This window comes from Aristolochia californica, unplaced genomic scaffold (assembly GCF_029961685.1).
Source record: "Aristolochia californica isolate CCGP_79_NKW_82.1479 unplaced genomic scaffold, dmAriCali1.0.hap1 SCAF_2, whole genome shotgun sequence".
Taxonomy (NCBI): Eukaryota; Viridiplantae; Streptophyta; class Magnoliopsida; order Piperales; family Aristolochiaceae; genus Aristolochia; species Aristolochia californica.
The window spans coordinates 41,301,506-41,549,519 of NW_027181881.1; the positions used below are offsets into that span (position 1 = coordinate 41,301,506).

The 248,014-nt window shown below is 37.9% G+C and overlaps 15 protein-coding genes and 2 long non-coding RNA genes across 25 annotated transcripts; 13 read left to right on the forward strand and 4 right to left on the reverse strand.

Moving 5' to 3' along the window:
- Nucleotides 1–24,651: 24,651 nt before the first annotated feature.
- LOC137955948 (BTB/POZ domain and ankyrin repeat-containing protein NBCL-like) lies at nt 24,652–28,097 on the reverse strand. The gene is made up of 2 exons (XM_068803184.1): nt 27,339–28,097; nt 24,652–26,379 (listed from the first exon to the last, which is right to left on the reverse strand). The coding sequence occupies exons 1-2, from the start codon at nt 27,780–27,782 to the stop codon at nt 25,396–25,398; spliced, it is 1,428 nt and encodes a 475-aa protein (XP_068659285.1). The 5' UTR covers nt 27,783–28,097; the 3' UTR covers nt 24,652–25,395.
- A 28,183-nt stretch (nt 28,098–56,280) lies between these two features.
- LOC137955075 (probable protein arginine N-methyltransferase 3) lies at nt 56,281–57,438 on the forward strand. Its single transcript, XM_068801946.1, has one exon. It carries the CDS (start codon nt 56,281–56,283, stop codon nt 57,436–57,438), a length of 1,158 nt encoding a protein of 385 aa, XP_068658047.1.
- A 5,271-nt stretch (nt 57,439–62,709) lies between these two features.
- Nucleotides 62,710–73,586, forward strand: LOC137956468 (nuclear/nucleolar GTPase 2). Of its 2 annotated transcripts, XM_068803985.1 has the most exons (12): nt 62,710–63,102; nt 63,323–63,456; nt 63,562–63,691; nt 63,989–64,149; nt 69,457–69,558; nt 69,656–69,760; nt 69,869–69,997; nt 70,281–70,421; nt 71,353–71,453; nt 72,004–72,061; nt 72,764–73,125; nt 73,281–73,586. In XM_068803985.1, the coding sequence occupies exons 1-11, from the start codon at nt 62,871–62,873 to the stop codon at nt 73,076–73,078; spliced, it is 1,608 nt and encodes a 535-aa protein (XP_068660086.1). In that variant the 5' UTR covers nt 62,710–62,870; the 3' UTR covers nt 73,079–73,125; nt 73,281–73,586. The 2 variants fall into 2 exon arrangements, with proteins under 2 accessions (XP_068660086.1, XP_068660085.1); XM_068803984.1 differs by having other exon boundaries at nt 72,764–73,586.
- A 5,777-nt stretch (nt 73,587–79,363) lies between these two features.
- LOC137955469 (protein CHROMATIN REMODELING 5-like) lies at nt 79,364–102,689 on the forward strand. 3 transcript variants are annotated; one of them, XM_068802418.1, is made up of 32 exons: nt 79,364–79,729; nt 80,290–81,013; nt 81,098–81,165; nt 81,335–81,775; nt 83,488–83,712; nt 83,919–84,002; nt 84,618–84,677; nt 84,782–84,882; nt 85,477–85,528; nt 85,677–85,740; nt 93,035–93,128; nt 93,227–93,314; nt 93,444–93,578; nt 93,700–93,891; nt 94,020–94,087; nt 94,231–94,324; nt 94,452–94,576; nt 94,660–94,723; nt 94,902–95,114; nt 95,389–95,631; nt 95,786–95,896; nt 95,987–96,076; nt 96,426–96,608; nt 96,691–96,771; nt 96,874–97,113; nt 97,556–97,708; nt 97,800–97,977; nt 98,106–98,287; nt 100,388–100,717; nt 100,806–100,893; nt 101,063–101,902; nt 102,129–102,689. In XM_068802418.1, exons 2-31 carry the CDS (start codon nt 80,335–80,337, stop codon nt 101,521–101,523), a joined length of 5,187 nt encoding a protein of 1,728 aa, XP_068658519.1. In that variant the 5' UTR covers nt 79,364–79,729; nt 80,290–80,334; the 3' UTR covers nt 101,524–101,902; nt 102,129–102,689. The 3 variants fall into 3 exon arrangements, with proteins under 3 accessions (XP_068658519.1, XP_068658521.1, XP_068658520.1); XM_068802420.1 differs by having other exon boundaries at nt 81,101–81,165; XM_068802419.1 differs by lacking the exon at nt 79,364–79,729 and adding an exon at nt 79,761–79,846.
- A 12,022-nt stretch (nt 102,690–114,711) lies between these two features.
- On the forward strand, nt 114,712–115,726 carry LOC137957335 (uncharacterized). Its single transcript, XR_011113339.1, has 3 exons — nt 114,712–114,836; nt 115,232–115,316; nt 115,499–115,726. It is a non-coding gene; the product is annotated as an uncharacterized lncRNA (long non-coding RNA).
- Nucleotides 115,727–116,150: 424 nt separating this feature from the next.
- LOC137956023 (serine--glyoxylate aminotransferase-like) lies at nt 116,151–124,285 on the reverse strand. Its single transcript, XM_068803311.1, has 6 exons — nt 124,206–124,285; nt 117,856–118,134; nt 117,485–117,769; nt 117,043–117,409; nt 116,663–116,873; nt 116,151–116,477 (listed from the first exon to the last, which is right to left on the reverse strand). The coding sequence occupies exons 2-6, from the start codon at nt 118,058–118,060 to the stop codon at nt 116,340–116,342; spliced, it is 1,206 nt and encodes a 401-aa protein (XP_068659412.1). The 5' UTR covers nt 118,061–118,134; nt 124,206–124,285; the 3' UTR covers nt 116,151–116,339.
- An 8,945-nt stretch (nt 124,286–133,230) lies between these two features.
- LOC137955445 (L-galactono-1,4-lactone dehydrogenase 2, mitochondrial) lies at nt 133,231–143,225 on the reverse strand. Of its 3 annotated transcripts, none has more exons than XM_068802387.1 (7): nt 142,464–143,225; nt 141,960–142,210; nt 141,665–141,850; nt 140,725–141,136; nt 139,640–139,780; nt 138,964–139,123; nt 133,231–133,387 (listed from the first exon to the last, which is right to left on the reverse strand). In XM_068802387.1, exons 1-6 carry the CDS (start codon nt 143,127–143,129, stop codon nt 138,965–138,967), a joined length of 1,815 nt encoding a protein of 604 aa, XP_068658488.1. In that variant the 5' UTR covers nt 143,130–143,225; the 3' UTR covers nt 133,231–133,387; nt 138,964. The 3 variants fall into 3 exon arrangements, with proteins under 3 accessions (XP_068658488.1, XP_068658487.1, XP_068658486.1); XM_068802386.1 differs by lacking the exon at nt 133,231–133,387 and adding an exon at nt 138,496–138,664; XM_068802385.1 differs by lacking the exon at nt 133,231–133,387 and having other exon boundaries at nt 138,705–139,123.
- Nucleotides 134,078–137,359, forward strand: LOC137955963 (U-box domain-containing protein 44-like). Of its 3 annotated transcripts, none has more exons than XM_068803209.1 (4): nt 134,078–134,940; nt 135,145–135,445; nt 135,621–136,280; nt 136,374–137,359. In XM_068803209.1, the coding sequence occupies exons 1-4, from the start codon at nt 134,200–134,202 to the stop codon at nt 137,075–137,077; spliced, it is 2,406 nt and encodes an 801-aa protein (XP_068659310.1). In that variant the 5' UTR covers nt 134,078–134,199; the 3' UTR covers nt 137,078–137,359. The 3 variants fall into 3 exon arrangements, with proteins under 3 accessions (XP_068659310.1, XP_068659311.1, XP_068659309.1); XM_068803210.1 differs by having other exon boundaries at nt 135,621–135,707; nt 135,831–137,359; XM_068803208.1 differs by having other exon boundaries at nt 135,621–137,359.
- A 2,684-nt stretch (nt 143,226–145,909) lies between the features above and the next one.
- On the forward strand, nt 145,910–178,743 carry LOC137955446 (pyrroline-5-carboxylate reductase). 2 transcript variants are annotated; one of them, XM_068802388.1, is made up of 7 exons: nt 145,910–146,268; nt 151,616–151,664; nt 152,569–152,660; nt 156,398–156,470; nt 171,818–171,938; nt 172,226–172,331; nt 178,247–178,743. In XM_068802388.1, exons 1-7 carry the CDS (start codon nt 146,077–146,079, stop codon nt 178,439–178,441), a joined length of 828 nt encoding a protein of 275 aa, XP_068658489.1. In that variant the 5' UTR covers nt 145,910–146,076; the 3' UTR covers nt 178,442–178,743. The 2 variants fall into 2 exon arrangements, with proteins under 2 accessions (XP_068658489.1, XP_068658490.1); XM_068802389.1 differs by lacking the exon at nt 178,247–178,743 and adding an exon at nt 177,785–178,156.
- A 523-nt stretch (nt 178,744–179,266) lies between these two features.
- Nucleotides 179,267–181,796, reverse strand: LOC137956577 (uncharacterized). The gene is made up of 4 exons (XM_068804120.1): nt 181,749–181,796; nt 180,980–181,547; nt 180,183–180,447; nt 179,267–179,667 (listed from the first exon to the last, which is right to left on the reverse strand). Exons 2-4 carry the CDS (start codon nt 181,230–181,232, stop codon nt 179,433–179,435), a joined length of 753 nt encoding a protein of 250 aa, XP_068660221.1. The 5' UTR covers nt 181,233–181,547; nt 181,749–181,796; the 3' UTR covers nt 179,267–179,432.
- A 315-nt stretch (nt 181,797–182,111) lies between these two features.
- On the forward strand, nt 182,112–199,718 carry LOC137956529 (uncharacterized). Its single transcript, XR_011113249.1, has 7 exons — nt 182,112–182,633; nt 183,268–183,430; nt 183,540–183,724; nt 184,747–184,927; nt 185,923–185,982; nt 196,161–196,208; nt 199,696–199,718. It is a non-coding gene; the product is annotated as an uncharacterized lncRNA (long non-coding RNA).
- Nucleotides 199,719–207,068: 7,350 nt separating this feature from the next.
- On the forward strand, nt 207,069–208,161 carry LOC137955076 (senescence-specific cysteine protease SAG39-like). Its single transcript, XM_068801947.1, has 2 exons — nt 207,069–207,492; nt 207,569–208,161. Exons 1-2 carry the CDS (start codon nt 207,069–207,071, stop codon nt 208,159–208,161), a joined length of 1,017 nt encoding a protein of 338 aa, XP_068658048.1.
- A 6,539-nt stretch (nt 208,162–214,700) lies between these two features.
- Nucleotides 214,701–215,793, forward strand: LOC137955077 (senescence-specific cysteine protease SAG39-like). Its single transcript, XM_068801948.1, has 2 exons — nt 214,701–215,124; nt 215,201–215,793. The coding sequence occupies exons 1-2, from the start codon at nt 214,701–214,703 to the stop codon at nt 215,791–215,793; spliced, it is 1,017 nt and encodes a 338-aa protein (XP_068658049.1).
- A 6,539-nt stretch (nt 215,794–222,332) lies between these two features.
- On the forward strand, nt 222,333–223,425 carry LOC137955078 (senescence-specific cysteine protease SAG39-like). Its single transcript, XM_068801949.1, has 2 exons — nt 222,333–222,756; nt 222,833–223,425. The coding sequence occupies exons 1-2, from the start codon at nt 222,333–222,335 to the stop codon at nt 223,423–223,425; spliced, it is 1,017 nt and encodes a 338-aa protein (XP_068658050.1).
- Nucleotides 223,426–229,959: 6,534 nt separating this feature from the next.
- Nucleotides 229,960–231,052, forward strand: LOC137955079 (senescence-specific cysteine protease SAG39-like). The gene is made up of 2 exons (XM_068801952.1): nt 229,960–230,383; nt 230,460–231,052. The coding sequence occupies exons 1-2, from the start codon at nt 229,960–229,962 to the stop codon at nt 231,050–231,052; spliced, it is 1,017 nt and encodes a 338-aa protein (XP_068658053.1).
- Nucleotides 231,053–237,587: 6,535 nt separating this feature from the next.
- On the forward strand, nt 237,588–238,680 carry LOC137955080 (senescence-specific cysteine protease SAG39-like). Its single transcript, XM_068801953.1, has 2 exons — nt 237,588–238,011; nt 238,088–238,680. The coding sequence occupies exons 1-2, from the start codon at nt 237,588–237,590 to the stop codon at nt 238,678–238,680; spliced, it is 1,017 nt and encodes a 338-aa protein (XP_068658054.1).
- A 6,540-nt stretch (nt 238,681–245,220) lies between these two features.
- On the forward strand, nt 245,221–246,313 carry LOC137955081 (senescence-specific cysteine protease SAG39-like). The gene is made up of 2 exons (XM_068801954.1): nt 245,221–245,644; nt 245,721–246,313. The coding sequence occupies exons 1-2, from the start codon at nt 245,221–245,223 to the stop codon at nt 246,311–246,313; spliced, it is 1,017 nt and encodes a 338-aa protein (XP_068658055.1).
- The last annotated feature ends 1,701 nt before the right edge of the window (nt 246,314–248,014 follow it).

The window sequence follows — 248,014 nt, forward strand, 5'->3', positions numbered from 1 at the left end:
GGGGCTCTGCAACTGAAGTATACAAATTCCAAGAGTGAAAACCCAAACTGAAGAGATTTGCCGAGCTCTTCAGTCTCCACTCTCGACTCTCCAGGCTTCATCTGCAATTTGATCCTCGTAAATGCAGATCTTCCATCTTCTCCCTTAACATCAATCGATATTTTCCTCGACGAAATTCCTGATCAAGCTCCCACTCCACGCAAGAGTGAGCGACAAAGGAAGAGAGGTGCGATGGGTCATCCTCTGTCGGCAGCGTTTGATTCCAAGTCGGGACAGCTGATCCTGATAGCTCTTCTCCTCATGATCGCTGTCTTTCGACACCGCTACCCTTTTCGGTCATGGAAATATCACTCTCGTCGAGAAAATTGGACCGTCCGACTCCTCAGGTAACATTTACCGTCGAATGACTATTTTTCTTCTGCATTATCGCTTCATTGTTTGCACAAGTTTGTTGTTTTCTGTTACGGTCTCATATGAGCTTCGGGTGCCTTGTACTATCTCTCACATTTTAAAATTGAGCTGCTGATTGCTATTATGAATTTCAACTTTGAATTTGGTAATGTCAGCGGGTCCTCCTTTGCATCAAGGCAGGAAAAATTCATTTTAGCGCTCAGTTTAATCGTGGAATAAATGGATGGTCTATTTAAACCTGTGAAGCATTCGGCTCAGACTTTGCTAGAATTATGAACCTTCTGTGTTGGGTGTAGTAAAAGTACGGTTTTTGCCTTTGGGTGATTTGATGAAGTAGATTATCTGGTTACAGGGGATCAAGGATGTAATATATTTTCTTTGTGCCCACTGGGATGTATGCTTTCTTAGGGCCAATATTGAATGTCTACTGGAAGCTACAAGCGAGAGATGGAAAGATTTATGAAGGAAAGAAAGATCTGTCTTTCTGAGGAAACCGTGATGTCAAGGCAGTTTGACACTGGTCTGTAAAATTAATGAAATATTTGATGGAATTTTGTTAAGATATCAAACCATATTTATACAAGATTTCAATGGAAAAAATCAAAGGAAAGCCATGCGTGCTCAAGGCGAAAATCAGGGGCAGGAATGTTGGCTTAAAAGAAATATTACAACAGATCAAATGTTCGAAAACAGATAAGTTGAACAATATTTGACCAAGCAAATATCTCAACAAGTAAGAACTGAATTCCTAAAACTAAACCCTTCCCCTTAAAAATCACTCTTGTCCATAAGAGCAAATTCTGGAAACTGCTGATGCATCAATCAAAATTCTCCCAAGTAGCTTCAAATGGAGAAAGAGAAGACCAGTGAATTAAAACTTCTTCCCCTTCCCCTTTGGAATGACAATCCTAGACATCTAGGCTTGACAACCAAAACTTCCTCGCTGGTAGCTAGAAATGGAATTTGAGTTTCAACTCGGGACCAATATGCTTCTTAGGGAGAGAAACATGGAATATGGGATGAATTTGAGATTCATGGGGAAGATCAAGCTTGTAGGCAACTGAACCAACACATTGAACCATTTTTAAAGGACCATAATACCTGACCGAAATTTTCTGCTTCCTCCTCACATAAATTGAATGCTGCCTATAAGATTGATGCTTCAAATAAACCATATCTCCCACTTCAAACTCACGGTCCCAATGCCTTGAATCATATAAATGCTTCACACAGTTCTGAACAGCCATGATCTTCTCTCGAACATCCTTGAGAACTGCATCTCTGGCCAAAAGTTCCTATTCCACAGCTTTAACTTTAGCAGTTCCGGGAATGTAGGAGATTAAGGAAGTAGATTTTCTCCTATAAATAACTTCAAAGGGAGCCTTGCCCATTGTAGTGTGGCAGCTATTGTTGTAGCAGTACTCAGCCCAAGGAAGCCATTTTAAGCCATAATTACGGTTGGGAACTAGTGAAGCACCGGACATACGTCTCCAAATATGTTATTGACTACCTCAGTTTGCCCATCTGTTTGGGGATGATAAGCAGAACTTAAATTGAATGCAGTACCATTTATCCTGAATAATTCTTCCCAAAATAAGCTTGTAAAAGTGGGATCACGATCACAAACAATTGATTTAGGCATTCCATGTAACCTGAAAATCTGTTCAAAGAAAACTTGGACTAAAGTAATAAGGATGAGAAATGGCAGTGAAATACGCATACTTTGAAAGCTGGTCAACCACCACAAAAGTGTTGGTCTTTCCCTTGGAACTCGGTAGCTCATCTATGAAGTCCAGAGACATGTCTTCCCAAATTTTAAGTGGGATCAGAAGAGGCTGAAGGAGTCCAGCAGGAAGAAGTTGCTCTACCTTATGCTTTTGGCAGATTTCACATTCCTGAATGAACTGCTGAGTTCTTTTTCTCAATTCTTTACCGTAGAAATTGTCTCAAACCTGATGAAGAGTTTTGTGAGATCCTTCATAGTGTTGCTAGGAAATTGCTCAATGATGGTCCCAGTAAAGGGAAGTCTTCCTCTAGATAAATTCGGTCCTTGAAAAATAGAATGCCTTCTTGGCCCTTCCAAGGCCCCACGTTTTCCCCTTGTTGAACCAACCAAATGAAATGTCAAATTTTGGGGCTGCTAGAGTGTTCCTTTGTGATTGTTTCCAGCTAGCAAGGAACCGGCCGAGTGATGGCTTTGATGTGGTTGTCCCCTTTCTTTTAGTTTCTCCTTGAAAGTGCATCACCAACGGTGTTTTCTTTTCCCCTCTTATACTCTATAGAGAAATCAAATCCCATAAGCTTCAAGAGCCACCTTTGTTGAGCCGAGGTGGTGATTTTTTGTGTCCACAAGTGCCGTAAGCTTTGATGATCAGTTTCCACCAGGAATTGTCTCCAGCAAGTAGGGACTCCATTTTTTAACAACTAAAACAAGAGATAGAATTGCCTGTCTCCCTCACCAAAGACTCAAGGCCTTCCTCCCTGTGGTCACTCCTGTGGGCAAAGTGCTTTTGTTCGAGGAAGAGATATTTTGGACTCTACCATGGCCGCTCGTGAAATTCTTGACCACTTCTCGAAATCTGATCTCCCTTGGTTTGTCCTCAAGCTTGATCTTGAGAAGGCTTTTGATCAGGTTAGTTGGTCTCTTCTTGATGATATATTGGAACGCATGGGATTTGGCCACCGATGGAGATTCTAGATTCGTTATTGCATTTCCTCAACTTGGTACTCGCTCCTTCTCAATGGCACAATTTGTGGCTATTTTAAAGGATCCAGAGGCATTCATCAGGGTGACCCCCTCTCCCCCCTCCTCTTCAATTTGGTTACTGAATACCTATCCTCTATGATCTATTCTGCCAGAAGAATGGGATGGCTCAACTCAATCTCTAGCCAGGGGGAGTTTGACATCCCCTTGTTGCAATTTGCTGATGACACTATTTGTTTTGGTGTTGGGACACTTGAATAGGTAATCAGGCTTAAGGCTCTCCTTGGCCTCTTTAAGCTCACCTCGGGTTTGAAAATCAATTGGGTTGAAAACTACAATTTTAGGACTTCACGTTCATCCGGATTTCCTTCAAAACATGGTTGATACTCTCGGATGCACTATTATGACACTTCCTTGAACCTATCTTGAACTCCCTTTGACAAACAGTAGACCTAGGATGAGCCTCTAGGCCCGATTATTGAATGGCTTGAGCATTGCCTATGTGGAGATGTTGTCTTCTCTTGAAGGTGGTAAGACTTACACTTCTCAACTCTTGTATTGCTAGGATCCCAAACTATTTCCTTTCATTCTTGCCCTACCTCGCTTTCATTGGCCATCAAATCGACCTGATCAAGGGGCGTTTTTTTATGGAGAGGAGCTAACAGAGAGTTCAACTATCATTTGGTTAATTGGAAAGATGTATGTATGCCAAGGCATCTCGGAGGTCTTGGAATCAAGAGCACTAGGGAGAAGGGTCAGGCTCTATTGCTAAAATGGTTCTGGAAGCTCAATTCTACCATTGAGATCATATGGAGGCCCATGGTAATTGCCTAACTTCGGAAGACTGGGGCAAGATGGATCACTGAGGGCATGCGTCACCACTTGTCACCCATTTGGCTATCTATGTTTCACCTTTTCTCAGTATTTGGATATTGTATCTGTTTCTTTATGGGTTATGGTTGCAGTTTGAATTTTTGGATGGACGGGTGGAGCAGGGATGACCCTCTGGTTAACTCTTTCCAACCCATTATGCAGCTCACGACTTGCCAAGACTTGATTGTGACCAAAGCATGGAGGAATGGGTCGTGGAACCTTCACTTAAGAAGAGGACTCACTGATGAGGAAGCCTTCATTGCTTGTATCCTGGTTAATGGTCTAGCCTCTATCAAGATCCATGCCTATGTTATGGATAAGTTGATTTGGCCTCCTGATACCAGCGGCCGCTTCTCTGTGGCCTCTACTTATAGACATATTTTGGGCTGGACTTGGTCCTCTGATGATCATATGGTCGATGTTGTTGCTTGGCATCTCATGGTCCCCTATAATGTTAAATTTTTCCTTTGGAGTGCCTACCTTAATATGATTCTTACCGCTAATAATCTCCAAAGATGGGGCAATTCCGCTACTTGTCCTCTCTACCCCCTTTGTAATCTAGAAGAGGAAACCATTAGTCACCTTCTCCTCCACTGCTCATTTGCCTGGCAGATTTGGACTTCAATTCTCAGCAGATTGGGTATTCATTTCTATCTCCCCCGAGATCTGGGCAAGATGTGTCACTTCTCCTTTGGGGCTCGCTTCCCCAAATTGGGTAGACTTCTCCTTTCGGCTTGTACTACCCAGTTCCCCTGGTGCATCTAAAGGGAACGAAATAACCAAAGATTCAATGGCAAGTACAAAACCCTTGATGAGGTTATTTGCTACACCACTAGTCTCATTTCTACCTGGCTCCACACCATAAAGGAATTTTTGATTGTTTGATGAATGTCCCTCTTCGCACCAACTGGCATGCGGTTGCACACATGTCCGTACCCACCTTGCCTCCCCCAATTGCATGCTAGCAACCTCCCCCACACGACTACCTTAAGCTCAATTTTGATGGCAGTGTTTTTGGCAATCCGGATGATGCGGGCTTTGGCAGAGTAATCTGGGATTCTGACGGTACTCCTCTCATCTCATATTTTGGACCTTTGGGTATTGCAGATTCTACCACTACTGAACTTTCTGACCTCTACATGGCCTTTGCATTTATCATGATTGTTTCAGTAACCCCTTCATCATTGAAGGAGACTCTAAGGTGATGATTGGTTGGCGCTCTACTCCCTTGACACCCGCGGTGCCATTGGGACACTTTTCTAGACATTTGGACCTTATTTTCTCAATATCATGTATTTGGTCTCATGTTCCCCGGTCAGCTAATTTTATTGCTGACTTTTGTGCTAAGCTTGGAACCTCCCTCCAAACTCTTGTTGTAAGGGGAGGTCTCCCTTAATATAATTTTGGCTTCTTTTTGCAATGAAATTATCACATTTTCAACAAAAAAAAAAAAGATGAGACGGCATGGCTGAAAAATGAAATTGGTCGATCTATTGAAGAACTGCACCCACCCCGGATTCTGATGCATCACACTCGAAAATGAACCTCTTGGATAAGTCCGGCAATGGTAAAGCAGGAGCTTGAGTCATTTCTCCCTTCAATATGGAAAAAGCTTCTTCTGTTGTAGGACTCCAAGTGAAATTATTCTTTTTAAGCTAGAGGGGCAGCTACCTTCCAAACTTTTGAATAAACTTTCAGTTTTAGCCACAAAAACCAAGGAAGCCCCTCATGGCTTTAGGTGATGTCGGCTTTGTCCAAGTAGTGACTGATTCTATTTTCTTTGGGTCCACTGCAACTCCAAGATTGGAAATAATATGAGGTACTTAACTTCCCTTTGCCAAAAAGACATTTTTCTCAATTTTGACAAACAATCTATGTGTATGTAAGAGAGAAAATACAGCTTTCAAGTGTTCTAGATGCTCATCCCATTTTCTGCTATATATTAGAATATCGTCTAAGATAAATTTACGAAGGTAATCTTTAAATACCTCGTTCATAAGCTATTGAAAGGTGGAGGGGGCATTGGGGAGGCTGAATGGCATCATGAGAAATCATAATGCCCCTGGTGTGTTCTGAAAGCTGTCTTCTCCACATTAGAAGGACGGACTTGAATTTGGTGGTATCCCAAATGGAGATCCAATTTGGAGAAAAAATTTGCACCGTGGAGTTCATCCAACAATGCATCAATGACGGGAATTGGAAAGTTGTCTTTGATGGTTATCTTGTTTAAGGCCTTGTAATCCACACACATCCTCCAAGAGCCATCATGTTTTTTCACCAAAATGACGAATGATGAGTATGCGCTGGTGCTAAGACGGATTACTCCAGTTTTCAGCATTTCTGAAACAAGTTTCTCTATCTCAGCTTTTTGGAAATGCAGGTACCTATATGGCTTAACTGAAATTGGTCCATGACCAGGCAACAATGGAATCCGGTGGTCATGGTTGCACTAGGATGGCAAGCTGGTTGGTTCCCTTAAAACATCTTGGTACTGTTTGAGAATGTGTCTGATTTCTGGCAGAATCACAGCTTTCAGGTCAGCAACAGATTGTTCTTTGCTGGCATCTCGGCTTGCAGGTCAGCAACGATCTGATTTGCAGGTGGAGAAGAACCTTGCAGCAATATCTCCTTTCCTGTCAACTAGAAATTCGTGACAAAAGTGAGAAATCCCAAGTGATCGATCCTAAGGTCTCCAGCCACTGGGTTCCCAAGACGATATCACAGTCCTCTAATGGAAGAAGATAGAGGCCAATCAAAAGAGGAATACCTTGAATGATGAGCTGAACCTGATTGGACTTGTCGGCACTAGTCAGCCTTTCCTCAGAGGCAGCAATTATCTTGAACTGCCTTTAACAGCCTGCAGACCTGCCTGTTTTGCAAAATCCCCATTGATGAAATTGTGTGTACTGCCTGAGTTGATCAGGATGGTAGCCATACATCTGCAGATTGGTGCCCTTCAGCCTCATAGTTCCTGGGTTTGGGGCTCCCGACATTGCATGAATTGAAATGGCCGAAACTTCATTTGAAGGAGGATCTTCGAGCTCTGTCTCCACCTCCTCATCTCTATCTTCCATCATGGCTTGGATTGAGAAAAATTTCTTGAATCTATGAGGTTTGGGGCTCCCGACATTGCATGAATTGAAGTGCTGAAACTTCATTTGAAGGAGGATCTTCAACCTCCGTCTCCACCTCCTCATTGCTATCTTCCATCACTGCTTGGATTGAGAAAAGTTTCTTGAATCTATGATGACCAAAACTGCTCGTTGCACCTGAAACACAAACCTAGTTTTCGCCTTTCATTGATTTCATCCAAGCTGAGTTATTTCACAGGGTTGGTTGTTGCAGGAGTGGATGGTGGACAAGTGGGTTGAGGGGAGGCCCTGGTGGGTATGGCTGGCTTGCATTGAGACAAGGTCTTGACTTCGTACAACCGAGTGAGACTAATGGCTGTAGACAGGTTGTTTGGTTGGTTGGCTTGGACCTCAGTTCTGATCGAGTCCTTGAGGCCACTGGCAAAGCAGCTCACCTAACATTCAAGAGTGAGGTGCCCTGCCTTGGCTAGAAGCCTTTTGACTTGAGTTTGATAGGATTGGACAGAATTGTGTTGTTGCAGCTTTTGAGCTCTTCAAAAAAGTCAAAAAACTGATTGGGGCCGTACCTGGAGCGCAGCCTAGCCTTGAAGTATTCCCACGAGATGGCTGTCAATTCCTACCTGATTAATTGGTACTGAAGTTGTACCTCCTCTTCAAGGTGAAACAAATTCAATAAGACCCTCTCCGATTCTGTGTATTGTGAAATTGAAAGAACTGCTCCTCTCTGTACAGCAAACTAGTCAGGTCCTCCTTGGACGAGAAGGATGATCCACTGTGCCATGGTTGGTTTGGCGCCTGGCTGCTGGTTGAAATTTCACCTTCATTTTGGCTCCTGGCTGCTTTGTTTGCCTGTTGAAGCTTCACCTTTGCTCTTGAGTTGATTGGCTATCTGTTCCATACGTGAGTGGACTTGGGAAAAGAGTTCATTTATCTGATTTGTTATAGCTTGGTGGCCGCTTGAGAGATTTTGGACTGTCATCTTGAGGTGCCCCACTCGTTGGTTCATTCCCAAGCTCTGGTACCAATTTGGGATGTATGCTTTCGTAGGGCCTATGTTGAACATCTACTGGAAGCTACAAGCAAGAGATTGAAAGATTGTGAAGGAAAGAAGGATCGGTCTTACTAAGGAGACTGTGACCTCAAGGCAGTTTGACAATGTCCGTAAAATTGATGAAATATTTGATGGGATTTTGTTGGATATCAAGTCATAATTATACAAGATTTCAATGGAAAAATTCAAAGGAAAGCCATGCGTGTCCAAACTGAAAATCAGGGGCAGCAATCTTGGCTTAAAAGAAATATCACTACAGATCAAATGTTCAAAAACAGATAAGTTACACAATATTCGACCGAGCAAATATCTCAAAAAATAAGAACTGAATTCCTAAAACTAAGGAGAGGCTTGACTGATGAACTACACGTGAGAAGAGAGCTAGCAAGAGCGCACATGATACCCACTTACGTGCAGCTAATCCCTGGACAGTTCTTTGGTTTGAGGTGGTGGATGAAGAGAAAAAAAAAATTCTGATCTTCCTGGTAGTCTTGATCTCCTGCCAACAAGCTTCTGCTGCACAAGCCAGAGTAGCAATAGAGGGTTGAGCTCCAGCACAAGTATTTGAAGCAGTAGAGAAGGACAAGTTTGTATTGGGTCTTTCTATACCTGACAGCAATGCTGTCTGCAGTGTACACATCCATTTACATGGGCATGGTGTTGCTCATGTCCAAATACAAATAGAACTTGAAGCAATGCTACCTAGGATGTTTGTCAAACTAGAAACACCTACCGCATAAAGAAATTAGCCCCAAGACATCAGAGGGCACGTGCTGCAGACTATTGCTGTCTGGGGCATGCAGACTGCAGCAACAGCAGAGGCTGAAGAACTTTTTTTTTTTTATAAAAATGTATTTATATTAACAAGAGAAAAATTATAGGAGAGGGAGCAAATCTTTAACAACAAGTGATTGCAGGGTTGCTCCCTGCTTGGCAAGCACATCTGCTGCCGAATTTGCGAATCTCGGAATGTAAGACCAAATACAAGAAAATGAGGCAATTTCTAGAATCTCCCGAAAGATGTCCCAATGGCACCATGGGGGAGGGGATGCACACTCACACCAAGCAATGACCACTTTCAAGTCCCCTTCAATGTGAAAGGGGACCGCTGCACTTGTCTCTGAAAACACGGAGCCCATTGAGGAGGCCATGAAGCTCAGCTGAAGTAGAATCAGAGATGCCTAAAGGGCCGGCATACGAGAAATGCTGATTACCAGAAGAATCTGAACTAACACCTCCGAAGCCAGCAATCCCAGGATACCAAGAGAAGATCCATCAAAGTTCAACTTAAGGTAACCGGGTTCAGGAGGGGTCAATTCCTGCATGACTTGGACCTTTGTCCCAATTTGCATCATTGCCAAGTTTCTCCAGTTTTCATAGATAGAGGTACCCACAAAGGAGGAGAAAAAATTCTTAATCAGAAGCCAAGAGGAGATATGGCCTGCCACTCATACCACTGATTCACTTTTTGCATCGAAACGTTCATTCCAAAGCCCCCACGAGATGAAACTAGCACAGGCGGAAATCATCACTTTTCCGAGACCAAGAAGGGGAGTACCAATGAGCGACTTGCTGAAAGAGATCAGATCAGCCGTCATTCAAAATTGTAGCCCCAACATACAAAGATTAGAAGTCCACACCTTCCACTAGAAAGAGCATTGTAGCAAAAAGTGACTTGTAGTTTCAACCTCAGTGTTGCAAAAAGGGCTCAGAGGGTTGATAGAGGGGTGACCTCTTCTTCTAAGCATGTCTGCCATGAGAATCTTACTTTGACAAGCACTCCACATGAAGAATTTTATCTTTGGAGGTGCACACAAAGTAGGTCTCATGCTCCCTTTGAGTCGAAACCCAACCATTGATGTATCCGTATGCAGATGATACAGAGAAAATACCTCTTTTGTCTGGCCACCAGATGAGCTTGTCCATTTCTGAAGGTCTAATTTTGACCAAATTCAAAGAATCCATCAAGCGGTTGGCTTCCAAAGCCTCTATGTCAGAAAGACCGCTTCTGGTTTGTAGGCTCAGACCTCCCCCCTCAACAGCATCAGCTACTGATATTTCTCTTTGTGCAGAGAGGATAAAAAGTTTTCTAAAAGAGTTTTGTAGTAGTTCCTGCCCCATCCACAAATCATTCCAAAACTTGAGGGATCTGCCATTTCCAACAAAGAATCTACTGGCTGAGGAAAATTTTGGAAGAAGTATAGTCCTCTCCAAATTGAAGATAGGCATCTCTAATTACCGCCTGAAATCCACCAAGTAGAATCACAACCAAGTTTTACTAGTACCATTTCCTTCCAAAGATTGGAAGAAAGAGTATTGAACTTCCATAACTATTTTAGGAGCAACGCTTGGTTCATTTCCTTAGATTTTTGAATCCCCAAGCCACCCATATTCTTTGGCAAACAGACTTCATCCCATTTGACCAAATGATATTTAAAGGCGTTGCTTGCTCCCCTCCATAGAAATCTTCTTTTGAGTTTATCCATGGTTTTATATACAGATGTAGGACAATGCATAAAAGATAGTGCATAGTTTGAGATGCCCGTGAAGCAAGACTTGAGGAGGATGAGTGTTATAGACTCGATAGCCGAACGAGTCATTCAAAGGCGACGCGGTTGAAGGGCGATGCAGATCACTCAATTAATTAGGACTTGTGTTTTGTGTTTGATTTATTTCAGCATCTACTTAGGACTTATGTCTGAATGAATTCAGCTCATTGAGCGTGTAAGCCTTAATGGCACTTTTGTAAAAAACGTATTGGGTCCTCAGCGAGCAGCTTAAGAGGGAGCTGACATGAATGGAAAAGAGGGATGAAATTGAAAACAGAAACAGGGCAGGTTCTCCTCCGACGAACCAGGTTACGGTCTCCCTTAGAGTCGTAGGTTATGGTCTCCCTCAGAGCCAGGTTATCTTCTACCCTTCAATCTATTCCGAACACACATCTTTCCCACTTCCCTCATGTCCTTCACCCAGAAATCAGAAACATAGGAAGGCCAAGACGTCAACAGCACTCTGGTGCTGGACCTGAGCTGGACGCAGACCTCTCCCTCCGTAGAGTCACTCGATCCATGGTCAGAGACCATAACACATTGGTATTAGAGCGAGGAAAAAAGGGAGATACGTCAAGCTAGGAAGAGAGATTTGAAATGTTCAGGGAAGAGATGCAGGCCAGACAGGACGATGCAAAGGGTCGCTTGGCATCCCTGTTGGACAACAGGATCTCCTCATTTTCTCAGACGTTCTCTCAACAAGTGGAAGAGCTCTCAACCCTGGTCCGAAGGACACCCACTCCAAATGGAGGACGCACAGAACACCATGGACAGAGGGGACATTTCAGTCCGAATGGAGGACATCCAAAGCATACTCGGCCAAGCAATGGCACCATTCCCAGGTACACTAAAATGGATTTTCCCGTTTATGATGGGTCAGAGGACCCTTTAAGTTGGCTGTACAGATGTGAAATTTTTTTTCCCACCAACGTACTACTGCAGTAGACAGAGTTGGGTTGGCCGCCTTCCACATGCTCGGCGAAGCGCAGCTGTGGGTCCACCAACTCGAAAAGGAACATCCGGGCATGGGTTGGGAAGACTTTAAAGAATTATGCACCATTCGGTTTGGGCCACCCACCCACACCAACCCGTTGGGCAATCTCATTCTCTTAAAACAGACCGGCAGTGCCGCTGAATACCAGAAATTATTTCAATAGAGGTTAGCCCACGCTAGCAACATCATTCGAGTGGATCAGCATGTTAACTTCTTCACAGTCGGGTTAAATGAGGCCCTGAGGTTGGAAGTAGAACTCCTTGCCCCCACAGATTTGACACAAGCTATGAATTTAGCTAGAGCATTGGAGACCAAAAACAAGTTTCAAAACAAAAAGCCAATGTGGCCAACTAGAAAACCCAACTCGGGAGGGTCCTCCACAACCTCCCATTGGTGCAGCAATACTTACAACCCTCCTCCTTCCACCCCAAAACCTTCTCCCACAACCACACCAGTCACAAAAAAATTATCCAAAGCCGAAATGGAAGCCCGGAAAGAAAAGGAGTTATGTTTTAATTGTGATGAACACTATACATTCAGGCACCACTGCAAGAGACTCTTTTGGATAAAAATGGAAGAGGACGGCCAAGAAGAACAACCGGTTGAACATATTGATATGGAGGAACCGGCTGTATCCTGACACACCATCGCAGGCATTCAAACCACAACAACAATGCAGGTCTGTGCTTTGGTTGACAACCAGCCACTAGTAGGTCTAGTGGACTCAGGCAGCACGCACAATTTCATCAGCATCACCGCCGCCAAGTATTTGCAACTCCAAGTGCAATCCCAGCCAACCGCCTCAGTGTCCGTTGCCAATGGAGACAAAGTGCCGAGCTATGGGGTCAGCAACTCTGTCCGGTTTTCCACTGCTGGGCATCTCTTCTCAGCAGATTTCTGTATCATCCCCCTCGCTGGTTTTGATCTAGTTCTCGGCATTAAGTGGCTCCAGACATTAGGGCCGATTTTATGGGACTTCGCAGCACTTACTATGAGCTTTGAATTGCACCACCACAGAATCACACTTCAGGGCCGTCATACCGAAGGTTCAGCACAGCTTCATACCATCCAGCACCAGCAGCCCACAGTCACCACATTGGAATCACTGCTGGATGAGTTTACCGATCTGTTTCACCTACCCAGCAGCCTCCCGCCCTTGCACCACTGTGACCACAGAATCCGTTTGAAGGCTGGCTCCGAGGTCGTGGTGGTGAGACCATATCGATACCCCACCTGCAAAAAGATGAGATTGAACGGCAATGTGCTGTCATGCTAGACCAGGGCCTCATAAGACCGAGTACCTCTCCCTTCTCGTTGCCTGTCCTGTTGGTGAAGAAGAATGATCACACATGGCGCTTTTGTGTTGATTACCGGGAATTAAATGCTAAGACCATTAAGGACAAGTTTCCCATTCCAGTAGTGGATGAGTTACTAGATGAACTCCATGGGGCCAAAGTTTTCACCAAGTCGACTTGCTGTCCGGCTATCATCAAGTCCACATGCATCCTCTGGACATAGAGAAAACAGCCTTCCGCACTCATCATGGCCATTTCGAGTTCATTGTCATGCCCTTCGACCTCTCCAACGCGCCCTCCACATTTCAGGCATTAATGAATGAGGTATTTCGCCCCTTTCTCATAAAATTTGTCCTTGTTTTCTTTGATGATATCCTGATTTTCAGCAAGAGTTGTGTGCAACACCTCCAAGACCTGTGTCGGGTCTTCAGCCTCCTCTGGACTCATCATTTATATTTGAAGCGCTCCAAGTGCTCCCGAAGAGCTACAACCAGTCTAGACATGCCAGAAAACGGTCCAATTTTGAGAGGATAGGTTGTTGCTGGCCATTAGACCATGTAAAGTTCTTTCCGGATAGGGATATCTCATCTAGCCCACATCCGCCATTGAAATCCGAGAAACCTCGCATTGAGGCAGATATGCAGGTTGTCGGTGGCTTCTTCTCATTGCAAATAGCCAGGGGTGTCTCCATGCCTGATGAAGCTCACTAAGCTCCTCCCAGAAGAGGTCGTGATCCCTATATCTGGTCAGGCTATACACTCCACCCACGCACCATATTATGCCAGGGGTGTCTCCATGCCTGATGAAGCTCACTAAGCTCCTCCCAGAAGAGGTCGTGATCCCTATATCTGGTCAGGCTATACACTCCACCCACGCACCATATTATGCCAGAAGAAAGATCCTAGAGCTGGATACCCAATGAGAAACAACCCTCAGACACATCAAGAGAATCAAATTTTGCTGAGTCCCAAGCAACAACGATGCCTTTGGAGTGACCAATAGCATTAACCACCACCCACTTTATAGAAGGACATGACAAGAGCTCCTTGGCAATGACATTTGTCATCTCTTGACATTTTGTCTCTTGGAAGATTACAATGGATGGCTTAAATTTGAGAGAGGAAGCTAGAAATCATGTCACACTTCCAAACAGCCTCAATACCTCTAACATTCCAAGATAGCAAAATCATTTGTTACCTTGTTTCTGGACTCCCGATGTGGTGCTGTCCCTAGGCATTTGACCCCTATATACAACTCCCATAAGAGGTGCCAAATTCATCTTTTGTTGTCATGTCTCGTCATCATACCTATGATGTTCAACTTGGAGTTCCTTCACTAGATGAGCAAATCTATCATTTGTAGGGGGGGGGCGCAGTCATGTCTCTCAGGGATTCGAGGATTGGCCAAGCTAGAATCATCCCGAGGGATAGCATTTTCCTGACGCCTTCGTCTTCTTTGGTAAGTAGCTATGATAGGGGGGATGCTGGGTTTAGCTGTGGTTCAGAATCTGTTCTCAGATTAGGGGAATCTTGCTCAATAGGGGTATGAAGGAAGCTGGAATTAGCATGAGCAGTTTCCCGCAGTTGGGGATTCCATTCCCCGAAAGATGCAGAGCTGGGGAAGAAGACTCCATCAACAAATTTTTTGTTTATTTCCTCTGTGCGTTCTCCAATGAGATGTAACCCAGTAACAATGTCTAGACGATAGAAAAGGTCATTAAAAAAATTGGTAGGTGGGTTTGGGTCTGAAGGATTCCCAGTATTTGCGGTTCTCGAGGTGTCGAGACACGGGAGCTGGCACTCTTGGTTGAACTGCTTTGGGGCCTCGAGATGAAACATGGATGGGGGACTTGCCTCGAGATTCAGACTGACAGATTTTGCCTTTTCGAAGCAGTCAAAGTGCTGGAGGCCAGTGTACAATTGCTGCAAATCCCAAGACCTTGGGCCCAAAGGGACTGTTTCTTGGGGTGGGGGGGAAAAAGGGGAGGTGAGTGGACTTATCTGGAAGAGGGGATTAGACAAAAGGTTTGTGACAGGACTGGTGCTTTTTTGGAAGTTTGAGAGAAAGGAGGAGGACGTTGGAGAGGATGAGGTTTCGGGATTCGGGAAAGTAGAGGAGGACGTGGGAGAGGATGGAATTTCTGGATTTGGGAAAGCAGCATGTGAAGGAGGTTCTGACTGAGGCTTGGAGGAGAACACTGATTTTTCTGACGGGATTTGAAAATTTTGGGTCGATGTGCGAGATAGTTCAGCTTTGGAATTCAAGGGGATGGATGAAAAGCCTGACAAGGAGCTCTTAGTTTAGCTTTGGATAGAGGAAATTGTTACGACGACGATGCCTCATTTTCCGTTTATTGCTTTATATCTTCTGACCCATGGGGGCTGAAGACCTATATATCATCTAAAGGGACTTATGCAATTAGTTTAGCTTTGGATAGAGGAACTTGTTGTATGCCTCTATAGTCTTCCCATTTTTACCCTTATAGTTTTCTTTAATGACAGTAAGATTAAAGGAAGTATCTAAGCTAAATGGAAAGACCCAATGGCTGGGCATATTTGGTGATGAACTCTGTTTTCTCATATCGTTCAATTTTTGACATTTGCTTAAGGTTAAACTTCATATAAATGAATTGGCTCTGAAGCAGAAAATAAATGAAAGGCAGGAAATGAAAAATAGCTGCTGTATTGGTACCTATTCTGAACTTAAATTGGCAAGAGGGAGATTAAACCAAGGGAACTTAGTCATTTTGAAGCAAGCTACTAGTCGAGTCCTTGTTTGAAGTTACTTTTGAAATAATGAAAATTGTAGGCAGAATGCTAAAGAAGTTGCCCAACCAGTGTATCTTTGCATGGTTAAACTTTCTTCTGACTGGGTGCTTGTTGATGTGCCACTTGGACAGAATAGGGATATCTTTTCCTATTCGGTGTTGCCTTCCTTTACTTGTGCCTTTTCTACACGTACTGATGTTGTAATGTGGTATACTTGCATTGTCTGCTGTGCTCTGGTTTTGACATTCCTCTTGCATGTAGTCTAGCTGAAATATGTTTGTGAAATTTATATTCCTGGTGATCTTTAGTGCTCCTTTTTATGCTGTACAAATTTCAGGTGAATCACACCTTGCTAATAAAGTTGGTTTCACTTTTAGAAGAACACTAGTTTCCTTACCTGATACTGGGGTGAATGTATGCCCGTTGGTGTATAATGCATATATCCCATGCCATGACTTTGTCCTATATCAAAGAATTGCTGCACCAATTAGACCTTTCTAGGAGAGAAGAACTTGAAAGACATTGCCCACCTCTTGAAAAGCGACTTTTCTGTTTAGTGCCTCCCCAAAAGATTATAAATTACCAATAAAGTGGCCTTCACAGCATAGTCATCTTGCTAAAATCAAAGGAGGTCAAAATTGGGTACATGAGAAAGGTCAGGTATGGTGGTTCCCAGGGGATGGGACTTACTCAAGCATGGGACCTAGAGTATATTCAGAGGTAATTCAGAGCTGACTGCTTTGGCAATTCGTTGTGTTTCATGCACAATCATCTTATTCTTTTTGTTATGTTACTTGATACTATTAAAGTTAATTTTAATTTGGTCAATGCAGGTTTGGGAATATGACCACTAATGTGACAGGTGATCTGGTTTCAGCTGGGGTATCGCAAGTGCTGGAAGTTGGATGTGGGGTTGCTCGTTTTGCTGCGTATTTACTTCCACTCAATATTCAAACTTTGTCCTTTGCTCCCAAGGATGGACATGAGAAACAGATTCAATTTGCTTTGGAGAGAGGAATTGGTGCAATGATATCAGCCTTAGCTATAAAACAGCTACCCTATCCTTCAAACTCCTTTGAAATGGTTCATTGTTCTTGTTGTCAGGCCGATTGGCATGAGAATGGTAAAGTTTGCCAGTCTCAATGAGTCTTTTGTTTTTTATGCCACAAGAATAATTCTCAATCAACTCTTTGCACAAAAATTTGGTTTTCGAGCCCAGATGTCTGTCTTCACAATATGAAGAGCATAATATTAACTTAAAAAAAGGAAACTGTATCAACAATGAATCATTGATAGAGCAGTATAATTTAGAGGGTTCATGCTGTATATTCTGCATAATGCTCCTTGAATACTATCATTTAATCAACTCAGTCATTACCAGATTTAAGCAAGTGTTTAGTTCTAGTGTTATTTGTATCATAAAACATCATTCATATTCTTCATTTGTTCTGCACAGCACCATCTTTGCGATTCTCATGATGAATTCTGTAGACTGGCTATGTTTTGCTTGCATCAAGCTTTGAGCTTGGGAGAGTTACTGAATATGCTTCTTCTTTTTTGTAGAGTTTTATTTATTTATTAAGGACTTTACTGTTTGATATATTATATCCATGACAGAATGAACTTGCTTTTGTGAACCACTCATCATCACCTGTATGAAAGTCTTCTCAAGCATGTGCTTTCAGCTAGAGCTTGTGTTTCCATTGCACATCTCCCAGTTTTGAAGCATGGTTGCTTACACTGTAAGCTGAAGTGATTTTGTGCATGCAAAAAATCATTATTTTTGCTTGAGAATTCCTCTTGTTTGTTGCAGATGGTATTTTTTTTCAAAGAAATGGATTATCTTTTGCACCCTAATGGGTATTTCGTATATTCGACCCGTCCTGCATATAAAAAAGTCAAAGAGTTCCCATTAATTTGGGAAAAACTAGTAAATATTACCATTGCAATGTGCTGGTAGCTCAAGAATGTGTTTCCAAGAATGTCATGCATTCAGGTCAACTCAGGCCTTCAAGCCTGATAGTGCATTGACTCTTTACCAAAATTAGGATTTGCATGTTTTCTCTTATAAGATTATAATAAGAAATGGATGTGAAAAGGTTATTTTGTGTCTGATTACTCACCTGAATAAAGATCAAAATTAGTTTGCAATATTAACTCCTTCATATGTAAGTGTAAGGAAAAAGTAGCACTTCGTATAGAGGATGAGTTCATCTGAAAAACTACTCCAACAAACTTTATGGTGAGCATGACTTCATTGTTACAATGGCTTATAATGACAAAAATCGATTCATTGTTGAAGATACTAATCATTAACAATGAAATGTTATCTTCATCATTAGAAGATGTCAACACCGACAAAACCTAATTTTCATCGTTTAAATGTTTAATCGTCGTGGGTTTTTCGTGCCGCTTGCAAAAAACATGTAATGATGAAACAATGTTTGAGGTTATATCTGCCTATATTGAAGTATTATCGACAATATAATTTTCTATCATTGTTTTTTTCCTTTTTGTTGGTAAGGTTATTAACGATGGCATGAGTTTTTTGTTGTTAATACTCTTGTCGTTGATTCCTATTTGCATGACATCGAATACAACCATAAGTCGTAGAATTCTTCATACTAGGTTCCTCAATTCCTCTTTTTTTATATTTATTCTTCTACTTCTCCCCCTTAAGTTGGGAATCCCTCCTTTTTTTAAGAGGCTCAACTTGTACAAAACAAATATGGGAGAAGAAAATTCACTTTTAGCCTGTTATGATTCGTATTATTTCTATAATAATGTGTTTTCCTTTTTATAATAATGTATTTTCCGTTTATTAAGTGTAAGCATAGATAGCTTATCTTGGTCAAAGCTAAGCTTAGGATGTGATAAGGAAAATCTGAAGTAATGAGAAATGCTTGAAAGGGGCACATTTGGACAGTCTACGCTCTTGTCTCCCTCTCCCTTTTGTCTCCTACTCTTCTCTATTTCCTCTCCTTTTTGTTCTCTATTTTCTCCTCCTTCCACTACTCTCGATCTCCCTTCTCTCTCTCCCTCATATTCAATCTTCTATTCTCACAAACTGAAGTGAAATAGGAGGCTCTTAACACGGATATCAAAGTACCTATCTTCAGAACGTTTAGCTCCAACCATGGTGAACACAAGGGCGATGGAAAAGGAGCAAGAACAAGAGGTTGTTGTATCCTAATTGTTAGGAATTAGATGTCCAAATTGGGATTTTTCTCCTTGTTTCACATTTCAATCTTAAAATTAATGCGATATCCTAGATCTATGAAAAATCATCCAATTGAACTAAGGAGGATTGCTCATACCTAATTAACCTCTGTAGCTTAGCGGATCGATTGAATCCCTACGACTTTGTCAAAATGTGCATCGATTGAATTTCAAATTTAACTTTTATCACCTTGGTTTAAACCAACTCTCGTTTGAAGTGATGTCTTATCTCAAAATGTTTCAATTGAGAATGGTGAATAGGATTCTTACTTAAGCAAATTGAACTCATGGTATCACAATAAATAGGCATTTGACCTTACTCTAACTCATAGTCATCTAATTGTTAGGAATTAGACACCTTAATTCAATATTAATGAAAGCAATAATACTCGCAAAAGAAGAAATAATCAAATACGAAAAACACAAGATTTATACAGGTTTGCCCCAAGGAGAGACTACATCCTGTCTTCCGTCACTGCAATAATTAACTATGGTGATGAAATTGTTTATAAGAGAAATTGCACACAATCAAGTATTTTTCTCTAACCTCTCTCTACAACAATTGATGATCCTTGTTGATAACCTTAATAGCTAGCGCCCCCAAATATAAAAAGAAAACTAGGGCAACCGAAATACAAGTGTGAAATCCCCAAACTACCCTTAATGAAACAACAATCAATATATCGTAGACCTTTCAGGGGCTCCAACCCCCACGACAACCTTACCCGAAGGTCGATCTGTGTGCCGACTCTGCGTAAGGTATTAATTAGACTCTACAACTTAACACTAATTGTTGTTTCATCCACAACCAAAAATCAATTTAGAAAATTGGTCAACCCTTTGTGCAAGGATGGATCAATTTCAACATTATTGCAGACTGTCAAAGAGAGGTCATCTTCCCATGCTAGTTGCTTCAACTCCCCATTTTCCTTGCCCATGCACCCCATCCATTCCATGTTCTCGTCGCCCATGACAATTCCCCACCCCCCCCCCCCCCCCCCCCCCCCCCCCCCGCCACAACTGTCCACTCCAGCCTTCTTCAACCGAGAACTATCTTTTTTCACAAACATTCCTCCTCTATTCATATCTGTAATTTCTCTGACAATTCTGAATACACATCTATTTTGTGGCATTAACCATCCCCGCTAGCTGTTTGGACTGATCACTCTCCTCTAAATTTTTTACTCCAACAACGGATTACTATACCGATTCAACAGCAGTGGATTGTGAAACTCATGGGGTATGATTTTGAAATTGTATATCAAAAGAGAGTAGAAAACCATGTAGCAGACAGTCTAACCAAAAAGCATGAATCCTCGTTGGTAACATCACATGCTTCACCTCTTCCCTTATTATTTTGAGAGAACAAGACACCTTATGAACACGATTCTCATATACAAGAGCTTTTGGCAAATGCAGGGATAGATCCTTCTTCTTTTCCTCATTACAAGGAGATTGATTCTTTATTGTTCTTCCATGATAGAGGCTCAATTTTAATGGTGGAAAAAGGGCTCAGTTTTAGGGCATGAAAATAAAACTAATTACTATTTTAAGGGTTATTCAGAAAAAATACCACTTGGGTAAATAAAAAAACTTGATTCAAGTTGGATATTGGACACATTCCTGCACTTTGCATGTAATGGGTCTATATGCATTGGTCCGAAATGATAAAAAAATATAAAAGATGATGAATTGACAAAATAAGAGGATTAACAACCTAAAAAAAAATTGAAACTTTTGGAGAATTAAAAAATGACCATTTTCTTTTGGAAATTCTAGGGGAGACCGCAATCATAGAATCATAAAACAAATTGGACCAAAGGATTAACTACAATAGATCATATATGACCTCAAAGAAATTTGTGGGGGTGTTTTCTAATGGTGAACCAAAGGCTAAATTTCTCGGGGATGACAACATGGAAGAATAGGCAATCAAAGCAAACAAGAAAGAAACACCATAAAGGAGACCTAGGTCAAAAAGCCTCTTGTGATCTCCCCTCAAAGCAAAAACTAGTAATTTTATTAGTACTTGTAACCAATCACATCCAACATAGCAAAGATCTATACAATTTTTTAAAACTCCCTCTCAGATATTACTGTTTTATGACTAGAGCCACTATGATTGGAAATGAATCTCCTATCCACTATAAAAATTGTCACTACTACAATCTCTAACCAAAGAATCTCCTATCCGACCATTACACTCTCCTACTCCCACGATAGCCGACACAGTTGTCCTATCCAAGGGGAGTTTCCCTCGAAAACCATTCAAGAAGCTCTCTCTTGAAGAGATGGAGATGAGAGAAAGCAAATGTTTATGCTTCCATTGTGATGAGAAGTTTGTTCTAGGTCACCCTTGCAAAAGGCTTCATAAGTATCTTCTTGAGGAAGAAAATGACTCATCACTTCCAAGGTTGGTATTTTATGGGGTGGAATGATAAAGTTCATAATTTTTGTATTAGGAGTTGTTTATTTATTTAATTAGGAATTAAGGGAGTCTTAAGGGACAATGTGGGGATTCATCATGAGGGGGTGCAAACCCTTCTTTTTGTATTAATTTTTTCTTCTCTCTCTCTCTCTCACTTACTCGTCCCATAACTCTTATTCTCCTTCTTATTTCTTCTTCTTCTTCTCTCTTTTCCCTTGAGATCTCACTCTCTTTCTCTCTTTCTCTTCCTCCCTCCCTTACTTCAGCTTTCTTTATCTTCTTCTCTCAACTCCTAATTGTTTTGCTTGAGAAATAGAATCTTTACAAGAGGGTTCTATCATATCAAAGGACTACAACTGAAATTCAGCATTATAAAAAAACATAATTCAAAGATTTGATGTACTTAACATTCACATACTTGGCTTAGTCAATGAATTAATGAAGATAAGGAAAAAAGGAATATGGACATAAGTCCATCTAAACTAAGTGGACCTTATTTTTAGCTTGACCATCAAAGTTAAATTAAAAGAGCATAATACCTTTCTCCAGTATTTTTCATTTTTCCTTAAGATAGCTTAGAGTTTTAAAGTTTGGCAAGAAAAGAGATGAACAGTCAGTTCCAACCAATCAGTTCTCTAGTTAAATCGGTTCTTACAGGCTGCAATATTGTCCTGTTCATTAAAGATAACAAGTTACTGAAGCCTATAAACTAAGGACTCGTGTTCCTGTTCAACTGGATCGAACCGACCAGTCAAAGTCCAGTATCATCTTCAAGATTGCAATTGACATGGTCAAGGATTATGTGCGAGCACTCGCAGAAGACCTTGTCTCCCACACTGTAGGCTTATGTATTAATATCAAGTTCTACTTCGTTCGACAAGAAGTGACAACTTGAGGCCTCAGATTTGTCTGGAGCGGCAATGGCTTCTTACAGGCTCAGCATGAGAGAGCTACACAGGCGATGCTCAAACCAACCAATGCATGACGATTTATAACGATGTTACTGAAAGAAGAGGTTAGTAGCGTTTTGGGTCATTGCACTGTAGGTAAGCCTTTCATTTTGCCAAATCTGTTGCCTCTGCATCACATCTACCTCAGTTAAAGCACTGATCAGTGTTTCATTTTACATGAAGAAGCCCAAAGTATGTGTTTGACCTTAGGAAGGAGCTGTTTGTGTAAATGTCAGTGAAGAGAACGAGTCCAAAACATTGAAATCCATTGAGCAGTTCCAAAATGTCAACTACTGAGAAGAAGTAAAAGAAACCACTCACGCTTGGACCTGTAGTTGAACAAACACAGTATGTTTCTTACTCTAACCAGCTGCCTTCTTCGAACCCTTATTCAGATATGCATTGTCCATTTGAATGCATGAAGGGCATAGTATTACTAATTTAGTTATCCTGGGCATAGTATTCTAAAACTTTCTTGCACACTTAAAGTGTATAGATTCAGTCTTCTCTCATATTTTTCTTTCTTTCTCATGAGTGACAAAAGAAGAACCATCAGGAAGGTCTTCAATGGAGAATGGACCCCCACTGCATCTATAGAACTGTTAGCAACAACTCGAGGACAGATTTGCGGACAGAGAAAAGGACAGAGGGAGTTCACCAAACTTTCTCACTCTTGAAAAGGTCTCCCGAGTCACGAATGTCAAAATATTTCTATCTATTCCATTATTATCTGACATTACTTCATTGCCATTAAAAAGAAAAAAGGAAGCAGATGACATAAACACAATGGAAAAGAGAGTTTGGAATAGAAAAAGGAAATTGAAGCAATTAGATTTAAATCAAGAAGCTAATTAGGAAAACAGATGAGGCCTAACTTACTGGAACTTGAACAAATAAGAGTTAACTATAATCATTCAATGATGGACCAATACAATGTCATTGTACAAGTCAAAGTGTTCTCTTTAACAAATTTTCAGCAGTTTACTAGAGAATTTGATTTACTTGAAACCAAAACAGTACCTGTTTAGTTCCTAACATCATAGCTGATGCTTGAACATTAAAATAGAGAATAACATTACAGCAGAAAAAGAAATAAGGAAAGCAAGGAAAGTTACAATATAATGAAACTGAATTCAGCAATAAGTGTCTGTGTAGTCGAAATCATTCAACTAACCTGAGGATTTCTACAAGTGATGTGTTAAGAATTACCCACATGCATCTTATGTTGAGATTTCACGCTCGGCTCGGTCCTGTGGACAAGTACGCTAGCCAATATATCCCAAGAGACCGGCCTATTATGGAGCGGAAGACTAACGTACTTAACCAAAGGACTAGGCCGAGTATGAAATCTCAACATCTTATAAATCAAATGAACAGTGTTCAGTGTTACAATATCTTAGAATCATGTGCCAAGCATAGAAGAAACTACCAAACTGCAAGCTCAATTCTTGGAAGTCTAATAAAAAAAATAACTACAATGAGCAAAAGTTCAACCACACCAGGCATTCTTCCCAACCCTTGTGCAGACAACAAAAAAAAGGGGGACAGAGCTGTGAAAGTTTGATTGAGAATAGATGGAATTTAGGGTTGCCTAAAACAAAAGATTTCTGTAGAGGAGCATTATTTCTTTGGAAGTGTTAGACATTCAGTGAAGCAGCAATGCCATTGGAAGAACATGTCTGTTTACTGGTTAAAATCTGTTGTTATGAAGGACATGACAATCTGATCAATCACTCTCTAATGTCAATGGCAAAGGAAGAAGGTTCCTCCTACCTCTGCAAAACATCAGACACTGCATTCTTCTCATAATCTATACCAGAATCTAGCCAGCTTCCGGGTGCAAACATTCAAGTAGAGGTGAAAATGGATACAACATCCTCAACACTTAATTTTCAAGAATTTAGAACCAAAGAGTTGATCACATAAAAAGTTCCATCTGTCAAGGAAATCTCCGTGCAGAATTATGTTTCTTATGGACTGCAGACAAGAAAAGGGAAATTGCTTCTGCTCCTAGAATTTCTTGTGGCATCTCTTAGTCTAAGTTTGAGACGATTTAAAAGCTTTGAGATTTTTCTTTTTTCCCTGATGAGCAAAGACAAAGTGATCCTTTAAGATCCGATTAAGTCGCAGGAAGATATGAAGACTGAGAAACCATATGTCGAGTCCTCTAACAGATCTGCAGCAGCAATGTATATGAAGATAGACAAACTAATGGAGCTCTTAACGATCCAGCCAGAGTAGGATCAGCAATTTGCGCTGCAGTAAGGTAAATTTAAAAACGGATTATAGGAACAGAAAACAAGAGAAGACAAAAAAGTGGATCGCGAAGAGAGCATCTGTAATAGGATATATCCAACAAAATGGGTGTCGTGTAGTCACACTCATGCTGCAATCATGGAAGACAGGAGATTGCTTTGTCCATAGGGAAATGATTTCTTTCCAGTACAAAATTACATGTCAATCCAAAAAATGGTCATGTTCCATCAAAGAGACATAATGAAAGAGAGAAGTAAATAAAAAACAGGAGGGATTTGTTTAGAGAAGAAGACAGCTCATCTGATTCATTAAGAAGATGAATATCCTCACTCAAATAAAGCCTCAATGGGAGAGAAGAACAATGAAGGGGGAGAAATTAAACCTCCTTTAATGGGCGTGATCTCATGCTCTACTTCCATTAGTAGGACAGGATGCAACGGTGGAAAAGTATAAACAAAATGGTAGGTGAGAAAGACAAAAGGAGGAAGAAAGAAAATACAGTCGCAATAAATATCAGACTAGTAGAAACAAGAAATGGTGTGACAGGCCAGGCGAAAAGATTGACCTGCATCTCCTCCTCGATGATCCAAAGCAACTCAGATTCTACCTGTCGCGCTCTTCAATCACCTCATTCTGGTGTGGAAGGCCCATTTTCCTACAAAACAGATACCGTAAAGAAGGAAACACAGAAGACTTTCTCAGCTTCATGAATAAGCTAGACTTGCTGATAATGGTATTGCCTTCTTCTTCACAGGGGCGGTTTGATCTTTGATGGCAGCTTGAACTATAAGCCCATTGGATGGAGCTAGTAGTCATGCGGAAACATAGACGGGTCACAGCCACCATGAGACCCATGCCGATTCATGGCATCCCTCTGGTTACTGCTACTAGTTCTTTCTCCACCTCCATCCATTTTACAACCCAACTGTGCAGCCGCTCCGAGATTTAGATAGACCATCCTAGAGTCCAGACTGAGGCTAACCATGGAATTGCTGCTGGGATGGGGGTCGGTGTTCATGGGCGGGTAGATAGCAGTAGGGCCAGCATTTGCTCCACCTTCCTCGCGGGAGAGAACTAGGGCGGCAGACTGGACGAGTTCGAGGCAGAGCCTGAGTTTGTTGGGTTCTATATGGGAAAGCCCAGGGACAGCCCCCTTGAAGAGGAAATCGGAGGTCAGTGATCGCAGGACATCGAGCGGCGTCACCCCGTCGGCACTCCGAACATTGGGGTCAGCGTGGTGGTCGAGGAGGACGGCCACCATGTCGGGACATACCATCTCGGCGGCTAGATGAAGCGGCGTCTTGCCGGCGGGGCCCGCCGGGTAATTGACGTCGGCTGCTCCGAGCTCCAGCAGCGCTTTCACCACCTCTCGGCTGCATTGCTTGACGGCGTAGTGAAGGGCGAGGGCCTCATCGAGGTTGAGCCCTTCCCCCATGACCATGAGCTTGACAAGCTCGACGTCGGACGAGTCGAGCGCCCTCTGCATTCGACGAATCTTCTGGTCTTCCAGATCGGCGTGCCCACCGATGTCGTGGTGGTGATGATGACGATGATGGTGGTGGGGCATGAGCGAGCGGCGGGCGAGCGAGGACTTGAGGCGGAGCTCTTCGATCTTGGTGACGACGTCGATGGGCAAATGCTTCGCCAGAACTTCTGGGGGGAGGCCGGATTTGGCGACCAGGTGAGAGCAAATGTTCCAGAGTTGGTGCATGTCTTGCTTCCGAGAAGCCATTAAAACTTTCATGACGTCCTCAATTGACGCTTTCTCCACTATGCTGGCCAATTGCTTCTGCACAGGAGAGGATAATCATGTCATCTCAGTTGAAAGTTTTCAGTGAAGCTTCTCGACATTTCAACAATTGATACATTCCTGTTTTTGCATCATTTTGGGCAAGATTGCCTATCAACAGACCTAAATAAAAAAAAATAAAAAAAAACTGGAATATTATAAGATGTCTGGAATTAGTTACCATATTGGGAGATAGAACAAGATCGTGAGATCTATATCTGGAAACTGGTGTATGTTATGCAGCAGAAATAAAAGAAATCCTGTTTAAGAAGCTAAAAAACAACTGCATGCATGCATGAATCCGAATCACATTGTTCTTTTTTCGTAAGAAAGAAAATTTCTCAAAAAAAGAGAAAAAAAGCAGAAGCCCTGAATAAATCGGTTTTCATTAGAGAAAGCAGAAGCAAAAGAAAACCACATTCAGAAAGCTAAAAACACAACCGCACGATAGCAAACTTTTAAACCATCTTCAGCTTCGAGGATGAAGTAATTTCAAAACTCCCCAGACAAACAATATTCGATAGGAAAGTTCTTTTTTTTTTCGGTGAAAAAAAAGGAGGCACTGGTTCTTCTTCCTACCAAGTTAAATTAGAAGAGGGATTTACCGACCGAGAACAATCAGCAGACAGAGAGAGGAGAAGAGGTAAGAAAGGTAGCAGAAGACACATATTATCAATATTGGCCCCAATTAGAAATTCAAGTATACAAGGAAATCTAGTGACAGTAATCCTAGATTTCCTTCACGAAGAGGATGAAGGATAAACAAGAAAAAAAGAAAAAAAAAAGCACCAACAGCAAAACCAACCAACACAGCCACTGTTAGCTCTGGGAACAGCGAATATAGAAGAAGAAAAAAGAAGAAAAAAAAAAAAGGTAGCAGCACAAGAATAATGGGAGGAGATGACAGAAAGAGAAAATTACAAAATAAGCGAGAGTCAGAATAAGAATGATAAGACAACCTGAGTAAGCAAAGCGAGCAGTTCGACCCCGAAAGATCTAGCGGCAGCGAGAGTGTCAAGGGCGAGATCAACGGCGGAAGTGCAATGGGTGTGCCAGCAGCCTCGTTCGCAACAATTAGGGCGGGGCTCGTGCTTCTGAGGCACAATTGAGACTTGCCCACTGTAGAGGAACTGGAGGAGGAGGAGAAACACCTCATAGCCGACGGAATTGACAGGGATGACATGGGAATTGGGGGAGGGAGAGGAGAGGACGCCAAGCTGAGGGTCAGGCCCGCAGAAGAACTTCCTGAAGAAGAGACTGCGAGCGGCCAAGATGCATCGATGGGCGTGGACAAGCCGCCCCTCCACACTAAAAGTGACATCACTGAAGGCCTGGCCATTGATCAAGAGATTGAGGTAGTCCAAGGAGAGGGACTTGAAGGACTCCTCAAGGCTGCTGTTCATGATGATGTAGGACAAAGCTGATGAAAGGAGCGCCCTCTACAGAATCCGGAATAAGAGAAAGAGAAACGAGGAAGGAGAAGAAGATGGGTTTTCTTTTTTCCTTGTGTGCTTCCAAATCTCGGATGGGTTAACGGGAGTAGATGCAGAAAGTTAACAGAAAGCGAAACAGGAAGAGATGGTGAAGCCAGAATCCCCTTCTCATCGTGCTTTCTCCGTATCCTTCTGCAAATGCCACTGTTGCGTTTCTTCTATCTAGGCTTTGTTCGAGTTCTGAGATTTTTTTTTTCTTTTTCTTTTTTTCTCTTCCGCTTCCGTTTAGAGAGAGAGAAATTTGGGTGGCTGGCCTGGGCGGCTGCCCTATTTAAATAATCATAAATAAAAAATGAGATAAGGAATATATGACCTCTCAAATTCAACCCGATCTTCTCCCAAATATTACGAAAACACCTAATTTTGAAATTAAAACTCAAGCATGGAATGTCATGATCGTAAATATCCCGGAAGTGTAGGTTCGAATAGATAAGAGGCCAACAAAAAAAAAGAGTGGACTCGTCGGGTCGTCGGGGAGCGTGTCGGGTGGCACTGAGGTCACCCTCCCTCAGTCTCTCTCTGTCCCCCTCTCCTTGCAACTCGCGCCTCCCTTTGAAATATAGAGCTCGCACGTGAGTCCGGATGACTGTGCAGCTGCACGTGGCAGAGTAGCTCGCTACTGAAGATATCCCGAGGATTTGATTGGAAGCGGTTGACACATCACTCACTGTCTTATGATTTGAACCCTCCGATATGACACGGTATTCGTACACGGTATTCTACCGTATTCGTCCTTCTCTCCTGATCTCCGCCGTCCGATCTGACCCGTGGGAATCGAGTCATTTAAATCGGATCCGATAACCGGAAGAGAAAGAAAAAGCCCAAAGTGGGAAGTAAAAAGCATCCCATCCATGCACATTTTTTAACAAAAAGGAACAAGATTATGAAGTGGGCCATCAACCGTGGAGATGTTTTAGCCGTCCGATCAACTTTACGTGAATAACTTCCCGATCCATGCAAATTCTAATCTCATCAAGAATCAGGGCTAAAGCGTCACTGCCTTTTTAGATTAGACAGCTGAGATCATCCGAACTTTCGGGGTCCCACCTGGTTGAAGCTAGACACGTGGGTAGGGCCCTCCCTGGAAAAAAGAGAGAAGATACAATATTTTTACGTGCTTTCTGTCAGTAAAAAACAGAGGCCCTTCTCCGTCTCCGGTGACTGCAACAAGAATTAGGGTTTTGGAGCAAGGACAGGGAGGGAAGATGAAGATAAGTGCAGGTCACATCTGGGACCCGGTTCGATGTGAAACCGAACCAGCTAGAGACCGGGTCCATCTCAGCCGGGAGTAGGCAGGTGGGCAGCTCCAGCTCGTGTTTGTTTCTGGTATGCTTTTAAAAAAGCTAGTCTCTTTGTAGCTTGTATGTTTCTTTTCTTTTTATCTTCTTATCCGTGGAAGGGATTCTTAAGGATAATACATATAGATGAATCGACATTAACGGGAAAAACAAAGGATTAAGGAGAGGTAGCTGCGAAGACTTTTTTTTTTTTTTTTTTATATTGCTTTCAATGGAGTTGGATAGTTGCAAGTCGGTGGTGCCGAGGCTGAAAACGACTCTGTGCTAACTTTTCTGGCAATGGAGGATCAGGTGAAACTGGGATGGAGACATGAGCAGCTTTTGCAGGAGTAGAAGGGCCTTCGTGGACGAATCCATCCAGTCTTTATCACAAAATTATTAGTGACAGCTTAATGCTGTAGCTGACATTCAATGGGTGAACACTTCTGTATCTCCTCACTGTGCTATGTGCCCGGACTACTAAAATTCTGTCGGGTACATGGAGGATCATCTCATTTTCCATTTCTCTTCTCTCTTTTTTTACTGTAAATACCTTAAATGCTCTCTCTATTTCCTCTTCTCTGGGTTGTTCTCACTGTCTCAATGCATTTGATTCTTGTGGAGTTCTTCTTTGGATAATATTCTTGTAAAAAATTATTAAAAAATCTAAATAAGCTCTTAAATCCTGTTTTCTCTCATAATGTACTTTTCATTCTAATGAAATTTATCAAAACATTCTTATATATAATCTGGTATGGAATATTAACCCTTATCCAATTTTTTTTCCATATAATAAATGGTAAACACGTTATCAGATAAGAATTACCCTAATGCCTAATCGGATAATATTTTTCTTATGTTTTGTTTTTAATTTAATAAATGATATGTTAACCGTTTATTATGAGAAACGATTTTCTCATTATCGTTGTCTCAACTTCTGGAAGTTGCAAAATTATATGATGAATTTCATGTTGTTAGAAATTCATGTTTAGGCTTACATGATAAGCATAAAATTGGGTGTTTGAGGGGAGGGGAGAGCCGTCATATATTTTTAAAAGATATAAAAACTAAATGATGCTTATAATATGCCTTTTATCTTTTAGAGAAAACATTGATATAACATTTATATTAAAAATGTTTTAGTATCTTAAACACGAGTCATCAAAGACCGAATGAACCTGGGACAAGGTTGGATTTGATTATCAAGGAACAGGTTTAGGTGTTCATAGTCTTCGTCGCAAACTTGACTTATGTGCAATGGTCTAGTCACATTTACACTAATGTCATTTTCTCTATCTCATTTGCACTAATCCTGACTTAAGAAAAAAAAAATTCGAAGATTGAGTCGGAAACATCCACCGGAGTCCATCTGGCACAGCTCCTCACCTCTTGCATAAGACCTCCACAAATCTCTCTTTGGTGTTGGCATATAATTATCTCTGTCCAAAGAAGAAGACAATCACAAGTCAATTTAGTCACAGCATAGATCTAACTCACTACCTACATCACCATCAACTGTCCAAAAAATCAAGTCCAACCAAATAGCAACATCCAAATGCAGTACTACCATTACCTCATCTCCCCCTCCAGCAAGTTTCTTCCATGGTTGATAGGGTAGTCATGGATTATAAAGCAACTTTCCAAGTTGAAAAGGAAAAGTGCAATCGAGAATGAGATGTTTAAATTATTGAAACCTAATTTTAAACTTAAGCCTGAGAATCAAAATATTGTGAAAAAGAAAGTGGTATTAGAGACTATTAGGGTTTGGAATTCCATTATAAGAGGTAGTTTATTAGTCATTTTCTTGTTACATTCTCCCTAAACAAAAGAGTATTCAGAACTTTAGGGAAGAACAAAATCATCCCTTTCAACTTCACATCAATTCAATCAATCTAGAAAATAATTCTGCTTATAATTAATAGATCTTCCTGTCATGCACCTCAGACTTCCCAGGAACTCAGTTCTTGCAGGTAAAAAACCAAACTGTTTTACCCAAGATAACTAAACCTACTCTAAAAAGCAAGACTTCTTGATTCTACTCTTATTAAATGCCATGATTTCTGCACTCTTTTTTCTTTCAGTTCAAAGTGGAAAATGCCAGAATGGTTTTCTCTGGAGACCCGAGCATCATTTCTGTCAGTTCCCTGAATGTGTCATAAATGCCTCTTAAAAAGAGTCTCATCACCTCATCGTCTGGCCCAACCTCTATCAGTATCTATTGGAATCAAACCAAAGTCTCCCGAGCACTTCATAACTGCATCATAATTCATCTCTTTAATCTCCAAGCTTCTGAATCAGTACCAGAGTTTGGTTGCAGTAACATATGCAATGAAGGGGGAAAAGTCACATCAGAACAGGCAAAACGAAATAAAAAAATTAGAAAAAGAAAACATTACCTCCATCTGTAAGCAGCTATATTCGAAACTAGTAAAAGTTTTCGATTTGTATAAAGCAAAAACAAGTAGACTTTCCATTTTTCCGTTTTCGGAGATGGGAAAGCTCTACTTTCACAGATGATCAATCTCATTGAATTCTTTTAATTTGTACTAATTGTTGTTTCAGTGGAGCTGCTAGTAGTTCCAAATTTACAGCCGCTTGTCTACCATTTAATGTGGGGGAAGAGAGTTCATTAATCGTAAAGCTTATGCAACTGTGTCTTTTACCTGAAGTGACTTCACCTTCTGCTACTATCTCTTCTGGGATCATTTCCACTGTTAACCGCTTCCCCTTTCAGAGGCTTGGTCTGCTGTACTGGAGAGATGGAACTGCTTACATCTTTGCCTCCCCAATTCCTTGCACACTGCAAGGGAAAGCAATTGAAATATCCAGAACTCTTTTACAGGTTGACGTCAAGCAGTTTATAGTTTTAATGGGAACGTCAATGTCAATCAATAACTGATTGGCAATATTGATTACCCTCCACTACACATAAAGGAAACTGTATTTTATGAAGACTCGTAAGTCTTCCTTTAATGAAGTCTTGTTAATGGATTCAAATGAATCTCCTGTGAATATAAATAAGTCTCATTTAAATCCATTTACAGTCTCCCATTGGAGATTCATTTGAAAGAGGAGTTGATGAGTCCTCATGGAATCAAAACCCAATACAGGGCACTGAACCAGTTCTAAAACATATTTCACAATCATCATTACCACTGATTGCCTTAATTTAAGAATAAGATCCTCTGATTAAGAAACCTAAGTTCCTTCTTGTAGTCTACACAAATGGTATAAACCATTTACAAACATACCACAGAAATAAATCTCTTTCCTCTGTTTCTCATGTCTCTTCCCTGAACACAGGCAACTTATGATATAAAAATATAGTCAGACATTACTGGTAATATATTACCAGTGTGATTTGGCCACAAATTCTACACCATCATTGAAGTTTTCTGGTCCTGCTGATAATCAGTCTAAGCCCAAAACTGCACTGAACTTCTCTCAATCAATGTACCCTTCGACAAAAACAAAAATGGGTTCATTAATTTGCTAAATGCTCCTGTCTGTAACTAGGTTTTGCATGGTGTGTATTGTTCCCTAAAAGTATTTCTGATTCTTGTATGGCGTTTTATGTGCTTAATATGATGACTCGGTAAGGCCAAAACCCTTCTTCTCTTTGAATCTTATCATAGGGTGATGCGTAGTGAGGTCTCTTCTTGAAAGCATTCTACAGGCTTCTTCCTTCTGGCAGAGAGCTATAAATCTTCCCGAGCATTTTCCATTTAAGTGGGATGAATCATGTTAGAGGTTTGTGGAGGCAGAGAGGTCAACGGCCTCTACGTGGCCGTGTAATCGAGTCAGCTTGTGACCATATCCTCATTCATTAGGGAATCATCATGTAATCCACCAAAGCAGAAGTCTCTCTTTGCTAGATATTTATGGGTTTTTTTCAACTCAGTCAGACCCATTTTGACGTGAAAGATCCATTGATGACAAGACTGGGGTTCAGTATTTCTTTGCGAGTGCTGCAAATATGGCTCTTTGCGGCAAAGCAGGGACGCCAATTGGCACCAAGTGGGTCGTGGATTTTTCTCAGAACGGAGAAAAATCGCAGGCTTTTTTTTCTTTTTTGCCATTAGTTTCAGTAAATAAACAACGAAGGTCTCCGTTTAATGTGTTCTTTATCATATATGCAGACGACCAAGGCTTTGTTTTATAGGGAATTATTAGTGGCGCAAAAGACAAGAAGTGTCCTTTAATCGGATGACCCTATAACGGGAAAACCGAGTGAATGGGCGGGGCGGCAAATTGTTTTGTAGTGCATTAAAGAACCCAGATACCTTGATTTACCATTTAAATTAGACACGATCGATGCAGGAAATGAGTGTCTTGATTCTCTCCAGCAAGGCTGCAGCAGTTCACGCAGTGTCCAATGCTTCTCCCCAGTCATAGATTCTACTGCTGTGGCCACCCGCCGGGCTGAGTTTTGTTTACGGATTACTTAAAACGGGGATGGAAGGCCGTCACAGGCTTGTTTGCCGTACGCCAAGCTCTGAGTATATTTTGGGAATGGGATGGAAGCAGGAAAGATGGGATGGGAAAGGAGTGCAATAGATTTTCAACGTGTTTCTGTGTGCGTTGTGGAGGATTATTACCTTGCGTGGTTTTCAAAGCATAGGTTTATTGGCCACTCACGTCGAGTGCTTGATTACTGGACTTTTTATTGCTGAATAAACCCGAAATCATCATCTCTTTTGTTGAATAAGAAGGATATTTTAAACTTTTAAAATAATGGTTGGGCAGTGACGGATGGGGATGACGATCGATCACTGCGAACACTTTTCGTCCATCGGTTTCTGTTGGTTTATGACACCGGTCTGCTTTCCCTTCTCTCTTTCTCTCTCTCTCTCTTTTGCAACAAAAATGTTAAAATCTGTATATTTCAATTATAGAATAACCACCTGAAAGTCTTTTAGCAGAGATGGAGAATCTGAAAAGAAATTCGTGTGGAAACGGAAAATGTGAAACCACCAGAAACTTTTATTTTTCTGAAACCTCTTGGAAACTATAGTTAGTAGTCTGTGGAGTCTATGGATATTGATTGGAGTTGTCGGGAAGGAGTAACAGCTCTAAAGAGAGCAAAGACAAAGCCACTCGCCAGAGACAAGAAGGGAAATGGATTCTTGCAAAATCCACTTTCATCATCTTTGACCTCCACCGATTAGGGCAACTCTGTCATAATGGCATTGAATGTGAGTGGAGAGAGATCATTTGTGGCTCGTCATCTTTTACTTTTCTGTAATTATTATTCTCTCGGCTAATAAGGACCCACTTTCCCTTTCCGTATATGAATCTTCTTCCTCTTCTTAATAAATATTTCTACTCTTTGTGAAAAACAATTATGCGTTTGTCGCTGCTGTTGCTATGTTGCGGGGTGGAATCAGAGAAAATCAATGGAGGATTACAGACACCGTACACAGTGAAAGAGGAAGAGACGCATTGATTAGTGGGCGACAACAACAAAAGTAAATCTCCTAATTTGGACAGCCTTGGATCCTCAATTCATCCCGGAGCAAGTTCCCCTAACCAAAGAAGCCCAGACGCAGAGCATTATTTTATTCCTTGTTCCTCTGACGCATGACAGGATATTTTCCATTACTTTGATGCATTTGGTTATGTGCATGCCACTGTTTTGATCCGGCAAATGCCAAAGTAACCCTCTAGTCCACTCACAAACTAACCTGCTTTCTCCCCGTTAGCTGTGAAATATTCCGGCCAGGCACGAAGCCAGCGAATTGGAACAACTCCTGTCAAGTTCCAGAGTGAGAAAACTCCAGATCAGGGATGAACCCTTTTGCATAAACATTAAACAAGACGATGTCGAGACTGAAGAGGGAGTAGACAAAGTCTGCAAACCTCTGAACTTGCTCATGTCTAGTCGAGTTATACTAATCCCATAAAAGCAGTTCTGACAAAGGGTTTCAATTATTAAGAATCGGACTAGTGGGAAGCTCCATCCAGACACAATAAATGTGGTCGGCAGAAGCATTAGCCATGGGTCTCGGATAAGTCTCTGATTTGACGACTCAAACCAGGTTGTGGGTTTTGAAAAAATGATTACAAGAGCTGAAATGGGCAAAGCTCCAATCTGGAAGAAACAAACCCGAAAATCGGAACCCGCACCTCCGCTTCCACTTGTCAAATCCATGATTGCCCAATTAGATGATTCATAAGACCCACCTTTCACAACCACTTCTCCGGTTCTTGTCGCTCGACTGTCTTGCACAACGTAATGGAGGTGATGGGAATGATACTAAACCCTAAACCCGATTTAAGGTAATTTTCGTTTTTTCCCGTACGTATATTTCGTATTTATTGTATGAATACGGTACGGAGGCCGTATATACGGCGGGCATTGGGGGAGAAGCAGATGAGGTGACGCATGACGGCAAGAAGAGTCAGTGAAGTGTGAGCCCCACTTGATGTGCTGTCTCCTATCCTTCCGTCCGTTCTCGGACACTCATTCTCCCTCACCAACGGCATCCGTACCCTCTCTGCACACGTGTCGAGAGGTCACTGATGGTATCCAGACAGTTTTCTGAGTTGACAGTGGCACTGACTCTCACGTGCCAGCTATTCTCTGACACGCTTGCCACACCCTCCTCTGACCTCACTCATTCCTTCTGCCTCCATCGCAGACCCACTAGTTTTCTCTTCATCCCCCCTTCTCTCTCTCTCTCTCTCCCTGCAGATTAGGGTTACAGACTGATCTTGTTTGTGCTCGTCTTCTCTCAGTTTTGTCTTCTCCTGCCTTCTGGAATCTGGGGTTTTACTCTTTTGGATTTTTTTTTCCTTGGAGGGGTGAAATACTGTTATGGAGTGGAGACTTGGATATGAGATGGGTGTACGATGATTGAATTTGAGTTGAAGTTTCGATTAGATTGACAGTCGATGCACTGGAATCAAAACTCGGAAAGCGTTGCATGGCTCATGGCAATCAAAACGTACGACCATGTTGAGACAAGAAAGCTTTACAGTTTTCTGCTACAAAGTAAGTTAAAGGGAAGGAAATGAATTTTACAGATCATGGACTTGGGAAGCGAAGCAATCTGCACTGTGTTTTCCCTTCGAAGTGAAGGATCCCCAAAAAAGACTGCAAAAGCATAAAAGTTTTCAGGATTTTAGTTGGTAATGCCAGAGACCTGTCTTTGCATGCAAATATTATCATCTTTTTTCTTAATCCTTTTTTCTTTCCGGAGTTCCTTCGTGGACGATCGATTCTAGCTTTTTTAGCTTTTTAAGTTCTTAACGAAAAAGAAAAAAGAAAAAAACCAGAGATCGCAGAAGAAGAAAACAACAGATGCTGTTGCTCCTGCCACTGCTACTATCAGTCTGAGCAGTAGAAGTTTGTGGATCGATGAAGAGAAAACGTAAAGAGAAAGCAAATTAAACTGGTAGGCGCCCGTGAATAAAGCCTTTTGGAAAGGAAAGGTAAGGAGAGGAAGGTGGAGGAGGCCAGCTGCTGGGTAGTCAACTCCACTCCCACGAATCATAGCATGATGGGACCTACCACTCAGGCGTGGAGAACGTCTCGTCAAATCAACCCCTTTTTTATTGGGCTTCGGGGTTTCCCTACATGAGGATGGCGACATTTGCATTGCAATCTGCGACGCAGTCTCAGACTCATCGAGGCATCAACTCGGAACTCACATGGTCAGGGCAATTAGGGTTTTTGGTTTGTTAATAATTTACATGAAACGTACGTGGGAAAGCTTTAGAGAAATCAGATCACTTGTGACTAAAGAGTAAATGAAACCTATTTATAATGAGACATGGCTCCATGCACAACTGGCCAAGCGATAGCATAGATCACATCTCCTAATTCCCATAATACTATGGCTTCAACAACATGTACAACTCATACATTAAGTTAAGATAAAGACTTGTAGATATACACAAAAGGCCAAATCCTCTTTCCATCGTGAAAGTTTACTTCATATCATACGATAAGTAGCAACTCACATCATACTTTAGGATCGAAAAACCTGCGGTCGATGACGATGTGGTTTGGTCCTAGTACATGGCCTAATCTTGAAACATAAGAGCAAAACAAAATGAAACCTTGATCGATCAAGAAAAAAAAAAAAAACCTACTCTATGGACCGAAGGAGAAGAGAGAAACTTTATTAAAAACTGGTTTGATTTCTACAATACGGAGAAGCTTATTAATAAGATAAGGACTCTAAATAGGTTTCGGTTATTTTGCTTTCTTTCTTATTTTAACTCTTTGAGTGGTTCTTAATTGTTAAAAACTAATTTTTTCATGTTTACTATTTATATTTTAAAATTTGAGTGGAGTAATTTTTTCAAAACTAATAATATGATATTAGAAATAGAGGTTTTGTAATGAACACAATCTCATCTCCTCAATCACATCACAAATCTATTCTCTTTTTTTTTCATAGTTATGTTGGATAGGTGTTGTTTCAAGATCCTCAGTAGTACTCCATCTGGTTGTGATGATAACAAACAAATGTGTTGAATTTATGACCTCATGATTAGAACCTCGAGAGAAGGAAAGAAGAAGAGAATGAGAAAAGTGAGCACGGGTAAGTAAAGGAGAAAGAGAGAAAAGAGATAGAGCATTTTGGTTAAGAGAGCTTGGATGAATTGAGAGAAGGGGAGAAAGACATGATGCTTCACCCCAAGCCAAGGGTATTTACTTATAGTTTTTGAAAGGATATTACAATTTCTATAATGTCTTTAAGGCTACAATTTTACATGAGAAAAGACATAAGTAGACATGTTCTCTTTGACTAATTACACCTTTGTGTCATCTTTATGAGATGACACCTTTTTTACTATCAATCCACTCCTCTTGGACACGTAGGCCTTCACCATACTCCTATGAGCTTGAGCACATCTTCTAACAAAATGAAACTAATCATGTGTTGGTGAACAAAATTTTAAATCAATATGAGGCCTTAAAACACATGTTGTTCAACAAAGCTAATCATCCTCACAAGAAATGATAGAAGACATATTGGAGACAAGTTGTTCAAACAAAAAAGGTGTTGATCAAATGAGAAATAACCAAAGATGGATATGGAAAAAAATTATTCGAACAAATTAGCAAGTTGTTCAAACAAGATTTGGCATTAGAAGGCTACTAGACGGAAGTTGTTCGAACATGATTTGGCTTCAGCGAGCTATTTGAAGGAAGTTGATCAAACAAGGTTGGTTATTGGAAAAAAGTTTAGCAATAGTAAGTTTCTAGTATAGAATATTTTATCAAGCAAAACTTGTCGCCGGAACAAGATCTCTTCTTGGAATAAAGTGTGCATAGAGAGTGCAAAGGGAATCTTCCAATCTTTAATATGTATTCATTAAGTTGTCAAACCATGTAAAAACCTACCATTGTGATCTACAACTCAAAAAATAAATAAAAAAAATTCTTAACTTTTTAGCTTAATTTTTATCAATTTTTGCTATAGGACAAGTTAAAAGGACTCTATCATGCACAATCGGCTACTTTTTTTAATGTCAAAATTAACTTATCTATGCGACTTTTCACCTTATTTGTCTTTTATGGAAACATGCCACTATAACCATGACCTTACCAAAGAAATCTTATACTCTAAAATCATTTGGGAGGACGATTTGGAGATTAGAAGCTCAAATCCATCTTAAAAAGTTAAGTACACTAGTGCTCTTAATTTGATATATTTTATTTATTTTACTAGTGTTGGAATCAATCTTTTTGGTTGTCAAATTTTACACTATCTAGCAAGAGAACTTGAGCTTTGATTTTCAAATTTGACATTTTGTTGATTCATAATTTTTTGGAAGAAGGGTGCATACCTACATGAACAAGGAAGGCCCACATGTCCAAGTGTGTGGATGATGGGTTCAAATCCACAAGACCAAGGAAGGCCCACACATCCAAGAGAAAGAAGATGGGCTCAAGCCCACATATCAAAGATAAGGCCCTTATACATACACAGTGGTGGCATGTAATTAGTTTAAGTTTCAATTATATTATTATAATATTAAAATCTTATTCATCTGTAAATTGAGCCTTGTGGGGAGGGATAGGACATAAGTCCATCACCTCTTATTTTCCTTTTGTTTTTTCCCAAATATGTCATCTCCCTTTTTCTCCATGAGCTAATCCATGGAGTCTTGAAAATTGTAGAATTTAGAATCCCATGAGAAAAAAATTTTGATCAACGAGGAAGAAGAAGAAGAAGAAGAAGAGAGAGAGACAGGAGAAGAGAAGAAGAAAAACGTAGAAGGAGAGAGTTTGGATTAAGGGAATAAGGGTTTGCGACAAATAAGAAAGAGGAAGGTTGGACAAATTTGTGGAAGAAGAGGAAAGGGCTTCAATGCTCTACCTCTTAGTCAATATCTTTATTTATAGTTTTACAATGCCCTTAGGGCTACAACTTGATAAAACAAAACACATAAAAGGAACACATATTTACACTTCTATGCCATCTTTATGGAAAATATCATATTTTACACATATGTCACTCCTTTGACGTGTGGGCTTCTCGTCTTGAGCTTGTGGGCTTGAGCTCATCTTCCAACTCTCCCCCTCAAGTTAAAGGAGAAAAGACATCATAAATACCACGTTTGCCACATATAAAAGATAGAATTTTAGATGTAACGGGTTTACTGAAAATATCAGTTACTTGCTCTTCAGATGAAACATGTTTGAGGGAGATCATTCCTACTTGAAACTTCTCCTGTATAAAGTGACAATCCACCTCAATATGTTTAGTTCTTTCATAGAAGACTGGATTTGAAGTAATATGAATGGCTGCTTGGTTATCACAATGCAGACCCATGGAACCTCTTTTATAAAATCCTAATTCGATAAGAAGGGTCCTAATCGACAAGAGTTCACTAATTGTATGGGTTATAACTCTGTATTCTGCTTCGGTGCTAGATCTTGCAACCACATTTTGTTTCTTTTCCATGTAACCAAGTTCAATCTAACAAGACTACAATATCTCGATGTAGATTTCCTATCATCAGGTGATACAACCCAATCTACATCTGAGAAGCCTTCTATGTTGAAGTGCCCATGTTTTTTATACAGCAATCCTCTTTCCGGAGCTCCTTTTAGGTATCGTAATATTCTCTCTAAGGCCAGCCAATGGGTAATTTGTGGTTTGTGCATGAATTGACTCACCACACTTACATCATATGATATGTCTGGTCCAGTTACCATGAGATAGATCAATTTTCCCACGAGTCTTTGATATTTGCCGATATCAATATCTTTTCTAGTCATGACACACAATTTTACATTTGTATCCATTAGAGTGTCAACTGGTCGACAACCCTTCATTCCTGTTTCTTCAAGGAGATCCAAGATATATTTTCACTGAAACATTATTATCCCATGCTTGGATTTAAGAACTTCTATGCCCAAAAAATATTTAATCATACCCAAATCTTTAGTCTTGAATTCTTGACATATTATATTCTTCACTTCTTGTATGTTCTGAGTATCATCACCGGTTAAGATAATATCATCAACATATATAGCCAATAATATTTACCCTTGACAGTATCTTTAAAATATACTGAATGATCGATCGAGCACCGATGAAAACCAAACCGTAGAAGTATTTGACTAAATTTATCAAACCAAGCCTGAGGGGACTGTTTAAGCCCATATAAAGATTTTTTTAACCGACATACCGACTCCCCTCGACAACATAACCAGGTGGTTGAACCATATAAATTTTCTCACGTATACCACCATTTAAAAAGGCATTTTTGACATCCAATTCATATACGGGCCATGATGAGTTACCAACAATAGATAAGATGATACGTACTGAATTCAATTTCGCAACAGGAGAGAAGGTCTCCTCATAATCTATCCCATAGCACTGAGTATAACCTTTAGTAATGAGTCGAGCTTTAAGACGAGCAACCGATCCATCCGAGTAATGTTTTATAGAAAACACCCATCTACAACTAGGGGTGGCATCGAGCCGAGCCGAGCCCGAACCTGCTTATGTTCGAGCCGAGCTTGATTTAAATATTTTGTGCCGAGCTTCGAGCCGAGATCGAGCCTCAACATACATTTAAAACTTTTCAAAAATATATATTGAATAAAATGTATATAAAATTATGCATACATTTTACATAAAATTGGGCATGACCTCTACATAAAATTGGGCATAACTTATATATATAATACGTGTATAAGATTGGGCATAACCTCTACTTAAAATTGAGCATAATCTATATATATAATACTTGTATAAAATTCGGCATGACCTCTACTTAAAATTGGGCATAATCAATATACATAATACCTGTATAAACACTCCATAAACACTCCATAAAATTGTCTATACATTCCATATATACTCCATGAAATTTTTTATACACTCCATAAAATAGTCTAAACACTCCATACACTGCATAACATTATAAATAAACTCCATACAATAATCAAACACAACAAAATTAATTGAAATATCACTATCAATTTACAATCACCCAAATAAAAACTATAAATCCTTTAAATAAAATCCTATTACTATTACAGACTTACTAGAAAATTACAAGAAATATTTTAAATTTTTCTTAGGAAAGTTAAATGGACCTCTTATTGCCTTTTCTAAGGAAATAAATAAAAATAAATAATTAATCTAATATATTATTATACTTATCGATAAATTTTTAATCACATAAAATGTCAAACACAAAATTGCTATGAAAATTGCCTCATGCTCAAAGTATTATATCATTAATTGTCAAATACTTATTCAAAATTTTTCTATATGGTTTTCTAACCCATCTTGGCAAGAAAATCTTACTTAGAAAATTATATGATTTTTTGAAAAGAATTTATATTTAGAAAAATATTTTGAAAAAACATGAGGCACTAATGGTCCCTATATTTCTACTAAAAATGTCTTTTCAACATTTATTGAAAAAACCACTAATAGTCTCTAGAAACGTATTTCTACTAAAATATCTTTTCAATTTCTTTAAGAGTCATGAGGAAGGGACAAAGAGTTTTTTTTTCCTTGTTTATGATCTCGCACGTAGGGGTGGCTTTGAATAAATTATATATAAAATTATGCATACATTTAAAAAAAATATAATGATAGGGGAGGTTCGGGATTGAATTTCAATAATGGATTAAAATGCACCAATATTAATATTTTTTACTCCAATTGTTGTCTAGCTTGTTATGTAATTTTTGAATCTGGCCATAATTTATTATGGCCTTCTTAGTGCCCCTAGATGAAAATTTATATTCTAGGAAAAACTAAAACTATTTTTCCTATGATACATATTCCCAAAAAAACTTTTAAATAAAATCTTATTACTATTAGTGACTTATTAGAAAATTACAAGAAATATTTTAAAAATTTCTTAGGAAAGTTAAATGGACCTTTTATTGTCTCTTCTAGGGAAATAAATAAAAATTAATAAATTTTTAATTAAATAAAATATCAAACACAAAATTGCAATAAAAATTGCTTCATGCTAAAAGTATTACAGCATCAACTGTTAAATACTTATTCAAAAAATTTCTATACAGTTTTCTACCCCATCTTGGTATGAAAATCTTACTTAGAAAATTATATGATTTTTAATAAAAAATTTCAATTAGAAAAATGTTTTAAAAAAATGAGACACTAAAAGTTTATAGAAACTTATTTTTAAATTTTTTCCAGAGGAAAAAGTTTTTTTTTTATTTTACCTTATGATCTCGCACGTCCGAAATCGCACGTGCGAGATCATCTTCGTGCGAGGGAGGGGGGAGATTATTTCTCCCCTAATTTCTCCCCTGAACTTAGGTTCTGGTTTTTCGCCGAGATGACGAGGAGGGAAGGGGTTTACGGCGCCGGGGAGGAACTATCGTCGGGGATGACGGCTGCGACGGAGGCGGCGGCGACGTAAGCAGCAGTGATGGAAGCGATGACGAAAAAAACAGAGGCGATGGTGAGGAGAAGAAGAAATCGAATAGACGGCCACAGAGGCGGCTGACGAGCAACTGCGACAGCGGTAGAGATGGCCGACAAAAAGCTGTGACGGCGGTAGAGGCGGCGACAACAGCCGATGGGAGGGGTCGGCGGTGACGAGGGGAGGAAAAAATTTTTCCCCCCTCACTCTCGATCCAGCTCCCGCTCCCCCGCTCACGATCCCGATACCGATCCGACTCACTTCGAGCCGGCTCGCGAGCCGACGAACCGAACTTGGCTTCGATCGATCTCGGCTCGTTAAGGTAAACGAGCCGATTTCGGTGCTCGAGCTCGATAGATAACGAATCGAACCGAGCCGGTACCAAACCGAACTCGAGCCTCTCGCGAACAGGCTCGGTTCGAAGCCACCCCTATCTACAACCAACCAGTCTTTTACCTTTCGGGAGTGATGCTAAGGACCAGGTTTGATTTTCATATATGGCGTGCATTTCTTCATCCATAGCCACCTTCCATCATGGATGCTTTAGGGCCTTCTGATATGACTGTGGAATGGAAGTTGAAGAAAAAGAAACAAGGAACTGAAATTACTCAAAAGACAAGCAATGATGAGATACATAATTTGAGATAGTATGCGAAGTAGTATAGGAACGGCGTTCCTTTCTTAAAAAAATAGGCCTAGTATCAAATTCAAGCTCAAACATAGGAGGAGAAAGACTTACCTTTGGTGGATCCGACAACTCCATAGGTGAAGGTATGGCCGGTGCGTCAGGGTGTGGATTAATATCATATTGAAAGGTACAAGCGGACAAGGAGTGGTAGAAGGAAATGTCCATCCTGGAGGAGCATCATGGGAAGAACAGGAGGTGTCCTCAAAGAAAGTCACGTCCCGAGAAACAAGCACCCTCCGAAGGGTAGGATTGTAACAAACATAACCTTTTTGGGTGCGATAGTACCCCAAAAAATACACCACATAGACCGAGGATCAAGTTTATTTTTTTGTGGGGAAGTAACAAGAACAAAACATGTACATCCAAACACTTTAAGAGGAAGAGAAAACCGATTTTCACAATGAAATAAAACATAGTGAGTTTTATTATGAAGAACCGATGAAGGTTACCTATTAATAAGAAAGCATGTCGTAAGTATAGCATGAGGCCAATAAAAATAGGGTACCTTCATGGAGTAGAGGAAACCCCAAACAATTTCAAGAAAGTGACAATTCTTCCTTTCAGCAACATCATTTTGTTGAGGGGTATAGGCACAAGATGTTTGAGGGATATGCCTATTACCCTCACAAAATGATTTGAATTCATTAGAAAAATATTCTTTAGCATTATCAGACCTAAGGATTTGAATTTTCTTCCCAAATTGTGTCAATACCATAACATAAAAAATTTTAAACAGAGGAAGAATTTCTAAATGTTTTAAACAAATATAACCAAGTCACTCAGGTAAAATCATCAACAAAAGTGACAAAATATTTAACTTCAGAAATGTTTGAGACACATAAAGGTCCCCAAACATAAAAAGGAATTAACTCAAAAGGAGCAACACTTGTAGTTGTAAGATGAGGAGAATATGTACTCCTAATGTGTTTACTTAATTGACAAACCTCACAACTGAAAGTAGAAAGTATTTTTAAAGACGAAACCAAAAAACGAAGTGAAGAGGTAGACGGATGACCAAGCTGGTTGTGTCAAAGTTGGGACAAACAAAACATCTTGAAGAGGAATAGATGAGGTAAGAGAAGAAGAACCTTTGCCAAGGACCTTAGTTTGGGTACCATTAGCAATAGTAACTAATTTCTAAGGAAGACAAGGAGATAATGACTAAAACAAGTGTTTGTTACCTGACAGATGTTCGGAGGCCCCAGAGTTGATGATCCAAGAGAAAGAGGATGAAGTGGAAGACAGCATACCTAAGGCAATAGTGGTAGCAACAGTAGATAATAGAGGATTCCATTAAGGACTTCATCTTTTGAAATGCAACATAGTCTTCAATAGTAAGAGTCACATTTCCGGAGTGGGAGTCAGCCTTTTTTCATGTTTCTCAACATAATAGAGATTGGGTTAGTCGTGGCCCAATCAGGCTTGCCATGAATTTTCTAACATGTTTTCACAAGGTGGTTCTAACCACCACAATAAGTACAAATTCGAGGCTCAGTACGGGAATTATTCGGACCCGTTCAACCACCTCTATTTTATGCCCCCCTCATAGTTCTGCCCCCTCTCATATTTCTTCCCGTCCACGGTATGAGGATGATGTACCCCAATTTTCAGAGAACATAGCTAATGGAGCATCAATAGGATGAGGGGATGGATCAGGGATCCGTAGTAACGTAGCACTGATGTCATCAAAATGGAAGAGCGGAGAAACGTAGAAGGTGGGTCTTTGCAACCTCAAGGTAAGGCTTAATATTTGACAAGTAAATAGAGCTATTTTCCATTCTTGGACAAGGCCCCGAAACTGGGCCAAAAACTCATGAATGTTATCTTCGTGTTTAGTATGTAGCATACTTTGTAATACATCATATACTCTTTTTAAGGAGGCAGTACTCAAGTAGAGCTTAGCACAAGTGTCCCAAATATTTTTGGTTGTTTCCAAGTGAACCACATTGTTAGCTACATGCTCTTCCATGTTATTGATAAGCCAACTGATAACCATGTTATCATTTTTAACCTACGTGTGGTAGGCTTCATCTTCTTCATCAATCGGTGGAGAGATTTTGATAACATGACTTAGAAGGTCACGAGTAAGGAGAACCCTCCGTACCAATTGTGACTAGCTAAGGCAGTTGGAAAGACCTCTTAGTGGAATCGTAGTAATGCGGAGTATGTCACTTTTATTACTGGTGTGTCCACTCTCCATGATGAGGCAAGGCAAATGTGAAGGTCAAGGGCAGGGACCTTCTTCAAACAACAATCACTCAATGTAATTTGAAGAACTCGTGGACCAAATCAATCACCAACAATAGAGAAAAAAGGAGAAAATAATTTCTTCACGAGAGTAAGCTCCAAATTATCAACAAATTTGTGCTTTTGGCAAGTGATAATAAGATTCAACTTTCACTCAATTCTTCTTATATACTTAAAGGAAAAACAAAGAGGAGAAGGTAGATGCAACTGCTTTGGCCTTAATCCAAATTCCAACACAAATCGAGAGTAAAAAATATTTAGAGAAAATTTAGAGGCAAATACAGACACACGGAAACAAATTTATCTTCAGTTCATGGGAATACTTAAATGTAAAAAACTGCAGTTGTTGAAGTTCAAGAGCAACAAAAATAATAGGGAAAAGTGATTGTCGGAATTTCATCAAACATATAACGGTCATCCAACAACATAACACAATTCTACGGACAACATCAAGTGGGTAATTTATAGCAACATCTGTTGGAATTCCACCTCAAATAAAATTGATCCAAGTTACATAAAGGTAACTAAATCTCAAAATATCAATCTTGATAAAACACAAGTAGCAACTGATCTTAATCAAGCTTGTAATTGATCTACACGAAGATCAAGATTATAACATCATTTTAGTCATAAAATAAATCTTCACAACATATGAAGATTATCTTGACTTGATGTGATTCAAAGTTCAAGAAGAAGAAGAAAAAAACGTAGAGGAGTATGTAAATAAGAAGAAGAAAAAAACTTAAAGAAGAAGAGAATTAACTTATCTCTTCATGGTTGAACTCCTTTTACCAACTTCGTGGACATGTTTCATAACTACTTCATCTATTGGGATCCTAAACTCCTTGCTCTAATACAATGTAAAATTTAGGATCCCATGAAAAGAACTTTATATCAACGAGGAAGAAGAAGAAGAAGAAGAGAGAAATGAGAGGAGAAGAAGAAGAAGAGAGTTTGGATTAAGGGAAGAAGGGTTTGTGTCAAATAAGAAAGAGGAAGGTTGGACGAATTTGTGGAAGAAGAGGAAAGGGCTTCAATGCTCCACCTCTTAGCCAATGCTTTTATTTATTGTTTTACAATGCCCTTAGGGCTACAACATGTTAAAACAAAAGACATAAAAGGAACACATATTTATACCTTTATGCCATCTTTATGAAAAGTACCATATTTTACACATATGTCACTCCTTTGACGTGTGGGCTTCTTGTCTTGAGCTTGTAGGCTTGAGCCCATCTTCTAACAAAAACAACATGGTATAAGAGCATTAATTTTCAGGACTCACATGTATAGTTTTAAGGATTCCAGAAACCCTTTTTTTTTTTTTGGTCATATTGTTGTTTCATTTTTCGTCATTGTTGGAACATCATTTTTTTATATCGTTACTTTGGTTCTCTAGCCTCAAAATAATTTCACATCTTCATCGTGTGTTGATCCATAAGAAGCAATTCTCAACCCACCTCGAATTATCCAGTTTGATCTAGAGAAACTCTGAACTAGCTTCTATAACCATCCAACTGGAATCCCACTGGAGAGGTCGAGCAGGACGTAATCTCCGATTAGGCGATCGAGATTAATAATTTGGTCCCTACTATTGCAGTGCAGAGTTACCACTGTCACAACCCACTTATATGATCATTGAATGTTCTTGACAAATTCTTCCTCGAAGAAGGTATCATCATCAAAGCTAGTGTTGGCTACTCTCCAAATTGGTTGACCTTTCAATGTCGAAATCTCGAAAGAGCGTGTTCTTGGAAATTTTGGGGTCATCCTACCGAACAAAGCAAATTGATCCCAGTGCCGAACGAGGCGAAAGACAACAACTCATTCATTGTCTATTCTTCATTTCGAGGAAGGAGACAAGATTGCAGAAGCTAATGTATCAGATGAAGGAGGTGACTGAGAGACGAGTGACTGAGAGCAATACAAGCAAGTCGTAGCCACTACCATCTCTCAACTTTTCAAAGACTGAGAGGAGATAAGCAATGAGCATCACAGAAGCAGCTTTCCTTCCTTTTGGCAAAAGAGCAGCTTTTCAGAAAGAAATCAAAAGCATTTTTCCCAGACCTGCTTGCAAAGCGACTTCTTTTTTATCTCGAGGTCATCTCTGTTGACAGCGCACAAACCGCCACCGTTGCATGGGCCAACTACCGCACTCACCAACTAGGAGTCAAGCTTCGCACAAGGGACTCGGCTGAGTTATTTCTGGAAAATTGTCATGCTGGTGGAATTGTTCTGCTTCTTCTATCCAGTGAATCCATTACTATGCATTGCTGGTTTGAATGTCCTCTGTCAGACAAGCTTGCCAATTACAAAAATGGTGCATCATCATTATTGGAAAGCTCTCTGCTGGATTGATTTCTTTTGAAAAGTTTCTCCGGTATCTCTGTTTTTTGGAAAGTCTATGTCGTGGTTGTATCACCACTGGGTTGCCAGTTTGGGAGGGCGAAGATGCCTGCCAGATTGATTTTTCCATTGCTATTTCTGGTGTAAGAAATCTCTATTTTTTGTTCAGAAAGATCCCGCTCTGCTCGGCAATCACCAACACCATTTGGGAAAGACGACCGCTGATTGATCCTACCAAGTTAGGTAAATGTTGTTTTAATCGAGTGAGATCACCTAGTGAGTCGGACCAGCGTTCCCCTTGGGTTAACTCAGACCAACTCAATTCGAGTCAACTCGGTCCTAAATAGTTTGATTTGGCCATCTCATCTTGATCTCTTGACTCGACATGACTCATTTATTGACTCAAAATATTATTACTCGGTTAGCATATTAAGGATTTTAATTATTTGGTACGTGTTATTTGGGCTCTGGCCCATATTCATTGTTACTATTGTGTCTCTCTGATTCAAACATTATTATTGAAGAAGGACTTCTTAGTTGTTGATTGTTGTTAGCATTGATTACTTTGATGAAGAAGAAAGTGCATGGTGGCCCCATATTATTATCTTCTGATGATTACCTTTTACCCCCTTATTTGGTATTATTACTCCTACTATTTGAGAGTTGATGCATTGTGTTGGGACATCATGATGAAGGAGTTTATTACTACACTTCTAAGCAATGCCTATAGACCCACTACCTTCAGAGGATAGGAGTGTGCCCAACATCCAACATGAGTCATGTCTATTATTCACCCAAGAGGTGTTTTTTTTAGCTACCTTGAGAAAGTGGGTAGACATTGTGCCCCACAGTAGGGTTACGTTTCTACCTGTGAAATTGAACGAAAAAGTATTTTTGACTATGACCATTTAACTGGAGTACAAAGCTTTGTCTTATGGGTATGAGTGATTTTACTCTCTTATATATTATGTTAGTAAGGTCTCTTGGCAAAGAATAACCACCAGCTTGAGGGGGACTATTGGAAGATATGATGGACTACCATTTTATACAGGAAAATCCTATACACCATTTGCAGCATGTTAGGCATTCATAATATTCTCTTACCCCTAGCTTGAGGGGGTGTATTAGAAGATGGGTCCAAGCCCACACAACCAAGGAAGGCCCACATATCCAAGAGAGGTAGTAGATGGGCTCAAAACAGTCAACTCATGCCTAACTTGATAAATTAACTCATGCCAGATTTGACAAATTTACTATAGTTGTTATCCGCGTTGGGTTCACATGATGTGAAAGTGATCACTAGGTCATTACAGAAACAACTACAAATGATATGATTCTTATAGTTTTTTATGTTAATGATATTGTTATCACTAAAAGTGACACAAAAGGTATTTACCAAATGAAGAAAGATTGGAATAAAGAATTTCAAACAAAAGTACTAGGACTAAAATATTTCTTGGGTACATAAGTTCTTCAATCCAGTTACAAATTTTTTTTGTCTCAAATGAAGCATGTCCTTGATTCGTGAAAAGAAATTGGAATATGGAACTCAATGTTAAGTTATGTGTTGAATTAGGTTATAATGTTGATGTTGACAAATTCCAACGGTTGCTTGAAAAAATTATCTATCTTACAATTACAAGATCAAATCTCTTATTTTGTAAGTATCATCAGTCATATTATGTATCAACCTTAACAATCGCATTGAAGAGAACTTGTTGGTGTTTGAAGAAAAATCCAGGTCAAAGATTGTTATACAAATGTCATGGGCATACTAATATCAAAGGTTTTGCATATGCGGATTGGGTTAGTTCTCCTGATAATAGAAAACTGATTTCTGGTTATTTTACAACTAGAGGAGGAAATCTAGTCACATGGAGAAGTAAAAATTAAAGTGTTATGGCGAGATCAAGTGTTGAGGTGGAATATAAGGCCATGACACATGCAGTAAGTGGTTATAGCTGAAATCATTATTAGAAAAACTTGGTTTCCCAATAACCATGACCATGCAACTCCGTTGTGACAATCAGGCGGCCATTTATATTGCAATCAACCCAGTCCTCAATAAAGAACAAAGCACATTTAAATAGATTATCATTTTGTTCAGGAAAAATTATAAGTCGATGTCATATTTATACTATACATTCCTTCTATTGAAGACCAGAAATAGAAGAGTCTTACATGATTCTCATAGTAAGAAGCCTCATAGAGCCAGGATTAATATGGTAGAGTCTTACATGAGTTTCATAGGAGGAGGTGTCACAGAATAGTTTTACTTAAAGGTGTTTTAGTTATGTTAGTATTTTATTTATATTCAGTTATTCAATTATTCTAGGACTTATCTTTTAGTATTTAACTTTGGGTATAACTAGGATAAAGGTAGTTTAAATGTAATAGGATTCTATGTGTTTCCTCTATTATAAATAGAGGTTCATTGTACTCAAATTACATCAAGCCAATGAAGTATTTCTCTTTTCCAAAAATTCAAAATCAAATCGAGTTTTATCAGTTGACTCAATCAATCCATAGAGATAATGTGATTCTTTTTTTTTTATCTATCATTTCTAGTAGTTTAAGTTTCTATTCTATCTTTTTTCTTTATTTCCTATCCCAATATCTGTTGTTTCCTTGGTGTTTGCACCTCTATAAACTTTTCATATTATAAATTTTATATTGATGGAAAGATCTCCGAGATTTCTTTCTAACACAAAAAGGATTTTGACAATCAGATTTCTCTACAAATAGAAATCGATATTTGAAGCGGCAAAGATCATACAACAGGAAATGTTCAAGTAGTAGCTAAAAACTTCATCTTTTGAGCCATTTTATACCATCAAGAATGAAACTTTATAAGAAGAAGAATATATCAAAAGAAATATCTATAAGTCTATTTTATTACCTATCCAACCAATTCTCGATTTGAGTTTTTAGAGGGAGATATCAATCTTGGAAGAGTCAATGGTCATGTTGGCCAAAGAAGAAAGAGTACTCATTTCGTCCAAATTATAGTCCAAAATCTATTAGATTATTTCTTTCAAAAGAAGTATATTTTATTAAGAGAAGTTATACTTGGATGAAAGACAACAAAATCTAATTTCATAAGGATAAAATTTCATGTCTTTGATTTATATTTAAGGAGATATTCGTATTGGAATCGGTAAGTGTCAAGCAAATCAAAAAGTCATAAAAGATTCAAGAAGGATGCTTTTTATGTCTAATTAGGTATCAATTTAAAGCTCTTTGAGTATGGTTTCTTTATCAAATTTTTTTTTTTGATTTTAAGCTCTTTTTTTGGAGATATTGATATGAAATGTATTACAGGTAAGTTCTGCCAAAAATTTCTCATTTTTTTTATTTTGTCTCCTATATCTTTCATTTTTCCTTTATCTCTCTATGCATTTGAGTTAATTGAGTTTTATTTTCTCCTAAAATTCTAGTTTTTTAGCTAATGTTACAATGTGGGACCCAACATGGTGCACAAGCTGGTGGGACTCGCCATGAGGACGTGGGGCACCAAGAAGAGTCCTCACCCAAGCTAGCACGAGTTAAGATGATAAGAAGCACAAGCTGAAATGAGTTAGAAGACTTGAAGATCAAGTGGGACCCACAAAGATACCAAGAGTTGGCAACCTTTTCAATATGAGCTGGAAGATCATGTGGGGCCCACAAGCATAAGGCCACGAGCTGGCCTCCTTCCTTATATTCAGGTTATTGAAGAAAAGTTCTAGTTCAACTCATATTAGACTTCTAGTAGAATGTGTTGATAGACTTATCTTAGAGATTTAGAGTTAGAATGTAATTAGGAGATTGAAAGGCTAATTGTATAAGGACTCTATCTCTTCCTCCACTATAAATAGAGGTGTTTTAATTCGGAATTAATCAAGTTACACATCTCCTTCTTGAGTAAATCTCTCTCTTTGCTTGGCGCACACCTTTTTTTTTTTTTTCTTCTCTCTAGTTGAGAGCTCTTCTTCCCTTTCCTCTTTCTCCTTTATCTTGCTCAGAATATTGGAAAAGGGATCTTAAATTCAACATGGTATCAGAGCATTAAATTTAGGATCCCCTATCAAAAGGAATGCTCTAAAGAAGTGATGATCAACACCACTCAAAGAAGGTTTTTTTGTGAAGGAATATCACAAACCGTGAAATAAGTGCTTAATTTTTTTTCCATCTTGTTACTGGTTTCCAAATTTAGAAGATGATTTAAAGATGAGTATGTAAATGTTTTTCATCTTATTATATTATGGATATGCATGCCTCTCCATCTAGAAGAAGCTATCAATACAGTTTTGTCGGTTTGGAAATTCTGTTAACCGAGACTAGTCCATGATCAGATTGTTCGAATTTTTTTTCGTGGGAAAAAGAGTCCCCTGATATAGAAGATTGTTATTGAGTCTCTTATGAGTGGTATTAGAAAAAAAAATCAGAATAATAATTTAGCATCAATGCTAAAGTTCCCCCATACATCGAGTTGTTTGAAGAATACTACTTGGTGTTATTGTTAGAATTTTTTTGAAGAAGGGCCTATAATCGCAGAAGAGAATATGAATATCAAAAGTGACATACGTGGGGTGTCAAATTTTATGAGTTGGTCCACATCGGTTCAGAGGTTTCTTATAACAAAAGACCTACTTGGTCACCTCACCACCTGAGGCCCACCTATTGATGAAGATGATATTTTTTATAACAAATGGTTGAAAAATGATACCTTGGTGATTAGTTGGCTAATCAACAACATGGAAGAACATATTTCCAACAATGTCATTCATCTTGACACTGCTAAAAAAATTTGGGAGACATGTGCTAAATTGTACTCTTGACCGAATACTCTACATAGACCATATGATAATCTCCAAAGGATGTTTAATACTAAACAAGGAGAAAATATCCATGAGTATTTGGCCCGCTTTAGAGGTTTTCTTCAAGAGTGGAAGTTAGCTCAGCCTTCAACCACATATATTTCTATCCAAGACAAGTAGAAGAAAGCCTTAATTACTGTTATTTACCTTGCAAATATTAAACCCCATATTGAGATTGCCAAGAGTCAACTTCTGAGTGCTTCTGTTGTCCCCATGTTTGATGATGTTTGTGCAACACTACTCCGTATTCTGGACACTTTTTCCTCCACTACTGAAGTATCAAGTTATGCACACAATAACATTATTATTTTTATTATTTTTTTTAATTTATTTTATTTATTTCAGATTTATGCCACATGGGTATTTTTGGAATACTTTATTTATAGGGATATTTTTGTAATATTTTATATTAAACCCTATCAGGGACCCTATTTAAGGGGTAAGAGCAATGAGAAAGGGAAACATTGATTTAGGTTAATTTTAGGTTAAACAAGCTTAGAGTTCTCCTCAACGAGCTCTAGGGTTTTCAATCTTCCCTTTGGCTTGATCTTCGTTTTCATCTCCAAGTCTTCCCTATACGAATCCATGTGTCAGACCCGGGATTATAACAACTGGTATCAGAGCAGGAACACAATGATGAATTCTTCTACCCGAGAGGAAAGACTTGCCTTTGCCTAGGATTTGCTTACAACAAGAGGTAAGTTCTATCAAGATATGTTAGAGTTGCACCAGCAGCAGTAATCTTACATTAATAAAGTGATAGAAGTATTGTCTGCTCGCGTTGCCGTCGAAAAGGTCATACGACCTCAAGTCTCCGATCACGACATATGCACAGAAGACGTAGACATACTTTTAGACGAGCAGAAAGGCCAAGGGCCAGAAAATTCTAATATTTTCGAGCACAAAATACACACCAAACGACAAGTGGTCAATCGAGACGCTGTCTCGAATGGGCAGGAGATGCCAACAATCAGAGAGCGCTCTGTCTCTCCAGAATGGGGTTCAGAAAATCCACAATGGGGTTCGGCATCAAATTATTTCCCAATGGACGTCGTGCGTCTCTCTGAATCGAAGACGCAGAGAAATCCAAAGCCGAACAGCAGGGAGGTAATACAAATACGAACAGGGGCAATTCCGAAATCGTCGGCACTGGACGATTTGGGGGCGACATCAATTCTGAAAGTGGGGATAAGGGAAATCTCCGAGCAGGAACATCCTGCGCAAAAATCCCGAGCAGGGCAACGGGACACAGAAATTCCGAGTTCAAACCACTTTTGCTCACGACTAGCAAATCTTCTGGTGACGGTTCCGACCAAGACACAGGCGGCGAAGCCCCAAAGGGCTGCCCTTCACCACCGAACACGGTGGATGCTTCATTGGCGCCATCGGAAAAGAGTCTGGTGGGATTGGACTTTCTGCCACCACCTCTCCATCACAATCTCTTTCTCGACACTCTAATGGGGAACCATCTTCATCGCAATTAGGGGTAAGCTTCAGAAACTCCCTCGATTTTTAGATCAAAACATGTCTTTCAGAGAGTTGATGTGGCTCAAAGGGGTTGAGCAGCAACGACACTGATCAAAAATTAGAAATGAAGGTTCTCTGTGTCGTGAAGCAGAGAATCAATGTGCCAATTGAAGGAAGTTCGGATTGGGGGTATGTCGTTTGAGATGAAATTTTTTGGAGGATGCCGGAATCCATTGAAATTTTTTTTGGGGGACCTATGAATTTTTTTTTCGGGTGGCTTGGTTGTTCTGTTGTTGCACACAACACCAGTGCGTATGTTTGTTGTCCACTTGACACTGTGTGGCTATTTAATTTTTCTCTTAACGAGTTCACCAACAGGATGAATGTCTTGTATATAATTGTGCTTAATGGGATGCTCCTGCATGATAAGCATGTTAATTTTGAGAAAGCCACAACAGTTGCTCTAACTGTTGAAGGGCTTATTTTTTTTGGGTCCCATGTCTGTAGTAATGTGAGACGGAAATGGGACATTCCCATGTCTTGGATTGGTTAATTTTGACAATGCAACCGCAGTTACTCTTGTCGTTGAGGGCCTTCATGGAAAACACTTTGATGAAAAGGAGGAGGATTACAGGAAGGCTCTGCAGAACTCAGCAAGAGAGATGGGATTGAAGGGTAGGTTTGAGTAGAATAATCTGGAGATTGTCGACAGGTACCCTAGCATGTACTTGAAGAACTTGGATGACAGCATAAATGCTGAGCAGCTGAAAGAATTTGCAAGTTTTTAGTTTATTGTCTTAACATCTCCTTGAGGAGCATTCATTGCAACACTGCCTGTTTCATTGCTTCTGCAGTTAAGATCCTCTCTTCTTACAACAGAAAATGGTCCTACATGACTCAAGAGGTTAATGAATTTCCCTAAGAATGTCGACTTGAAGAAAGTGATAGACAAGGCACAGTCATTCCAAGCTCTAGCACTGGAAGCTAATACCTGTTCATCTCTTTCCTCCAGTATTTCTGATGCAGTGAAGCCCAAATTTGCCAGAGGTTGCAGTCTTTCTTCAGGTTCAGCTTCCCCTAGAACTCCTCTTAACTCTTTACCAGATAGTTACTGGAATGAGATATGGAGAGTACTCAACCACACAGAAAATCCCTCTAATGGCAGCCACAATGACCACTTTCTCTATGGAGAAAAAAAGGGTTCTTCAGGTCAAGAAAGACCAAGTTTGGCGAGAGCAGAATCAACACCTTCTTCAATTAAGAGTCAGAAAGGAAACAAGATTTCTCGATTCTCTGTTAGGAGAAGGTTGTTAGCAAATTTGACTAGGGAACTTGGTGAGTCGGAGGATGAGGATGAGAAATCGACTTCCAATGCAGTTTCCACCAGTAAAAATTCTCTCTCAGTTGATTTGGAAAAAGGATTCTGGGGTGGTCCAAGTGTACAAACCGATGGTCAATGGAAGAGTTACAGAGAGGATTCAGAGATTGCCGAGGAGATGACAACGATCTTCTCTGAGTTACTGGGTGAAATCCTTCACGGAGGACGACTGGGTGCTCCTGATTTTGCGGTTGTGGCACTGTAGAATCCAATGTTGCCAACAGTGTCGTTGCTGCACCCAATACTGATTATTCAGAATCAAATGGACCAAGTTTATGATATTGGATCCACCGTCAGAGCCAAATTTCTCCCACAGTCGGTCTCACGGGTTATGGGAGAGGTTGTTCAGGGTGACGAGTTCATATTGCAAATTAGATGTTGGATTTGTGGGCTCACATTCCAGAATAATATGGATATGCTCAATCATCTCCATCCAGAGCATACATTTGACAGGAATGAAGAATTTCCTTGGGAGGTTGATACGTATCTGAAACCATTCATGTCGGAGGATGCATTTTTGCATAGTTTTGGCGGGGACGAATATGACCAAGATGAATGTACCCCATTAGTTCACAGAGCGGAACTCCTGAGGGAGGTGGACAATGTCAAAGATTTTGTTGGGATTTTTTTGGAGGATGAGAATGTTCTATATGTTGTTTTATATGAACTTGATTATGTTCATGGGACCTTCAAGAAGGTACATGTCTATGTTCATGAATTTCCAATTGCTGGTAACAAGGACCAAAATGTTATTGCTGGAAATGGCATGTCGGGGGGTGAGCTTGGAAGATTTCCAGCATGGGAATGGAAGGATAAAAGTCTGAAGGTTTCTTTTGCAAATGTTGTTGCCAGAGAATTCAAGATAGTAAACGAGAATCATTTTGGTGCGTACAGTTCTTTTGGAATTCACAGAGAGATGATCAACGACAAGGTGAGGACAAATTTTTATAGGGCAGCTATTCTGAATAATCCTTCTCTCATGAGCCATGCAACAACTCTGGATGTTGTTTGTGGTACTGGAATTTTGAGTTTATTTGCAGCTCAAGCTGGGACCGTTCTCCCTGATTTTGTAACTAGGTTTGCTGCTGGAATTGGGAGAGGTGGAACTAGCGTCCAGACCTTTGATCTGGTGACATGGGAGTCTAGTAATGTCGACTTCACCTCTAGCTTTGAGTTGGAGCCGAAGATTGATGGTTCAGGGGAGTGTTATGGAATTGTGTTATGGTTTGAGACTGCCTTCACTAGCAGATTATGTAACGAAATGCCAGTTGTCCTATCCACTTCCCCATTCAAATCAACGCCACATTGGTCCCATACAATATTGACTTTCAGGGAGCCGACTGCCATCTCTTCTGCAAGGCTCGTTGCTGATAAAGTTGGGATAGACTCTAGAGGGAATCCTCTAGTTTTGGGCATCTAGAGGGCAACCATTGCTATCGCGGATGTTATTTGGACATAGGTGGAGATGTCGGCATACAGACCTTACTTTCGAGTTTGAGGACAAGCTCGTTCTTCCAGGGGGGGTGTAATGTTATCCACACAATAAAATTATTATTTTTATTATTTTTTTAATTTACTTTATTTATTTTAGTTTTAGGCCACATGGGTATTTTTGGAATATTTTATTTATAGGGGTATTTTTGTTATATTTTATATTAAACCCTATCAGGGACCCTATTTAAGGGGTAAGAGCAATGAGAAAGGGAAGCATAGATTTTAGGTTAATTTTAGGTTAAACAAGTTTAGAGTTTTCCACAACGAGCTCTAAGGTTTTCAAGTTTCCCTTTGGCTTGATCTTCGTTTTCATCTCCAAGTCTTCCCTATACGAATCCATGTGTCAGATTTGGGACCATAACATATCATCCATTATGTATTCCGATCATAGAGGACCGTCATCTGACTGCAGTTGAGGTCGAGGCAGAGGAAGAGGTGGAAGGACTGGTGCTAGCATAGCAGATGGGAAATAATGTACTCATTGTAAAAAATTTGGCCACACTATAGATCAATGCTATTACAAGGATTACAAGGCATGTAGTTATAGTGGACAATATGGTCATTATAAAGAAATATGTTATAAAGCCAATGGACAATTAAAATTGACAAAGGCTAATCAAGCATTTGTAAGTGATACAAAAGAAGAAGAACCCACAAAATCAACTTCATAGAATTTTTTTACTAATGAAGAGTATGAGCTATTTCAGAAAATGAAGACAATGATAGGTTTTTCTCCTAGTTCCTCCACAACAATTGCTACTACTATTGCTTCAGGTAAGCTATTTGCCTCATTTTCATCCTAGATAATTGACTCAGGAGCCTTCGAGCATCTTACAGGTAACAAAAATTATTACATTCTCTATTCTGAGTCTTTCACACAAGTTTGTTACCATAACTGATGGTTCTCAAACCAATGTCCAAGGGAAAGGATCCACTTCTGTCACACCATCACTTTTGCTCATTGATATTCTTTTCGTTTCTATTTTCCCTTTGAATCTATTATCTATTAGTTAGCTGATAAAATATTTTAATTGCTCTGTTACCTTCTCACCCACTTCATGTGTATTTCAGGATCTTATAACGAAGCAGGCGATTAGTGGAGGCCCTGAACAAGGTGGGTTTTACTACTTGGACCTACCAAAAATGAATATGGTTTCATCTACCGAAAATGGGACAAGGTTATGGCACAATCGGTTGGAACATCCATCTGCATAGTCTCTTCATTATATGTTTCCTACTCTTAAAGTAAGGTCAGAATTTCATTATGAGATTTGTCGATTGAGTAAACATCAAAGGAGTACATACTCTCCTCGTCTAGAAGTCAAAAGTGTTACACCATTTTCTTTAATTCATATTGATGTTTGGGGGCCCTTGAGTGTCTCCAACATTTCTTAAGCAAAATATTTTATTACATTTATTGATGATTTCACTCGCACAACTTGGTTGTTTATATTTAAGGAGCGTTCTGAGATACTATTTATTTTTAAGTCATTTCATGCTATGGTACTCACACAGTTTGGTCAGAAAATAAAAATTCTTCGGTCTGATAATGCCAAAGAATATGTTTCCAAAGACATTGACTCTTTTTCTCAAGATAATGACATTATCCATCAAACATCATATGTCTACACTCCTCAACAAAATGGTGTAGCCGAACGAAAAAATCGTCATATTCTTGAGGTAGCTTGAGGTTTATTATATGTCATGAAAGTTCCATACTTTTATTGGCCTCATGCAGTCCTTACGGCTTGCTTTCTTATAAATCGTCTACCATCTTCCGTTCTTGGTAATAAATCTCCTTACTCTAGATTATTAACAAATGATGATCCGTTTTCACTACCTTTGAACGTCTTCGGATGCCAATGCTTTGTTTACAATTCACAACAATGCCTAGACCCACAACCTAAAAAGCTTAGGAGTATGCCTAACATCTAGTTTGAGTCAAGTCTTTTATTTTTTACCCAAGAGGTGATTTATGTTTGAGCTACCCTTAAAAAAATGAGTAGTTTCTTTGTTAAGCCCTAATGGTGGACCATTTTTCTGCCTTTAAAATTGAGCAGAGTGTGTTTTAAATTATGACTATTTTGATTGGTGTATGAAGTTTTGTCGTATATATAGGAGTGATTTTCTTCTCCAACATTGTGTTTTTTCCAAATTGGATCTCTATGTCCTTTTTATCCCCAACTAGAGGGGGAGAAGTAGAAAAAAAATACAAGCAAAAAGTTTTTATTCTAGATATTGTAGTAATTTTTATGTGACCTGAATATTTAAGAAATGAGGAGAACAAAAGTTGAAGATAAAATCTATGAAAAAGTTTTAGCCAATGAAAATTGAAGACCAAGATTAAAGACCAATTTTTTTTTTATTATAAGCTGAAGTTATAAACTCCAGCTTGAGGGGGACCGTTGAAGAGCATATACGAAAGAGTCTTACATGACTCTCACAGAAAGAAGTCTCACAGAGCCAAAATTCTCATAGGAGGAGGTCTCACAAAAGTGTCTTAGTTAAATGTGTTTTAGTTATATTAGTTTTCTATTATATTCAGTTATTCAATTCTTAAAGGACTTATCTTGTAGTGTTTAACTAAGGTGTAACTGGGATAAGGATAGTTTAATTATAATTGGATTCTATTTGTTTCCTCTATTATTAATAGAGGCTCATTGTACTCAAATTACATCAAGTCAACGAAATACTTCTCTTTTCTAAAAAATCAACACTTTCCAAAAATCAATTAGCAAATATTTTTGTGAAGGTTATTGCAACATGGCCTCTCTCTATCACTTGCTCCAAGCTAGGAATATTTAGTGGTTTGTACCAACTTAAGGAGGAGTGTTGAAGAAGTATTAGTGATATACCTTGTAATTAGGTATAAGAGTGGTACAATTTATAATTATAAGTGCTTTAAGTTTTTTTCTCCTTCATGTACTAAGGTTTTTAATCCGCAACTATAAATAAGAAAAGTAAGGGAAAGGATATGTTCATTCCAATGTGTAACTGAGCAAACCCTTCTCTCTCTTTTATAGCTCTTGCTCTCTCCTACCCTAGTTTTTTATCCTTTCTCCTCTTTCTCTCTTACTAGAGATCTCTTTTAGACATGAAATCCTAAAATCATCTAACAACACATATGTGAACCCCTTGAACCCCTTGAAGATAAGGTTGTACCTCAAGGTAATACTTCGTAACACTGCTACCACCATCATCATTAATCTATGGGAAGAGATGGGACTTGCCACCCCCGAAATCGGCATGTTTCCACCCTTCCTTGCTCTACCTCTTGCATTAGTAGAAGGCAAGGTGGAGAGGGAGCAAGAGAAGGGAGGCATGTTGGCCCCCTTCCTTGCTCTGCCCTCTTGAGTTGGTGGAATGAGTTGTGGTGGGAGGGACTAGACCCTCCTTATGCCTTTTTTGTTTTTCTTATTGTTTTTTTCAGATTGGCCGACGGAAGCGAGGGTTGGAAAGGAATGACCTATGCTGCATCTCTGTGGCGGAAAACAGGTTGCGCTTCTTCCCCCTGGTTCTCTCCTCTCCTACTAGTGATATTTTTAAAAATTAGTGTCATGCCAAGAAAAGTTTCCACTAGGCCCTGTTAGTGCACTCTAAAAGTGAAAATGAAAGTGAAGTTAGTTTCAATAGTGAAAATAACCAAAAACCTATTAGTGTGTATTGTAAGTAGCAAGTGTTCACTCATTCTTAAATAAAACGAGTGAAAGTGAAATAATTCCCTAAGACTAGTGAATTCACTTTCAGTTGCGGGCTCACTCGCTCTCTCATTCTTGTGATGCTCATTTTGCCTCCTCACTCTTGCATTTGAATCTAATAAAATTAAGTATTTTATTTTATACGTTTAATTAAAATAAAAATAATAATTCATTTTAATTATTTATTAATTTAAAAAAAGTTAAAATTTACCTTAGTTTATTAACATAATAGTTAAATAAAATGATCTTAAAAAAATTAAATATATCAGGGTAATTTCATATAATAAAATAACATATTTTTTATATTAATTTATGGTTTTAATATTATATTCGATTTCTAATTTAAGTGTGAGAATTTATATATTAAAAAAGTAACAATTTGATTAAGTATTTGGATATTATAAATGTCAGTATGTATTTGATCATTTATTTTTATATATTTAATTAAGTAAATATTTTAATATTTTATTTTAAAATTTAAAAATAAATAAATTATTTATTAATTTAAAAATATTTAAAGTTTAATTTAGTTTAGTCAAATAAAACTATCTAAAATAAAATTTAAATCTTTAAAAGTAAATTTATATAATAAAATACCCTTTTTTATTTATATAAATTCCTTATTTTAATATATTATATTTAATAACTATTTTAAGAGTGAGAATTTAGATATTGCAAAGTAACAATTTGATTAACATTTGGATATTATAAAAGTACAGATTTTTAAATAATTTTAAATATATTTAATCAAATAACTAGTCTTAATTTATTTTTAAATTATTTATTAATTTAAAATTTTAAATATATAAATAAAACTAAATTATAAAAATAAATTTATATAACTAGATTTGTATAATTAAATATCCTAATTTTAATTAATAAAATTTATGATTTTTAATATTATGTTTAATTAGTATTTTAAGAGTGAGAATTTAGATATTAAAAAGTAACTATTTGATTAAGCATTTGGATATTATAAAAATAAATTTTGTTTAAGTATTTTATTTTTATATATTTGATTATAAATAAATTTAATTTAATTATTAATTTAATCAAATTGAAATCTATCTTAACTTATTAATAGAAAATTTAAATAAAAATTATCTTATAAAAGTTAAATCTATTAAAATATTTTATTAATAAACTTCTTATGCACTTTCTACTATATTTTTCACTATACAATTACACAAAAAATTACTTTATATTATACTTTCCGTTGCACACTAATACAAAAAAGTAATTTCCTTCTACTTTTATTTTCACTAAATAATTCATTTTCTCTTTTATTTTTATTTTTAGTAAATAATTCAATTTCAAAATGTACTAACCCCCTACTTTTTTTAATTCTTAACATTCGTGTCCGTACATCCACACGTGTTAACCAGGTCGATGGTAGATGGTCGATGGTCGATGGTCGATGGTCGATGGTAGATGGGCTTCTTTCCGTCCCAAAATGAGACGAAACCCATTTTCGTCCAAGTCCATCTAAAGTCTAAACCCTCTCCTAGCAAAAAAAAACCCTAATTCGAGCAAAGCTCTGGTGAGGTTTGAACTCTGCTCTGCTGCTTACTTCCGCACGGTTCGGTCATCGTTACGCTGAAAAAGTTGTCTCTTCGTGTGCACAACTTTTGGAGTTTGAAGGTTTGAAGAAAGGCTAAAAATGGTGAAGAAGAAAGAGAGGAGGGTCGATGTATCAGGAAAGCCAAAGCATTCCCTTGATGCAAACCGCAGCAATGCCGCCGACAGCAATAAGCGGAATGCTTCTACTGTTCGGCGACTGCATATGTACAATTCGCGTCCTAAGCGCGACCGGAAGGGCAAAATTCTTAAACACGAGTTGCAGTCAAAGGAGCTTCCGTCGACTCGCATCCAACCTGATCGTCGTTGGTTTGGTCCGTATACTCAGATTTCTCCTCTTTCTAATGACTTATTCAGAACGATTTTTTTTTCAAATCTTTTTTTGAGTAAGATATTAAAATTTATTGAAGTATAGGAAGTCACTTTGGATGGGTAGGTCTGTGTAAATCTTGTACGGGATTTTATTAATTACATTCGCGACTATCGGACTGGGTTTTTAAACATATCTGTTGCTATTTTATTTTTATCTTGCAGGCAATACACGAGTTGTAGGTCAGAAAGAGCTGGAGTTATTCCGGGAAGAGCTCCAAAGCCGAATGTCGAATAACTATAATGTGATTCTCAAGGAGAGGAAACTGCCTATGTCTTTACTAAATGACCATCAAAAGGTCTGTTGTTTCTGAAGATAAAATTTTCATTTTTTTATGTAAGATACTTTTTCTTGTACATATATATATGCTATCTTCTTACTATTTTTGTTTGTTTCGATTCAGCAAGCAAGGGCTCATCTTCTTGATACGGAACCATTTGAGTCTGCATTTGGACCTAAAAACAAGAGGAAGCGCCCGAAACTGTTGGCATGTGACTATGAGTCATTGCTTAAAAAAGCAGATAGTTCTCACGGTAAGTGAATTGGTTGATTATCATAATTCCATCTTACACTTCATTTTTATGATGATTCACCTAATACATAATATAAAAAGCCCTTCCACCATTTTGACTTGGAATATCTTGCTTCTGTTGTTGCCATACCTTTCTTACGTCATTGTAGTTAATAAGTAAACAGAAAATTCTAATGGAATTTTTGTGTCTGAGGAATCAATGGTGTTTTGTTCTTCTTTATTCAAGCATGTCATTAGGAGTAGGACCATCCTGAAACATATGATATTTTAATTAATTATTTGTTAAATTTTGTAATAGATGTTTTTGAGCAAAAGCTTGCTGCCAAGCCTGCCGGTGAAGAGACTGAGGAAGATGGATTAAGGGATCTAGTTAGGCATACAATGTTCGAAAAGGGTCAGAGCAAACGGATATGGGGTGAGCTCTACAAAGTCGTTGATTCCTCAGATGTTGTAGTACAGGTCAGTTCTATCTGCTTATGCTTTTCATGCTAACTCCATGGAGGTGAAGACATGCTATGGTTGAATTCCAAAATTGATTGCCCAGTTTGGATTTGTGAGGAGTTTGAATGTCTTCATGTAATCCATGATAGGATGGCCTCTTCTTTAGAATGCTGGACTGCTTCCCAAAATGAACTATGTTTGCACAATTTTATATCCTATGAATTTGTCAACACCGTAGGCAATATAAGATTTTTCAGCAACGTAACACTATATTGTTTATTTTCTTTCAACACTATGTATTTGGGATGTATGTCTCAGATCTTGGCATCTGCGGGAGCAAGTTTGTATGGTTTGATTGGTTTACATTTGCTGGCTTGTTTTGGTCAGTTTTGGTCCTTTTCTCTTGTATCTCTTGGATGCTGTTGGTTTTTGCAATGGAATTTTGTTGTTGACCTGAAGTGGGCTGTCTGTATTTTTCAAGTGAATAACTTAGTGGTGTGTTCAGATGAATGTTGAACCCAAGACTATCTTGAGACTTCTCGTTTTGTTTCTGTGCCCTTTGTAATCCATCTTGGCAGGTAGCTTAAGCCGATAGTTGTGAAGTGGCATTTAGTGCCCTCGTGTTGTAGAATGCAAGAAAGTTGGTTTTTCTCTGCTGCTTTCGACATATTGAAGAAGATTGGGGCCTAAGTGTGAGGTGATGGGTTTGAGGTTTAGTTGGATAATATGCTTGAAAATACGGTCTTATATATGATGTGAGGCCTGAAAAATTTGTTCATTTTCTTAGCTGCATCTTAAACCAATGTATACGTTCATTTTCTCAGCTGAACCCTAAACCAATGTATAGACTTACCTGCCTCCCTTTTTTTATATGCTTAAAGAGCGATGTTGAGAGAGTATTTTATGGAAGTGGAACTGGTAGAGGTAAGATTGAGTAGAAGGATGGGAACCCCCATTTGAAGATAAGGAGGGTGGAGAACCACAAGTAGCTTTTGTGTTATCCAAAGTGGAAGGTTTAGTTGTCATTGGGTCCTCAGTCATTGGAATTGGAGCTGGTAGAGTAAAAATGGCAGTAGACTGGATTTCATCACCACCAGTGAAACCTGTCCCTGTCCTACCCCCCTATCGTGCTCCACTAAATGTGGCGATGGGGTTACTATTTGACCCTATGGGGCAGGGATGTATGTTATTTTGACCTAGTGAGGAGGGGATAGAGTGAAAGTCCAAAAATCCGTGCAAGTTTGGGATGGGTATTTAATATTTTTTAAGTTTATTTGTTTTTAATTTTACGTGATTTTATTTGTAAGCTACTATATTAGGTTAGTAACAGGCAAGATTAAAATCAACCTTGTTTTGGGGTGGGTACAGTTTTTTTATTGTTTTTTTTTTTTAAATGATGGGGTGGGTACAGTTGCAAATTAAGATATGACTGAAAGACCAACTTGGTTGTGATATGACTGAAAGACCAACTTGGTTGTGGGTGGTGCGGGGATGGAGTTGCAAGGTAGGATTAGGCTTGAAAAACCAACCTAGTTGTCGGGCGATGATGATGTTATGGGGCAAGGTTGGGTTTTTTTAAAACCTGCCCCACTGCCACCCCTAGTAGAGGCATTGGTTGGGGCAACAACTCCTTATCTATTGCAGCAAAATATGGGACCTGCTCAAAGAAAGTAACATTTTCAGAAACATACCGCTTGCTTTTGATGGGATCAAAGCACTCATACACGAGACCATATGAGAGAAAAAAAATAACACACCTTGTGAACAACTTCCTAGGATCAGGATGGAAGTGGTAGGCAAAACATGTAACATCCAAACACCTTGGGTGGTAAAGCAAATATAGAATGAACTCATAGAAGACTTGAAAGAGAATTCCACCATAAATGATAGATGGCATGTGATTAGTAAGAGTAAATACAATTGAATATTGCCTCTCCCCAAAACTTGTGAGGAACATTTATGGGAAACATTAGAGCATTAGTGTAAAGAATATGATTGTTTTTCCTTGCCGCCACTTCATTTTGTTGTATGTGTATGAATATAAGGACAAATGGATAATACTATCGGTAGCACAAAAAGCATCGAAAGGATTTACTCATATATTCACACACATTTTCTGACATGAGATTGCCATTAGTAGATTGGAATTGAGTTGTAATTTCATTAAAAAAGTGCTTAAATGCATCAATCAATCCAGTTTGATATCTAATAGATAGACCCTAGTAAAACACTATAGGCATCGATAAATGAAACAAATACTTTTAATCACTTGTAATAGAAACATGATACAAACCCCATCATATTGCACTTATTGAAACAATTGTGAACTACTTTGACTAGTTTTATTAGGCAACAAGACCCTATGATGCTTGCCTGACTAACATGCCTCTCACTTTTAACTCTAAGGCTGACTCTATGGATGGCAAAAGTGGTTTTAATTTGTCAGCTACTAGTTGGCCTATCCTATTTGTGAAATTGAAAAATAAGAGTATTAAGGAGAGAGATTGAAGCAGAGAAGAAGGGGAAAGAAGATGAGAAGAGAGACTTCTTGAGAAGAGTCTCATTTGGGGTCATGCTCGGCCCCCTCATCTATTTATTAAGTGAAAAAAAGTCAAAAGTACAAAAATGCCCTTATATGCTTAAACGCACTAAGACCATTATATCTCCAATATACATAAAACACATGAAAATAAGTCTAGTGACATAATTAAACATGCAGAGCAAGATATTTGAGACTTTCTAACACTCTCCCTTAAGCTGGAGCATACGTATCCATAAGGCCTTGCTTGTTACAAAATATCACAAACTCGTGTTTACCCAAAGCTTTAGTAAACACATCTCCAATTTGATCACCAGGTCGAACTTAGGGAGTGATGACTTCTGTCCTCATTACTGCATCCCGAATAAAATGACAATCCACTTCAATTTTGTTTAGTTCTCTCATGAAAAATTGGATTCTCCGCAATAAATATAACAGGCCTTTGAGCCTGATGTGATGGCTATAATGCAAAATTTCTCTAGCAATGCTGGATCACTATCAAGAAGGATGTAATTAATGTGGTAAATGAATTCTGTGCCAAAGGAATCCTACTAGGACCATGAGGCGTCGTTCATTACCCTTTTGCCACTCCATTGAGGAGGCAGTACCCGCCGGATGCTCGTGGAATCAAACCTATGTAATCTTCATAATGTGCTGCCCTTAGGGGTGGGCACACTTTGTGTCAGGGACGGGTTTCGCAAAATCTGACCCCTACCCTGACCCTGAAACCTGAACCCAAAAAAAACTTGAACAAGGTAGGGAAACTAACCCCATCATTGCCCCATTCCTCTATACATCAACCTTGTCCCCGCCCCACCCAAAGCTGACATTGCATCCTTGACCTTGCATCCCTGGCCTTTCCTCTCCCTGTTTGTCTGGTCCATAAGATAATGGCTCATTAAAAATTCTACAAATCCTTAAAAATTATAGATTTTTTTTTAAATTACAAAAATTTCAATACACCATAAAAATCTCACAACATCAAAATGTTTATAGAATTTTTTTTAAAATTACAAAAATCCCAATACACCGTAAAAATCTCACAACATCAAACTCTGTTTATATAAAGCCATTAGGCATTTTCCTCCGAGTACAAAATGCTTTAAAATATTTATTTTTTCTTAACTATCCTTAAGAAACTTATAAAAGTACCTTACTGAATCATTAAACTAATGTCATTCATTTATATTCTAAAGGGCATTACGAGTATAAAACTCTGTGGGTCGGGTTTGGGAAATCCATCCCCAACCGGAAACCTAACAGGGTTTTTTCCCCATTCTGTCCCTGACCCGCGGGGTGAAATGTAAAATCCATCCCCTGGTTTTTGGATCGGGTCGGGTTCCCAGCAAAACCCAACCCTGTGCCCACCCCTAGCTGTCCTGTTTTTTCAAAGATCTGATTCAGAATCTTCTGTCTATAAGCCTGCCTTTACTTAAAAATACTGTGGCATGCCTATCTGATTTTCTTTCCATGGACGCTCTGAAATGAAAGAAACAAAAGACACTTAAATGGCAAGGCTTCCTCTACCCAGCTGTTTACCAATTGTTATACACCACAATTCGTTAGCAGATTTGTGAAATACATGGTAGCATTGGATTATTGCTCTTTTGAGTTTGTCGTTGACAGTCTCATACACAAAAAACGATTCCCTTGCCTATCTTTATTCTTTCTCCCCAAAAGAATTATGGGTACAACCCCAATTGTCTTCTCTTACTGGTAGAAAGTCTCCTAAGGAAAATATAAGTACAGCTATTAGTGCCAGCTAGGAGAGCCTTCTTAAGGTAGAAATTGGTAGGTGTGGCGGACAATTGGGGTGAATACTCCCCCCGACTCTCTTAGTAAACCCCTCCACAGGTAAGTAGAATCGAGCTGAATTTTGGTGGTTGTTCCCAACTCTCTCTCTCTCTGTAGATCCCTCCACAGGTAGGTAGAATCAGCTGTAGGTAGAATCAAGCTGAATTTTGGCGGTTGTTCAAAAGGCAACCCTGGCCCAGCTGGGTTTGGCGGTTGTTCAGTCAGAGTGGATGGTGTTGTTGCTCTTTTCATTTTCTGGTTCACTGGGGCACAATGACTCAAATTCAGCTGAAATTTTTGCTGTCTTGTATGGCTTCACATATATCACCAGCACTTCCTTGTGCCTTTATAGGTTGAAGGTGACTCCAGAGAAGTCATGAGCTGGTCCTCCAAGTCCTGCAAGTTTACTTGGCACCTTTTCCAGATTTTCTATGATATGTAACTTGTCCACTTTCTGTTGTTTGTAAATGGCCTCATGTTCAAAGTTGTGCTAATGGTTTGGCAATCTCTCATTGTTTTGATCTCCCCCTCTTTGTAGCTTTCTGTTGGCCTTTGGCCTTGCATGAAAAGAAATTGCTTTTCAAAAAGAGGAAAAAGAGTTATTCAAAAAAAAAAAAAAGAGGAAAAAGAGAGGAAGATGAATGGAAGAGAAGAGTTGGAGAAGAGACCCTAGTTTGGGTTGTGAAAGGTAGACATACATGTCTCCCTATTATTTATATACTTGCCAAAGGTGATTTCATGAATGCCCTTAGGTTTACAAACGTGGAAATAAAATTCTAGGAAACAACTAAGTTAAGAAAATAGTTTGCTTGATTAGACCTATACTTCCTACAGAGAGTACTAATATAATTTCTTAAAGTGTAAAATTCTTATCTTATGTTAAAATGTAATTGTAGTTTGTTTCCACTACGTCTATTCATTAGGTTTATGTTAACAGAATATATTATGTACTCCAATATTCGTTTTCTTTATGATTTCCAATTCCATTTCAGGTGTTGGATGCTAGGGACCCACAAGGTACACGGTGCTATCATTTAGAGAAACATTTGAAAGAACACTGCAAGCATAAACATATGATTTTCCTGCTGAACAAGGTAATGTCTTAGTGTATATATACGTCCCTTCATATGAGTTTTGGGGTGAATACTTCTTGATGTTTCTTATAAATTTCATGCTGTCTCTTATCTTCAGTGTGATTTGGTTCCTGCATGGGCCACTAAAGGATGGCTGCGAGTACTATCTCGAGAGTATCCTACTCTAGCATTCCATGCTAGCGTCAACAAGTCCTTTGGCAAGGTATGACATGCAAGTTTGGATCATTGATTCTCTTTTTGTTGTTTGCCCATACTAAAAGAGTACACAGTTTTTATTAGTTTTCTTAGTCTTAATTTAACTTTTCTGCAGGGCTCCCTTCTTTCGGTCCTCAGGCAATTTGCCCGTTTGAAAAATGACAAGCAGGCAATTTCTGTAGGTTTTGTTGGATATCCAAATGTTGGAAAATCTTCTGTGATCAACACATTGCGCACAAAGAATGTATGTCTTTTATGTTTTAATTGTTATTTGGAATAGGAATAATGTGAAAGTGTCATTTTAGAATCTTAGTAGACATCTGTTGGTATGAGATGGGCTTTGGAATGAACTGTTGCTTTTCTGCAATAAAAGGCTTCACCTACACTGGTATATGTTTGGATACTTTAGGATATCTAGTTAAATCCTTCAATATATCCAGTAGGTTTGATGTCCTAGTGTGGTGAAGACCTTTTTGGATTGTACTTCAGTTTTACTGAACCTCTGGTCATTCTTCTCCTTATGTAAGGTATGCAAAGTGGCTCCCATTCCAGGGGAAACTAAGGTGTGGCAGTACATTACCCTCACAAAGCGCATCTTTTTGATCGACTGTCCAGGTGTTGTTTACCATAACAGTGATTCTGAGACAGATGTTGTACTCAAGGGTGTGGTATGTTCTATGTTCCTCTCTCTCTCTTTTCTTCTTCTTCTTTTTCTTCTTTTTCTTCTTTTTAACAACCACAATTTCGAACTTTGTGAGATCAATATTCACTTCGTAGTGAAAGACATTAGCACTTGTATCAATTGTTGTTTAAAAACTCTAGATGCATGTTAATTGGTCTGACTACATTCCAAAGTACTGCTGTAGAATTTCCAACAATATGAGTATTATGTTTTATTGGGAAAAATGGAACCTTAGAAATATTAACTGAGTATGCTCTCTAAATACGGCTTTAGTGACTTTAGCAGAAACTCCAGTTTTTTTATGTGCCTGTATCAGATGTCACACCTAAATATAATGTTTTATTGGGAAAAAGGCAACCTTGGAAATATTAATGAGTATGCACTCTAAATAGGGCTATTGTGACTTTAGCTGAAACTTCAAGTTTTGCTATGCTGTATCAGAAGTCACACCTTAAAGAGGAAGTGCATGTGTTGTAAGTATGATTTATTGTGGATTCTTAGAGTTATGTCCTGCATCTTGTCACTTTAAATTATGCAAAGAATCATAAGACATTGTGTTGCCAGAAGACACTTGTGGCTTATGAGATATAACCTGAAGATTTCGTTGGGTCTTTTTTTAACTCATATGCTATTCAAAAAGTTACTTCTACATAAACATGGCCTACTTGGTAGCAATGTTATAAGACCTGAACAGAGAAGCTGGGTTGCTGGAAAATTATTACAAAACCCTGGAAATGGTTTCTTAAATAAAAGAATCTCATAATATGCAAAATTTGACAACTCTCATTATCACTCCTGTAAAGCAACCCTTTGTATGTGTTACTTGTATTGGTGCAAATTGGAGTTCACCTATTGCAGCTCCTTTTAATAGTAATTTATTTATTGGTTCTGTACGTATAATATGCTTGTGTTGATAGGTTCGAATTACAAACTTGGAAGATGCATCTGAACACATTGGAGAAGTTCTGAAACGTGTGAAAAAGCAGCATCTGCAGAGAGCATACAAAATACAAGACTGGTTCGGCTTCATCTTTTCATTTTCCTCATAGTCAACCTTCTTTTCTAGATTAAACTTCTTTGTGCAGGTTTATAATGAGCCACTCAAAACCTTTAATGGTTTTTTGAGGATTTAGGCTTGCCTTTTATGAAACTTTGATGTTACACTTTAAAAAAAAAAAAAAAAGGAAAAAACATTGATGTTAATGTCTGCCTCTTGAATAAAAGGGGTCAATTATACTCATCCCTCCCTCCTGCCCTTAACCCCCAAACATACAAAATACAAGATTGGTGTGTCCACACTTCTTCTATTCCTCGGTATAACCAGCCTTATTATCAGTATTCTCACTACCTTCAATTTTTTCTGAGGATTTAGGCCTGCCTCGGACAAAACTTTGAAGCTACAGCCAAGGAAGAAGCAATCACAGCGATCCCCTGCTGCACACACACACACACACACACACACATGTAGTATTTATTAAAAAACAAGTTTTTTTATGGCTTCTGTTAGTCATAAAACCAGTTTTTCCATGTTTTCTGTTTCATACTAGAGCTTAGTGCTGCTAATGCAGGTCTGATGATAATGACTTTCTTGTTCAACTGTGCAAATTGTCAGGGAAGCTGTTGAAGGTATGTCTGAGTTTTTTACCCTTTGTATCTTGCACCCTTACTACATTTTTCTGAAGGAAATTGCAATGTTTTGTCTGAAACCACACTTGGGTACAGTACCTTTATACTGTACTCAATTTGTTAATGAATTTATACTTATACATATATATATTTGCTTCTCCTAGTAATCAGCTGGACTGAAAAATCTGGCATTTTTGGATTAAATATTTGTAGTGATAACTGATCTTTTTTACATTAGCTCTTGTGCAATTAAACCAAATGACAAGATGTATCAGAAAATGAAGCATCTGTGGAGAATTATGGTCATCCACTGATGCGCGGTCTCCACTTCCTCCATTGGCTAGTAATTACCTTGTTACTATGCATAAAAGTATTTACTGATGAGGGTGATTGGATAATGAGTAGAGGGAGGTGATTGAACAGGATTACACAACTTTTTACTAGTCTTGTGTCAAAACATTTTTGAGTTACGACGTCTTCTATTGGAATGTAAGAAAACTAGAGAGAAGCAAGTACCATGGATGCTGGTGTTTGATTTTCATTAGAGTGTCTAAACAAAATTGCCCGTCCTCTATTTTGTTCATTTTGATATTTATCTTTATCTTATTTTTTCTCAAAAGAAAAAGGTGACTAGTAGTTTAAGTGCTTAGTTAATCTAAAGAACTTTGGGCTAAAATAACTTTCATTGTTTTATGTCAACAGGGAGGTGAGCCTGATCTGATGACTGCTGCAAAGATGGTCCTCCATGACTGGCAGAGGGGTCGGATACCCTTTTTTGTGGCTCCACCACGGGAAGAAAATGATTGGTTGGATAACCCCTCTACTTCTGGCAGTACAGAAGACTTGTCTGTGAGTAGTGACCGGACAGCAGCAGCTATGAAAGCCATTGCTGATGTTATTTCGTCACAGCAGTCAAGACATGTCCCTGTCCAGAGAGATTTATTTGGAGAGGATGAGTTGGAAGGAGAGAAATCTGAGCAGGTTGAAGCGTCAGGGGCTGTTGTTTCTTCTCCTTGACGTCTGCAGTTTCAAAGAAAATGAGAGATGTATTATATCATCGTGGGGTGAGTATGCTTCACTGCTTTGCAGATTATGCCCCTCAATGTTTTAGCAGGCTTCATTTTGAGTTTCAACTGGCTAGAGAATTGTCATTTTTTAGAATTGTTCACCAAAACTGAACTATTCTTAATACTTGATTTGGATATTGAAAACCAACTAGAACAAGCAGGACGGTGTGATCCCAGCTGGTAAAGAAAAAGGCAGAAGTGGATGGTTGGTGGAAAAATGAAAGAGTACAAAAAAATATTCTACTTGAGAGGCTGGGGAGAAGTAAGAAAAGTTGGAGTCCAACTTCAATAGCCGGTTCTACCTTTATACTTTATTTAGAGAAAAAACACAATACACCCTTTTAGTGCAAGAGTTGGTTTGTTTTTGCTGTAATTTTTGTTTAAAAGAGAGGATTCACTGAGTGGAATTTAAATGTGCTTCTAAGGATGGTCCTCATTAAATCTCTTGGGACAAGGAATTGGATCTTTCTCTCCTTAATTCAATTTACCTTCTTTATCAATGGAAAGCCCTAGGCTTAGGTCTGCCAATTGTTAGGTCTTGAAAGACAACTTAAGGGAAGGGTTTGAATATTGATTTGTATGCATAGAATGTAAATTTTAAACTTCGTGGGAAATTTTATTAGCAAATTGTATGAAGTTAAAGTGCAAAACAAATATAGAAAACAACACAAATCTATTTTTTGATTTTTATTGTGGTTGGGAGTAAAGTTGTGGAAATCAAATAGCTCATAAAGAGATTTATAAAAAACTAATTCTACATAAGCTTAGACCTACAAAATGCTTTTTGTAGTCATAAGCAACAAATGTTTATTAACTAGTGAGTATATAACCCATTTTTCAAAGACTCGAACGCAATTATAAAGGCTTTTCATATGATGTGTATTGGAATTTCGGATTTGCCCAAAAGTGATTTGCTAAACTATTGAAAATCTATCGATGAATTTGAAACTCGAAACTTTCAGTGTTCCCAGCTATTGAAATGCAACTTAATAAAATGGAAGATTTATAATACAAGCTCAAGACTGATTTAACAATATGAGAATATCAATTCTAGATTGAATAAGAAGTTCAAACAATCAATGATGTAAAATATAGGCTCTAGATTTCTTAGTTTATTGGAAGTGGCTCATTCACACAATGAATTTAAAAATACAAGCTCAAACAAACTTTTGCTAAAGTATGAATTGATCTAGAAAATCAGTGGGTGATACCTCTAGAATAAAATTAAGATAATGAAGAACTTAAAAATAACAACTTTGAATCACATCTCTTGGATACAGTTGATATATTGAGCATTTGAGTTGAAATATGAGTATACACCCTCTACAAATGATTTGAAAGTGTAAGAGTTTCTAATTTATTTCACCGAGTTTTGATGATGACAAATATTTGAAATTATGTCTTTTGAGTGAATTTTGAATAGGTTTTGAAGACAATTTTGCCCCAAAACGTCAAAGGAAAGCATCAACAAAACTGTTGTTAGAAAAGAGACAATGTCCGAGCATTATGAACCAACATAGAACCTTGTTGAAGAAAAGATTGTTCGAACAAAGACACTACTTGAATAGACTATTTTTAGTACACACAAAAGTTGATTTTTTGCATAAAAGAGTTTATTATTTTGCATAATTTTCATAGTTACTTGAATAGACTATTTTTAGCGCACACACAAAAAAAAATGTAATTATACAAGGTGGTGTATGTCCTGTGGCAAAAAATATTTTTCAAACTGGTAATTATGCAAAATAATTTTTTCATGAAAATCGTGGTCATTGTGGCAAGCTTGTAATTATGCAAGTTGGTGTATGCCTTCTTATCTCTTTTGCCATTTGAAGCATGTAGTCCTAAGGGCATTATAGTCATTGTAAACACCTTTTACACAACTATAAAATATAACCTCAACGCATAAGGTAGAGTATTCAAGCCTCTTCCATATACCTTTCTCTCTCTCTTCTTTGTCTCCATTGGTTTCTTCTCACCTCTCACCAAAAGCTAGAGTTCCTCTATTTTCTCTTTCCCTTGAGATCTCTTGGGTTTATGTGTTGGTCCTAGAATTCAGCATAGTATTAGAGAGGGCAAATATCTGAGATGGAAAAAGAGAAGAAGATGGAGAATAAAGGGACGAAGAAGAAGAAGAAAAAAAAAAAAAGAGTTTCTTATTTTTCTTTTAGTCTTCTTTCCCAATTCATGCTTTTCATTAGGTGTTTTATCTCTCTTAACAAATATTTCCTATAGAAAATTATCTACCGTTAGAAAAAATTTTGAGTCTAGTTGCCAACTCAAAATCGTTGAAATCAATTTTTTCTAGAAAAAAAATGGATATCAGAAGCAGTAAAGGTCCAAACAGCAAAAAAGTTGTGTAGCAATAGAAAGCCTCAATTTTCTGAATGGTTTGTACCAAAATTTATGAGGATTTATATTTAGAGTTATATCTCAAAAGAAATCTATGTCAGTCTACTTTCTATCCCAATAAACCTTTTCCCAATCTTATCTTTTTAGAGAGAGATTTTCACATTGGAAGAATCAAAGGTCATGATGGTATCCTGTTGCATATGAAGATCCGAATTTTTTGCTTCACTTTTTGAGTTTCTAATGTTAGTTGAGTTTCCTATTTATTTTCAAAATCTACTCAAGATTTTACCAATTTTTGTATTTTTCCTTCCTTAAAAGTTTCTTTTGTTTGATCTCACGTTACATTAGTTTCGAAGTCTTTCCCATTAGTTTAGTTTCTTCTTTGACAAAGTCTGAAATTTTTTTTATAGAAAGTCTTGTTTGCACATCCTAAATTCCCTTATTTTCAGAAATTATCTCTTGAATATTTTCTTTGCAAATTTGTCAAGTTATGTAAAAAAGTAATTGCCTTATATGAGAAGTCTATTTTTTAGAAAGTTTCTATTATTATATTCCATCTCAAAACTTTCTTATTATGGTGTTTTATGTGTCCTTAATCATCATGTTCATAGAAAAATTATTTTTTACCTTCCTATTGAGTAAAACCTGGTCACTTTTTATCCATCTATTGTTCTAAAAGTGCCTCCTTCTTGCATGGAAGTACGAAGAGTTGCATTTTGTGTCTCCTTCCTGTTGAAGTATAAGAATTGTTATCTTTTTATTCACGACCTTAATTCCTCAAAGTACTTGCTTCATTTTTTTTTTTGTTACGATCACTTTAGAGTAATGCCTATAGACCCACTACCTAAAAAGTATAGGAGTGTGCCCAACATCCAGCTTGAATCACCAAGAAGTGTTTTTTGTTTGAGTTACCCTCAGAAAGTGAGTAGTCTCTTTGTTGTGCCCTAAAGTAGAGTGTGTTTCAGACTATGACCATTTTTGACCGGTGATTTTTCTCTTCCCACCATTATGTTGTGCAAGCCGGGTCTCTTAGTAAAGAACAAAGAGATCCCCATCTTGAAGGGGAGAAGTAGAAGAATAAGTACAAAAAAGAGGTAACCAACAATAAAAAATTCCACATGTTGTGGTAATCAAGTTTTATCTGACTAAAATATTCAAGTAAGGGGGAGATAAGATGATAACAAGATGAATACTACAAGAAAGACGTGAACAAGATGAATACCAAGCAAAATGTGAACAAAAAAAAAAAAATGAATCAAACCAAGGCAATCAAATTTTTTTTTTAAGGCAAACAAGTTTTTGACCAAAATTATTTGTAAAGTGAAGTTACAAACACTAGTTTGAGGGGGAGTGTTAAAAAACACCTACGTGTGTAAGGTGGCATGACTAGTAAATAAGGATAACTTTTATAAAGATTGCATAAAATTTTAATTATGCAAGTTGGTGTATGTCCTCTTATGTCATTTTCCTTATTGGAGCATGTAGCTCCAAGGGCATTATAGTCATTGTAAACACCTTCACACAACTATAAATATAACCTCACGACATGGGGTAAAGCATTCAAACATCTTCCTCTAGGCTCAAATTCGTTCATATACCTCTCTTTATTTTCTTTTTCTTTGTCTCCCTTGGTTTATTTTCTCCTCGCTCCCAAGAGCTAGAGTTCCTCTCTTTTCTCCTTCCCTTGAGATCTCTCGGGTTTATGTGTTGGTCCTAGAAATCAACAAGTAGCTTATTAAAACCCTAGAATCCCTACTCTAATACCATGTTAGATTTTATGATTTCATATTTAAAGGAAACTAGGGTAAGAGAGAAGGAGAAGAAGAGAATAGAAGTGAAAACTTAGTGAGACAACACAAGATTAGAGGTAGGGTTTCACACACACAAGGAGAACTCGTTTCGATGGACCTCTCCCCCTTAATTTTTATTTATAGATGTGGGTTAGAAACCCTAGTATAAGTGAAAGAAAAGAGGGACTTAAAGTCCTAAAAAATAAAAGTATTGTCACTCATCTGATTAATTACAAGGTATGCCACTAATACTTCTTAACACTATCTTACCAAAACCCCTCAAAGTCAATCTCATTTTCACATATCAAATAAGCAAAGAGATTAAAGAAATAGAAATATGGAGAGACTGAGAGAGAGTATTACATTTTCTTTCTGGAGAGGTGCTAAACTTGCTAAAAGCTATGAAGGGAGGTAATGGCTCTTCACTTGTGAAAGAGTGAAATAAAATTTGGGCAATTACTAAAATTTCAAGCTTTAAGAGGGTGATAAAATTTTGGGCAATTACTAAGATTTCTTCGACTTTGTAGGGATGATACTAGAGGTTGAAAGAGATCTCTTTCACTAGTGGCAAGATGCTAGGATAGCTAGAGGTTCGGGAGATTTCCCTCATTATTGTGTCAAGACTTACAAAATAAAATCCAAAGGTATCATTAATGGTAAACCGAAGTATATCGGGTTTTACCCAAACCAGACTCGCTTAAATTCAATAAAAATAGAAGTTCTTTCACTTTTGGTTTAACTACTTTTGACTCCTTGAAAATGTGTAAATTACTGTAGTTTCCTAGACAAATTGAAAATTATTGTCAATCCTATCGAATTCAAAATCTATTCATCTCGCAGCCTTATACAAGTTCTGTACACAATTTTGAATTTTGTTATAATAATCTGATATAACATTGGAAAAGAAGAGGGAGAGGCCTACTTCTTCCCTTTCGTCCCGATTTGAGAGGTCTGGAAGGGTATTAATATCATTTTTAAAATTTTAAATAGAGAGGGATGAGTTATGGGTGTAATTTAAAACTTATTAGTTGATAAAAAAAATTTTCAATATTTTTAGAAAGATGAGTTTGTTATGGTCTTGGGTTAAGTACCAATGCCTTCCGTTCCTGACAGGCCGGTCTTTTGGATAATATTGGCTAGGTGCTTAACATTTGGTATCAGAGCGGGCTCCCACGTTACGAGTTCGAATCCCCAAAGGGAGTTCCCCGGTGCGGGTGTCGCGAGCCCCAGACGTGGTGGGCATAAGGGATTATGGGATCTTGACCTGTCCTCCGTGAGTGTTAAGCAGCCGTGGACGTCGGCTCACGAAGTTGGGGTGTGATGTTATGGTCCTGGGGTTAAGTACTTATGCCTTCCGCTCCTAACAGGCCGGTCTTTTGATATGTATTAGCTAGGTGCTTAACAGAGTTATGATTATGAGAGTAATTAACCCCGAAACTTCTCAAGTGATTACGGCTTTGCACTATCAAAGTGAATTCATATATTCACCTTTGATTTCGTCTTAGAATGTCAGCAAATTAAACCTTATACCAGGAAAAGAAAAGATCAAATCATTTAAACTCTTTAAAGCTTAAAAGACAAACCTCAATTTTAAACAAGCTAGAGAGTTTTCCTCCATATTTGGTTTCCTTCTATACCACCCACAAGGAAAGAAAAACAAAAAAAACCATGAGTGATGAACTTTTTGTCCGCTCCGAGGACACGTCGCTTCAAACGGAGCTACTCTCGTAGCGCGTCTAACAAGCGTCTCAGCTCAAGAACATCCACAATTTGACCCACCAACGCCGCCGGAATGCTTATCGTGTCGGCCGATATTTAAAATTTAATTATAGTCGTAGCAGTCTGCGGAATATCTTATTTTCGTGGGGGTAGTTTTGTCCTCATTGCGACCACAGAAGAGAACCGCGTTCAACAATTCACTTCACCGTAGATCACACCTGTCCGCCGGAACTTGGGACACGTGGAAGGATTTCTATAGGCGAGGAGTGGAGCCCTAGGGGTTAAAAGAGGCGAGCAACGAACGTAATCCAGAGAGAAAACACAAGAAAAACCTTTTTTCTATAAACACGTATCTACAAGTGAAAAACACCCTCTGCAAGCTCTTTTCCTTCCATAACCCTTCTTTCTCTATATAGAAGGTACATTCTCTTTCCTCTCGCTTTCTCTCTCCTCTTCTGGACTTCATCAACCGGACAATCCAAACTTCCCTGCCTCTGACCGTCGGAAATCTGACGTCGCCTTGTCGAAAAACGGACTTGATTGGCCGGAGACCTTTGCATCTCGTGAAATCCTCCTGAAACCTTTGAGGAAACAGGACAGACCCAAAAAAAAAAAAAAATCCGTTTACCGTTTCACTCTTCCTTTTTTACTCTCGACCGTTCGCTCTATCGGCGCGTGATTTTAACCTGCGCACACTTGTTCTTTTTTCCTCCCGTCCTCTAGCGTCATCGTCTTTGGAGGTATGTTACACGATTTCGCTCGTTAGTGTGACTCTGTTCTGATTGCTTGCGATTTTCAAACGCTGAAGACCTTGCTTTGCTCCATACTCAAATTTGAAACTACCTTTTAATTTTTGGGTATGGAGACGTAACATCGATAGGGTTTTTGTGTCTTCTCTTTCTTAATTAACCGATCTATGATGTATGTTATTTGATTTGGTAGTTACAGTAATTGATATGATACAAACTTGTTACTCTAGTCTGTTGGCTTCCCGGATCAGGTTTACGTGGAATATGTCGTTTTAATGGCAATTCACTATATGCAGTTGCCGAAAATTTGAATTTTATATTTATTTGCTGCACTTCTATTTGTAGCTCTTCCTTTTTCTAATGTTTGAAAAGTTTTACTTTCTTCCGCTTATGTTCTTGGTTGAATTTATGAACTGATTTTTTTTTCAAATTACGTCACTTGTTTAAGACGATCAGCCTGAATGTGAATTGTTTTTGCTATAGAGAAGCTTGACGTCGTACTTTTAGATTCCATCACCTTGCCTGTTTTTTATTTCTCTCTGTCTGTGTAGGTACACTACTAGCTCGAAGACTAGCTGAGGATTTCTATGTAAAGAATGGCATTTTTTAGAGACAGCAGGAACCAAACGCATTCTGGCCATATCTTTGGTGACAAAAGCCAAGATAGTGACACTGAGAGAGTTTATACTTCAGTAGGGAATGGTTACCTGGGTATGAATTCCAGTGATAAAGAAGATGAAGTCAAAACAGCTAACCACTACCAGAGTGATGAGGAAACTGTGGAAAACTCTACTCGATTACAAAATGGTGCTACAGGTGCTTGTCATATTGATAGGGGAGAAGTGAATTTTCCTCAATCTGGAAGGAGAGCAGCTCTGGTCGGAAAATGGGGTTCCTCATTTTGGAAGGACTGCAAACCTATGTTCAGTAAGGGTATGTCTGATACAAAAATTGGGGATTCTGATGACAAGCATGAAGCAGCTTGGGATGAAAATTGTTCTGAATCTGAGGGGCACAAAGATGGTGAAGAGTTTCCAAAGGTTCAGGCTGATGTTCCTGCCGATGAGATGTCTTCTGATGATTATTATGAGCAGGATGGTGAAGAACAGAGTGACTCTTTGCATTACACTAGAGAGTTGAACCGAACCGGTGGTTCCACTTCAAGAGCTATTGCTAGGCCTGTTGCTGTAACCAAGCAAAATTCAAGGGATTCAAAGAAAAACTATGACGAAGATTATGAAGATGAAGATTTTGATGATGAAGATGAAGAAGATGGTACTTGTCTCTCCATTCCACAAAATCTCTATCTTTTATTGTAATTATTTTCACTTAGACCCTTGTTGTTTCCTGTGCTTGCAGAAGATGACCCTGATGATGCAGATTTTGAGCCAGATTATGAAGGCTCAGCTAATCGCACATGTAATAAGGTTGTGTATTAGTATCTTCTTTTGATTTTATTTTTTTTAACATTTTTTTTTTGAAAGCTCTTAAAACAGTTGTAGTACTGAGAGATTCTTATGTAGGGTGAATTCAATTTCTCTTTTGAAAATATTTTCCAACTGTTTTTTTTTTGGTCATCTCCTCAAATATTAACAGGATAAGGGCTGGGAGATAGGTGGTTCTGAAGAAGAAGAAGGAGATGATGATGGTTTTGATATCTCTGATGAAGATGATGTGGATTTTATTGACAAACCTCAGCGTGGAAAACAGCGGAAAGTTGGACAGTCTCTGAAATCTATCAGAGAAACTAAATCATTCTCTTCTCAAAATAGAAGAAAAAGAGGCAAAACATCTATTGATGCTGATGGCTCATCATCAAGGGATTCAGAAAATGATAGTGATGAGGAGTTTGAACATAGAACAAAACGAGGTGGTCAGGCTCACAAGAAGGCTGGTGGTCGATCCATGATGTCTACAATTGTTATGGCAAGTAATAATGAGGTTCGGACCTCAAGTAGATCTGTTCGAAAGGTTTCATATGCTGAAAGTGAAGAGAGTGAAGATGTTGATGAAGGGAAAACAAAGAAAAGCCAAAAGGTATGTGGTCCATTTATCAGTAATTGTTTTTTTGAAACTTTTTTTTGTCCATTTATTAGTTAATGGTTTCAATATTTGTGCGTAGTTTCTTACTTCATCTCACTTAAATGGATATTGTTATTTTCTGACATTCTGTTTCTCTGAATTCTGGTTTTGCATGGTTGGTGTGGATTTGAGCATGAGTATAGAATGTAGCTTGAAAAGTATCTAGACCATTGCAAAAAGATCAGTTGTGTATTATTGAATCGGAACTTCTACTTAAGAAATCTATTTGTTCTTTTGGTTGGGAACATTTTGCCAGTCTTTATCAAATATGAGTGACAACAGAAGCAGTATCCTGGATGATCTAGGTTTTTGCTTCTGAAGTTTGGATCTGAACTGTGGACCATTATGATTCACTTATTAAGGCCTTGATTGGCTAGGTCCACATGGTTTACTTGATTGACAAGCAGCCATATTCATATATGAAATTCTTTTGCATTCTCCCATGTCTTTAGATTTTTGATTTGCAGTCTTATGGACTGAAATAATTGTCCATGCATTTCACTTTACTGGCACATCCTCTTCTTTTGTGTTTTTTTTTGGAAAGAATATAGTACTTCCTACTATTTGCCAAAAGTTGAAAAAGGGAGTTTTTTTGTGTGACTTGTTTGATTACTTTCTTTTAACTGGGTTCATATATTTGAAAATCTTAGTTACTAAATTTAGCTGATGCTTTAGCTGGGAAAATGTATGAGCAATCAATTCCTGGAGGGCTGCACCCTCACCCCGTGGGCCTGTTTTGCAAGATCTTTTCATTTTAGCACTTGTGTGGGTTTGTTTCTGCTTCTTTAACATTTATTTGCATTGGGTTTGATGCACTTTTTCTGCACTTTTTTTGCCATCTATGGTTCTTTGCAGTTATTTCTTCTTTTACAACATTCTTCTCATTTAAAATAAACATGTATTGTTCTCAATTGGCCAGTGAAAATAAATTGTAGAGACTTGTGTTGTTCTTAATGCACTAGTAAGTGGTGGTTCCATAAATACCTTCCCTTCTTTACAGGTCCTTTCTTGTATTTGTTATCTCCTACTGTGTAGAGCGGAGGGAGTATATCATCTATCCATTTTGTGATGGATGGCGCTATTGAGTTATATTGTTCAATTTTAGACTCTGTCTTCGTGTTTTTTGAATATTTTTTAGTTCATATCTTTTGTTTGGATAATAAATCTCTATGAATGGCTTGAATAATACATCTTGATGTGGTTCTTGTCAATGGTGAGCTGTTCTGCAAATGCTGTTTTAGATGTAATCTTGTTGCTCTTATTTGCTTGTAATTATTGTTTGTGATGCACCTCATGTTAATTGAAGCGCTTATACCTCCTCTCTTAATGTAATCGCTTCTGCCATTAGAAAATAATTTTTTGAGCCAGTTCCTTGCATAACAAATTTTGGAAGAACAATTCAGGTACCACTAAGTTGATTATAAATGCCTAACACAAGGTGACTTGGGCGGGTATGGTTTCATGCATGATTCCTTTTCTGTATTATATATTAGTTACTATGTTCTAATATGTTGTCCTAAAAATGATGTTTGTAACCTCGAAATAATTTTTTTATAACTATTTGTTATATGACAAACATTTGTTACATGAGTTCATTCTTAAAAAAAGAAAAAAACAAAAAAAAAAGAATTTGTTTTCTGTTATCTTACTGGAAATGGCCTTCCCAGGAAGAAGCTGAAGAGGATGATGGGGATTCCATCGAGAAAGTCTTATGGCACCAGCCGAAAGGCACAGCAGAAGATGCTCTAAGGAATCACAGGCCTACAGAACCCACTGCATTGAGCCCCATGCTAGATTCCAAACCAGATTGGAATGGAGTCGAATTCTACATAAAATGGAAAGGCCAGTCATACTTACACTGCCAATGGAAATCATTTTCTGAACTTCAAAATGTAAGCCTTCCGATGTTTATGGGGGCCACATCTAGCTGTTGTTAAGGTGTATTTCAGTGCTTGGTAGTATTGTGCTGGGAAGTTTTCCACTTCAATATATAATGTAAAATAAATGTATTTTGTCTTCTGAAATTTCTCTGCTTTTTTGCCACTTGGAGAGTTTCCTTTATTGGTTTTAATGATCCACTTTATATGCCTGAGTGCAGCTTAGCGGCTTCAAGAAGGTTATAAATTACACAAAAAGAGTGATGGGGGAAAGGAAGTACAGAAATTCCCTCTCACGTGAAGAGGTAACATCAACTTCCTTGATTTTAGCCATCTAGAAGGAGAAAAAAGTGAATAGGAAAAGAAGTTTTTGTCCCTGTCACCACATTGGGTGGGGTGGCTGGGTGTTGATTATTGTTGCTTGTCATGTGGGTAATTCAAGTTTTATCCTTGGCAATGGTAGTGTTTAGTGGGTTGCAACAATCAAAGAAAGAAAAAATTCATTTTCAAGAAAGTCATAGATTCTGATGCAGTGTGGTATGCATTGGAAGAAAATATTGTGATTGATCTGGATTGCACCATATTCATTTGTGCTGCTACGAACTGCATTGGTTTCCTCTTCTTTTTTGCTTTTTTTCTTAATTGAACATTTGATAGATTGAATATTGCATCCAAGACTACTTACTGGTGTCAAATTTTCTTTGTTTTTCCTTCTTCTGTTATTTAAAGGTCTGATGTATTGCCATCTTAGAAAACCATGCTTTATTGTGAATTATCTACTTAAATTTGGAAGTTTCCGTGGAATTGTCTACTTGGGGTTTGTTAAAGTTGGATGTTTCAGTGGAATCATGGACTTAGGTTTTTTAAACTTGGAAGTTTCAGTGGAATCATAGACTAACTTGAGGTTTGTTTTCTGTCAGGCTGAGGTTCATGATGTGAGCAAGGAAATGGAATTAGATCTCCTTAAGCAATATAGTCAGGTTCTTATATCTGCATTGTTTTTCTTGTGCATGTTTTCTTCGTCTGAATTGTCTGTACTCTTTAATTTCTTTTCTGATGCTCTATTATCAAATCTTATTTTCAGGTGGAGAAGATATTTGCTGATAGACTCAGTAAAAGTGTGGATGATGTCACACCCGAGTATTTAGTGAAGTGGCGAGGGCTCTCATATGCTGAGGCAACATGGTATGTGATTTTCTTTCCTCCACAGTGATTGACCTGCTAGTGATTTAGCTAGTCTTTCTCATTGTGATAAAGGCTATTATTTTTTAACTAAAAATGCCTGCAAGGGTCCCCTAGCCTGGAGTTGCAAATCTCTCCACTCTTATGCTGCAGGCACCTCCAATTGCTCTCTCTCTCTCTCTCTCTCTCTCTCTCTCTCTCTCTCTCTCTCTATCTCTCTCTCTCTCCTCCCTGGTGCTTGCACCAGCCAACCTGGCCATGGTTTGCTATTGACACCTCTGCTTGCCAGATCTGGAGGTGGCAGGCAGTTCTCTTCTCTATTTTTCTCTTTCACACTGTAGTTCGGGAGGATACAACTTAGACATTCTGTACTCAGAAATTAATTTTCTGAAGTCCTACATTCTAATAATATAATTTTGCTTCCCTGTCTCATGAATTTTCATCATCTTGAAAACTTGTATGCCACACTAGAATTTGAGTAACTAGACTTCAAAACGAATTCTAAGTACAATAAATCCTCTAAATTTACTTTAATGCGATTGTAGCAATTCTCAAATTTTATTATTTTATGATGCTTATTTCTATGTCTTTTGCCAGGGAGAAGGATACTGATATTGCATTTGCTCAAGATGCTATTGATGATTACAAGGTCTGAGTGAACTTGTGTGGCTTTGAGAAAGTTTTCATCATTTAACATCTCCCTTTTATCTTTCTGTGATCTCAAGTCTCTCTTCTCGGCGTTAGCATATTTTCCCATGAGATCTGTGTTTATTTCCTTTCCCTGTTTGTTAAAACAGGCCCGTGAAGTTGCTATGGCTGTCCAAGGGAAGATGGTGGACTTACAGCGTAAGAAAAGCAAAGGTCTGTATTTTCCTCTGCATTTTGTGAAAAGGGTAACCATCAGTTTCACTTTAAGTTGCATGCTTCTCTAGAGTGTTTCAAGCTAAAATGTAAAATAAGCCTTAATTTTTTTTTTTTTTTTTTGAGAAAGTGTTGATTCTATTAAAACCAAGAAGCAAAACAAACAAGATTAGGTAGGCCTCCCCCTTACAAGAAGGGCATGGAGAGAGGGCCCCTGTTTAGCAAAACCATCCGCAACAGAATTTGCAGATCTTGGCACATGGGACCAAATATAGGTAAGTGGGAAAGAATGTCTAGAATGGAATAGAGGAGAACCATCTAACAATCACTGCAGAGTCTACCTCAATGTGGAGTGGCCCGAAGAAGTGCTCGCGGAAGATGATGAGGTCTTTGAGGGCCTGAAGCTCGGCAGCAATGGAGTCAGAAATGCCCATAGGTCCAGAATAGGACATGAGCTAGTTGCCATCCAAATCATGGAAGACACCACCATAGCCCGCCATGCTAGGATTGCCAAGCGAATTGCCATCAAAATTCATCTTGAATGAAGCCTATATTAGGGGGTTGCCACTCCTGCATAGTTGGAGGCTTCGTCGGGGCTCCCATCTGAGCAATGATACTCCAGTTATCCCTGAGAGAGCGGGAAACTCTTTCCTAGAATGGAGCCAAGAGGAGATGAGTCCAATTATAGAGGAGGTATCCGATCACTAGATAGTTGTTTGGCGCTGAGCGCCTATTATTGCGTTCCATCCAAATGCCTTAGGGGATGAAGGCAACAGAAGTTGAAATGATCATCTTTCCCAATTTAGGGAAGGGAACACCGAGGAGTAAGCGCCCAATCGAGAGGATGTCATTCGACAAGCAAAGTTGAAGCCCAAATCGACTAAGAATGCTCATCCCAACGGACCAAGAAAAGGGGCAGGACGCAAAGAGGTGGCAAATAATCTCCTCTTTAAGGCCACACAGCAAGAGGTGCACACACTGAGATTGCCACAACGATGAAGGTTGACTGCAGTGAGAATTTTATTGAGCCTGACATTGCAAAGGAAGCATTTAACCTTTGGTGGAGTAGAGAGACGCCAAATAAGAGCCACCTCATGGTTGGGTGTTGTGGAATTACATCCCTTCATGAGGGAGTAGGTGGAGGAGACAAAAAACAAACTATTGGCCTCCAATTACCAAACCATTGAATTACCCAAAGCATCACGAGGCCTAGAGGAGGAAATCAACTCCAACAGGCAAGAAGCAAGAAGGGCATCTGCATCATCAATGGTTTGAGTGCATCATCAATCTTCTCCACTTGAAGGCTCGGCGCCGAAGGTATCTAGTCTTTGAGTGCTGCCAAAAACGCTGACCAGCCAAAAGACCCTTCCGATTCAGGAATATTGACTCTCACCATGACCAGCTCCCCTCAACTCTACACTATCTTCCCAGAGCTTTTGGTAGCGGAAGACGGAGAACTGAAAAGAAATCGGACCAACCTGAAGCTTCTGGGATTGAGTTGGGTGACCATTGTTAGAGGTAGCAGCCGCAAACTGCTTGAGGAAAGACAAGCATTCAGTCATCGAGAAGGAAACAAGGGCTTGTTTCCCCGCGTTGTGAATAGTGATTCGAATTGTAGGGCCATCTCAGTCTCAACTTCGATAGATCACCAGAGACGAGTCATCGAAAGCGAAAAACGTTTTTAATGGCCCAACATTACCTCTTCTTCTGGCTCTCCTAGCCCACACAGTTGTCCAACCCTTTCCGTCGTTTGGATTCACGAAAGTCATCGTCGGGCAGCAGCGGATCGGAAGAATCCTCATTCCTGGTCGTGTGATTCCGAGCCGAAGCACCGAGACACGAAATCCACGAGCTTGACTCTCCCTTCTCGAAACGACGCTCGAGACTACCATTCAGAGCAGAACGAAAGGAGAGGGAGGGAGGAAACCTGGTATCGTCCACCTTGTCTTTCTCCTTTTCAGCAGAAAACCTTGCCAAAATGATTTTCGAGCCACCGACGGGATCGCCGAAGATTGACGCCGCCTGTCGGCCACAGCGGGAGGTGTTTGTGACTCCCTGAGTCGTCGAGACCTCCGCATCATACATGTCACACTCTGTTTGTCCTACATAAGTAATAATTGATCCTTAAAAAAGGTATATGAACATGAATTAAGATATACGAACATGAATTATAGGTTGGAAACTTCATTGGGTACTTCGATGAGAGTACCTGTACTACATGTGTGCTTAATTTTATTTGGACCCATGCTCTGAAGGCATTTCTCGACAACATCTTGTTGTGAGAGGTCTATCGGTAGTGATTCCTTTTTTTTGTTCTTTTTACTTTTCATGTTGTTTATACACGTTTTTTAATGTAACTTTGAACTTCTTTTTCTTTATTTAAAATCTTGAAATATTGTATTTTGCATTTTGGGGCTCTTTTTACTTTCTCTTCCCTCTCTCATTTCTCACATCTTTAAAAAAACAAAAAAGGGTATTCTCCATTATGAAAACTAGAAAGAGGAACACATGTTATTACTTCTTCTTGCTTTAAAAATCAGCATTCTTAAACTAAGAAGTATGTTTTATTTTGTCCTGTATCACATGAAGTGATGCATTGGAAGTAAAGTTTCTTATTACTAGTCATTCACACGTATTGTTGGGCCATTAATGTTTACTTGTGTATCTACCTGTTGACTTACTTGGCAGTTTATAATTGCATATAATTGCAGTGGTACAACATATAGGTCTTTAAATTATGGGAAGGATTCCCTCCTTTGTAATTTGCTCTTTTGAGCTTCTGTCTTAATAAAAATCAGCATCATTTAAAAAAAAAATGTGTTAAGGATAAGTGTAATAGAAATTCAAGAATGAATGCTGCCTAAGACTTCTTTAACTAAATTTTTTGGAATGTCTTAATCACGTTGTTATTCCTGATTAGTGTGGTGATGTCTATATTTTTATATTTTTTCAATAATATGTCTATATTTTATTGCCTGCGTGTTTTGTGGAGATTAGTCTGACCTCATATGCTTGTTGTTTTCATATTTTTTTATTTGTGCTTTCTTATATTATATTCTGTAATCCATTTTGATTCAGGAATGGGATCTCTTTGCAACACATTGTTGAATGCAACCCCATCTTTATTCCTACTCTTGTTCTGCTGTTAACAATTTTTTTGCTATATTTTCTCTCCATTAAGAGAGTTGTTTTTTTCTTCTTTTGATGAATTTTTTTTTGAAGAGTGTGTATATTGATAAAAAAGAAAATGTAAAAACAAACCTAGGTCCGGGGGCCTACCTCCACAACAAGGCGTTGGAGTGAAATGCCCGCTTTGGCCTGGGCGTCTGCCAAGTGATTAGCAAAGCGGGGAATGTGTTTCCAGTTACAGTTTAAAAGAGAATAAATTACATGATTCCAAAAACATATCCCAGTGACGCCATGGGGGCCTGATGGAATTCGCGCATCAGCTGATGACCACCTTTGAATCGCCTTCAATGCAGAGAGGACCCGAGAGGTGACTTGAGAAGATTTTGATACCATGTAACAGACCCGAAAGTTCCGCTGTTGTAGAGTTTAGAGTTGCCAAGGGGGCCTGCATAGGAGAAGAGGAGGTTGCCATTTGCATTGTGGATAACACCACCGAAACCCGTTGGACTCAGGCAACCGAGAGCACTACCATCAAAATTAAGCTTAAAGTGTCCAATAGGAGGCGGGGTCCAGATGGCCATGATCAGGGGGCGAGAGGGCTGGGAGAGACCTGTGATTATCTGCCAGTTTCCCCTGAAGTTGGTGTCACTGAAACTTCTGGATTTTTTTCTATTGAGGAGCCAAGTAGTTACTTGGCCAGAGATTTGTTATGTCAGAACCTCAATAGGGAAAGATTTTAATTTTAATTTCCTCCTATTAGAGCCCAAATGATATGACCAATACAACATGATAAAATCATTTTTCCTGACTTTGGAAGTCTAGTATCTGGTAAATTAGCTGCAACACAATATTGGATACCAATTTTATTTAGAAGGGAGGTCCAGACCGAATGGGCAAACTGACAAGAGAGGAGAATGTGGTTGGCAGTTTCTGGGGCATCATTACAGAAAGGGCAGAGTGGGTCTTGGATGTGGGTACCCCTTAGGATTAAGCAGTCCGAGGTTAGGATTTTATTCTTGTAGGTAGTTCAGATGAAAAATTTAGCACGTGGCGTGGTAAGGAGGTCCCAAGCTGAGGCCGTAGGGTGCTTTGGGTGGGCTGAGGAATTGTTGCATAGGAATTGGTAGGCAGAGGCTATGGAAAAAAGCCCTTTTGGACATGGAGTCCAAATTAAAGTGTCATCTGAGTTATTGGGCTTTCTGACTGAGAGGCCATTAAGGAGCTCGGAGGCAAGAAGGGCTTCAAGATCAGAGAGACGCCTTCTAAGGTTTAAATTCCAATCCCCACTATTGGACCAAATTTCAAAGATAAAGGCCTTAGTGTTCCAGAGATTGCTTCGAAGCTATTTATGAGGCGGGATTGGCTAGTTCACCAATCATTCCAGAATTTTATGAGGCGCCATTTCCAATGTAGCATTTTACTGTTCTTTTGAATTTGTGAAGTAGACTGACAATTTTTTTCCAAACAGGTGAGAGCGAATAGAATCGGCCCCCCTCAGTCCACCATCCAGAGTAATGATTAACTTTTGCTGCAACGAGAGCTCTCCAAATTAAGGTAGGATGGAGATTGAATTTCCAGATCCATTTAAGGAGAAAAGCAGAGTTTGTGGTGGTGGTATCCTGAATACCCAACCTGCCAGAGGACTTTGGTTTACACACCTCCCATTTAATAAGATGATATTTCTTTTCCCCATTTGGCCCTCCCCAAAGGAATCTTCTTTTTAGGAGCTCAATTATATTTCTGACTGAAGTAGGGCACCGGAACATGGATAAAAAGTAGTTTGGGATTCCGTGTAAACATGATTTGATCAGAACTACTTTTCCCGCCTTTGAGAGGAATTTCCTTCTCCAGGAGGCCAAACGCCCTTCCAAGCGCTCAATGACCGGGTGCCAAGAAGCCTTGGAGGGGAGCTGGGGGGTCAGGGGGAGCCCCAGATAAGTTCCAGCAGACGTTGCAATCTTGCACCCCAGATAGCTAGCCATTGAACCAAGCAAATCTGGCTCTATGTTGTACCTTGAAATGGAGGATTTCCCCCAGCTGATTTTTTGCTCAGATGAGATTTCAAATAAGCTGAGTAGGGCACTTAAGTGGTGAATTTGGTTGAGGGAGCCATCACAGAAATGATTGTGTCATCCGCATATTGAAGGAGGCCAACGTCGAGAGCTGGATCAGGGAAGATAGGCCTAAGCCAACATGTCGTTTTAGCTAGCCGGACCATGGCAGCCAAATGCTCCCCAATGAGAGTGAACAGAAAAGGGGATAAAGGATCCCCCTGCCTGATACCCCTAGAGCCTTTGAAAAACCACAAGGTTTGCCATTAACAAGAATAGAGTAAGAGGCATTAGAAATGCAGCTTCTCATCTAGAATCTCTAACGAGTAGGGAAGCCCATCACACCAAAAAGGTGGTCAACGAGCTTCCAGTTGACCTATCAAAGGCTTCTCGAAATCTAATTTAATAACCACCCGTGGGTGGTTCGATTTTTTGGAATGGAGAATTTCATGAGCTGCCATGGTCGAGTCCAGGACATTTTGGCCCGCAATAAAAGCACTTTGGCAAGGGCTGATGACGCTAGGGAGAACAGATTTAAGGTGCTTAGCAAGGATGCAGGCTAGAATTTTGTAAGAGCTTGTGGTTAGACTAATGGGTTTGTAGTCTTGAGGAAGGGCAGTGTTGGATTTTTGGGGGATAAGGGCAATGAAGGAGGCACCAATGGAACTGTGGGTGATTTTCACTTGATGGAAATTGTTGACAAATGCGTGCACATCTTTTTTGATAATGTCCCAGGATTGCCGATAGAATTCACCATTGAAGCCGTCTGGCCCAGGGGCCCTATCCTTCGGCATTCCAAGAAGAAATTGATGAAGGCCGTCTCATCAATTTCTTCTGGGGTGAAAGGTCTCTCTAGTTGAGTAGCATCATACACAGAGATACTTCGGAATTCAATCTGGTTGAGGATAGGGCGGTTGAAACTCTCCTCAGTATATAGACCTGAAAAAAACTTCACAAACTCATTAACAATGGAGACTCTATCCGTAATCTCCTCTTCCTCAATGAGAAGGGAGGATATTCGGTTAGTTCTCTTATGGCCTGAGGCAGTGGCATGGAAGAATTTTGTATTGCAATCCCCGTCATTCAGCCAGCGGAATTTGGCCCGCTGCTTCCAGTGAGTGGTTTCACTTTTTAGGATTTTAGAAAGATCAACATTCAAGTTATTCCTACAAGTGAGCTCAGGAGAAGAGGGAGACCTTTGCTCCTCGAGTAGATCAAGCTCAGAAAGACGGAGTCGAATAGAGTTTTTTGCAGATGCAGCAACAACATTGAGGTTTCGAGCCTATGGCCTGATAACTGATTTGAGGGCTTTGAGCTTCGTAGGGAAAGCCTACCTAGGGTTTGGGTGATGGGGAAGCTTTTCCCACCAGTTCTTTAGATGCGGGACAAAAGAATCAGACAAGAACCAGGAGTTTTCAAATCTGAATGGAGAGAATCCCCAACTTGGGGGGTGAGTATTTATAAGGATCGACCAATGGTCAGAGCTGATTTTGTTGAGAACTTGATTGGAAGTGTTGGGGAAAAGTTGCAACCAATCGATACTAGCCAAGAAGCGGTCTAGTTTTGAAAAAATAGGGGAACTTTGTCCATTGGGTAATTTTTTCCCTAATAGGGGAATTTCAAGGAGCTCCAGACTGCTAATCAGGTCCGGAAATGCTCTCATTGTAGAGGTGATTCTTTTTGCAGGGGTTTTTTTTCGGAGCAACGGAGGGTGGCATTGAAATTTCCAGCCAGAAGCCAAGGGGTATTCCATTGTTGGACTTTTGATATTATTTCGTCCCAAAAAGAAGATCGATCTTTTGATGAAAATATCATTTCTCTGTTTTGAAAAAACAACGGCTGTCTCTTTTTAATACTTGTTGTAGGAAACCACATTTTCATTTCTTAGGCTAACTTTGCTGTTTACCAAAATTTTTGCTTCACTTCCTGTGCTTTTGGGAGCTCTATATCATGTTCTTCCCTTAAAGAAAATTATTTTTTGTCACTGTTTCAGGAAAAAATCCTTTTGTGATCTGTAGTTTTATCCTATGAATTACATACCTTTTTTTTTTTTCATTTTGGAACTACATATATATTTCATTGCTGAGTTCAATTTGAAAATGGACATTGTTTAGCCAATCTGCGCAAGCTTGATGAGCAGCCTGAGTGGTTGAAAGGAGGTAAACTTCGTGATTATCAGCTTGAGGGTTTGAATTTTCTAGTAAACAGGTTTGCTGCCACTCCATTGGTCCCAGTTGTTAATTTGTTGACTGCATTGGCTCCAGTAGAATGTCATCCAGATTAATTGATTGTTCCTTCTCTTGCAGTTGGCGAAATGATACGAATGTTATTCTTGCTGATGAGATGGGGCTTGGTAAAACTGTTCAATCAGTTTCCATGCTAGGTTTTTTACAGGTGTTGTGATTTAATCTTTTGACTGCTTCATTTTTCTTTATAATGCTGGCTTCTGATTTCTTTCCTTAATATTTATTCTATTAATTTCTCTTAGTTTCTTTCTTTTCCTTGTGGTTCTTCTTTCTGCAGCATGCCCAGCAAATTAATGGGCCTTTTCTTGTTGTTGTGCCTCTCTCTACTTTGTCAAATTGGGCAAAGGAATTCAAAAAATGGCTCCCGGAAATGAATGTAGTTGTTTATGTTGGCAACCGTGCCAGCCGAGAGGTAGCTTCACACCTTCTGAGATGTCAATTAATACCTTTTTTCTTCACTAACTTTACTGGATTATGTCAAATTTGAAGGTGCTCCACTTGGTTTATTGTGTACATTTTACCTATGGTGGCAGGTTTGCCAACAGTATGAGTTTTACTCCGATAAGAATGGTGGTAGGCACATTAAGTTCAACTCTTTATTGACTACATATGAAGTAGTTTTGAAGGACAAAGCTGTTTTCTCCAAGATCAAGTGGAGCTATCTCATGGTTGATGAGGCACATAGGCTAAAGAATTGTGAAGCTTCATTGTATACAACTCTTTCGGTACGAAACTGCTGATGTTAGGTTTCTCATTTGACATGATTTATGATGTTAATGCTGCTCTTTATTGGATGAAGCTACATCTTGTCATTCGAAAATCGATGGGATTACTGATCTTTTTTCCCTGACAGGAATTTAGCACTAAGAACAAGTTGCTTATAACTGGCACACCACTGCAAAACAGTGTTGAGGAGCTTTGGTAATTACTTTTGTAGTCTGCTTTATCCAAAAAAAAATTACTTTTGTCTTCTTAAGATGGAGTGAATGTTGGCTTCTAGAAAAGGATCTTTAGCTAGTGTTGAACTTGATTTCTTCTTACAAGATTTTCTGTTTCTATTTTAGGGCTCTATTACATTTCCTTGACTTCGAAAAATTCAAGAACAAAGATGATTTTGTTGTGAAATACAAGAATTTGAGTTCATTCAATGAAATTGAGGTAGTCTTTCAGAAATTACGCTCTTTGTCCTTTTAGGTTTGACATTCCTGAGTGATAAAGATATTAAATGCTGCTTAGAGGTTTCTCACCAATTCTAATATCTGGGCTTTTTTTTTTTTCACTTTAGCTTGCTAATCTGCACAAGGAACTGAGGCCACACATTCTTAGGAGAGTAATCAAGGATGTGGAGAAATCTTTGCCTCCCAAAATTGAGCGCATCCTCAGAGTAGAAATGTCCCCTCTTCAGAAACAGTAAGATCTATTTAAGTTGTAGGAAAATGCACAACCCTGATTCTGGCTGTTACTGAGTTACTTTTATTTTTTCACGATTAAAGGTATTATAAATGGATTTTAGAGCGCAATTTTCACAACCTGAATAAAGGAGTGCGGGGGAATCAGGTGTGTATAAATGTTTTGCTCCTTGGGCCATTTTTTAGATAGAAGTTACTGTTCCTCAGAGAAACCAAAGTATGGAGCCCCCAATACCAATCAAAATAATACAGAGTCAGTCTTAGATTAGTTGAAAATATCTTAGATGGGCAAGAGCTGAATTTGGCAAATCTTGTTAAACCTGCAGGTTTCACTACTAAACATTGTTGTGGAGTTGAAAAAGTGCTGTAATCATCCGTTTCTATTTGAGAGTGCAGATCATGGGTATGGTGGTGATACCAACATCACTGATAGCAGTAAAGTTGAACGCATTGTATTAAGCAGTGGGAAGCTAGTAATACTGGACAAGCTTCTCATCCGGTTACGGGAGAGCAATCATCGTGTTCTAATATTTTCTCAGGTACATTAGTGAAAAAGGAACTCTTTGCTTTTTGTGTCTTATTTCCTTTGTTTGTATATCATTCTAAAAGCCACATATGGTGGTGATAGCCATCCCAAATTTGGCTTTCTGTCAGCATCTTGTCCATTACTTTCCTGTTGGTAAAGTATATTGTGGTTTCTGCCTTGTCTGTTTTGAAACTTCTGTGATCATGGTATACTGGTGTTCTTCTTAATACTTGGAAAGTCATCTGTACGTGTACTCATGGTCCTTGCATGTTGATCATATTGTGCAGATGGTCAGGATGCTGGATATACTTGCAGAGTACTTATCTCTCAGGGGCTTTCAGTTTCAGAGATTTGATGGTAGTACAAGAGCCGATCTCCGTCACCAGGCTATGGAGCATTTCAATGCTCCTGGAAGTGAAGATTTCTGTTTTCTTTTGTCAACTCGTGCTGGTGGGCTTGGCATCAATCTTGCTACGGCTGACACTGTCATAATCTTTGATTCTGATTGGAATCCTCAAAATGACTTACAGGTTTAAAATTGAATACAACATCCCATTTCTGTCCTTATTTACCTTTATCTGTACAACCAACCCAACGTAGTTCAGCTCTGTTGATTTTTAAGATGGTTATGTGGTAATTGCTATCTGCACTCTTTAAGTTGCAAATTCTTGTGTTTTATCTCAGGCAATGAGTAGAGCTCATAGGATTGGGCAACAAGAAGTTGTCAATATTTACCGTTTTGTCACAAGCAAAAGTGTGGAGGAAAATATACTTGAACGAGCTAAGAAGAAAATGGTGACCTAATTGAAATTTGCTTTTATATTTTTATTAAACCTTAGGATGGTTGTGGGACTGATATTTCTGTCTGTGTTACCTGCTCAATAGGTTCTTGACCACCTTGTCATTCAGAAATTGAATGCGGAGGGAAGACTTGAAAAAAAAGAAGCAAAAAAAGGAAGTTCTATGTTTGATAAGGTACTTGATGACATGATACTTTTTTCTTCATTTTGTTTATATCATAGTTTTATTAGTTAAAAAAATGAACAGTGCAAGTGGAAGATTAAGCTAAAAAAGAAGTCCCATAAAAAACATTGGCAAGGGCCATTTGTTAAAGGCAAATTGACTGCCATTAGTGAGGCATCTCTAAGATATTTAACTGTTGGTTGTGTGGATTCTGCAGCTTCATTGATCTTCTTATTGTTTTCTTTTCAACAATGTAAATATTCAGTAAAAATTGGGCATGAAGTTCTATAGTTAGTACAGTGGATTCTGCGGCTTCAATATGATCACTGTAATCCTGTGATGTTTATTTTGATCATTGCAGAATGAGCTATCAGCCATATTAAGGTTTGGTGCGGAGGAACTGTTTAAGGAAGATAAAAATGATGAGGAAAGCAAGAAGAAGCTTGAAAGTCTAGATATTGGTGAGATCCTTGAGAGAGCAGAAAAAGTTGAAACCAAGGGAAGTGAAGGAGAGCATGGGAATGAATTGCTTAGTGCTTTTAAGGCAAGTCATATCATATTAGTTCAGCCTTGATGTACGCAGTTGAGAACATTCCCTTGATTTTCTTGTGCTAGTTCTTCCACAGGTTGCGAATTTCTCCTCAGCTGAAGATGATTCGACTTTCTGGAGCCGCTGGATCCAGCCTGAGGCTGTTGCAGGGGCTGAAGTATGTGATTATTTTGGGTTAAGTGCATAAGTTCCTTTCATGTGCTTCAATTTTTTATTCTGTTCAATCTCTGGAGTGAGATTTAAGTTGTGTATTGTTCAGGAAGCATTAGCTCCTCGTGCTGCAAGGAATACTAAAAGCTATGCTGAAGTTGTCCAGCCAGAGAAGAGTAGTAAAAGGAGAAGGAGAGGAGCTGAAATACAAGAGAGAGCACCAAAGCGTGGGAGCAAAACTTCTGATAGTTCCAATGCCTTGCCAATGATTGAAGGGGCTGTTGCACAAGTCAGGGGTTGGTCGTATGCTAATTTATCAAAGAAAGATGCCACGCTCTTTGCCCGTGCCGTAAGATCTCTTACTTTTTTACTTGAACTGTCCTGGTTTGGATAGTTCAAAAAATTTCCAAATTTAGTTTGTCCGTTTATCTTTTTCTTCTTGGTTCTGGAACATAGTATCCATGTTTAGATTTGATTGCAGTAGGAAGGCATCTTTTCTTTTCTTTTTTAAATATGAAAGGTAGTAATAATACTCTGGAGATGTAAGGACCTCAAGGGATGCACAGTAAGTTGCTATGATGCTTGCTGGAATCATCACTATGTACAGTACGTTGTGCAAGAAATGAACTAATAATTTAAAAGAGGACCATGTAGGAGTCGTTAGCTCGTATCATGTCATTTTTGCATCTATGTTCGTGTTACTTGTGTTGGATTGATTGTCCTTTAGTTGTTACTTTATACATGTTCTCCATTCTCTATCCCTTTAATTTCCTTACACTCTTCGAATTCAGGTTAAGAAATTTGGCAATCTGAGTCAAATCAGCTCAGTAGTGGCGGAGGTTGGTGGTACAATTGAAGCAGCTCCTCTTGAGGCTCAGATTGAGCTATTTGATGCTCTGATTGATGGTTGCAGGGAGGCAGTTAAATGGAACCCTGACACTAAGGTTTACTTAGATCCTTTTCCATATGCACCCATCATTCTGAAAGGTTACTTATTTAGAGTACCAAACCTATATCATTTAATGTTACTTGTAGGGAATTTTGCTGGATTTTTTTGGTGTCCCTGTGAAGGCTCAAGAGTTACTAGATCGTGTAGAAGAGCTCCAGCTTCTAGCAAAGAGAATTAAGAGATACCAAGATCCAGTGGCACAATTTCGACTAGTAGCACATATTAGAGGTGCAGCCTGGTCCAAAGGTTGTGGCTGGAACCAAGGTAAGAAAACTGACCTTTCGCCAGCGTACCTGTTATTTTTTGCCCTATTTAATGAAGAACTGACTACATTTGAAAAACAAAAAAGAGAGAACTGACCTACTTTATTTTTTCGGCTGAATGTTTTTTAGTTGATGATGCGAGGTTGCTTTTGGGTGTTCATTACCATGGGTTTGGAAATTGGGAAAAGATAAGGTTGGACACAACCCTAGGGCTTACGAGGAAGATTGCTCCAGCAACGCTTGGCAATGGTGAAACTTTTCTTCCTCGTGCCCCTAACCTGGACCAACGGGCTTCTGCTCTTTTAAAGAAGGTATTGTTTGAGTTTTTGAATTCACCCCTCTATTTCTGTTGCCTGTTTACTTTCTTCAGGTTCTTCTCGAAGGAGGCTCCAATGTTCCAAAGAACTTCAGATGTGGTTTGGTTTCCGTACATCGTATTAGGGTGTTACTTTTCATGAGGGTACCTTTTGGAGTAACACAGACCTTATGGGCCTTGAAAATGACCATCTTAGACAGTCATATGATTTAATTGGTTTCTCACGTTGAGGACGAGGAAGTTTTATCATTGGTTAATATCTTGATGCTGCTTTTGTATTTCTGTTTACTTTTTTATGACTAGTTTGTTTAATCTGAAAAGGATTATCTTAACCACTTTAAGGGAAATAACATGGTTCAAATTGGAGTTTTGTTGTCTACCTAAACTTTTCTGGATGAGAATCCCATAGTGTAAGTGGGATGGATCCTGATAGAGTTGGAATCAGAGCAGCTTTAGGGCGGGTTTTGCAGACACTGCTGCACCAACCTGTGAAAGTAAAAACCTATCCCTTTCCATTCGCTGTCCTACCCTGCCCAACTGCAAGTGGGCCATGCATTTGGTTCATTTCTGTTTTCAAAATGATATTCTTTTCTACTGCTAATTTACTGTTAAAAATTTTGTTTCATAAAAGTATATTAAAAAAATGGTTCTTAAACTTGGTCCAATTTTCTTTGGTTCACTCAAGTTAACTCATATCACAATGGAGTCCGAAATAATTGTTTAAAAACATGGTCTCCAAACAAGATTTTAGTAGACTTACTACATTTTAGAAACACAGTGCAAAACTTGGGAGGTACGAGTTAACAATGAATACTCAACTGAAGTCATTTCATTGTTAGAAAGTGAAAAGTTTGTTTTTTTTTTTTTTTTTGAATTCTTTATTTTATTTTGTATTCAAGAATATTAATTTTCATAACAGGACGTTTAGTATGGTTCATTGATAATCTGTCACTTTTGTTCTACTGATTCTTATTTTCTATCTTCCTATTATACCTCTATTGCTTGTAGTCTTGCCTCCCTTGGGAGGTCTCTTCTGAAATCCTTTTTTCTCATTGTTATTATAAAAATAAAATCTTTTACTTTGCAAACTCTTGAATTCTGAATGATACTTTTCAGGAAGTTGGGTACCTTTGTTTACTTTTTATGTTTTTCTTCTATTGCTGTTTAGATTCATTATCCAATCCTTTGCCTCTTTTTTTATTTTGATATTTTGATATTCCTCATACGCTATACTTATTATTTCTTATGCTGTCTGTGCCACATCATTGAAGTCTTTTATTTTGTCCTCATATGGAGTTTTTGATTTGTATTAACTCCTTATGATATAGCTCAATTATGATTGGATGCACAGTTTACATGATGTTTGATTTCATTAATACCAGAAGCCTTACTTGGTATGATTCTGTATTTTTTTTATTAAAAATAGATTTTGTTGCATTTTCAATAGTTTAAGGGTATAGTTTGATTAATATTAGAAAGTAAATGGCCTTACTTTTACTGTTGTATCAAGTCTTGACTTCTTTGCTTAGTCAAGACCTGCCTGAATGTCTGAAGTCTCTTGGATCTATTGAAAGTGAGGCTGAGCAAAGTTCCTTTTTGGAACTGTGATTCTAAAGCAAATACACTTGTATAGTTAAACATTGTATAAATTTGTATTGAGCTAAAGAAGTATAGTGGTTTACATCTACATAAGGTGGATTTGTTACATTGTATGAATTTGTGTTAAGCTAAAGTATAGTGGTTTACATATACATAGGGTGGGTTTGTTGAAACCTGACAACCAATGTCTGTGATTGGTTTGTGCACCAGCCTCATTTCCATCTCCTTCCTGCATGGAAAAAACCTGACCCAGTCTGTTTTAACAAGACAATGGGTTGATTCCCATTTTGACTGCAGTGCTGCAATCTCAGTGGAGGTGGATGACCCTTACCTTCAAAATTTTAAAGGAACAAAACATTATTTTTGGATTGTAGGACAGCTTTGTCAATGACAACTTTGAAGAGTTCAATCATTAGAGGTTTAAAAGTCTTTATTCGATCTGATCATCTGTGCATACTTTGTTTGAAGTTTCATGGTGCAATTTCTCTATGACCAGGAATTTGCAGTTGTTCGTGGCAAGAACTCAAAAGTCAAAACAACTCACAATGAAGCAGAGACCAATTTGAAAGTGTCAAATATGCGTTCAAAAGCGGTCCAAGGGAGACAAAATGTTAGAACAAGTAAAGAGCGCCTTCAAAAGCGAAGAAGAACTGAATCTCAGGCAAAGGAGGAGGGTGAGATCTCTGAATCAGAGCAGGATAGGTATCAGCAGTTCAAGGAGGAAAAATGGAGAGAGTGGTGTTCTGGGATTATGTCTGATGAGATGAAGACCCTGAAGCGTCTACAGAAGTTGCAGACTACCAGTGAAGGTCTTCCAAAAGAGGAGGTACTCCCAAGCCATTCGTTTCCAGTAGCGTCTCTGCTTTTTCATTTGTATCTCTATATTTTTTATGCTTATCCATCTAATATGTCAGGTGCTATTCAAGATACGTAATTATCTGCAGCTTCTTGGGAGAAGGATAGATGAAACCATACAGGTATACGAGGACCATAAGAGGCCTAGTAAGTTCTTGACTCTTGAGATTTGCTTTTTTTATTCATTTGATGCTTTGCTCTTGCGAGTAAGCCTATCACCTGTATATTGACTGAAACTCTTACACAGATAACATCACAAAAGTCCTATTTGTTTGTGAAATTGTTATAAATTGAATTGTGGTTCCTGCTTTTACAGGGATGACAATGCGATTGTGGCGTTATGTTTCCTCCTTCTCAAATTTGAGTGGAGAGAGACTTGCGCAGATTTATTCAAAACTGAAAAAAGAGCAGCAAGCTGAAGTGGGAGTAGGACCTTCTCACTTCAATGGTTCTGGCCCAAGTGATCGAGAAAACGATCCGTATCAGTCTAGTTCCTTTATCAATGGTGTTCATAGGCAAAGACCATATAGAAAGTTTTCTTCCCATTCTTCAGAACCATTTCACAAAGATCAGGAGACCGGGAAGTCAGAGGCATGGAAGCGGAGAAGAAGAGAACATATGGATGGTCATCCACAATCTTTAAGTAACGGTAGTCGTATACATGATCCAAACTCTGCTGGTATTCTTGGTCGTAGTCCAGCAGACAGTAGGCACCATACTAATGAGAGACTGAACAGAACTCGTCAGGCCCGTTTTCCTCCGGGGCTAATGAAATAGTTACTGGCAACTTGATCAGCGTATTGACCCACTTTATTGAAAGAAGGCCTTAGCTGGTACATCTTACTCGAAGAAATTCTTTTCCTCCATGGAAATAAAGCTTTATGGAGCCCCTTATTAGGAGCACGAACTGATAAAAACAGGTTCAGAGGAGCTGTATGGCCACAAAGGTGTCTGTACAGGAAAGGGGGTTCTAGCATCACGTGCGTGGTGAAATTGTGATTATGAGAGACATTTCTTTGCAAAAGCTAGTATGGTAAAATGACAGTGGCAACAGTGGTAACTGGATCTGTTGTAGTTTCTTTTTTGAGAAGAGATGAAGTGTTGTTTTTACACAGAAAAGGGGAGAATTACAAAGAAATTACTTCAGAAATCCACGGTATATATATCAGCAGATATTCTTTCTCCAAGATCTTTTTTGTACATTAAAGCTCTTCACATAATTTTGCATTCCGAGTACCAATTGAAAATATGTATGCATGGCTCCATTTCTTTTCTGTCTTTGGCGAGGGATCGTTTTGTACAGATGAGATGCTCTTTTTCATGTGTTTTATTTCAGAGACATTTTATGGGATATCTAAACCTGTTTATTTCATAATGGACAGTGGGAGAACTCTTGATGTTCGTTTAACAGAGGTCAAGCCACTAAGTTTTTCAAGTGCTATTTGAGTTCTACTGGTGACTGTGAAGACAGAGGTCTGTTCAACGAGAAGTTGACATAAAAAATGAGGTTGGGGTGAAGGACAGCAATGTGAGAATACATAGGTTGCCTCATTGGCAGTGGCACGTAGAGCGCGACCAAGACCTCTCTCTTTGCTTTACAAAGAAGTGCTCATTGAAGCAAATCTGATTTTTTTTTCTTCTAATACCAGTGGAGGTAACAATCAATTTATCCCATAAAATATATAGAGTTCAATATCGGTTTACCAAATTTGATGGTTGATTTTCAATGTTAGCTCTAAAAGTCTTTGAGGGACAAAATGTAACTGTTAAATGTACTGTTGTAATGTAACTGTTAAATATTGTCAGCTGATTCAACATGTTCGGAATAGTCGATAGTCATGTGGTTTGGAGGTGTAGTTATAAAGGAGTATATATAGTAGTTGTCATTGTAAACTATCCACTTCTGTGAAATAAAAGAGAGATAGAGAAGGTTTTTATCTTCATCTATAACTGATTTTACGTCATCTTCATGCACCTGCTCTTTCTCGCTTCTTCCTTCTATCTTCTCTTGCTTTTTTTTCTCATAATTTTACACGGTATAAGAGCACTATGGCCTTGGTTTGAAGTTCGTGAAACATTCTTTCCTCTTCTTTTTTGAATCCAGCATCTTCTTAGAGAAAGGAAGTTTAGGTTTTTATATTGATTGAAGATTAAAGATGATTTTTTTATCTTTTTTCTCTGTTATAACTCTATGGTTGATGACATTTACAGTTTGTTGTCTTTTGTTTGATTAGTGCCCAATAGGATTCTTTAAATTTCTCATCTCCAGTGTATGCAGATCCCCGGACCATTGCTGGGTGTTTCATCACCTCCAAGAGGGCTGATGTCAATCTAAATTTTGTCAATTTGGTGCTTGTGGCTGAAATTTCTTCTATTGCATCTTTTATGTGTATCATAGGTTTGTCTGTAATTATTTGACGAAAATCCTAATTGTGCACAGTGGGGCTAACTTAGTCTATGCGGTTTACATTTGGAATAAAGCATTTAATTGATTGTTTCTTGTGCATGTGGTTGATCTTGGGGGAATACTTACTTCCTTTATCTTGGGGGAATACTTACTTCCTTAAGAGAGTTTGGGGTCGTTGAAGGGAAATATACGATCTAAATTAGTATAGAAAGGTTGAACAAACACAATCACTTGAGTTGGTCCAAATTTATTTGTATTTACTTCAAAGTTAAAAGAAAATCTAAGTTTATTCGAGATTGTCCTCTAATGCCCTTTATAGATAGCTGGAAAGTAGTAAATAATCAAGTCATAACTTGGTTACTTAACTGTGTGGATTCAAGGTTGAGAAATCATATCATGATTGTGAAACAACCAAGGAAATATGAGTGTGCTTGGAATCAATATATGCATATGCTAAACTCTTTAGCCTTAAGCGAGGTGAAAGATCAATCATTGATTATTACAATGAATTATTAGGTGTTCTATAAGAAATCAACATGTTCCATCTTTTCACCACTAATGTAAAGGAACTTCGAAAGCAATAGGGGTAGCTACATGTTGCAAAATGTTTAGATGGATTGTGACTATATCTTTATGCAGTCATAGCTCGTTGCAAGCCTAAGTTGACGTTCCATCACTCTTTATAGCTTTTAGCAAAGTTATGTTGGCAAATACCTCAATTATATCTAAAGAAAGCAAAGATAATAGAAGTGTTAAAGTAGTTGCACTTAATACCTTAGGTTAGTCAAAATCTATTAGAGGTCGTGGTAGAAGTATAAGAGGCAGAGGCAAAGATGGTTCATGTAAAGGATTGCGCTGAGGTGATGCAGTAAGCAATTCTTTGATAAGCATTGTTGTTAGTTTGGGTAACCCATTTGGGCAAACTCTTTGGTTCAAGATATAACTGCGCCCTCGATTTGACCTGTAGTTGGTATTTTACCAGGAGCCCTTGATGAGTTGTAGCAACTTGCCCAATGGACCTCTCCTCCTTCCTCCTCAACCTTTGTATCTCAGCCTCCACTTTCTACAACTACCCTTGCCAGTTCAGGTATGTCTGATTTACATGTGTGTCTTTGTCTTCTGGGGTTAATTGACTCAAGAGGTTATACTCATATGTTAGGCATGTCATATTTATTTACTAGTTTGAGGGAATCTTCTATTATTAAGCATGTCACATTTGCTAATGGATCTGTATCTTCTACTCAGGGAGTGGGAAATATTAGACCAACCCCATTCACGTCTCTTAAATTTGTGTTGTTTGTTTTGAAATTCCCTCTTAATTTTTTGTTTGTTAATCAACTCACTAAGTCTATAAATTCTTTAGTAGTTTTCTATCCCTTTCATTGTGTTTCAGAATCTCATGACGCGAGCATGAGAGAGGACGATACCACCTGAAAGGCTCTCCATAGTTGACCTCACATGCCCTTCATGTTGCAAACTTTCCCTTCCAGTAGCATCTACGATTATGACATCCTTCTCCAGTGAAGTTAGTCAAATTATTTCTACATTTTCTTCAAGTTTATCATTTATATGCGAACCTTTCCAAACTGGGTAAGCACCATAGGAATAACTTTCCTTTTAGTCTAACAAAGAGTAGCAGGTTGTTTGAGATTATTCATTTTTATGTATGGGAACCGTGTCCATTTTCTAATGCTTTTGGATACAAGTATTTTGTTTCTTTTAATTGATGATTTTAGTTGCACTACTTGGGTGTATCTCCTATAGGAGAAATCAGAAGTATTTGATGTATTTCAATTTTTTTTATATGAAACTCAAACCTAATTTGATGTCTCTCTATATCTTTCATCATGACAATGGCTTAGAACTTATGAGTCATAATTTTGATACATTTTGTCAATGCCATGGTATAATTCATTAATCATCATGTGTTTTTACTCCATAAAAAATGTAGGTGGATGTAAGAATCGACACTTGTTAGAAGTTGCACGCATAATGCACATTCACATGTACGTTCCTAAATCATATTGAGGTGATGCAATACTTACTACATGTTTTCTTATTAACAAGATATCATCTTTAGTACTTGGGAGCAAAATCATAATCCAAGTATTGACTCCTTTGTTATGTTCATTTGGTACTTCTTCGGATAAATTATCTTACTTTTAGTCAAATATGTTTTTTGGGATATTATCATACACATAGGGGATACAAATGTTTTTGCTTATATATTAGGAAAACATTTGTGTCTATTGATGTCATATTTTTTGGGATGTTTTTTTCTTTTCTACCACCAATGTATATCCCCCATTAGTCACAAACATAGGAATTGTTGTTCTCGTTCCTATGAAAGATGTTCCTTGTCAACCACAGTCAGTCATTGTAGAAAAGCCTTTACAGGTGTATCAACAACGATAATACACTCGACAACAAGTCACTGTTCCTTCTCTCTTGCACGTTCCAAAATCTTCTTTGCCTTCAAATTCTAAGGTAATTGATCAGCATTTCTCTATTACGATTCGTAAATTTGTCGGTATGTCCAGTCATCATCAATTGTCCAATTATGTCTCATTTGATTCATTATTTGACTTGTATTAAACAATTTGTTTTATCATTGCCTTTTTTGTACTACTTATGTGTAAGGTGTTCTCTTGACTCCTACTTGGGAGTAGGCTATGAATGTTGAGATGGAGGCGTTGATTGATAGAGGTACATAGAGCCCATGTAATGATCCCACATGTGCTATTGTTGTGGGCTATCCTTGGGTCTACATTGTTAAAATCAATAGTAGATGGATCTATTGTGAGGCATAGATTTTGGTTGGTTGCAAAGGGATTTACTCAGACATATGTTTTGATATTTTTGAGACAAATCTCACTGGTCGCCCGATTGACCTTTGTTCATATTCTAGTGTCTGTTGTTGTCAATAAGGATTAACTTCTCTTTTAGTTAGACATTAAAAATGTCTTCTTATATGGTGATTTGGAAGAAGGATTTTACATGGAGCAACCTTCTAGGTTATGTTATTCAAGGGAAAACTAGAAACGAGTGCAAGCTGAAGAAGGCAATTTATGGGCTTAAACAGTCTTAGGGGATGACATTTAGCAAAGTTGTCATGTCCTTCTATTTTTCTCGGAGCAACTATAACCATTCTCTATTTGTCATGAAAAGGTCAACTGGAACTGTAGTTCTTCTGCTGTATGTCGATGATATTGTTCTATCAGGGAGTGATACAATGGGTCTTGAAGAGGTAAAAACAACACTTGCTAAATATTTTCAGATTGAAGATCTAGGTTTCTTAAATACTTATTTGGAGTCGAGGTTATGAAAAGCAAGGTTTAAACTACATTAACACAAATGAAGTATGTTACTGATATGTTACAAGAGTATGGTCTGTTGGGTGCAAAGCTAGTAGAAACACCCATGGAAGTTGGTAATGACCTTCATGATGAAAATAGTGTTGAACTCAAGGATAAAATAATATTTCAAAGATTAGTTGGAAAATTGATCTATGCCACTATCACTTGACTTGATATATCATCTTTTGTTAGTGTGGTAAGTCGATTAATGGAACATCTACGCAAGGTGCATTTAGAAGCTACTTAGAGAATATTGAGATATTTAAAGGGGTCACCTGGAAAGAGGTTCTTTAAGCCTCACACTCATTTGAAAATAGAAGCCTTTTTCAAATGTTGATTATGCTGGTTCCAAACTTAACAAAAAGTCTACTACTAGGTATTGTGTATTTTCAAGGGAAATTTAGTGAGTTGGAAAAGAAAAAAACAAAATATAATAATCCGCTCTAGTGTAGAAGTTGAGTATAGAGTTATGACTAATACTATTAGTGAATTAATGTGGGTGAGATTGGTTCTTAAAGAATTGAGTTTGCAGGTTGTTGAGCCTATAGTGATGTATTGTGATAAAAATTTAGCTATTTTTATTGAGGGCAAGCCAATATTCATGAGAGGACCAAATATATAGAAGTAACTATCACTTTATTCAAGATACAGTAATGTGGAAGGAAGTTGTCGCTCTTTATGTTCAATGTTATAAAAGTATTGGTGATGTCTTCAATGAAGTTTTGGGTAGACATGAGTTTGGTTTGTAACAAACTGGGGTGTCTAGATATATATGCTTCGGCTTGAGACAATGTGTTAAATTTAGTATAAGGGGTAGTTTGGTTATTTTTCATAGTCTATATATTTCAGTGTGAGTATATCTAATTCAGCATGTTCAGAATAGTCTATGGTCTATGTTCATGTTGTTTGGAGGTTTAGTTATGAAGATATAAGGAGGAACAAGTAGTAGGGGCAAAGTTATCATTGTAACTCTATCCCCTTAGGTGAATTAAAAGAGAGATGGGGCACAATTTTTATCCCCATTGAGAGCTGACCTATGCTCTCTTCCAACACCTCCTCTTTCTCCCTTTTTCCTTCTCTCTTCCCTTATACATTTTCCCCCATAATCTCACAGTTGCAATCCGGCAATCAAAGAAACTATTATCCAGTATTCGAGTGTTATATGAAGCATAAGATCATTCCACCAAAAGATTTTAGCACTTTCTTTCTTTTTTAATTTTGTGCTCATTTCAATAGCAACCAATGCCATTTGCAACATATGCATTTGACACTATTCAGTGGTGCAACATATTTTAAATGTTTCTTTGTGGTTTCTTTTATTTTCTAATTTTTTGTGTGCCAAATAGGCCTTGAAGTCCATAGGTTTTAGATAGCTCTACTATTGAGTTGTGGATTTGGAGTTATGAAGCTAATGTTTGGGTGCTTGGCCTCCATTGGCAAAAGGAGATAACAATATCTCTTATGAAATGAAAATCACCAAAATACTTGTATCTTTATAAATGAAATATTGAAAAAGATGATTAAGTACTTAAAACATAAAAAATGTACTTAATGCACTAAATATGACAAAAAGTTGTGCAACTTTACGAGCCTAACATCAGATAAAATTTATATTCAGCTAACATGAAATATATAATAGGCCTAGCAAGATAACATTTCATCTGGATTATAGTTTATCTTTGGTTGCTTCACCCCAAGACTTTTGGATAGAATCAATGCATATAAAAGTGAATCACATGGAGAATGAGGAACTTAATATGCTTTCAAAAGCTAACAAGAATATCGTTGATAGTAAGTAAAAAACTTTTATTCCATCCTGCTTTAATATGTGCAAATATATCTTTTAATGAATTTTGTAATTCTAACTTGGCTCTTAGGTTGTGTTTGAAACACAGAAAGTGGAGAGAAAATAAAAGAAGTTTCTTCTCTTGTTTGGATGCCCATGGAAAATGAGAGAAAAAATGGAAGAGAAATATAGTTTCTCTTGTGATGATACACGTGGAGAATGAAAAGAAAAGAAAATTAGTAATATTTTAAAATTTTGATAATTCAGATTTTCTCTCAAGATTCTATTTCCCCCCCAAATTCCATCATTTTGTAAAAGAAATTTTATTAACTAAGAGATAAAGTGAATTTCTCTCTCTTATTTTATTTCTCTCAACGATTCTCTGCTGCCAAATAATAGAAAATAATTCAAGGTTTCTAGCAAGACCTTTTATACTACTGGCTTCTTTTGGCATAGTAGAATGCATATGAACAATTAATATATTCTTTTGTCTTTCTATTATAAAAATTTATACCTTGTTAGCCCATGCCTAATAAGACTCAAACTCAAACACTTCAATTTTTTCAACAAAAAAAAAAAAAAAAAAAAGATCCATGAGACCAGTATACTACAACTCAAAACTAAAGTTTAGGCCGCATTGGTATTTGCCCGACAGTGAATAAAACTCATTCATATCACTCCTCTTATCCTTGTGATTATAGAGGGAGTAGTCCATACTAATTCATATGTAGTAGCAGATCCCAGCGATTACGAACAACCAGTTTGAGTTAGAGAGATTGTAAGGGATTGGTGAACGGAGGTGGACTTGGTAATGGTATGAGAGAGCATAGAATATATTCTCGTTTCCTCCTCCACAACGAAATTGTTCTAATGACAAGAACGGAATCTCTTTCTGGTTAAGTAGTCCAAAAGCCAAGCCGCCTCAACGTAATCCCATTCGCTCTCGCTTCCTCACTATTTCAGTGAAAGCAACAGGCAATCATTTCAAATTCATCCATGTTTTCGCTTCTCCATTGAGCCCTATTAACTCATAGATTTTCCAAATGATCTTCATGAGGAATCTAAAACTTATTTAAACATGCAAACTGTCAAACAAAGGTTTCAAAGAATATTTTTTCGATGATTCATTCTTCTCCCAGTGGAGGCTATTTAACATATATTACATTCTAATTTTAGATCCTAAAATCAGGAGAAAGAATCACGAAAACAATTTGTTTCCTACAATCACGCTACAATCACAAATTTACAATTACAGTTTTGTACACACTCCCCCTCAAGTTGGTGCATAGATATTGGTCATGCCCACCTTAGTAAGTTTACCATGAAATGCCTTCCCTGATATTGCCTTCGTGAGCATATTAGCCAGCTGACTCTCAGATTGAATAAAAGAGAATTGTATATTCTTTGCATCGAGGTTCTCCTTAATGAAATGACGATCAACTTCAACATGTTTAGTGCAATCATGTTGAACATGATTTTGTGCAATTGTGATGGCTGCCTTGTTATCACAATGGAGATTCATAGGTTTAGCGTATTTAATCCCTAAGTCCCTCAATATATTCCTTATCCATAACAACTTGCATACACCATGAGCCATGCCTCGAAATTCAACTTCAACACTTGATCTGGATACTACCTTCTGTTTTTTTACTTTTCCAAGTGACAAGATTCCTTTCCACAAAAGTAAAGTAACCCGACATGGATCTTCTGGTTGTTCGATCACCTACCCAATCAAAATCTGTATATCCTTCAATATTAGAGATACCCTTTTTTTTAGAATAACAAATCTTTTTCTTGGAGCACTCTTTAAGTATCTCAAGATTCGATAGACTGCTTCCATATGTTCTTCACTTGGTGCATGCCTGAACTAATTCACAACGCTCACTGCATATGCTATATCGGGCCTTGTGTGTGATAGGTAGATTAATCTTCCAACTAATAGCTAATAACGTCCTTTGTCTGCTAGGGTTTGATCTGGGAGAATTCCGAGCTTATGATTCATTTCCATGGGCATCTCTACTGGTTTACAATCAAACATTCCGTTTTTGGCTAGAAGACCCAACACATATTTTCGTGGTGAAGGAAGACTCCATGTTTCGATCTTGCAACCTCAATTCCCAAAAAATATTTAAGTTGTCTGAGATCCTTCATTTCAAATTTAGTGGCTAAATACTCCTATAAAGCTTGCATTTCACATGGGTCATCTCCTGTCACAACCATATCATCAAAATACACACTGTTACTTTTCATTCTGTGTTTCTTAAACAAAATATGATATGAGTTACTTTGCTTATAGTCAAACTCCTTCATTTTAGTTGAGAATCTCCCAAACCATGCTCTAGGTGATTGTTTCAGCCTGTACAATGACTTCTTCAATTTACAGACTTCATCTTGACACAAAGAATGATTTTTAACTCCTGGTGGTAGCTCCATGTAGACTTCTTCTTCTAAGTCTCCATTGAGAAAGACATTTTTAACATAAAAGGCCAGTTCGATTTGCTTCTATAGATATAAGAATGCGAATTGTATTCATATTAGCTACTGGTGCAAAACTATCTTGATAGTCTATCCCATACCTTTGCGTATATCCCTTTGTAACTAGCCGAGTTTTATATCTTTCAATACTTCCATCCAGTTTGAATTTCACCGTGAACACCCATCGACATCCAATTGTCTTTACTCCTTTAAGCTGTGGAACAAGTTCCCAAGTGGAATTCTTTTGTAGAACCTCCATCTCTTCATTCATTGCCTTTTTCCATTTTGGATCAGCTAATGCATCTTGCACATTACTAGGAATAGAAACCCTGGATAATTGATCAACAGTAAATGCATATGATTTAGTCAACCTATGGGAGGACACATAGTTATTGATTGAGTATTTGGTCTTGGCATTAGGATCAGGTTTATACTATTTTTTTGGAACTCCTTTATTCAATCTTTGTGGATATCTAGGGTTTTTATTTTCTATAGGAACTCATATTTCATTAGACTCATCAAACATAGGATTCGTATTTACCTGAGGAGGAACATTCTGGGTTGATTCTTCAGTTGATAGTGCAAACGGAGGCAACTCTAATGGTTCTTCAAGACTCTCGGCTTCATGGTTGTGGTCACAGTCTTGTTGCACATAATGACGACCTGGTTGCTTAAAAAATTCATTCACTGTTTCTAACTCAATAAACTCAGCATTTCCGCTATTCTCTTGTTGAACATTCTCTTCTCTTGAACTCTCCCCCTGAAGAGGATTCCAAGAGACTCCACCTGAATAATAAGGCACTGATTCATGGAAGGAGGCATCTAGAGTCACATGGAGCTTTCGGGTGTGTGGATCATAGCATCGATATTCTTTTTAAAATTCAGAATAGCCAACAAATACACGTCGTTTGGCACATGGATCAAGTTTATTTCGCAAAATTTTTGGGATATGAACATATGCGATACACCCAAAAATCTGAGGTTCAAGGTTCGGAAGATGGGGAATATCAGGGATTGCAACTTGCGTTGAGGAGTTTGAAAATCTATTACTCCAGAAGGTGTTCGATTGATGAGGTAGGCAACAAATTTGACAGTTTCACCCCAATAAAATCGAGGCATGTTCATGCCAAAAAGTGAGGCACGCACTACTTCCAAAAGTTGTCTATTCTTCCTCTCTGGCAGTCCATTTTGTTGGGGAGTATAGGTGCAAGAGGTCTGATGACGAATTCCATGATGGGTCAAAAAAAATTCGAGAGAAGCATTGACAAATTCAGTACCATTGTCAGATTGCAAAACATGAATCTGTTTTTGGTACTGAGTATGTATCATTTTGTAAAGTTTCTGAAATTCTATACACACATCACTCTTTTTTATAAGCAGGGATACCCAAGTCATTCTAGTGCATTCATCAATAAAGGTCATAAAGTAACGAGATCTAGAAATAGAGGGAACCTTTGCCAGACCCCAAACATCAGAATGAATAACTTCAAAAGGTTCAGAACTTTTATTCAAACTCGGTAAATAAGAGATATCATGGCTCTTAGCCAGTTCACAAGTGTCACAATGAAAATCCAAATCATTCAAACTTGAAAAAATTTGTAGTTACAATTTCTTAAGATAACCAAAGGAAAAATGACCAAATCTTCGGTGCCATAACCATATAGTTGCTTGAGCATTATCTTCACTGTTAACTTGATTTGGCTGAATGATTTTCGATCCCCCATTCTCTGTCAGCTCCAAATAGTAGATTTTACCCCGTCTAATACCATAACCAAGAATCATCCAGGTTAGAATGTTCAGAAAGACACAAAATGAGGGCCAGAAAGTTATAGTACAAGCAAGAGTGAAAATAATTTGGCTAATAGATAAAAGATTGTATTCAGGAGATGGAACCACAAGGACAATATCTAATGTATAATTATTAGACAATATAGCAGATCATTCCCCATTAATACGAGAGGTACTACCATTGGCGGTGGAAATAACAGATTGGGGAGAAAGTAGGACTAATTGTAACTGACTGGAATCCCTTGTCATGTGATCGGATGCAACTGTATCAATAATCCAAGTTCTATTCTTAAAGTTTATAGAGAATATTGATGTTTTACCAATAATACCTGGATGGGCAACATTTGTCGTAGGTAGCTACTGATTTTCTTCCGTGGATGTCACCATAGCTTTCCCAACGATCTTTTTACGTGGTTTCTTTCAGACGTCCCACCACTCCGGATAGCCAACAATCTCGTAACAACGCTGTTGTGAATGACATTTTTCCCCACAATGAGTGCATACCCAGTTGTTAGCTTTTCCATACGATTGAGTGTTTCGATTGTTTGATGATCCTTGTCGAGTACGGTTGACCAGCATAGTTGAGGTCTCCAAGATTGGACGATAGCTCCCCATTGTTTGTCTCTGTTAATATTCTCTTCTGACATATGCATATGTACTCTCCAAATAATGTTTGGGGTTTTTTCGCAAGATTTTGCCCCGAACCTGGTCAAATTCAGAGTCAAGCCCATTGGGAAAAATATGAACTCGATGCCTGGCCATCGCATAGTACAACTAGATTAGCCCTTCGACTGTTTCTTCCTAAGATATAGTTCTATGATCAATCTCATGGAAAATAACAACCAGTTCATTATAGTACGTTGATAATTGTCTACCATTTTGTTTCGTAGAAAAATATCTCTGGTTCAACTCAAATAGACAGGTTTCGTCTGATCCATTCTAAAATATTTTTTATACGGCTTCCCATATCTCCTTAGTAGTGGAGAGGCGAATAAATCGTTGCATTAGCAACGGACTCATTGAGTCAATAAGCCAACTTTTCACCCTTTGATTTTCAGTAATCCATGCGCCAAGATTAGGATCTCCAGATTTTGGTCTTCAGATATCCAGCTTTGTTGCGAGCACCAATTCGTATCTCCATGAGTTGGGACCATAACAAGTAATTTGTCTCATCGAGGATGATTCCAGTTGGAAAGGCAGAATTGTCTTGGTGGACGATAATCTGTGGTGATGGTGCTGGGATAAGTTCGGTTGATGCGCCTGTAGTGGTAGCCATCAATTTATGTCACTGGATTACCCAGAATAAACCCAATCACAACTTCTTCTGGTCTAGAAACTTGGTCCGGTTCGGTTCGGTTCTGTCTGGTCCTGATCCGCTGGATTGACCTGTCGGTCTCGGTCAACAAATACATAAAGGAACAGTAGTTCCTAAGTTTAAAAAAATACCTCTTCTTCTTCGGCGATGGCGACGGCGACGATGGTGGTCTACTGCTTAGGTGGCGGTTCGTCGGCTTTTGCGAGTCTGAGTCCGAATCCCGGCTCGATGTTATGGTGATGAACGAAAAAAACTCTTCGAAGATGGCAAAGTGTCTTCAGTTTCATGGTATGGTCAATGACAATGGGGCTGGTGGTGCGGTTGTCGGTGACGTTCTTTGGCTAAGGGACAGCGGTGCGGAGACCGTCAAGCCACAACAGAAAAAAAATAGAGTTCTGCTCTGTTTTTTTCCTCAGCGACTTCTCTTCTCCTTCCAGTCGCCGAAATGCTCTGATACCATGTCAAATAGAGGTTTCAAAAAATAATTTTTTATGCTTCTTTCTTTTCTCAGCGGAAGCTATTTAACATACATTACATTCTAATTTTAGATGTAATTTAGATCTTAAAATCAGGACGGAAATTCGTTTCCTACAATCAAGCAAGTTGGAAGAATCTAGAAAGTGCTGATCTCACCCTCTACTTTATCTGTTTTTACTTGTCAAAGAAGGGAAAGGAGAAGAGAACAAGAATAAAGCATTAAAGAGGAGAGACAAGAATTTTCTATGCCGACCAATCTCTTTTGAGGCCAGCTGGGACTTTTGCTACACATTGTAAGATGCCTGTAGATTAACATCTGCATATATATATATATATGAGAAACCAGGCTGAACAAGGGAAATCTGTGTTAGGAAATTCTCCCTTCCAACTAAATCTGCCTATTCGCCAGTTTTGTTTTGTTTTTTTTTTAGTTCAGAATGCCTGACTCAGAAGCACAACACAAGGAAAAGGAGCAACCTCCTCCAGGTTTCTCTCTGACCCTTTTTCTCTTTCTTGCTTGAACAACATTCAGGAGTGATAGCACAAGGTTTTAACTATTTTACTGAGTTTCTCCTTAGTATAATACTGCATCTTCTCATCCGAGGCAGTTTCCCTTCTAAGTAAATTAACCGTAAGAATGGTGCTAGAGCTCTGCGGACCTCCATCATTACAAGGAGAGATCTAGCCTCGTGTTGCGGAAGATGGCATCCAGAATAAGCTGCTGGTCTGCTGATCCATTACTGGCTCATATCACTATGTCCCTGGGGCCTGACTGAGGAAGCTCTGAGCTAGATCTTACTTTCGAAATACTCTTTTCTATGTTGTGAAACGACTAGTTGTTTCGAATCTCTGGTTTATGTTTTACTCTATTCTGAATGTAGGATACCCAACGGAAACACCTCCTGGAAAGAAGAAATGTTGTCCTCGTTCGACAAAGAAAGGAGACAGGGGCTTCATCGAAGGATGGTAACTCTTATTATTTCTAACCCGATTAATAAATCTCTTTCTTCACCGTTTATATTCTGTTATTTCTCAAACTGGATTCCTCTCTCTCTCTCTCTCTCTCTCTCTCTCTCTCTCTCTCTCTCTCTTTATGTATGAATATTTTAGGACTCATATTGTTCTTGTACTTCAATTCCGTGATGCAGTCTCTTTGCTTTGTGCTGTTGCTGGCTCTGTGAAGCTTGTTTCTAGTATTAACAAGACATGATTGTGCTCGCGTGCAAGCTTGGATCATTTTTCTGTGAATTGCTGTAGTCATGTTTTATGTAATCTGTGTTTGTAGTTCTGAATATTAGGGTGTGTTTTGTCATAGGAAAGTGCATGAAAAAATAACATAGGAGAATTTTCCAGTTGATAAAAAAAATTCATAGAAAATTTCCAGCTTGATTCTTCTTTGATTCCTCTTACCTTTGGGGAGTGTTCGGAACCCCATTAAAAAAAACAGGAGAATTTAATTATTATTATTTCTAAAAATAGTCGGTGAAAAGGAGAATTTGATCATTATCTCAGTTTTACTAACACCAAAACTATTTTTTTCTTTGTTTCATATGATGGTACAAATAAGAAAATTCTCTAAGGAAAAAATTTGTAAAAAACAAAATGATTTTTCCATCATTTGGTTTTCATATGGCGACAATTGAGAATATAAGATCTGCAAATCTCACCCGATGAAAAAGCTCATCCAATTGCAAAGCAGACTAGCTCTTTTTCTTTTCACGATTCTTCCTTTCAATCAATGACAAGATTCCTTATGTTATGCCATGATTATTTTAAAACTTTGTTTATTGCTTAAGAAAAAGGTAAGGGCAAATGTCAAAGATCTATTAATGCACTTCTAATAATAACCCAAGGGTGATACCATGAGATTAAGCCCTTATCAGTACATGATTGCAACACAGAAGCCTCAGGAGAGATGCAGATGAGGTTGTATCTTTTTACATGGACAATGAGAAGACAGAAAAGAGAAGAGAGACGTTACAGAGGACATTAAACCCTCGAAGGGATCAAAGGCGTGCTGTTCTGCAAATAAGCAGTAGCAGCCGCTACTCCACTCCCAAGCTTCACTGGGTATCCCACTTCCTTTAGAATCATCTCCACTCCGCTTAGACATCCCAGCAATTGAAGCTGCATAATTACAAGAATTAGAGATTATCCAAATACGATCAGTCACTCAAGGAAACAATAAAGTCTTTCTTATCCAAATTAAATCAATGTTGGGTTTGCAGTTGTCAAGATAGAAATTCAGATTTTAGCTAGTTTTATTCAGCTTAGCATCTGAAGACCTGAGATGTGATGAAAAGATATGGTACCTCGTTCAGATTCCCAAGGTGGCCTATTCTGAACACTTTTCCGGCTATCTTATTCAAGCCCAAACCCAAGTTGAGATTGTATCTCTTCCATGCGATCCTAACGATCTCTGAACTGTCAATATAAGGAGGAACAACCACAGCAGTCACAGTGTCACTGAACCATTCCTCCTTCTGCGTGCAGTTCTTCAAGCCCCAAGCCGCAACAGCAAGTCTGCCCATGTTAAATTTGTTAATAGAAATCAATCTTCTAATCCTCTAAGCTTATTGTTCTCTCCAAAATGAAAAACAGTTGCATCAACAATCATAACAGTGAAAATTTTCCTTTACCCAGAGAGATTATCCCTTTTAGCAGTTCCACCACTTCAGATTTATGGATTTACCTTGTGGCTTTCGCCAAACGGCTGTGCCTCGCAATCACATTTTCGAGCCCTTCCTCGAATATCAGATCTAAAGCTGCTCTGAGTCCATATAACAGTTGAATCGAAGGAGTGTAAGGCCAGTAAGTTCCTATCTTGTAGAACTTCAAATAGTCATTCCAATCAAAGAAAACTCTCACTGATTTAGCAGTTTTAGATGCTTCCAGTGCTTTTGGGCTCGCGCACAAAATACCCATTCCAGTAGGGAGAGAGAGAGCCTTCTGAGAGCCAGTTAAAGCCACATCGATTCCCCATTCGTCCATGCGGAAATCGAGTGCACAGATTGAAGAAACTCCATCCACTAGAAGCAGTGCAGGATGATCGTGCTGATCTGTAACCAATATTCGCAACATTAGTGATGACCCACAAAAGCAAAAACAAGAGATTAAGTAAAACCAGAGCATACCCAGAATTCTTCTCACTGCTGCCAGGTTATTGGTGACCCCTGTAGCCGTCTCATTGTGAACAATACAAACAGCTTTGATCGTATGAGCAGTATCTGCTGCAAGCTTTGATGCCAAAACGTCCAGATTGGCACCCTGACCCCAGTCACTCTCAATCACATCCACGTTAAATTTGAGCCGCTGCTGTTGATCAATCCAGAGAAGGCTGAATTGTCCAATCAAGAAGGAGACAATCCGATCGCCAGGGGAGAGAGTGTTCGTCAGAGCACTTTCCCATGCACCAGTACCTATCCAAGAGCAATTTTCAGATCGTAAACGCACTATCTGGTTACTGCGTGCAAGAAGATTCAAGACTCGACTCATAAAAAATTACCAGTGGTAGGAATCAGAAACGGAGTTCCAGTGGTAGTCTTGAAGATTTTCTTAATGTCCTCGAGAAGAATCTTGGTCAGGGCGGGGATGGCTGGGGAACGGTAGTCTTCGTTGTTCCTGTTCATTGCCCGAATGACAGGCTCCGGGATATTGACAGGTCCCGGAACAAAGAGATGGTTTCTTCCTGGTCCGTAAACGTAGTCCATGGTTCCTTTGATAATTCACTGAAAATGTTCAAATGTGAGGACGCCTGGTCCTCTTGATTCTGGAGGCAGAGCACCTGAAAGAAAGCTTTTATCAAGAAGGAAATCTCGAAGTACGCCACAAAATGGACATCCAGTAAGGAACTTAAACACTGTTAATTTTTATATCGTAGTCTTGATACTTTAACCAAATTACTTTAGAAATCAACATTCAATCTTGAAACGAACTAACGTCGAACAATGATAGAGATAAAGAAGATATAGATAAGAGAAGTTGAGATTGTTTCAACTTGTAACTTTGCAGTAATGTACACTTGTAACTCTACGATCATATAACCTCTCTTAGAGATAATCCTTATCATCTTATCATTTTGTAACTATAAATAACTATATCAATGAAAGTAATGCATCACAAAATTATTCTTTTATCCAATTCTACTAGGTGTCAGAGCTTTAGATCTGATTTTTCGCTCTGCTACCATCACCGCCGACGATTTGCACCTGAACCTTGACCTCCCGACACCGAGGTCAGCCACTGGCCCCTCTCTGCAGAGCCCCACAACTTTGTTCGTTCAAAGGTTTCTACAGAGCCCATTCGTTCGACGATCCTATGCCATCGCCGCTACCGTAGCCAGTACCGCGCCACCGTGTGCCTTCACATTATCGCCGACGATTCCGTTGTCGTCACCGCAGGAGAGTCTCAAAACTCTACTCTACTCGTTCTAACGTTTCTGCGGAGCCCGCCCGTTGACGGTCCTGCAACGCCGAGCCTCTGCAATCGTCGACAGACTTTCTCCCCTCTATTACCTTCATCGCCATCGAGAATCGTAGCCCACCGAACCTCTGCAACCCGTTGACAGCGGCTTCCGTCTCCCACCGAGCCTCTACAACCCTTTCGACAGTGGCTTTCGTTGTCGTCGCTCAACTACCACGCCAGAACCGGCAGCTCCACGCCGCCGCCACAACTGGTATTTCTCCTCCCTCTTCTTCTTCCAGTTTTTTATTTTTCCCTCGACCTTCAGTTTAATCCGAGGCCTGATTTAAATCCGGGAAGAAGAAAGCGCACACGTGTGATTTCCGCATGTGCGGAAAAAAAAACTAGTTTCTACTCATGGCTTTTGAAGATTCTTGAATTACTATTCTCAATGCTCATGACCCAACCACACTGCTGATAGTACTCCACATCCACAACTCCGTCAAACTCACCTTCACAAATTATTTTAGCTGGAAAGCTCAGATGGAGACTATTCTTTTTTGTTATGATCTCAAGTTCGTTGATGGTTCTTATTCTCTGCCTTCTGCCACAAAGATGATCAATAATCATGTCGTTCCGAATCCCAAACACACTACGTGACTTCGTCAGGATAAGCTAATTTTTTTGCTCTTATCAGTACTCTCATGCCATCTATTATTCCACTTATCACTCACTCAAGCACCTCTCATGAAGCCTGGACTATTTTGGCCAGTACATAAGCTCGATCCTCGCGTAGTCTCATCAAACAAATCAAGGAGCAACTCAAACATACCACTAAGGGATCTCAATCGATTTTCAAGTATATGCAGTATATTAAAACGCGGGTTGATGAACTTGCGGGCCTAGGAAGACCCATAGATCAAGAGGATCTCACTGAGACAATTTTGAATGGGTTCGATGATGAGTACAAACCACTTATTGATACTATCAATGGTCATGACAAGCCAATCTCTTTTAATGAGCTACATGAAAATTTCATCAACAAAGAAGTCACGTTACGTGTCCAACAAGCTCACTCCTCACTACTTCCAACCTCTGCAAATCATGCCAGCGCTCGGTCTAATTCTGGCAAGTCAGGTAATCTTACTCACTGATAGCAAGGGGCGCCCTCATCACTCCCACAATCAGGTACTATCTCCAGTCTCCACAATATTGTCACTCCGGATGGTCAATCTCAACCTCGACCTTATCTCAGTCATTGCCAGTTATGCCGGGAAAAAGGGCAGAGCGTTCCACATTGTCCTGTCTTTCGCCAAATGCAACAGTCTTTGCCACCTCCCTAGGCTCCTTGCACCACCTCTCATTGGCAACCTCGTCCTTGCGACATCATGGCAACCACGTGCTCATCTTGCAAAAGCCACCACTCCTACTAGTTCTCCTTGGTTTCTAGATAGTGGAGCATTGCACCATGTCACCACCGACTTGAGTAATCTCTCTCTTCATACTCCTTATGACGGTACTGACGACATTATGATTGGTGATGGCACGGGTCTTCCTATTACTCACATTGGTTAAAAATCTCTCTTTAAACCCTCTTGTATATTTTTATTGAATAATGTTCTTTGTGTTCCCACCATGCAAAAGAATCTTATTTCTGTTTCTCAATTTTTCCAAACTAATCATACTTCCATTGAATTCTTACCCACTTCTTTTCGTGTGAAGGATCTTCGTACGGGGCTAACACTTTTGCAAGGTCAAACTAAGGATGGTGTGTACGAATGACCATCGTCCCAAGTCCAGTCTCCACCAATAATTTCTTTCTCTAGTGTCAAGACCACTTCGTTTGCATGGCATCATCGTCTAGGTCATCCATCGTCTCCGATTCTACGACATATCGTGTCCACTTTTCAGCTAAACTAATCACACCCTCTAAATTTTAATTTTACTTACAATTCTTTTCAATGCAATAAGAGTCACAAAATACCATTTTCCTACTCCACACTTATCTCTTCTTCCCTCTTGATATTATATTCTCGGATGTATCGACCTATCCAATTTATTCTATCGATAATTTCAAGTATTATGTCATTTTTGTTGATCATTTTACAAAGTATATATGGTTTTACCCTCTCAAACAAAAATCACACGTACCTGATACCTTTATCCAATTTAAATCTATAGTTGAAAATTTCTTTGGTAAATGGATTAAGACACTCTATTCTAATAATGAGGGGCAATACAAAACAATGTCCTCTTTTTTGGTGACCAATGATATCTCTCATTTTACGTCTCCTCCTCATACACCTGAACACAATGGGATTCTGAATGACAACATCGTCACATTATAGAAACAGGTTTGTCTCTTCTTTCGCATGCCTCTATACTTCTCTCTTATTAGACATATGCCTTCTCCACTACTGTCCATTTCATTAACCGGTTTCCAACACCCACACTAAGTTTTTTTTCACCCTATGCCAAAATTTTGGGCAATCTTTCTAACTATTCTAAATTACGCAGTTTTGGTTGTCTTTGATATTTGTAGCTCCGGCCATACTCCTCTCACAAACTCTCCTCGTTCCTCTCCGTATATTTTTCTAGGGTATTCTAATACTCAAAGTGTCTATCTATGTCTTGATCCCACTACATCTCGTCTTTATGTGTCGCGTCATATTAAATTCGTTGAGTTTGTCTTCCCCTTCACTTCACTTCAGACTCATCTTGACCACCCCTCATCTGAAACACTCTCCTCCTGGTGTTCCTCTGTGTCCTTCCTCCTGGCTACTGGCACATCATCTGCAGCTTCAATCTCTGCGCCCCTAGCCAGTCCTGTTCATGATTCTCCTCCTCAGCCTTCTCCATTACCACTCCCCACTCCAAACCACATTCCCACTTCGGTTGACCCGCACCCATCATCCCTACCTACTTCCTCACCTTCCCGTGTTATTGTCACCAGATCGAAGAACAACATTTACAAATCCATCCAAAAACTAAACCTCACAGCCCAAATTCCTGCATCTGCCAACCGTGAACCCACAACTATCACTCAACCTCTCACCAATCCCAAATGGCATCAAACTATGTCTGATGAGTATGATGCTCTTGCTCGGAATGGTACATGGGAACTTGTTCCCTTGGATCCCTCACAAAATCTGGTTGGTTGCAAATGGATTTTTCGTACTAAATATATTTCTGATAGCTTCATTGACAGGTACAAGGCTCGTTTAGTTGCCAAAGGGTTTCACGGGCACCTTGAATTTTATTATCATGAAACATGTGGTCCTGTTGTCAAGCCTACCACTATTCACATTGTTCTTAGCCTTGCAGTAAGTCGTGGTTGGTCGCTTCGTGAACTTGATGTCAATAATGATTTTCTCCAAGGCACTCTATCTAAATATGTATTTATGACACAACCACCGGGTTTCATTGATCGTGATAACCCGAATTATGTCTACAAACTTTGCAAAGCTCTCTACGGTCTTAAGCAAGCACCTCGTGCTTGATATCATGAGTTGCGCCAGTTTCTCATTATCTCGGGCTTCACCAACTCTCATGCAGAATTATCTCTATTTATCTCCCACACAAGTTCAGTTGTGTTGTATATTTTGGTCTATGTTGATGACATTATTATTACAGGAAACAATGACCAAGCTATGGCGACATTCATCCACCTACTTGCTTAGAGATTCTCACTGAAGGATCTTGGCCCCTTGGCTTATTTCCTCAGTATTGAAGTTGTTCTTCATTCTCAAGACTTACTTTTGTCTCAACGCCGGTATATATGTAATCTCCTTACTTGCACACACAAGACCAATGCAAAGCCTGTTGCTACGCCACTTACCGCATCATCTACACTCACACGTCAGTCTGGCATGACACTCTTCGATGTATTTGAATATCGAACTATTGTTGGAAGTCTACAATATTTGTCTCTCACTTGCCCTGACATTGCTTATGTGGTAAATAAGTTATCTCAGTTTATGCATTGCCCCAATACTGATCCTTGGGATGCTGCCAAGCATTTGTTACGATATCTCTATGGGACTCTGGATCATGGTATCGTCTTACATCGACAATCTTCTTTGTCCCTTCAGTAGGTAACAAGGATTATTTCACTTTACCTCTATCGCAATCCTATCTCTTGGAGTTCTAAGAAGCAATGAACTATGGCCCAATCCTCTACCGAGGCAGAATATCGATCTATTACAACCACTGCAACTGAGATCCGTTGGATTTGCTCTCTTCTCACTGACGTTGGTCTTTTTCTTCCACAACAACCGGTCCTTTATTGTGACAATATATGTGCTATAAATTTATGCTCCAATCCAATTTTTCACTCGCGCATGAAACATATAGTTTTGGATTATTACTTCATTCAAGAACACGTTCAGAGTGGTGCTCTTCGGGTGACTCATGTATCATCTACCGATCAATTAGCAGATGCTCTTACTAAACCGCTTCCCCGAACACGTTTTCTCCTCTTGAAGACCAAGACTGGAATCTCCTCTCGAAACTTCATCTTGGGGGGGGCATGATAGAGATAAAGAAGATATGGATAAGAAAAATTGAGATTGTCTCAACTTGTAACTCTACAATCATGTACACTTGTAACTCTACAATCATGTAAACTCTCTTAGATATAATCTTTATCATCTTTTCATTTTGTAACTATAAATAACTGTATTAATAAAAGTAATGCATTGGGAAATTATTCTTTTATCCAATTCTATAAACAATTCAACTTGTTCATCATTTTCGCAGATGGTGAAAGCCTTAACACTGTAACAGAACTTCTCCAAGTTTAAAGTCGAATCGAGTAACAACTGAGGAAGAGAAAGAGATTCCTGAGCAATTAAAGCTTAATTTGGAGAGGGTACAGACCAGAGAGAGATCCTCTACAAGATCGTGACATCTCAGCAGCAAGGAGAACGCTAGTTAGCATTAGCACAGAGTTGAGTATCGAATCAATCTGGCTTCATCATCATATACTGATTACTCAATTAATTATTGAAGGTCAACTGGCCGTTAAGCTTCCAACCATTTTAGAATAAGTGTACGACGTCTTTTTAACGTCAGCCTGGTTTCAAATTTGCCGGTATAAGAATTACTAGATCATCGAAATCTAAATCATGATCGTCGCCTCTCCTTGTTACTGACGTCCAACTACGGACAATTCATACTGGTAATCATAAAAAACAAGAACAATAATCACTAAAACCAACAACCTTAAACTCCTCTATGATCCAAACTTCAAAGAATTGAAAAGCCGAAGAAAAAAAACAAAAGGAAGGCGATTATAAAGGAGATTAACTGCACAAGCAGAAGAAAATTCTAAAAAGATATATAAACTATCCGACTATCCACCCAGTCAGACTGAATAATTACTTAACAGAAGCTTAGTTACCGAAAGGCCGGTGTGGCTTTAAAAATAAACAAGTAAAATGGCTTCAAACGTACCCCTTTTTCTCCGTTCGAAGCTGGGATGGAGCTCAGGGTGGCGTCGCGCGCGCTTCTGGAAAGAGAAAGGAAGAAAGGCGATTCGTTTATAGGAGATAACACGTCCACAGAAGCAAAAAACGAAACGCCCAGGAGGATGGGATCGGGTAGATCATCCACCTGGCAGATAAGAATTGCAGAGTCAGAATCGTGGGGTCGAGGGATCACCAAGAGGCAAAAACGAACTAGGAAAATAGTGGAGAAAAAAGGAAAAATAGATGAAGAAAGAACAGAAGAAGCTTGTCTTATTATAAACATATAAAGTAACAAAAATTAAGTGGTTTGGAGAAGATGAGAAGACACGAGAGGAGGAGACTCAAGAGGAAGATAACGAGATAACGAGCTTTCAAGTTTCAACCACAATTCATCTTGAGAAGCCAAAGCCACAACTCATCTTTCAGTTTGGCCTTTTCTCACAGTATTCCTAAAATATTTTCGACATTATCTACATGCAGTAGTACGACAGCGCTTGCTTCCAAGTGAAAAGTCTCAAAATTGTTACGAAGAGAACTGAGATTCGTTGCCTTCTCTGGATTATCAGAGAGAGTGAAGCTTTCCATGGTTTAAAAGCTTCAAAGCTCAGTTCAGACATTGGCAGGTGGTCTGCTTATCACCCTCTCCAGAGAGTGGGAAGTGTGGTGGTGCTTGCGTGAGGCCTCTGTGCCATGATTCTATAGGATTTTCGCCGACTGCAACTCAAGGTTTGTTGGGAGGTACTGAGTGCTGACCAATTAGCAGGCCATGATATATAACTTTTGCTTCACAGATGGATTCACTGAAGACAACAATCAGTTGGACTGATTTGGGCTTAAGTTTTTGCAAATCGTATCTGTTAATAAAAAAGATAAAGGATGAAAGAAGTTGAGATTTTCTCGACTTGTAACTCTACAGTCATATACACTTGTAACTCTACACTCGTGTAAATCCTTTTATCATTTTGTACCTATAAATAGTTATATCAATGGAAGTAATATAACGGAAAATTATTCTTTTATCTATTTTTATATTGTATTAGAGCTTAAGATCTGATTTTCTCTGCCGCCACCGCCGACCATTGGCACCTGAGCGTCGGCCTCCTGGCACCTGAGCGTCGGCCTCCCGACACCGAGGTCACCCTCTGGTCCCTCTCTGACCTCAGTAGAGTCCCGAACCTCTGCTATGCTCCAAGTTTTTGCAGAGCCCATTGACGGTCCTAAGAAACTCTGCAACCAACCATCACCGCAGCTCACACTTCTGTGACTCCCAGCCGCACACCGTCGCTAAGCGACCTGCCTCTACCAAGGCAGAACCGGAAGCTCTGTGCCACCGTACGCCGCTACCACTCGCCGCCGCACGCCGGTATAATGAGCCACTGGTATTCTTCTTCTCATTTTTTTTCCCGTCGCCGCCGCAGTGAGCCACATGTATTCTTTCTTCCAGATTTTTTTTCCCAACGACCTTCGGTTTAATCCGAGGTCTGATTAAATTTCAGGAAGAAGAAGAGAAGACTCGTACGTGTGACCTTCGGTTTCTACTCATGGCTTTTGAATATTCTCGTATTACTATTCCCAATGCTCATGACCCAACCACACTACTAACGGTACTCCACATCCACAACTCGGTCAAACTCACCTCCACAAATTATTTTAGCTCGAAAGCTGCAATAGAGGCTATTCTTTTTTGTTATGATCTTCTCAAGTTCGTTGATGGTTTTTATTCTCTGTCGTCTACCATAAAGATGATCAATAATCATGTCGTTCCAAATCCCGAACACACTACATGACTTCGTCAGGATAAGCTTATTTTTTGTGCGCTTATTGGTACTCTCATGCCATCTATTATTCCACTTATCACTCACTCAAGTACCTCTCATGAAGCCTGGACTATTTTGGCCAGTACATATGCTCAGCCCTCACAAGGTCACATCAAACAAATCAAGGATCAACTCAAACATACCACTAAGGGATCTCAATCGATTTTCGACTATATGCAATATATTAAAACACGAGCTCATGAACTTGCGTCCCTGGGAAAACTCATGGACCAAGAGGATCTCACTGAGACAATTCTAGATGGGCTTGATAATGAGTACAAACCACTTATTGATAATATCAATGGTCATGACACACCCATCTATTTTAATGAGCTGCATGAAAAACTCATCAACAAATAAGTCTCGCTACATGTACAACAAGCTCACTCCTCTCCTTTTCCAGCTTCTGCAAATCCTGCTAGTGCTCGGTCCAATTCCGGTAGGACCGGTAATCGTAATCACCAACAGCAAGTGGTGCCCTCATCACGTTCACAACCAGGTACTACCTTCAGTCTCCAAAAAATCGTCACTCGGGATGGTCGATCTCAACCTCGACCTTATCTCAGCCATTGCCAGTTGTGCCAGAAAAAATTACATAGCGTTCCAAAGTGTCTTGTCTTTCGCCAGATGCAACAGTCCCTGCCATCTCTCCAAACTCGTCGCACCACCTCTAATTGGCAACCTCGTCCTGCAACATCATGGCAACCACGTGATCATCTTGCAACCACCATCGCTTCTACTGGTTCTCCTTGGCTTCAGGATAGTGGAGCATCGCACCATGTCACCACCGACTTGAGTAATCTCTCTCTTCACACTCCTTATGACGGTATTGACGATCTTATGATTGGTTATGGCACGGGTCTTCCTATTACTCACACTGGTTACAAATTTCTCTCTACACCCTCTAGTACATTTTTATTAAATAATGTTCTTTGTGTTCCCACCATGCAAAAGAATCTTATTTCTATTTCTCAATTTTTCCAAACTACTCATACTTCCATTGAATTCTTACCCACTTTTTTCGTGTGAAGGATCTTCGTACAGGGGTAACACTTTCGTAGGATCGAACTAAGGATGGTGTGTACGAATGGCCATCGTCCCAAGTCCAGTCTCTACTAATAATTGTTTTATCTAGTGTCAAAACCACTTCATCTGCATGGCATCATCGTCTCGGATTCTACAGCATATCCAGTCCACTTTTCAGTTAGACTTGTCTCACCCTCTAAATTTTAATTTTACTTGTGATTCTTGTCAATGCAATAAGAATCACAAATTAACATTTTCCCACTCCACACTTGTCTCTTCTTCCCCTCTTGATATTATATTTTCGGATGTTTGGACCTCTCCAATTTAATCTATTGATAATTTCAAGTATTATGTCATTTTTGTGGATCACTTTACAAAGTATATCTGGTTTTATCCTCTCAAACAAAAATCACACGTACTTGATACCTTTATCCGATTTAAATCTATAGTTGAAAATTTCTTTGGTAAACGGATTAAGACACTCTACTCTGGTACAGGGAGGGAATACAAAGCAATGTCTTCTTTTCTGGCGACCAATGGTATCTCTCATGTTACGTCTCTTCCTCATACACCTGAACACAATAGGTATTCTGAACGACGACATCGTCACATTGTAGAAACAGGTTTATCTCTTCTTTCGCATGCCTCTATACCTCTCTCTTACTTGTCATATGCGTTCTCCATTGTTTTCTATCTCATCAACTGGCTTCCCACACCCACACTAAGTCTTCTTTCACCCTATGCCAAAAAATTTGGCAATCCTCCCAACTATTCTAAACTACACAGTTTTGGTTGTCTTTGTCATTCGTGGCTCCGGCTATACATTTCTCACAAACTTACTCCTCGTTCCTCTCTGTGTGTTTTTTTAGGGTATTGTACTACTCAAAGTGTTTATCTACGTCTTGATCTCACTATATCTCATTTTTATGTGTCGTGTCATGTTAAATTCGTTGAGTCTATCTTCCCCTTCACTTCACTCTTATCTTGACCGTCCCTCATCTGACACTCTCTCCCACTGGTGTTCCTCTATGTCCCTCTTGGCTACTGGCACATCATCTACAGCTTCGATCCCTGTACCCCCAGCCAACCTTGTTCATGACCCCCCTCCTCAACCCTCTCCATCATCACTCCCAACCCACATTCCCACTTTGATTGACCCGCACCCATCATCCCTATCTACTCCCCCCCGCCTTGTGTTATTGTCACCAGATCCAATAACAACATTTATAAACCCATCCAAAAACTAAACCTCACAGCCCAAGTTCCTGCATCTGCCAACCGTGAACCCACAAAACTCAAACTCTCACCAATCCCGAATTGCATCAGGCTATGTCTGATAAGTACAATGATCTTGTTTGGAATGGTACATCAGATCCCTCACAGAATCTGGTAGGTTGTAAATGGATTTTCCGTACTAAATATATTTCTGATGGCTCCAATGATTGGTACAAGGCTCGTTTAGATGTTAAAGGGTTTTACCAGTGCCCTGGAGTTAATTATCATAAAATATTTAGTTCTGTTGTCAAGCCTACCACTATTTGCATTGCTTTTAGCCTTGCAGTAAGTCGTGGTTGGACGCTTTGCCAACTTGATGTCAATAATGTGTTTCTTCAAGGCACTCTATCTGAGGATGTATTTATGACACAACCACAGGATTTCATTGATCGTGAACATCCGCATCATGTCTGCAAATTTCGCAAGGTTCTCTACGGCCTTAAGCAAGCACCTCGTGCTTGGTATCATGAGTTGCACCAGTTTCTCATTATCTCGGGCTTCACTAACTCTCATGCACACTCATCTCTATTTATCTCACACACAGGTTTAGTTGTGTTTTATATTCTAGTCTATGTTGATGACATTATTATTACATGAAACAATGATCAAGCTATGGCGACATTCATTCACCTACTTGCTCAGAGATTCTCACTCAAGGAACTTGCCCTCTTGGCTTATTTTCTTGGTATTGATGTTGTTCCTCATTCTCAATGCATCATTTTGTCTCAAAGCTGGTATATTTGTGATCTTCTTGCTCGCACATGCATGACCAATGCAAAGCCTGTCGCTACACCCCTTGCCACATCATCTACACTCACACTTCAGTCTAACACGATACTCTTTGATGCATCTGAATATTGAACTATTGTTGGAAGTCTACAATATTTGTCTCTCACTTGCCCTAACAATGCTTATGTGGTAAATAAGTTATCTCAGTTTATGCATTGCCCCACTACTGATCATTGGGATGATGTCAAACATTTGTTACGATATCTCTGTGGGACTCTGGATCATGGTATCGTCTTACATCGGCAATCTTCTTTGTTCCTTCATGTGTTTTCTGATGTTGTTTGGGCAGGTAACAAAGATGATTTCACTTGAACCGGTGCCTATATTGTTTACCTCAGTCGCAATCCTATCTCTTGGAGTTCTAAGAAGCAACGGATTGTGGCTCGATCCTCTACCGAGGCCGAATATCGATCTGTTGCAACCACTGTTGCTAAGATTCGTTGGATTTGCTCTCTTCTCACTAACCTTGGTGCTTTTCTTTCACAACAACTGATCATTTATTGTGACAATATAGGTGCTATCAATTTATGCTCCAATCCAGTTTTTCACTCATGAATGAAACATGTAGTTTTGGATTATCACTTCATTTGAGAACACGTTCAGAGTAGTGGTCTTCGGGTGACTCATGTATCATCTACTGATCAATTACCATATGCTCTTACTAAACCGCTTCCCCGAACACGTTTTCTCTACTTGAAGGCCAAGATTGGAATCTTCTCGCAGAACTTCATCTTGCGGGGGCATGATAGAGATAAAGAAGACAAGGATAAGAGAAGTTTAGATTGTCTCAACTTGTAACTTTACAGTCATGTAAATCCTCTTATCATTTTGTAACTATAAATAGTTGTATCAATGGAAGTAATATATCGGGAAATTATTCTTCTATCTATTTCTATAGTATCTTAGGCCAACATCCCCCGGGAGAGATAAAGAAAAAATGAAACCTATTGGCCGAGTTTCCAATCTCGACTTATGGAAATAAACATTTGTACAAAATATAAAAATGAAGTTCAATGAGAAAGAACCATTATATATCAATAATACCATGACTTGTATTCATCTTATCGAAGGGCTACGATATAGATTCTACATAGTTTAATTAAGGGAATTTTACTATATTACTCAATTTTTTAAAATAATAACACAAATAATCAATTTTTGAACTTAATTGCAAAAATACCATACTTTGACCTGTCAACTACACATGTATACAGTTAAAGGTGACATGTAAGCTTTGACAGTTTACATGGTGCCACATCATGTCGCGTCATCAGCACCTGAAGAGTTTTACGCCATCTCACCCGACATCAGTGGGAAGCCACACCACCTAGTAGGATTCCATGTCAACATCATCAAATAAATAATTTAAAATTATTTATTTTTTAAATAATTTTAAGATTTTTAAATTAAATATTAAATTTTTAAAAATATTTAAATATTTTTAAAAATAAGTAATTTTTTAATATTTTTTTAATATTTTCAAATAGTTTTTAATATTTTTTTAATATTTTCGTTTTTTTATAATATTTTCAATTTTTTAATATTCTAAAATATTTTAAATTTTTAAAATTTTAAATTTTTTCAATATTTTTAAATATTTAAATTATTTTAAATATTTCTTTTACAATAAAATTAATTTTTAAAAAAATGATTTAAATAAAATTTAAAAAATAAATTATTATTTTTAAATAATTTTAAATATAATAAATAAAACGTGTATCGATAAATTAGATTTTAAAATTTTTTAAAAAATTAATAAAATATATTTTAAATCTCTAATAAAAGGTGTTATATAGGTAAGAATAAAAAATTTAATTAATTAATATACGAATTTATGTTTTGTTATTATAAAAAAAGAAGGTAGAATAGTTGTACCAACAAATAAGAATTTTAAAACTAAATTATTTTTTATTAAATATTGTATTAAATGAAATAATATCTTATTTTTTATTAAATATTGAACCGAATTACATAATATCTTAAAGTAAAATAACTACATTAAGGTATTAAGTAAAATAAAGTATTAATTATATTAAAAATATTTTTGAAATAATTAATAATAAAAATTTATATTTTTTATTATATTAAAGTGAAAGTAATGAATTGAAATGTGTAAGATTTTTTAAAACTATAAATTAATATTTTTAAAAAATTATTTACAAAATAACCTAAATCTATCATGAAAATAAAATGGGAGAGTGACATGGCACCACATAAACAGTCAAAGCTTATGTGTCACATTTGACTATACACGTGTAGATGACGGGTCAAACATGGGTATTGGTGCAATTAAGTTTCAAAATTGATTTTTTGTGTTATTATTTTTAACAAAATTGGGTAGTATACCAAAATTCCCTTTAATTAAATATAAAATCTGCTCATTCTTGTTGTATCAGAATGTGACCTGTCCCGTCTTGCTGATTGACTCCACTGAGCCAACAATTGAGCAATGAGTGGGAGACTCAATTCATTTAACTCATTCATCTTATCACAAGTGTATGATATTGTTGACCTAGGTTCAATCTTATCAATATTTTGATGATAACAAAATTTAAACTAATACACTGATGATTGTAAATTAAATTTTTCATGTACAATTTATTCAAGAGAATAGATTTATAGTCTTTGCTAATGAATCGACAAATTCATCACAAGACCTCAAACGACATGAAGTGTCAAGCCATCTTAAAGAAGCATCTACAAAAATATTGAAGACTAGAGTCAAGTTAATTAGATTCATCTCAAGAACTCTAACCTAGTACGAATATAGTTAATAAAATTTCAATCTTAATGTACACAAGAGCTTTGGAGCTTTAAGGCATAAATATTTTCAAAATCTTATTTAGTTAATGCATTACCATATTTTAGACATGCTACAATCCCTTAGGATAGTTTTCATCATGATTGGAAGTCATTTCAGAAAACTGGTAATTGGCATGATCAATCATCATAGTGTGATTGATCGATCTTCCATAAAGCATCTGGCAAGTAATATATAAAAATGATGGATCATCTAGACAGGCATGATCGATCATACAAAATATTGTTAGACGAAGTTATAAAGAATGATCAATCATACTCTGTAGCATGATCAAACATCTAAAAATTGACATAACCAGCACTATAAAACATAATTGATCAATCAAATAAGATTAATCGATTAATCAAATCGAGTTGATCGATAAATCGGGTTTTTAAAAAATTTTAAAACATGTTGATCGATGCTATGATCGATCAACAATCCTAGGGAACCAAAAAAACATAGTTGTTACATACCTTTCAAATGATCAATCAACAAATCTGTCAACTTTTTGGAAATGGGTAGATAATGGTTTGTTTGATTGGGAATTTTATAAATAGACCACCCAAAGTATTTTGCAACATCAACTGAGCATTTATTTGGAATCCCAAGCACTCAAAGAAGTTTTTACATGAAATTTCCATACAAACCCACTTTTGAGAAAGAAAAAAAAAGAGTTGTATTCTTACATTTCTTCAACCTCTCTCAAAATCATTATGGATAGCTTTCTCAAGCTCTAGCATCTATTCTTTTATGCTCAAGGATTGGAGACTTAGATGTCACTAGGAGAAGATTGTTTCTCCAATTCAAAATGGTGTAAGTTTTTTTTCATTTTTCTTTTGTATCTCATATTGAATTCTTGTATAGGTGTTTTAGAACCTCAATATAGAAAGGAAATGCCCACTAAAGCTATAATCAATTGTATAATCTCTGTGAGATATATTTGTCCTAGTATAATTGGGTGTTACTCTTGGCTTAATGAAAGCCAAAATCTCTTTGAAATTGTAATTTCCATTAATAGAGCATATTAGTGGAATTTTCCCAAGCGAGAGTTCTGGGGCGATGATTACCGATAGGAGAACATCAAAAACAAAAATTATTTATGTTCTTTACGGTGTATACTTGTCTGTTATTTTAATTGTTTTATATTTACAATTAAGCATCAAATTTTAATTTTAATTTCTCAAACCATTCCAAATACTTGTCATTGATGATAATGTTATGAGCTCTCACTAATCTACACAAAACTGCCATGTTTCATCTTTTTTTTTCATATCTTGGTAATAGTATACCCAAATCTTGGCTATTGTGGCTCCAAATATTATCCCAAGTAGTGATCTTACAGACAAAAGGATGCAACCTATTAGGAGCAAAAATACAATTAAGTTTGGAAGTTTCATAAAGCTGTACTGATAGCAAGAGGCATGGATGTTCTTGGCAGCTTCGATGGCCACCCAAAAACTGAAAAACAAAACATAGTTGGATCCATCACGTATTCCCAGTCCTCCATTGATTCAAAACATAGTTAGAATATATAATGAGATAGAAAACAATAAAATAGGTGGTCGAGTTCATTGTCAACCATTGTTAGAAAAATGAAGCTGATCACATATACTCTCACATAAACTATAATAGATTATGATGTGAATGATGAGTTTTTGTATCTTTCGTAAAAGTCATGTTAAACTCTACTCCAAATCTCAGCTTGGGTTCAGATGTTTTTTAAACAAATGTTCTTTTTTCATGTCTACTAATCTCATTCATTTCATAAATGAACAAGAACGAGAGGGAGAGAGCTTCGTTGAGCCAGCAAGAAATGGAGATTCGAGAAAAGTCTTTTCTCAGAGCTTCGTCTGTCAGTCTCTAATGGCAGCATGGGACGGCAAGGTCGGCAATGACATAGAGAGGACGAAGACTGACCACTTCAACACGCTGCACGACTCACTTTCGGATTTTAAAGGGATCCGTTGACCTTACAGCGCTTATACACCGAAAGACACTCCGCAGACGAATCGGATATGCTTAGCCTGCACATCCTACAAACAGTAAACAACAAAACTTCTGTCGCTTTAGAGTTAAGGGGATTCTTTAGCGGGAGAGATATCATATCAAACACAAGAAACGGTCAATCAGTCTTCTTCTTTCCCACATCAGAACACACGGCAAGAACAGCACAAGAATGAATTTTCGTCTCTCTGAATCAACCAAAATACCATTATTTCTTGCTGGTAAGGATCAATCTGGGAACACGATTTCAGCACTCCTACTCGTAAATGCATCAGCTCAAGCATTCCACCTCTTGCCGCAGCTTCTCCCAGCTCCTATCCGACCTGCTCGCGTCTGTTGAAGAAACTGCGTCTCTATCGAGGGAAGCTGAATCCCGGCAGGAAATTTTCGCCCAATTTGCTGCCTTCCTTGAGAAACTTACTCCAATTTTGAAGGAGCTCAAGGAAAATGAGATCATGGATACGCAGCCGATCAGGAAAGCAGTAAAATCGCTGGAAGCGGGGATCAGACGCGCGAGGATTCTCGTAAGAAATTTCAACTCTGAAGCTTCTCTTACTACAATTGAGGAAGCTATACATGATCTGGGTCGATGCTTGGGCCTAGTGCTTCTGGCAAGTTTGGATGTGAGCGTCGAAATTAAGGAAAAGATCGGAGTTTTGCACAAGGAAATGCTGAATGTAAAATTCCTGAAGTCGTCTGACGCGGAATCCATTCAGAGCTCCTGTTCTGACGCAAAATCGACCAGCATATCGGAAATCGAGGATGCCAACATTTTTGACATCGAAGAAATCGTCTCACAGCTTAAGATCGGAAGCGACGAAAAGTTGACTGTCGCACTTTCAGAACTAAGGCAACTCACTAGGGATCAATTGGTGTCAAATGATTGGATAATCGATAACGGTATCATTTCAGCTCTGCTAAACCGAATGGCCACCACCAAGCACGAGCACAGGTTGCCGATAATTTTAGTTTTGAGAAGCCTCGCCGCCCAAAACGATGAAAACAAGGTACGATTCTCCCCTGTATTCTTCGCTCCCGGTACAGCCGTCAATCCGTTAACCTGAATACCCTCTGGACTATCATCTGAAAATTCCATGACCAATCAAAATTCATCGGATCCCCTGCAAGTGTGCTCTGAAGGAAGGCGAGGAGGGGGATTTTCTTTTAACCAAAGTGGGATCTAACTACCTGTCACTCCTGATCATTTACAGGAAAAGATGGCAGATACCGAGTATTTGACCACAGTAGTGAAATCTCTGTCACGGGATGCTGAGGTGCGAAGGGAAGCAGTTGGGCTACTGTTAACCCTATCAGAGGTCCAAAAGGTTCGTCGGAGAATTGGTAAAGTACAAGGCTGTATAGTGATGCTGGTTTCGCTGCTCAATGGTGAAGACCCTTGTGCTTCAAGTGATGCTGCCAAGGTACTCAACGCTTTATCAAACAATACACAGAACGTACTTCATATGGCCGAGGCTGGGTACTTCAAACCGCTGGTGCAGTACTTCCATGAAGGTAAGGAGGAAGCTATCTAAGAAATTTTAAATCCCGTGTTTGACCTCTTCGTTCCCACTGTAGCTAGTCTAGCTACGCTTAGGTCATATATTCCAAGTGCAAACTTTAAATGACTCGCTGAGACTCAATACAAGTGAAATCCTGTAAATCAAGATTTCTCTCCGTTCCGTTTCAGGTACTGAAATGAACAAGATTCTCCTGGCAACTGCACTTTCAAGGATGGAGCTTACAGATCAATACAGAGCTGCCCTCGGGGAGCAAGGTGCAATAGAACCCTTAGTGCAAATGTTCATTTCAGGGAAACTTGAAGCCAAACTATCTGCCTTAACAGCATTACAAAATCTCTCTAGCCTGACAGAAAATGCCATGCGCTTAATTGGCTCAGGGATTGTATCACCACTGCTCCAACTCCTTTTCTCAGTTACCTCAGTGCTCATGACTCTGCGCGAACCAGCATCAGCCATACTTGCAAGCATAGCACAATCTGACTGTGTACTCGTAAACAAAAATGTCGCACAACAGATGCTCTCTCTTCTCAACCTATCAAGTCCAGTAATCCAGTATCACCTATTAAGAGCTCTCAACAACATGATCAGTCACTCTTCTGCAACAAAAATAAGAGCTAAGATGAACAAGGATGGAGCAATTCAGCTTCTTCTTCCGTTCCTGACAGAAGTTAACACTGACGTTAGGACAGCAGCCTTAAATTTTCTCTCCAATCTCTCAAAAGACTCATCAGCAGATTTGGTTGAACAATTAGGAAGCACCTATCTCAATATCATAATCAATATTGTCTCATCATCAACTACAGAGTTCGAAAAGGCTGCAGCTTTAGGTATAATAAGTAATCTCCCAGTTCACAATAAGCAAGCAACAGAGATTCTTAGGAGGGCAAATTTACTACCCATTCTGATCTCCTTAACTGCAGAAGCTGGACCTGTAACTTCCACACCAACAAGGAGCTGGCTGCTGGAGAGTATGGCAGGTGCATTGATTCGGTTCACAGTTTCTTCAGATAAAAAAATACAGCGGTATGCTGCTGAACTCGGGGTAATACCTTGCCTTGTGAAGTTACTCTCAACTGGGTCCCTTCCTACTAAAGCCAGGGCCGCAACTTCACTGGCTCAATTATCACAAAATTCCTTATCATTAAGCAAGGCTAAATCATCCAGATGGAGTTGTGTTTCTTCATCATCAGCTGCCTTTTGTGAAGTCCATGATGGTCACTGTTTTGTCAAAAGTACATTTTGCTTGGTCAAATCTGGTGCGATTTCCCCACTAGTACAGATATTGGATGGTAAAGAGAGAGAAGCAGATGAGGCTGTTCTTAGCGCTCTGGCAACTCTATTACAGGATGAGATATGGGAAAATGGAAGTAAGGCTATAGAGAAAGAATCAGGTGTGGTGGCTATTGTAAAAGTTCTTGAAGTAGGCAGTGGGAAGGCTTTAGAGATAGCAGCTTGGATGTTGGAGAGGATATTTAGAACTGAGAATTTCAGGTCACAATATGGGGAGGTTGTGGAGGCACTTCTAATTGATCTTGCACAAAAGAGAGATCCTACTTTGAAACCAACAATTGCTAAGATATTGGCACATCTTCAGCTCTTGCCAATGCAATCAAGCTACTTCTAAGAGGTCATATTGCAGCAAACAATAGCATGTGCTTTAGGTTTCAAGTATTTGACTGATTGTTGCTCAGTTTTGAAGTTGCCAACTGTAATGCAATAGCACTACCCAGGGCACTGCTCATGATTGAATATCAAGGCAACAACTTCGTGTCAGGCTAATCTCAGAGTCTCTTGAGAGATCTGTACAACACAACTCCTGGATGATAGGAAGCAGGGAAGATCTCCCGATATCAAATCCTTGTTATTTATTATGATACTGGATCAAGCTTTAAAGCTTTGATGTGAATTCTTTACCTATAAAATTTGTTTATTCCATCACTCCTCTCTACTCTCTTTATTTACGGATGAATTTACATCAGATTGACAGCACAGTGTGATTAATAATGAAATTTAAAGTACCATAAAAACAGATAGCTAAGACAGAAAGACAACCAAGCCATAGTTGGGAAGGAAATAGTTAATCAATTGCCTTAAAAAACATTTCAAAAAAAAAAAATGACCTAAAAAAAGAGTGCAAACAGTTCTGTCATTTTCCTAGAACAAGATGAGAGAGCAAGAAAGATGAAGTAGAACATACAAGGAAGAAGAGATATGCCTGAGGTATGCTATTTTGACTGCCACCCAGAAAATGAGCAGCAGAAAAAAAGAAAAGATTACCATCCTTAGTCTATCAGCACTTTTTTCCACCACTTCCCAACAATAAGCTAGAAAAAAATTATGGGCTGGATCTCAATAGGATCAGGGCTGGTCATGCAAAGGGCTTCTCACAACCTTGATTCAACCAACCCGGGAGGCGTGACGGGGAAAACTGCATTTCCATGTGAAGCAAGGGTCCAGTCTAGTGTGATCTCAGGGCTTTAGAAGCCCAGTGTGCAACCACGTTCATAAAAAACAAAAAGTGTAATTTATCAATGATGTATTGTCCATAGATAGAGTCCTCCAACATCGGCAATTAAATGATGTTGCATGATTCCCAGTGAATTCTCATTTTCAACTATGTGATTTCAATACTAGCCTTGAAGCAAATTTCCAGCAAGATGCTAACTCGGAACCCTCCTGCATGAATGGCCAACTCTCCTATTGACATGCTATGACAACTACCAGTCCTTAGGACCACCTATTTCAAAGTAATTACCAAGATACCTACTAACTGCAGTGTATGAATGTGCTGCCAAGCAAAAGATATCTCCAGCCAGAAAAAGCAGCTGGAAAAAAGCTAATTTTGTTCTCACAACTTTTAATTACACAAAGGTGGACAGATAATAATGCTGCCAGATATCATCTTTTCTTTACTTGTTTTCTCATGATTTTTCTTTCTTTTCAACAGCAGTCACTAAAAAACAAATGCAAAAGATGAATTAAGAATGAAAAAGTGTGTGGTTTTGACAAGAAAAAATGATAATCAATCAAGCAACCACTTGTTTTTGCTAAGCTCCGACATTGTTTTCCAAATAAATCAGCACTCCCTTTACCAATTCACTCCACAGCTACAGAAAATCAGAAATTTGACAGCTGGAAGGGTTTGAGAACTTTATCCACAACAACTGTCAATGTGCCTTCAAAAAGATTTGTGCATTGTTTTACCATATAACTGCCACCAAAAATCAAATAGAAAGTGCAAGAATGAGATCTGATATCAAACTACAATCTTGTAAAGAGCAAAATAGAATTCATTCAACCACCTAGATGCCACAGAATGTTATGGAGTACTAATGATACAGACTAATCAAGCCTTTATTACAGATAAAACTCCATAAAAATCTATACATAATCCCTTGATACGCACACTTTCAGTGGTCAAAGCAGGATTGGCAATAGAAGCCTTTGACGAAAAAGCAGCGCAGAAAATCAAGTAAAAACTTTGAAATGAATGGTGACCTCTGAGGCTACCTCAGCTGCTTTCTGAGTGTGGGAACAGCTTCTCAATAATTCCATTGGAAAGGATTCTGTTAGGATCCAATTCCCTGCGAGCCTTATTGTATGTGTCAACAGGAAAACGCTTTCTGAGTCTCATCTGGAGTGTAGCTAGCTCTTCCTTGTCCTTTGGAACCTGCATAAGTTAAGTGCAGAACAATTGAGGAAGAGATGAATGAAGTCCACATTCCTTTCCAAACATTAGCCCAATTACTTCAGAATCCTTGACAACATGTTTGAAAGTTCCAATCCAAACTTCTGCATGAACTAATACATGTATGCTCCTTCCATCAACTTGGTCTACCATTATATGACTCCAAACACATTTGTAGACATTGTACTGCAAAATAAATTTCAAGATATATAGAAGAGCTAGACAATTTTCATGCTTGATGCCACCATCTTTTACCAAACAGGGTTTGCCAATGCAAAGCTAAGGTTGATTGAACCTATATTTTCAGGAAGTACTCCTAATGAAATTCCCCACGGACATGTAAAATATTGATGCCTTTAGTAAAACATGCAATTCCTTAAAGTTCCAAAGAATAACACAGAAAAGACAAAAAGTTAACAAAAAGTAATACTCAGTTAAATGGGATGGAATTCTTATCTAATTTCTACAAGCAATTTAAAAATCCCAGCCCTAATGTACCTCAATTTTAGCCCAGTGCTCATAAGCTGAATATTCATCCCACAATTGTGTCTGTGTTAAATGCCTGTAGTTGAAGAACTCTTCAGTTATCTCCTTTCTCTGGCGAGCATCGCTAGTTGGCAAGTACATGATTATACCCACCTGATCAAGGAAAAATTGAGGCAAATTCTTTCAAATTAAAGCATAATATTATGTGCAGGGTGAGTATTGAAGGATAGAACTCAGTCCAAACTCAGTCCAACCTGCTTTTGGCAGTTAGCTGAATAAGTCCAAAGAAATCACGAGAAACTCATAGAACAAGGTTATTCGATATCTAAAACATGTAATGGCATTTTCCTGTCATAAGTAATGGTTTAGCCATATAATAAGTGGATGGAGACTTGTGGAAGATTGGGATCCTACATATTGCTTCTGGAATAAAGCAGGCATCCACCCACCCACCCACCTGCTTCTAGGACCAGCTGTGACTGACATAGTTCATCATGTGACTTTCTTGTCATGACATCATTGATTTGTTTTCTTTATTTTTGTCTCTAGATAAAGAGACACTAGTTTAAAAAGTAAAATACAATTTTCTTGCAGCCTATCAAGGCTCATCAATGTGATCCATTATGAATCCCAAAAATCCCATTCTACTAAACTCTGTCATTCCTTAGTGTTGCCACGTCAAATTCACACCAACACATTTTAGCTCTACAAAACAGAACGACGGTATAGATGTAACATCATCAAGTTCTAGAAAATGGAGATTGAATTGAATGAGCAAGTAACTTCAATTCATCAACTTCAAGATACAAAAAAAGTAAGGAATGAGCACAACTAGTCATTATTAATAGATCAAAATTAAGAATCATAGTGGATAGGGCCTGTGCCTCAAAGGTCACATGGGTGAGTAGTGGGAGCTTCTAATTTGAGGTCTTGAGTCCAAGTCTCACTCAGCTATGGGGTTCAGCATTCAATAATAATAATAACAATAGAAGTAGTAGTAGTTATAATAATAATAATTATAACAAAAAGAATAAAAATAATCATCATCATCATCATCATAATGACTCACTTAAAAAGTTAACCAACTGATTAGTTACCCATGAGAAAATGTCGTCTTCCATGGGACTTGATGCTGGACTCATGACACTTTGGCTGCGAGCAGTCCACCGCTGCTCGATAGGAGCAGGAGCTGGTATCCCTTCACTCTCAATAAGCTGCTGCAACTCTTCTAAATATTCCAAGTCCTTCATGTTTGGTTTTTTAAGTGTCCCAGCCGGGAAACAGATTTCTGATACCCACTGTTGACCTCCACAATCAAAACCTAAGATCTCATCGCTCCAACCAACTCTATATCCTTCTGATTTCCTCCAATAGTCAGCCTCTGCTAGATTGACTTTAATGACATGATCTTTATTCAGAGGATCTAGTGCTAGAAGCCTGTCTCTAAGCTCAGTAAAAGAGAATTCATTTATGTCTGGCTCATCGCTTTCCAGACTAGTTTCTGCTGACCTGTAATTGACTGGTACATAATCAGTAACAATCCTCAAAATAAAAATAAAAATAAGAGTAAAAGAACAGAAATGCAATTCTAACAAATAAAATCCTATCCATTCATGCTAGTTTAAGTTTCAACAAGCAGAAGCATCTGACAATGAGCCATATTTGCCACATCAAGATGCATGTAGTGTGCATCTTGGAGGTCCTATACATCATCTTGCTGGGTTTGGTTGAGTCTTGCTCCAATAAAAGCAGAAGGGCCTTCTTGGCCTTTTCATGAACATGGCTTTTGTGGAAGGAAAACTAGTCATTCTGCCAAACATGGCAGATCAATAATATGAAAGACAGCAAATAAACCACAACTCTTTTAAAATATTTAATAAAATAAAAAGGAGGATCATATTAAATAAAACAATTTATTTGGTGGACCATGCGACTATCAGTTTCGAACAGCTGGAGCCACTAAGGGAACATGTCTGTTACATATTTATTTGAAGTAACTAAATTCAGAATGCTTTCTGAACAAATAAATGACTTTACCTGTATTTCTTGAGTGAATCACGATATAAATCACGAACCTGCTGCAATGCCTCGTCCTTAGTATATTTAGGTTTAAACTTTGGTGGACCTCTCCACCTTGAGACAGGATTGCACCGGACAACTACTATAGCATCAGTGTATGGAATCCACAAATATTTCACATGCTTATTTTCTGCCAGCCATTTCCTGCAAAATTGCAAAATAAGTTGAGGGTCGATAGTTGCTTCAAAAGAATGATATCTTCAGTAGTAACCATCTCTATAAAATAGCAAGATATAAAGGTATGCATATTTACTGGTGATTTTTTTTAATGTCTTTGATATTAGAGACAAACGTGTGTTCCACAAGCTCATGCCTCTCCACACATTGGATTGTAACCTCAGCAACAACGCCAAGGCCCCCCAGACCACAGCGAGCCAGATAAAATAGTTTCGGATCTTTCTCTTTTGAGACTTCTATAGTTCCTTTGGATGGGGTAACAAGTTTCATGCTAAGTATCTGCTCATCGATAGGAGGCAACCTCGCACCAGTACCATGCGCACCGACCTGAAAATGGACAAAGGCAGAAAATACAGCATTTCATATCCAAGGAGAGTAGAACATTCAACTGGATTATCAAGCAGCTGTTTCAACTGTTGCGAGCAATTATATTATTGGGCTTTAGGCGTGTTAAGTTAGAAAAGTTGGGTGAATACTCAGAATCAACTGCAGCCACTTTACCACAAATTCTATAAACTCCTAAATGCGAGCGTCAAAATTGAGATGAATCAGAACAGTCAAGCAGAGTGGCTAAAACAACCTGGACAATGCCACCAATCTGCTGCTCCCTAATCGACGCAAAATTCTGCAATGTAAGCCCATGCTCTTTCATCTCATCGACAAGCTGCGATACCCTGATCCCAGCCTGAACCCGAACCCTCTTTTTCTCCTTATCCACCTCCAAAACCTTATCCATGAGTGCCAAATTTACCATCCCACCGCGCTGAAGGGCGATACCATTGGGCGACAAGCCCGATCCCACGGGCCTAATCTTCTGCCGCTTCTCATTGGCATCGGCCACAATCTTTTCCAACTCCTGAAGGTTCTCCGGCTGCAAAAAAACCCTAGTTTGCACCTCGCGAGTTCCACTCCAGTTAGAGACGATGTGGAGATCCTCGGGCAGTGGCGCATACCGGAAGAGTTGTGCCTTCTTGTGCTTGGCATCCTCAGGAAAGGGGAAGGAGTAGTAAGTGGCGACGCCACAGCCAAGGAAAAGAGCAAAGTAGCCTACATATTTTCGGAATTCTGCATCAGAAATGGACGAAGACGATGAAGAAGAAGCCGGAGAAGAACAGAGTGCCCGAAAAAGGATATTCGCGTTGCGGTTTTGGGCTGGGTTTTCGGTGGCCGCTAGAGTTGGGAAGAGAGGGAAAGAGGCGCGATGGGCAACCCGAGTAGATCGGGCGTAATGGAGCGCCCGAAGCATCTTCGAACGGATTCCTCTACTACCACGTATCTGCGGAGCAGTTGGTCTGTTAGAGGTGGCGGAAGTGACGACCAGGAGGCCCTCAAGGCCTTTACCAGCGTGATGCTCGAGAGTAGCGTACTTCTTCGAAGTCCCATTTATAGTGGATCAGCCCTTTCCTTTTATAGCGTTGGGTTTGACTCATGTTGATGTTATTCAATTTTTCTTACCATCATATATCATTTTTATTTTCTCATTCTTACCTCTTTTCAACTCAATAAACATCTTATCTCTCTAATTTCTTTACAAAAGAAAATTATCGCGAAATTCAATGAAGGTCAAAAGATTAGAAATAAACTTCAATCAATTGAATCTTTCACTGTCTAAAATTGAGTTTTACGATAAAATTTAGTGAATCTACTTTCTCATGCAACAAATGTCTTGATCTAACAATCGGAAGAAATCGATGTTGCAAGAAGCAAATGTTGTAGTAGAAGTTGGTTGCAAAGTCTGGGAAACAATAAAATGGAGATGATATCTCTTCGTGTCGACCACATCATCATTACAAAACAACATCAGTTAGTAAGGATTAGTAAGGATTTTAAGGAGAAGATTTTGAAAATCTTAGCTCATAGAAAATTGCAAATCCATGTAAAATGATTAAACAAGTAAGGGATATCAGTCTCAACTCCAATTCAAGTTAAGAGAAACAAGGATTTAAAACAAATATTCTTTACTGTTTAGCTTGTGAAAATCAACTCAATCATGCAAAGAATTCAAAAATCAAAACTCAAATAGACTTTTTAAATAATGGAAATGGATTTATCAATTAATGGGATCAATTCCAAATGAATCAAAGGTAATAAAATTGAAGGTTAAAAAATAAAGGCTTTGGTGTACTTAGCTTTTTCAAAAAACCTGACAGATTTTGTGATCACCAATCTGACCTCCCAAGATGATTTATTGGTTTCAAATTTTAGGAGGTCACTATGGCACCATTTTCTGATGAAATGAGATGAAAAATCACTTTAAAAACAAAGCCTCTAGCATTCCAAAATAGAGTCATCAAGTTTAAAAATGGACTTTTTGTCCTCTTGTCTATTGATTTTCAAGACTCAATGGATTACATATTAGGTAAATGAGAGAACACATGTTGGAGAGAAAAGAGGAGGAAGAATGGGGTTATGGACTTAGTCCAGACTCTCTCTCTTAAACTCTATTTTATAAATAATAAATGTATAATATTATAATTATACCCTTCACCATTGTAAGAGTGAAGAAGAAAAAAAAAACATAAACTAATTACATCAATGACACTCTAATTACATCATATATTCTAATACTCTCCCTTGAGTTGGGAGGTAATAACAATTATCCCAACTTAAAACAAATAACTTAGATGTAATAATAATCTCTTCTATCACGGTGTCCCAAGGATAAGTATGAAATCGAGCACAAACTCTCAAATGGTAGAAATAGGTGATAAAACATAAATCGAAACCAACCTCAAATGATTTCGAACAAATATAGTGATAATAATCACTAAAGTGGGTAATGCTTGTCATTCACAAAACGAAGATAAAAAAACCCAAGGGTACCAATAAAAAATTTCAATGGACTTTAAAACACCCATATATAAAAAGGATCAACCAAAACAACGCTCCAAAAGCATTGGCCAAAGAGGTAAGTGGGGGTCAAGTAAATGATGGTAGGAGAAAAACTTCCAAATAACAAAAGGGTAATGGAGAATCAATAGGAAGATTAAGGTGAAGAAGTCAGAGTCATCATGTGCTTTATTTTACTTAGTAATTCAAATTCTTCATCATATGAACTAATGTCTATAACAATCAGCAAATAAGGAACCCAAGGCAAGTAACCAAGGAGTTCATCTTCAATAATAATGCCTCAATAAAAAAGACACAACAATAACTATGGGAATGGACCAATGACTAAATAACTCGCTTGGCTAAGTTTGTCAAACCAAATCCACGGAGATTGTTTTAAACCATACAAATTTTTTTTGAATCTGTATACCGACTCCCCCTCAACCACAAACCCATGTGATTAATGCATATAAACTACCTTTTTAATGTCGCTATTTAGGAAAGCATTTTCACATCAAGTTGATATATTGATCAAAAAGAATTTTGCAGCAAGTGAAAACAAAATACGTATCAAGTCATAAGGGAGAAAGTTTCCTTATAATCAACTCCATAACACTAAGTGTACCCCTTCGCTACCAGTATAAGGTGTTGCTCATTTTCCTTGTCCCTTTTGATGTTGCTTCTTTTCCATAACACTGAGTTGAACCTAAAGGTGTTGTTCCTTTTGATGTGGGGGCTTTAAGTATTTCCAATATTTCTTAAGCTAAGTACTTTATTAAACTTGTTGATGATTTTACTAGAGTGATATGGCTATAAGAACTCAAGGATAAATCTAAAATTCTTTCCATTTTTACATCATTTTATGTCATGGTCTCAAATCAATTTGGTCATAAATTACAAGTACTTCACTCACTCTGATAATGCCAAAGAAAATATGTCTAGAGAGTTTCAAACCTTCTCAACGCCCCTCAAAAGCAGTCCTCAAAGTTAAATTCAATTTAGCCATCAAAGTTAAATTGAATCACTAAAAGTTTGATGTATTCTTATTATATATTTATTAATTAGTTCTTACATTTATGATGAGATTAATAATAAGTTTGAAAATAATATAACTTTTTCTTTATAGGCAATGCATGTTGGAAATGGGAGGGACTTTGGTCCAACTAAATCCCCTCCAATTCAAATTTGATAGATGAATAAGAAATTAAGGTGAGGCAGAATGGTGAACTGCACTTATCATTTTCAACAGATTCCCTCCGGTTCCACCGGCATCGGAGTTGCCATATTTACTTAAAAAATTCTATCTTCCATATTGTGCTACCATCAACTTGCTGCGGCGCTTCGAGGCTTCGAGGATTCTATCAATGGCGGTTCATATCCCTGAACACTTCAATTTGGGATTTGTTGGTGCTGGAAAAATGGCAGAGAGTATTACCAGAGGCGTTATCGAGTCGGGCGTCCTCCCGGCTTCCAGAATTTGTACTGCACATAGTCGCGTGGAGCGCCGCGATATATTTGAGAAGATTGGGGTTAAAATCTATCGTCAAAACGCCGAGGTACATATTTGTATCCTCTACTTAATACATTCATGTGGCTAGTTCTTCTCTATTTTTTGTTTTTCTCTTCCTCCTTCTTTAAAATATTTACTTCAGACTTGCTTCTCTGCGGAAGAAACCAAGTTTAACTGATCATTAAATGCAGAAGGTATAAAAAATATTTTGGTACATGACAGCACTCTTACCCGTCTGAGTTTTATTTCTGATACCTACCAAACGGTGCAACCACACTGTCTCCGATAAAGGAGGCAATTTTACCTGATTACCTAATTACCTGTTTTACTTGTTTAATTATAAAATGATAAAATGATATGAAAGAAAAATCTTTCCCGTCTATGAATTCGGGTCAACTTACCCAATTACCCGTCACCCAGTTTATGAACAAAATGTATATGGATAATCAGTTTTTTGCGCTGGATTACCTGTTTACTTGGCTTTTATATAATAATATATATCTAGCCTAGAAGAAGGGAAATAGAAGATAACAGACTTTTTAAAAATATTATAAAGATTTTTTATTAGTTTTGTAGTTTTGTAGTTTCATAATGTTTTATAGTTTTTGTATGAATCTTATGTGATGTTGTAGTTTAATTTTAATTTTTAATTATTTGTATCTATCTATAATCATGGTTATGTGATTTTAAAATGATATATCAACTTATCCATTTATTTATCCGTTTGCTCATTTACCCATGGGTAAATTGGTGAGAAAAAATGGATACGGAATAAGCTGTTATCCATCTAGTGAAATGGGTGGAACAAAGGTATGGTAAATAGAACGGATAACGGAATACCCATTACATATTCCGTTTGTTACCACTTTGCAGCCCTAGTCTATGAGGAATAATATCACTTTGGAGCTTGAAGTCTTGTCCCAGATTCCTCTGGCCTCCTTGGAAGGTTTATTCGGTGGGTGTTATATTAGCACTATGAAAATGGATATCTTCTATACAAAATAGTCCCCGAGAAACCATTTGTGTTCTGGGTGTCAGAATGGTTCCGTCTACTTTTGTACGCGGTAGCTTTCCGCACCTAACAGATCGGTCTGTTGGCTGGTATTGGCTAGCCGCTATAATGGTATCAGAGCTGGGCATGCCAAATCCCGCGTTCAAATCCTGTGAGAAGCAGTCAAGAATGGGCAGGGTGGGTGTCAGAGTGGTTCCGTCCACTCTTGTAGGCAGTAACTTTCCGCACCTAACAAATCGGTCTCTTAGGTTGTATTAGCTAGCCGCTGTCATAGTATCAGAGTGGGGCACGCCACGTCCTGCATTCGAATCCCGTGAGAGGCGGTCAAGAATGGGTGGGGTGGGTGTCAGAGTGGTTCCGTCCACTCTTGTACACGGTAGCTTTCCGCACCTAACAGATCAATCTGTTGGGTAGTATACCGCGTACAAGAGTGGACGCCCATTCTTGACCGCCTCTCACGGGATTCAAACGCGGGACGTGACGTGCCCAACTCTGATACCATGACAACGGCTAGTCAATACAACCCAAGAGACTGATCTGTTAGGTGCGGAAAGCTACCGCCTACAAGAGTGGACGAAACCACTTTGATATCGGGTTGTATAAACTTTGTGCCTGATGATATGCACTGGTTATACCATATTATATTTATGTAGATTTCTAGTAAGAGGAACTATTATTTGAATTTCTTTGGTAGACTCATCAGAAAGGAAAAATTACAGAATATCTTTAGATTTAAAAATGATGTTTGTTGCATCTTATTGTGCTTTTGTATTAGCATCTGCAGGAAGCATGTCTGGTTCAACATAAATTCAAAGTATTATGTAGAAGCAATGCGTTAGAAAGATGACAAGGGCATATTTGTTTGGTCATGGATAAAATTATATTTTTTATATCTGTGCCTGGAGCTTTTTCCTGCATCTAATGACTTATAAACTCCAATGTGCATCAAAGTTGTAATTTTCCCCTCAAAATTATCTTTGTTATACCAAAATTAAATATGATAATGAATTTTTTATCTTATATTTCTTATTATCTTTCCATTTCTTATCACCTATCCAAGGAATGCTTTCTTATGGAAGAAGCTTTCCCATAGCATGGAAGTCAAACCACCAGCATTAGTTGGTAGGTCGCTTTCTCGAATATTGGTGTTAATCGTGTATTCAGGGTCCTAGCAAAAATCATGGATTTGAATCTGCATTTATTTGTTCATTACGGATCATTATCTTTCATTTTTATTTTATCTTCTGCGTTTTTATTGCTGGTAGAATTTGGCATGTGGATATTCTGGTATGGTGGTTTGTGTGCCTTCAAGATGTGATCATTATTTTACAAAGTCCAAATCCTCTAGGCACAGACGTGATGGGTTCAAGTTCCTTTTGCCACCTTGAAATGTATCTTTTTTCTGAGTTTTATCCAGGTCCTTTTCTCAAAAAAAAGTTCTAGTTAGATACTTGTATGCTAGTGGTAGACCTCCATTATTTTTGGTTTCCTTGTAAGCATCTAATTTTCTCCTAATCATGTGGACTAGTTTCATTCTTTCTCCTAATAGCAATTCAGAAGCTTTAAGCTTCCTTCTTTTTAGTCATAATCGTGGATAATACTTCTGTCTATCCTACAATAATTTCCTTCAGTGACGCTAGGATCCAGGTTAGCTAATGTGAGTCCCATTATTGGTACTAGTCATTGGTAAGTCTTGTACATTGAATAAGTTTATCATTAATGCTGTGATTGCTGGTGGAGTTCTTCATAAGCTACACTAATGTTCTTATTGTCTTTTACTTGCTACATTAATGTTCTTAATGTTTCAGCGGTATGCCTAAGTAACAAATAACTTGAATTTTGATAAACATTCTTAATTTCATTTCTTGAATTGCTTTACATGCCATCTGTGTTAATACTTTCTAGCTTCTAAAATTTTGGGCCTTTGGCTTTGTGCGAGGTCTTGGCCCAAGTCTCTCGAACGCTCTGGATTTACAGATTATATGTGTATGTAATTGGAATCCAGATCAATTTATCGAGAATGGTGGTTTCATTAAAGACAAAAGGGCCAACTAGAAATTAGAAGGTTGGAGGAGGGTTGAAAAAGACAATGAGAGATTGCTGAGCAACCCTTTCCTTAGCTAAACGATCTGCAGTACCATTTGCAGACCTATTTACGTAAGACCACTAAATAACAATTAACAACATTTTAGATGAATTGCATATTTCTCCTTAAATACTCCAATGGGTCTAACTTGTTAATGCACCAGCTAATGACAGCATTGGAATCACCTTTCACTTCTAAGGGAGTAGAGAATTGGGAGTAGTAAAAACTCAACCTATACAGAAGGCAGAAGTTGCATCATAATGGCCCAAAGGTCTAGAGAATGAGAGCAGCAAGCCCATTGTTTTACCTAAAAACATTAGGAATGCCTACTGGCAGGATTTCTCTGAGAACAACCATAAAAAATGAGCTTAATACATCCTTGATCTGGAGGAACCTGCTTGTATTCTTAGGTGTTTGTGACTAGAAAGATTTGGATCCAACAGCCAAATTTTTTTACTATCCCTAATGAGATATTTGTAAACTCATATATTTGAGACCTTGCTCATGTATTTAAAATTATTCTTTGTCTATTCTTGTAGCCTAGGTATAGATATCTAAATACATTGTAAAATAGGTAGTGTTATACAACAGATTATATGACTAATGATTTTGCAATAGGAAGTGTTAAAGTTGAGCCGGTTTCTCCCAAAATGACTACCCAAAGGTAGGAGTTTTTTTCCCAACTAATAAGCTTAGGATCTTTTTAATCTCCATAGAGAACAAACCCAGAGGTCAGACATAGCACAAAGGCTTTGATGACTTTGATACTATGTTAAAGTTGAGTCAGTTACTCAAAAAATGACTAGTTGAAGTTAGGAGGCTTAAATGTAGGATCTTTTTCAAACTTAAACCAATTTGAGATTATTCTCTCACACAGAATAATTTGCACTTTTAGACAAATAAACTGAGTTGTGGAGGATTTAAAACTATAGATTAGTGAACGTTTTGTACTTGCCATCAGAAAGGTTATATATATATATATATTTTAGGGAAAGAATCTTTTGATACCTAATGGCTGATGGGTTTAAAGAAATTTTTACTTCTGAATGGACAAAACTGTCTATTCCACATTTAGGTTTTGTTTCTATTTTTTAGTTTAGACTCAAAGAATGTATAACAAAATTATATTCAGTACCATCATATGTTATATCAAAATCATATTTAAATGAAGACAAAGTTAATAGTTGTTTGTAGGTTGAAAATGTTCCATTTAGTGGAGTTAAGGGAGGAGCTAACAGCACCCACTTCTGGTTCCCTCTGTGTGTGTGTCTATAATGGAGCCAATACATTCCACAACATGGTGTAGTCTTGCTTTTGTCCTATAAGGGGTCTAATTTTTGGAAATATTTTGTCGAGTAAGTAGACATACGAATTTGATGCCTTGAGGGGGTGGTAGTTCTTGTTTGAAGGGAGTTTTGTTGGCCGTAGGCTTTATAGAATAAATAAAAGGTCTCTTTCTGTTCTTCTGAGATGATTATCTTTTCATTTTTTCTGATCAAACTGTGAATAAGGAGTTTCCTGGGTCTGATTAGTCTTACCTGGAAATCATATGCCTTACTTTCTGCATGTTAGAGGTTAAAGGTTGTCCAATATCCCCCCCAGGATGTGAGACCCTTAAACCGAATTTTGATGCGTGCTAGGTGGAGTTATTCAGGATATTGGCAGTTATGTGTTTCTGTTCTACTGAGTTCCAATTGGATTCAAGGACTTTTTATAGCCAGAAATTGCGGAACATGGGCCATGTCTGATGCTTTGCAAGGATGTTTTCTGCTTCCGCTGCTGATAGTGGAAGGTGCCTCAGATGAGTTAATTGATGGATGTATTCTGAGCCTCCTTTGGACATTGTGTAGGTGCTGGACATTTTTTGGAGACATTTGCTTAGATCTGCTAATTATTTGTGGATTCTTGTGCTGAATGTGCTAGTTGTCAACATCTTTGCTCTAGGGCATAATGTGCCCCTTCAGCTTTGGTTAGTGGGCTGTTTTGCTCACTCCCTCATTGTTGCATTTGCTTTCATTATTAAATTCATCATTCAAACAAACAAAAAAAAGAAGAAGCAAGTGAATCGATCAACCTAATCTACTTCCACTTTACCCACTGGCAATGAAGGAGTTGAAACTCTTCTTCTGGATAAGTGGCCGCCAACTTTTTCATGTTTACAAGTGCATTCCAACAGTGCCATTCTGTTGTTTCTTCTTTATTGCTATTAATATTAATTTTTTAAGGAAGCTGTGATCTTTTTGTTTTTTTAATCTTCTGATAACTTTTTTTTTCTCTTTCTGAGCTCCCTTATAGGTAGCTGAAAATTGTCACGTGATTATTCTTTCTGTGAAACCTCAGAAAGGTATACCCTGATGTAGGCTTTTTACTTCACAGATATTTATTTTAGTTTGTCTCTGTGGATTTGCTAATGAAGAGCTCAGAAATGGAAAGCTGGTGATAATATGATAACCTTGGTTATTATGCTGGTACTTGCTTTTCTGAATGTCAAACTTGTATGGGATTTATTTGACTTATCAAATTGTTGGTAGCAAGGTGAAGCTTTTTATATGAACTAAAGCACTTTACAGTAACTGATGCTGTTACTCTGGATCTCAACTTTCTATCTTCATTCTTGTTAATCATGCTCTTGCTTTTACCTTGTTTTTTCTTATCTATTACTGGAGGTTGGTCACTGGACGTCGATTTTATGTACATTAATGGATTGAGGCTAGAAAAAGCAAAAAGACATTGTTTTCTATCAGAGGTGTTTAAAGAGGCAATGAACAAATCTTGTTAAAGAGTTTAATGATTCATATTGTAATTCATTACCTCTAAATAATTCCATAGTCTGGTCTAGGAAGTAAAATTAAGGTACATGGTCATTTCAACAAAAAATAAATTAAGGTACATGGGAAAAGGGTAATAAAGTTCCAGGCTTTTCCATTTATTTGTTGTTTTGTTTGAAGTGGGTCATTCATGTAGTGTTCTCCAGTATTGCATCTTTGTTTGAGTTGAAGTACTATTTTCTTGGGTGAAGTATGAAATTTCTCTGATAAATGGTGGACAATGAATGTATGTCTTAAGATAGTTGAGACAAATAGTTTAGGATGATGATAATGATGAATCCGCGATTGCATTGTCTATTTTCTCTTTCTTTCATTTCTTATCAATGGAACGGTCTCTCTTTCCTTCATTACTAGGGCATTTGTTTTTTGTTCAGAGTTACCAATTTACTCATCATTACTCACTAAGATTTGTCATCACAGTTAAGGAGGTGGTTTTGGAATTAAGACCTCTACTTTCAAAGGAGAAACTTCTTGTGTCTGTCGCTGCAGGAGTAAAGTTGAAAGATTTGCAGGTACTGTGTTCATAAGATGCTCACTTATCCTCTTGGCCAGTAAAATTAACTCCCTCTATAATATTAGATGTCAATCTAATCCCTCAAAATCACAGAAATAAAGTTGAAGAACAAGGCCAGAAGCCCAGCTACTACCTTCTTATCTCTAGGAAATCATAGTTTTCAAGGTTCAAGGAAGAACTTGAATTTTCATGTGCTGTTTTGTGACAAGCAGTGGTTAGCATAAGAAAAAAAGTCACTAAGACATTCTTCTCAGCAATAAAAAAGGGGAACAATGGTGCTTCAGCAACAATAAAAAAAAATTGTTTTAATCTTTAAAGCTGATTGAAAATTGCAGCATATCTTTTTTATTTTTAGACTCTAAAGCCACTATAGTCTTGCTAAAATAGGCTACAACATTATACTGGAACTTTCCTGGACTAAACTTCCTAATTTCAATTGAGTTGTGATATACTAATTTGAAACTGTTAACTAGAAAAGTTTCCAGCACTAACTTAGATAGAAACTGCCAACAATGGACTTGCTAAATTTATGATTTTCATAAATTAACTACTAATAGAGGAAACTGACTAACAAACTAAGCACTTTTTTCAAGGAAACTATCCTAATTGTTCTTGTTGACAAACTGGGAAACTTGTAAAAAATAGAAACTTGCTGACTTTCCCTTGATAGAAAATATTAAAACCGAGAACTTTACTTAAAGTGTCTATTGAATTTCTGGAAAAGAGAAATATTTTACTACTTCTTGTAATTTGAGTATATAAGCTTCTATTTATAATAGAGGAAACAAGTAGAATCCAATTACAATTAAACTACACTTGTCCCAGTTATACCGAAAGTTAAACACTAAAAGATAAGTCCTAGAATAATTGAATAACCAAACATAAATAGAAGACTAACATAACTAAAATACCTTTAATTGAGACTTTTTTGTGAGACCTCCTCTTATGAGACTCTTGTAAGACTCCACCATAATAATTTTGGCTTTGTGAGACTTCTTGTTGTGAGAGTCATGTAAGACTTTTTCATACCTATTCTTCAACACTCTCCCTCAAGCTGGAGTTTATAACTTCAGCTTGCAATGTCTTCAATCTTTTTTTGCTGAAAAAATTCTTCATAAATGCAAAATTCTTCATCTTTTGTTCTCCCCCTTTCTTAAGTATTTTGGTTACACAAAAATTACCACAACATGCAGAATAAAATTCCTCTTTCTTGTACTTCTTGTACTTCTTTTCTCCCTCAAGCTGGGGATAAAAAGGACATAGAGATCCAACTTGGATAAAACACAATATGGGAGAAGAAATATCATTCCTAGCCGAACGACAAAGCTCCATACACCAGTTAAAACGGGTATAGTCTGAAACACACTCCACTCAATTTTAAAGGCAGAAAAACGACCCAACTTTAGGGCTTAACAAAGAGTCTATTCACTTTTTAAGGGGTAACTCAAACATAAATCACCTCTTGGGTGAAAAATAAAAGACTTGACTCAAGCTAGATGTTGGGCACATTCCTATACTTTTTAGGTAGTGGGTCTAGGCATTGCTCTGAAGTGATGAAAACACAAGAAGATAAACTGAAGAAATACTAGGGGAAAACAACTTTAACTGGAAGGAGGTGACTATGCAACAATCATACTTCCATGATGACTTTTTTTTTTTTAAAACTAGGGGAGACTATAACAGTAGAATTTAATCAATTTGACAAAGTATAACTTTTTTGGAGTGCCCACAATTTTTTGGAGTTAAATATGTGGAAGGTGCACAACCAAGTAACAAAAATGTAAAACTTTTTTTTTGAAATGAAAAAAAAAAAGGGGAAACTTGAAAACATCATCGAAGCAAGATATTGCATACCTTGAATGATTACATTATGAAGTGATTAAATCTGATTAAAACTCTTGGATTAGAAGAGAATTTGGCTAAAAATTTCGGATTTTAGGGGAAAAAGAAACTCAATTCACGTCAATGTATGGAGAGATAATAGGAGAGAAAATAGAAAAAAAAAGGAGAGATTCTCGATAGAATTAAACTTTGGTATTTCTGATATTTATATCTCTAAAACTATAGCTTAGAATCACAAACGGATTGTTGATCAAGAAACTAGACTCAAAAAACTTTAAATTGGTACCTAATTTGACATAAAAAGCTTCGTTCTTAAATCTTTTGTGACATCTTGATTTGCTTTGTTCTGTAGCTTGACACTCGTTGACTCTAATCCGAATATCTCCTTAAATATAGATCAATTTGACATGAAATTTTCTCCTTCTTAAACTAGACTTCGATACCTTTCATCAAAGTCTATATTTTTTTCATAAAATATACTTCTTTTGAGAGAAAACATTTGATAGATTTTGGACTCTTTAATCCGACCGAACTGAATACTCTTTCTTCTTTGGCCCGCATGACTATTGACTCTTTCGATAGGTAAGAAAATAGATTTAAAAATCTTTCTTTTGATATATAATTCTCCGTATAGAGTCTCATTCTTGATGGTATAAAACAGCTCGAGAGTTGAAACTTTCAGCTGCTTCTCAAACCTCTCTTGCAGTTTGACTTTTGTTGTTTCAAATATCGGTTTCTCTTTGTAGAAAACTTTGACTGCCAAAATTCTTTTTGCGGTTGAAAGTAGACTCGAAGATCTTTCCGTCAAGATATAATTTTCAATATGAAAAGTTCAATATGGAGGTGTGAACGCCAAAAAAATAACGGATACTGGGACAAGAAAGAAAGAAATGATAGAATATGAAACTAAACTATTAGAGATGATAAATAAAAAAAGGATTACATTATCTCTGTGGGTTGACCGAGTCAACTCGGAACCCGCTTTGATACGGTGTTGAATTTCTGGGAAAGAGAAGTACTTTACTAACTCTTTGTAATTTGAGTACATAAGCCTCTATTTATAATAGAGGAAACAAATAGAAGCCAATTACAATTAAACTATACTTGTCCCAATTACATCCAAAATTAAACCCTAAAAGATATCTCCTAGAACAATTGAACAACTGAACATAAATAGAAGACTAACATAAGTAAAACACCTTTAACTGATACTCTTCTGTGAGAACTCCTCTTGTGAGACTCTAGTAAGATTCCACCATAACAATTCTGGCTCTATTAGACTTCTTGCTGTGAGAGTTATTTAAGACTTTTTCACACCTGTTTTCAACAATGACTTTCCAAAAAAAAGTAAGTAGCAGTCCGTTAATCTTCCTCTTTCCTTTTCTACTTCGTTCTTTCATAAATCTTCAATGTTTGAGGATGGCTTAGTTCGGCCTCATCATTATCAACAACTTCTACTCATTTCAGAAAAAAAAAAACAACTTCTTCAACATTATATTTTTATTTTTTTTATTTTTTTATGAAAATACGTATATTGATAACACGATTTGGGTTATTACCACGATTTGGGTTGAGAAGCTAAATCTTGACCGGTAGAGTTATTAAACAATCAAGTAAGTGAAGAAAAGAAAGGTGTACTTAATATTGTAACCTATGTGATTTTACAAATAAAATAAAATAAAATTTATTACCTATGTCGCATTGTGGATTTGGGAGTTTTACCTTTCACTTTTTGGTAACTTATGCTTCCTTGCTTGTCTTGCTTCTACACTGCTTTTAACAATTTTTTTTCTTTTTTTTATTTTTTATTTTTTGTATTCAGCATTTAACTGCAGAATTCATATATAGTGATCATTAATTATTTACTGCAGATTATTTAATTGATTCATGCAGGAATGGGCTGGTCATGGTAGAGTTATACGGGTAATGCCAAATACTCCTGCTGCTGTTGGGGAAGCAGCATCAGGTGATTGAGTTTTCTGCACTAAAGTTTTTTATGTTTTAATTTTTATTTTTTAATGAAAAGTACCTGTTGCCTTGTTTTGCCTGAAACTAATACAAGCTATGAATCCTTTTCTTCCTAAAACCTCTTATATTATTTGTTAAAAATTGATTTCCACTAGCAATTGCATTTCTCATTTTTAAAGAGGGCATTTAAGAAAAGATAAAGAACTTGAGTAAGAAAAGATTGGTGGTTTTTGACAGTATTATACAGCAAAAAATAGAGTAACAGGTATGTTGATTTTGTCCCTTGTTATTGTATTATGAGAAGAATTATGGTATAATGGCCACTTTTACTCCAAAATATAATACAGCAAAAGTGTAAATTGAAGATATCTGCAATTTAGTGTTAGAAAATCATCTCAAGGGCACTTTGGTCATTTTATATGATTGGTTATTTTATATTGCTGCACTATCTTATTCTGCATGTTTGGTTTAGTCTATTTACAAAATTTTAATTTGTAGGAAATGTAGAATGGGTGATATGAGGGAATAAGTGATTTTATGTAAGAAGGGGCATTTTTGTAAATTATCAAATTGAACTTAATATATAGCAGGGGATCGTATAAGGGAATAAGTGATTTTATGTAAGAAGGGGAATTTTTTAAAATTATCAAATTTAATCTAATAAATAGCATTGGAAGTTGTGCATGATTCCCAATGCAGCTCATTCAAGAGCCTCTGCCATACTCTCTCCTTCTCCTCTCATTCTCTCTCTCTCTCTTCAAATTTCTCATATTTCACATGGTATCAAAGCAATAGATCGTTACTGGGAGTGCTTCTTTGCCATTTAACTTCACTTTATGAGCAAGGCAACCTCATAGAAGCAGGTTTTTCGAATCTCCTCGGTGACTGGTTGGTAAAAATTTGATTTTTTCTCCCTTTCTTCTGCTATAACCCTATGGTTATTGGTTCTATAACTTTTTGAATGATTCTTCATGTCTTAATTGCCCTAAAAAAGGTTCTTTTGATTGATCTTGGGATGTGCATCACTTATGCAAGACTTATTGCTTGCGACATCAAGTAATTGGAGGGAGGTCCTAGACTGAGCTAATTTATCAGCAAAAGAATTTTCCGATCTGATTACATGGTTCCAAGAGCATGAAATAGCAGATACAATGTCGAAAATAGAATGCAGGGTAGGCCAGTGTGCCAAGGGGGGGGGGGCGCAAGGTGGGAAGCCGATCCCCACCCCCAATTAATAACGACGCTAGAGTCACCTTCAATGAGTAAATGCCCGGAGAGCCGTTCCTTGAATATATTCAGACCGTGAAGGAGAGTAGAGACTTCAGTGGTGGTAGAGTTAGCCAGTCCTAGAGGTTCCACATAAGATAAGATGGCCTCCCCGAGGAGCTGCGGAATACGCCCCCAAATCTAGCCGGAAACGGGCATCCCAAGGCACTACCGTCAAAGTTCAGCTTGATGTTGTCAGGTGTCTTTGATGGGCCTGCCACGTGGGTGAGGATATGACCCACAACCAGCTCGATAGAATGATCAATGCTGCTAGACTCGTGATTAAAACGCCTGTTGTTGCACTCAACCAAATGCACCAGGGCAAGTGGGCAATATAGGCAGATAAAAGGATCTTGCCAAGCTTGGGGAGAGAGGTGCCTCTTACCATCCAGATAGTTACAATTAGGTCTAGCGGAAGGGCAAGCTGAAGATTGATTTTTTGGAAGACACCCATCCAAACTTTCCAAGAATAGCTGCAATGGAGGAAGACATCAAGTCCCCTAATTTAGGTCTCTTTTGAAGTATTCTCTATTTCATTGCAGTTTTATATTGATCTAGACGTATTTTTACCTATGCGCATCCCATCCTTGCCTTAACCCCAATTTTTGCGAAGTGGGGCCCACATCATTGGGATTCGCAAAAATGTTTGGGTATTGAAATTGAAGTATCTTGTGACTCTATACTTATTCTATGGCTGATTTGGTGAAGTATTTGTTTCATCTAGGGAGATGGTTGGATCTTATGGTAAGGATGTAGTTTTTATGATCTTTGAAAAGTTGACAGGACCAAACTATCTTAATTGGGCCAAATCTGTTAGAATGTTTCTGAAGGGCAGAAAGATGACAAGATGATCCTCCAATTCCTAGAACTAATGATTGGGAAGTAGAAGATAACGACATTATGACTTGGATTGGCAACAACATCAACTCTACCTTAAGAAACCAGGTGATGCACTGTGAAACTGCAAAAGCTATATGGGTTTCATTAGAGTACTTGTATGATCAAGAGAATAGTCTATCTCAAGTTTATGAGTTATACACTGATTTCTTTGGTCTCAAAAGAGGTAGCAAAACAGTTACACAATACCATAGTGCCTTTTTGGGACTCTAGCTAGAAATTAATGTGTATCATCTATTCACTATGGATGAACAGGAATTGAGGAAACAACAAAATCAATTACTTGTGGCGAAGTTTCTTGATGGTCTAGGTGCTGAATTTAATGGGATTAAAGCACAAATTCTAGCCTTAGATGAGGTGCCCTCTTTACCCTCTGCATTTAATAGGATTGTGAGGGCTGAAATGACCTTGGTATCCAACGGAGAAAAAAGGGTAAAGATGATTGATGCTGCTGCACTTAATACTTCAGGCTCCAGTTCTGGCCCAACAGATTCATCTCGAGGCTGGACAGGCTTTGGGAGAGGCAGAGGCAGAGATAGTTCAAACCGAGGTAGAGATCAAGGTGATGGTAGATCCAAGACGAAGTGTGTTCACTGTGGACGAACCAACCATTACTCAGATAGATGCTAGATCAAATTTGGAAAACCAACTTGGGCAAACTCTACCACTCTTGAAATTGTGAAGTTGGTCCAAGGCTCATCCCAAAATGACTAGCCATTCTTCTGGCCCTCAAATGCATCAAAATTGATCTAGACTAGTTTACATAATTTGATCCATTCAACCGGATTGTAGTTATTTGAATAGACTGAGAGAATTTCACATATGAGCTCTCAGCAGTCCTCTGGACAGCAACCTATGTGCTGGAATCAGCCATTAAATATCACCAAACACCACAATTCAGTACGCTAGAATGTCAATTAACCAAAGGGAAACACTTTCCCCAAATTTCTATGCTTGCGTAGTCAAGTGGGCCCCACACCGAATTCAATTAGGGCAATTCAGTACCCAACTTGACATGGTATCAGAGCAGATACTCATATGCGGTCCTACACCTAAACTACGCACTTGTAGAGCCACAAAAGAGTGCCAACACCTAAACTATCTACTTGTAGAGCCACAAAAGAGGGCCTACACCTAAAATTATCTACTTGTAGAGCTACATAAGCGGGCCTACACGTGAGGGAGAGTGTTAAGGAATAGTCCCACATGGATTAGTGAGTACAAAGATCTTGAGTTTATTAGCTGGGAAAGAGGTTTCCTAAATTGGCTAGTCATTTTGGGATGGGCCTTTGACCTAATTTCACAAAAATAGTGGAGCAGTATTAGACGCTGTGGCTCTAGTAACTTCAAGGGGGTGGATGATGTGCAATAATTGTTTCAGCAACAACAACAAATTATGCAACACCTAGCTTAGCTTTCAGTTGGTTCATCTTTAGCACCTACGGTTCTTGCTCCTACTCCTATTGCTACCCTAGCAACTTCAGGTATGTTTGCTCTTCATGTGTCTCCCTCTCCTACCTAGGTTATTGATTCATAAACTACTGCTCAAATGTCAGGTATGTCATCCTTGTTTTCGAACAAGAATGAATAATTACATATAAAGCAGGTTAACTTAGCTGATGGGTCTATCTCCTCGGTTGAGGGAGTTGGTACCGTCACCCTTACATATTTTTTGTCTCTTCATTCCGCTTTACTTGTTCCTAGATTTCCATTGAACTTATTATCGGTTAGTCAATTAAGAAAGTCAATGAATTGCTCTCTGACTTTTTATCCTACCCATTGTCTCTTTCTGGACCTCGTAACGAAGAAGACGTTTGGTTCCATGTGTGAGAGAGGTGGACTGTATTATTTGGAGAGCCACCCACTACATGCGCTTCTTCACACATCATTTACCCCCTTACAATGGCATTTGAGATTAGGTCATCCTTCACCGACAAAACTGATTCAAGTGTTTCCAGAGTTTCCTTCTAGTCTTACCTTTCAGTGTTAGTCATGACAATTGGGCAAGCATCATTGGAGTTCATTTCCAGCCTCACATCATAAGGCAAGTCATTTATTTGAGGCCGTTCATTTAGATATTTGGGGTTCTTGTCTTGTAACTAGTTTGTTTGGTTATAGGTACTTTATTTCTTTCATTGATGATTTTAGTAGGTGCACATAGGTTTATCTCTTTTGGGAGAAATTTGAGGCCTTTGGTATATTTGAATTTTTTTATAATGAAATAAAGAAATAGTTTTCAGCCTCCATTGATATTTTGCGTATCCACAACGGTCTTGAATTTATCTTTTATAAAAATCAATGGATCATTCATCAAACCTCGTGTGTATTTACTCCTCAATAAAATGGAGTAGCAGAATGTAAAAATCGTCTCTTACCAGAAGTTGCTTGTACTATGATGTTGCACATGAAGGTCCCTAAATAGTATTGCGGTGATGCGGTACTTACAACATGTTTCTTGATTAATAGGATGTCTACATCAGTTTTTGAAGGTAAAATTTCTATTAAAATTCTGTTACCATCTGTTCCATTGTTATTTGTTTCTCTTCATGTCTTTGGATGTGTTTGTTTTACTCATGTTCTGGGATCATCTAAAGATAAGTTGTTTCCTTGAGCGGTTAAATGTGTTTTCCTTAGGTATTCTTGCACACAAAAGGGGTTCAAATGTTTTTTTTCATGCACTAGAGAAATGTTTGTATCTTTAGATGTCATATTTTTTTAGGATAGTCATTTCTTTGAGTCTACTACTTTAGTTGATGTACATCTCCTTCCCTAGTCCCTAGGTTAGTTATTCCACCCCCAGTAGATGATTGTATTGGATCTACACCGAGTGCCACTTGTTGAGAAAGCATTGTCAGCAGGTGCCTTCCTCTCAGCCTATGACTTCCTCTCTCATGCTAGGCCATGACTCAACTTCGTTTCAGGATCCTGAGGTAAGTGATCTACACCTACCTATTGCTTTAAGGAAGGGTGTCTGGAAAGGTACTCGTTATCTATTGTGTCATTTTGTTTCATATGATTATCTGTCTGATAACTACAAAGAGCTTGCATTGTCTATTTCTGCTTGCACTATTCCTTCTTCAGTTTAGGATGCTATGTCCTCTCCACAGTTGAAGCAAACTATGAATGCTGAGATGGTAGCATTGTTAGACCGAGGAACTTGGCAGTTATGTGATTTATCTTTAGGTGGTGTAGTTGTTGGTTGTAGATGTGCATATACAGTAAAATACAAAGCTGATGGCTTAGTTGAGAGATATAAGGCTCGTCTGGTGGCAAAAGGATTTACACACAAACTCATCGAGTTGATGTTTTTGAAACCTTTTCTTCAGTTGCTCGGTTGTCCTTAGTATGTATTCTGGTGTCTATTGTTGTTATTCAGAGGTGGTCCTTATTCCAGTTAGACATCAAGAATGTTTTCTTGTATGGTGACCTCGAAGAGGAAGTATAAACGGAGTAATCTCCAGGGTATGTTGCTCAGGGGGTGAAGCACTAGGTTTGTAGACTAAAAAAAGCAATCTATGGCTTGAAACAAAGCCCTCGTGCCAGGTTTGAAAAATTTAGCCAAGTAGTGGTGTTTATGGGCTTTTCTAGAAGCCATTGTGATCATTTGTTATTTGTAATACAAAGCCCCTCTGGGATTATAGTCTCACTTGTATATGTGGATGATATTATAGTTTGGCAGCGATACCTTTGGCATTGAAAAGGTTAAAAATCTACTAGTTACTCACTTCCAAACTAAAGACTTGGGAGTGTTGAAATATTTTTTAGGTATTGAAGTGGCAAGACTGAGTATTGTCTCAAAGAAAATATATAACAAATATGTTACCTGAGTATGGTTTATTGGGAACTAAACTAGTAGATACACCAATTGAAGTTGGACATGGCCTCCATGATGACCAGAGTACAAAATTGAATGATAAAATACTGTACACAACGCTAGTTGGGAACCTTATATATGCAACAATCACAAGCCCTAGTATATCATTTGGGTTGAGTATAGTAAGTTAATTTATGGAACACACGAAAGGTCCACCTAGAAGTAGCACAAAGAATTTTGACATACTTGAAAGGAGCACCAGGGAAAGGTTTGATAGAAAATCAACTATAGGCTATTGTGTCTTTCTGTGTGGTAATTTAATCAGCTGGAAGAGCAAGAAGCAGAATGTGGTAGCTAGATCCAATTTAAAAGTGGAATACAGAGCTATGACATATACTATTAATGAGCTGATGTGGGTGAGATCGGTATCTCAAGAGTTGGGCTTTCATTAGAAGGAAGCCATGACTATATGGAAATATGAGGAAAAATTTCTCAAATGAAATTTCCAGAAGAGGAACAAATCAAAAAAGAAAAGAAGAGGTTTTTAGCATGTTAAGCTCTCTAACTTTCCTAACATGTTGCTATCAGTGATATGTTTCTAAAAACAAAATGAAAAGAAACCAGTACATCATTGCTAGTATGCAACATAAGTCCTTGAGGTTATCTTTCAAGGGATTGATGTTCGTTGGGTTCATGTTGTAAGATCAGCAAATCATATTGCTAATAATTTAGCAAAGATACATTTAAAATTTTTTTTTTAGCAAAGTTGGGTCTCTAGATTTTAAACTTTTTTTTTTAATTTTTTTTATAAAAGGGGATTTTGTTAAGAGAGCTAAAAAAGGAGGAGCTAACTCCTAACAACAAGAGATTGCAAGGAAGCTCCCTGCTTGGCTAAAACATCAGTCACATAATTTGCTGATTTCGGGATGAGAGACTAAAAACAGTCAAATAAGTTGACAATTTTCATAATTTCAAAGGTGTCCCAATGGCGCCACAGAGGTGCAAACGAATTCTCACACCAGCCGATCACCACCTTAGAGTCTCCCTCTATGAGGATGGACCCGGAGCAATGATCACGAAAAATGCAGAGCCCATTAAGCAAGTTGTGGAACTCGGCCGTCGTGGAATCCGCAATATCGAGAGGGCCGAAAAAGGAGACAATCTGGTTCCCAAGCGAGTCACGAATCACTCTGCCAAAACCAGCTAAGCCAGGGTTGCTTAAAGAGGATCCGTCGAAGTTTTATTTAAGGACACTAGCAAGTGGCGGGGTCCACCTAGAATTAACTGGGGGCTTCGAAGAGGTGTGAAGCTGGGCAAGGCATCTCCAATTGTCTCTAGATCTGAACTTGTTAGTGGGGATTCTCCTTGGCTTATTTGCCTCTCTCCCCTTTTCTCAGTTTTTTTTTTTGAGAATGTGGTGAGAATTTACTAAAAAGTGAGAATTATTTAGTTGCCTCTCTTTTTTGTCAGCCTTTTCTCAGCTTCTAATAAAACTATCGCCTTATGGTGTGTGTGTGTGTGTGTGTCACTGTTAGCACTCATAGAAATTACTGAAATTAATTTTCTCGCAATTCCCCATCAATCCATAATTGAAGTTTGTACTCTTTTTGGTTCCATTGGCATTCATAATATGAGCTAAAATTGGAAGTCTCATATTTTGTGAAGGAGGAAGAAAGACATTCATTGTTAAAGCTCAAGCTTAGGGGGTGTCAGTCCTAAAGTTATTTTTCTTTGTTGTTGAACGCTTCATGCTTCTCACTCATATGGTTCCAAATAGGTGCATAAACTAGGTACAGCCGGACAAAAAATAGAGGTCTAACAAACTGATTTTGATTAGCAAAGGAAACATCTAACTGGAAAGCTAAAAGTTATGCTTGTTAAAGAAAGGTCTAGGTTTATCCCTAAATGACTAACTGATTTTTTGCACTGATAACCACAAATTCATGATATTAACCTATTTGGGATTATTCTCATTAACACTCCCTCATGTCTAGGCTGATATGGTCCTATGTAAGCAGCATAGGTGATGAAAAGTTGGCTGTGGTGAATGGATAAAATACTGGAAGATATAATCCCTGTTGTTTATCAGTAGGATTGAATCTAAGTTCATTGAATGTAAGAGTCTGAATCAGAGTCAAAGTCAGTAGGTTGAGTCCTAAGAGTCCTTCCAGAACAAAGACTTAAAGAAGAAGAAGAGTAGCCCTCAAGCTGCAAAAACTTTGGCAACAAGAATGGGCAACTGGAAAGAGCATCATGGATGTCTTAGTTGAATGCACTTAGGAGTTTAAGTTGGAGTCAGTCAGTTTAAGCATCATGTATGTTTAGGCTAGCATATCATTGGTCAGGAGTAGCTTGGAGTCCAATCCATTGAGTCAATAAAAAGTAAGCCCCAGAACTTTTTTTTTTTTTGAAAATGATGATGCTTTATTAATAAGCTGAAAAGTCGTAATGTTACAACATCTAACAAAACATACAACATAGGGTACAAGTAGCTTAAAGAGCTATGGCTCAAGTGAGGGTCCGCAGGCCAAACTGACTTTGAAAGCCCCATTCATTGCAAGGTGCTCAGCATCCGAGTTTGCTGCCCATGGTATTTTGCACCAGGCAATGCACCAATCTACTATTGTATCCTTAATTTCATCAAATAGGCTCCTTAGCTTCCACAAGGCTGATGATGATTTGATTGTCCAGCCTAAGACAAGGGCTGAATCACCTTTTATCATTGGTGGTCTGTTGTCTCTTCTAGTCTTCCTCATAATCTCACATTTTGTCCACCTCTCCTATCTAGTCTCTTGAGTCTAGCCATTTCATTCACTAGCTGATTTCACCTCTCCAATCTAGTCTCTCTTGAGTCAAGCCATTTCATCTCTACCCTAGCTGATTTCACCTCTCCTATCTAGTCTTTCTTGAGTCTAGCCATTTCATCTCTAAACTCTAGCTGATTTCTTCCTTAGCCCTAGTTGACAAGTTGACTAGTAAATACAAGCCCTTGGCTTCCCTAGACAAGTAGCCTAACCCAACCAAATCCTCTAAGCCCAGCTCAAACATCCATTTCACTCTCATAGTCAACTGATAGCAGACACCCTGATTGTTAGTTCAGCCCATCTCTTTAGCCCACAATCTGTGTAAAAACTTTCCCTTCTAGCATATGCAACACATTCAAAAGATCCCCATCCATCTGAGCTAGTTCCCAGTGCCATTGCATGAGAAGGAGAATCTTGACACAAGCCTTGAAAATGAGCCTAAGACGTGGACAACATAAATGGGCACAAATTAGATGGGGCTTAAATTAAGCCCAACAGAAGAAAAACCTTTCTCTGCTACAATATTGAAGTTAGGTGTAAATCTATCCAAAAAAGACTAGATGAAGTAAGAAGATCTTTTCCCTAACTGAGGAACTCCCCTCTTCATATCAGTTGGCATATAATGGCCTTCATGTCCACCTCCTGTCATTGTCATTTTGTTGAAGCATGGAAGCCACCTATCTTTGGCACTCTTAAACTTAATTTTGATGGTAGTGCGTCCGAGGATCCGGGTATTGCTGTTTTTGGGGGAGTCATCCGGGACTCTAATGGCACTGCGTTCATCACCTACTCCGGCCCATTGGGGATGGCTGACTCCACCTCTGCTGACCTACTCGCCCTTCTCCCATGGGCTCATTGTCTTTCATCACCACCTCAGCGGCCCTCTTTTTATTGAAGGGGATTCCAAAGTTGTAATCTAATGGTGCTCCAACTTTGTTGACCCCCTTGGCTACACTGGCTTGTTTTTCATGAAATTGTTGACATTGTATCTTCTCTTAACTGTGGATGGTCCCATATTCAAAGATTAACAAATGATTTTTCTGATTCTCTTGCCAAGCAGGGAGCCTCCCTCCAATCTCTTGTTGTTAGGGGAGTGTTCCTTTAGCTTGCCTTCTAGTAATTTGTTGTTTGCTAGAATAAAATCTCACTTCATTAAAAAAAAAGACCTTTTTTCCTAACTAATAGCCACAAACAATTTCATAACATTAACCAATCTAGGATTATCCCCACTAATAGTTCTAATTTGTGGAACTTGTTTTTTTTGTTTTAACTCCACCCCACACACATCTTCTAGGTGTTGAGCAAAGGGCCCAATGCACTCAATTTGTATAACTAGTGCATTGATAAATAAACTTGTTGAATTGTATGAACAAGGGTAGCTTGGTCATTTCACATTTGTCAGATTGTCCCTCTATGCTAGGAATAAGTTTGTCTTGATGTATGTGTTTTATGGTCCAATTTTTTGAAAAATTGTGAGTAATTAGGTGGTTATGGTGAGTTGGTTATAGAGGTGCATCTCTTGGTATGTTTCGTTGTAATAATGGGCTTGAGTTTATGAACAACAAGTTTGATTCCTTTTGTCAAGCTAATGGTGTTATTTAACAATCTTCTTATGTGTATACTCCACAACAAAACAAGGTAGCAGAAAGGAAGAATCGTCACTTACTTGAGGTTACATGAATTGTGTTATTTCAAATGCATGCTCCAAAATCCTATTGGGGTGATTCTATCCTTACTACTTATTTTCTCATAAATAGGATCCCCTCTTCTGTACTTTGGAGGAAAAATTCCACTACATGTTTTTAAACCTAGTAGTTAATTGTTTCCTCTGTCTTCGTTTTTTTGGGCCTGTTTGCTTTTGTGCATGTTTTTGGTCTATCATGACAAGTTGTCTCCAAGATCAGTTAAGTGTGTTTTCTTTTGGTATTCTCGTTCTCAAAAAGGGTACAAGTGTTATTGTTCTTCCACCAGAAAAACTTGTGTACGCTAATGTCACATTCTTTAAAAATGTTCCCTATTTTCAATTTTTGATGGCTCCACTACTTTTGTACCTCTTGATGTTGATGTTGTTGCTCTTATTCCTATGGAGGATTTTCCTAGTGCCACACCAAGTGTTGCACATCGGAAGCTATTACAAGTTTACCAACAAAGAAAACCTCACAAGATACCATTAAGCCTCCCTTCTTTATCCTTGCCAGTTGCCCCCTAATTAGCGGTTCATAAGGTAAGTGATTTGGATCTTCTTGTTGCTTTTTGCAAGGGTGTTCGCACTTGTACTCCCTATTCCATATCCAAATTTGTGTCCTTTGACTCGTTGTCGGGTCCATTCAAAATGTTTGCCTTGTCTTTGTCTTCTTATAATATTCTTTCTTCCATATATGGTGCTTTGTTGTCTCCTCAATGAAGCAGATCATGGATGTGGATACAAAAGCATTACTTGATATGAGGGTACCTAGACATTGTGTCATCCACCTCCAAATGTTGCTGTTGTGGGATGTTACTGGGTCTACATTGTGAAATACAAAATTGATGGTTCATTGAGTGGTATAAAGCCAAACTTGTAGCTAAAGGGTATTTCCAAATATTTGGTGTGGATTTTCTTAAAACTCTCTCTTGTGGTTCGATTGATAGCTGTTCGCATTTTGATTTATGTGGTTGTTGCTAAAGGCTAGCCTCTATTTTAATAAAAAAATAAAAATGCATTCTTGTATGGGGATTTGGACGAAGATGTATACATGGAGCAACCTCTTGGGTATGTTGCTTAAGAGGAGATTGGGGAAGTGTGAAGGCTGAACAAGGCCATTTATAGCCTCAAGCAAAGCTCTAGAGTATGGTTGACAAGGTAAGCAAAGTGATTATGCCCTTACGTTTTACAAAATCTATTATGACTACTCATTGCCCTTACGTTTTGAAGAGGTCTTTTGGAGTTATAGTACTTGTTGTGTATGTGGATGACATAGTGCTGTCAGGAAGTGTTGGAAAAGGTATCGAAGAGGTTAAGTACATCTTGCAAAACATTTCCAAACTAAAGAGTTAGGTTCCACATGTATTTTATTGGGATTGAGGTAATAACAAGTAAGACAGGGATTGTTTTGATGCAAATGAAGTATGTTATAGATATACAAGAGTATTGCCTACTAGGAGCAAAGCTTGTCGAGACACCTATGGAAGTGAACCATAATCTTCATGAAAATGATAGTGTTGAACTCAGATATGAGACTATGTATAGAAGGTTAGTGGGCAAACTTATTTATGCTACTATTACATGGCTTGACATCTCTTTTATTCTAAGTATAATTAGTCAATTCAAGGAGCATCCAAGAAATATTCATCTAGAGGCTACAATAGGGTATAGAGATATCTATAGGGAGCACTGGTAAAAGATTATTGTTGAAGAGCAAGTCTAGAAAAGGCTTAATAACTATCACAGAAAGAAGTCTCATAGAGTAATATGGCGGAATCTTACAGGAGTCTCATAGGAATGTCTTAGTTAAAAGTGTTTTAGTTATTTTAGTCTTCTATTTATGTTGAATTGTTAATTATTCTAGGACTTATCTTTAGGACTTAAGACTTTGGGTGTAACTGGGGCATGGGTAGTTTATTTGTAATTTGATTCTACTTGTTTCTTCTATTATAAATAAGAGTTCATTGTACTCAGTTATTAATAAGTCATTGAATTATTTCTCTTTTCCAGAAATTCAACATGGTATTAGAGCAGGTCCTGTGAGTTGACTTGGTCAATCCATAGAGATAATGTGATCTTTTTTTTATCTGTCATATATATTAGTTTAGGTTTATTTTCCTCTTTTTCTTCCTCATTGATATTTTCCAGTCCCAGTACCCGTTTCTCTCTTGATGTCTGTACCTCCATAATATTGTTTTCATACTATAATTTTTTTATCGATAGAAAGAATTTTGAGTCTATTTTCCATTGCAAAAGGAATTTTGTCAATCAGGGTTTTATACAAAGAGAGATTCACATTTGAAGTAGGAAAGGTTCGAGTGACAACATAATTCTTCGTTTTTTGAGGCATTTTATGCCAGAAATAACAAGACTTTATGTGGAGAATTATGTTCCTAAAGAAAGATATTTGAGTCTAGTTTATTTAGAAACAAGCCATTTGTGATTCTGAGCTATATTGTAGGAAATGTCTATATTTGAAGTAGCAAAGGTTACTTTAGCCGAAAATCTCTCATTTTTCCTATTTTTTTCTCCTATTACTTTTTCATTCATTGACGTTGTGAAATTAGGTCCAAGGCCCATCCCAAAATGACTAGCCATCTTAGGAAACCTCTTTCCCAACTAATAAGCTTAACATATTTGTTCTCACTAATCCACGTGGAACTATTCCTTAACACTCCCCCTCATGTGTAGGCCATCTGGGCTCTTACATGTGGATAATTTGGGTGGACCCAACTTCACAGATGTGAAATGAGTTTCCTTTTCTCATAGAGCTCTAGATTTTTAGACATATTTTCCATGTAACCAAAGAGTTTTGGTCAGACTTAAGCACTTCATGTTGGCATCTATTAATTTGGTTTTGAGGGAAGATTACACAAAGCATTTTGGCCCGCAGTCTCCTCTCTAATATTAGGTTGTTTGTCTACTTCGGTTGCACATCTTTCGCATTGTAATCTCCACAAATTATACTTACCCTCTAGAAATTTCCTTGGAGTCATACTTGGTCCAACCTTGTTTGTTCTACCGTTACAATTTCCGCTAGAATTTTCTAGAAAAAAAGGGTCAAACTCATTGTTTGATAAGCAAGTCGTTATAATTTTTTTAGAAACTCGGTTTGAAGTAGAATGTCGCATAATCGCCTCCTTTTGGTTAAAGTATGATTGCTTATATCATTGTTTTTTCCTCTAGTATTTCTTCAATTTATCATTTTTCATCACTTATGAGCAATGCATGGACCTACTACTCACAAAGTATAGGAGTGCTCCTAACATTTAGCTTGAGTAAACTCTTTTATTCTTCACCCAAGAGATTTTTTTTTTTTTTTTTTGAGCTACCCTCAAATTGTGAGTAGTCTTTTTTTTTTCATGTCTAAAATTAGGCCTTCTACCTCCTTTAAAATTGAGAGGAATGTTTTTCAAACTATGACCGTTTTGATTGGTTTATGGAGTTTTGTAGTACGACTAGCAATGATTTTCATCTCCCATATTTGTTATGTCCAAGTTGGGTCTTTATGTGCTTGCTTGAGAGAGAGAGAGACAGAGAGAGAGAGAGGTATTTTATTTTACGTGACTAAAATAATCAAGTAAAGGTGAGAGAACAAAGATAAAGATTTTACATCTATGAAAAAATTTTCAGCCAAAGAAGATTGAAGACCAAAAATCTTTTTCCTAGCAAGTTAAAGTTATAAACTTCAGCTCTTGGGGGATGTTGAAGAGCAGGTATGGAAGAGTCTTAGATGACTCTTGCAGAAAGAAGTCTCACAGAGTAATAACTAATATGGCGGAATCTTACATGAGTCTCATAGGATGAAATCTCACATGAAATCTTTCTTAAAAGTGTTATATTCAGTTGTTTAATTATTTTAGGATTTATTTTTAGGAGAAAGACTTTGGCTATCATTGGGACATGAGTAGTTTAATTATAATTTAATTCTACTTGTTTCATCTATTATAAATAGAGCCTCATTGTACTCAGTTATTAATAAATCAATGAATTAATTCTCTTTTCTGGAAATTCAACAATTATTGTATGAGCCACATGGTCATTTGCAGATTGAGGGGTACTCTAATGCTGACTTTGCAGTGTCCAAGTTGGACAAAAAGTCTACCACTGGGTACTATGTATTTGTTAAAGGAAAATTGATTAGCTAAAAGAGCAGAAAACAAATTTTTTTTGCTCGATCTATGGCAGAAGCAAAATATTGGGCAATGACTCATGCTATTAGTGAACTTGTATGGATTTGATCAGTTTTGCAAGAGTTAAGCTTCCCAAGGGTACGATGGTGGTGCATTGTGACAATCAAGTTGCATTTTCATTGCTCGTAATTTGGTCTTTAATGAAAGAACTAAACATGTTGAGGTGGATCTTCATTTTATTCATAATGTTGTAATAAGTGGTTCAGTGGTCACTCCATGTATTAAATCTACACATCAGCTTGGTGCTATGTTTACTAAGGCTTTGGAAAAAGAGAATTTAGGAATTTTGGTAACAAACTACTGGGGCATGAGATATATATGCTCCAACTTGAGGGAGAGCGCTGAATTATATGAAAAAAAAAGGTAGTTCGGTCATTTCACATTTGTTAGATTGTCTCTTGATGTTAGAAGTTTTGTCTCTGTGTTTTATGGTTTAATGTTTAATTAAATTCTGAGTTGTAGTTAGGAAGTTATGGTGAGTGGGTATAGAGGGGCATTTATGTACTTCTGAGACATTATGACTTACTTGAGGGTTAATAAGGAGGGTTTGAACTCCAGACCCTCAATGAATGCTGGAGGCTGCAGCTCTTCCTCTCTCTCTCATGTTCTCCTTTCTCCCTTGTGTTATCTGATTCAGAATTTCAGAATGTGAATGTTTTGGTCTCTGACTTATTTGCATTTGTTTAGTTATGAGTCTGGGAGAAATTGCATCAAGTGACGATGAAACAGCTATAGCTAATATATTTGGCGCAGTTGGCAAGATATGGAAAGCAGATGAAAAATGCTTTGATGCAATAACTGGTTTAAGGTGAGTGGCTTTACAGGGAGAACTCTCCTGCAGATCTGAAAGCAACGATTTATAAATCTCTGTTAATGCATGTATGAAATCTGATGCTCTTTATACTTAAATATTCTTTTTTCCTCCATGATAACAAATGACTGAATTTCTAGCATGTGAAGAAGATGTCTTTTCTTGGCGTGAAGATCGACTTCTCTTAGTTATCATGTCTTACAAGCTGGCAATTGCTTTCTACATACGTTTACATAATTTTTCTTTTGGATTTGGCATGTGAATTTTCATCCATGGAATACCAGTGGTAGTGGACCAGCTTATGTCTATCTTGCAATTGAAGCTCTAGCCGATGGTGGTGTGGCAGCAGGTCTTCCCCGAGATCTAGCATTGGCTCTTGCATCACAAACTGTGAGTGCTATATTTCTAGAATTTCAAGTATTAGTTTTATACAATATAATCCTGTACTCGTACTTTGGGTGTGATATCCCCTGACCATGGATTTTTTTACCATTTTCCTTTTATGCATGAGTCTTCTATCCTTTGATCCTCACATATTGGTTTTCATTGGATAAGATTAGAATGTTAATTGTGCTTGTGTAAATTTTGAGGATGAAATCCACATTTAGGTCTGTTATAGGCATAAAATATGTATTTAGTATTGCAGGGGTATATTGATCTTTTCATTGTGATTTAATTGGTTAGTTGACTGAGGGGTGTTTGTGTCAATCATAAGTGATCCAGAAAATTAAAAGAATGAAAGAGGGGCTTCATCTTTCCCTTTCTCTTCAATCTTCTCTTTCCTTACTTTCGTTGATTTTTGCTCTCCTCCTTACTTCGTCAAGGTCAATGGCCAGATTAAGAATGTAGTCAATTATAGTAATTCTTTTTAAAAAAATGGTTGAGCTTTTTCCATTTAGGTGCTCTCTTTCATTAGGTCCTCCACTTTATCCCAACTGTAGACAGAGAGAGCTCCCAACCACTAGGTGCTCTCTGGAGACCTCCTCTTTCACTATGAAATCTGAGAGGCTATCTAGAGATCAATGCACATGCCTCCAATCAATCCTCCAAGAAGAAGAGAGATTTAAAAGTTCATAAAAAATATAGTCAAGACTCCATGGAGGAGTTGACTGCTTGGTCATCCAACTAATTACTGTTTAAATGCAAAAACAGAGTGGATGGTCAAAGATTTTGTTCGACCCCTCACTTTTATTTATAGTTGCATATTACAAGTTCCTAGATTGAATAAAACTCTAATAGAGAAACAATTAGGAGCCCTGCAAAGATTCTTCTTCGTTGTTGTACTCTGACTCTGCCACCTCAAGCTAGTACATGTAGATCATGTAGATCATAGATGCCAAGCATACAGATGACAACTGACATTGAAGCTCTGGTAAACAATCCTTCTAGTTGTCATTGATGAAGCATGTTGTGTAGATATGACTTTATTCTACACCTTGGTTCCTAAGAAAAGTTCTTCACTAAGATTTTTGGCTTAATACAACTGTTTGAACTTTGGCAAACTATCAAATAGATTTTTGCACTAATCTTCATCAACACCAACATCCTTGTATCGTAAAACCCCCTCAAGTTGGGGAGTAAATAATACAAAGTCCTAGGTTGCACTAATAAGAAAAAGCAAATGAGCAATTAAATGAAGCTTTAAACTGCACTTAGCATTTAACTTCCATATTCTCCTCCTAAATTGAAACATTATTTCCAATTGGAGAAACATCCAACAGTTAGAAACCTAATGATACAGATTGAGAGACTCTCATAACCATTTACTAGAGGGCACGACGAAATAAAGAGGATTAGGTGTGGAAACGAATGGGTGACACAGAACAAAATTTGAAATCAACAAAGTCACAATATGTGATTTCGAACAAAACAAAAAAAAATAATAATCACTATGTAGACAACTTAGGTCAGACATGGGAACAGTTTTATATAGCTTATCAAGCATGGAAGAATCACCCCCACAGACCCTACAATGAGGAGATCAAACCAAAAAACTCAAAACAAGGGATTGGTACAATCAATGCTAAAAATGATTTTTTTTTTTTTTTAAATACTGATACAGGGGTAGTTTGGTCGTTTGACATTCTCATATGGGTCTTATATGATTTCGGCAAGCTAGCTATGTATCAGGATCCAATGCTTCAAGTTTCATTTCATTTTGACATGTGTTTCAGGAGTTATTCTTTCTAATAAGGGTAATATTGTCAATAGTCACTTAAGTGAAAGATATAGGAGGGCTTGACTGTTTGAGCCCTCATTCAATGTAGCAATAAAGGTTGCTTCTCTCCCTCTCTCTCTCTCTTTATTTTCTCTTTTTCTCCTCCAATCTTCTTAGTATTGCATTTTAACATGGTATCAGAGCTATAGAAGGCCTCCCTCAATTGTACTTGGGTGCATGCACCTAGATCTGCCAATCCCCTTGTGGATTTACATGGTAAACAGGGATCGTCCCTCCAAACCCTTATTGTGGAGGGAGGCCCCACCTTCTAGGTTGTATTTTCTCTCCTTTTCTTTTATAAAATTCATACATTCTATAAAAAAAAGAGCTATAGAAGGCGATCTGGTGCAATTCTTCCATACATCTTGAGTTCCTGTTCTCAATTTGTTCATCCCTACGGAAGGTTCTACAACCAATTTCTTTACTTATAGCCATTGTCATTATCATCATATCACTACGACAACAGTGTTGCGGCTGGAACAGCTGTTCTCCTAGAACGATATTGCTGTTAATCCGGAAAGATACTCTATTGTTAATCTTCGAATTCTCGCTGCTTTTTTTGGGAAGTTCGTGGTTCGACGACTGCTCGGTTACCACTTTCTCCGCTGCAGAAATAGGAAGGAAGCTGAGAGAGAGGTGACTATTTGAATTTAATCCGCCGAGTTATCACCGTTGTTTTGCTTTAACTAGTTTGTGATACTCTGATTCGGAGTGTGGAGAAAGAGAATCAAGAGTTTGATTAAAGGGAAGAGACGAGCTACCATACTACTTTTGTTCCGCTTGGGTTAACTCGAGTCAACTCGGACTTGACTCAGCCCAACTCGGACCGGGTTAACTCAAAACTCTGAGCCCATAAATCTGAGTTTATCTCAAAATTGCTGTTGTATCTTCGGCTTACTGATCTGGCTAACTCGGTACCTAACCGGATCAACTCGAACTCGAATCAGCCTAACTTGGCCGACTTGTTCTTTGCCTCCGTTATAATAGTTTGGGTCCCGTGTACTCTACTGATTCCTCCCACGACTCGGATTAACTCGGTTTTTTAACTCGGGCTCACTCACTCTTGACTCAGATCCTTGACTTTGGCTTGATTATTATCTTGGATTACCGTCAACTTATTACTTGGTGTACTGTTTTCTTATTCAAGGATGGACTCGTTGCAGATTATTTCATGTGTCCTTATTACTTTTAAGGAATTTTATTATTTACCAGTTTTTTGTTGTTATATAACTGCACATTTGGTACATGTAATTTGGGGCATTGGCCCATTTTTGTTGTTGCTATTGTATCTCTTTGACTGAGATACTATTACTGAAGAAGAACTCCTTGGTTGCTTGCCTTGGGTTCGTTATTTGCTGATTGTTGTCGGCATTTGTTCATTGGTTCATATGATGGAGATTTGTATTACTTAGGAAAATAAAGCACATGGTGGCCCCGACATCTTATCTTCCTCTGATTCCCATTACCCTCTTATTATTTGGTAGCCTTTCTCCTACCGTCTTTATTTGACTCTCACTTACCCCTTTGGCCAACCCTTTTGGAACATTACTTTGGTTGGTCCCTTTTATATATATGGGTGTTTTTAAGTCCTTTGAGACTTTTTTATTGGTACCCTTCGGTTTTTTATCGGGGCCTTGTAAATGACAGACATTACCCACTTTAGCGATTATTATCACTATATTTGTTCGAAATCATTTGAGGTTGGTTTCGACTTATATTTTATCACCCATTACTACCCTTTGAGAGTCTGTGCCTGATGTCGCACTTATCCTTGGGACACCGTGATGGAGGAACTTATTACTACAACAAGGCCTTCTAGTTGTACAAAGTAATTTGTTTCAACAAACATTGCCTTACCACAAAATTTTCTTGGTAAGATTTTTCAGCTGGAAAAAAGAGTTTCCATGAAACATGAGGCATTAATGGTCATTGGAAACATATTTTTGCTAGAAATACTTTTCAACCTTTTCCTGAAACATTGCACAAACAAGGCCTAATAGTTGTAGAATGCAATCTATGTTATTTGTTTCATTGTACTGGAGATGTTATTAAGGAAATGTGATTACTCCATATGTGAAGTCTCTCAGATCAACTTGGAGATGTGTTTACCAAACCCCTTGGAGGGCGAGAACATTTGGGGTTTTGTGACAAACTGGGATTGTTTGACATTTATCTCCAGTTTGAAGGGGAGCGTTAAAATATTGATATAGGGGTAATTTGGTTATTTGACATTCTCATATGGGTCTTATATGATTTCAGCAAGCTAGACTACATTTCAGGATCCTATGCTTCAAGTTTCATCTCATTCTGACATGCATTTTTGGAGTTATTAGTATGCTTTGTATGAAGGATAGTATTGTTGATTTGTACTAAAGCCACTTAAGTGAATAATATAAGAGGAGAGCTCAACTTTTTGAGCCCTCACTTAAGGCAGCAACTCTTTGTTACCTCTCGTCTCTTTATTTTCTGTTTTTCTCTTCTAATCTTCTGAACATTGCATTTTAACTGGATTTTTTTTCTAAGATAAAGTTTGAATCAGACAAAATAACAAAAAAGTCCGGACAATAAGGAAGAGTAATTCTTATTTTAGAACTGACAAATAAATGAGTTCCAAAATGAAACACTAGCCTTTGCTAACACCAGATTGAAAAGAGCCCCATTTCAATCATACTCTTTTTGTTTTTTTATAATTTCATTTGTGATCTAGGAGATGATAGTGATCTGCAGACTTCCTTATTGATTCAAGTCATCGATGAACCAATCTTGTAAGTCATGGCGGAACAAGTGTAATTGATGGAGGAAAAAAGGGAGGAAACTCAAAAAAATTCTCAAGTTTCTAAATTTTTTTTATAAATTTTCTGTGTTTCTCTTGAAATTTATTGCACTTCCTAGAATTTATCAAATTACGAAATTTTCTTGGAGTTTCAGAAAATTTTCTAAGACATTTGAGAAGCTTCTGAGGATTTCTGAAATTTCTGGGATTTGGAGATTTTCTGGAATGTTGTAGGACTTCCAATTCATAATATATATTTTAAAATTTTACAGATTTTTTGAGTTTCTAAGAATTTCAACAAATTTAGCATTTTACTGAGATATTTTTTGAATTTCGGAGTTTTCTGAGCATTGCTGGACTTTCCTGAGAAGAATTTTACTTGAATGAAAGATCCTGATGATAGTCCTTTCAAGGGAAAATAATATTCTGGAACTCTAATGTAGAAAACAAGTTTCAGGAAACTGTTGGAAGTAGACAGTTTGTAGGAAAACTGTTTCAACGAAAGCAGTTAATGGGAAACCTGATATAGGAAGTCAATTCTGATGCAGTCAGAAATCTATTTCTTAAAACAAAAGAAATCTATTTCCAGAAGAAGATTTCTTGGAAATGGATTCCAAGCAAGAAATCACCCTAGTAAGAAGAGAGGTATCTGTGTTGTCTTTAGCCTTGTTAGGGAAAATAAAATTACAGACCAGTGATCCAGAATCCTACTTAGAAACCGTCAACAAAGAGAAGAACTATCTAGTAAGGAAGATTAGCCCATATGATGCCTCCTGTAATGAGAATCAGCCTAGAAATAGAACTTTTTTAGCAGAAATCAAAACAGTGAACCAAATGAACTGGTCTGTGCAGGAACTGGCAATTGGAACTCAACATGGAACCAACTCGAATGAGAAAAGGACTGGCGATGCCATTCTAAAGAAAATTTTTCGAATCTCCTTTCATTAGAAACAGGTTAAGTGACACATTTCAGAAAAAAAAAAAAACAAAAAAAAATTACCACCTCGGCTAACAGTCTCTCCCTTCTTCTTCTTCTTCTTCTCTTTTTTCTTTTTTCTCTTCTTTTTCTTCCTCTTGTTCCTCTCCATTTCAGGTCTCACTCTTGATACCATGTTAGAATGCAAAAAACAGTGGAAATAGTAGAGAAGGGATGGTTGAAGATGATCTTGCAAACCTCCATCATCACTAGATAACCAGGGCAGGATATTCATGCTTGTTGATGAATGTGGCGGATTTCATTAGCTTGATTGCTTCGTTGCTACTATATCTGGAGATAAAGGATCTATAAATTTCTTTTTTTCCCTTGTCCCACAGGTTTTAGGTGCTGCAGCTATGGCTAGAAGTAGTGGAAAGCATCCAGGTGAACTTAAAGATGATGTTACTTCACCTGCAGGAACAACCATTGCTGGTATTCGGGAACTGGAGAAGGGTGCATTTCGAGCAAGTCTAATAAATGCTGTCATTGCTGCAAGCAATCGTAGCCAAGAACTTTCTAACAGCAAGTCTTGATGCTCTCATGGTTAAAATCTATGAGTCAGAACTTTCTCACTGAAGCAGTGGGATGGTTGGCTACTTTTGGTGCTTCATCTGCATTTTGAGCATGGTCATTGCAGCAGATATAGTTTATTCATTTGTGTTTTTTTTAAACCACTCTCAACGTTTTCGTTGTTGTTGTGCGTGACATGTATTTTTGCTCGTGCACAAACTAGTTGTCCATCGTTAACTTACACATCAAATTTTGATTTTATTTCATTCTCTCTGAAAATGATGCATTTTTGTATATTCTACATTAAGATGCCTAAACTATCCTAAATGAGTCAATTTTGTTCTTAAAACAAAGACAAAACGGGTAAGTGCTTCCGGAGATTTACAGGAAACAGCATCAGGCATCACCAGATATCTTGATTTTCTTCTCTTCTCTTCTTTACTGCCCACTGCTGCTACTCCTTACTGTGCATGTAAGAGTTTCTTAATTTTGATTGGTCTGAAGATCTTCGTTCTACCAAATTTTCATAATAACAAACCAGACTATTTGAATAAGTACCATGAGTATTCTAATAATCCATTCACTTAAAAAGCGAGTATTTGAGTATTCTAACATTGTTAGAGCCATTTAAACACTCCCCAGCATTTGAATACTCAACTCAAATATAATCAAACAGACAGAAGAGGTAAAACCGTTCGAAAAGTCTCTCAAGTATTCAAATTTGCAATTATAACCCAAGGATTGAACATTATAGGATCTCCTTTTTCTCTGTGCACCAAACTGCAAATTTATTTTTAGTAAAACCCCACAAAAATCTTCATACATATCAAGGGAGGCAGAAAGCCTGGTGCAGTAAAGCATTTCTGCTAATGTTTAAAGAGATTTAATGTTTCCACAATTCATATCTATGGATAAATATAACTGGTTCTAGTCTCCAGGCTCTGCAACAAAACAAAGCATTTACCTATAATATGTACAGGTTAAAGTAATATCTGCATCAAGTGATAGCTATCATCATGTGTACGAGTGATACGCCAATTTTTCATCATTCCTTCCAAGGGAATACCACCCCATTGTTGGAATCTCATTTGCATGGAGGGGATCTGGTTCTATACCATAATCAGTCAGGGGCCTGTGCTCAAGAATGTCATCATGACTTTTCACAAAATCAGGAATCTCAACCTCTCCTTTTTTAATATCATCCCAAAGGTATTGCAATCTGCTTATGTACTTGATTTTCCAGTATAGCCTGCAAACAGAGAGCAACCAATGAGCATTAACAAGGACATATTGTTCCAAGGGACTGCAACAAAACAACCTGAGGTTTCTTGAAGCAAAGACCCACTCCCCAATCTTAAATAGAAAGGTACTGTAAGTTTACAGTAGAAATGAATAACCTTTGCTCTCCAGAAATGATATCAGTGGTCCTTAATTATGCTATTTTGGATCAGCCAAAAAGTCTGACCTCACTTCACCATTTTATCTGTCATTCTACCTTACTGATTGAGTCACTGAGTACCCCTTCCCCCCCTTTTTTTTGATCCAGAATGAGCCATTGTGTACTGGAGAGAGAAATTTGAGGGATGTAGCAAACCAAGCGGCAGGCCTGGATAACAACTATGCTAATGCTGACAATGGAAGTATAATAGGTAGGCCGAAAAAATATAAGTATTTACAGGACTTTTGACTAAAGTAGGCTTTGCTTTTTTTTAACAAACCAGTAACATGGTCTCAATGACTTAACTTTTTGAAGTAAATACTAACCCTCCACTTAGGAAGAAGCGACCTAGAGTAGCAAAAACAAATCTTGATCGGATTCCAGGGTGCACAAAGTATAGAACACGAAGCCTCTCCTTGTAATCAGATGGAAGTTCTTCATAAATCCACCTTAAGATGGACAATCCAGGTGAGTTATCTTCCCTCTGCACAGTACTGTGCATGTAAACAATGCAGAATGGACCTTCAGGAAGTTCATTGAATATCTTGCGGAAAGTGTATTTTCTCAGCCGTTCTCCACTAACAACTGGAGCTGAAAATAGTAAAACAACATAGTAAGTAAGAATAATTTGAAGCCAACTATGGGAAAGATAAGCTGATAGGCAAGGGATATAACTGGCAGGAAGATTGTGGTCCAGCTATCAGGTAAAATCTATAATCCAGCAAAGTAAACAAACTTATGCGATTCAATGATGCGTAGTGTTTAGAAATTAACAGGAATTAACAAAAAAAATTCTGTATTATGATCCTCAATCAAGAATCTTAACTATCAAGGAAAATTCACATCTAGGAAGACCCAGTACAAACTGAATCCGACAAAAAAAAGCAGATATAATTTAAAAAGCAGGTTAAAGAGTAAACAAGAGACCGAAATAACTATTGAAGTGATAGGGCAAATCAAATTCCAGAACTTATCAAGAGTCGAAGCATTCCAGAAATAATCGAGAGTCTAAGCAACTCGTGGGCGCTAAAAGCAACCGATCAACTAACAAAAGAGCAGCACAGCACAGTACGTAACAATAAAAAGCCTAACGAGTTGAAACAAGAGCTGGAGCTTTCCATACCTGGGAAATACTTCCCAACAACGCGAAGTATTCTGTTGCCAGATTTATCTGAGCCTTCAACACGCAGGAGTTGAAGGGCATCCAAATCGGAGAAATCTTCACCGTCATCGGGCAGGAAAGTGGAAGGGCAATCGTGCCATACTTCACGCTGATCAGCTGCTTGTAGCAAGGATCTACCGTCGACACCGAGATCAGATGCCAAAACTAAAACAGAGAAATCCTCGGACGACTGAGCCACGGGAGAATTGTCCATTATGAAGAAGATGGGGAAATTATGATTTGAATTCTAGGATTTATATAGGACGCTGGAGAGAATCACGGACATCGTTGAGCTCCTGGCTGGGGATTAGGGTTTGGGAATAATATCAGGCACAGCGCCGAAACTCCGCATTCATCTTCACTAGGATGTTGCAGTTTCAACCCCAGGAAATGGCGAAATTACAGGCATATCCTGCCTGCCCTCTCGTGTTTGTCGCATTCCTCCGGGGTCTCTCCCTTAGTTTTTCTCACTTGTACAAAATCGATTAAAGTTCGAGAATTTGTAAATCCTAGACTTCTTACTTAATCCCTGTTAAATGAGAAAAAAATGGAGAAATTATGTAGCTTTGTTTTCTAGACTCAAGTTTGATTATAGTTTCATAAGTATATTGCAACATATGAAGACAAAGGAGTTAAGATTTGTATTGTTACTCATACAATACATATCGAATAGCATGTTGATGCCCATACGATTGATTTTCGATTTTCGAATTAGTTAAATTTTTCAGACCTTCATCATCGTATTGCATTCTCCTCCGTATCTTGAGCTCAGTTTCCGTTTCTGGCAGTTGATGTCAGTTGTCCGCACTTTTGTCGCACTCTCCGTGGAGGGAGAGAGAGCAGCATTTGCATCTTACTCAAGCGCCACTACCTCATCCGCTTTATTATTCTCTTTACTCCGGCGCACGGCTAAACCAGAGCTGCAGGAATGATTCTCCATCAAGACGGAAAAGCCATCCCGTGCCGAATATTCAATGTCCTTCATGCTGTTCCTATTCCATTCATGTCCTTTTTTGTTGAGGCTTTGCGTGTAACTAAACAATTGGAAGAGCCAAATTAGATTGACTGCGAGAGAGGAGAGAGAGAGAGAGTGGTGACAGGTGATGAAGGAGAGCCCTTCACCTCATATTGGCCAGAAGCTGTAGACTCCGTTGCCTTCGATTCATGTACATCACCCCCTCCCATTACTTTCCTTTGCGGCTCCAAAAACAGCGGGGAATCTACTTTTTCTCGCCACCTCCTCAATACCCTTCTCCCCAGGTCTGAAATAAAACCCTGATGTCCAATGCGTCCGTCTAGTGAAAGAGAACCTGGATTCCTGACGCGAGCCGGGTCCGGTACTGGTTCAATCCATATTCGAGTAGCGGACCGTCGTTTCAGTCGTTGGAGTGATTATAAAACTTTTGTTGTTTGTTTCAGTTGATGCAGTGGTCCAACGGATTTTACTTTACTTCTCAGCATGTTTGCATTTGTGTTTGTTAATTTTTTCTTTATTTTTCATCCATATTTATGTTTCAAGGTACAAAAATGTGGCTATTTGGATACGGACGTGGGCCAACCGGAATTTACAACTCCAGGTTGTCTCCCTTTTCTATCACCGATGAGCACACTCCAGGTATTCCTTTCATTTGTATATGTGAATCGTTTGATATGCAGATTTTACTATCCTGTCAATGAAAACACCTGAGAGGTATACAAACTGATGAATCTTTTTGAGAGTATATAGGATGATACAAATACTGCTCTCTGGATTGAGATGATCAAAATATGAAACAACTTAGTGTGTTTTTTTCTTGGTGTCATGCTTACTCCCAAGTAGTCTATGGCACCTGCATCATCGTATCTAGTATTTTATGTAGTTTTATATTGGAAACGTGTAAAGTGTGCCTCTTTGTTATGATTCAAATTTTTTAGTTGAATTGTCATGAAAATAAATTCATGTCTTGTAATCTGAATTAGGTCAATGGGACTTCCTATGTTCTCTGAGATAGTTTTTGTTTGGATATTTGGATATTCAAAATGCGTCCAAACACCTTTTCTAGTTGTCATGGTTCAGCAAAATCTTTGAACATATGCACAAAATATTCATGGCCCAAGATTTTTTTATTATTTCTGCCGCATTATAGAGAATTAATGCTGGAGATATTTATACTCTTGAGCTATAATTTCATTATTGAAATTTTCTGAGCTCTGCCTTTGTTGACTAATCTATTGATACCATCACTTTTGGTACATCATTCTTCTTGCAGATGCATTTTCTTTGGTGGTATGTCTTCAAAAAGAGACCCAAAAGCTTACCTCAATAGTATCTACTGCCTTTATGATTACTATCATATGGAGTACTATCAGTCTGATAAGCTCAAAAGTTCTGAAAAGTTTCCATTACCTTTTGTCATTAACACAGCTGGATGGGTAAAAGATTCGTATTTTTTGCTACTTTTTTACTGATGTTGTATACTAGATGTTTTTTTTATGAAATCACCCATGTGATATTTTACTCTCACTTGTTTTATTGGTCCAGGTATTGGTTATGAAATTATTGTTGAGATGCTGAGATATATTCAACCCCCACTCACGTGGTTCAAATACTATCTCTGTTGAGAGGAAGAACCTGCCCACTGGGCCCTTCTGGATAGATGGAAATCAAAAAGGGCATGACAATCTTGTTAAATTTAATGCAGCACTCCAAGACTCTTTTGACAGATTGTGAGTTACCGCTATAGTCGGTATTTATGTTGGTACACATCTCAATGGTTTCTATCTGCTGCATGTGTAGGATTCGGTGCCTATTTGTATGCTAGTGTTGCTGGAGTAGTTGTCAACTTCTCACGTCAACCAGCAGTTGTTGATAATTTTTAAGAATTGTTCCTATCCATCTTCATGTTTCACTTTTTAGATAAAGTAGCAGTTCAATCAAAGTGAAGGTTACCCATTTCCTTGAGTTAGTGTGCAGGTTGAGAGGATGATATAGTAAAACCCATGGAGAGTGACCAATCTCCTGGTTGAAGTTTAAGCACATTTAATCTCCCCATGACAATTTTTCATCTAAAATGCTATTACATGACATTGTAGATTGATGCAAACCTTGAGGTAATTGAGAAAATTTATTCACTCATGCCTCCATGTGCCTACTGCTATTGCTGACAAAAACATCTTATAAATGAAAAGTAAATTATCTTCTAGCTCAGATAATTCCTTGAAGAGATTTAAAGACTTGTGGATTTTACTACCCAGTGAAGTGCGAATTTAGGATTATCTTGTATTGAGTAGTCTTATGAAAGAAATTTCTGAAGAAATGGGTATAACTTTTGGTAGTAGGCTAATACACGATATGTATCTCCAAAAAAAAAAAAAATGGTATTAATTCATACTACCAATTACTGCACTAAGGGTTGCCTAATGTGGTTTATTTGGTTTAAGCCTCAGATGTGGGTAACCTTGGGTATATGTGACCAAATCAGGCTGTGATTTTGATACTTATTGCCTCACCAAAGTTTGCTATTTAGGGCTTATGGGACCCTCTTTTGCCAGGTTGCTGTATTGGACTGGAAATTTTATACATGTTCACTAGTTGTTTACTCGAAATTTGAAGTTGAACTCTTTAGCAATATGTGATGATTCTTCAGGTTACTACCCAAGAATACCTTCTTCTTGTGGCTGGGTTTATGTGGTGGAGTTTTTAGTGAGTGCACTTACCATTCTTAGTGTTGATTTACATCCTTTTGTAGGTTATTGATAAAAAAGGATGGTCACCGTCTGAGAGATGCTCAAATAATTGCCTACTTCAATCGGTGTTTCCCATGCAACTTCACTGTCACAACAAATAAGGATCTTGCACATGCTCTGGCATCTCATCCTCCTTACCAAGTTCCTCTGTCAAAAGTTAAAGTTTTGAATCTTCTTTGCACGGTATGTCATCAAAATTTTAAGACGGCTACAATGTAGTTACAATTCTTTTGGCTCTTTTATTATCAAGGTATCCCCTTCATTTAATTTCATTTTTGGCTGCATATCTTGACATTGATAAATATTGATACTTCCTTTAATTTACAATGAAGTGAAGAGCTTGATTCCCTTGCATGATGTCTGTTTAGTGACATCAAAGTGGAAGGTTTTTATTGGTTGATGCTATGAACCACAAGATTCTCTAGTTGGATGAACAAAAGCATCTCTAGTTTGACAGTTTAGTGGCCCTCTTAACAGAAGTGTACACATCTACCATAACAAGCTACTTGAATTTGAATGGTTGGAAAGTTGTGGTTGCCTAGGTGGTCAGATGTTAGAACCATGGTTCATACAGGATGTCTATGCTAGGCATGCCATGTGAAAAATTCTAGTATATTCTGGGGATACTTTAATTTTTTTTTTTTTTTGAAGTTTTTTAATGTGCTCCTTTCAGTTTACCAAGCTTGCCATGATAGGAACTGACGATGTTCTTAGGTTGGGAATTTTGTCCAGTAATACACTTGCTTATGATTTTCATATCCAGCTGAAGTCTTTTTGTAGGTTTCAAGAAATGAAAATTTTCACAGTTTAAATGCAACACTTGTCAGTTTGGCAGTGGATCATAGAACTCTGAAGAGTCTGAAGGTTATACTCCTTGGTGTGTTGGACTTCATGGGTCCATAGGCTTTGCCACTTCCCTAGCTAACTTTTTGAGGACAATGAGAGTTTCTTTAAAGAGAGGGGAAAAACATGAAAGAGGCTATTAGAAACCCAGCCTCAAGATACAAAAAGACAAAAACTATAAGAAAATACATCAATGAACATCAAACAGAAATGAATTTCCCACAAAAACTATTTATAGGGAGACACCTTGTCTCACCAAAGAGTTGGTTATCGCTAATTCAATTATTATATTACAAATTTGAGCCCTAAAAGCTTCACTTGTTGCCTTTTCCCAGTGATCATCAGGGGAGTAGACATGCTAAAGGGGCTCCTTTATGTCAATATTCTTTTACTAGGTATGTTGAAATACCAACCTGTTTGTTGCAGGTATTTTCACAACCTGAAAATTTTTGCAATAATTATTTTTAGTTTTTTATGCTTCCATTCAATTGTGCATCTTCTTTTTTAATTTATCTACTAGTCTTGTTACCTAAGCTGCTCCTTATTCTTTTGAAATTATAAAGATTTCTTATTTTTTAAAGATTTACGATTTTGTGTTTGTCATGTACACTTCTTCTACCATAAGTATTTAACATGCCCTTAGAGATTCTTTCCTCTGTTGATCAAACTCTTTTTCATTTCAAGTCTCAAGCTTAGATGGTTTTAACTCATTACCAACAGCATTTTGATTATAACTGGTTATTGTTTTTAAATTACGGACACTGACAAAAAAGAAAAATAAAAACATTTTGTTTGTCTTCGAAAAAATAACACCTCATTGAAGATATCCATAGGTTTACTAGTTTAGCTGGCCAAGTTAGGTTGAGAAGGGAAGATTGAAGTTTTTAATGTATCTTTATGATCATTAGTTGTCTGTTGACATGAGATTTAGGTTACTAGGGTCTCTGCCTTTTAGTTGGAAGCTGGAATCTAAGAACCAGACCAGCAGGTTCAAACTGGATTTGGACTCCTTTCTGGTTCTTTGTTGAAATGTCCAGATTCACTGAATGTTGAAATATGTTTAGATTCATTATATGTTGAAATATATCAAGATTCATTCCCATATGTTATATATATTAGCCATTATAGTTGTGATTATATGAATGAAAATTGAAAAAGACGTTTTTATTCTTCATTTTTTTTATTGTATCAGAGATAGGCTCTAAATTCTTCTTTTCACCGGCCTTTATTGCCATTAGGCACCATTGTTTCCGGTATTTATTACCGAAAGTTTTTTTTTTCACCTTTTACCAGCCTTTATTTACCGAAATCCTTTCGTTGGCTTTCATTGCTGGACTTGTCTGTGTGGAAAGGTGCAAACGATGGTTTTTTTTTTTTTTTTTTGTGATAAAGATGTATTTATGTAAACAAGAAAAAATACAGAAGAGGGAGCAGATCCCTGCAATCAGCGATTGTAGGGTAGCTCCTTGCTTAGCAAGCACATCGGTTGTCGAATTTGCGGATCTCCTGTCAAACTTCTCTACCACCGTTTTTGTCTTGTGGAAATGCGAGGGTTGTTTAAAGAGTTAGATATGTATCAATATGTAGAAAAGGAATCTGCTGTGGCATGTTGGAGAGGGAGAGAGTGTTCCAGTTCTTGTTGGGACTCAATCTTGAATTCAACCAGGTATGTGACCATGTTTTTGGTAAAGAACCCTTTCCTGATTTTATTGAAGCTTTTACTCTTGTTCGAGGGGCTGAAAGTTAGAAAGATGAAAGGTGGTGTGACTAGTGCAATAAGCCTAGACATACCAGGGAATCATGCTAGAAGTTACTGTCAATATATTGAGAAATCAATCTATCACAGCAAGAAAGCTCGGGGAGAGACGGCTGCTCTATTGTTCACGCGATGATCCCTGTTTCTCGAGCCATTTAGGTTGAGAGGAGATAAAGCCAAATAAAATTACAATAATGCCCCTCCCCACTTAAATATATATACATGATAACATCCCTCCTCAAGTTGATGCTGGTAAGTTAACTAGCAACAATTTGTGAACAAAAAATTGATGCCGCTATCGAGTCATTGCTTTGGTGAAGACGTCGGCCACTTGGAGATCCGAAGAAATGTAAGGAAGAGATATCACCCGTCTCTCCAATTTATCTCGAATAGAATGACAATCAACCTCAATGTGCTTGGTGCGTTCATGGAAAACGGGATTGGTGGCAATCTGAATAGCATTAGTGTTATCAGCACGAAGAGGGGTACAAGTAATCTGAGGAAACTCAAGCTCCTCAAGAATACCACGTAGCCATACAATCTCAAAACAAGCAGTAGACATGGCACGATACTCGGCCTCAGTAGAGGATTTAGAAACACGATCTTGCTTCTTACATCTCCAAGAAATTAAGGCATCACCTAAAAACATACATCAACCCGTAGTAGATCGACGTGTATCCGGACACCCAAGCCAATCAGCATCACTATAAGCAACAAGTTGAAGAGATGAGCCTATAGGAAATAATAACCCACGAGTAGGAGAACCTCAAAGATAACGGATGATGTGTCGAACTGTTGCAATATGGAGATGCCGAGGAGAGGACATAAACTGACTAACCTGATGAACAACATAGGAGATATTGGGTCGAGTAGTGGTCAAGTAGATGAGACTCCCAACCAGGCGCCGATAGAGAGTAGGGTCATCTAGAAGATCTCCTTCATCTTTCCTGTATTTGACATTTACCTCTATAGGAGTATCAACAGAAGAAGTGTCCTCCAAACCAGCCAAGGTAATAATATCTTGAATATACTTATGCTGGTTTAAGAAAATACCATTGGCCTGATGATGTACTTCCAGTCCTAAGAAGTATGTGAGTTGACCGAGATCTTTCATATGGAAAGTGGCATGCAACAACTGCTGAACCTTAGTAATCAAACCACAGTCAGTGCCAGTAATGATACTATCATCCACATAAACCAAGAGAAGGACGATACGCGATGCAGACTTGTGGAAAAAGAGGAAAGAATCATATGGACTTTGTGTAAAATCGAAGGTAAGAAGCATACTGCGAAACTTCTCAAACCAAGCCCGAGAAGCTTGCTTGAGCCCATACAAAGAACGCCTTAGCTTACAGACATCATGAGGAGAAGTAGTCATACTAGAGGGAAGCTTCATGTAGATCTCTATGAAGAAAGGCGTTCTTCACATCCATCTGATGCAGTTGCCACGATTGGGAAGCGGCAATAGCTAAGATGGTTCGAATCGTAGTCATTTTGGCAACAAGAGCAAATGTATCCTCATAATCAATCTCATATTCCTGTTTGTTGCCCAGAGCTACTAGGCGAGCTTTGTACCGATCCAAAGAGCCATCAGAGCGAAGTTTTACAGAGAAAACCCATTTAATCCCAATAAGCTTGATTGTAGGGGGGCAAGGAGCAATATCCCAAGTGTGATTTTCCTCAAGTGCTTGAAGTTCTGTTTGCATTACATTTTACCAACACTCATGTTTCATGGCCTGTTTGTAGCAAGAGGGAATGGAAATAGAGGATAAAGTAGCCACATGAGCGACAGTGGAGGAGAAAACATACCAGTTAGGGGGTCGAGAAGGGCGAGTAGATGGGCTAAGAGTGGTGGAATCAGGAGCAGGAGTAGGAGTAGGAGTAGGCGCCATGCCAAGATCGTGAGGGGGCACAGAAGAAGTGCCAAGGGGGGAGGTTGTCGTTGGAACACCAACTAATAACCGTCTTCGAGTCGCCTTCAATGATTAACTTGCCATGGAGACGATCTCTGAAGATTTGGAAGCCCAATAACAGAGCACTAACTTCAGCAGTATTAGAATCGACAATGCCCACTGGACCCGCGTAAGAAGAATGGGGTCTCCATTGTGACCTTTGAATAAACCACCTGCTCCTGCTGGACCAGGACATCCAATAGCACTACCATCAAAATTCAGCTTTATGCAGTCACTGGGGGGAGGATTCCAGATAACCATTCTAAGAGCTCTACTAGGGCCAGACATGTGAGCGATCAAATTCCAATTTTCCTGAAGGGAAACCCCTGAAAGAGTGGCAAAATCCTTCTTTGTATGAAGCCAGCTCGAGATGAGGTTGACGACATGAGAAGCCGTATTGTCTGGGGTACTAGCTTTGGAGTTGAATCTTCGGTTGTTCCGCTTGAGCCAAATGCACCATGGAACATGCGCAAGACAAACTGACAGAATTAACTTGCCCAGCTGAGGAAGGAGAATCCCTCAAACCATCTCAAAGGTGCCAAAGAGGTCCTAATGTAGCCCTAGTTGGAGTCCGATTTTCTGAAATATCTTCATTCAAACTTGCCACGAAAATCCACAGTGTAAAAGGACATGCTGGACTGTCTCTTCACACTCACCGCATAGGGGACAAGAAAGATCGGGGGCAATGAAGCCTCTTATGTGAAGGTTGTTTGAAGCAAGAATCTGCTCTCTGATGGCTGACCACACGAAGAACTTGATTTAGCTTGGCGCTGGAGTTTCCAAGTCAGATTTGCCTTGTGCTCATGAGGACTATAGTCTTGCTTTTTGATATGAGAGTAAGCCGAAGTGACAGTAAATCGACCATTATTACTGGGCTTCCAAATCATCTTATCAATTGAGTGCTCCCGAATAATAGTACTGCTGAGTTTAGTAAGGAGAGAAAAAAAAGCCAACGATTCCTCATTATTTAATCTCCAACGAAACTGAAGACTCCACGAGTGATCACTCCATAAATTAGCCACAGAGCAAGAGAGGATATTTTTAGAATCTTAGGGCCATGATAGTTCTATCCTAGAACGTTCGGGGAATCTGCTCGCCCCCTAAGCGAGACTCCATCAGAGTAGCTTTTTTTGAATATCAGCCTAATATTGTAATACTTTCTGAAACAAAGCTGCAATGTTTTGATAACTCTGTGGCCCATAGTCTCTGGTTTAATTCGGACCTTGAATGGTTGTGGTTGATGCGGTGGTGCACTCTGGTGTCATTCTTGTCATCTGGAGCCTAAACTTGGTTGAGGCCGTATCCATTGCTCTGGGCCGTTTCTCCCTATGCATTCGCTCCCGGGACAGATCTCTGGGATCTGAATGGGCCCTAGTGGCCATATACGGGCCTACTGGGAATGGAGATCGATCCTCTTTTTGGGAACAAATAATGTCAAAGGTTCAACAATGGAATGTCCCTTGGCTTCTGGCTGGGGATTTCAATGCCACCCTCCGTTGCTCCGAAAAAAACCCCCTCTGCAAAAAGAATCACCTCCACAATGAGAGCTTTCTCGGACCTGATTAGTTGTCTGGAGCTCCTTGAAATTCCCCTATCAGGGAAAAAAATTGGTCCAATGGACAAAGTCCCCCCATTCTTTCATAATTAGACAACTTCTTGGCTAATAATGATTGGTTGCTGCTTTTCCCCAATACTTCCGGTCAGGTCCTCAACAAAATCAGCTCTGACCATTGGCCAATCCTTATAAATACTCAGCCCCCAAGTTGGAGACTTTCTCCATTCAGATTTGAAAACTCCTGGTTCTTGGCTGATTCTTTTGTCCCGCATTTGAAGAAATGGTGGGAAGAACTCTCCCATGATCCAAATCCTGGGTGGGCTTTCCATGTGAAACCCAAAGCTCTCAAGTTAGTTATCAGGCCTTGGGCTCACAACCTCAATGCTGCTGCTGCATTTGCAAAAAATTCCATCCGGCACTGCCTCTCTGAGCTTGATCTACTCGAGGCGCAAAGGTCTCTCTCTTCTCCCGAGCTCATTTGTAGAAATAGTTTGAATTCTAATCTCTAAAAAATCCTTAAAAGTAAAACTACTCACTGGAAGCAGCGGGCCAGATTTTGTTGGTTGAATGACGGGGATGGCAATACAAGCTTTTTCCATGCCATGGCCTTAGGCCGTTAGAGAACTAACTGTATATCCTCCCTTCTCATCGATGGAGAGGAGATTTACGGATAGAGTCTCCATTGCTAATGAGTTTGTGATGTTTTTCAGATCTATATACAAAGGAGAATTGCAACCGCCCTATCCTTGACTAGATCGAATTCCGCAATATCTCTGTGCATGATGTTGCTCAGCTGGAGAGACCTTTCACGCCAGAAGAAATTGATGAGGCGACTCTCGGAATGCCAAAGGATAGGGCCCTTGGGCCGGACGGCTTCAATGGCGAATTTTATCGGCAGTCCTGGGACATTATCAGAAATGATGTCCACGCTTTTGTCAATAATTTCCATCAAGTGGGTATCACCCATAATTCCATTGGCGCCTCCTTCATTGCCCTTATCCCGAAAAAATCCAACTTTGCCCTTCCACAAGATTACAGATCCATCAGTCTAACCATAAGCTCTTACAAAATCCTAGCCTATTCTTGCCAAGCGCCTTAAATCTGTTCTCCCCAGCGTCATCAGCCCTTGTCAAAGTGCCTTTATTGCGGGTCGAAACATCCTGGACTTGTCCATGTCAGCTCATGAAATTCTTCACTCTAAAAAATTGAACCAGCCGTGCATGGTTATCAAACTAGATTTCGAGAAGGCCTTTGACAGGGTCAACTAGAAACTGGTCAACCACTTTTTTTGTGAGATGGGCTTCCCCACTTGCTGGAGATTCTGGATGAGAAGCTGCATTTCTAATGCCTCTTACTCTGTTCTTGTTAATGAAAAGCCTTGTGGGTATTTTAAAGGCTCTAGGGGAAAATCCTCCATTTCGGGATACAATATTGAGCCAGGTTTGCTCAGCTCAATGGCTAGCTAATTGGGGTGCAACAATGCAACGTCTGCTCGAACTTATCTGGGGCTCCCCCTGACCCCTCGACTCCCCTCTAAGGCTTCTTGGCACCCTGTCATTGAGCGCTTGGAAGGGCGCTAGACCTCCTGGAGAGGGAAATTCCTCTCAAAAGCGGGTAAATTAGTTCTGATCAATTCCTGTTTGCTCGGAATTCCCAACTGCTTTTTATCCATGTTCCGTTGTCCTGCTTCAGTTAGAAACAGAATTGAGCATCTAAAGAGAAGATTCCTTTTGGGAGGGCCAAATGGGGAAAAAAAATATCATCTTGTTAAATGGGAGGAGGTGTGTAAACCAAAGTCCTCTGGCAAGCTGGGTATCCAGGATACCACCACCACAAACTCTGTTCTCCTCTTTAAATGGATCTGGAAATTCAATCTCCACCCTGCTTTAATTTGGTGAGCTTTTGTTGCGGCAAAAGCTAACCACCTCTCTGGTTGGTGAACTGAGGGGGGTTGAGTTCTCAGTTGGGAATATTTAATGCGGGTACATATTCGGATCCTTAATCGGATCCGTAGTTGGATCAATAATTAGATCTTTAGTCGGATCCATAATCGGATCTTTTGTATTGAACCCGGGTTGGACCATAATTTTTAGGGTTAGGGTTTGTTTTATTTTGAGCTGCAGCCCGGGCTTGTCGGGGGCGTTGAGTTTGTTTAAAACGCTGTTCTGTGAACAGAGAAGGGAGTTGTTGAATATTGAAATTGTAAATCAATTTAAAGAGGTTTTCTCTACAATTTCAGAGTGGATTTCTTGTATTCCTCCTGTGATTCTCAGCTTGATTTGCGTACAGGATAATCGCTATCCTGTCCTGCATGAAATCTCCACCTTGCTTTAATTTGGTGAGCTTTTGTTGCGGCAAAAGCTAACCACCTCTTTGGTTGGTGGACTGAGGGGGTTTGAGTTCATTCGCTCTCACCTGTTTGGAAAAAAAATGTCAAACTTCTTCCCGATTTCAAAATGGCAACAAAATGCTACGTTGGAAATGGTGCCTCAACAAAATTCTGGAATGATTGATGGACTGGACAATCTTGTCTCAAAAATAGCTTCGAAGCAATCTCTAGCCTTTCAGGTAACACTGAGGCCTTCATCTCTGACATCTGGTCAGATAGTGGGGAATGAAATTTAAACCTTAGAAGGCACCTCTCTGATCTTGAAGCCCTTCTTTCCTTCGAGCTCCTTGATAGCCTCCCAGTTAGAGAGCCAAATAATTCAAATGACACTTTAATCTGGACTCCATGTCCAAAAGGGTCCTTTTCCATTGCCTCTGCCTATAAGTTCCTATGCAACAATTCCACGGCCCAGCCAAAGCACATTGTGGCCTATGCTTGGGACCTCCTTACCACGCCATGCGCTAAATTTTTCATGTGGCCTGCTTGTAGGAATAAAATCCTAACCTCTGACTCCTTAATCCGAAGGGGTACCCACATCCAGAACCCACTCTACCCCTTCTGTAAAGATGTCCTAGAAACTGCCAACCACATTCTCCTCTCATGTCAGTTTGCCCATTTGGTCTGGACCTCCCTTCTAAATAAAATTGGTTTCCAATATTGTGCCGCGACAAATTTACCAGATACTATCCTCTCACTCATTGAGTCTAGACTCCCAAAGTCAGGTAAAATGCTTATATCATGTTGTATTGGTCATATCATTTGGGCACTTTGGAAAGAGCGTAATAGGAGGAAATTCAAATTCAAATCCTCCCCTATTGAGCTTCTAACAGAGCAATTCTCCGGCCAAGTAACTATTTGGCTCTTTAACAGAAAAGAATTCAAAAACTTTAGTGACACCAACTTCAGGGAAAATTGGCAGATAATCGCCGGCCTCTCTCAACCCTCTCGCCCCCCGATCATGGCTATTTGGACCCCGCCTCCTCTCGGCCATTTTAAGCTTAATTTTGATGGCAGTGCTCTCGGATGCCAGGGTCCAGCGGGTTTCGGTGGAGTTATCCATAATGCAAATGGCGACCTCCTTTTCTCCTATGCAGGTCCTTTGGCAACTTTGACTCTACAGCAGCGGAACTTTCAGGCCTGTTATACGGAATCAAAATCTTCTCAAGTCACCTCTCGGGTCCTCTCTGCATTGAAGGCGGCTCAAAGGTGGTCATCAACTGGTGTGCGAATTCCATCAGGCCCCCGTGGCGGCACTGGGATATGTTTATGGAAATATGTAATTTATTTTCTCATTTAAACTGTAATTGGAATCACATTCCCCGCTTTGCTAATCACTTGGTGGACACCCAGGCCAAAGCAGACATTTCACTCCAACATCTTGTTGTGGAGGTAGGCCCCCGGCCCTAGGTTTGTTTGTTCTTTTTTTTTTCTGCGTTTATCAATATACACACACTCTTCAAAACAAACAATATACCAATTTATTTCATCAGTCTGTCACTCTGAGCGCATTGACATTTTCTGTAGGTTCATGGATGCGTCTCCCCATACATGGCTACAAGCGTGTTGCCATCGAGCTAAATATCAATCCACAGTTGAGAAGAAGCATCAAACTGATCTCCTGATGCTAATGCAAGGATCAGTTCTGGGTGAAAGTTATTTACAATAGAATGACGTTTCCATGACTCTGGCATGTCAATGTAAATTAACAATTTGACATAATTAAGCAATCTATTTTTATAAAACATCAGATATTAAAGAATGCATAGTTGGTGCATTAGAGGTCAAAGCAGTAGAATATGGTTGTGAGTGCAAGCAGTTTGAAAGTAGTTATGGTTTGAAGGTCCTTGTCAAGGGATTAGACTCTGTATTTAACCTCTCTATTCTGAAGCTTCCCAATCTTGTCTTGACTCACGTTAGCACAGATGGTGCCGGCACTCAAACAAGATTTTTGCCTTGCTTTGATGCCTGTAATGATAGTTGGCCATGTGGGTAAGGTAATAAATCATTGTTTCAGTAGTTAAATAAATTGATTTAAATCTTTATCCATTGGCTTAACGTCCTTCGGTCAAAGAACTTTAAAAAAGAACTAGTAATAAAACGTTTACTTCGTGTTGTGCATCAACTCATAGGGTCCTAAAAAGCACCCAAAGAATGAAAAAAATATTGGAAATTTTACAGATTTTATAAAATACCTTTTAACATGAGCAACCCATCGACTCGTTCTTTTCCCAACCCAATGCATCAACCTAACTCTCCCCTCTTAAGTTGCTCTATGCAAAGCCCTCCATATGGTCTCCTCATTTTGTTCGTGTTGTTCAAATCCGTCATCTTCTACTCTCCCTTTCTTCATTTACTTCAGTCTTTCTGAGATAGATTGCATGCTTTCTCATTTTCTCTTTTTCACTTTCTTTTAATCTCTCTTGATATCTCTTTCTTTCTTCTCTCAGCTTTCCTCACGCTCTCTCTTGGTTCCTTTGGAGGTAAGGAAAAAAATTATTTCAAAATCCGAGATTCATACTGTAAAAATCAAGATTTGGGTGAAGGAAGAGGAGAAAATTGAGAGAAAAAGAAGAAGGGAGAAGAGGAATTTTCTGAAGAGCCTGAATGGCTTCATTGGGAACTGTGCACGAATTCCCAGACTTCTTAAATAGGTGTTTTGAGTTCAAATTACAGAAATGCCCCTTTACACTTAATAAACTTTAATCTCCTTATATCTCCCTAACTACACATCCTATGTAAATGAAAATTTAATCACTGATATAATTTAACATACAAAACAAGATTACATAAAGACAATTAACCACTGAAGTGGTAAAATGACCAAAATACCCCCTGGATGTAAAATAACCAAAATACCCCTGGATGAATTTTCTAACACATACAAACTTATTTTTTAAGTCGTTGTATGCTTGTATCTACAGATTGATTGAGCTGTTATCTGGAAAGCCCTCTTTGAATCATTTGTTGAGGTATGTATTTCTCTGCAAATGTTTTCGAGTACTTAGTCAAGCTTTGTTTCTTTTGCTTTTGCTTTGCTTATTACTGTACATCTTTTTTTTGCTTATTTTGAGATGTTTCCATATCTTCTAGGTGCACCATGGTTTTAGAATCAGTTGTTTTGATATGTTAATGCTTCACTGATTGTTGTAAAATTTCTTTATTACTGTCGTTTCATCTAATGTTTTATAGTATGAGGCAAATAATAGAATCTTTTCTGGTCAAATTCAGTTGGGGCAGTAATGTTTTGCAGGAGTTAGAGGTTTTAATTGTGTATATTTTACTATAAATTCCTTTTCTTACCATTTTCATATATATATATATATATATATATATATTAGTGCGGACTGAAGGAAATTTCAGTTCTCATGTCTGAGGTGGAGCTAGGGGTTGGGTGAAGATGGATGGTTTTTGGCCCTGGCTTCCTCTCTTTTCTGGCGAGAAGACAAAACCAATGGGGGGTGAGAGGTGGCTGGTCTTCACCTGCCTGCATCTCCTGTGCAAGGGAGTGCCTTGCCCCACCCCCTTACTGTCCAGCGACATGTGGGGAGGGGAGGTGGGTCCTCCTGTTTCATCATTTTTCTTTTTACTGACGATTCTCTTTAAATGATAATGATAAAATTAATTTTTTTTATAAACTTAGTCAGGTTGGCGCACATTTTTCTAACTTTCTGAGTATAACTAAAAGTAAGGCAGAAAATCATGGGGCCATATCTGGAAATACAATATCTAAGGGATCATAATTGGAAATACACTTCTGACAGGGTCATGCTTGAAAATGACTGCAAAATTTCTATACAGTTAAAACCTGTGTGTTTATCTAAAGACAAAGCAGAAGAGTTAGAGACACGTATAATTTTCTGCATTACCTTTCAATTATTACTTCTGAAAAATAACTAATTTATTTTTAAAAGACAGCACCCTTAGTGTCATTGTCCACATTCGGAGGCTGTATGTATTTTTAATCATATACAGAAAATACCACATCCAGAAGCCTGTATTAAGAAATACTGCATTTAAGATGGCTATATTAAAAATTGACCTACTTAAAGTTCACTTCTTTTTTTCGTAGCCACTTTCCTGATATGTCTGTCACTACATATCAATAACTTCGAATGTCTGAGTCCTATCCAAGTGTTGTCCGGTCTTTCTGTTGGCAAATAATAACAATTAATGGCTTTGATTTTCTGTTGTTCGAGTCCTGTATCTCGTGCCTTTTTCCTTTTCTAAAATTTCCACTTCTTTTTTTTAAAAAACGCTTATCTTATTCCAATGCTGTGGCGTTCAGCCACTGCATCTTGTGGCAGAATCCCTTTGACTGCTTCTTAACCAAGCAGTTCACGTGTTAGCTGTTATCGAGGCTGTTGAAGGATAAATCGATGGGACATAAGTGCAGTCTGCCACGATAGGTTAGAGTTGAAACTTAAATTCTCAAAAATAGACAATGAGGCATCTTGTTAAAAATTGGAGCCAAAGGGTTTGCAGCTCTGAGAGAAGTTGGAGTTTGGAGGGAGAAGTTCTGGTCAAGTTGGTCAATTTAATTGTGCATCTTTCTTCTTTTCTATCTGATATTTTTTCTGCTTTTTGGGTTCGATTTAGATCTTTGTCTAGGTTTGTATGTTTCTTGTGTAATGCGTGATCCAGGTTCAATGGATTCTTATGTTTCAAACTAGTTAGGGATCTGGAGCAAATTTCTTTATTATACCTCTTTTCAAATAGTTATGTCAATAATTTTCTATTGAAAGAACTGAAGCTTTACTTGCAACATGATATGTAATAATGCAATAAAGATGTTTTTGTGCTTTTAATTTCCATGATGGTTTTTTATTCAGGGGTTGTTTCTATTCCTTGCTAAAACTCAGAATGAAGCCTTCCATATGATGAACCTGTTAAATTGGTTTGGATAGTTTGATCATTCATGTTGATCTGTGTGATTTGCTGTAATCACAGTGAATATGGTTATTCTAATGATTCTTGCTTCTTTTTTTGCATGTATGCCTGCCACCCCCTCCAACCTTCCTCCTCTGCCTGTTTCCTTTCCTGCTCAATGTTCGTGAGCTGTATCCAGTAATAGTTATGAGTTACAATCATTCTTAGGATGTGATTATGCTTCATTGATGCAGCTCTTTATATTTTGCTCTCTTCTTGACCCAATTCCACATGGTTCTTGATGGTTATCAATGGTTTAGACCATAAGAAGTTGATCTCCTGTTGTTGGAGCTAGTAAATGTTGATGCTAGGCATTGCTCAAGCGATTAAACCCATCTTTGATAATTTTCTTTTCTGGAAAAAAAGGTCCTCCATGCATAAGGTGCATTTAAATGGAATTATAAAAGGAAATCTTCATAGCTGTGGCCTTTAGATTGACCTAAAATGACATTTGTTGCCTGTGTTGGACTCTCCACTTAAGAAGTGTTCTTTGTCAAATATGGAAAGGACAGCGACTTTTACTGTTAAATACCTCTTGGATTTTCTTTTTGGGGATTCTGAAGCAACTCTTCGTGTCAATACAAGCTTCACGACAGTTTTGGGTAAGGTAGGTTGTGCTGTTGAGCATTGGGAGGGAAGGAGGGTTTTGTGGGGTGCGACTTGATGCTTACTAATTAACTGTAAGGCTTCTGTTATGGTTTTTACTGGAGAAAAACTATCAATTTTGTTAACATTGAAGGACTTTTTTCTCTTTTGGAAAGGAAAAGAATTTGTCATCTCATATTTGCTTATTGCTTTCGTTATTGAGGTCTCTGGAAATCTTTAGAATAATTTAAAGATTTTCATAACTGTATTAAGCCTGAAATTGTTTCATTGTTTCATAAACTCTTTTTGGTTGTAATTTTGAGATCATTGTATTAGGTTCATTCTCTTTTTTTTGGGGATATAAAGTGTTATGTTTATACTTGATAATGTTAGAGTGGAAGTAGCTGAGTAGTTGATCATTATCTGTTTTTTTTTATGATAATTGGATCAGCTCATTTTTTATGACTTATATATTTTTCATGTATGATATCAGATATGGCTTCATGTGTTTCTTTCTTTGAGCAAAAATGAAGTTAAATCATTGGTTTTCAGTTTTTAAGGTGAAAACTTGATGCTCTGCAGTGTCATTTAAAGGAGCCATTGAAATTCTGTATAAAGGAGCCTTATACATCTTTTTTTTTTTTTTGACGTCTCTCCAAAAGTTGCTATCTGATGCTTTGTTTTTTTTCACCGTTGTTATTGAGCTGGATGAGTGCAAATTTCATATTGATCTCAATAGAGCTTGTGAAATGTGTGAGGCATACAGTTGTAAGAAGCTAGGAATTTAGCTAGCATTCCTAAGATGCACTTCATCATTTTCCTCTAATTGGATGAACTTGTTATCTCTAAATTAAGTTACATTTTTTTTCTTTTTGGGTTTCTGTATTCTTTCCTGATGCCCCTTTCCATAATTGAACGATTGTTCTGCAATGGAGTCTTCTTCAGGTCTTTGTGAGTGAAAAAATGGCTGGAAAAGGTGGAGCACCTCGTAAGGGCGGTGCAGGTCCATCTACAAGCATGCGAACGAGGAGGGCAGGAGGGGCTGGTGCAGGGCATGGAGGAGTCAACATCAAGGTCCAGTTCTACGCTGAAGACGGTGCGGGTGCTAAAATTGCCCCCATTACAGTCCTAATCATGAGCATTGGATTTATAGCTTTCGTTGCTATTCTACACGTTCTTGGCAAGTTTTATTTTCTTCCAAAGGTCCAATAGGTGAGTAAGTTGGAATGAATAAGAACCTTGACTCAGTTGAAGAAGGCAATAGAGTAGGTTTTGTTGAAAATTCTGAAGAATGTCTGTTTTGGATTGATTTAGATTGAGTAGTTGAGAAAATAATTAGCTTTTGTAGTTGAGAAAAAAATTTCTTGTAAAAATTTCACCAAAAAATATTTTTTATTTTAAAAAAATTGGCGAAAAATCTTCATCGATAAATATTTTATTTCTCAATTATTTTGACAATTTTTTTCTAAAACTTTCACTAGTAATATTTTTAATTTTTTATAAAATTAATAATTCATAAACAAATATTTTCAGTTTTTTAAAATATAAAATAAATGTTTTCCCTAAATTCTAAAATAATTATTTTTCAAAAATAAAATTTCTAATAAATATTTATTTATTTATTTAGAAAATATTTGTCATAAATTTTATTGTCCATGCTAATTTAGTCTAAATTAAAGTTTTATTTTATTTTTATATATCTGTTTAAAATTTTTAAAGAAAATAAAATTACAAATTGAAAAAAAATAATTCAATATTTATTTATAGAACTAAATATATAATAATGTACATAAAAATATAAAAAGAATATTGAAAAAATAGTATGCTATAAAGGACAGGTGGGTGGAAATAAAGTTGTACTAAAATCACCAGAAGAAGATATACTATCGTGACAGTTAGATTTAGGATCCCATGAAGTTTGTAGAGAAGAGAATAACAAGAGGGACAGAGAAGGAAGAGGAGCACGAGTGGAAGGAGAAAGAAGAGAGTGAAAGGAAGAGGAGCACGAGTGGAAGGAGAAAGAAGAGAGTGAAAAGAAGAGGTGTCGGCCTAGAGAGTGTGAGAGAATGAGGGAAGGAGAATTTGGTTAAGTCCTAATCCTCTCCTTCAACATATATTTATAGCATTGTATGTCTTAAAAATTATATCAATGCCCTTTTACCCTAAGAGGGGAGAAAAAATGGACAAAAAATAAAAATATTTTACATCATTGCCACTATACATGAATTACATCTTTCAACAATGATAAACCAAAAAATGCATAATTAGAATAGTAATCCTTGAACAAGTGGCCCTCGGTTAGGTAATGTCTAGACGTGTCCAACAAACTCGTCACTACAACAATCAAAATCAAAATTTTCCTACGTAAAACAGATAAAAAAGCCCACCATAAAGATATAAAACTATTAGTAACAAAAATAATAATAATAAATCAATATAAAAAAAAATATTGCTACCTTAATCATGTCAAACATGTTGGAGGAATCCCATCTTTGAAGTACCTGAATTTTACCTTCTTCTTCAGCATATTGATCCTAAAAAGTACTCCTATGAAGTTGATGAAATCGTTATTGAGTAAGTCTACTGGGCATTTATAACTCGATGTAATTGTGATCTCTAGCCTATCCCTCCTTTTTTCTTAATGGCTTTTTGAACAATAAGACTTATATAAAGGCCATGCCCTTGCTTATGTGACAATTGTGATGTAGAAGACTACGATGTGGAAGGCTTTGATCAAGTATCTATACATACAAAAAAATCGGTAATTTATATAAATAAGATGAAATAACTATTCTAAACAATGAAGTAGATGTTACAAAGGTGACCATCGGGCGCTTCAACTTTGTTCATCAATTAACTATTGATTGAGTTCTTTTGATTTGGATCATTGATCAATGTCGATGATCCAAACCATCATCAGTGTTTTAATTTGACGATCAAATTTTCATGCTTACAAAAAAATAAGATATTTGTCGGTGAAATTTAAATTTTATCACTAATAGTTTTTATTTATCAAAAAAATTTCAAAATTTCCTTCAAATATTAAAAAAATATGTGTAAAGAATAAACTGATGAATATAAATTAATCTTGGTAATTTTTTTTGCAGGTAAGGATATATACTAATAACTAGGCACTTTTTGCAAAAAAAAACGAGGATAATGTTTGCACATATCGATAGTAAACTCACATATACCCCCACTTGCTCAAAGGGAACAATAGCTCATCATTTTAACGGCCATGACCATTTTATATTTTTCATTTTATTGTAAAGTATACACGTGTGAAGTACAATTGATTTAACAATATTATTAATATAATATAATTTTTATTTATTTCAATATTTCATTCATTTTAAACTTTTAATCAGTGCCATTTAAAGAATTTTTTTATATTATTTATATTAGTTTTATTTTAAAAGGAAATAAAAATATTAAAAATATATTTCGTAACAAAAAAATGCTCTTGCTAAATGTATACGATGAGGAGTGGACTTTCTATGAGATGTTGAATCGAACCACACCTTTGCATTAATTAAGAGTGGTACTTATATACAATTTATAACAGAATGTATGAATACAATCATCAAATATTTTATCTCCTAAATCGAAGGGAGATAAGAAATCTTAACTCTTAAACTGAAGGGAAGGTAATCCCTTATTATGACCCCTCAAGATAGGCCACAGTTGGAGAGGCCAATCTTGTCTCGTAGCAACTGAACCTAAAATAACTGTTGATTTCTAGGGCCAATACATTAACACAAGAGATCTCAAGGGAAGGAGAGAAAAGAGGAAGTCTAGCTTTTGGAAGAGAGGGGAGAAAAAACCAAGAGAGAGAAAGAAAATAAAAAGGGAGAGAGGTGTAAGGAAGAATTTGAGCCAATAGGGAGATGAATGAATTTGGAGAGAGATTTGCGGCGAGGGTTTTTGATGGATAGGGTTTGGAGCCATCACTGTACCCAAGAAGATCATACTCGATGAAAGGAGTTTCAAACTGAAGCTTCCATGAGAGATAGTTGGAAGAGGTGAGTTTGAGTGGAGTTTGTGCAGAAATAATGATGGTAACGAGGTGAAACTCATTGGTGATGAGCACTGTTGGGTGCACTGAAGCATTTGGAGCTTCGTTTGAAGTGGACATAATGATTGATTTAATTGAATAGGTAGTGAGCTGGAATTGAGAAACAGTAAGCAAGCAATCATTGACTACGATAATTTTTTTTAAACTTTTGTAGCATGTGTGAAAATCGCACGTGTAAACCACTGTTCGCACGTGTATAGGTTCCCTTTCCTTTGATTAATCAGAAGGTCGAAACAAAGAAGGTGTGAAGGAGGAAGAAGGGGAGACCAATGCGGGCAACTCCCGGAGGCTCAATTCCAGTGATTGGTGGCTAGTGAACTTTTTCTACAACAACGACGATGCTTCTGTGGGGACTGATCGATGGCTACAGAATGATGGATGTTAGGGTTGGGCCAATGACATGCGGGGCGGTGAGGGATGCGTCATCGACGGGTAGTTTGAAGGACATTGATAGAAGAAAGAATGACTATCAACAAAATTTGGGTGTCGGCAATGTGAAGAGGATAATTGGAAGATAAGATAATCTCGATGACAACATACTAGAATTTGGTGCGAGTTACCGCCAGAGAGCTATTGCGGGACATCGGAGCTCACTTTCCGTGATTCAACTTGTGTGATTGCAAGTGCACGGAAGCTCGGCCGATGCGAGTTTCTCCCAGAGTGCACGGAAGCTCGGCCGATGCGAGTTTCTGCCAGAGAGGGTGTTGTAGACTCAAGACTCAAACAATACCTCGAGGAGAGAGACGCGAAAAAGCTTCTCAGATAGACATGATTTAAAAAGGTGCTGGCCCTTTTCTTTCTTGGTCGGAGCAACCCTTTTAGAATTCACTTGTTCTTTTTTGGATTTATCTTTGTTGTTTGGATTGTTTTTCTTCTTTATGTTTTCAATTTTTAATTTTTTTTTATAGAAGTAAGAATGTCAGCACCTCCTACTCAATTGACATCAGTAGTTAACACCAGTTCTAGTGTGGCCATAAATAATGACTCAACTCCACCAGAGTCATATCCACCTAGAATTACGAATGTAACAGAAGTGAGCCTAGATGAAGATACCCTAAATTCAGAAGAAGGTGACTCTCTCCAAAGTTCAAAATGACAAAGAAAAAGTCTCATGTGTGGTCTGAATTCAAAGAAGTTTCACTTATAGATGGTACAAAAAGGGCTCAATGTGTTCATTGTAAAACCAATTTAAGTATTATTTGTAGAGGAGTGAACACAAATATGAGTTGACATTTGAAATGTTGTCGTAAAAGAAAACTTTCAATGAGAAAACAAAAAACCATAAGTTTTTTTTATCAGTGGGGTCTAATGTTAATCAAAGTCCATCTAGCCTTCCTTTTATGGATTTAGGAGGCAAATATGATTAAGTTGGAATGAGAGCACTCATTGCTCATTGTATTCTTATGCATGAGCATCCATTCATGATAGTAGAAGAGGAGAGATTTAATTTTTTAATGAAAATGACAAATGTGAATTATGAAAAATACCTCGTAAGACCATTAAGAAGGAGTGTAAGGAGGTGTACGAGGCATAGAAAAAGAAATCGAAAACTTTATTAAATGAGATTAACAAGATTAGTCTTACCACGGATCTTAGGAAGTCCCAAAATCAAAAGATTGAATACATGGTTATTACATGACTTTTTATTGATGGTAATTGGAAGTTACAAAAATGAGTCTTGAGTTTTGTGCATCTTCCTCTTCCTCGTTGTGGTGTTAACATAGCATATGCTATTTACAAGTGTTTGAAAGATTGAGAAATAAAAAATAAATTATTTAATATCTTAGTTGGATGCATATAATAATGTTTGTCTGAGAGTTTCGAAAGATGATTTTTCAAGAAATAGGAGATTGGTTTGTGGAGGAAAGTTATTTCATGTGCGTAGTTGTGCTCATATTCTGAACTTATTAGTCCAAGATGGTCTTTTCCAAATTAAGGATATCATTGAGAATGTGCGTGAGAGTGTCAAATTCATAAATTTGTCTAAGGCTAGACTTCGCACTTTTTCTGAAATTGTGCAACAACTACAACTAGGTACAAAAATGTTGGTTATTTATTGTCCAACTCATTGGGACTCCACTTATGACATGTTATCTTTTGCATTAAAATTCAAAGATGCATTTCCTAGATTTCAAGATAGAGGACCAACTTATGATTGTCTGCCAAGTCTTCATGAATGGAAAAAGGTTGAAATGGTGTGTGAGATTCTAGAAGTTTTAAACGTAGTCACTAATATAATTTCAGGGAGTGACTACACTACTTCTAATTTGTACCTTAATGAGGGATATAGGGTAAAAGAAGGTTTGAATTTTCATTAAGACAATGGTTAGTAGAATGAAATAAAATTTTGAGAAGTACTGGGGTGAATGCAATTTGTTGATTGTTGTTGCTTCAATTTTGGATACAAGTGTCAAATTAAGATTGATCAAAATATGTTTTTTTCTGAGATTTATTATGAGGAGGAAGATACAATAAATATAAACTTAGTTCAATGGACCTTATATGAGATTTATGATGAATATCTATCCATATATAATGTGGAGATAAGTAATGAAGGGATTGCTTCAAGTATTAGCTCTACAAGACTTTCCACAAGTTGTAGGTCACAGTCTTCATCAAGGTCAGGTTGGTCAAAGTTAATGACTTATGTGAAACAAGTGGAAGTAGTGAATTCGCCACTATCAGAATTGGAAAATCGTTTTGGAAAAAGAAATGTATATTTGTGAGAAAACTTCACAATATGATTTTGATGTTGTAGAATGGTGGAAAGTGAATAATTTGAAATTTTGGGTATTATCTAAGATGGGAGCAGACATCTCATTAATTCCCATATCTACAATAGCTTCAGATTTTACCTTTAGTCTGGTGGTAGAGTAATAGACCCATATCGTTTTTCCATGGCACCAAATATAATTCAAGTTTTGATTTGTGGGGGTGATTGTGTTCGGGCTCTTCACGGTGTTAAGAAAAATAAAAAAGTTATCTACTTTTGAATAATTTTTTATGTTTTGTGATTACAACATGAAAAGTAGACTATGGAGATAATGCTACCAGTTACTTGATTTTTCATTTTTTTCTCATCTCGGTAATTTTAATATATTTGACTACATTAAGTAATTAGTAGTGGAAGAATTTTTTTCATCAGACAATAATAAGTTTTATTCTTTTGGTTTTGTCATAGGTGGAGATTTTGCTCATGCAAATGGGGACTCAGTATATTATTTTCTGGCACGAAGAGAAATAGCTATAGTTTATAAATTTATACTGGATTTATAGTTTTTTTTTTTTTGGGTGATTGTAAATTGATATTGATATTGTAGTTGGCAATTTTGTGTTTGATTATTGAATAAATTTTATGCATAATATTATGCAGTTTTTTTTTTTTTTTTTTTTTTTTTGAAGAATTTTATGCATAGCGTATAGACAAATTTATATTGGGTTTATGTACAGAGGTTATGTCCAATTTTATGTAGAGGTCATGCCCAATTTTAGTAAATTTATGCATAATTTTATACACAGTTTAATAGACATGTATTTTATACAAAGTTTTAAATGTAGGTTGGACCTCGAATTCGTTCGGTTGAAATTATTGAGTTCGAGTTCGATTAAAATTTTAGGCTTGAGGTTGGGTTCGGCTCAAGCTCGAGTTTGAAATATTTAAATAAGTTTATCTCGAACATATGCAGGTTCGAGCTCAGCTCGACTCGACTCGATGCCCCCTCCATTTTTACCTACATCCAGTGAGCTGGATCATGGAATCGGATCCCGAACCAGGAACTAATCCGACACCAATCCTGGCCCAACTGATTCTGTGGGTGTGGGGGTTCTGACCCCGGAAAGTCGGACACCGATGCAATTGCTTGGAAAACTGAGTCACCTCGCGCGTACCATGGGTTCACTCGGCAAATCATGTCCATGCACCCAACACACTGAACACGTTCGGATAATAAGTGAAGCTGATTCTATTGTGGACAAGCAGTGTAGAAGAGAGGGAAGACGGTGAAGCATCGTTCACGACATGTTGGGTGGTTGATGTAAAAAATTAAATATGACATGCATAGACGTTCAAATTAATACAGTTGCTCCGGCACGTTAGTCTTCCTCTTCAAATCCAGGCCAAAACAACAATCAAATAATAAGGCTACAGAGAATCTATATAAACGTCTCTTTTAGGGAGTTGTAGCAGCAGCAGAGGACATAATCCCACCTTCTAATCCAACCTAAACAGCAGGAGTAGTCGGCGATGGCACCAACAAAGCTCTATGCCCTCGTAGCTTTCCTAATTTTGGTGGTCTGGGTTTCCCCAGGCCTGTCTCGCACATTGCCTGAAGCATCCATGGTGAAGAGGCACGAAGAATGGATTGCTAAATATGGGCGAGTATACAAGGACACTGCCGAAAAGGAGAGACGATTTAAGATATTTGCTGAAAATGTGCAGTTGGTAGAAGCATTCAACAGCGATGGTGGTAACACTTACAGGCTCAGCGTGAATGAATTTGCAGACCTCACGAACGAAGAATTCAGGGCGTCTCGTAACGGGTTCAGGCCTTCCTTAAGAGATACAAGTTCGTCGCTCTTCAGGTACGAAAATGTGACGGCAGTGCCATCTACAGTAGACTGGAGGAAGAAAGGTGCGGTCACACCCGTCAAGGACCAAGGCCAATGCGGTAAGCTACTCTTTGTTTGCAAGTGAAGGTATAGTTGTTACCTACTCGTTCACATCTTACTAAATTTTCCAAACAGGATGCTGCTGGGCGTTCTCGGCTGTTGCAGCAATGGAAGGAGCAACCAAGCTCAGCACAGGTAAACTGGTTTCTCTATCGGAGCAGGAATTAGTGGACTGTGATACCAGAGGTGTGGACCAAGGTTGTAACGGCGGTCTCATGGACGATGCCTTCAAGTTCATTCTTCACAACGGTGGACTTGCAACTGAAACTACTTACCCCTACGAGGGGGTCGATGGCAAATGCAACTCCAAGAAGGAGGCATCGTCTGCCGCCAAGATCAGTGGTTTTGAGGATGTGCCTGCGAATAGTGAGAGTGCTCTGCTGAAAGCGGCTGCTAAGCAGCCAGTCTCCGTTGCCATTGATGCTGGTGGATCTCCGTTCCAGCTTTATTCCGGCGGTGTCTTTACTGGTCCATGTGGGACGAGTCTAGACCACGGGGTCACAGTGGTTGGTTATGGGACTACGAGTGATGGAACCATGTATTGGTTAGTGAAGAACTCATGGGGCTCAAGTTGGGGAGAAGAGGGATATATTAGGATGCAGAGGAATGTCGATGCCAAAGAGGGTCTATGTGGGATTGCCATGGATGCCTCCTATCCAACAGCTTAGAAGAGGAAAATGTAATATTTCGCTTTTATGTTGCCCTCTTATACCCGCTTCAGTTTGTTTTATATAAGTCTCAGGTTTGTTATGTTCCACGCAGAAATGCAATCATGTTCTATACCTTCTCTTATGTTCCTGTACTCTGAAAAATCGTGAACGAAAGACTCCCTTTGAGGATTTGGACGCTTTGGAGCTCACAGTTGATCCAATCCTTCCCTCTCTTAGTTCATTTTTTGGTTAAATACTAAGAAATATGTTGATGAAACAGACCAAAAATACAAGTTATTTCTCGATATTTTTTCGCCACTAATAAGCTACATTTGCCTATGAAATTTAATTATAGCGCAAAATATTAAAAATATATTTATGAAAAAAAATATGAGTTATTTTCTGGTGATTGTTTTTGCTGCTAATAGAGTTATTTTCTCGAAGAAATTTGAAAATTTCCACCAAATATTAAGAAATGTGTTTGAAAAATAAAATATCAAACTTTAGTTGGGAAAATATTTTTGTAGCTAATAGGCTACATTTTTTTAGCAAAAATGTGAATTTTGTTGCTAATTATTTCTTTTTTTTTTAGAGGAAAAAAATTTCTACCTAAGGTATGTGGCTCATACTAATAGCGGTGAGAAAATATTTGTTAGAAAAAAAATAGTTTTTGTAACAAATTATAAATTCTGGCCCTTTTAGCGAAAGATTTCCATCAGTCTAATTTCAGCCATAAAAATACTTTTTTTTGGTGAAAATAATTTTGTTGTTAATAGAACCTTTTTTTTCTGGAGATTAATTTTTTTTCTTTTTTTTCTTTCTTTTCGCTTCTGGATGTTTTATTGAGCAAAAGTTTAGTAGTGTATCAATGCTCCAACGACTGGACGTATAGGATTTCTTCTTCCTCTTAGAGATTCTTCTTAAGTTAGAGGAAACTCACTATTTATAGAGGGGCGAGGTACCGTTGAACCACCCCACCTTTCTTTCCTTCTATCTATGTTTTCTAAGTCTTCTGTTGGTGAGATTGCGACATGTGGTCTTCACTCCACGAGATTGTGACACGGACGAAGTCAAGTCTTCACTCCTTGAGTTTGCAATATGAGATGACGAAGTCAAGTTTTCTACCATGTGTAGGATGATGTAGACCATGTTATATAATGTGAAGCTCCTAGTGGTATAACCTGTTTCTTATGTGCCTACGCCCTTGCTTGTGTGACACTTAAGTGGCATTTTCCTCTAATTTAATTTTGGTAGTGGCTCGGCATCATCAACTTCATCTTGATCATCAATTGGGTTTTGATCTCGATAAGTGATCTAGATTTTGACCAAATGATTTTCTGAAATTGATGAATTGTTCAACCAAACCTCCTTTGACCGTTAGGAGCTTCAACTTTGTCCATCAGTTAACTATTGATTGAGTTCCTTTGATTTGGATCATTGATCAAAGTTGATGATGCTGACCATCATCAGGGTTTTAATTTGGCTATCAAATTTCCATGCCTAAAAAATATGAGTTGCTCGTTGGTGAAATTTAAATTTGATCACTAATAGGTTTCATTTAACAGAAAAAATTCATTTTTTCATTCAAATTTTAAGAAATATGTGTATGAATTCATTAATATGTGTACAGGGAAATAAAATATTAAAAATATATTTCGTAACAAAAAAATGATTTTGCTATAGGTATACGACGAGTGGGCTTTCTACCTATGGGTGGTATCAAACCGAGCCGATTCACAAATAGCGCGAGCTCAGCTCGGCTCGGTTTTGGCTCATTCGATTCGAAATAACCTGATCTCAAATTGAATTCGAGAACGGGTTTTTGACTCGTTTAAGTAAACGAGCAGTAACCGAACGAGGCTCGATTCAATTCACGAGCTTGCGAACCGGCTCGTTTACTTAAACGAGATCGGGACTCGGGATCAAAGGACGCCGAATGACCGGAACCTTTCCTCTCCACCCCAGTCGGAACGAAACCTCCCCATCTCCAGTCAGAACTCAGGATGAACGGCAAAATCTCTCCTATATTCATTTCCAAGATATGAAGGTTTTCGATTTCGAGCATATCTTGGAGAAATAGGTGATTCAAAATATCTAGAATGCGATTTTCTCTTGATAGCATCCAGGTATTCAGAATCGTTTCCTATTTCAGCCACCATGATCTTGAACTTCTACAGTTCCTTCCTTGCTTTGCCGGATCTGGATGTTGCCAAAGGAAGCCACGGAATAGACAGGTAAGTCTTCTCCAATCAACTAGATGTTCAAAAACCTAAATTTCTACATGATTGGCGAAAAGGAGAAACGGCGAAAGGGAGAAATAGCCCTCCGTTCAAAAATTTCCCCATTCTCCATTTCCGACTGTGAAGAAATTGGTGTGCGACATCTTCGAGTCCGACTCTCCAATGGCAATGAGTGGTTAATATGATCTTTATTATCATTTTCTCTATTTTTATATTAAATTTTATTTATTTTTACATATTTTTTGTCGCCCATGTCGCAATCTCCTTCCAAGTAAGTCTACTGTGGGAGGGGTTTCTTCTTCATGGGGCCAAAATTTCCACTCCCCCTTTGTTATTAAAGGAGATTCAGCCATTATTGTTAGTTGGATGAAAGGTTGCTCTAATCCCTCTCAGAGATTTGACCGAGTACTCGAGAAAATTGTTGATATTTGAGTGTGTCTCTGTAGTAACACCCTCCTTTATACGTAGTCATTTCTTAATTAGACTGTTAGATAATAGCTGGTTGTCAATGAGTATTTTCTATTACTAAAATCGTCCCATTCCTAAAATTACTTGTTAATGTGCAACTTAAACCGCAACTTTGGAATGGTAAAGTTGTTTTTTGCCTTTAACACGAAGCTTTGAGTTGATGTGAGAGCTTGTCACATACTTAGTAGTGCATTAGATTTGGGGTCAAACTGTTTGGCCTGATTTTATGTAAATTAATATTATGTAAGGAGAAGGGTATGCACATCTACCTTATTAAAAGCTCTCACTGAGGAAGAATTTCTCTCATGTCTAAGTTTTAACCAAGACTCAAACAATACCTCGAGGAGAGAGACGCGAAAAAGCTTCTCAGATAGACATGATTTAAAAAGGTGCTGGCCCTTTTCTTTCTTGGTCGGAGCAACCCTTTTAGAATTCACTTGTTCTTTTTTGGATTTATCTTTGTTGTTTGGATTGTTTTTCTTCTTTATGTTTTCAATTTTTAATTTTTTTTTATAGAAGTAAGAATGTCAGCACCTCCTACTCAATTGACATCAGTAGTTAACACCAGTTCTAGTGTGGCCATAAATAATGACTCAACTCCACCAGAGTCATATCCACCTAGAATTACGAATGTAACAGAAGTGAGCCTAGATGAAGATACCCTAAATTCAGAAGAAGGTGACTCTCTCCAAAGTTCAAAATGACAAAGAAAAAGTCTCATGTGTGGTCTGAATTCAAAGAAGTTTCACTTATAGATGGTACAAAAAGGGCTCAATGTGTTCATTGTAAAACCAATTTAAGTATTATTTGTAGAGGAGTGAACACAAATATGAGTTGACATTTGAAATGTTGTCGTAAAAGAAAACTTTCAATGAGAAAACAAAAAACCATAAGTTTTTTTTATCAGTGGGGTCTAATGTTAATCAAAGTCCATCTAGCCTTCCTTTTATGGATTTAGGAGGCAAATATGATTAAGTTGGAATGAGAGCACTCATTGCTCATTGTATTCTTATGCATGAGCATCCATTCATGATAGTAGAAGAGGAGAGATTTAATTTTTTAATGAAAATGACAAATGTGAATTATGAAAAATACCTCGTAAGACCATTAAGAAGGAGTGTAAGGAGGTGTACGAGGCATAGAAAAAGAAATCGAAAACTTTATTAAATGAGATTAACAAGATTAGTCTTACCACGGATCTTAGGAAGTCCCAAAATCAAAAGATTGAATACATGGTTATTACATGACTTTTTATTGATGGTAATTGGAAGTTACAAAAATGAGTCTTGAGTTTTGTGCATCTTCCTCTTCCTCGTTGTGGTGTTAACATAGCATATGCTATTTACAAGTGTTTGAAAGATTGAGAAATAAAAAATAAATTATTTAATATCTTAGTTGGATGCATATAATAATGTTTGTCTGAGAGTTTCGAAAGATGATTTTTCAAGAAATAGGAGATTGGTTTGTGGAGGAAAGTTATTTCATGTGCGTAGTTGTGCTCATATTCTGAACTTATTAGTCCAAGATGGTCTTTTCCAAATTAAGGATATCATTGAGAATGTGCGTGAGAGTGTCAAATTCATAAATTTGTCTAAGGCTAGACTTCGCACTTTTTCTGAAATTGTGCAACAACTACAACTAGGTACAAAAAGGTTGGTTATTTATTGTCCAACTCATTGGGACTCCACTTATGACATGTTATCTTTTGCATTAAAATTCAAAGATGCATTTCCTAGATTTCAAGATAGAGGACCAACTTATGATTGTCTGCCAAGTCTTCATGAATGGAAAAAGGTTGAAATGGTGTGTGAGATTCTAGAAGTTTTAAACGTAGTCACTAATATAATTTCAGGGAGTGACTACACTACTTCTAATTTGTACCTTAATGAGGGATATAGGGTAAAAGAAGGTTTGAATTTTCATTAAGACAATGGTTAGTAGAATGAAATAAAATTTTGAGAAGTACTGGGGTGAATGCAATTTGTTGATTGTTGTTGCTTCAATTTTGGATACAAGTGTCAAATTAAGATTGATCAAAATATGTTTTTTTCTGAGATTTATTATGAGGAGGAAGATACAATAAATATAAACTTAGTTCAATGGACCTTATATGAGATTTATGATGAATATCTATCCATATATAATGTGGAGATAAGTAATGAAGGGATTGCTTCAAGTATTAGCTCTACAAGACTTTCCACAAGTTGTAGGTCACAGTCTTCATCGAGGTCAGGTTGGTCAAAGTTAATGACTTATGTGAAACAAGTGGAAGTAGTGAATTCGCCACTATCAGAATTGGAAAATCGTTTTGGAAAAAGAAATGTATATTTGTGAGAAAACTTCACAATATGATTTTGATGTTGTAGAATGGTGGAAAGTGAATAATTTGAAATTTTGGGTATTATCTAAGATGGGAGCAGACATCTCATTAATTCCCATATCTACAATAGCTTCAGATTTTACCTTTAGTCTGGTGGTAGAGTAATAGACCCATATCGTTTTTCCATGGCACCAAATATAATTCAAGTTTTGATTTGTGGGGGTGATTGTGTTCGGGCTCTTCACGGTGTTAAGAAAAATAAAAAAGTTATCTACTTTTGAATAATTTTTTATGTTTTGTGATTACAACATGAAAAGTAGACTATGGAGATAATGCTACCAGTTACTTGATTTTTCATTTTTTTCTCATCTCGGTAATTTTAATATATTTGACTACATTAAGTAATTAGTAGTGGAAGAATTTTTTTCATCAGACAATAATAAGTTTTATTCTTTTGGTTTTGTCATAGGTGGAGATTTTGCTCATGCAAATGGGGACTCAGTATATTATTTTCTGGCACGAAGAGAAATAGCTATAGTTTATAAATTTATACTGGATTTATAGTTTTTTTTTTTTTGGGTGATTGTAAATTGATATTGATATTGTAGTTGGCAATTTTGTGTTTGATTATTGAATAAATTTTATGCATAATATTATGCAGTTTTTTTTTTTTTTTTTTTTTTTGAAGAATTTTATGCATAGCGTATAGACAAATTTATATTGGGTTTATGTACAGAGGTTATGTCCAATTTTATGTAGAGGTCATGCCCAATTTTAGTAAATTTATGCATAATTTTATACACAGTTTAATAGACATGTATTTTATACAAAGTTTTAAATGTAGGTTGGACCTCGAATTCGTTCGGTTGAAATTATTGAGTTCGAGTTCGATTAAAATTTTAGGCTTGAGGTTGGGTTCGGCTCAAGCTCGAGTTTGAAATATTTAAATAAGTTTATCTCGAACATATGCAGGTTCGAGCTCAGCTCGACTCGACTCGATGCCCCCTCCATTTTTACCTACATCCAGTGAGCTGGATCATGGAATCGGATCCCGAACCAGGAACTAATCCGACACCAATCCTGGCCCAACTGATTCTGTGGGTGTGGGGGTTCTGACCCCGGAAAGTCGGACACCGATGCAATTGCTTGGAAAACTGAGTCACCTCGCGCGTACCATGGGTTCACTCGGCAAATCATGTCCATGCACCCAACACACTGAACACGTTCGGATAATAAGTGAAGCTGATTCTATTGTGGACAAGCAGTGTAGAAGAGAGCGAAGACGGTGAAGCATCGTTCACGACATGTTGGGTGGTTGATGTAAAAAATTAAATATGACATGCATAGACGTTCAAATTAATACAGTTGCTCCGGCACGTTAGTCTTCCTCTTCAAATCCAGGCCAAAACAACAATCAAATAATAAGGCTACAGAGAATCTATATAAACGTCTCTTTTAGGGAGTTGTAGCAGCAGCAGAGGACATAATCCCACCTTCTAATCCAACCTAAACAGCAGGAGTAGTCGGCGATGGCACCAACAAAGCTCTATGCCCTCGTAGCTTTCCTAATTTTGGTGGTCTGGGTTTCCCCAGGCCTGTCTCGCACATTGCCTGAAGCATCCATGGTGAAGAGGCACGAAGAATGGATTGCTAAATATGGGCGAGTATACAAGGACACTGCCGAAAAGGAGAGACGATTTAAGATATTTGCTGAAAATGTGCAGTTGGTAGAAGCATTCAACAGCGATGGTGGTAACACTTACAGGCTCAGCGTGAATGAATTTGCAGACCTCACGAACGAAGAATTCAGGGCGTCTCGTAACGGGTTCAGGCCTTCCTTAAGAGATACAAGTTCGTCGCTCTTCAGGTACGAAAATGTGACGGCAGTGCCATCTACAGTAGACTGGAGGAAGAAAGGTGCGGTCACACCCGTCAAGGACCAAGGCCAATGCGGTAAGCTACTCTTTGTTTGCAAGTGAAGGTATAGTTGTTACCTACTCGTTCACATCTTACTAAATTTTCCAAACAGGATGCTGCTGGGCGTTCTCGGCTGTTGCAGCAATGGAAGGAGCAACCAAGCTCAGCACAGGTAAACTGGTTTCTCTATCGGAGCAGGAATTAGTGGACTGTGATACCAGAGGTGTGGACCAAGGTTGTAACGGCGGTCTCATGGACGATGCCTTCAAGTTCATTCTTCACAACGGTGGACTTGCAACTGAAACTACTTACCCCTACGAGGGGGTCGATGGCAAATGCAACTCCAAGAAGGAGGCATCGTCTGCCGCCAAGATCAGTGGTTTTGAGGATGTGCCTGCGAATAGTGAGAGTGCTCTGCTGAAAGCGGCTGCTAAGCAGCCAGTCTCCGTTGCCATTGATGCTGGTGGATCTCCGTTCCAGCTTTATTCCGGCGGTGTCTTTACTGGTCCATGTGGGACGAGTCTAGACCACGGGGTCACAGTGGTTGGTTATGGGACTACGAGTGATGGAACCATGTATTGGTTAGTGAAGAACTCATGGGGCTCAAGTTGGGGAGAAGAGGGATATATTAGGATGCAGAGGAATGTCGATGCCAAAGAGGGTCTATGTGGGATTGCCATGGATGCCTCCTATCCAACAGCTTAGAAGAGGAAAATGTAATATTTCGCTTTTATGTTGCCCTCTTATACCCGCTTCAGTTTGTTTTATATAAGTCTCAGGTTTGTTATGTTCCACGCAGAAATGCAATCATGTTCTATACCTTCTCTTATGTTCCTGTACTCTGAAAAATCGTGAACGAAAGACTCCCTTTGAGGATTTGGACGCTTTGGAGCTCACAGTTGATCCAATCCTTCCCTCTCTTAGTTCATTTTTTGGTTAAATACTAAGAAATATGTTGATGAAACAGACCAAAAATACAAGTTATTTCTCGATATTTTTTCGCCACTAATAAGCTACATTTGCCTATGAAATTTAATTATAGCGCAAAATATTAAAAATATATTTATGAAAAAAAATATGAGTTATTTTCTGGTGATTGTTTTTGCTGCTAATAGAGTTATTTTCTCGAAGAAATTTGAAAATTTCCACCAAATATTAAGAAATGTGTTTGAAAAATAAAATATCAAACTTTAGTTGGGAAAATATTTTTGTAGCTAATAGGCTACATTTTTTTAGCAAAAATGTGAATTTTGTTGCTAATTATTTCTTTTTTTTTTAGAGGAAAAAAATTTCTACCTAAGGTATGTGGCTCATACTAATAGCGGTGAGAAAATATTTGTTAGAAAAAAAATAGTTTTTGTAACAAATTATAAATTCTGGCCCTTTTAGCGAAAGATTTCCATCAGTCTAATTTCAGCCATAAAAATACTTTTTTTTGGTGAAAATAATTTTGTTGTTAATAGAACCTTTTTTTTCTGGAGATTAATTTTTTTTCTTTTTTTTCTTTCTTTTCGCTTCTGGATGTTTTATTGAGCAAAAGTTTAGTAGTGTATCAATGCTCCAACGACTGGACGTATAGGATTTCTTCTTCCTCTTAGAGATTCTTCTTAAGTTAGAGGAAACTCACTATTTATAGAGGGGCGAGGTACCGTTGAACCACCCCACCTTTCTTTCCTTCTATCTATGTTTTCTAAGTCTTCTGTTGGTGAGATTGCGACATGTGGTCTTCACTCCACGAGATTGTGACACGGACGAAGTCAAGTCTTCACTCCTTGAGTTTGCAATATGAGATGACGAAGTCAAGTTTTCTACCATGTGTAGGATGATGTAGACCATGTTATATAATGTGAAGCTCCTAGTGGTATAACCTGTTTCTTATGTGCCTACGCCCTTGCTTGTGTGACACTTAAGTGGCATTTTCCTCTAATTTAATTTTGGTAGTGGCTCGGCATCATCAACTTCATCTTGATCATCAATTGGGTTTTGATCTCGATAAGTGATCTAGATTTTGACCAAATGATTTTCTGAAATTGATGAATTGTTCAACCAAACCTCCTTTGACCGTTAGGAGCTTCAACTTTGTCCATCAGTTAACTATTGATTGAGTTCCTTTGATTTGGATCATTGATCAAAGTTGATGATGCTGACCATCATCAGGGTTTTAATTTGGCTATCAAATTTCCATGCCTAAAAAATATGAGTTGCTCGTTGGTGAAATTTAAATTTGATCACTAATAGGTTTCATTTAACAGAAAAAATTCATTTTTTCATTCAAATTTTAAGAAATATGTGTATGAATTCATTAATATGTGTACAGGGAAATAAAATATTAAAAATATATTTCGTAACAAAAAAATGATTTTGCTATAGGTATACGACGAGTGGGCTTTCTACCTATGGGTGGTATCAAACCGAGCCGATTCACAAATAGCGCGAGCTCAGCTCGGCTCGGTTTTGGCTCATTCGATTCGAAATAACCTGATCTCAAATTGAATTCGAGAACGGGTTTTTGACTCGTTTAAGTAAACGAGCAGTAACCGAACGAGGCTCGATTCAATTCACGAGCTTGCGAACCGGCTCGTTTACTTAAACGAGATCGGGACTCGGGATCAAAGGACGCCGAATGACCGGAACCTTTCCTCTCCACCCCAGTCGGAACGAAACCTCCCCATCTCCAGTCAGAACTCAGGATGAACGGCAAAATCTCTCCTATATTCATTTCCAAGATATGAAGGTTTTCGATTTCGAGCATATCTTGGAGAAATAGGTGATTCAAAATATCTAGAATGCGATTTTCTCTTGATAGCATCCAGGTATTCAGAATCGTTTCCTATTTCAGCCACCATGATCTTGAACTTCTACAGTTCCTTCCTTGCTTTGCCGGATCTGGATGTTGCCAAAGGAAGCCACGGAATAGACAGGTAAGTCTTCTCCAATCAACTAGATGTTCAAAAACCTAAATTTCTACATGATTGGCGAAAAGGAGAAACGGCGAAAGGGAGAAATAGCCCTCCGTTCAAAAATTTCCCCATTCTCCATTTCCGACTGTGAAGAAATTGGTGTGCGACATCTTCGAGTCCGACTCTCCAATGGCAATGAGTGGTTAATATGATCTTTATTATCATTTTCTCTATTTTTATATTAAATTTTATTTATTTTTACATATTTTTTGTCGCCCATGTCGCAATCTCCTTCCAAGTAAGTCTACTGTGGGAGGGGTTTCTTCTTCATGGGGCCAAAATTTCCACTCCCCCTTTGTTATTAAAGGAGATTCAGCCATTATTGTTAGTTGGATGAAAGGTTGCTCTAATCCCTCTCAGAGATTTGACCGAGTACTCGAGAAAATTGTTGATATTTGAGTGTGTCTCTGTAGTAACACCCTCCTTTATACGTAGTCATTTCTTAATTAGACTGTTAGATAATAGCTGGTTGTCAATGAGTATTTTCTATTACTAAAATCGTCCCATTCCTAAAATTACTTGTTAATGTGCAACTTAAACCGCAACTTTGGAATGGTAAAGTTGTTTTTTGCCTTTAACACGAAGCTTTGAGTTGATGTGAGAGCTTGTCACATACTTAGTAGTGCATTAGATTTGGGGTCAAACTGTTTGGCCTGATTTTATGTAAATTAATATTATGTAAGGAGAAGGGTATGCACATCTACCTTATTAAAAGCTCTCACTGAGGAAGAATTTCTCTCATGTCTAAGTTTTAACCAAGACTCAAACAATACCTCGAGGAGAGAGACGCGAAAAAGCTTCTCAGATAGACATGATTTAAAAAGGTGCTGGCCCTTTTCTTTCTTGGTCGGAGCAACCCTTTTAGAATTCACTTGTTCTTTTTTGGATTTATCTTTGTTGTTTGGATTGTTTTTCTTCTTTATGTTTTCAATTTTTAATTTTTTTTTATAGAAGTAAGAATGTCAGCACCTCCTACTCAATTGACATCAGTAGTTAACACCAGTTCTAGTGTGGCCATAAATAATGACTCAACTCCACCAGAGTCATATCCACCTAGAATTACGAATGTAACAGAAGTGAGCCTAGATGAAGATACCCTAAATTCAGAAGAAGGTGACTCTCTCCAAAGTTCAAAATGACAAAGAAAAAGTCTCATGTGTGGTCTGAATTCAAAGAAGTTTCACTTATAGATGGTACAAAAAGGGCTCAATGTGTTCATTGTAAAACCAATTTAAGTATTATTTGTAGAGGAGTGAACACAAATATGAGTTGACATTTGAAATGTTGTCGTAAAAGAAAACTTTCAATGAGAAAACAAAAAACCATAAGTTTTTTTTATCAGTGGGGTCTAATGTTAATCAAAGTCCATCTAGCCTTCCTTTTATGGATTTAGGAGGCAAATATGATTAAGTTGGAATGAGAGCACTCATTGCTCATTGTATTCTTATGCATGAGCATCCATTCATGATAGTAGAAGAGGAGAGATTTAATTTTTTAATGAAAATGACAAATGTGAATTATGAAAAATACCTCGTAAGACCATTAAGAAGGAGTGTAAGGAGGTGTACGAGGCATAGAAAAAGAAATCGAAAACTTTATTAAATGAGATTAACAAGATTAGTCTTACCACGGATCTTAGGAAGTCCCAAAATCAAAAGATTGAATACATGGTTATTACATGACTTTTTATTGATGGTAATTGGAAGTTACAAAAATGAGTCTTGAGTTTTGTGCATCTTCCTCTTCCTCGTTGTGGTGTTAACATAGCATATGCTATTTACAAGTGTTTGAAAGATTGAGAAATAAAAAATAAATTATTTAATATCTTAGTTGGATGCATATAATAATGTTTGTCTGAGAGTTTCGAAAGATGATTTTTCAAGAAATAGGAGATTGGTTTGTGGAGGAAAGTTATTTCATGTGCGTAGTTGTGCTCATATTCTGAACTTATTAGTCCAAGATGGTCTTTTCCAAATTAAGGATATCATTGAGAATGTGCGTGAGAGTGTCAAATTCATAAATTTGTCTAAGGCTAGACTTCGCACTTTTTCTGAAATTGTGCAACAACTACAACTAGGTACAAAAAGGTTGGTTATTTATTGTCCAACTCATTGGGACTCCACTTATGACATGTTATCTTTTGCATTAAAATTCAAAGATGCATTTCCTAGATTTCAAGATAGAGGACCAACTTATGATTGTCTGCCAAGTCTTCATGAATGGAAAAAGGTTGAAATGGTGTGTGAGATTCTAGAAGTTTTAAACGTAGTCACTAATATAATTTCAGGGAGTGACTACACTACTTCTAATTTGTACCTTAATGAGGGATATAGGGTAAAAGAAGGTTTGAATTTTCATTAAGACAATGGTTAGTAGAATGAAATAAAATTTTGAGAAGTACTGGGGTGAATGCAATTTGTTGATTGTTGTTGCTTCAATTTTGGATACAAGTGTCAAATTAAGATTGATCAAAATATGTTTTTTTCTGAGATTTATTATGAGGAGGAAGATACAATAAATATAAACTTAGTTCAATGGACCTTATATGAGATTTATGATGAATATCTATCCATATATAATGTGGAGATAAGTAATGAAGGGATTGCTTCAAGTATTAGCTCTACAAGACTTTCCACAAGTTGTAGGTCACAGTCTTCATCGAGGTCAGGTTGGTCAAAGTTAATGACTTATGTGAAACAAGTGGAAGTAGTGAATTCGCCACTATCAGAATTGGAAAATCGTTTTGGAAAAAGAAATGTATATTTGTGAGAAAACTTCACAATATGATTTTGATGTTGTAGAATGGTGGAAAGTGAATAATTTGAAATTTTGGGTATTATCTAAGATGGGAGCAGACATCTCATTAATTCCCATATCTACAATAGCTTCAGATTTTACCTTTAGTCTGGTGGTAGAGTAATAGACCCATATCGTTTTTCCATGGCACCAAATATAATTCAAGTTTTGATTTGTGGGGGTGATTGTGTTCGGGCTCTTCACGGTGTTAAGAAAAATAAAAAAGTTATCTACTTTTGAATAATTTTTTATGTTTTGTGATTACAACATGAAAAGTAGACTATGGAGATAATGCTACCAGTTACTTGATTTTTCATTTTTTTCTCATCTCGGTAATTTTAATATATTTGACTACATTAAGTAATTAGTAGTGGAAGAATTTTTTTCATCAGACAATAATAAGTTTTATTCTTTTGGTTTTGTCATAGGTGGAGATTTTGCTCATGCAAATGGGGACTCAGTATATTATTTTCTGGCACGAAGAGAAATAGCTATAGTTTATAAATTTATACTGGATTTATAGTTTTTTTTTTTTTGGGTGATTGTAAATTGATATTGATATTGTAGTTGGCAATTTTGTGTTTGATTATTGAATAAATTTTATGCATAATATTATGCAGTTTTTTTTTTTTTTTTTTTTTTTGAAGAATTTTATGCATAGCGTATAGACAAATTTATATTGGGTTTATGTACAGAGGTTATGTCCAATTTTATGTAGAGGTCATGCCCAATTTTAGTAAATTTATGCATAATTTTATACACAGTTTAATAGACATGTATTTTATACAAAGTTTTAAATGTAGGTTGGACCTCGAATTCGTTCGGTTGAAATTATTGAGTTCGAGTTCGATTAAAATTTTAGGCTTGAGGTTGGGTTCGGCTCAAGCTCGAGTTTGAAATATTTAAATAAGTTTATCTCGAACATATGCAGGTTCGAGCTCAGCTCGACTCGACTCGATGCCCCCTCCATTTTTACCTACATCCAGTGAGCTGGATCATGGAATCGGATCCCGAACCAGGAACTAATCCGACACCAATCCTGGCCCAACTGATTCTGTGGGTGTGGGGGTTCTGACCCCGGAAAGTCGGACACCGATGCAATTGCTTGGAAAACTGAGTCACCTCGCGCGTACCATGGGTTCACTCGGCAAATCATGTCCATGCACCCAACACACTGAACACGTTCGGATAATAAGTGAAGCTGATTCTATTGTGGACAAGCAGTGTAGAAGAGAGCGAAGACGGTGAAGCATCGTTCACGACATGTTGGGTGGTTGATGTAAAAAATTAAATATGACATGCATAGACGTTCAAATTAATACAGTTGCTCCGGCACGTTAGTCTTCCTCTTCAAATCCAGGCCAAAACAACAATCAAATAATAAGGCTACAGAGAATCTATATAAACGTCTCTTTTAGGGAGTTGTAGCAGCAGCAGAGGACATAATCCCACCTTCTAATCCAACCTAAACAGCAGGAGTAGTCGGCGATGGCACCAACAAAGCTCTATGCCCTCGTAGCTTTCCTAATTTTGGTGGTCTGGGTTTCCCCAGGCCTGTCTCGCACATTGCCTGAAGCATCCATGGTGAAGAGGCACGAAGAATGGATTGCTAAATATGGGCGAGTATACAAGGACACTGCCGAAAAGGAGAGACGATTTAAGATATTTGCTGAAAATGTGCAGTTGGTAGAAGCATTCAACAGCGATGGTGGTAACACTTACAGGCTCAGCGTGAATGAATTTGCAGACCTCACGAACGAAGAATTCAGGGCGTCTCGTAACGGGTTCAGGCCTTCCTTAAGAGATACAAGTTCGTCGCTCTTCAGGTACGAAAATGTGACGGCAGTGCCATCTACAGTAGACTGGAGGAAGAAAGGTGCGGTCACACCCGTCAAGGACCAAGGCCAATGCGGTAAGCTACTCTTTGTTTGCAAGTGAAGGTATAGTTGTTACCTACTCGTTCACATCTTACTAAATTTTCCAAACAGGATGCTGCTGGGCGTTCTCGGCTGTTGCAGCAATGGAAGGAGCAACCAAGCTCAGCACAGGTAAACTGGTTTCTCTATCGGAGCAGGAATTAGTGGACTGTGATACCAGAGGTGTGGACCAAGGTTGTAACGGCGGTCTCATGGACGATGCCTTCAAGTTCATTCTTCACAACGGTGGACTTGCAACTGAAACTACTTACCCCTACGAGGGGGTCGATGGCAAATGCAACTCCAAGAAGGAGGCATCGTCTGCCGCCAAGATCAGTGGTTTTGAGGATGTGCCTGCGAATAGTGAGAGTGCTCTGCTGAAAGCGGCTGCTAAGCAGCCAGTCTCCGTTGCCATTGATGCTGGTGGATCTCCGTTCCAGCTTTATTCCGGCGGTGTCTTTACTGGTCCATGTGGGACGAGTCTAGACCACGGGGTCACAGTGGTTGGTTATGGGACTACGAGTGATGGAACCATGTATTGGTTAGTGAAGAACTCATGGGGCTCAAGTTGGGGAGAAGAGGGATATATTAGGATGCAGAGGAATGTCGATGCCAAAGAGGGTCTATGTGGGATTGCCATGGATGCCTCCTATCCAACAGCTTAGAAGAGGAAAATGTAATATTTCGCTTTTATGTTGCCCTCTTATACCCGCTTCAGTTTGTTTTATATAAGTCTCAGGTTTGTTATGTTCCACGCAGAAATGCAATCATGTTCTATACCTTCTCTTATGTTCCTGTACTCTGAAAAATCGTGAACGAAAGACTCCCTTTGAGGATTTGGACGCTTTGGAGCTCACAGTTGATCCAATCCTTCCCTCTCTTAGTTCATTTTTTGGTTAAATACTAAGAAATATGTTGATGAAACAGACCAAAAATACAAGTTATTTCTCGATATTTTTTCGCCACTAATAAGCTACATTTGCCTATGAAATTTAATTATAGCGCAAAATATTAAAAATATATTTATGAAAAAAAATATGAGTTATTTTCTGGTGATTGTTTTTGCTGCTAATAGAGTTATTTTCTCGAAGAAATTTGAAAATTTCCACCAAATATTAAGAAATGTGTTTGAAAAATAAAATATCAAACTTTAGTTGGGAAAATATTTTTGTAGCTAATAGGCTACATTTTTTTAGCAAAAATGTGAATTTTGTTGCTAATTATTTCTTTTTTTTTTAGAGGAAAAAAATTTCTACCTAAGGTATGTGGCTCATACTAATAGCGGTGAGAAAATATTTGTTAGAAAAAAAATAGTTTTTGTAACAAATTATAAATTCTTGCCCTTTTAGCGAAAGATTTCCATCAGTCTAATTTCAGCCATAAAAATACTTTTTTTTGGTGAAAATAATTTTGTTGTTAATAGAACCTTTTTTTTCTGGAGATTAATTTTTTTTCTTTTTTTTCTTTCTTTTCGCTTCTGGATGTTTTATTGAGCAAAAGTTTAGTAGTGTATCAATGCTCCAACGACTGGACGTATAGGATTTCTTCTTCCTCTTAGAGATTCTTCTTAAGTTAGAGGAAACTCACTATTTATAGAGGGGCGAGGTACCGTTGAACCACCCCACCTTTCTTTCCTTCTATCTATGTTTTCTAAGTCTTCTGTTGGTGAGATTGCGACATGTGGTCTTCACTCCACGAGATTGTGACACGGACGAAGTCAAGTCTTCACTCCTTGAGTTTGCAATATGAGATGACGAAGTCAAGTTTTCTACCATGTGTAGGATGATGTAGACCATGTTATATAATGTGAAGCTCCTAGTGGTATAACCTGTTTCTTATGTGCCTACGCCCTTGCTTGTGTGACACTTAAGTGGCATTTTCCTCTAATTTAATTTTGGTAGTGGCTCGGCATCATCAACTTCATCTTGATCATCAATTGGGTTTTGATCTCGATAAGTGATCTAGATTTTGACCAAATGATTTTCTGAAATTGATGAATTGTTCAACCAAACCTCCTTTGACCGTTAGGAGCTTCAACTTTGTCCATCAGTTAACTATTGATTGAGTTCCTTTGATTTGGATCATTGATCAAAGTTGATGATGCTGACCATCATCAGGGTTTTAATTTGGCTATCAAATTTCCATGCCTAAAAAATATGAGTTGCTCGTTGGTGAAATTTAAATTTGATCACTAATAGGTTTCATTTAACAGAAAAAATTCATTTTTTCATTCAAATTTTAAGAAATATGTGTATGAATTCATTAATATGTGTACAGGGAAATAAAATATTAAAAATATATTTCGTAACAAAAAAATGATTTTGCTATAGGTATACGACGAGTGGGCTTTCTACCTATGGGTGGTATCAAACCGAGCCGATTCACAAATAGCGCGAGCTCAGCTCGGCTCGGTTTTGGCTCATTCGATTCGAAATAACCTGATCTCAAATTGAATTCGAGAACGGGTTTTTGACTCGTTTAAGTAAACGAGCAGTAACCGAACGAGGCTCGATTCAATTCACGAGCTTGCGAACCGGCTCGTTTACTTAAACGAGATCGGGACTCGGGATCAAAGGACGCCGAATGACCGGAACCTTTCCTCTCCACCCCAGTCGGAACGAAACCTCCCCATCTCCAGTCAGAACTCAGGATGAAAGGCAAAATCTCTCCTATATTCATTTCCAAGATATGAAGGTTTTCGATTTCGAGCATATCTTGGAGAAATAGGTGATTCAAAATATCTAGAATGCGATTTTCTCTTGATAGCATCCAGGTATTCAGAATCGTTTCCTATTTCAGCCACCATGATCTTGAACTTCTACAGTTCCTTCCTTGCTTTGCCGGATCTGGATGTTGCCAAAGGAAGCCACGGAATAGACAGGTAAGTCTTCTCCAATCAACTAGATGTTCAAAAACCTAAATTTCTACATGATTGGCGAAAAGGAGAAATGGCGAAAGGGAGAAATAGCCCTCCGTTCAAAAATTTCCCCATTCTCCATTTCCGACTGTGAAGAAATTGGTGTGCGACATCTTCGAGTCCGACTCTCCAATGGCAATGAGTGGTTAATATGATCTTTATTATCATTTTCTCTATTTTTATATTAAATTTTATTTATTTTTACATATTTTTTGTCGCCCATGTCGCAATCTCCTTCCAAGTAAGTCTACTGTGGGAGGGGTTTCTTCTTCATGGGGCCAAAATTTCCACTCCCCCTTTGTTATTAAAGGAGATTCAGCCATTATTGTTAGTTGGATGAAAGGTTGCTCTAATCCCTCTCAGAGATTTGACCGAGTACTCGAGAAAATTGTTGATATTTGAGTGTGTCTCTGTAGTAACACCCTCCTTTATACGTAGTCATTTCTTAATTAGACTGTTAGATAATAGCTGGTTGTCAATGAGTATTTTCTATTACTAAAATCGTCCCATTCCTAAAATTACTTGTTAATGTGCAACTTAAACCGCAACTTTGGAATGGTAAAGTTGTTTTTTGCCTTTAACACGAAGCTTTGAGTTGATGTGAGAGCTTGTCACATACTTAGTAGTGCATTAGATTTGGGGTCAAACTGTTTGGCCTGATTTTATGTCAATTAATATTATGTAAGGAGAAGGGTATGCACATCTACCTTATTAAAAGCTCTCACTGAGGAAGAATTTCTCTCATGTCTAAGTTTTAACCAAGACTCAAACAATACCTCGAGGAGAGAGACGCGAAAAAGCTTCTCAGATAGACATGATTTAAAAAGGTGCTGGCCCTTTTCTTTCTTGGTCGGAGCAACCCTTTTAGAATTCACTTGTTCTTTTTTGGATTTATCTTTGTTGTTTGGATTGTTTTTCTTCTTTATGTTTTCAATTTTTAATTTTTTTTTATAGAAGTAAGAATGTCAGCACCTCCTACTCAATTGACATCAGTAGTTAACACCAGTTCTAGTGTGGCCATAAATAATGACTCAACTCCACCAGAGTCATATCCACCTAGAATTACGAATGTAACAGAAGTGAGCCTAGATGAAGATACCCTAAATTCAGAAGAAGGTGACTCTCTCCAAAGTTCAAAATGACAAAGAAAAAGTCTCATGTGTGGTCTGAATTCAAAGAAGTTTCACTTATAGATGGTACAAAAAGGGCTCAATGTGTTCATTGTAAAACCAATTTAAGTATTATTTGTAGAGGAGTGAACACAAATATGAGTTGACATTTGAAATGTTGTCGTAAAAGAAAACTTTCAATGAGAAAACAAAAAACCATAAGTTTTTTTTATCAGTGGGGTCTAATGTTAATCAAAGTCCATCTAGCCTTCCTTTTATGGATTTAGGAGGCAAATATGATTAAGTTGGAATGAGAGCACTCATTGCTCATTGTATTCTTATGCATGAGCATCCATTCATGATAGTAGAAGAGGAGAGATTTAATTTTTTAATGAAAATGACAAATGTGAATTATGAAAAATACCTCGTAAGACCATTAAGAAGGAGTGTAAGGAGGTGTACGAGGCATAGAAAAAGAAATCGAAAACTTTATTAAATGAGATTAACAAGATTAGTCTTACCACGGATCTTAGGAAGTCCCAAAATCAAAAGATTGAATACATGGTTATTACATGACTTTTTATTGATGGTAATTGGAAGTTACAAAAATGAGTCTTGAGTTTTGTGCATCTTCCTCTTCCTCGTTGTGGTGTTAACATAGCATATGCTATTTACAAGTGTTTGAAAGATTGAGAAATAAAAAATAAATTATTTAATATCTTAGTTGGATGCATATAATAATGTTTGTCTGAGAGTTTCGAAAGATGATTTTTCAAGAAATAGGAGATTGGTTTGTGGAGGAAAGTTATTTCATGTGCGTAGTTGTGCTCATATTCTGAACTTATTAGTCCAAGATGGTCTTTTCCAAATTAAGGATATCATTGAGAATGTGCGTGAGAGTGTCAAATTCATAAATTTGTCTAAGGCTAGACTTCGCACTTTTTCTGAAATTGTGCAACAACTACAACTAGGTACAAAAATGTTGGTTATTTATTGTCCAACTCATTGGGACTCCACTTATGACATGTTATCTTTTGCATTAAAATTCAAAGATGCATTTCCTAGATTTCAAGATAGAGGACCAACTTATGATTGTCTGCCAAGTCTTCATGAATGGAAAAAGGTTGAAATGGTGTGTGAGATTCTAGAAGTTTTAAACGTAGTCACTAATATAATTTCAGGGAGTGACTACACTACTTCTAATTTGTACCTTAATGAGGGATATAGGGTAAAAGAAGGTTTGAATTTTCATTAAGACAATGGTTAGTAGAATGAAATAAAATTTTGAGAAGTACTGGGGTGAATGCAATTTGTTGATTGTTGTTGCTTCAATTTTGGATACAAGTGTCAAATTAAGATTGATCAAAATATGTTTTTTTCTGAGATTTATTATGAGGAGGAAGATACAATAAATATAAACTTAGTTCAATGGACCTTATATGAGATTTATGATGAATATCTATCCATATATAATGTGGAGATAAGTAATGAAGGGATTGCTTCAAGTATTAGCTCTACAAGACTTTCCACAAGTTGTAGGTCACAGTCTTCATCAAGGTCAGGTTGGTCAAAGTTAATGACTTATGTGAAACAAGTGGAAGTAGTGAATTCGCCACTATCAGAATTGGAAAATCGTTTTGGAAAAAGAAATGTATATTTGTGAGAAAACTTCACAATATGATTTTGATGTTGTAGAATGGTGGAAAGTGAATAATTTGAAATTTTGGGTATTATCTAAGATGGGAGCAGACATCTCATTAATTCCCATATCTACAATAGCTTCAGATTTTACCTTTAGTCTGGTGGTAGAGTAATAGACCCATATCGTTTTTCCATGGCACCAAATATAATTCAAGTTTTGATTTGTGGGGGTGATTGTGTTCGGGCTCTTCACGGTGTTAAGAAAAATAAAAAAGTTATCTACTTTTGAATAATTTTTTATGTTTTGTGATTACAACATGAAAAGTAGACTATGGAGATAATGCTACCAGTTACTTGATTTTTCATTTTTTTCTCATCTCGGTAATTTTAATATATTTGACTACATTAAGTAATTAGTAGTGGAAGAATTTTTTTCATCAGACAATAATAAGTTTTATTCTTTTGGTTTTGTCATAGGTGGAGATTTTGCTCATGCAAATGGGGACTCAGTATATTATTTTCTGGCACGAAGAGAAATAGCTATAGTTTATAAATTTATACTGGATTTATAGTTTTTTTTTTTTGGGTGATTGTAAATTGATATTGATATTGTAGTTGGCAATTTTGTGTTTGATTATTGAATAAATTTTATGCATAATATTATGCAGTTTTTTTTTTTTTTTTTTTGAAGAATTTTATGCATAGCGTATAGACAAATTTATATTGGGTTTATGTACAGAGGTTATGTCCAATTTTATGTAGAGGTCATGCCCAATTTTAGTAAATTTATGCATAATTTTATACACAGTTTAATAGACATGTATTTTATACAAAGTTTTAAATGTAGGTTGGACCTCGAATTCGTTCGGTTGAAATTATTGAGTTCGAGTTCGATTAAAATTTTAGGCTTGAGGTTGGGTTCGGCTCAAGCTCGAGTTTGAAATATTTAAATAAGTTTATCTCGAACATATGCAGGTTCGAGCTCAGCTCGACTCGACTCGATGCCCCCTCCATTTTTACCTACATCCAGTGAGCTGGATCATGGAATCGGATCCCGAACCAGGAACTAATCCGACACCAATCCTGGCCCAACTGATTCTGTGGGTGTGGGGGTTCTGACCCCGGAAAGTCGGACACCGATGCAATTGCTTGGAAAACTGAGTCACCTCGCGCGTACCATGGGTTCACTCGGCAAATCATGTCCATGCACCCAACACACTGAACACGTTCGGATAATAAGTGAAGCTGATTCTATTGTGGACAAGCAGTGTAGAAGAGAGCGAAGACGGTGAAGCATCGTTCACGACATGTTGGGTGGTTGATGTAAAAAATTAAATATGACATGCATAGACGTTCAAATTAATACAGTTGCTCCGGCACGTTAGTCTTCCTCTTCAAATCCAGGCCAAAACAACAATCAAATAATAAGGCTACAGAGAATCTATATAAACGTCTCTTTTAGGGAGTTGTAGCAGCAGCAGAGGACATAATCCCACCTTCTAATCCAACCTAAACAGCAGGAGTAGTCGGCGATGGCACCAACAAAGCTCTATGCCCTCGTAGCTTTCCTAATTTTGGTGGTCTGGGTTTCCCCAGGCCTGTCTCGCACATTGCCTGAAGCATCCATGGTGAAGAGGCACGAAGAATGGATTGCTAAATATGGGCGAGTATACAAGGACACTGCCGAAAAGGAGAGACGATTTAAGATATTTGCTGAAAATGTGCAGTTGGTAGAAGCATTCAACAGCGATGGTGGTAACACTTACAGGCTCAGCGTGAATGAATTTGCAGACCTCACGAACGAAGAATTCAGGGCGTCTCGTAACGGGTTCAGGCCTTCCTTAAGAGATACAAGTTCGTCGCTCTTCAGGTACGAAAATGTGACGGCAGTGCCATCTACAGTAGACTGGAGGAAGAAAGGTGCGGTCACACCCGTCAAGGACCAAGGCCAATGCGGTAAGCTACTCTTTGTTTGCAAGTGAAGGTATAGTTGTTACCTACTCGTTCACATCTTACTAAATTTTCCAAACAGGATGCTGCTGGGCGTTCTCGGCTGTTGCAGCAATGGAAGGAGCAACCAAGCTCAGCACAGGTAAACTGGTTTCTCTATCGGAGCAGGAATTAGTGGACTGTGATACCAGAGGTGTGGACCAAGGTTGTAACGGCGGTCTCATGGACGATGCCTTCAAGTTCATTCTTCACAACGGTGGACTTGCAACTGAAACTACTTACCCCTACGAGGGGGTCGATGGCAAATGCAACTCCAAGAAGGAGGCATCGTCTGCCGCCAAGATCAGTGGTTTTGAGGATGTGCCTGCGAATAGTGAGAGTGCTCTGCTGAAAGCGGCTGCTAAGCAGCCAGTCTCCGTTGCCATTGATGCTGGTGGATCTCCGTTCCAGCTTTATTCCGGCGGTGTCTTTACTGGTCCATGTGGGACGAGTCTAGACCACGGGGTCACAGTGGTTGGTTATGGGACTACGAGTGATGGAACCATGTATTGGTTAGTGAAGAACTCATGGGGCTCAAGTTGGGGAGAAGAGGGATATATTAGGATGCAGAGGAATGTCGATGCCAAAGAGGGTCTATGTGGGATTGCCATGGATGCCTCCTATCCAACAGCTTAGAAGAGGAAAATGTAATATTTCGCTTTTATGTTGCCCTCTTATACCCGCTTCAGTTTGTTTTATATAAGTCTCAGGTTTGTTATGTTCCACGCAGAAATGCAATCATGTTCTATACCTTCTCTTATGTTCCTGTACTCTGAAAAATCGTGAACGAAAGACTCCCTTTGAGGATTTGGACGCTTTGGAGCTCACAGTTGATCCAATCCTTCCCTCTCTTAGTTCATTTTTTGGTTAAATACTAAGAAATATGTTGATGAAACAGACCAAAAATACAAGTTATTTCTCGATATTTTTTCGCCACTAATAAGCTACATTTGCCTATGAAATTTAATTATAGCGCAAAATATTAAAAATATATTTATGAAAAAAAATATGAGTTATTTTCTGGTGATTGTTTTTGCTGCTAATAGAGTTATTTTCTCGAAGAAATTTGAAAATTTCCACCAAATATTAAGAAATGTGTTTGAAAAATAAAATATCAAACTTTAGTTGGGAAAATATTTTTGTAGCTAATAGGCTACATTTTTTTAGCAAAAATGTGAATTTTGTTGCTAATTATTTCTTTTTTTTTTAGAGGAAAAAAATTTCTACCTAAGGTATGTGGCTCATACTAATAGCGGTGAGAAAATATTTGTTAGAAAAAAAATAGTTTTTGTAACAAATTATAAATTCTTGCCCTTTTAGCGAAAGATTTCCATCAGTCTAATTTCAGCCATAAAAATACTTTTTTTTGGTGAAAATAATTTTGTTGTTAATAGAACCTTTTTTTTCTGGAGATTAATTTTTTTTCTTTTTTTTCTTTCTTTTCGCTTCTGGATGTTTTATTGAGCAAAAGTTTAGTAGTGTATCAATGCTCCAACGACTGGACGTATAGGATTTCTTCTTCCTCTTAGAGATTCTTCTTAAGTTAGAGGAAACTCACTATTTATAGAGGGGCGAGGTACCGTTGAACCACCCCACCTTTCTTTCCTTCTATCTATGTTTTCTAAGTCTTCTGTTGGTGAGATTGCGACATGTGGTCTTCACTCCACGAGATTGTGACACGGACGAAGTCAAGTCTTCACTCCTTGAGTTTGCAATATGAGATGACGAAGTCAAGTTTTCTACCATGTGTAGGATGATGTAGACCATGTTATATAATGTGAAGCTCCTAGTGGTATAACCTGTTTCTTATGTGCCTACGCCCTTGCTTGTGTGACACTTAAGTGGCATTTTCCTCTAATTTAATTTTGGTAGTGGCTCGGCATCATCAACTTCATCTTGATCATCAATTGGGTTTTGATCTCGATAAGTGATCTAGATTTTGACCAAATGATTTTCTGAAATTGATGAATTGTTCAACCAAACCTCCTTTGACCGTTAGGAGCTTCAACTTTGTCCATCAGTTAACTATTGATTGAGTTCCTTTGATTTGGATCATTGATCAAAGTTGATGATGCTGACCATCATCAGGGTTTTAATTTGGCTATCAAATTTCCATGCCTAAAAAATATGAGTTGCTCGTTGGTGAAATTTAAATTTGATCACTAATAGGTTTCATTTAACAGAAAAAATTCATTTTTTCATTCAAATTTTAAGAAATATGTGTATGAATTCATTAATATGTGTACAGGGAAATAAAATATTAAAAATATATTTCGTAACAAAAAAATGATTTTGCTATAGGTATACGACGAGTGGGCTTTCTACCTATGGGTGGTATCAAACCGAGCCGATTCACAAATAGCGCGAGCTCAGCTCGGCTCGGTTTTGGCTCATTCGATTCGAAATAACCTGATCTCAAATTGAATTCGAGAACGGGTTTTTGACTCGTTTAAGTAAACGAGCAATAACCGAACGAGGCTCGATTCAATTCACGAGCTTGCGAACCGGCTCGTTTACTTAAACGAGATCGGGACTCGGGATCAAAGGACGCCGAATGACCGGAACCTTTCCTCTCCACCCCAGTCGGAACGAAACCTCCCCATCTCCAGTCAGAACTCAGGATGAAAGGCAAAATCTCTCCTATATTCATTTCCAAGATATGAAGGTTTTCGATTTCGAGCATATCTTGGAGAAATAGGTGATTCAAAATATCTAGAATGCGATTTTCTCTTGATAGCATCCAGGTATTCAGAATCGTTTCCTATTTCAGCCACCATGATCTTGAACTTCTACAGTTCCTTCCTTGCTTTGCCGGATCTGGATGTTGCCAAAGGAAGCCACGGAATAGACAGGTAAGTCTTCTCCAATCAACTAGATGTTCAAAAACCTAAATTTCTACATGATTGGCGAAAAGGAGAAATGGCGAAAGGGAGAAATAGCCCTCCGTTCAAAAATTTCCCCATTCTCCATTTCCGACTGTGAAGAAATTGGTGTGCGACATCTTCGAGTCCGACTCTCCAATGGCAATGAGTGGTTAATATGATCTTTATTATCATTTTCTCTATTTTTATATTAAATTTTATTTATTTTTACATATTTTTTGTCGCCCATGTCGCAATCTCCTTCCAAGTAAGTCTACTGTGGGAGGGGTTTCTTCTTCATGGGGCCAAAATTTCCACTCCCCCTTTGTTATTAAAGGAGATTCAGCCATTATTGTTAGTTGGATGAAAGGTTGCTCTAATCCCTCTCAGAGATTTGACCGAGTACTCGAGAAAATTGTTGATATTTGAGTGTGTCTCTGTAGTTACACCCTCCTTTATACGTAGTCATTTCTTAATTAGACTGTTAGATAATAACTGGTTGTCAATGAGTATTTTCTATTACTAAAATCGTCCCATTCCTAAAATTACTTGTTAATGTGCAACTTAAACCGCAACTTTGGAATGGTAAAGTTGTTTTTTGCCTTTAACACGAAGCTTTGAGTTGATGTGAGAGCTTGTCACATACTTAGTAGTGCATTAGATTTGGGGTCAAACTGTTTGGCCTGATTTTATGTAAATTAATATTATGTAAGGAGAAGGGTATGCACATCTACCTTATTAAAAGCTCTCACTGAGGAAGAATTTCTCTCATGTCTAAGTTTTAACCAAGACTCAAACAATACCTCGAGGAGAGAGACGCGAAAAAGCTTCTCAGATAGACATGATTTAAAAAGGTGCTGGCCCTTTTCTTTCTTGGTCGGAGCAACCCTTTTAGAATTCACTTGTTCTTTTTTGGATTTATCTTTGTTGTTTGGATTGTTTTTCTTCTTTATGTTTTCAATTTTTAATTTTTTTTTATAGAAGTAAGAATGTCAGCACCTCCTACTCAATTGACATCAGTAGTTAACACCAGTTCTAGTGTGGCCATAAATAATGACTCAACTCCACCAGAGTCATATCCACCTAGAATTACGAATGTAACAGAAGTGAGCCTAGATGAAGATACCCTAAATTCAGAAGAAGGTGACTCTCTCCAAAGTTCAAAATGACAAAGAAAAAGTCTCATGTGTGGTCTGAATTCAAAGAAGTTTCACTTATAGATGGTACAAAAAGGGCTCAATGTGTTCATTGTAAAACCAATTTAAGTATTATTTGTAGAGGAGTGAACACAAATATGAGTTGACATTTGAAATGTTGTCGTAAAAGAAAACTTTCAATGAGAAAACAAAAAACCATAAGTTTTTTTTATCAGTGGGGTCTAATGTTAATCAAAGTCCATCTAGCCTTCCTTTTATGGATTTAGGAGGCAAATATGATTAAGTTGGAATGAGAGCACTCATTGCTCATTGTATTCTTATGCATGAGCATCCATTCATGATAGTAGAAGAGGAGAGATTTAATTTTTTAATGAAAATGACAAATGTGAATTATGAAAAATACCTCGTAAGACCATTAAGAAGGAGTGTAAGGAGGTGTACGAGGCATAGAAAAAGAAATCGAAAACTTTATTAAATGAGATTAACAAGATTAGTCTTACCACGGATCTTAGGAAGTCCCAAAATCAAAAGATTGAATACATGGTTATTACATGACTTTTTATTGATGGTAATTGGAAGTTACAAAAATGAGTCTTGAGTTTTGTGCATCTTCCTCTTCCTCGTTGTGGTGTTAACATAGCATATGCTATTTACAAGTGTTTGAAAGATTGAGAAATAAAAAATAAATTATTTAATATCTTAGTTGGATGCATATAATAATGTTTGTCTGAGAGTTTCGAAAGATGATTTTTCAAGAAATAGGAGATTGGTTTGTGGAGGAAAGTTATTTCATGTGCGTAGTTGTGCTCATATTCTGAACTTATTAGTCCAAGATGGTCTTTTCCAAATTAAGGATATCATTGAGAATGTGCGTGAGAGTGTCAAATTCATAAATTTGTCTAAGGCTAGACTTCGCACTTTTTCTGAAATTGTGCAACAACTACAACTAGGTACAAAAAGGTTGGTTATTTATTGTCCAACTCATTGGGACTCCACTTATGACATGTTATCTTTTGCATTAAAATTCAAAGATGCATTTCCTAGATTTCAAGATAGAGGACCAACTTATGATTGTCTGCCAAGTCTTCATGAATGGAAAAAGGTTGAAATGGTGTGTGAGATTCTAGAAGTTTTAAACGTAGTCACTAATATAATTTCAGGGAGTGACTACACTACTTCTAATTTGTACCTTAATGAGGGATATAGGGTAAAAGAAGGTTTGAATTTTCATTAAGACAATGGTTAGTAGAATGAAATAAAATTTTGAGAAGTACTGGGGTGAATGCAATTTGTTGATTGTTGTTGCTTCAATTTTGGATACAAGTGTCAAATTAAGATTGATCAAAATATGTTTTTTTCTGAGATTTATTATGAGGAGGAAGATACAATAAATATAAACTTAGTTCAATGGACCTTATATGAGATTTATGATGAATATCTATCCATATATAATGTGGAGATAAGTAATGAAGGGATTGCTTCAAGTATTAGCTCTACAAGACTTTCCACAAGTTGTAGGTCACAGTCTTCATCGAGGTCAGGTTGGTCAAAGTTAATGACTTATGTGAAACAAGTGGAAGTAGTGAATTCGCCACTATCAGAATTGGAAAATCGTTTTGGAAAAAGAAATGTATATTTGTGAGAAAACTTCACAATATGATTTTGATGTTGTAGAATGGTGGAAAGTGAATAATTTGAAATTTTGGGTATTATCTAAGATGGGAGCAGACATCTCATTAATTCCCATATCTACAATAGCTTCAGATTTTACCTTTAGTCTGGTGGTAGAGTAATAGACCCATATCGTTTTTCCATGGCACCAAATATAATTCAAGTTTTGATTTGTGGGGGTGATTGTGTTCGGGCTCTTCACGGTGTTAAGAAAAATAAAAAAGTTATCTACTTTTGAATAATTTTTTATGTTTTGTGATTACAACATGAAAAGTAGACTATGGAGATAATGCTACCAGTTACTTGATTTTTCATTTTTTTCTCATCTCGGTAATTTTAATATATTTGACTACATTAAGTAATTAGTAGTGGAAGAATTTTTTTCATCAGACAATAATAAGTTTTATTCTTTTGGTTTTGTCATAGGTGGAGATTTTGCTCATGCAAATGGGGACTCAGTATATTATTTTCTGGCACGAAGAGAAATAGCTATAGTTTATAAATTTATACTGGATTTATAGTTTTTTTTTTTTTGGGTGATTGTAAATTGATATTGATATTGTAGTTGGCAATTTTGTGTTTGATTATTGAATAAATTTTATGCATAATATTATGCAGTTTTTTTTTTTTTTTTTTTGAAGAATTTTATGCATAGCGTATAGACAAATTTATATTGGGTTTATGTACAGAGGTTATGTCCAATTTTATGTAGAGGTCATGCCCAATTTTAGTAAATTTATGCATAATTTTATACACAGTTTAATAGACATGTATTTTATACAAAGTTTTAAATGTAGGTTGGACCTCGAATTCGTTCGGTTGAAATTATTGAGTTCGAGTTCGATTAAAATTTTAGGCTTGAGGTTGGGTTCGGCTCAAGCTCGAGTTTGAAATATTTAAATAAGTTTATCTCGAACATATGCAGGTTCGAGCTCAGCTCGACTCGACTCGATGCCCCCTCCATTTTTACCTACATCCAGTGAGCTGGATCATGGAATCGGATCCCGAACCAGGAACTAATCCGACACCAATCCTGGCCCAACTGATTCTGTGGGTGTGGGGGTTCTGACCCCGGAAAGTCGGACACCGATGCAATTGCTTGGAAAACTGAGTCACCTCGCGCGTACCATGGGTTCACTCGGCAAATCATGTCCATGCACCCAACACACTGAACACGTTCGGATAATAAGTGAAGCTGATTCTATTGTGGACAAGCAGTGTAGAAGAGAGGGAAGACGGTGAAGCATCGTTCACGACATGTTGGGTGGTTGATGTAAAAAATTAAATATGACATGCATAGACGTTCAAATTAATACAGTTGCTCCGGCACGTTAGTCTTCCTCTTCAAATCCAGGCCAAAACAACAATCAAATAATAAGGCTACAGAGAATCTATATAAACGTCTCTTTTAGGGAGTTGTAGCAGCAGCAGAGGACATAATCCCACCTTCTAATCCAACCTAAACAGCAGGAGTAGTCGGCGATGGCACCAACAAAGCTCTATGCCCTCGTAGCTTTCCTAATTTTGGTGGTCTGGGTTTCCCCAGGCCTGTCTCGCACATTGCCTGAAGCATCCATGGTGAAGAGGCACGAAGAATGGATTGCTAAATATGGGCGAGTATACAAGGACACTGCCGAAAAGGAGAGACGATTTAAGATATTTGCTGAAAATGTGCAGTTGGTAGAAGCATTCAACAGCGATGGTGGTAACACTTACAGGCTCAGCGTGAATGAATTTGCAGACCTCACGAACGAAGAATTCAGGGCGTCTCGTAACGGGTTCAGGCCTTCCTTAAGAGATACAAGTTCGTCGCTCTTCAGGTACGAAAATGTGACGGCAGTGCCATCTACAGTAGACTGGAGGAAGAAAGGTGCGGTCACACCCGTCAAGGACCAAGGCCAATGCGGTAAGCTACTCTTTGTTTGCAAGTGAAGGTATAGTTGTTACCTACTCGTTCACATCTTACTAAATTTTCCAAACAGGATGCTGCTGGGCGTTCTCGGCTGTTGCAGCAATGGAAGGAGCAACCAAGCTCAGCACAGGTAAACTGGTTTCTCTATCGGAGCAGGAATTAGTGGACTGTGATACCAGAGGTGTGGACCAAGGTTGTAACGGCGGTCTCATGGACGATGCCTTCAAGTTCATTCTTCACAACGGTGGACTTGCAACTGAAACTACTTACCCCTACGAGGGGGTCGATGGCAAATGCAACTCCAAGAAGGAGGCATCGTCTGCCGCCAAGATCAGTGGTTTTGAGGATGTGCCTGCGAATAGTGAGAGTGCTCTGCTGAAAGCGGCTGCTAAGCAGCCAGTCTCCGTTGCCATTGATGCTGGTGGATCTCCGTTCCAGCTTTATTCCGGCGGTGTCTTTACTGGTCCATGTGGGACGAGTCTAGACCACGGGGTCACAGTGGTTGGTTATGGGACTACGAGTGATGGAACCATGTATTGGTTAGTGAAGAACTCATGGGGCTCAAGTTGGGGAGAAGAGGGATATATTAGGATGCAGAGGAATGTCGATGCCAAAGAGGGTCTATGTGGGATTGCCATGGATGCCTCCTATCCAACAGCTTAGAAGAGGAAAATGTAATATTTCGCTTTTATGTTGCCCTCTTATACCCGCTTCAGTTTGTTTTATATAAGTCTCAGGTTTGTTATGTTCCACGCAGAAATGCAATCATGTTCTATACCTTCTCTTATGTTCCTGTACTCTGAAAAATCGTGAACGAAAGACTCCCTTTGAGGATTTGGACGCTTTGGAGCTCACAGTTGATCCAATCCTTCCCTCTCTTAGTTCATTTTTTGGTTAAATACTAAGAAATATGTTGATGAAACAGACCAAAAATACAAGTTATTTCTCGATATTTTTTCGCCACTAATAAGCTACATTTGCCTATGAAATTTAATTATAGCGCAAAATATTAAAAATATATTTATGAAAAAAAATATGAGTTATTTTCTGGTGATTGTTTTTGCTGCTAATAGAGTTATTTTCTCGAAGAAATTTGAAAATTTCCACCAAATATTAAGAAATGTGTTTGAAAAATAAAATATCAAACTTTAGTTGGGAAAATATTTTTGTAGCTAATAGGCTACATTTTTTTAGCAAAAATGTGAATTTTGTTGCTAATTATTTCTTTTTTTTTTAGAGGAAAAAAATTTCTACCTAAGGTATGTGGCTCATACTAATAGCGGTGAGAAAATATTTGTTAGAAAAAAAATAGTTTTTGTAACAAATTATAAATTCTTGCCCTTTTAGCGAAAGATTTCCATCAGTCTAATTTCAGCCATAAAAATACTTTTTTTTGGTGAAAATAATTTTGTTGTTAATAGAACCTTTTTTTTCTGGAGATTAATTTTTTTTCTTTTTTTTCTTTCTTTTCGCTTCTGGATGTTTTATTGAGCAAAAGTTTAGTAGTGTATCAATGCTCCAACGACTGGACGTATAGGATTTCTTCTTCCTCTTAGAGATTCTTCTTAAGTTAGAGGAAACTCACTATTTATAGAGGGGCGAGGTACCGTTGAACCACCCCACCTTTCTTTCCTTCTATCTATGTTTTCTAAGTCTTCTGTTGGTGAGATTGCGACATGTGGTCTTCACTCCACGAGATTGTGACACGGACGAAGTCAAGTCTTCACTCCTTGAGTTTGCAATATGAGATGACGAAGTCAAGTTTTCTACCATGTGTAGGATGATGTAGACCATGTTATATAATGTGAAGCTCCTAGTGGTATAACCTGTTTCTTATGTGCCTACGCCCTTGCTTGTGTGACACTTAAGTGGCATTTTCCTCTAATTTAATTTTGGTAGTGGCTCGGCATCATCAACTTCATCTTGATCATCAATTGGGTTTTGATCTCGATAAGTGATCTAGATTTTGACCAAATGATTTTCTGAAATTGATGAATTGTTCAACCAAACCTCCTTTGACCGTTAGGAGCTTCAACTTTGTCCATCAGTTAACTATTGATTGAGTTCCTTTGATTTGGATCATTGATCAAAGTTGATGATGCTGACCATCATCAGGGTTTTAATTTGGCTATCAAATTTCCATGCCTAAAAAATATGAGTTGCTCGTTGGTGAAATTTAAATTTGATCACTAATAGGTTTCATTTAACAGAAAAAATTCATTTTTTCATTCAAATTTTAAGAAATATGTGTATGAATTCATTAATATGTGTACAGGGAAATAAAATATTAAAAATATATTTCGTAACAAAAAAATGATTTTGCTATAGGTATACGACGAGTGGGCTTTCTACCTATGGGTGGTATCAAACCGAGCCGATTCACAAATAGCGCGAGCTCAGCTCGGCTCGGTTTTGGCTCATTCGATTCGAAATAACCTGATCTCAAATTGAATTCGAGAACGGGTTTTTGACTCGTTTAAGTAAACGAGCAGTAACCGAACGAGGCTCGATTCAATTCACGAGCTTGCGAACCGGCTCGTTTACTTAAACGAGATCGGGACTCGGGATCAAAGGACGCCGAATGACCGGAACCTTTCCTCTCCACCCCAGTCGGAACGAAACCTCCCCATCTCCAGTCAGAACTCAGGATGAACGGCAAAATCTCTCCTATATTCATTTCCAAGATATGAAGGTTTTCGATTTCGAGCATATCTTGGAGAAATAGGTGATTCAAAATATCTAGAATGCGATTTTCTCTTGATAGCATCCAGGTATTCAGAATCGTTTCCTATTTCAGCCACCATGATCTTGAACTTCTACAGTTCCTTCCTTGCTTTGCCGGATCTGGATGTTGCCAAAGGAAGCCACGGAATAGACAGGTAAGTCTTCTCCAATCAACTAGATGTTCAAAAACCTAAATTTCTACATGATTGGCGAAAAGGAGAAATGGCGAAAGGGAGAAATAGCCCTCCGTTCAAAAATTTCCCCATTCTCCATTTCCGACTGTGAAGAAATTGGTGTGCGACATCTTCGAGTCCGACTCTCCAATGGCAATGAGTGGTTAATATGATCTTTATTATCATTTTCTCTATTTTTATATTAAATTTTATTTATTTTTACATATTTTTTGTCGCCCATGTCGCAATCTCCTTCCAAGTAAGTCTACTGTGGGAGGGGTTTCTTCTTCATGGGGCCAAAATTTCCACTCCCCCTTTGTTATTAAAGGAGATTCAGCCATTATTGTTAGTTGGATGAAAGGTTGCTCTAATCCCTCTCAGAGATTTGACCGAGTACTCGAGAAAATTGTTGATATTTGAGTGTGTCTCTGTAGTAACACCCTCCTTTATACGTAGTCATTTCTTAATTAGACTGTTAGATAATAGCTGGTTGTCAATGAGTATTTTCTATTACTAAAATCGTCCCATTCCTAAAATTACTTGTTAATGTGCAACTTAAACCGCAACTTTGGAATGGTAAAGTTGTTTTTTGCCTTTAACACGAAGCTTTGAGTTGATGTGAGAGCTTGTCACATACTTAGTAGTGCATTAGATTTGGGGTCAAACTGTTTGGCCTGATTTTATGTAAATTAATATTATGTAAGGAGAAGGGTATGCACATCTACCTTATTAAAAGCTCTCACTGAGGAAGAATTTCTCTCATGTCTAAGTTTTAACCAAGACTCAAACAATACCTCGAGGAGAGAGACGCGAAAAAGCTTCTCAGATAGACATGATTTAAAAAGGTGCTGGCCCTTTTCTTTCTTGGTCGGAGCAACCCTTTTAGAATTCACTTGTTCTTTTTTGGATTTATCTTTGTTGTTTGGATTGTTTTTCTTCTTTATGTTTTCAATTTTTAATTTTTTTTTATAGAAGTAAGAATGTCAGCACCTCCTACTCAATTGACATCAGTAGTTAACACCAGTTCTAGTGTGGCCATAAATAATGACTCAACTCCACCAGAGTCATATCCACCTAGAATTACGAATGTAACAGAAGTGAGCCTAGATGAAGATACCCTAAATTCAGAAGAAGGTGACTCTCTCCAAAGTTCAAAATGACAAAGAAAAAGTCTCATGTGTGGTCTGAATTCAAAGAAGTTTCACTTATAGATGGTACAAAAAGGGCTCAATGTGTTCATTGTAAAACCAATTTAAGTATTATTTGTAGAGGAGTGAACACAAATATGAGTTGACATTTGAAATGTTGTCGTAAAAGAAAACTTTCAATGAGAAAACAAAAAACCATAAGTTTTTTTTATCAGTGGGGTCTAATGTTAATCAAAGTCCATCTAGCCTTCCTTTTATGGATTTAGGAGGCAAATATGATTAAGTTGGAATGAGAGCACTCATTGCTCATTGTATTCTTATGCATGAGCATCCATTCATGATAGTAGAAGAGGAGAGATTTAATTTTTTAATGAAAATGACAAATGTGAATTATGAAAAATACCTCGTAAGACCATTAAGAAGGAGTGTAAGGAGGTGTACGAGGCATAGAAAAAGAAATCGAAAACTTTATTAAATGAGATTAACAAGATTAGTCTTACCACGGATCTTAGGAAGTCCCAAAATCAAAAGATTGAATACATGGTTATTACATGACTTTTTATTGATGGTAATTGGAAGTTACAAAAATGAGTCTTGAGTTTTGTGCATCTTCCTCTTCCTCGTTGTGGTGTTAACATAGCATATGCTATTTACAAGTGTTTGAAAGATTGAGAAATAAAAAATAAATTATTTAATATCTTAGTTGGATGCATATAATAATGTTTGTCTGAGAGTTTCGAAAGATGATTTTTCAAGAAATAGGAGATTGGTTTGTGGAGGAAAGTTATTTCATGTGCGTAGTTGTGCTCATATTCTGAACTTATTAGTCCAAGATGGTCTTTTCCAAATTAAGGATATCATTGAGAATGTGCGTGAGAGTGTCAAATTCATAAATTTGTCTAAGGCTAGACTTCGCACTTTTTCTGAAATTGTGCAACAACTACAACTAGGTACAAAAAGGTTGGTTATTTATTGTCCAACTCATTGGGACTCCACTTATGACATGTTATCTTTTGCATTAAAATTCAAAGATGCATTTCCTAGATTTCAAGATAGAGGACCAACTTATGATTGTCTGCCAAGTCTTCATGAATGGAAAAAGGTTGAAATGGTGTGTGAGATTCTAGAAGTTTTAAACGTAGTCACTAATATAATTTCAGGGAGTGACTACACTACTTCTAATTTGTACCTTAATGAGGGATATAGGGTAAAAGAAGGTTTGAATTTTCATTAAGACAATGGTTAGTAGAATGAAATAAAATTTTGAGAAGTACTGGGGTGAATGCAATTTGTTGATTGTTGTTGCTTCAATTTTGGATACAAGTGTCAAATTAAGATTGATCAAAATATGTTTTTTTCTGAGATTTATTATGAGGAGGAAGATACAATAAATATAAACTTAGTTCAATGGACCTTATATGAGATTTATGATGAATATCTATCCATATATAATGTGGAGATAAGTAATGAAGGGATTGCTTCAAGTATTAGCTCTACAAGACTTTCCACAAGTTGTAGGTCACAGTCTTCATCGAGGTCAGGTTGGTCAAAGTTAATGACTTATGTGAAACAAGTGGAAGTAGTGAATTCGCCACTATCAGAATTGGAAAATCGTTTTGGAAAAAGAAATGTATATTTGTGAGAAAACTTCACAATATGATTTTGATGTTGTAGAATGGTGGAAAGTGAATAATTTGAAATTTTGGGTATTATCTAAGATGGGAGCAGACATCTCATTAATTCCCATATCTACAATAGCTTCAGATTTTACCTTTAGTCTGGTGGTAGAGTAATAGACCCATATCGTTTTTCCATGGCACCAAATATAATTCAAGTTTTGATTTGTGGGGGTGATTGTGTTCGGGCTCTTCACGGTGTTAAGAAAAATAAAAAAGTTATCTACTTTTGAATAATTTTTTATGTTTTGTGATTACAACATGAAAAGTAGACTATGGAGATAATGCTACCAGTTACTTGATTTTTCATTTTTTTCTCATCTCGGTAATTTTAATATATTTGACTACATTAAGTAATTAGTAGTGGAAGAATTTTTTTCATCAGACAATAATAAGTTTTATTCTTTTGGTTTTGTCATAGGTGGAGATTTTGCTCATGCAAATGGGGACTCAGTATATTATTTTCTGGCACGAAGAGAAATAGCTATAGTTTATAAATTTATACTGGATTTATAGTTTTTTTTTTTTTGGGTGATTGTAAATTGATATTGATATTGTAGTTGGCAATTTTGTGTTTGATTATTGAATAAATTTTATGCATAATATTATGCAGTTTTTTTTTTTTTTTTTTTTTTTTGAAGAATTTTATGCATAGCGTATAGACAAATTTATATTGGGTTTATGTACAGAGGTTATGTCCAATTTTATGTAGAGGTCATGCCCAATTTTAGTAAATTTATGCATAATTTTATACACAGTTTAATAGACATGTATTTTATACAAAGTTTTAAATGTAGGTTGGACCTCGAATTCGTTCGGTTGAAATTATTGAGTTCGAGTTCGATTAAAATTTTAGGCTTGAGGTTGGGTTCGGCTCAAGCTCGAGTTTGAAATATTTAAATAAGTTTATCTCGAACATATGCAGGTTCGAGCTCAGCTCGACTCGACTCGATGCCCCCTCCATTTTTACCTACATCCAGTGAGCTGGATCATGGAATCGGATCCCGAACCAGGAACTAATCCGACACCAATCCTGGCCCAACTGATTCTGTGGGTGTGGGGGTTCTGACCCCGGAAAGTCGGACACCGATGCAATTGCTTGGAAAACTGAGTCACCTCGCGCGTACCATGGGTTCACTCGGCAAATCATGTCCATGCACCCAACACACTGAACACGTTCGGATAATAAGTGAAGCTGATTCTATTGTGGACAAGCAGTGTAGAAGAGAGGGAAGACGGTGAAGCATCGTTCACGACATGTTGGGTGGTTGATGTAAAAAATTAAATATGACATGCATAGACGTTCAAATTAATACAGTTGCTCCGGCACGTTAGTCTTCCTCTTCAAATCCAGGCCAAAACAACAATCAAATAATAAGGCTACAGAGAATCTATATAAACGTCTCTTTTAGGGAGTTGTAGCAGCAGCAGAGGACATAATCCCACCTTCTAATCCAACCTAAACAGCAGGAGTAGTCGGCGATGGCACCAACAAAGCTCTATGCCCTCGTAGCTTTCCTAATTTTGGTGGTCTGGGTTTCCCCAGGCCTGTCTCGCACATTGCCTGAAGCATCCATGGTGAAGAGGCACGAAGAATGGATTGCTAAATATGGGCGAGTATACAAGGACACTGCCGAAAAGGAGAGACGATTTAAGATATTTGCTGAAAATGTGCAGTTGGTAGAAGCATTCAACAGCGATGGTGGTAACACTTACAGGCTCAGCGTGAATGAATTTGCAGACCTCACGAACGAAGAATTCAGGGCGTCTCGTAACGGGTTCAGGCCTTCCTTAAGAGATACAAGTTCGTCGCTCTTCAGGTACGAAAATGTGACGGCAGTGCCATCTACAGTAGACTGGAGGAAGAAAGGTGCGGTCACACCCGTCAAGGACCAAGGCCAATGCGGTAAGCTACTCTTTGTTTGCAAGTGAAGGTATAGTTGTTACCTACTCGTTCACATCTTACTAAATTTTCCAAACAGGATGCTGCTGGGCGTTCTCGGCTGTTGCAGCAATGGAAGGAGCAACCAAGCTCAGCACAGGTAAACTGGTTTCTCTATCGGAGCAGGAATTAGTGGACTGTGATACCAGAGGTGTGGACCAAGGTTGTAACGGCGGTCTCATGGACGATGCCTTCAAGTTCATTCTTCACAACGGTGGACTTGCAACTGAAACTACTTACCCCTACGAGGGGGTCGATGGCAAATGCAACTCCAAGAAGGAGGCATCGTCTGCCGCCAAGATCAGTGGTTTTGAGGATGTGCCTGCGAATAGTGAGAGTGCTCTGCTGAAAGCGGCTGCTAAGCAGCCAGTCTCCGTTGCCATTGATGCTGGTGGATCTCCGTTCCAGCTTTATTCCGGCGGTGTCTTTACTGGTCCATGTGGGACGAGTCTAGACCACGGGGTCACAGTGGTTGGTTATGGGACTACGAGTGATGGAACCATGTATTGGTTAGTGAAGAACTCATGGGGCTCAAGTTGGGGAGAAGAGGGATATATTAGGATGCAGAGGAATGTCGATGCCAAAGAGGGTCTATGTGGGATTGCCATGGATGCCTCCTATCCAACAGCTTAGAAGAGGAAAATGTAATATTTCGCTTTTATGTTGCCCTCTTATACCCGCTTCAGTTTGTTTTATATAAGTCTCAGGTTTGTTATGTTCCACGCAGAAATGCAATCATGTTCTATACCTTCTCTTATGTTCCTGTACTCTGAAAAATCGTGAACGAAAGACTCCCTTTGAGGATTTGGACGCTTTGGAGCTCACAGTTGATCCAATCCTTCCCTCTCTTAGTTCATTTTTTGGTTAAATACTAAGAAATATGTTGATGAAACAGACCAAAAATACAAGTTATTTCTCGATATTTTTTCGCCACTAATAAGCTACATTTGCCTATGAAATTTAATTATAGCGCAAAATATTAAAAATATATTTATGAAAAAAAATATGAGTTATTTTCTGGTGATTGTTTTTGCTGCTAATAGAGTTATTTTCTCGAAGAAATTTGAAAATTTCCACCAAATATTAAGAAATGTGTTTGAAAAATAAAATATCAAACTTTAGTTGGGAAAATATTTTTGTAGCTAATAGGCTACATTTTTTTAGCAAAAATGTGAATTTTGTTGCTAATTATTTCTTTTTTTTTTAGAGGAAAAAAATTTCTACCTAAGGTATGTGGCTCATACTAATAGCGGTGAGAAAATATTTGTTAGAAAAAAAATAGTTTTTGTAACAAATTATAAATTCTTGCCCTTTTAGCGAAAGATTTCCATCAGTCTAATTTCAGCCATAAAAATACTTTTTTTTGGTGAAAATAATTTTGTTGTTAATAGAACCTTTTTTTTCTGGAGATTAATTTTTTTTCTTTTTTTTCTTTCTTTTCGCTTCTGGATGTTTTATTGAGCAAAAGTTTAGTAGTGTATCAATGCTCCAACGACTGGACGTATAGGATTTCTTCTTCCTCTTAGAGATTCTTCTTAAGTTAGAGGAAACTCACTATTTATAGAGGGGCGAGGTACCGTTGAACCACCCCACCTTTCTTTCCTTCTATCTATGTTTTCTAAGTCTTCTGTTGGTGAGATTGCGACATGTGGTCTTCACTCCACGAGATTGTGACACGGACGAAGTCAAGTCTTCACTCCTTGAGTTTGCAATATGAGATGACGAAGTCAAGTTTTCTACCATGTGTAGGATGATGTAGACCATGTTATATAATGTGAAGCTCCTAGTGGTATAACCTGTTTCTTATGTGCCTACGCCCTTGCTTGTGTGACACTTAAGTGGCATTTTCCTCTAATTTAATTTTGGTAGTGGCTCGGCATCATCAACTTCATCTTGATCATCAATTGGGTTTTGATCTCGATAAGTGATCTAGATTTTGACCAAATGATTTTCTGAAATTGATGAATTGTTCAACCAAACCTCCTTTGACCGTTAGGAGCTTCAACTTTGTCCATCAGTTAACTATTGATTGAGTTCCTTTGATTTGGATCATTGATCAAAGTTGATGATGCTGACCATCATCAGGGTTTTATTTTGGCTATCAAATTTCCATGCCTAAAAAATATGAGTTGCTCGTTGGTGAAATTTAAATTTGATCACTAATAGGTTTCATTTAACAGAAAAAATTCATTTTTTCATTCAAATTTTAAGAAATATGTGTATGAATTCATTAATATGTGTACAGGGAAATAAAATATTAAAAATATATTTCGTAACAAAAAAATGATTTTGCTATAGGTATACGACGAGTGGGCTTTCTACCTATGGGTGGTA

Coding starts and splice junctions, on each gene's coding strand:
- LOC137955948 (XM_068803184.1), bottom strand. CDS start 27,782: ATGAACAGCAGCCTTGAGGAGTCCTTCAAGTCCCTCTCCTTGGACTAC. Junction 26,380..27,338: donor TGCTCGCTTTGCTTACTCAG/GTTGTCTTATCA, acceptor TCTCCTGTGCAG/AAGCAATTGGCCAGCATAGT.
- LOC137955075 (XM_068801946.1), top strand. CDS start 56,281: ATGGACCAAGTTTATGATATTGGATCCACCGTCAGAGCCAAATTTCTC.
- LOC137956468 (XM_068803984.1), top strand. CDS start 62,871: ATGGTGAAGAAGAAAGAGAGGAGGGTCGATGTATCAGGAAAGCCAAAG. Junction 63,457..63,561: donor TACTAAATGACCATCAAAAG/GTCTGTTGTTTC, acceptor GTTTCGATTCAG/CAAGCAAGGGCTCATCTTCT. Junction 71,454..72,003: donor GCATACAAAATACAAGACTG/GTTCGGCTTCAT, acceptor CTGCTAATGCAG/GTCTGATGATAATGACTTTC.
- LOC137955469 (XM_068802418.1), top strand. CDS start 80,335: ATGGCATTTTTTAGAGACAGCAGGAACCAAACGCATTCTGGCCATATC. Junction 81,166..81,334: donor CTAATCGCACATGTAATAAG/GTTGTGTATTAG, acceptor AAATATTAACAG/GATAAGGGCTGGGAGATAGG. Junction 97,114..97,555: donor CCACGCTCTTTGCCCGTGCC/GTAAGATCTCTT, acceptor CTTCGAATTCAG/GTTAAGAAATTTGGCAATCT.
- LOC137956023 (XM_068803311.1), bottom strand. CDS start 118,060: ATGGACTACGTTTACGGACCAGGAAGAAACCATCTCTTTGTTCCGGGA. Junction 117,410..117,484: donor AGCAGTGAGAAGAATTCTGG/GTATGCTCTGGT, acceptor TATTGGTTACAG/ATCAGCACGATCATCCTGCA. Junction 116,478..116,662: donor ACCTTGGGAATCTGAACGAG/GTACCATATCTT, acceptor GTAATTATGCAG/CTTCAATTGCTGGGATGTCT.
- LOC137955963 (XM_068803208.1), top strand. CDS start 134,200: ATGCATCAGCTCAAGCATTCCACCTCTTGCCGCAGCTTCTCCCAGCTC. Junction 134,941..135,144: donor CCCAAAACGATGAAAACAAG/GTACGATTCTCC, acceptor GATCATTTACAG/GAAAAGATGGCAGATACCGA. Junction 135,446..135,620: donor GGTGCAGTACTTCCATGAAG/GTAAGGAGGAAG, acceptor GTTCCGTTTCAG/GTACTGAAATGAACAAGATT.
- LOC137955445 (XM_068802387.1), bottom strand. CDS start 143,129: ATGCTTCGGGCGCTCCATTACGCCCGATCTACTCGGGTTGCCCATCGC. Junction 141,851..141,959: donor GACATTAAAAAAAATCACCA/GTAAATATGCAT, acceptor GCAATTTTGCAG/GAAATGGCTGGCAGAAAATA. Junction 139,124..139,639: donor AGCACTGGGCTAAAATTGAG/GTACATTAGGGC, acceptor TAACTTATGCAG/GTTCCAAAGGACAAGGAAGA.
- LOC137955446 (XM_068802388.1), top strand. CDS start 146,077: ATGGCGGTTCATATCCCTGAACACTTCAATTTGGGATTTGTTGGTGCT. Junction 156,471..171,817: donor TGTTGGGGAAGCAGCATCAG/GTGATTGAGTTT, acceptor GCATTTGTTTAG/TTATGAGTCTGGGAGAAATT. Junction 171,939..172,225: donor GATGCAATAACTGGTTTAAG/GTGAGTGGCTTT, acceptor ATGGAATACCAG/TGGTAGTGGACCAGCTTATG.
- LOC137956577 (XM_068804120.1), bottom strand. CDS start 181,232: ATGGACAATTCTCCCGTGGCTCAGTCGTCCGAGGATTTCTCTGTTTTA. Junction 180,448..180,979: donor TGTTGGGAAGTATTTCCCAG/GTATGGAAAGCT, acceptor TACTATTTTCAG/CTCCAGTTGTTAGTGGAGAA. Junction 179,668..180,182: donor CGCTTCTTCCTAAGTGGAGG/GTTAGTATTTAC, acceptor CTCTGTTTGCAG/GCTATACTGGAAAATCAAGT.
- LOC137955076 (XM_068801947.1), top strand. CDS start 207,069: ATGGCACCAACAAAGCTCTATGCCCTCGTAGCTTTCCTAATTTTGGTG. Junction 207,493..207,568: donor CAAGGACCAAGGCCAATGCG/GTAAGCTACTCT, acceptor TTTTCCAAACAG/GATGCTGCTGGGCGTTCTCG.
- LOC137955077 (XM_068801948.1), top strand. CDS start 214,701: ATGGCACCAACAAAGCTCTATGCCCTCGTAGCTTTCCTAATTTTGGTG. Junction 215,125..215,200: donor CAAGGACCAAGGCCAATGCG/GTAAGCTACTCT, acceptor TTTTCCAAACAG/GATGCTGCTGGGCGTTCTCG.
- LOC137955078 (XM_068801949.1), top strand. CDS start 222,333: ATGGCACCAACAAAGCTCTATGCCCTCGTAGCTTTCCTAATTTTGGTG. Junction 222,757..222,832: donor CAAGGACCAAGGCCAATGCG/GTAAGCTACTCT, acceptor TTTTCCAAACAG/GATGCTGCTGGGCGTTCTCG.
- LOC137955079 (XM_068801952.1), top strand. CDS start 229,960: ATGGCACCAACAAAGCTCTATGCCCTCGTAGCTTTCCTAATTTTGGTG. Junction 230,384..230,459: donor CAAGGACCAAGGCCAATGCG/GTAAGCTACTCT, acceptor TTTTCCAAACAG/GATGCTGCTGGGCGTTCTCG.
- LOC137955080 (XM_068801953.1), top strand. CDS start 237,588: ATGGCACCAACAAAGCTCTATGCCCTCGTAGCTTTCCTAATTTTGGTG. Junction 238,012..238,087: donor CAAGGACCAAGGCCAATGCG/GTAAGCTACTCT, acceptor TTTTCCAAACAG/GATGCTGCTGGGCGTTCTCG.
- LOC137955081 (XM_068801954.1), top strand. CDS start 245,221: ATGGCACCAACAAAGCTCTATGCCCTCGTAGCTTTCCTAATTTTGGTG. Junction 245,645..245,720: donor CAAGGACCAAGGCCAATGCG/GTAAGCTACTCT, acceptor TTTTCCAAACAG/GATGCTGCTGGGCGTTCTCG.